The sequence below is a fragment of the Lepisma saccharinum genome, chromosome 19 (genome assembly GCF_977018435.1).
Source record: "Lepisma saccharinum chromosome 19, izLepSacc3.1, whole genome shotgun sequence".
Lineage (NCBI taxonomy): Eukaryota > Metazoa > Arthropoda > Insecta > Zygentoma > Lepismatidae > Lepisma > Lepisma saccharinum.
Window position 1 is genome coordinate 802,040 of NC_139247.1, and position 288,358 is coordinate 1,090,397.

General features: G+C 37.9%; 2 protein-coding genes and 1 long non-coding RNA gene across 6 annotated transcripts; 1 reads left to right on the forward strand and 2 right to left on the reverse strand.

Moving 5' to 3' along the window:
* Nucleotides 1-21,321: 21,321 nt before the first annotated feature.
* On the reverse strand, nt 21,322-66,402 carry LOC146002785 (uncharacterized). 2 transcript variants are annotated; one of them, XM_083140717.1, is made up of 3 exons: nt 66,276-66,402; nt 53,660-54,066; nt 21,322-24,653 (listed from the first exon to the last, which is right to left on the reverse strand). In XM_083140717.1, the coding sequence occupies exons 2-3, from the start codon at nt 54,034-54,036 to the stop codon at nt 23,048-23,050; spliced, it is 1,983 nt and encodes a 660-aa protein (XP_082996843.1). In that variant the 5' UTR covers nt 54,037-54,066; nt 66,276-66,402; the 3' UTR covers nt 21,322-23,047. The 2 variants fall into 2 exon arrangements, with proteins under 2 accessions (XP_082996843.1, XP_082996844.1); XM_083140718.1 differs by lacking the exon at nt 21,322-24,653 and adding an exon at nt 36,604-36,803.
* Nucleotides 66,403-84,660: 18,258 nt separating this feature from the next.
* Nucleotides 84,661-185,194, forward strand: LOC146002786 (uncharacterized). 3 transcript variants are annotated; one of them, XM_083140721.1, is made up of 4 exons: nt 84,661-84,830; nt 91,439-91,588; nt 111,329-111,459; nt 183,324-185,194. In XM_083140721.1, exons 1-4 carry the CDS (start codon nt 84,705-84,707, stop codon nt 183,343-183,345), a joined length of 429 nt encoding a protein of 142 aa, XP_082996847.1. In that variant the 5' UTR covers nt 84,661-84,704; the 3' UTR covers nt 183,346-185,194. The 3 variants fall into 3 exon arrangements, with proteins under 3 accessions (XP_082996847.1, XP_082996845.1, XP_082996846.1); XM_083140719.1 differs by lacking the exon at nt 183,324-185,194 and adding an exon at nt 165,863-168,108; XM_083140720.1 differs by lacking the exon at nt 183,324-185,194 and adding an exon at nt 165,863-168,108 and having other exon boundaries at nt 84,830-84,937.
* A 10,087-nt stretch (nt 185,195-195,281) lies between these two features.
* LOC146003060 (uncharacterized) lies at nt 195,282-213,142 on the reverse strand. The gene is made up of 4 exons (XR_014443772.1): nt 213,092-213,142; nt 210,804-210,939; nt 206,157-206,323; nt 195,282-195,378 (listed from the first exon to the last, which is right to left on the reverse strand). It is a non-coding gene; the product is annotated as an uncharacterized LOC146003060 (long non-coding RNA).
* Nucleotides 213,143-288,358: the final 75,216 nt, after the last annotated feature.

A 288,358-nucleotide genomic window follows, 5' to 3' on the forward strand; every position in this document is an offset into this window, starting at 1 on the left:
CTCAAAAAAAATCCATGTCCTGGCCGGAATTTGAACCCTGTACCCCTGGCCTCGTAGCACGATGTGATACGAGGGTCAGAATTTATATTTTGAGCCTGACAATGAAAAAACTGCTTTATGGTTTTTCGAAGTATTCTCCTTTATGGTCAATACACTTTTGCATTCGTTCGAACCATTTGTCAAAGCAGTTTTTCCAATCTTCTTGAGACATCTCCATAATATGGTTTTTGAACGCATCAACGGCGTCTTCCGCCGACGAAAATCGTTGTCCACGCAATTTATTCTTGACATTCGGGAACAAGAAGAAGTCATTGGGTGCCAAATAAGGACTGTACGGCGGATGACACATCAATTCGATTTTTTGACTGTTCATAAAGTCGGTTGTTAGACGAGATGTGTGACAGCTGGCATTGTCTTGATGAAGAATGATCCGACGGCGTTTGTTTGTTTTCCGTATTTGACCGAAGACCTCTGGCAAACAAATTGTTGTGTACCATTCAGAGTTGACCGTTCTACATTCCTCTAAAGGCACAGTTGCCACATGACCAGTTTTCCCGAAAAAAACAGGCGACCATTTGTTTCGATGTGCTTCGAGCGCGAACAACTTTTGTTGGATTGGGTTCATCTTGAAACACCCATACAGTCGACTGCTGTTTACATTCCGGCTCATATGCATATATCCATGATTCATCACCTGTTACTATCTAAGGCTGTGTCCGAAAGCTGCAAGACCATACTTGAAGCGAGCATACTTCGAGAGCATACTCGCAGTGCGGTCTTGAAGCCTGGAAGCGGAAAGCTTTCGAACTGCACTTCGACTGCAGCGCCAACACAAGTGAGGAATGCAACAAAAGTTGCTTCGAAACTAAAATTATCAAACATCGACTGTATGTGCCACTCTTGTTTTCCGTGAACAACACACACATGACTCGGCGTGCAGTTTATATAACACAGCACGTTATTAATTATAGAAATATGAAAGAAATTTGCTCTTTCAAATTAATTTTCACACATTCCGCAACATGGTTTACGATCGCGTGAAAATAAATTGTTTTCTCACTTTTAAACACCTTCTCACTATAGAAGAAAGAAACCACGCATATATGAATAAAACCAATAAATAAAATTACATAGTATTTTAAAAACTTGTTTACTTACATTTCCACACAAGGGAAGAACTACAACTACCAGCTGATTGACTTCAGACGTCCATTTTTTTAACAAATGAAAAGCAAGCACAGATCGCAAGTGTGCACCGCTCGTGTGCTGCGTCCTCTGGTCTTGTACACTCGTTTGCTTGGCGCTTTCGAACTGCACTAGGTGACGTCACTTCCGTCAAGACTGTACCTCAAGTATGTACTTTGTACCTTTTGGACACAGCCTTATATACGTCTTTTGAAGCACCACGATTGTATTTATTGAGCATTTGTTTGCACCAATTGATGCGAGCGTCTTTTTGAGTTTTTGTCAAATTGTGTGGGCTCCAACGAGAACATACCTTTCTCATAGCTAAATGATCATGTAATATTTAATATATGTTGGTGGAACTAATGCCTATGGTTGCCTCAATCTCACAGTATGTCACATGACGATCTTGCACAGCATCAATGTTTTCTTGAACAACAACTGATTTTGGAAGACCTTCGCGAATCTCGTCGGTGAGCAAATGGCGGCCACGATTAAATTCGTTATACCAGCGTTTCGCAGTGGCAAAGGATGGGGCTTCATCGCCAAATGTGGAAGTAAGTTGATCGATGCACTCTTGTCTTGATAATCCACGTCGAAAATCGTAAAAATCATCGCACGAAAATGTTCACGAGTTAATTCCTCCAAGGCAACATAAACAACACAAATCAAGCTATTGACAAAACATTTGAAGTACGTTATGGTCAATAATGCCAGACGATTCCGTGCAAACGTCAAATCGCACCTAACTTCAATCAGTGTTGCCAAGGCTCAAAATATAAATAGTGACCCTCGTATAATGAACGACACAAACTGCAACGAAACTTTGTATCAAGATACTTTGAGAGTTACTTACAGACATGTACTTAATTTTACATTCATGTAAACAATGTATGTTTCATAATTCCCTTGTCTCTTTGGTTATTCCTAGAACACCCTTGTTTATGAGATGGGGCCTAGTGTTGTGTAGGCCCCACCAGATCAAAACAAACATTGGAGGAGCAAGGGAGTTTGTGCTTTTTTCATAGCATTGCTAGCGACTTCTGCCTTGTCACGAATTCACAGCTATCATAAACAAATGCGTGTGAAATAATGTGTAACTGTAAAGACAAGAGAAGAATTCGCACGAAACCGAGTGGTGTGCAAAGATGGGTAAAGTAAGGTTGAACCCGCATTATTTTATTTTTTAAGAAATAAGCTTGAAATGATAGTGTGGAAATAACAACACCAACAACAAAAAGAGAGGTTTGGCAGAAATATTGACCTGCTTTCCTGATGATACATAACTCATTTCATTTAGCATAACAGAGGGCTTCCAGCCATTGGATGTAACCGTCACTTAACCTTACATCCATGCATATACCTACCTATATGTACATATGTATTGTTACAAACAGTATTTGTTTTTTGTTTCTTTTTTGTGATTGTGTATGCTTGGGTTTCTTCCATGGTTCTGTGTAGTTTAAAAGAGCCAATAAGGTTTGAATTTTCAGCCCTCCCCCATGCGATGAGGGAGGAAGTATAAATATGCCCTCTGGCAGAGGACAGGACAGACAGTGTTTAAGAACCGGGTAGCAGAAGGGAGAGTGATCTTCGGTCTCCAGTGGCCTCCCATGAGAAAAAGCATCCCGAGGCAGTTCTGCCGATGCTTAGCTTCCACTTGGCAGTTCTGCCGTGGGGCTCAATTTAGAGGAATGTAAATAACGTAAATTAGAGAATTATTGGAAGAATCCGAGCCTTGTTTTGTTGAATTGTAAATAAATGTATAAAGCCTATTTCTGCGAGTTTTCAGCAATCACGCTGCAACATTATTTCAGTAAGTTCTTGCCTGTGATTGATTCTTTGGTTCCGAGTGCATTGATGAGGAACGGGATCGGAACCCAGGACTAACGAGCCTATTTAGTTGTTTCTTTGGGTTTTTCCTGCCAGAAGCGGCCCGGTAAGGGTGAAGTGTTGCAGAACAGTATGTATGTATGTATGTAAATATATTTATGCATATTCACTACTTACCCATTTTTGACATTTGCAACGCTCTGTAGAAACTAAATATTCAGAGCTTAATCATCGAAACTCAAAAAACAATAGATGTACAATTTGCAAGTAAGAAATTTACTTTTGAGTGCATAGGTGGGGGGGGGGGGAGCGGGAACAAAATAGAAAACTTACAACTCTGCTAAGATGGTAATTACTGTAAATTTAGAGTTTTAGGCAGATTTTTTTAGTCGCTGTATACCTTTGAGGACTAGAGTGATAATTCATTTGAGCAAAATTGGGTCAAGGCCTTCGATAAGGCGGGAGGAAAATGGATTTTCGCTATTTTGCGCGATTACAAAATGCTGTAAGTTGAGAGATGTTTAGTTTTTCTTTCGGCGAAGTGACGAACTTGATTGATTGATTGATTTGGTGTTGAAGTCCACTTTATGCACAATAAGGCTAATCGGGACTGGACCTACAGTTTAAAGTGGGATCCAAACCATTATGTGCCTCTACTGGGTAGAAGTGGCAAACTTGTTTCAACCAGTTAAACTTACTCTAACCTCTAGCGCAACTACTCTAACCTCTGGCAATATCTTGAATTGTACAAACATTGCCACAACAACAAAAACAGTGCTTTCATGTCACACAAATATCTACACACTCAGTTGCTTGCTGTAAGCGAGTGTTGTCAGAGCTACTCTTTTAAACAATGGATCTACAAGCTGATGGTCAATTTGCTGACTGGATTGGTTTTCGTACACACACCCGCATAATGTCGTTCGAAGCTGTGCTTCAGGACAACTCAGGGCATTACTAAATGCCTCGATACCCATGGAGAACATGATAAGCTGCAACCCTAGCTCCAACTTGTTCAAACACAAATCTAGAACATATTTTAAAAACGAAGATTAATTGCTTCACAATGAAACTACTCGTTACGACCCTGTTGATTACAATTTTACAACATTGTTCAGTACAATGATAACAAACAATTGACAATTTGAGGAATACAAGGGTGGAGGAGCGGCACCTCACTGTCGTACACATGCTTGACACATGCGTACATGAACATACCTTAGCCTACAAGAAAAATTGTTTTGTTATTTTACGTCCTTTTTATACCTCTCTAGGTTAATCACAAGACAATGAGGATGAAGGATGAATTGATGAGACAGATGACGGAACAAACACATATCGATTACCCAAGATTCGAACCTAGGATCGGTGTGTGAAAGTGCAACCCCCCCTCTTTGAAAGGTCGGCCCCCAGTCCCTGGTTTCTATCCGGCCCTCTGGATTACTTCCAGCTTTAATCCTTCAAATCTCTCCTTTCACCTCACCTGGGTGCCAAGCGAGCAGATTATATTTGAGCCGGAAATACGAGAGGGGGGGGGGGGGGGTTCACATAATTTATATTTTTAGTCCCTGGTTCGTTACGCGTGTACATCAAGTGAATAAACAACTGGTTTAAAATGGACAGTACTATAGTTCTTCGAGTTAATTCAGCAAATCATAACATTTCTAGTAGGGCCTCCTCGATGGTGCAGTGGTAGCGTCATCGCTTTCTAATCAAGGGGTCCCGGGTTCGATGCCCGGTGGAGGTACATAGTGGTTCGGATCCCACTTTAAACTGTAGGTCCAGTCCCGATTAGCCTTACTGTGCATAAAGTGGACTTAAAACACCAAATCAACAACAACAGCAACAACATTTCTAGTAGGATTACATTGTTTATTATACGTAGTTATATATATATATACACATATTTACATATCCTTTCCATGTGTGTCTTGCATACACCAAATTAACAGAGCTCTAAATCAACATAATTGTGCACCTATGGCTTACACCATCGGCACTTCCTTTACCGCAGAGTTAGCAAAACTATCTCTGCGGGCCTACCCTCAGCTGAAATGATATTCCGTTCATTACAAATGTGTTTCCTTACGCCTTTACTCTTTCTTTTGCGCATCAATTATTCAATATAGAAATATACAAATATTCAAAACTTTTCTAAAGGGGACTTGGGACAGCAAACAGGGGTTGGTTTAAACCAAATACTACATTCTTATAATAGTCTAGCCACCAAAAGTGGACTAAACTCGAGGAGACATTCCTCGTCGTGGAAAGATGGGGAAACACTGTTTTCTATAAAAGCCCAATTGGGTTTTTTATAGTCTGGGTAAACGTCCGTGGATGTGGACCCCGTAGCGTTGGAAAATTCTACTGTAAGGGTCTTTGGAAAGACATCTCCCCCGCTGGAGTGATAAAAAACAGGGGAATCTAATATCCAGTAAAGCACAATCCAATAAGCACATACACTTACATCCAGTAATAACATAAAAGTACACACATGAAAAACATATTACTTAACCCTACACCTTGTAGCTGGCCAGCAATTAATTAACATATTTCCAAAACCAGTAATGGTCAATCCGACCATTACAAGTGCTCCGAGGTTTTTCTTGGCTATGACATTTATGTTACGAAGATTTCATTCAAAAGATACAAATAACAAGTACGTACAGGAGACAAGCAAGTTGCTTGAAGCAACAGAGGGTTTCATACCAAAGCAACAAAATGCAAGGGATACAACACCTGGATCTTCTTTGCAATCTTCAAAATAGCATTCACTGCACGTGAACGGTGCAACTAGACTATAGGACAAACGAACCTTTCCGAGAATCACCCAATCTACAGGCAACTGAGCTGTTTATTGTGTCGCCCCAGTGTGGCAGGTCACACTTGCTTCTTAATGTTCGTTTCAAACGACACTTGTTTCTTGTTTGCTTATTCCTCTGAAATCTGCTTTGGCCTGAATCTTCCTTAATGCATCAAAATATCTGCTTTTCGGAAATTTTAATGAGCACGTTTTAAGAACATACTAATGAAATGTCTCAACCACCAAAGTCAAGAATTGGTAGAACTTTTGACTGTCTTCTAATCACCGCAAATTAACAAATATATTTCCATCAATTGATTGTAAATTGATTATGTACGAGTTACATGTAAATATATTTTGTAAACTTCAAGTTAGTATATTTCATTGATTGATTGATTTATTTATTTATTTTACTTCGCATTTCTGCCACTTTTGGATAGTCGCGAAGATGAGGATGAGTGATGATTAGACGAAATTGATTAAGTGATACTTATAAAGAATACTCATGCCCCTGGCACTGACCACTCCGACGGTTAGTGTATTTCATTTTACATAGAACTTTAAATAATATTTTTCTTCCATGTGAAGCACGTTGTACCACAGTTATGTACGGAATTGGCAACTTCGACATTACCGTTAACGAAACAAATAGTTGATGAAGGTACGATGAATAAAAGCGAACTATAGAGATCACATTTTATGTATTTCCTGTCCATAATTATAATACATGAATAAAGTTAACCCACAGTTTTAAATTTTCACATATAAATTTCCTTTATTATTCGGGCTGGTGGATTACAGTGTACGTAAAAATGATCAAGCATAGCGTTATGGACATCAGGTTGAAATTCTAAGTAAAGAATGCAGGTGCGAAAATCCCTCCACTTATTTCATGAGTTCATGATTCATGCTTATGACACGTCGTAGAGATGTAAAAAGAAGTTAGAGCGGTGTTTACAGTGTAACTATGAATGCTATATGCTATGGGTACTAATCAGAAAGTAGTATATCCATAGACATTGACAGACAGACAATTTTATCGACATATCAATTATCCCATAATACTAGACTTAAGATACTTTCAATCCAATTTCCAATTATTTCTGAGCAATCGACAGGTATATGTTGTCAAATTGTTTACTCTAACTCACAGACAAACCATTTGAGAACATTTTGCCGGGAGAAGTTGCCATAGGCATAACTTGGCGGGGGCAAAGGCGAGCAACTCCCCCCCAATCCAAAAAAAAATCAGGTGTTGAGTGAAAGAGAGGTATATTCCATCCATAAAATGTCAGAGACAGAAAATAGTTCAGAACTCAATGCGTTGTCAGGAATGTGTGAATATAAGAATACTGATCATGAGTTTCAACCCAGAACTTTCTTTGTGTGTGAGGAACAACATTTACGAGAACATTTTCCAAATTTGAAATGATTTGTTCAAAACATTATTGACAAACTCCGTGAGTTCAGGATGCTATGAGCATTCTTTCTTACCCTCGAAGGCTCAGGACAAATACACTGTATACTCAAAACTACTGGGCATTAAATACTTCACCTTATTGCTGTTTTGTATATTTAACAAACGAATGATATTAATAGGTCCAAAATTATAAATAGTGGCCGCGGTGGCTCAGTCGGTAACGCGTCTGACTACCATGCTCAAGGTCCCGGTTTCGATCCCTGGCCTGTTCAAATCCGGGAACTTTTTTCTAACGTTGGAAGCGGCCCCGGTGCCCACCCAGCGTCGAATAACATAGGTATCTGGGGGAGACCCTGGGGGTAAAGGCGGTCAGGGGCGTGATGCTGATCACATCAACCCACTCATGAATGGATCAAGAAAGTGTGGGACGTTACCCTCCAACCCCTTATACGCCTTCATGGCGTGGTGCTAAGCACAGGGGAGCACTTTACCTTTTTTTTACCAAAATTATAAATGAATTTTACTTGGACGCAACTCGTCAAGAAAGGAGACTGAAGCTTCATTAGATGTTTGATTGATTGATTGATTTGGTGTTTTAAGTCCACTTTATGCACAGTAAGGCTAATCGGGACTGGACATGCAGTTTAAACCACTTTGGGTATCGAACCCGGGACCCCTTGATTACAAGACGATGACGCTACCACTGCGCCATCGGGGAGGCGCTCATTAGAACTAGAAACTTCACTCATACTTGTGTTCTATATGTGGTATGTGGCAGATCGGATTTATATGCTATATAAAGATCGAAATATGCTAGGCATAAAAACACCTTCGAAATTGTATTATGGTATATATATGTTTATAATGTCACGGATACTCTTGGGGATGCCAACATTTCTTGCGTGGCTGAGTACCATTATTTTTCAACACAGATAGCTCAAACTATTGCATTTCTATCACTTGTTTGATTTGATTTGATTTAGTTTATTTTACTTCGCGTTTTGTGCCTCTTGGCTAATTTGCGAAGATGGGGATGAGTGATGAAATGATGAATGGACATTCACAAACAACCAAGCCCGACCGGGATTCGACCCTTGACGTCGCAGCGCGATGTGCTAACCACTCGGCCACAGGGTCGGGCATTTCTATCACTTGTATTTGAAGAATATACAGTATATCGTTTACAACATAAGACTCTCAGTGATAAATCATAAGCAACAAAATTACACGCTAAAAAATAGTTTAACTATACTGTGCTAGATGAAACTAAATTCATGCAAACAACCTCACACCGTACTGCATACTTTGCACACCATGGCACAGATTTTTCAAAGGCCTGAAATTCTGGCCAAAGCACAAGACCAGTTTTCTTGAAATATTTTATTATTTAATGAGGATACAGGGGTAAAAAGATGATGATAAATAATTCAGAATCACCCCTTCCCCTCTCCAGGTACACTTTGGACGTCATCGTATATACATGCTTGAGCTCTGATTCTTGTTCTTTAAAAAGTGGCAGAAATACAAAGAGCGAACTATCGTGCCCTCTCACAGAAAAGACTACAAAATTTAGAAGAGAGAACTACATTGATTAAATGTCCAATTTATAAAGTAAGTATTGTCCAGGTTTTCAGGGCTTTGGAAATACTGTGTGGTCCTTAGGGCATGAAGGAAGTCCTGCTCTTCACGGTCACCGGGAATAACATGAAACCGTGGAAGATATATGCGTGTGAAAAGTTCTATAGAAGCCGATGGTTCTCTCCGGCTCAAGTGCTGGGACGTGCACAGTGGATAGCAGAAAGTCAACAAATCTGAAAACTTTCATGCTTTGTGACATATAAATTATCATGTTAAGTTGTTGATCTAACCTCACTTTATACAGTAATAGGATAATCGGGACTGGACCTACAGTTTAAAGTGGAATCCGAATCACTATGTGCCTCCAACAGGTATCGAACCTGGGTCCCTTGATTACAGTTTAAAGAATATTGACAACAATTGTATTTGTAAATTCCCACGTGAATAACCAGATGTTACTTTAAATATCAAAAAATATTAAATTGAATACTTAAATGCAGACAGTTTGCTATATATTAAATAATACTGGCATCAGCGAATGTGCATCATCATCATCTATTCACTGTTGAAACAGTTGACCTTAACTCCTTCAATATTAAAATTTCTAACATGTATCATTTGAAACAAGTATTTTCAAGTGGGGAAGGCCACCTTAAAACCCCAAGGACTAATATTTGCAACCAGAAAGAAGAATGATCTTTTATCTCCTAAGTTTAAATTAAATATAACAACAAAAGTTTGCTGTGTGTTTAAAATTTCTACTCGGCTTGTCAATTTTACAATAAATAATTAATGGTTTTAAAAGTTTAATTAAAAATTGATTTTATATTAATATAACTTTATAATTTTACAAATACAGTGGTTATGGGATGAAAAAATTTCGATCCTACCCCCCCCCCCCCCAAGTCAGGTCCCAAGTTACGCCCATAGAAGTTGCTATTTAACATATCTATCAAATTACACGTTCGTAGCTTTAAATGAGTCCAAGATATTTAAGTATAAGAATATTTTCATTGTTGAGTTTCGATTCATTGCCTCCCGTAAACAGACGGATACTCACATCCAGATACTTTATACTGCTCCATGTTAGTATTTGATAGGTCTACCTATCTACGCTTCTATTTTATGGTTTTTGACTATCTATCCAATTATTTCGTGAATGACTACAACAATTAAATGAAAGACGCAATATAGACTTTTAATAACGCGTCCGGTTGGTTTGACAAATTTCAATTTATAGCTCGAACAGTTTCGGTCACGTCACCACTTTAAAATTCAGGGTGATTCGAAAGTCAAAAGAGAAACACCCATATAATTTCTAGATATTATAAACCGTGAATGAAATTACGTGCAGTATGTAGGAGTCTATGTGTCCATACCTTACTTTCTTCTGTTTTGTTATTTTACGATATTTTTCTACCTCTCTAGGTTAACCGCAACACAATTAGAATGAATTGATGAAAGTGGATAGAAAGTTTTTCTTCTTTTTTTTTCAAACGGGCATAGGCAAATGACATATCAAATTCATGTAAAATTTTCTGAAAAAGTGAAAATCCGGTTTTAAGATATCTGTATTACTTTCGAAGTTACGGGGTGTCAAAAAGTACTGATGTATGAACAGGCAAAAACATGGAACCACACAATTTCATGACAACGCATAACGTTAAACCAATCGTATCATTACCATTATGTCTTGGACTAAAGAGTGCACCAAGAATACCTGCTATAACTTCAAATCCACTTATTTTTTTTTAAATGGAAAGGGGATCATGTGTCATACCGAAATAACATGAAATTTTCTGAAATATCACATTTTATAATCCTTTTTAAGATATTTTTATTCGTTTTTGAGTGTCTGCATAATACAAAATTACGTACTTAATCATGGTTCTCCTGAACTCGAAAACGGTCAAAGATGTTTGATGTGTTACTTACCCCTATTCCCATTTGAAAAAAGGTTAAATCAAATATGTCGAATCCAATATGGTGAACGGGGTATCTAACATGCCTCAGAGATGAAGCACTTTATCTCCTAATACCGCATATGGCTACATTAATGGTCCATGTTTCAACTCAAGCAGAAAATGTAAATTTTCAATAAAAACTTCAAAAAAGCGAACTTCGAGTCATTATATCGAAAATTAACAGACTATAACTGGGTAAATCTATCCGATATTGAGGATATCAATACACTAACTAATACGTTTTATGATATTTTATATATTTTGAATGACTGCGTACCACTGAAATGCATCAAGACACCTAAATATCCTGTGTGGTTCAATGGTGACATTATTAGGAAAATATTAAAGTTAAAATTATATCATTACAAAAAGCGGGAAAAAGGTAATTGCAACGCAGAGTATCATGAAGGGAAATACAAGAATCTTAGGAAAGAGATAAAGAAAGGGCTAACAGCAGCGTACAAAGTGTACATCCGTGAGACGGAGGAAAACATAAGGATAGATGTAAATAATGTATGGGCTTATATTAGAAATAAAAAGAGGGCTTCAGGTAGTAATACTTTTGACTACAACAATGAAATCTTACACAATGGGCACGATATTGTAAATGCATTTACTACCTATTTTCTATTGGTGTACAAAGATGCTTCACAGTACTCTATAGTTGAATCAGATAAGTGCAAAACCCGAGTGCTTTCCCAACTCGATATATCGCATATCGAATTGAACAATATCGAGAAAGCAATTAAAATGTTGAAACCCAAAAAAGCAGCGAGGATGGACAACATTCCTCCCTGTGGTCAAGGGATGCGCTGAACTGCTAATAAAACCATTGAGTATAATATTCAATAACATTTTAGAACATCACAACTTCCCATCAAAATGGAAAATCACTAAAGTTAATCCCTTCCCAAAAAAAGGCAAATGCAAAGAACGTCAATTGCTTTAGGCCAGTGTAAATTCTCTCAGTTTTTTGGAAAGTGTTTGAACAAATACTGTACGAGAGAATAATGGCCAACGTATGACCGGCTATATCTCCCATGTAACATGGTTTTATATCGCGGAGGTCAACAATCCCAAACCTTGCCGAATTTGCACATTTTGTAGCTTATGAATTACACGAAAGCAGACAGGTACATGCATTCCCTGCTGACCTGGCCAAGGCATTCGATGCGGTAAATCATGACATTTTACTTCAGAAGCTATCGTATTTTAATATTTCTGAAAAGTAATTGTGCTGCTAAAATCTTACCTAATGGACCGAAAGCAATTTGTCAATTATAGAGAATACATATCTCGGGAATACCCTACGCCTTCTGGGGTGCCGCAGGGATCCAATTTGGGCCCACTCATTTTCTTACTCTTTATTAATGACCTCCCGAAAATTATTACCAAATCACGTTGACTTATATTTGCTGACGATGTAAAAATATTTAGAACAATTTGCTCTGACGAAGACAGCCTTGACTTGCAGACAGACATAAATAGATTACTACAGTGGAGTGGAAATAATAGTGTTTCATTTAATCTTGATACATGTCAGGTAATGTCTACTATAACAAACGCTGAAATAAAAAGGAACTTCCAGTGTCAGATGAGAGGAAAACAATTAGCTAAGGTCACTAAATTCATGGATCTTGGTGTCACATATGACGCAAATCTATGTTTTAAAGAGCATATGCATCATATCGTTAACCAAGCATATAAGAAATTAGGATTGCTAAAAATATGTTGGGAAGATATAGAAAGTACATCAATATTAATAATTTTTGTATGTCTCCCTAGTACGCTCACTCGTAGAATATGCATCGGTAATATGGCAGCCCTTGGACAAAAATAAAACATATGAGGGAAATAGAAATGATTCAGTCCAAGTTCCTGAGGTTCATAAAATATAGAGAAGACAAAGTATATCCTAAATTCAATCCGTACTTGTATCGAAGTTTGACATTGGAAAAAATGAAGAAAAGTTTAATCTTAATTTGATTAGCACGTTATATAAAAATGGGGTTAGTATCTGCATTACAATATCATGTACCTCAAATGAGAACCAGACCGAAACCCGGGTTGTTTCATGTACCAAAATCTAGAACAAATTATGTAAAGATATCTCCGATGTAGAAAATGGGTAAAACTTATAATGAAGTAGTAGCAAATGATCCGAGCGTTGATATAAACAGTATGTCATTTCAATCATTCAAAAGAGCCCTACTGGATCAGTGGAGAAAGGGGTGAGGGGTTAGTCTGTATAGTAATATGTGAAACAATTTATGTTATGCACAGATATATGTAATGCACATATATAATGCACAAAATGTATGCATGTCTCAATGGAACAATGTTCTGTGGCATCATTTGTTAAATAAATAAATAATAACTGGAGAAAATATATGGGTGGTTTCCGACTTTTGGATTGGATTGGAGATAATTTATACCGGGATTGTTTAGAATTTTCTTTGTCGTTAAATTGTGTTTATTTTTGCGGATGTAGCGTCAACAGATTCTGTGATCTAGATGTCTCACCTCGCATTGACTCTTGTCTCTCACGGCCAAACAGACGGACGGTCCGATAGAGATGTGTTTACCTACTACCTGTTAGGTCTATCAGATTTTTGAATTTGTAGCTTTGAGACACTGATCGTTCATATGGGCTGATGGACTTGGACAGAAACACTTTACACATTCGCTAATCAGTGTCCTAAAAGGAATGTAAAATAACCAAAAAATATAATAAAAAATAATATGGCAATAAATATCGTGTTTAGTAACTTTACAGAAAATCATGAAAAATAAAGTGGGATATTACACAGCCTTGAAACAGTCAGAACTATATTTGTCAATATATATTAAACATAGCTTGTTTATTGTGATAAATGTGAGGTAAAAGGTAAAGTTCCCCGTCCAGATAGCACCGTGCCATAAAGGCACATTTAGGGGATATAGGTATACGATTCCTAATATTCTCGAACTCGATCTCGGCCATTTGGAGGTGATGTGACCAGCAGCACGCTGCCGCCGCCTTTACCCCTCAGGGTTGACCCCAGGTAGCAATAGATGTGAAACTGTGTGAGCCCAGACCCACTTTATGCGGGGACAAGGCCGGAAAAAATTCCGAAAGTATATCATGCCCCACCCGGAAATCGAACCCAGGTCTCCCGCTTGGTAGTTAGACGTCCTGAGGAAAATAACTTCCATTAATTTTTTATCACATCATGCGTAGCATATCTTTTGTAATATCAACTTTATAATAAAAGATGTATGTAATTCGACGTTCACAAGATGGGACGTTAGACTTCCAATATACCTACATCACAAGATGCAGTTCAAAGTGATTCCACCGAAGGAACTCAAGGTCGAAATGGAGCAGTGGACATTCTATGAGCAACTTCCACAAATGTTCTCCGGGGCTGCTGTGTTTTTATCAACAACGAAACACAAGACATTCGGTTCCAAGCATGTGTGTGGGCATCACGAATCGAGGCATTGCAATCTGAACTGTCACGTTTCTCCTTTAATTCTCAAGTCACAAGGCAGCTGATTCTGATATGCTTACATCACAGGGAACGACCTACGTTTTTTTATTCACGTCTGCTGAAAGGTTTCTGGAAACTATGAATGAAGTTAATGAGAAGTGGAAAATTGAAGGATATTTTTTGTGATTGGGTGCTTGTTTATTTACTCATCATTGCTTATTTGCACAATTACCTGAATTGATTGATTGATTGATTTGGTGTTTTAAGTCCACTTTATGCACAGTTACGCTAATCGGGACTGGATCTACAGTTTTAAGTGGGATCCGAACCACTATGTGCCACCACCAGGTATCGAACCCGGGACCCCTTGATGACAAGGCGACGACTCTGCCTTTGCGCCATCGAGGAGGTCTCACAATTAACTGAACAGCGACGAGAGGATAACGGTGTATAAAAAGTTAAAATGAAGGACAGGGAATAAAGCATCAGCGGCACTATCCCGGCAGTCGCCTGAATAGACTCAACAAGACAACGAGAACTCTTTAGGCTGTCGTGAGATGTGAATCAGTGACCACCCAAATATAAATATACGTATATCATTTACCGAGAAAAATGAAAAACGTAATACAACTGATAGCGAGTGGTTGAAGTTGCAACCAAGGGTCCCCGGGGACCGATTCCACATTAAACTGTAATTCCAAACACGGTTAAAAATATATGCTAACTAACTTACTCTATTTTATTTACACATACACTGAGGAATTTACGTAGGGGCTTCGCCGATAGCACGTTGATCTTGTAAATATAGGTTCCACGATTTGATTTCTTATGGGGTCACATTTCAAGTTGTCCTTGTCGCACTTTGAATTTGTGGCTCCAGTTCGATCAGACCGGGCATAATGTGGACGTAAACTTCCGCTCGATTCGGTCAAAAATAATATGAAATACTGGGAAAATACATCTGCAAGAGTGAAAAAGCAGCATTAGGCTTCTTACTAATTTTCTGGAAGCGCCATTGAATTCATGGCAGAAATAGACGTTATTTACTTTCGTTCACATTAAGACGATCCGATTTTATGATGTTATTTATCTAAATTTAATTTTCCTTCGATTTCTTCCACACTTTTACGTCAACCATAAAACTTTACGTTATTTTACAGAATGAAATATTCAATGTTTGTTTCGTATGCTCAGAATATAGTATAACAATTTGGAGCTTAACTCATGGGGGGAAGGGGGTGGAGCAGAATATTTTCTTTTTTGCAGCTCATAGAAATATCATCCAGGACTATTTTGATAAATAGGTGTTACATTTGCAAAATCATAAAATTACTGATTACTTTAGTCCTCGGGTTTCAGGAGGTTAACAAAAGTACCATTATCTCGTGAATCTCCATAAACCTAAAAAAATTGGGACCAAGTGTCTCCTTTGGCCCTGGAGATTACGCCTTTGGTTGCTGCGCATAAATGCATCGCTGAAAACCCTTAACAGTTTGAAGGATCAAGGATTCCTTCCTAGTAGGCTGCAACAATGATGAATAAATTGAAACGGGACGGTGCAGGGTACAGGTATCTGGTAACTTAATGGTAGCAACTGTCGTCTTTGACTGTCTCTAAGTCATGGAGCAACTTGGCAACAATATTAAATGTACCATGGCATTGTTACATTCAAAAAGGCATATGTGAAGAAATATCAATTCTATTTACATTTTTACATCACATAAATTGGTATTGAATTTAATTGATAGTATTTATGTGCAGAGAATGTTCTGAGAAGGTTCAAATTCGATAGCACCCTTAAACACACCAGTACCTTCAACAAAACGATTTTTCCAGAATTGGTATAATTACTTTTGGGACAGAACTTGCATAATATACATATAGGCTGTGTCCTAGAGAGCAGTAAGTTTACAGTCAAGAGACAAAACAAAATAGGTATTAACGTTGTTCTTAGTCTGTGGTTTTACTCCATACACATCGCAGTAATTAAGTACCAAAAGAAGTTTCTTCACTTCAATGAATCTTAATCTTTTCTCGCTATCGAGGTTGAATCAAGGAGAGATAAGTGGAAAATAACTAAACAACATATATTTACGTGATAGGGCCTCTCTAACTTTACACTTTTAACGGACTTCTTTTTAGCTCATGACTTCCTTCTGACACTAACATAAAGGCACACGACACACAATACAGGGTGCTAGGACATTCCCCTTACAAACTCCTAGGGCTAGTAGAGGGGACTGAGTAGACAATATTTGGAATAGGAACCCATGTCCGGAAACGTACCGTTTCCGTGCTACAACCATGACAATGTGTCGGATGTGCAGGTGTTGTTATGCAACCAGGTAGGCAGTACATGCTGTCTGAAGATCAACTGATGGCACGTGACCTCTACCCCGCCGCGGTATCCTTCCTACAGCCCAATTCATTCACGTACCTGTGCAGTACAGCCTCTTCCAATTCGGGCATGCGGCGTCTCTTCGGAGCACCACAGTCCTTCCTGTCGGCGGTGAACGTACCTCGTTCTCGGGGCCGTTGCGTAATGCTGGCAAAAAGAGTATGCGATGGAGTCGCACGTTGTGGATGACGCTCTTGATACAGCCGACGAGCTCCTTTTCCATTCCCTTCCGCTGCACATACACAAGGATCATGTCCATGTATTCTGCAAACGTGTACTCAACCATGTTCATCGGAGACGCACAGGCACGTGAATGGGGCTCCAGGCAGGATACTGCCGCAGGGTAGACGTCACGTGCCAACAGGTGATCTTCTGACGCCATGTACTGCCTTCCCGGTTGCATACCAACAAAGGCACATCCGACATATTGTCATGGTTGAAGAAGGAAAACGGTACGTTTCCGGCCAAATATTGTCTACTCAGTCCCCTCTAATAGCCCCAGAAGTTTGTAAGGGGAATTTCCGAGCAGCCTGTATAACCTATCCTAACAAAACATTACCAAACCAATTACACACTTATGTGATTTTGTATCTGTATTCATAAATATTATTAATGTTGAACACTAACACACATTTACCTTCTACCATTACGAGGGTCACTATTTATATTTTGAGCCTACCAATGAAAAAACAGGAATTTGGCATTGAAAACTGCTTTATTGTTTTTCGAAGTATTCTCCTTTATGGTCAATACACTTTTGCATTCGTTCGAACCATTTGTCAAAGCAGTTTTTAAAATCTTCTTGAGACACCTCCATAATATGGTTTTTGAACGCATCAACGGCGTCTTCCGCCGACGAAAATCGTTGTAAACGCAATTTATTCTTGACATTCAGGAACAAGAAGAAGTCATTGGGTGCCAAATCAGGACTGTATGGCGGGTGACCCATTAATTCGATTTTTTGACTGTTCATAAAGTCGGTTGTTAGACGAGATGTGTGACAGCTGGCATTGTCTTGATGAAGAATGATCCGATGGCGTTTGTTTGTTTTCTGTATTTGACCGAAGACCTCTGGCAAACAAATTGTTGTGTACCATTCAGAGTTGACCGTTCTACGTTCCTCTAAAGGCACAGTTGCCACATGACCAGTTTTCCCGAAAAGAACAGGCGACCATTTGTTTCAATGTGCTTCGAGCTCAAACAACTTTTGTTGGATTGGGTTCATCTTGAAACACCCATACAGTCGACTGCTGTTTACGTTCCGGCTCATATGCATATATCCATGATTCGTCACCTGTTACAATCTTATATACGTCTTTTGAAGCACCACGATTGTATTTATTGAACATTTGTTTGCACTAATTGACACGAGCGTCTTTTTGAGTTTTTGTCAAATTGTGTGGGATCCAACGAGAACATACCTTTCTCACAGCTAAATGATCATGTAATATCTTATATATGCTGGTGGAACTAATGGTTGCCTCAATCTCACAGTATGTCACATCACGATCTTGCAGTATTAGGTTTTGCACAGCATCAATATTTTCTTGAACAACAACTGATTTTGGACGACCTTCGCGAATCTTGTCGGTGAGCGAATGGCGGCCACGATTAAATTCGTTATACCAGCGTTTCGCAGTGGCAAAGGATGGGGCTTCATCGCCAAATGTGGAAGTAAGTTGATCGATGCACTCTTGTCTTGATAATCCATGTCGAAAATCGTAAAAAATCATCGCACGAAAATGTTCACGAGTTAATTCCATTTTATTGTTGTCGCGCAATCTCCAAGGCAACATAAACAACACAAATGAAGCTATTGACAAAACAGTTGAAGTACGTTATGGTCAATAATGCCAGACGATTCCGTGCAAACGTCAAATCGCGCCTAACTTCAATCAGTGTTGCCAAGGCTCAAAATAAAAATAGTGACCCTCGTATTAACGTTTATTTTAATCTTACTTATCTCCTCGTAGAATGCTGTAAAACCAACGTTGTTCAGGAAAACTGAACAAATTTAGTTCTTCATGCCAATGTCACAGTGAATTACTGTAAACAAAAAAATATAAAGGATGAATCAAAGAGGGAATCCGTAAAAGAAAAATCGCGGAACTCACGCCCTGGGTTAATTTTCAGGTACCAGGGCATAAGGAAATACCACCGAAAGTATGGTGTTCCCCCTTTTTTCCTTCTGATAATTCTAAACCCTCAAAATACTCAGTCATCTGTAAAAGTAAAAGTTGAGCAATGTTCCGCAACTTTCTTGTCCTTGCAGAATACCATAAATTATCCAGTACTGAACACGGCACATCATAAAATTTATTTATCTAAAAAAAAATACATTACGGCACTCTTGATATAAATTAGAAGTTTAGGAATGAGTTACAATATAATCAGTTAAAATACTACTACTACTAATAATAACAACAGCAACAACAACAATAATAATCCAATTCACTGCACTCATACGTAGGTACTTTTGGTATTATTATTATTATTGAAACGATTCATGCAGCTGATTATATGAATCCGAAACGATTGTAGAGATTATGTATGTGTAAAAACAAACTGACCCTTGCCATCAAGGGGCATCTTATTTAAGTCATGACAATGACAGATCAAAAAATACAAGCATAAGAAAACAAATTTGCAAAGTAAAAAGTAAAGTGCTTCCCTGTGCATTGCATCATGCCATGAAGGAGTAAAGTGGGTGTGGGGTTTGGACCCTAGACTTTCTTGATCATGGTCGAAGGTGGGGGTGAAGTGATCAGCAGCACGTCCATGGCCGCCTTCTTTCGCCAAAAGTTTTCTCCAGGTGCCCACTTTATACAATGCTGGGTGGATGCCGGAACCGCTTGAACAGGTGGAAAATATACCGGTTCTCCCCCGCTGGGGATCGAACCCGGGTCTCTTGCATGGTAGTCAGATTAAATAATTTACATTCAATTTGTTACTACAGACAAAAGTTTGCAGCACACACGTGACCTTGTGGAGGCTCACCGGTTGCAAAACACAGATTTAGATAGAGGGCAATGATGCCAAACAATAAGAATTAAAAGTATATCAGAAATCGAATTCCAGAAAGCTGTGGGGTAAAAAGTGACCTTCAGCCAGACACTGTCTCAACCTCTCCTGACGAGCGCTGGTACATCCTCCGGTACCCACAAAGTCTACACGGAAAGAAATCGTGTGTATGCGCTCCCCCTCTCACTGCACCACCACCCGAAACCTCCCCCCTTACTCCACTTCCCCCGGGGTACCAACAAGGGCGACAAAATCAGAGCGTGTGGGTGTGTAACACGAACGTGATTTTTGTGCCACCTGGTGTGGAAAATAGTAAGCTAATCCAACACATTGCATTGAAATTTGCCACCCTGTGGGGACACGTGAAAAACAAATTTGGCCAAGTAAGGATGCTATGCCTCAGGTTCTTGCATGTATTTCCTATTAGGTAATTCCGTTATCATTCCTCAAAAAATCAAGGACAGTGATCCGAGACTTCTAAATGTATTTTCGTAACGATTTCCTTGTGGGGACCGGATTTTGGTCCCCACAAGGTGGATTCACAACTGACGAGTGTCCCCATAAGGTAGCATATGCAAAAGCACACACACACACACACGTTGTCTATTACTAACGTGCATATTTTTTTCCTCACTCCTGATACAAGATACCAACAGAGGAATTTCTCTCCAACAAATTAGACATCTTTAGCATATATGTACCATTGAAGCAGTCAGCTTAAGAGACAGAAGTCAGAGAAAGCAAGCTGTCATTTAATTTTTATTGACGAGAAATGAAAGTGTGGTAAACATTCACAAGCAATTGTGTTCTGTCTAGGGAAATGATTCACTCAATAGTAACAGTCGGGCTTAGCAAATCAAATGTCAAAATGGGGAGAATCGCAGCTGGATGATTCTCTGCAGTTAGAATAGCCATCCTTTGGGATATCCTTGTAGTTGTTCTTGTGAATATGCTGCCCCATGGTGTGATGATGAACACTGGCCTTTTTTTTTTCAGGAAAGATGTTTCTGGTGTCAGGATCGCTGTGGAGGATGGGAAGGAGGAAACGTAGTGTGTGTCTGATTTTGTTGAGTTGGGGGTGATATTGAGTGGCAAGCACAAGGAAATTCGTGGCAGGTTTCTTGTTGGAGGTCTATGAAGCAGCTCGGAATATTTGTTTGGTGACCATGATGGAAGGATATCCACGGTTGAAGCAAGGCTTGGGGAAGGCAGAGGTTGTAGTTCTGTCGGGAAATGGGTGAGGTGTTGAGGCGTTGACCCTTGAGGGCCAGGATTTCTTGGTGTGGAATGGATGTGGGCTGGAGATGTATAAGTATTGCATATAGAAGTTTCCAAATGACTTTCCTTGATGTGCACACCCAGGAATGTGATTTGGTTGGTGGAGTGGGCCCATGTGAACTTGAAGGAGCAGAAGTGTTAAAGTTGGTCTAGGAAGGTGAATATGAATGGATCTCCATGTGTCCAAAGCTTGAAGGTGTCATTGAAGAAATGGATCCAGAGGAGAGGTTTCAGGGATTGGGTCTACAGGAACTCTTGTTCGAGTTTGCCCATGAAACGGTTGGCATAGGATGGAACCATTGTGGTACACATGGCATACACGGGTATGAAGATAGTGCTTGTTCTCAAAGGTGAAGTGGTTGGACATGAGGACAAGGGGCTAGGTGGGTCAGGAAATTAGTGCTGGGGTTTTGGTCTGCTACTGAGGAAGAATGTCACTGAGTGGAGGCCATGGGTGTGAGGTATGTTGATGTAGAGGGAAGTTACGTCAATAGTGGCAAGGATGGTGTTTGGAGGCAGTGGTGGGAGGATGTTAATTTTCTAGAGGAAGTGGTTGGTATTACTGAGGTAGGCGGCAGAGCTTTCACAAGAACATTGAGGTGGAAGTCAACAATGGCTGAAATTCTTTTCATGGGTGAGTTGTAGCTGGGCATGATGGGTCTGTCAGGGTTGCCAGATTTGTGACTTTTGGGCAGTAGGTAAAAAGTCAGGGTGCGGGGGATGCCAGGGATGAGAATGACTATGGTGAATGCTGTAAGGCCTCAGGAGGAGCGGGGCCTCTGGTGTGGATGAAGTCCTGGATTTTCTCTAAATCCCTCCTCCAATTTACTAAACTTCCACAAACATTTTTCAGTCAGGGATACTTCTCAATCAATAGATTATGGTTATTAAAGTGGCAGACGGTATACAAACCTAGCCTCTGATTCATGGTATTCCAAAACAATATAAATTAATCACAAGTATTTCTACCTTATATGTGAGACATTCATGTTCATTAGATCCTAAACTTAATTTGTTGGTCAATTTCCCCTAAGTTTAAAAAAAAATCCATCAACTGTGTGCGATGAAGTGGTGAACTGTGATGGATTCCATTGATGAAATAAAGAATGGAATTGCACTCTTGTTTAAGTCATCGATGAAATATCCAATGTGCAGATAAGCATATAGCACCATTACTCCAAATGACAATTTCTCTTTATTCTGCACTATAATGGTGGTTCATAGTTATTAAACATCACGGTATATTCGAGAAGGAAAATATCTCAGCACAGTGTTTGTAGTTGTACTACAGGGCATGTTGTGAAGCTGCTATTCCCAGCTGATGCTAAAGTGTTAGGTTGCCACATTAACAATTTCTGGACTTGGAAATATTTTAGAGCAGTCAGATCGTTTTTGAGAAGTGAACATTGTTGTCATGTATAGGATGAGCAGATCAGGAATCACAGGCCAGAATAAGATTACTCCTACTGATCGTATGTGTCATGGCAATCTAGTAAAGTAAAGGAGTTGCTTTCTAAGCAGCGTGCAACTTCTCTCCACTACAAAATCTTGTATTAAAAGTTATTTATTACAAGTCAGATTCATGCTAAAACACACACACAGCGTGTCTATAGTATGATTCCTTGAATGTCTTGGAAGCATTGGCTTTGTTGTGAATGACTTGTTACATGCTCAGTACAAACATATCCTCTCTCCTGCATGAATTGCGGAATGTTGTCTCAGATATCTCATTTGTGCAAATGGTTTGTTACATATTGAAAACACATACGGTTTATCTGCACTATGAATTAATGAATGTTGTCTAAGAACTTCTTTATGTGCAAATGATTTGTTACAAGTTGAACACATGTATCGTCTATATCCAATGTGAATTATTGAATATCGTCAAAGATGTCGTTTCTGTGCAAATGATTTGTTACAAGTTGAACACACATGGGGTTTATTTCCAGTATGAATTATTGAATGTTGTCTAAGGTCTTGTTTCTGTGAAAATAATTTGTTACAAGTTGAACACACATAGGGCTTATCTCCAGTATGAAATATTCAATGTTTTCTAAGGTGTTGTTTCTGTGAAAATGATTTGTTACATGTTCATCACACATAGGGCTTATCTCCAGTATGAATAATTGAATGTTGTCTAAGGTGTTGTTTCCGTGTAAATGATTTGTTACACGTTGAACACACATAGGGCTTATCTCCAGTATGAATAATTGAATGTTCTCTAAGGTGTTCTTTCCGTGCAAATGATTTGTTACAATTTGAACACACATAGGGTCTATCTCCAGTATGAATTACTAAATGTCGTCTAAGGTGTCGTTTCTGTGCAAATGATTTGTTACAAGTTGAACACACATAAGGTTTATCTGCAGTATGAATAAATGAATGTTGTCTAAGGTCTTGTTTCCGTGAAAATGATTTGTAACACGTTGAACACACATTGGGCTTATCTCCAGTATGAATTATTGAATGTGTTCTAAGGTATTTTTTCTGTGAAAATGATTTGTTACAATTTGAACACACATAGGGTTTATCTGCAGTATGAATTATTGAATGATTTCTAAGGTCTTGATTCCGTGAAAATGATTTGTAACACGTTGAACACACATAGGGCTTATCTCCCGTATGAATTATTGAATGTATTCTAAGGTATTGTTTCTGTGAAAATGATTTGTTACAATTTGAACACACATAGGGCTTATCTCCAGTATGAATAATTAAATGTTTTCTAAGGTCTTGTTTCCGTGAAAATGATTTGTAACATGTTGAACACACATAGGACTTATCTCCAGTATGAATATTTGAATGTTCTCTAAGGTGTTCTTTAAGTTTAAATGATTTGTTACAATTTGAACAAACATAGGGCTTATCTCCACTATGAATTATTGAATGTGTTCTAAGGTGTTGTTTCTGTAAAAATGATTTGTTACACGTTGAACACACATAGGGCTTATCTCCAGTGTGAATTAATGAATGTTGTCTAAGAACTCCTTTCCATACAAATGATTTGTTACACGTTGAACACACATAGGGTTTATCTCCAGTATGAATTATTGAATGTCGTCTAAGGTCTTGTTTCTGTGAAAATGATTTGTTACAAGTTGAACACACATAGGGCTTATATCCAGTATGAATTGTTGAATGTTTTCTAAGGTTTTGTTTCTGTGAAAATGATTTGTTACACGTTGAACACACATAGGGCTTATCTCCAGTGTGAATTAATGAATGTCGTCTAAGAACTGCTTTCCATACAAATGATTTGTTACACGTTGAACACACATGGGGTTTATTTCCAGTATGAATAATTGAATGTTGTCTCAGGTGTTTTTTCTGTAAAAATGATTTGTTACACGTTGAACACACAAAAGATTTTTCACTATTATGATTTTGCATGTGAACTACATGTTCACATTTGTGATCACACAAATTGCTGTCATCCTTGCAAACAGTACAACCCTTATAGTTTGAAGATTTTGTATATTCTGTTTCCCTTGTAGATTCTAAATTAGTTTCACTATTCCTTGTCCCAGAGCAGAGAGTTTTCAGCAGTATTGAGCTGCAGGTAAGAGATTTCATTGGTAGTGATTTTGATCCAAAGTTCTTATTTGCAACAAAGTTAGTCTCCCTAAGACATGAATCTTTTTCACTATCCATTTTTTCCTGTATAAATTCACTTCTAATTGATGTGCATTCCAGTGATAACCTGCAAGAAGATAGACGTGTTTAAGAAATTTACACAGGAATATTTCACCATAGGCTACAATACTGAAGAATAAAACATGAATTCCAAATAATAATACTTCTCGTGAAACAATAAAAGTAACTTTTCGTAATGTGTACTTGTAACCTATAGTAGTAACACACCATGATATCACAAAAGAAAAGTTGTTCCTTCAGCAGGCGACAAGATGAGTATTTTACCTATATGTTCATATGTTTTTGTAAGGGCAGGAGTCCATGAATATTCTTGTGTGATATTAGGCATTTCCAGCTAGATGCGTTACACTATTGTCGGATCAAAAATTATAGATACTCGAGTTTGGACACCAATTCAAACCAGTAGACCTACATAAAAACGAGTTACATCAAAATTTATCTTATTCAATTCTGCGTTGATCTGCAGCCTGTCCAGCTTATACGTATAATAAAAGAAAAATTCATAACTTCCAAACGAACTGTCAGAATGATGTGATTTTTGTTTCATTTTAAAGAATGACTCAATTGTTTTTAGCAACACATTCAGTGGTAGTTGCACATGCGCAGTAGCCAGAATGTCTTGAAAACTGATATTATCAGTTTCTCAGTAGCCATTCATCATGTGGTAGCCAAAAGAAAAGGTGCTTTGTGTCTTAACGTTGTCTGAAGTGAAGTCTGAGACACTTGTGCAGACGATTTTGTGCATGTTATGGTTTAGGTGCTAAAGAAGAAGTTCCATCGTACATGTCAATAAAGAAATGGCAAAAACAGTTACGCGAAACCGGTTCTTTGTTGCCGATAAGAGGTAAGTATTCAAAAAGAAAGGTGTCTGATGAGAATGTGGAGCGTGTTCATGCCTCATTTAGCCAGAGTCCGAGGAAATCCATATGCTAAGCTAGCAGGCAACTGCAAATTCAACAAAATTCAACTTCAATTTCAATTTCCAATTCACACCCAGTGTCCCACACGATGCATGGTGTTTGTTTTTCAATAACTGAATATTCAAGAACAAACAATACAAAATAAATTTTGTAAGAACTTAAAGTCTAGAAACATGATTTGATGAAAATTTTTTTAAAAAAAAGTTATGTTTGGCTCTGAGGTGGTTATGCTTTGGTGGTGGTTTCTACCCTGAGAGAAGGCCTCTTAACTTTGTCGCCTAGTGAAGCCTCACTGCACAGTTGAGGATACCAGCTGGCTATATGGAACATGGATTTTTGGATACAATTTTGCAAGTGTAAGACTCCGTGACTGACCATGTCAAGGTCACTCCCCTTCTGTATCCTCTATCCTATTTCCAATGGGGAAGGGGTTCTGGCTTTTAAAAGTGGGGTAGTGTGTTATGACTTTCATCAGTATCTAACAGTGTTACCACTCTGTTCTCTCTCTCTCTCTCGAATTGTGTCCACATATATTAAGGTAAATGTTTTTATCTTTAACTTAGTGTAAGGTCCAGGAGCAATCAGTCAGTATTTGCTATTTTGAATTTCAATAAGTTTCAATGTGCATGTTAAAATGTCTAATACGGTGTGTAAATAGCAGTCATTCGTTTTGCTAAACATATAGCAGATACTAGTCGCAAAAACAAAGAAGAAATTGAGTTGGAGTTTTTGATTAAAGTCCACTTTTATGCACAGATAGGCTAATTGGGGCTGGACCTACAGTTTAAAGTGGATCTAAACCACCATGTGCCTCCACTGGATACCGAACCCAGGACCCCTTGATTACAAGGTGATAACGTAACCACTATCTAGTCCCATCATAAATTTCATTCAATCATGTCTTATCTATATCATAGCAATAAGTCAGAAGTAGCACAAACGTGACATGAAATATCAAATTACAAATGTAACAAGAAGAGTAAGCCCTCCATTATGTACGTTCTTCATGTACTTCCATTTCAATTTCAATTTTCCTTTATTAAAGGGCGAGGTTCAGCATGCAGCTGTTCTTCCATCTAACCCCAGTGGATACATATACTGCATACTAAATACAATTAACAAGAAAAGAAGAAAAAGGAAGACACACAAAAAGAACAAATACAAAAGTGAGAATAAAGGCTCCCTTACACACAAAAAAAATACACAAAGGATACACACATTAATCAACATGATTGTGCTTGGTGTCATATATGCAAGTCAAATACAAATTATACATTATATTTATTGCCCAACAAAAAAACAAAATATAATCAAGGGTTGGCAATGTGCAAGGGAGGAAGTAATAGCAAAATGAAAAATGAAAATACTTAGGTTTTTTTAGGAAGTTGGTTCAGAAGTGAGAGCTACTATTCGTGAGTGCTGGAACACAGATAATGTTCAATTAACAATAGATTTTTGAGTTTGTCTTTGTAGTTGTTGCATTGCGATTAGTGAAGGACATCATGGAAGGAGGAAGTACATTCCATGCTCTTGCAGCTGAATGTGTAAAAGCAGATTGGAAAAACACTAGTGTGTGCTTTGCGTGCTTTCTCCTTGTTCTATAATCATGTATTTTTCTTCTGAATTTTAAGGCCTCCCCTATGGCGCAGTGGTAGCGTTGTAGCCTTGTAATCAAGGGGTCCCGGGTTCGATTCCCGGTAGAGGCACATAGTGGTTCGGATTCCACTTTAAACTGCAGGTCCAGTACCGATTAGCCTTAATGTGCATACAGTGGACTTAAAACACCAAATCTATTTCCTTCAGAATTTTAATTTATGGAACAGTTTTTGAGGTATTTTTGTTTTTAAAGGATTATGAGTAAAGCAAAACAGATGTAATTCTTGGTGTTGGGCCATGTTCAACATTTTGTTTGCGTTTAAGGTTGGGAGGATATGATCACATTTTCTTATGTGGTACACGAAACTGAAACATGATTTTTTGACTTTCTGAATTTTGGTTTGTTTCGAACGGATAGATTTGATTCATAAATTACGTCACAGTAGTCTGGGATAGGAGAGATCAGTGATTCTATTAATCCAATTTTAATCTCTGCTTTTAGGCATTCTTTGAAACTGTATATCGACCTTAGCACAGCATAAGTATTTTTAACTTGTTTTTGAACATGAATGTCCCAGTTAAGGTGTTCATCGAAAATGATGACTAGATTTTTGACAACTGTTGAATAAGGGATTATAGACATGTTTAGTTTGATTCATATCTCATTAGAATTTATCAGAGAGAGACTATTTCCCAAACCAATAACAGAGAAAGTTGATTTTTGTGGGTTTATTTTTAGACTGTTATATTTACACTAAGTATTTATGCTGGATAAATCATCATTGAACAAAGCTAACTTTGCATCCAGTGATTTCGATGGAAAGGAAATAAGTAGTTGAGTGTCATGTGTCATCTGCATAAAAGTGAACCTTACTATGTTTGATTATGGTAGGTGTTTACCATGTGCTTCAGGGGACGTAAGATGTGTGGCAGTAATCGTTTAATCATTTTTATAAATATTCCATCATTACCAGAGGCTAATATTTCATGTATCACTTTCATTGTTTCAGTTTCGTTTATTTTTTGCAGGTGGAAAGTTTGAGCACTATCGTTAAAAGTGTTACAATGAAAGAACTCTCGAGTTTTGTTAACGGTATCTTCTGAAACATCCGCTTGCTGCATATGCTAGAAAAATGTCTGTCAATTGAATCCACGTTTCTCAAGTTGGGAGATATCTCATTGTTGATATTTTTACTGTATACACCCCATGTTTTTAATTTTTCCCACAACTCTTTGCTGTTATGGTTGCAGTAGAGGTGATGATTAAAAAAGGTTTCCTTTCCTGCTGCTGGACTGAGGTAATAAAGTTTCTCAGTTATTTATAATAGTCCAAATTTTGCCTGCGTTTTTGTGTACTTATATTTTTTTAAGGCACTGTCACGGAGTTTTATAGTAGTTTCGTATTTTCTGATATGAAGGGAGATTTTTTTTTCGTTTTATTTATTTACTTTCAAGGAACGCATGCTTGTCAAAGAGATTTATTATGATTTGAGTAATGAAGTGTACTTTATCGTTGATGGTGTTGAAGCTATCCATTAGCATCCATTCAATTGTTGCAGCATCCCTATCAAATATATCTCATCGAAGGTAGAGAAGTTTCGATATGTGATAAACTGTTTAAATAATTTTGGTTTTTCGATGGCAAATGTCGCCTTTACGTGAAATGAGTGTACATGATCTTAGTCATCCGTTATTACTACGTACATCGAGGAGTGATTGATTGTTTGCCTTTATTCTGGTCTGTCGGTTAATGATCTGGACGAAGCCAAAAGAGTAGACTATTGATTGTAAATATACTGTTTCTGGTTTATGGAGAGAAAGGAAATCTGCATTTATGTCTCCTAGAGCAAGTAATTTGTAAAAAAGTGGGAAAACTTCCAAGATTGTGGTTTCTAGGCACGATAATTTTGTATACAATATATTAGGAGTTTTGTACACACCAAATATTCCCAGAGTTAAATGTTGGAGCTTCACCGTTACACTAATAATTTCGACTTCGTCGTAATTTTTGTGATTGTTGCAAGAGGGAATGATCTTGACATTCAGATCTTTACGGTAATACATAATTAGGCCACCCCACCCTTTGTGCTTCTATCTTTACGGTGATACAGAATTAGGCCACCCCACCCTTTGTGCTTCTATCGTTTTTTATTGCTGCATAACCAGGTATGGAGAAGGTTGAGGCAAGGCTTCATGGAAAGACCAGCTCTCGGTGGCCACGAAGATATCAAAGCACATTCGTGCACTTTGGTGGCCAGCTCATCTAATTTTAGCGAAGACAAGGACTGATGTTCACCTGAGCAAGGGTTAGGAAGGGTGGGCTTGGGGGGGCAATAACTAGGAGGGAGGAAACCCTTACTTGCAGGATTTTCACATGGTGTAGTCGACATCAGGGAGAAAGCAAAGACTATTTGTTGTAAATGTGAGGGAAATCGAAACTTCCCTTCCATAATCCTAGCGTATTTTAGTATTGTTTCAAGTATGAATGTAGAAGCAAGTTGGAAAGAAGATGACATAAGGTAATTTGGGTACTTACATGTTGCCTTCTTGTGAAGTTTTGGATGTTAGTGAATCACGGGTATACACACTTTCTTTGACGTTAACACATCACTCAAGGAAAACTGTTTGATATAATTTCCAGTAGTGCAAAGAGAAACACTTGTGGTGCAATTGAGCCCACGCAGAGAAACATAAACAATCACATAAAGGAATAGAGCTGACAAGCACAACGGACACAATAAGGAAACAATTTCAAACACATGCTCATAATACATGAGTTGCAAAAAAAGTCAGCTTTTTTGAATGGACCTTTTTTACCAATAAAAAGCCAGGGTTTTTTTTTAAAAAAATGGAAATTTTGGCTTTTTACCAATTACAGTTAACATCGAGGCTGTCCAACGTGCTATGCAGCATGGAAGAGAGCACCATTTCACTGTTCCAGACAGAATGACAATTTCCCGGTGCATAAACCAATTTCGTCAATCCAGTTCGGTAATCAATGTGAAGCCTGCAGGGCCTGAAAGGACAGTTCGAATGCCAGAGAATATTGAAAGTGCACGTGTAGCTCTGCAACAAAGCCCAAAGCGATCACTTCGTCATCATTCCAGAACATTACAAATCTTGAAAAACTAAATATGCTGACCAAGGCAGTAATTTATTTTATTAAAAACATAAACTAAAACGTAACGTTTCAACCTTCTAGCAAGGCCTTCATCAGACTCTGTATCAAGTACAAAAGTAACAAGATACACAAAAAGGGCATTATATATACACAAACATTACTCCCTCCAGACTATTAGAAAGTTGTTAGGAACTTTCTAGAGTGGCTTTCACTTTCCAACTGTATTTTAACCTAAAAGGCTAAACATATTTACTTTCATATAGAATGTGAAGAGATATTCATATAGAATATCTCCTGCTCTTTTTCCTTCATTTTTCTCCCTTCTCCTCTCCTCTTTCTCTCTTGTCCTTTCCACTCTTTCTAACACCTTCTTCCATTCTTTGTTAAACTTCAGTCCCCCATTCCAGTTCATTATGTCTTCTTCACCTTTCTTCTCTATTTCCTTGGACTCCTTCCATTTTCTCACTAGCATTCTCTTCTCCCTTCCTATCTGCTTAGCCTCATCCCACTCTATGTCATGTCCTGTTTCTCTCGTGTGTTTAAATATTGCATTTCTCTCTCTCTTAAGTCGTACATCATCCCTATGTTGTTTCAACCTGTCTTTCAACCTTTTTTTCATTTCTCCTATGTACACACTCTGACATTCTTTACATTTCACTTCGTAGATAATCCCTTCCTCTTCCTCTTCTCTGTTCTCCTTTTTCTTGCTTGCATTCTTCGCTATTCCTAAGATGCTTCTCCCTCCCTTCCTGTAAGTTTTAATTCCCGCTTTCCTAAGCACTTTGCATATCTTTTCTGTGGTCTTCCCCATACTCTTTATTCCAAACCTTCTCTCCTCTTTTTCTTTCTCTTCCAATTCTCCCCTGCCTTTTTTCTTACTTCTTCTGTTTATGTCCAGTCTATCCTGCTTCTCATAGCCATTCTTTTCCAGCTGTTTCCATAGGCTATTTATTTTGCCTTCTTTTTCACATTCTAATTGGAATAAAGAGTATGGGGAAGACCACAGAAAAGATATGCAAAGTGCTTAGGAAAGCGGGAATTAAAACTTACAGGAAGGGAGGGAGAAGCATCTTAGGAATAGCAAAGAATGCAAGCGAGGGAGAAGCATCTTAGGAATAGCAAAGAATGCAAGCAAGAAAAAGGAGAACAGAGAAGAGGAAGAGGAAGGGATTATCTACGAAGTGAAATGTAAAGAATGTCAGTGTGTGTACATAGGAGAAATGAAAAAAAGGTTGAAAGACAGGTTGAAACAACATAGGGATGATGTACGACTTAAGAGAGAAATGCAATATTTAAACACGAGAGAAACAGGACATGACATAGAGTGGGATGAGGCTAAGCAGATAGGAAGGGAGAAGAGAATGCTAGTGAGAAAATGGAAGGAGTCCAAGGAAATAGAGAAGAAAGGTGAAGAAGACATAATGAACTGGAATGGGGGACTGAAGTTAAACAAAGAATGGAAGAAGGTGTTAGAAAGAGTGGAAAGGACAAGAGAGAAAGAGGAGAGGAGAAGGGAGAAAAATGAAGGAAAAAGAGCAGGAGATATTCTATATGAATATCTCTTCACATTCTATATGAAAGTAAATATGTTTAGCCTTTTAGGTTAAAATACAGTTGGAAAGTGAAAGCCACTCTAGAAAGTTCCTAACAACTTTCTAATAGTCTGGAGGGAGTAATGTTTGTGTATATATAATGCCCTTTTTGTGTATCTTATTACTTTTGTACTTGATACAGAGTCTGATGAAGGCCTTGCTAGAAGGTTGAAACGTTATGTTTTAGTTTATGTTTTTAATAAAATAAATTACTGCCTTGGTCAGCATATTTAGTTTTTCATAATCATGGAAACAAGGCTTAATGGTGTTATAATTACAAATCTCCCACACATCCCTCCAGAGGATTGTTAAACAGGATTTAAAGTTTCATCCTTACAAAGTGCAAATGGCTCAACAATTACAGCCGGTAGATAAAGTGAGCAGGCGGAGATTCTGCACAACCTTTTTGGACAGAATCAACCACGATGATGCAATACTGCCCCATCTTGTGATGTCTGATGAGGCAAATTTTCATCTTAACGGTTTTGCGAATAAACAAAACTTCCGCTATTACTCTGACACTAACCCACAACTGATTCATGAACAGTCTCAGGGAAGCCTAAAGGTCAAGGTCTGGTGTGCTATTGGACTGTCCAGTGGAATCATTGTATCATATTTTTTTTTAAGAAAACGGACGTACAGTGAGTGTTAATGCCGTTCGATATGTGGACATGATTAACAATTTCTTCATTCCACAACTGAAGGGACAAAGTCTTCGAGACATGACATGGTTTCAGCAAGATGGTGCTATGCCTCATACGGCCCATATTTTCATGACTGAACTGAGGCGCCACTTTCCACATTGATAAATCTCATGATTTGGTGATATTGAATGGCCTGCAAGATCACCCGATCTCTCCGCCCCTGATTTTTTTTGGGGGGCTACCTAAAGAACAAAGTGTTTTCACGCCGTATCCACAATATTAATGAGTTGAAAGCCACAATCCAGGAAGAGATTGCGCCATCCCTCCCGAAATCATTCAGAACGTCATAAGAAGCTTTCACGAACGTCTTCAGCAATGCATCGATGCAGATGGAGGCGATTTGGCTGATGTTATTTTTTTAAAAAAGTAGTGTTTGTCATGTAAGTTTAAAAGTGTGATTATAAGAAATGGCAATATGTGTACAACTGATATGTATGACTGTTGTTGATGTAAATATATGCTACACATATCTATAATAGTTTTTATATTGTACTATATCCTGTGGGCCACCCTGTATTTTACAACTAGCTAAAACAAATTTACATCATGTAGCAACCAAGAGACAGATATTGGCCAATCCCAGTGGACACATATTGCATATTGGTTCAGATACAATTTTAACACTAGCTAACTGTGGAGTTGGTGGGAGGCACTTTGCAGGCCCACCACCTCTATTTTTTTTAGATTTTTCAACTGTTTGAAAATAATAAATTACATAGTTTCCTAGGATGTTCCCAATATTTCATTATTACTTTTGTTCATAAAATCATACATGTAATGTAATTGGGAGGCAAAATGCACTTGGTGGGCATATCAGGCCAGAGTGGCTACAGACAAGCAGAAATTAAATTCCCTGACTTTTCCAGGTTTTCCAGGACAAAACTTAGATTTTTCCCTGAAAATTATAAATGAAATTCATGTTTTTGCATATGGAAATAAGAATGTCATACAGATCCAGGTATATTAAGTACCTATATTATGAGTAGCTTCCACGAAATTGACTTCATTTCTCTCTGATTTGCATTCAAACTGCAAAATAGTGAATTTGGAAAATTATTAGGGGGAAAGTGGGTACCTGCGGACAGAGGGTAGCCACGTACAGTATGTGTTTTCGTGAATTGCGATGAGATGGCAACACCTACTTATCACTGTAAGACTTCCCTCCACTAGAGATTACGTGGCATTTCAGTTGAGTTGAATGTCGTCATAGGTGTGGTCACACCAGTGCATTTTGTGTTTTCGTTGAAGACTACAGCCTACACAGATAATATTTATGAGCATCTGACAGCTCTCTTGGTAAGTGGAACTGTACTAGACAGTAACAGTTTACAAGGTATGATGTATGTTTGTAAAATGCCGTATGACGTAACTCTGCAGTGACGTCATGTTAGGCTCCGAGTATGTTAAATGTGAAACATGCATGGCGGGTACCCCCAGAACGGGGGGAAAAGGGGTAGCCCCGGACAATACTGCATTGAGCCTATAGTTAGACTTACTTCAGTAATAGTCCGTTTTATTTCATTTTCAGTCACTGAGCATAAGAAAGATTCCAAAATTCAAAGGAAGGACTACAACCTGCGGTTTGTTGTCCAAGGATACCATGAAACTAGGAGTGGATCATGCATTACAGTCAAGAATGAGTGTAAGAGGAGCAGCAGAGTATTTTAGCATGGCTAAAAGTTCTATTCAAGACAGACTGAAGAAATCCGAAAGTGGAAATGAATGTAATATGTGACCAAAACTCGGACAAGAAACTCAGCAAAAAGAGAAGAACGTGCAAGAAAAGGAAATCTCAAGAGGTACGAAATATTATCATCAAGCCCTTATAAGGTGGTATTGGAGCAGAAGATGCAAGCAAGGAGCAATGGTAAGCCTGTGAACTGATCCCTCAATCTCTGCCCATCCAAACTACAAAAAAGTTTCACGCATCGTGTCACCTCGGTCTTGTTTGTGCATGTGTGGTGAATGCTTGCTTATAGACTGAAGGGGCCAATGTCACTTGCCACTTTAATGTTACACCCCAACTGTAATGTGTTGCTTTGGTCTGAATGTCTCTATACTTAATGAGATTGTTAGTTACTTCATCAGAGATTGATTTAATTTAGCATGTAAATTACAAAAAACAAATTGCAAGCACTGCCGGAAAAAATGCTGGCGTTTTCATAGAAGGTCCTATCATAATCATGAATGAGCCTCTGGAGTGGGATAAAGTAATGCTGTTGCCTTGTAATAAGAAGGGCTCTGAAGTTCAAAACTCAGTGGAGGCAGAATGCTTCAGATCTCATTTTAAACTGTAGGTTCAGTCCAGACTTCTTAAACAGATTTATTTTTGCCATTTGCTGGCCGCAAATCTTATTTTCTTCTGCTTCAGTTTTAGTGCCATTGTTTTTCAACTGCTGGTCTGCAAAAGGTCCATTGCCCCAGGGGTTGACAACTAATTTAAATCTAATTTTATATTTGACAGCAAGTCTATACACAATTGAACTATGATTATACCATAGTTGATATATTAATATTAATTAAGGTTGCATATTAATTTCCACATAAACTTTAAAGATCAGAAATTTATTTATGAGTGTTGGGATCAGGGCATTGACTTGTAAGAAATAAATTTACTGGACTGTGGTCTCACAAAGGTTGAGAACCACTGCAACAAACAGCAAGAAATACATCACTAGTTGCTCCGTGCCCAGGTTTAGAGGTCATTTAATACATGATGTACTGGAAATCCAGAATACAAATATATTTTACTGAACACAAAATTTCATGTAAAGAGATCTGATACTAGATTTTCAAAATGTATAGCAGTATTTTTTTTTTTGCTTCATGTACGTGTTCATATAACAAATTCAAACATTGAAAATCATATACTATTAGGTTCCTATCAAAAACACATACAAAACTACTGTAGTTATGTAAATATGTTTATACTACCGTAACGATAAATAGATATATATTTAATAAGCCTACCGAAATATGAAGATAACACTCGGAAAGAACCGCCCATTCAAAAAAGCCAGCTTTCTTGAAACCACTGTTTATGTCTAGCTATGAATTTCAGATTGTAAATTGTATTTTATATTTAGAAATGAGTGTCTATTTTTCAGTAGGGAGATAAACGAAAACCATGGAACAGGAAGAATACTGCCAACTCCTGTATTTTAATTGATTTGAGACACTTTTGTGAAAAAAGCTCAAAAAAGCCCAACCAAAAAAGCAGTGGAAAAAACCTGTTTTTTTCTAAAAAAGCTGTTTTTTTCCGACCACTTCCAACTCTACATATAACTAAAGAATGAAGAGAAAATGGTCATTATGGATATACACTTAGATTACACACTAAAGTTTGTGGCAATACATTAATAATAATAATAAAAAAATAGAATGATAAAAATTAAAGATATATTAAAAAGTATTTTAATGTTAATCTGATACTAATGTTAAAATGGCTACCTAGTCCGAGCAGTCTTGTTTATGAATCCAGATCTGTTATTACTTTTTCGATATTAGCTTGGTTTTTAAGAAATGAAAGAAGAAAGAATTCGGTATTACTATAATATACTATATATATATACTATACAGTGATTAAACTACAGACCAACTAAATGCAAATATATTTCCTTGTGAGTCAACTTACCAGTACTGAAAGCAGGAAAATAAAATTAAACCTTCGTGTAAACTTGTAGGACCAACACTCAACGACTTTTCCTGTAATTTGAGGATGTTTGTTGTGTGTGTTTTTATTTTACAAGTAATTTTTTTACTTTTCTTAGTGTGTATGCATTTTTTGTTTTTATTTTTTATGTTTTTTTTTGCATGTTTTTCTTTTTTTCGTATCTTAATGTTCTTAGTTTTTATATATTTTATTTTTTTGGTATCTTAATGTTTTTAGTTTTTATATATTTCACAAACAGTTAGCTATAAAAATAAATTTCTAAAATGTGAAGTAGAGGGGGTTAAGTGGAAGAAAAGGGTTGTGCCTTATCTTCGCCATTCAAAACAAGGAATAAATAAAATAAATAAGTGAAACAAATTTACATGAAATGTCTTCAAAATATGTGTTGGAGTAATGTATGAGGTTTTAAACTAAGTCAAATCACTTGAACTCTGTGGCATTTTGCACTTCTATTGTGAGGTACAGAAGAATCTCTCATCTAACACCAACAGTAATCTGCCATCACGGCCTCATTCCACCGGACTGTTCCCTAACTTTAATGTCTTGGTGGAACCGCTCTCCCTGTTCCTCACTCAGTCTCCCAAGATTTTCTGGGAAGTAAGAGAAAGTAGAGAAAGTGAATCTTAACACTCATTCTACATCCCAACTTCCTAAATGCCTGCAAAATCTCTTGATAGTTCTCTGCTTTCACGTTTCCAAGAAAGCCCTTAGCCACATTCATAAAAGCAACCCAGGCTGACTTTTCATCTTCATTCATGTGTCCAATGAAACCAGTATCTTCCATGAGAGTCTGGATCTGTGGTCCTTCAAAGACACCTGACTACAATTTGGCTTCACTTTTATTTGGAAACTTTGAGCTTAAATACTGAAAAGTGTTACCATCATCTGGAAGGTATGTCACGAACTGCTTCATCCGTCCGAGCTTGATGTGCAAAGGTGGTAGAAGTACATTTTCCCTAGGAAGGAGGGGAGGTCGCAAAACATTTTTCTCTCCTGGCACCAGCTGTGTTCGTGTTGGCCATGATGGCCATGATGGCCATTCCATTGAATGTACTTTCCTCGACTATTCCACTCGCAAAGAAAACAGGGGTATTTGGTGAACCCTGATTGCATTCCAAGTAGTATACCCAATACTTTCAAGTCTCCACAAACAGTCCCCATATGTTCACTGTACTTGATTTTTTCCAACAACACTTTAAAATTGTCATAAGTTTCTTTTAAAACAACCGAGTAGGCGACGGGCTTGGAAGGAATGTCATTCCAGTTGTGCAAAAGTGCAAAAGGACAGCTTTTAGACTTCGTACAGAACTGTCTATAAATAATCTTCAGTCTGAAGAAGTGATTTGATTTGATTTAGTTTATTTTACTTCGTGTTTTGTGCCTCTTGGCTAATTTGCAAAGATGGGGATGAGTGATGAAATGATGAAATTGATGGACATTCACAAACAACGAAGCCCGACCGGGATTCGAACCTGGGACCCTTGGCATCACAGCGCGATGTGCTAACCACTCGGCCACAGGGTCGGGCAGTCTGAAGAAGTGTATTGTACACAAATAGCAGTGACCAAACCACTTACATCACAGCAATAGACAAGGTGTCCACTGGTAGAAAAGTAAGGCAATAATAAGGTAAGGAATATTCTTTCCCTGTCTGTACCAAGCGAAAGTAGTCTTGGGAGCAAGTAAATGTTTCTCTTTGAGATGTGAACCCAGTAGTTTCGGCCCCAAATTTTAGGTAGGCCAAGGTCCACCCTCACTAGATCATTTAGTTTATTCTGGGTGAACAGTTCAGGTGTCTTTGATGACTCTGCACAACAGAAATTTTCATCACGTTCATTTGAAACAAACACATCAGAATCAGAGGACACAGTTTCCAGTGTGTCAGGACGAGACGGAATTAGTACAGCATCACTTTAGGGCAGTGACATTTTTTCCAATTTACACCACTTACATTACACAAACAGAAGTAACAATTACTTATGTAATCACGAGGCTCCATCCAGCATATTGGCACACCATAACGCAAACTTTTCCATTTTCCTTGCATCTACTGAGTCATGTTCACATTGCATGTACTGCAAATGTAATGTGTTGCCCACCATGTGTCCTGGTCCCCAGTTGAGCACCAAATTACGCTTAGTAGACTCTATTGGAGAAACTTGTAATGTTTCATCTTTGTGGTGTTGTGGAATATTTACAAGTGTAACAAAAGAAATCTGGATCATTTTTGCATTTGTGGTTCGACATCATCGCAAAGCGTTGGAATATGACTGTCGTCACTCCACACACTTCAAACGTCCAAACCGCAGAACAGCTTGCACTCAATTCAATACACTCCAATGTCAAAATGACGACTAGCTTACAGCACAGAACCTATATAATGCCATTGCCATGAATTAAATTTCAAGGTCATTCACATTGTCTGAGACAAAACATGGGATGGGATGGGATGGGATGGGATGGGATGGGATGGGATGGGATGGTATGGTATGGTATGGTATGGTATGGTATGGTAGGGTATGGTATGGTATGGTAGGGTATGGTATGGTATGGTATGGTATGGTATGGGATGGGACTTTCACAAAGAACCAAAAGGAAGGCATCTCATTCGCAGTAACAATGTACATATTCAGCAATAACAGAACAAAACATTGCATGAATGAAAAATATGAAATGTTATTTCTTTAACTTACATTTCTTTCTTTTGTTATATCAATGTAATTGATGTATTGAAACATTTTAAACATATCTTATTAAGAGAAAGTAATGCTGAATGTACACTTCTGACGTATTAGGAGTACTATGAAAATTGGCTATTTTCTAAAAACGGGAGCTAATATTAAAAAAAATTAATGTTGCTTTCCGTGTTCACTCACCATGAGGAGTAAGAAAAATATCATATTGTTACAGAAGCAAAATGGTTGCATACCAGTGTAACGCTCAGGGGCAAATTGTGATAGATCCTTCATTCTTGTTAAGGTGTGTTTCCTGCTAGTAGCAGTGTTTCCTGCCATCATCGGTGTAGCATGTGCAGCACCCGAACTTCTCTTTCGCTGCTCGCAGCATCTTCTGCCATGCTGGAGTCAGCAATTTGGTTATGTAGATTCGCAACTCGGCTTACTTATAATGTAAGGCAGTGATTTAAGGGCAAAGTGGATTAAGAGGATAGAAAAGCTCCTTTCTCATACGTAGCATTAGAATAGGTACAGTTAAACACACTACACAATGAAAATTGTCCAATTAACATTGGATGCCAAACAAAAGTTACTGTAGCGTTCAATATCCCAATGTTGTGGCATGAACTTAAGATCATACTGGCACGCATTTATATACTGTGTTTTTATATACCATGAGAAGTTTCTATAAAACACGTTCCAATATGTAATTGTTAAAAGTCATGAACTTTAGGAATTTTCATATCATTTGTAGTCTACACATTATAAAATAGATCAATATGAAGACTTCACTCAGCTCATAGTTATGGTCGTAACATGGAAGTCAACAAAGTTAGCAAAAATTTTACACACATGAAAATACAAAAAAAAAATAATAATAATTTCCACCGGAATCCATTGCCCTCCCATTATGAAATTTTGCACATAAATGGTCAATTGGTGTCTTCAAAAGATCCACTGAAGGTCGCTGGTGTAATATGCTTGTAACAAGTTACTTTCAGTTCAGCCGGGCCCTTTGTCGAAGTGTATAGACTATAGAACTACGACGCCAGGGGTCCTGGGTTCGAATCACACCATCTTTTTGTAATTGAAAGGTGTGTTTGAATTTATTATTATTTTTTTTTTAAAAATAAATTATTTTTAGCTTCGAAAAATTGCAATAGCACAGTTCGACCTAGAGAGCTTAAATAGTTTTTGATCTACAGCTATTCAACGATTTCAAAATGTCATCAAATTTTGGGATTTTTTCTTTTCAAATTTCAATAATTCAAAACTAAGAGCCCAAAAGAATCTGAAATTTGGCAGGTGTCGTCAAGTTTACTGGTACTACCACTGCACCAAAAATTATCTATTTCTGAGATGTCAAGGTTCAGGCAATTGGTTGATTTGATATAAATGACCCACCACAGATTGATATTCTTGTTTGAGTAACTTTTTTATTCCTTTCCCCAGATCATTGATCAGTCAGATTGGGTGGCATGCTCAGAGGCTGGATGAGGAAACAAGCATGCTTTGTTTGGGGGTATCATCACTGACAAAGAGTTACAATAAATAAACACTCCAATCAACTAACTACGTGCATGGTGAGTATGACTATAAGATGAAGAATTTAGGTAGGCAGGGTTTCTATAAGTTATACAGCGTGTCCATGCTAGAGGGATCGAGAAATAAATGCTCGACATTTAAAACCAGATAAGGATATTGCTGTATTTTTCATATGACAGGAAAGGGAAACTCTCGGAGATTGTGCAACACTGTTTTCAGACAGCTACACGGTCGCGCATGTGCATCAATAGCTTTTGTCTCGAAAGGAAGCCAGGCGCCATTCAGTAGTCGATCGCGCATTGGAAAACATGTGGACACCGCAACAGAAAGTTCAGTGTGTGTTATGGCTAGCAGAAGAGAAATCTGTTACTCGGGTTCAACGCCGTGTTCGTCGTACGTGGAATGTGGAACTGAGGGGCCGCATCACAAATGCAGTAGCGCTTGTGACTCCCCAAGTGCTAGAGAACACTTGGTGGGAAGTTGAATATCGTTTAGATGTGTGCAGAGCCACCAAAGGTGCACATATCGAATTGCATTGAACATCATCTGAAACTCGGTGAGTTTTGTATTAAGTAAAACTAAAAGTTTATGTTACCAATACATTCTGTTCACTAGAAATTATCACTTATTTCTCGATCCCTCTAGTGTGGACACCCTGTATTAGTTAGTAATTAATTTGCTACTACACTGCTTTGATTATTCCCAATTTTAATTAAATTTTGCATTCATTTTAGTTTAGACTAATTAATTGATTTGGTATATTTTACTTCACTTTTCTGCCACCTTTGGCTAATCGCGAAAATGAGAATGAATGGTTATACGATGAGATGGATGAAGAGACACATACGGTCCTTTCTGAAAATTCTCAACCACGTAGTAGATACTCACTATCCACTATCTTGCTTCAATAGCAGCTGCTTCAAGTTAAACACAAACTGGATTAATTTCCTTAATGAATTGTTCACAAGGGAAAGTTTTTCATTAACCTTTTGGTGCCCAAGCATCTCGAACGAGATACCCAAAAGTAACCCTCGGGGTACCAAGCATCTCGATCGAGACGCTGTGTCAAGGTCGTAGTTTTTACGTTATAACTTTTCTATTTTTGGCTAGAATTTCGATTTTATTTTTTTATATTGTTCCTAACACATGTATTTAACAGAAATGGTTTTTTGCATTTTCTTTTTGTCTTCATGAAAATGGAGGGGGAAAGGCGGGGAAAGATGGGAAAAGGGACTTCTCTTTTGCGTCTCTTTTCAAGATCAATTTTTTGCCGACAAAGGAAGACCGGCTTTGTTGTTCTAAAGCAATGCTTTTCACTCCCTCCTGCTAAGTGCATTCGAAGGAAGCTTGTTTATCAGTATCCGATGTCAAAATGAAAGTTTTCCGTGAGGGCGCAAGCAGGGGGGGAGGGGGAAGACTGGTTGTTGAATCTGCGTTGTGAGAATGGAATTTCGAAGCGCGCTGAAGGAAACCTTTGTTTTTTTTTTAGCACAAGTGTCCACAAGTGGCAACAGGGGTTACCCAGCATTGTCTAAAAATAGAATTTCAAGCAGCTGCAAGAATTGGCGCTCATTTGTCACTACGTTCTAGCTTTTCGTCCGTGAATGTTGTGCGTAGGTGTCGTTTTGTGCCAAAGTGCGAGGACATTTTTTGGGTGAAGTGACAATTTTTTAAAATAATTTTTGGGGGTTTTCTCCCTTCCCCTCCATATATACACCAAATTTGCATTAATTTTGCATTTTGTGCATTTTGACATTTTTTTCGGGGCGGGGGGAAACACCATTTTTTTAAAGAAAAGCATTTTTGAGGGGATTTCCCCCCTTTACCCCTCCATATGTACGCCGAATGTGCATAAATTATATATCGTCTGAATCTGTGATTCATTCTGCGTACAACGGTATATCTTTCATATCTCTAGGGCATTTAGTTTCTGAGCTATTGCATTTTGAAGCTTGAATCAGTGGCGTCCCTACCATTCCTTTTGGGGGTACACATTGGTCATACGACAATGATGCAAATATTTTTCTGTTTCTTACATGCCAGCGATAATTTCTATGTGTATTTTGAACTTTTCATATCCTTTTTTTTTCGGGGGGCGAAACCCCATTTTTTTTAAAAAAAAAGTATTTTCAGGGGATTTCCCCCCTTTCCCCTCCAAATATATACGCCGAATGTGCATAAATTATATATCGTCTAAGTCTGTGATTCATTCTGCGTACAACGGTATATCTTTCATATCTCTAGGGCATTTAGTTTCTGAGCTATATTCATTTCAAGGTACAGCTGCATTTTGAAGCTTGAATCAGTGGCGTGCCGACCATTCCTTTTGGGGGTACAACTCAAGTTACATTGGTCATATAATAATGCAAATATTTTTGTGTTCCTTACATGTCAGCGATCATTTCCATGTGCATGTCGACACTGTCATGTACTTTTTTCTTGGGAGGAGGGTGGGGGAACCAAATTTTTTTTCCGAAATTTTGGAATTTTGAGAGTTAGCCCCCTCCCCCCGCCACATATACGCCGAATTTGCAAAAAATTCATATAGTCTGAATCTCTGGTTCATTCCGCGTACAACGGTATATCACTCATCTCTCTAGAGCAATTAGCTTCCGATCTACACTCATTTAATTGAAACTCTGCATTTTGCTCAAAATCGGCTTGGTACCCAGAGGCTTACTTGTGAAAAAGGTCTTGGGCATCAAAAGGTTAAACTGGGTGTTCCAAAAATAATTAATAGTTGGTTGTAAATAGATTGAAGTTCTGTTGATTGTTATACAGAGGTTGTTTCCGATCTATGGTGATGATTTCAAACTGCACCTACCTTAAGAGAAACCATGTAGCCACCATCGAGAGTGCTCTATTTTGTGGCCCTGCATCTTGGCAATTGCCCAAGAGCAAAGTTTCCACTGTAGGAGACTGGCAGGAAGTGTAGTCATGTCCAGCCTCAACCACTCCTCCTGACAGGCTTTCCATAGCCCTTCAATGGTGCAGGGTCTCCAGGAGACAGACAGACAGTCATCAAGATAAACACAGTGAATCCACGCTCCTTCCATAATTTTATAATGGCACTATAACTGTAGTTTATGTTGGAAAGTGTGGTTATGTTAACCCTCCCAATATGCACTGACTTTCAGCGGCATTCTTCCCAATATGCAATGACCACACTTGTCATGCACAGTCAACGGTTCAACGTGACGACACGACTGGCAGCTTCGTTCTCTTCCCGCTTGGTGGTGCTGCAAAAGGTGTGCAATTTCGTCACCATAGATCGGAGGCAACATCTGTATAAGGTATTATTTGTTTAATAAAATGTAAGAATTGCACTTCGCCAATTTTGAATCTAAAAATAATTTCCTGCAATAACAGTCTCTGTGCATAGCATGTATTCAGTAGTGAAGTGCTATGTGTAGTAGGTGCCTCCCCAATGGTGCAATGGTAGTGCCGTTGCCTTGTAATCAAGGGGTCTCGCGTTCGATACTTGGTGGAGGCACATAGTGGTTCGGATCCCACGTTAAACTCTAAGTCCAGTCCCAATTAGCCTAAATCTACAGGTTGCAGAAAAAAATATTTTTGAGAACCTTTTGATATTGTGCCACAAATTGTCGATCAATCAATCAATTATTGCCTAAATTTAGAAATTTGCCTCTTTCTGCTCAAACTTAATAGTTATAGCTTACACGTGGAGCAAGACCCAATTCAGTGTTTGAAATGCATATTGTGATTTCAAATCGAGCATGCAGAATCGAAAACATCCTCCAAGATTCTTGACCCAATTTATTATTTCTGTTTGACTGCTTATTTTATTAGCAGTTTTTAGTTTCTAAGTTCATGAAATGTGCAAGCAATGGAAGCCTTTCAGTACAGCATTTTTATCTAGTTGAGAGACCTGCTTCAAAGTTGGCTACTCTCAGCTGGCACTGAAGTGCATTGTTACGAAGTTTACGAATTCTGGACTTTGAAACTTTTCAGGGCAGTCAACTAAGTGTACACATGCATTTTCTGTTATGTCGTAATAGGCATGAAATGTGCCATGTGGTAAATTAATGACTTTCCACAAACTTGGCCACACAAATGTGATCAGCAGGGGATGGATTTACATGTAAATACATATTTATATATGAAGCTGAAATCAGTTTCATTTTGTATTTATTATCTTTGCGCACCATGGCATGAACACTCATTCAGATTTAATTTTCCATATTTATACACACATATTACGTTCTGGCTCATATTTTACATATTTGAGTTATTTTTACATATTATTTCTCTATTTCAGAACATTTCTCAACATATACTCCATATTCACGCAATAACTACATGTCCCCGTGTAACAGAAAGGGTTGGGTGAATTTGTTGAAAATAATTGACAAAGTCCAAAGCGACGTTAAACAAACCAAAGTTTATGACGTTCTTGATATCCTCTAATTGCGTAAATTGCAAGTTTTCTGTCATCCGAACAATAAAAACTTGAAATTCCTGTTTCGTCAACAATAGAGAATGAGGGAGGACTTAAGCATCGGCTCCTGGTTGTTACAAACATTATGACAACATTGGAAGAGAGTCCCAAGTCGAGCAGCTTTTGCTAATTCCACCCTCGACATGCGTGTGCAAAAGGTGTGCAATGAGTAAATGAGATAAATGAGGTGTAAATGAGATAAGATATGCATGGCCAAAGTGAATCTTCAAGACAGTAACAATAATAGTTACAATGTGGATAGAAGTGCAATCAATTGTTTTAAAACTCAAGAATTACGTACATAGTGTTTAATATTGTTAAAAAGGTATTTTACATACAATTTTAAGCCCATATTTATTATTTCCATATTTTGGTGAAAATAACTAAATATGTATTTACATCTTTAGCACATTTTTAACTACATATAAATCCATTTCCTGGTGATCAGGGTATCCTTCAGTGATATGTTGAAGGAATTCAATCAACATGTATCAGTATCTATGTGTCAAGCATTTGCCCAATTCATTGTATCCCAGAGAACTTTCACATTTCTTTTAAACAAATTATCCTGGTATGTGCACAAACGAAACCAAAAAAATACCAGGGTGGCTACAGACAAGCAGAAATGAAATTCCCTGACTTTTCCAGGTTTTCCAGGACAAAATTTAATTTTTTCCCTGACAATACAAACTAAACTAAAGGAAATAATAAACTCATACAAAACCAGGTATGAATTTGTTAAGTACCAATATTATCTTCTATGAAATTGACTAAATATCTCTATTCTGTATGAATTGAATTCAAACAGCAAAACAGTGAATTTGGAAAATTACAATTCACATGCTAGGGAAGGATTACGGTTATTTTATCATACTCAGTAAGTTTAAAATAAAATACTTCATTATTTTTAAAGTTACGACTAAATGAGATAAGAGTAAAGAGTGATTGATTAAGAAATACAATTTGTAATTTATCAGTCTTCTTATGCATTCTCGGTATTATATGTTGATATTTCCACTGAGGTTTGGAATCCTCTGCTTGCAAGAACCATGAGTGCGGACTCATTTTTCGATGCATAAAGCTACTTCTCTCTTCTCTGTAAAGCAAACAACTTAACTCTTGCATATAAGTGAAACAATTGAATTGTACAAATGAAAATGTCATATTTTCTTACATTATCCATGGGATTTCTGCTTCAGTACAGTATAACCAAGTGAAGTACTGTGAAACAGACTACATGCAGTTATACCATTATTGCTGACGAAAAGGGTATGTAGGTATTAGAAATTTAATGCAAGGAATTTATAGAATTGCATTGTATAGGTACCTGATTTAGCTAAACACACATTAAAACGGGAACGCTCTCTTAATAAGAGCTTCTGAAAGTTGATATATGAGGGACATCCTGAAGAAAGCTCCACTGGTGGCTATGCGCAGCACTAGTGGTCGGAGAGCGAGACATACACACACACATGCAGGCAGGAGAAGTGGCATGTAGCTGTAATCTGGTACAGTTGCAATGCAGCCATTTTAGAACAGTTCTAGGTTAAAGATTGCAGCTCTCATAGAGTCTCCCACCTACTGCGATGTAGTCTACCTGTAGTAATCAGATTTTTGCACGCTCAGAATTTGGCACAGAGCCACCAGCAATCATGTAACGTGTGCAGATCGGACGTCGTGAGTGATAGTATGGTCAGACGATGGTGCAGACAATTCACGAAGGCCAATCGAATGTGCACAACCCCATACAGCTGAATACACGCGGGCCCTATGCATCACTTCAGGTGAGAGACCTTGGACAAATCCCTGTACAGCCCTGGCCTTGCATGTACAGACTTTCATCTCTTTGCTTAACTGAAGAGGTTTCTGGCAGGACAAGGATTTGACAGCTACACTGCGGTAGAGATAGTTTCAGTCTTTGCTGTCAGACACATGCACCATGGGCATACAAAATTTAGTGCCATGCCAAGACAAAAGCCAGAACAACGGTGGTGATTATGCCGAAAGTTAGGTTAGGACTCACTGTTAGTAATGCAATAAATTACAACTAATATTCTTGTTTTGTTATGGCTAATCGGTAGGGACCATGATATTTTTCATTCGAAATGGTGTATTTTTTATTTGTTTATTTTTTACTATTCGGTGTTATTTTCCCCACAATTCACATTTTCATTTTAGCGCATTTTCTGGCAAATATCTGAAATTATACCTACATGGTGTTTTTAAACTACTATTTCAAATTGTAAGTCACATGGCCTATGCCTCTTCATGAGAGTTTGATATCTTCAAAGTTATTTTCCATACTCCCTTTTTAATTTGAAGGTAAGGGTTTTAGATAATGGAATTTTCCCTGTATATACTGAATGGTGTATAATGACCCTAAGTGGAGACGCACCCAAAAAAATTAAATCAATCAATCTCACGTGACAGATACCGATATACTATTATGGCACCAACAATTGGCATTATCTATTTAGACTTGTTAGTGTTACGTTTCCCAAAATTTGTGTTTTTGCTTTAGAACATTTTCCTGCCAAATATACCGAAAATTAATGCTCCATTGTGCTTTTAAACTATTATTTTAAATTGTAGGTCACATGGTCTACATATTGTTCGTGACAGTTTGATATGTTGGAACAGATTTTTGAGGAATTAAAAGTAAAAGTAAAGTGCTCCCCTGCAATTTGCCATGAAGGTGTATAGTCGTACGGAGTTTGGGCCCCACACTTTCTTTATCACAACTAACGTGGGGATATGTGATCAGCACCATGCTCTTGGCTACCTTTATCCCTCCAAGTTTCCCCCAGGTACCCGCTTGATACTCGTATGATGCTGGGTAGGCGCCCGAGCAGTTTGAATAGGTGGAAAGGATCCCGGTTCTCCCCTGCAGGGAATCGACCCCGGGTTTCTCGCATGGTAGTCAGATGCCCTAATGACTGAGCTCCTTTATATCTCGCTCGACAAATGCCGATGGTGGGCACTTAGCTTGGTAATTCAAAACATATCTCGCGCGGTGCAACAAATACTGAAGATGTGGCTCCAGTGTGACTCGATCTCCTGTTAGACCCCTTAGACTTTGCGCTGTGATGCAAATTGTTTTCATAGAAATTGAAAAAAACGTGATAAATACTTGACTAAATGTGGCTGTCTGAATTATTCCAAGTATAGTAAGTATTATAGTTTACTCTTGAATAAAATGTTGGAAAACGTTCACGATCTATGTACACAAACATGACCTAGAAAAGACAAGAATGTTGGATTTCATGGAATTTTTCTTCGTTTTTTAGGACATTTTTTTAAAAAAAATCGCTAAAAATGCCAACAATTCGCATTTTATGCCAAATTCGCATTATTACGATATTTTGAACGGGCGAAAAATGTGTCCACACATTACTGCACATTCATAAACACAACTTCACATAAATTACAATATTTCTCTGTTTTCGCGTTTACAAAAAATCAATGTCCCTACTAATTGGAAATTACTTTCTGGCCACCCCTCGTATAAATCAGTAGATTGAAAGTGATAATTTAGCAGGGCTGACAGAGAAAAGTCAATTCTTGAAGAAAGTGATTTGCTTTTACTATTGAATGATTCGAGTAAAAATCATATTAAAATATTTACGTATTTATTATTAGTATTTTATTTCATAGTATTGGACATTAACTTCACTCAGTGAGAGATTAATGACCATCTCTCACGAGTATAAACAGACAGGACAGAGAGTGGCATTAATTTCATTGCAATACTAGTGTTGCAGTAAATTTGAGGTTGGGAGCATGCACTTGCCAATTTTTATAACGTTCACCAATGCAGATTTATGTTTCACCTTTTTGTGATAGTATTCAATATATATCCCGTTTTGTTGGATTCTTCTTGATATCCAAGAATAGTGCAATGTCATTGTAAATGCATGTTAACTTGTGCGAAACCAGTAATACATCAGGATGATGTAAGAAAACCTTCATAAGCACCTACATTAAATAAGGTGAAGTGAGCCAGACAAGTAATAAAATTCCAGCAGCATATTGTCAATGAAGAAGAAATTCCCTGACTTTCTTTGACACCTCAAATTCCCTGACTTTTCCCGGTTTTCAAGGTTTTGCAAGTCTGTTGCCACCCTGAATACGTAAAAATTCTAACAGTATTAAATCTAACACTTCTAACAAACATAAAATTACTATCAGCAATGTAGACACTCTGGTGCATGGGATTCGCCACAATTCGTACCACAGCAAGGTCACTCATGTGAGAACAACAATCTCACAAATTTAGGCCTCGTAATCACGAATCTGCAGTTAAAATTTGGCGGTCACGTCTACAAATTGCAAAATAACTAAATTGAGTTGAGTTGAAATTAAAATTTTGGGAGCGTCAGCACTTAGGCTATTTTGCTCCCGTCACATGATACGGGGGCCAGCCCCTTATCATTTCAAAGAACAACTCTAACATTGCCTAACTAAAAAATTTAAAATGTTCTGACTTCTGTTAAAAGCTGAGGCTGTAAACGGGCACCCAGCACACATAAGGACAAAAGAACAGGACAATACAAACAAAATTATACTGGCCATGGGGCCAGTCGCCAGAGCCTCGTTAGTCTTCAGTCCAGGGTGCACTAACGTGGAAGTGAGGTTGACATTTGGGTGTACTATGTGGAAGGTCACCCCTTACACCCCAAATTGCAAAATAACGGGCAGAAATTACCGATCTGATTGTCCATACACTAATATGGTAACCATGTTTGATGATATGAACAAATGACATGCGAAGGTTGCTCAAGTGTTGTGCAATAAGTGAGACCTGTTGATTTGCATGTGAAAAAATTGCATCTTGTGTAAAGAAGGAAAAAAATGTTTGGACCACAAACCATTCAGTAAGGTTAGGCAAGCATAGTTAAAATTCAGGGTCATCATGAACATAGTTTTTAAACGCTAATCATTGCCAAAAATAGTTGTTTTCTTCATAAATCAATGGTGTTTAACCTGTTCACGGACTGACTTATTTTGGCTTATTTTGCAATTTCTAGTATGCCGAACTTGAAAGCAATTGGAGATACATCCAGTATAGTAAATTCACTCCCAATTTTGAACACAACTGTACATTCAAGGTGAGCAAATTTTTCAAAGAGAATGACGAAAGTCATGGGAATAAAAAACTTAAAAACAATTCAAGCGCCAGCCCCTTTTTTCTCAAGATCCGCTTTTCTTTTTCAAATGTGGTTGGAAAAAAGACACGAATCCAGCTAAGATAAAGCTCCGCATTTCTTAATATGATCTTAAAACATTAAATTTATTAATTAATAAAAAAATGGATTGAAAGTAATTTATTCTTTTGCAGGAGTGGTTTTCCTAAAGAAGGTTCTACAAGTAACAGCATGAATAACAATGCAATATATTCTAATGTACGGCCAACTCTACATTCTAGCAACATCAAAGGGAAAGTCCTCTGTGTTTTGCACCATGCCATGACGGTGTATAGGAGGTGTGGAGTTAGGGGCCCACACTTTTTCATCACAGCCAAAGGTGGGGGTGATGTGATCAGCACCATGCACTGGGCTGCCTTTACCCCCCAGAGTTTCCTCCAGGTACCCACTTTATACAATGCTGGGTGGGTGCTGGAGCCACATGAGCACATGGAAAAAATCCCGATTCTCCCCCACGGGGTAGTCAGATGCTCTAACTGTGGCAACAGTGCAAAAATTTATAATGGCAAGTGAATTTTTCCAGATTACTTTTACACGTGATACAGAAAATATATAAGAATTTTAAAAAATATATTGTACGTTATTTTTTTAAAAACAAAGGCAATGGATATTTCCGTAAGCGAACTCGAAATATTGTATATATATGGCCACCGTGGCTCAGTCGGTAACGCGTCTGACTACTATGCTAAAGGTCCCGGGTTCGATCCCTGGCCGGTTCAAATCCGGGAACTTTTCTAACTTTGGAAGCAGCCCCGGCGCCCACCCAGCGTTGAATAACATGGGTACCTGGGGGAAACCCTGGGGGGTAAAGGCGGTCAGGGGCGTGGTGCTGATCACATCACCCCCACTCTCGACCGGATCAAGAAAGTGTGGGGCGTTACCCCCACATTCCCTATACGCCTTCATGGCATGGTGTTAAGCACAGGGGAACACTTTACCTTTATATATATATATATATATATACACACACACAAGGTGTCGCAAAACTCTTTCAACAACGCTTGGGTGCTGGTAGATATCATAAAAACAAGTAACTTTTCCCTATAAAGTTTACCTCGAAAGCACTTAGTTTCTGCGCTATGAGCGCTTAAAATCTATCCTGTACATATGCAACCCAACACAGCAAACGCTTGCTCTGATATAACTACCAGGGGCGCGTGGCAGGGACGACTTGAGAGAGACGACTTGAAAAAAACAACTTGGGAGTCTTGCCTGAGCAAAATCCAAAACATTAATGATACTTGCGATGTTGTAAGAAGCATTCACATATTTATAAACTGACCAAGACAAATAATGAGCAGACTGAAATTCAAGATTACTCAGTCTAAAATATCTCCATAATTGATTGATTGATTTGGTTTATTTTAATTCGCTTTTCTGCCAAGATGAGGATGATATGATGAAATAACAAATAACACCAATGTCGAGGCCAATATTTAAACCCGAGATACCTGGCGCCGTAGCGAGCTGTGCTAACCACATCACCACGGAGTTTTTCGTGTATCATGCAATATCAACAATTGCAAGGGACACGTGAGATAGGGGAAATCCACGAGCGAACAAATGTAAATATGATGTGTTCGATGCCTCGTTTCAAACACACAGACTTTAATGTTATTACAATTTATTTGAAAATTATTCCTCTCTCTGCTAGCATTATTGCTAATCTTGTTCGTCTCATAAGGAAATAATTGTGAGGCTCTTTTAATTTAATTATTGATTGATTTGCTTTATTTTACTTCGCTTCTTGTGCCACTTTTAGCTAATTTACCAAGATGGAGATGAGTGATGATATGATGAAATTGATGAATGGACACTCACAAACATCCATGCCCAAGCCGGGATTCGAACCCAAGACCACTGGCTTATTTTACAAAACAGTGGCAACCTATAAATTTTACCGACAACTGATATGCATGTAAGAAAAAATATGTGTTTTAAAAGTGGATTTCAAGAAAATTCCAATGATTATTTGCAATACTAGGAACATGCTAATTAAAAACTCTCTCTCTCTCTCTCTCTCCACTCAAACTGTTTCATCTTGAATGGTCTATTAAAGAAGTTGTAGGAAGAAATTAATATTTTATTGAAAGGAATTACAGTGAGTTCGGTGCCTACTCAACCAGTACTAGTTTGTTCCACATTTCACATTTCCAATATCAAACGATATCGGTACATCAAGAGAAATCCTCGTAATATACACTCTTTTCATGTGTGGGAATTAGTTTTCTCATTTTGTGTCTTTGCTTTGCATTGTTATCATCGAACATAAAAATAAATAATCAAAAGGAAACCATTGAGTACACGTAATAAATTGTACATATTTATCATTCATTGTAGCAACTTGATATCAACATTGAAATGTAAGAGTAACATTTTCGGAAGGCACCAAAATGTCAACTTTAAGTTCACCCTGGAAAAAAACTTTTGTAGCAAGATTCTGACATCTAGATGAATTTCCAGAATAATTCTTGTGAATTTATATTCTGCTCATTGTACATCAATTTTCTGCACTTTCAGGCAAATAGTAAATACAAGGACGAAAGATCCAGTGACACCTTTGCCCAGGTCGGAACTCGTGTCCGGAACATTCGGTAGAGAGATCATGTGTTGATCACTAAACGTACTCATTCACCGAATTGGCTCAAGAATATTCATCTGTCGGAGATTTTTGTTTCTGTTCAGCCTGCTTTTTATAACGAACTCGACTCGCAATAGCGCTAGTTCACAATTTTCTAATAAATAAATTGTAATAACATTACAGTCTGCGTGTTCGAAACGAGGCAGCAAACACATCATGTTTACATTTGTTCGTTCATGGATTTCCCCTATCTCACATGTCCCTTGCAATTGTTGATATTGCATGATACGCGAAACACTCCGTGGTGATGTGGTTAGCACAGCTCGCTACGGTGCCAAGTATCTCGGGTTTAAATATTGGCCTCGACATTGGTGTTATTTGTTATTTCATCATATCATCCTCATCTTCGCTATTAGCCAAAGGTGGCAGAAAAGCGAAATAAAATAAACCAAATCAATCAATCAATTATGGAGATATTTTAGACTGAGTAATCTTGAATTTCAGTCTGCTCATTATTTGTCTTGGTCAGTTTATAAATATGTGAATGCTTCTTACAACATCGCAAGTATCATTAATGTTTTGGATTTTGCTCAGGCAAGACTCCCAAGTTGTTGTTTTCAAGTCGTCTCTCTCAAGTCATCCCTGCCACGTGCCCCTGGTAGTTATGTCAGAGCAAGCATTTGCTGTGTTGGGTTGCATACGTACAGAATAGATTTTAAGCGCTCATAGCGCAGAAACTAAGTGCTTTCGAGGTAAACTTTATAGGGAAAAGTTACTTGTTTTTATGATATCTACCAGCACCCAAGCGTTGTTGAAAGAGTTTTGCGACACCCTGTATATATATATATATATTTAGAACTGAATTGGAAAATTCAGGCAGCCGGTGAGAATTTTCAGGCACTATGAGAAATGGGTGCCCTGTATTTTTATACCCCTGATGAGGATATTTTGGTACTCATTTGAAAATACTTCATGCACTCACCTTTCTGTCTCTGCAGCTGGACATTCATCTTCAATTGTGATTTCCCTCTTCACATCTTCAGACTCCACATTAACATTGTCACTCTCATTACTGTTGAATGGAACAACACCAAACTGTTTATCCTCTGGTAAGAATTCACTCATCCCAGAACCAGAGTGCAAATATACGTGAAAGTAGCTATCAGAAACATCCCCTGGCTCGTCAACTTTCATTTGTTCCTCCTTTGGTTCAGATTTATTAAGTGATGATAATGATGGCTGCCAAGTGTTTCCATTTGACTCCTCATGAAGATGGATATCTTGGGACTCGCTCTTTACTGAACACATCATGAGGTCAGGTTCTACCTTCAGTAGTGGGGGCAAAGGGGCAGATTCCATCTGTGATAATGAGGGTGAGGCACTTGAAATCTGAAAATATATTTTACACAGAAACTTCAGATGGTGTTCAAATTGAAGACAAAATACAATGCACACAAACACATGCTTTTGAAAGAGAAGATGTCAACTGGCAATCGAACAGAGGATTTTAGAGTTATGCAACACATTCATGGATTCCTAAGTCTGTATCATCTATTTCAATATTAATTTTACCTTCCGATTTCACAGAATGAAAAAAAAAAATATCTGAAATTCAACTGTGATCTGGGACACCATTATTTAGATTCCAATCAAAACTTAAAGAATGTAAAAATTACTAGAAGGAAGTGATGTTTCCAATCTGCTGGATTTGGGTTCAAATTCAGTATTATCTTCTGAATGTGTGGCCCTGTAAATAGCTATTCTAATGAAATACACACCAATTTGGATTTGTACATGGGTAGTTCAATAAAGAATAGCCTCAACCTGTTTCACATATTTCAGACAAGGTATTTTTTGTGAAATGTGATGCATATCTATGTACTACATAAGAAAATTCAAGCCCTAAATCTAGGCTAGATTTTCTGTTAGCTGAATATACATGGAAGTAGTATGGTGGAGAAATATATAGTCAGAGTTGTTCTTGAAGGGGAATCCCCAAAATAAATTCGCAAGGAGATGGTTGTTATGTGAAAGCATAAAGACCCATCCTACGGCATTGCAAAGTTCAGGCATAAGATATTTTAGATGTGGTCAGATCCTCATTGAGTCTGAGCACATTCCAGGTCTTTCTTTCAGTCATTGACTGATTGATTGAGTTGGCATTTAAAGTCCATTTTTAAGGCTAATCAGGACTGGACCTACAGTTTAAAGTGGGATCCAAAACACTAAGTGTCTCCACCAGGATTAAAACCTGGAACTCTTTGATTACAAGATGACAATGGTACCACTACACAACTGGGGAGGCCCTCATTCTTTCTTTCAGTCATTGAAAACAGACATTGACTATTTCCATTTACAGAAATAAAGTGCCAGATAAATTCCCACATTAGTGACAGTTCTCCAGAAAGCTGTTAGATAAATCACTAGATCTACTAACCATTTTCAAAAATTGATGTCTTCTATGGAAAAAAAAACCTAAGTACAAAATTTTAAAAGAGACAAAAAATGTTATCATGCACTTGTTATTGAGCATCATTTTTCATTTCAAGTAATACAATGTATTTTAACATTTTGCATGAAAATAAATTGTGATGTACGTCAATACAATTTTTAATAAACTATTATTTTAATATTACAGGCCCTTTTCTATGTGGAAACATTAATATATTATGATTAAATGATATACTTGCTTGGCATTGGTCAGATCGACTAAACACAAAATACCACATGGTCGCACAAAACATCCTCCCTTCAATGTGACTTGATGGTTATATCCATCTCAAATAGGTTCCGTGTAAAATAATCACGAAACGACCCATGTTTTTGGCACCAGTTGAACATTAAAAATGCATTTCATTTTGGCACCCTGTACGGATGCTTCTGGGTCAAGTTGGGTCATACCACACAGGCCACTTTCGGGATGGATACCCTTTCTATCGCCACCGTTTTCGACTATTTTCCCTTTACCTGTTCCAGAGATAAACCTCCGGAAGAGCCATTTTTGGCGTGACCTTGGTACCTTAACTATAGTTCCATTCGCGAAACCTTTCACCTTGGTTTAAAGAATTCTGACCAAAGCTTCCATTGCTTACATTGTTGTGAGGTTCAAACATGTTCATATCAGTAAAGCCTACTGCATCAACACCTAGAACCTCTGTGGAATATGGACCAATGTCTATGGACACAGGACCTTTTCCAACAGAGTGGAAATTTTATAAAGCTGTTTTTCAAACACGCAATGAGATTTTTGAATTTACCTTTGTTTCATTATGTGCCCCAGTAAGAGTACCTAAAGCCTAAATTTTAATTTAAGAAAATGTGGATGTGGGCCCATTTTCTGTAGAGGTCCTCAATTGTTGATAAGATTTTTTCTTTCATCTATGTATATACAAAGTAAACTAGCTAGTGAATTTAGAAACTGAAAGTAAAAGGTAGCCAAAGAATGGTGACAACATGATTCTCTACCCACGAAGGGAAGTGTCCAAAGAAAGGAAATGTTCTAGTGCCAGTGTTTTAGGTAATAATGATTACCTGCCAACAAGTAGTAGTTACAAGTGTATATTACATCAACTCACTTGAAAGTGATGAGAGAAAATCATAAAACGTAAGTGTAGCATACACGGCCAGATGTAGGCTCAGGGAGAACATTTAATCTATCAGTGAATACAAAACTGGTTTAAAAATAATTAATTATTGTGGCAGATAGGAAGGGAGAAGAGAATGCTAGTGAGAAAATGGAAGGAGTCCAAGGAAATAGAGAAGAAAGGTGAAGAAGACACAATGCACTGGAATGGGGGACAGAAGTTAAACAAAGAATGGAAGAAGGCGTTAGAAAGAGTGGAAAGGACAAGAGAGAAAGAGGAGAGAAGAAGGAAGAAGAATGAAGGAAATAGAGTGTGAGATAAAGAGTCCAGCGACATTCTCTTTCAGAAGAAAGTACAGTTGACAAGGGAAAGCCACCTGCTAGATTGTTCCAGAACTATGTACTTTCTAATAGTCTGGAGGGGAGTATTTTGTGTGTATATATATATATCATCCTGTTGTGTACCTGGTTACATTTGTACTTGGTATAGAGTCTGAAGAAGACCTTGCTAGAAGGTTGAAACTTTACGTTTAGTTTAGGTTTTATAATAAAATAAATTTCTGCCTTGGTCAGCATATTTAGTTTTCATATCATGGAAACAAGGCTTAATGGTGTTATATATATTCCTGTGGTTTCCACATGTGGTAGTCTCTCTCATTTTGAATTCATTAAATATACATTCCAAACTTCTTGGTGATCCAAACACAATTTTGAAATTAAATCTTCTAAAAATTTTGGCAATTTTATGTGAGAATCCCTTGTGGAATGGAATGCACACAAATTTATTTATAACAGATTTTTCATCTTTGTCTGTATTTCTCTTTCCTTTAGTTTTCTTGCGACTTATTTTTTGAATTGGTTTATTCTGTTATTGTGAAAGCCATTTTCTCAGAACAAAACTAAGGAAAATAATTCTACAATGCAAGCAATGTGTACATACAAGAAAAACTATTATGCTTATAAAGTGGATATCTTTTGTAGGGAGGTAGTTCATAAGATTCCGTCCATGGTGTCAAGTTGTGTTTGGGTAATGCAGTAGCATGCAGTGACCATTTAGATAACCGAAGCAATGAATATATCATTTTTAAAAACAATAGTCCATCAAGGGGAAGGCAGGCTTGCATGACAAACACACCGCATGCCACTGCTTTGTGGTATTTTAGTCTTTCACGGGCTCCTCTCGACACTTTCGGGGAGTCTAATTATCCTTGGAGTTATGCAAAATTCAAATTTTTACCACTTTGAATGCTCGCCACTGGGGTAATGTGAGGTAACAAAAACGAGGCCTGTCATTTGCTATGTAGCAGTGCTGTACAGAGGCGTGGCATGGCAGATCTTTGCTGACTTGGAACCAAGATGAACACAACTTACACAGGCTGAGTATAGTGCATCTTGGTACAATTTCCTTCTGGCCCAAGTGGCATAATAAAGGCCTTTTCCTAATTTTTATTTTTTTGAGGATGTTTCTTTAATTCGTTAAAGTTGTGAAATATAGTTTATTATTGGTAAATTACACTGGAACACAGGGGCCATATAGAATCTAGGCTCAGTTACATTAAACTCAGGTAATATTTCTCTGACAAACAGACACACTTACTGACATTTTATATATTCAATTCGTTACACATTATCTACTCGTATGAATGACTTGAGACTGTGTTAAAGGCATGCATATCTAGGTATGACATAATCAGATTACAAATATTATAACCATTTTTACTAATATTAACAAGCAAGAATTTCAAATGTATTTGTTTTTTTCTGAGAACAACACAATCCATTAACAATGTGTGAGATTTCATATTTTGGATGCATGCGACTTACTATCATATATAAGCATAAAATCAAAATTTGTTATTTACTTACGTACAGTGGGTCAAAGACAACATTTTGGTGGCAACTGCCCCCTTCTTCAGGTCAAGAAGTCAGCTTTACGGTAATCAACAAAGCTTCGTCATTTAGAAAGGATCAGTAGCGAAGCGTAGTCTTACGAAGGAGGCAAGCAATGTTTCAGTACAACAAAACATGTAGTACAATGGCACGCCAAGAGGGGGATTAAAGGTTTATAGCCTCATTGGCCCGGTCGCTGGATTTGTCAAAATATCATAATAAAATGACGGTTCTAAAAATAAACCATATGATCCTCAAACGTCACATTTACTTTCGAAATTCCAGGTAACGTTATTCGTATGGTAGTAAACGTCTTACATATGCGAACTTTCCGCATACGACTAAAGGGGTACGTAATTTCTTATTTATTTATTAGTACTTTTATTTGTTCATTATTTTTTAATGTGGGCAAACGGTGACCAAACGGATTTAGGTAAAATAACTCATTTATTTAATTTACACTGCGTGATTGTAATTTAGGATTTGTGGGCACCCTAAAAATCGCATTCGGAGTCAAACATTAACATAAAAAGTTAAACACAAACTTTAAAAATTTCATTTCAAACCAAAGAAACACATGCATAGACGATGTACTCACCACAATAAATTCCAAACTCCTTTACATATATAGGAAATTTCCCGCTATCGAACAATTCAACAAATCTTAGGTCGTCAAGGTTCTCAAAACGTGAAGACACTCCCACGCTCTTTCCACAACTGGAAAGCATCCACGCAAGATCACTTTGGAAATCTCTGGAACGACCGAAAGTGATACCAACCTATTTCCTTAATTTTATTCATCATGGGAAGGAAAGATATATCAGTTTGGAGATAGAAATTAAGCGATGGAATCAGAATCATTACAGCAGAAAGAGTATATACATAATATTTAAGTAATAAAGTGAAATACAGAGGCGTGTCCGGGGCCGGGGGAGGGTTGGCCCCCCCTTTGGCCCAGTATTCCTATGGAAAGGAAAGTCAAAGGCAGGAAAAGATGACAAAATGAGGAGACTACTACAAAAAATCCTGGGAGCACCACTTGTGTCATAATAATAAAACTTAAAACATGTTCTTGTGTTCATAATATGTACAATGTATACGATTTAATTGTGCTGTGTAAATATCAGTAGAGAGTTCTTTTTAGATAGCTTTATTTTCACCCCAAGTTTTATTCAAAAGCAGTCAATTTATTGAATGTGGTTGTAAAATTTCTGAAACAGCTCACTTGAATTACTGTGTAAATAATGTGGCAGTTGCAAACATTGGTGCGGTCAACACTTTTGACGTAATTTGAGCTGGACCGAGCTGGACACAGGGTGCAGACCAAGGTCCGTCGAATCTTCCCTCCCTCCCTGGGGAAACTCTTCACGGGGGTGCAGACATTTCACTTACTGGAAACACAAACCCCCGCCCTTTACCATCTCGCCCGAACTCCCAATATCCATTTTTTTTACGCGTTTTACAATTCGCGAAATCTAAAATAAATTGTAATATAAAATGATATATATATATATATATATATGGAATTTAGAACAATGATAATAACTTATTTTAGTTATTTTATGACTAAGAATTATTTTTATATTCGCGATCTTGTTTACGTGTTCATGAAGACAAATATTCTTTACTCGTAGTTTTTGGTGGCAATATATCCTTCTGCTTTCGGTTGAGCTCGGCTATTTTCGGGAATAACGCAAGCTCAGCAAGCAGAGCTTTTGGTATAAGCGTTGTGGACGGGTTCCACTCGAATTTCACGCTTTGCCATGTGACTCCTTCGGGTGCGTTATTTTCCCGCAGAGCAGCCGCAAGCATTGAGGCTGGTGCTTGCTACAGAGCTGCTGAGGGAGTTTGCGGCCGTAATTTTTCGCGAAATCGAGTGCGATGGAAACGAAATAAGGCTAAAACATTAAGTACATTAAATGATATTCGAATAATGCAAGCAGTGCTTGCATTGCTTGTACTATATCTTCGCCTCTGGAAAGGATATAGGTTTTTACGTGGACAGGTTGAATACTAGGATAACAAATGACTAAAACAGGACTATTCCCACATTTTAAAATCCCTTAGAACTCATATAGAAACTGTTAAAACCTGTGTTACTATCCAATCACAATTCACATGTTGACTGGAACTGGTATGTACTCAAATGCATATACCCACTGTACTGTACAAATTTTGATTTTATGCTTATAACTGTGTGAGAATTAAGGGTCCAGGGGGATATTAAAACTTTCAAAATTTACCAAAAATTATGACCTAAAAGAAGTTGTATAATTTCCATTTTCTTTTCAAAATTGGGGCTGGGTATTACATATCCTCAGAGAGTGCTTTTGGTTGTGTTTCCCTGCAAATTTGGTGCATCCAGCCTTAATAGGATTGATGCGAGAAGTGAAATTTTGGAATATTTTCCCATAAGCTAGCAACACTGTTCCTCTTACACATCATTATTATTTTCCCCCCCAAGAAGTATCAGCCAGTTTTCAATGAAACTTTGTATGGTTGTAGGAATGTAACACTTGTAAATACAACATTTTTTCATTCATTTTCGTCTGCGGTGGCCACACAGGCACACTAAATAGCAGCTTCTTTTTAACTCTTGGTTAGGCATGCCATTTTCTGTAACATGCACAGGCACTTGGCATAGACCTCTCTCGCAAACCTTCAGCTATCTATAAGGTATGAAATATAAAGTAAGTTATACTGATCATGAGTGCAAAATGTTATTTTTTTCTTGTTCCTTTATGTCTCAGCTGCAATTTTGTGCTGCTTTTTAAAAATGATGGAATATTATAAAGTTGACACGAGTCACATGCTTGGTATACAGTGGTCCCCACCTGCCTAGATACAAAACAACCAAAGCAAGGCATGTTCACTTTTGGTCACACAGAACTTTCATATTCACATTCGGCACTAATACATTGCTACGTGTCCTCCCTTCTCTCACTAACCCATTTCTGTATAACATCGGAATCTGCAGTGTGCTCTGTCTTTCGATGCATTCATACTTTCCTTGTTACATGTTTAGGCACATGGGGGACAACTGTACACCAAGCACACGACTGATATTAGCATTGTAATACAGAGCGTTCAACGAAAAACCGGCCCCGAGGTACATGTTTAATAGCTGGCCCATTTGCCTGTTTCGTTGTTATGATAGTCTTGCATGTATGTGTACTTGTAGTGGGGAGTAAGGGGGTGCGAAAGGAGAGGTAGAGGTGGGAAATAGGAAACAGGCAAATGGGCCAACTATTAAAAATGTACCGCAGGGCCGGTTTTTCGTTGAATGCACTGTACTATGTGGCTTAGAAGAAGACAAAGAAAGAACGTTCAGCTACACAAAAGCAGTCATGCACAGTATAATTCACAGTGTTGCAATCTCACAATGAATATCGATGGGGGACATCGTTCTTCTTTTGCCATTAACTTTCTCTATTCTAGGGATGTGCAATGTACAAATTTCACCTCCACTAAAAACCATGTCATTCTGGGAAGGGGGAGGGAAATAATCTCTCTACAAATATTAGTTCTCAAGCTACATTTTTTGTACATTTCAGCATGTCTGAAAACTGCACACTTGAAATGTTCCCATTGGAAGAGGTTGTGCCCAATAAAGATAACAGTAGAATTCTGTAGGTTAAGAGTTATTGAAATGTATGTTAAACGGTGTGTTCAGTTTGGGTCGAGACAGTACATGACTGCAGATGGCGAGGCATGACATGGCGATCCATAACATACCGCTTATTATTACGCACATATCTTTAGCATGCAGACAATTATATTGACATTGCATTACGAGTACTAACATGTGCTACAAGAGTTGATCAAAGTAGTGGTGAATTGCATTCACACATATTTTGATTGATATATTTGTTCTGTTTGCAAGTTGATTTCTTGTCACTGTTAACCCAGCAAGAAGCATGAAGGGTTAAAAAAATACCCAGCATGTAAATAATATTTTCAATGATTAACCTAATGTTATTAAGTTGGAATATTTTTATTTCATTTTTAATAAATTGCGAGCATTGAACTAAGCCTCGCGACAGGCTAAGTTCGCAGCAGGTTTTATGTATTAATCCACGTGAGAACGTGGCTGAGCATCTACTGTGCCAGTCTTTCCCCAATCGCTGAACTGTTCATATCACATAAAGTGAGATAATTGACAGTATTGCAGCAGAACTATATTCTGCGCACACGTTTGGGGTCTAAATATGTGAAACGTTGCTGCAAACTTAACCTGTCGCAGGGCTTAGTCATGTTTTGTTTAACAGAATATCTAACTTCAGTTGTCCAGTAGATTTTATTCTCACTGATTAGTGAGTTACAAAGTAAGGATGTATCCCGTCTCACCCTCTCTTTACATTTTAATTGAATAATAAAATTCCTGGAGATTTCTATATAACCTTCAACTCTTTTAGATTCAAATGGGCCCAAGTTCCTTTTGTTTTATTGCGATTTCAATGAACATCTGTTAACACATACTGCGGAGTTTTAGCGATTATTTAAGGTTTTGTTCAATATATGCTTTTGTGGTCAGGTTACGTTTGGTTCCCTTAGCATTAACATAAAGTCCCTAAATGCATTCTACTAAGGTTCCGATTTACTTCTACATTCATTCCCACGCTTCTACAATATTTACTGTCGCTTGCCGACAGAGAATATCTCGTCCATGAGAAGTGCGTAAGGTAATTTTCAAGTTGTTTTTTCAACATAAATAACTTGTTTCGAATCCAAACAGTGCTCATACTTTAAGAAAGGTTCAAATTTCGTGTGACAATGATTTCCAAATTAATTAGTCTTTGTGCTAGGAGAAATCATAAAACAATCGGAACCGTTACCTTAAAATGTTCTGGAAGACTGGTGATTAATAGCTGTTCTCTGGTTGTGGTCATGCTACTGTGAATACAACAGTAACATTGTAACAGAGAAATCAGCATTTTGATGAAATGAATTTGGTACCAGTGCGATCTCCACCAAACACGTTTATTTCGTCGTTTCTAACATTTGTACTTACCTATTCTGCATTGCAAAAGATTCTTTAAGGTGGCATTTTGCTTTCTTCACGAAAATAATTTAAATTTTTCACAATAACAGTAATTATTTCACTTCCGTAACACACAATATTGTGGGTACAGCTTGAGTCGTGTCGTGCATCATGTGGGTATGCATTGTTTACAACCATCGTAACCAAAAAATACCTGAATAGCCCCACAAACCATTGACGCATAGCCCCAAAATCCATTCACAGATAGTCTCAAAAACCATTTACGGATAGCACCACAAACCATTTCCAGCAAAGTTAGGTTAGGTTCGGTTAGGCAAGCATAGTTAAAATTTTGTTCATAAAACAATGCGATACAGTTTTGAAAAAAAAATTCACCTTCACCTCTTGCAAAACAACAGCGTGGTTGGAAACACTGACAGGGGGTTACGTCATGAAATGTACGGAACATCCAGCTCACGTAGAAGAAGCAAAGGTCATTGTGCGTCGGATATATTTATCTTCAAAAATAATGCATGAATTCCCGGTCGAATAGATTCCACGATGGAAGAAAAAATACGGTAACAGTAGTATAAGCCGGAGACTGATTTCTTAAAATTTACAGGAGAAAAGATGAATACTTACGGAATTGCGTTCTTGAGGACTTTCTGAAGCCGGGGAAATTGTTTTTTAGAATCGTGCAACGTATTTTGCCTGTAAATAAGGTATTTTTCGTCAATCATGCATCTCCGTTGTACGATAGCTCGTGCCGCCATTACCGTCGACTACGTGAATCAAATGTTCAGTGCGTTCGGTTATGTAACCCCCTCACAGTGTAGCAACCACGCGGAAGTTTGACAAGATGACATGTGAGCGTTTTTTTTTTCTTTCCAATGTAAGGTAAGACTCTAGTTTACGTCCTTTTCCTAAGGAATACGTGTCATATATCGTTGGAAAGCTTATTTTATAAGGAATTCAACAACATAAATCCCAAAGCAAACAAAAATTTCCTGTAGGAGTAAATCGAGAAAAACCGATGTTGTCCGGATATGCGCAATTGAACGTAATGGGGAATTTTTTAGATTATGAAGCACATATTTAGGGGTGAAATGAGTGTTAATGGAACCTAACCTAACAGGCCTAACCTAACCTCATAGGCATACCTCGACCCCAAGAGTGGATAGTTTGGCTATCGTGAAAAACCGATGTTGTCCGGATATGTGCAATTGAACGTACTCAGGAATTTTTTAGATGATGAAGCACATATTTAGGGGTGAAATGAGTGCTAATGGAACCTAACCTAACCTCGTAGGCATACCTCGACCCCATGAGTGGATAGTTTGGCTATCGTGAAAAACCGATGTTGTCCGGATATGTGCAATTGAACGTACTCAGGAATTTTTTAGATGATGAAGCACATATTTAGGGGTGAAATGAGTGCTAATGGAACCTAACCTTGTAGGCATACCTTGACCCCGTGAATGGATAGTGGGGCTATCGTGAACAGAAAGTGTAAAAAGAAAAAGGTACTTACCCGAAGAGATGCCGGGTGCCGCACCACGATCGCGCACCGCGAACGCAAAGAAGCAATCACCATGCAGATAAGGACGTAAAGTAGAGTCTAGCCTCAATTTTTTGTGAATAGTTTGTGCGGCATTTATCGGTTCATAAGTTTGGAAACACTGCACATCAGCTGACGATACTGCATATCAGCTGACGATAGACAACGTGAGTCAAAATTTGGTAAGAATTTACAATATAGAGAAAGTCTCTAATTTCGTTAATTTTCGGTATACTAACTAATTTTGGCCTCCTAATCACGAATCTGTTGTAAAAAACCAGGGGTCATGTCCGGAAATTGTACATTTTGATGAAAAATTGTTTGTTAGCACCAAAAACCATCCATGGGTAGCCCCACAAACCATTGACCTTAGTCCCAAAAACCATCCATGGGTAGCCCCACAAACCATTGACGTTAGCCCCAAAAACCATCCACGGGTAGCCCCACGAACCATTCACACGAAGTTAGGTTAGGCCTGTTAGGTTAGGTTCCATTAGCACTCATTTCACCCCTAAATCCATCGAGGTACTTGTTTACTATCCTTCGGACAAATTTATTTATTTTTACAGAAGAAACTACTTACCGTAATAAGTTCCTGTAGCATTGTCGAACATCAGGAAGGTGTTTTGTGTGATGTGGGAATGTTTCATTGCTGAAATTCATGTTGTTCGTTGAAAATTAATTCTCCGACGGAGAATAGCTAGCCCCACGAACCATTGGCGCGTGGATAGGTTAGTTCTGTTAGGTTAGGAAACATAGTTAAAATTTGGTGTCGTGTTAGTATCAGGATCTAGAAATTGGAAATAATTGCGAACCATTGGCGCTAGCCCCACGAACCATTGGCGCGTGGTTAGGTTAGTTCGTCTCAGGCAAGCGAAAAGGCCTATCAGAAAGACTTACTGGTAATGTGAAAAATTGCAATTAATTTCATCAAAACAACGTTGATACACCTTCAGGAATGTTCCGCGAAGCAGATATGTAAGTACGAATGTCAAAAATTGAAGAAACTAAGTAGTTATAGGTGTCCGAAGGATAGTAAACAATTACCTTAATCGAAAAAATAGGTATCCTACTAGAATTGAACATCATAAATCATTTTTTTGTAAAACAACGGCATGGTTGGATACAATGACAGGAGATTACATTTTTGGGTAACAGTAGTATAAGCCGGAGACACATTAAACTCATTTGTTTTCAAATAAAAATCATTGCTACTTACCTCCTATGCATAGCGGAAGATTTTTCAAGGTGGGGATCACTTTTTTTCATGAAAAAAGCGTTATTTTTAACATTAGAATCATTTATTGGTCGTTGCTAATTCGGCGGGCAAATTTTGGGAGCTAATTTACAATATAGAGAAAGTCTCCAATTTTTTTAATTTTCGGTATACTAACTAACTTTGACCTCCTAATCACGAATCTGTTGAAAAAAACCAGGGGTGACGTCTGAAAATTTGAAAAAAAAAAGCCGATTGAATTTTTTTATATATATATAGGTGTAGATGCGTAGTTTTACGTACAAAAATTTCAGTAACCACCAAACGTCTCTAATTCCCTTATTTTCGTATTTTCCACATTGATACTCACATATTCTGCATTCGTAAGGATTCTTCTATTTCGTGTTTCGGTTTTTGCAGGCAAATAGTCTCAATTTTCGAAATATCGAGTATTTTTATTTTGTTCGCTTGTGCTTGCGTTACACGAGATATGGCGGAGAAATCTTGACTAGCGTAGTCCATGATCAGTGGTTATGCAGTGTTGCGACCTTCTTCATAGCAAAATATCTAGGTTCTAGTATGCAGAATACGTAAGTATGAATGTGAAAAATACGAAAATAAGGGAATTAGAGACGTTTGGTGGTTACTGAAATTTTAATGATATGGATAACAACATAGACCTTTAGCCTAAAAATAAACTTCAGTCTGCTGACGTCAGAACGGAAGGTAGCAAGAGTGTTGTGCGATAAGTGATTGAAATAAAACAAAGCAACTGATTGTGAAATAGGTAATACACGTCTCGTACTCTCATTTAATGTCAAAGAAAAAGTCTGACGAACTTTGCATTTTTTTTACACCTACTCGGAGCGAATGTACTGGCCAACAAGACACGAGCATGGCAACTTTGGAAGGGCTTCCCGAGTGAACACACGCACAATACCTTTGCGGCTCTGCGACGACACTCAAAGTATCTCCTTCGAAAAAAATTTAAGGAACATATAGACAATATCACTGCAACAATCCCGGAAAACCCAAAAACCTTTTTTAATCTAATAAACTCAAGGAAAAATAACAGTAGGATTCCAGCTGAAATTACGCATGATAGTGAAAGTGCGATAGGGGACCCAAGGGCAGAACTCTTCAACGCTTATTTTCATGGTAACTTCTGCCCCCCGTCTTCCCTTGCAGCGTTGCCAAACGTAAGATCAGTCTGTTCCTCCTCCCCATAGACATACTACTACAAGATGTTACAGCTGCGGGTTAAAAATGGTTGACAGTATGGCGGCACTGGAAGGTCGTTTCCTCGCGACCACCGACGGCAGCACCGTCGGGGAAAAAACAGAAGACGAACGCTATGCGCAAGGACTCGCGGATTGCTCGAAACGACAAAACACTATCGTGTTCCGTACCATTCGCGTTCCGATACTTTCTAACCGCGTTCAGCCGATTCGCGCGTATAATAAATTATACGCGCAAATTGACTAAACGTAGTTAGAAGTGGCGGAAATTAATTATATGCAATGTTTTCGTTTAAGTACAAACTTTTCGCATTAAAATTGATTTCTATGACAAAAATAAAAGTATACGAAAATTATATGGAAAACTTACTATTACCAAAACTTCCTGAAATTGCACTCTTACTTTAAGCGGAAATATATAATTTCCTCTAAAGGCATTTTTAAAAACATTCTTCATCATACGAAAATGACACTCTTAAAATAGGTGACTATTTTATTTTCTTGGGTGGAGAAATGGAATGAAATACGTATACAATAATTCAGAACGATTTATGTCATGCTAATCCATATTTGCAAAAAAAAAAAACCTGACTGATCCTTCCGCTATACAGGATTGTATTGCAAGATATTACACCGATCAATAAAAAAATTTTGTTTACCACATATTAAAACGAAAAAAATAACTGCCTACAACAACTACGCTCCATTCGATAATAAAAATTTCAATACTGTCAGGGATCAGTTCACATACCTTATGGCCATGGACGTCCGAAAGGGGGGAGGGGCACGCCCTTCCCCCTGGATAATGAATGTCTGACAAAAGGTATATATTTCACACATAATTTTATTTCAGTCAGTAATTTATGTTAATTATTATAAGGGCGTTGAAGACATGATAATTTCAGACTGAAGCAGTGTTTTTTGAAGGGACATCACTATTATGGGGGAAAATATGACTCCTTTGCCCCCTGGAAAAAATCCTGTGGACGCCCATGCTTATGGCACTGATTAGAAATAGGTTAGTCTGCACAGAAACAATATAATAATTACCAAGAGAATGCTCGGAAGTTTTCTCAAAAATCAAATAAATAAAAAGTACTAGGTTGAATGCTATGAAAAGGTTCAGCCTTTTAACACAAATTTACTGTCATGACACTGACCATTAAGTTGAAGTGAAATTTCATACCTTAGTGTAGCAAGTGCAGCAGCACCTACTATACATATATGCTTTTTACACTGAAAGAAAAGTATGAAAATATACTTTGGAAAATTAATAGTTGTTCCTTGAAGACTTCTTTCAGCATTTAAAGCAATTGAAAGAATGAAAACCCCTAATATTGAAAATTAATATTTCTACTTTAAAAAAACAGAAAATATTAACAAAAATAATATCTACACACACACATATATATATATAAAATGATATCTACAATATCTCTTACATAAAACAGCTTATTTAAAAACCAAATACTCATCATTTACTAAATAGCTGAACATGAATGAAGAAATGTTGATTTATTTCCCTCCACGATGAACTTTGTGCCAGCTGATACGAGACTTAAACAGAGAAGTGCCATATTTATTACACTTCCCACGTCCAAGTCCCATACCGGACTTTGCATTTGCATCTCTTCTATCTTGATGTGTGCATAAAACACGCACACAGGTGGATAATTCCTAGAAATTAAATAAATGCTCTACAGTGCCGTACAGTAGGATTCATTTTCTTGCATTTTCATCTTCAAATACTATGTACTGGGAATTGCCCAATGGGTAACATAGTTTCCCTGGTGACACTAACATTTCAGTAGCCAACATGCTAGAATGCTCACCACATAAATGAGAGTACACTTTGAAAAAATAAAGTTGACCGACGCTATGGCAAACAAACAAAAATAATGTACTTAATGTACTCACTTTAAGAAATGCATGACTTAATTATCAACTTTGGCTGCTTTTTCCTAAGGACATACGAGCACCATTACAAAAATGAAAAATTCATATTGGACCTTGCTACTCCATACCTCCTTTCTGTAGTTATTACGCATAGTTTTATAACATGAGCAACTAGTATTTAATGAAGTACAGTGTGCAGCAGAGACTACTTACTTTCATACATCTCACTGGACTTGATTAATCTGTTATATCAGTAACTACTGTACTGCGTGTATCATGATACATGCATGTTACTGAACACAAAAATGTTCATCAAAATAGATAAATTGTGGAAATGATCACACTCTGAAGTGTTGTTTTTTTCCCACAGAAAGGTTTCTCCGAACTGCAAAGTTATTCCCACAGTTGTTTGCAGTACTGAAAGCACCTTTTCATTCTCTTGTATAGCTTCTAAAAAATAAAAAAATCACACAATGGGAACCATGATTTTCAGTAATTATTCTCAAAATAAAAAAAAAATGTGCAACTACATTCATGAGGTGTTGAGACTAGCAGAACAAGTTATTTTCACCATTTTTTTTTATTATGGTAACAGTTTCATACATCGGAGACACATTTCTTCATTTTTACAGAAGAAACTACTTACGGAAATGAGTTTCTCTAAGGTTTCCAACGTTAGTAGAGGTATTTTCTTTCATCATGGTATCTATTTGACCGGGAAATCATGTCAGTGTTTCCAACCCACCCTTTTTTTAACTATTCTTGCCTAACCTAACCAAACCTAACCTTATCGGAATGGTTCGTGGGTCTGTCCGTCAGCTACCAGTGCATAATGTACAATTTGCACACCTGACGAACACCATAGTAGGTATTTTTCGGTGAAGGTTGGAAAACACTGATATTCGAAAACAAAAAAAGCGATATCATTCACAAAGTAAGCGATATAGCACCGTTACGTGCGTTCAGTAGCACTTAGATAAATTAGTAGAAAAAGTGTTTGTTTTCGTGTAAAAAGCATATTGGCACCTTGAACTATGTTCCACAATACACAATTGGTAAGTACGAACCATGCAAAACACAAAATATCTGATTTTAATGTGTCTCGGATCTATGAAACTGGTACCTTTATTATTAAGTACAGATGCTATTATATTTCACACATTGTCAATTTTTGCAAGTTAAATCACTCAACTAACCACAGAGCTTAACACAAATTAAAAATGATGATTATTGATTATTATTACCACTTTTAGAGAGAGCAGTGATATCACATGGTATAGATGATTATTTTTTGAGACATAGAACCTAACAAGCAATGCAAAACAAAATCTTACAAGAGAACGTGACTGTTTTATAAAATAATTCCCACATTGTGAGGAATCATGAGTTTAGGTGAAAATTGCACAAAAACGAGGTTGACCACTTGGTGAAAATAGTAACTGAAAATATGTTGCTTTCAATACAAAGTTGCATTTACCTCAAATGATCCTTAAGCATTAGCTACATACAAATAGAAAAGGCTGCGACTATTTTCAAATAATTACCAGAATCATAAGTACGATAGGATCATTAGGTTTAATTATCTGATTATTTCCGCGCGTGTGTATAATTATAAAAGTAAGAGAACCAAACCTGGTCCACCTAACCATTCAAGCAAGAAAATACGAGAGGAATTTAAAAATAAGTTATTGTAGAAGCATAACATCACAGAATAAGTTATACACGTGGAACTTGGCCCTTACAGAACAGTATATAATATTATTACCATTTCATTAAAATTACTGAGTTTTTATTTTAAACAACAAATGATACACAATTACAATCAGAAAGTTCGATTTCGATACTGAATGCAAGCCTGTACCACAGAGATGAAATGAACGGAATTTGGTTCGCGTTTGGCGATACTTTTTTATCACATTTTGAAAAAAGCTTTGATACGTATTACGCAGTGATTTCATACAATGTTAAATTACGATTTCATTAACTACCTTAGACAACACTTATCGCATCCCCAAAATAATATTCTAATGACAAGAATCAGACGACACAATTTCAAAATGTAAACAGACTGGTCGGCCGGATGAAGCTACTTATCCAAATTAGAAACTAAATATTGTGTAAATGAAAGAGTTGTAGAATACGTACATTCCTGGTACTATTTGTAAATATTGCACGTATTCTACTCTCATTCTCGCAATAAAATTTAGTAGAAGAAAAGGTTCGTGAATATGGACACGAATTTGACTTCAGCCGGTTCGCGAGGAACAGTAGAAACACAGAATACTAACTACGGTCAACCAATCTCCCATAAGACTGAAACAGCCCTGCTCCTCCCTAACAACGCTTGTCACTACACCCGATGAGGTGAAGGATCTATTGTCGTCTCTTTCAGTTCACCGTGCCCTAGGACCGGACGATATCAACACCATGTTCCTCAGGAAAACTGTGCAATCCCTGTGCTATCCCCTCTCCATTCTCTTGAACAGATGTTTTTCGGAAGGCATCTTTCCTCACGCTTGGAAACAAGCTAACATCACACCGATTCACAAAAGTGGTAACAAAAATTTTGTTTCATCTTACAGACCAATCTCCTTACTCTCTCCTCTGTCCATCATCTGTGAAAAAGTAATCAAAGACAGACTGTACAAATTTGTTTCTCCGTACTTAAGCTCTAAGCAACATGGTTTTCTTCCTGGTAGCTCCTGTCTTACAAACCTGTCTGTTTTACTCTCACATGCTATGGAATGCATTTCAAATAATTCACAATTAGATGTAATATACTTTGATCTGGCCAAAGCCTTTGATACTGTTAGTCATCGTCTTCTGATTCACAAATTATGCAATAGATTCAACATTCATGGCAAATTTCTCACCCTTCTCACAGACTACCTTAGCGATCGCCAACAACGTGTTGTTCTTCCTGGAACTGTTTCTAACTTTCTTCCTGTACTCTCTGGAGTTCCACAGGGTAGTGTTCTAGGACCTCTCTTGTTCATATTATTCGTCGATGACCTTGCCGACCATCTCACAGCTCCCTCTAGCAATTACCTTCTTTTCGCAGATGACTGTAAAATTTTCAGGGAAATCTCCACTTCCGACGATACTCATCTTCTTCAGAATGACATAGCAACATTTACTTCCTGGTGCCTGACATGGGACCTTACATTACATCCTGACAAGTGTACTACTCTCACTATCTCTCTCAAGAAGAATCTGTTAAAGTCATCTTACTCCATCTCTGGCAATAACATCAAAGCAGTATCCTCTCACAAGGACCTAGGCATTGTTTTCGACCAAAAGCTCACATTTGAGGAACATATTTTATGCACCACAAAAAAGGCCATGCGTCTCTTAGGTTTACTCTACCGTTTCACTGAAATTAGTGACATCTCAGCCCTCACTTTGTACTTCAAATCATTCATCTCCCCAATAATTGAATACTGCTCTCCCGTCTGGTCCATGGCATGTCCCACTCACCTCTCCAGATTCGATTCAGTCTTTAACTTCTTCCTAGCTATAGTCCGTCACAGGGTTCCCTCATTACGCAATTTTTCATCTCCGCATCTCTTGTCTTTTCTAAACTTACAAACTGCTTATCAGCGACGTTTGCAGAATGATTTCAGTTACTTATACAAAATTGTGAATGGCAAAATCCGCTGCAACACACTCCTTGAGGAATTCCACTTTAGAGTACCTATGCGCACAACTCGCAATACAAGGTTATTTTATACTAAAAAACCTAGACTACAAATTCAAAAAAGATCTCTCTTTTATAGACTTGCAGCACAATACAATGATCTCCCCTCAAGTATTGATATATTTTCCTCCGAGTTTGCCTTTCGGTCTTCTATCAGAAGAAATACTTGTAATTAATATCACATAGTGCCATCTCTTACTTATTTTTTTGTTCATTTGCTATTCACTTTTATGTTGTTTTGTTACTTTTAATTATTTCTTATTTATTTTTATTTATTTATTTTATTTTCTTTTTTATTTTTATGCTTATTATAATTATTGCTTTCTCATTGTTGACAATTTCAGTGTAAAATGGCCACCTGTGCTGTATCTGAAATTTTCTCAAATAAATAAATAAATAAATAAATATGGAGAAAGGCTCCAATTTTGTTAATTTTCGGTATACTAACTAATTTTGGCCTCCTAATCATGAATCTCTTGTTAAAATGCAGGGTATTTATCCAATTTGTTTGAAATTTGGGCCTCGTAATCACGAATCTGCACTTAAAATTTGGCGCTCACGTATAAATTTGGCGTTTATTTGGGGGCAGGTGAATCCTGCCAATTTCTAACATACCCTTAACAGGGAGTCTATAGATATAGGCGGGGCCGCGATAGCGGTTGGGGGCGGTAGGTCGATTACCCCAGGGGCGGAGCCCGGAACCGGCGGGAAATTTGGAAATCCAGGCTGTGGAAATAAGAACTTAATTGAGATTATTTTGCTATTTCCACGTGTGAGCGCCAAATTTTAACTGCAGATATGTGATTACGGGGCAAAAATTAGTGAGTATACCGAATTTCAAACAAAATGAAGAAATTCCCGGAATTGTCAAATCGCTCCTTAAAATTTATCCAATTTGTTTGAAATTTGGAATAGTTACTAATTTGGGCCTCGTAATCACGAATCTGCACTTAAAATTTGGCGCTCACGTATAAATTTGGCGTTTATTTGGGGGCAGGTGAATCCGGCCAATTTCTAACATGCCCTTAACAGGGAGTCTATAGATATAGGCGGGGCCGCGATAGCGGTTGGGGGCGGTAGGTCGATTACCCCAGGGGCGGAGCACGGAACCGGCGGGAAATTTTTACGTTCTATAACTGTTACACAGTTACAAAACCGCGTATTTGGAAACACTGACCGGTTGTTACGTCATGAAACTCTCGCAAATATTTGGCTCACGTAGTAGACGGACAGCAAGGGAACAGCTTTCGTGCATCGGAATGAAATTAATTATAACACCATTAAGCCTTGTTTCCATGATTATGAAAAACTAAAATATGCTGACCAAGGCAGTAATTTATTTTATAAAAAAAAAAAAAAAAAAAAAAAAAAAAACATAAACTAACGTAACGATTCAACCTTCTAGCAAGGTCTTCTTTAGACTCTGTATCAAGTACAAAAGTAACCAGATACCACAAAAGACCATTATATATACACAAACATTACTCCCTCCAGACTATTTAGAAAGTTGTTTGGAACTTTCTAGCAGATGACTTTCACTTTGCCAACTTCACTTTCACCTAAAAGGCTAAACACAATTACTTCCATATAGAATGTGGTTGGGCTTTTAATCTCACACTCTTTTCCCTTCATTTTTCTTCCTTCTCCTTTCCTCTTTCTCTCTTGTCCTTTCCACTCTTTCCAACATCTTCTTCCATTCTTTGTTTAACTTCAGTCCCCCATTCCAGTTCATTGTGTCTTCTTCACCTTTCTTCTCTATTTCCTTGGCTTCCTTCCATTTTCTCACTAGCATTCTCTTCTCCCTTCCTATCTGCTTAGCCTCATCCCACTCTATGTCATGTCCTGTTTCTCTCGTGTGTTTAAATATTGCATTTCTCTCTCTCTTAAGTCGTACATCATCCCTATGTTGTTTCAACCTGTCTTTCAGCCTGTTTTTCGTTTCTCCTATGTACACACTCTGACATTCTTTACATTTCACTTCGTAGATAATCCCTTCCTCTTCCTCTTCTCTGTTTTCTTTTTTCTTGTTAGCATTCCTCGCAATTCCTAAGATGCTTCTCCCTCCCTTCCTGTATGTTTTAACTCCCGCTTTCCTAAGCACTTTGCATATCTTTTCTGTGGTCTTCCCCATACTCCTTATTCCAAACCTTTTCTCCTCTTTTTCTTTCTCTTCCAATTCTCCCCTGCCCGTTTTCTTACTTCTTCTGTTTATGTCCAGTCTATCCTGCTTCTCATAGCCATTCTTTTCCAGCTGTTTCCATAGGCTATTTATTTTGCCTTCTTTTTCACATTCTTTCATGCATATTTTCTTGATTCTGTCCTCCATATTCTTTATAAAATTTCTTTTTGTCACCTCACTTACATCACTTCTTTTGTGGCAGAATACCCCTGCTGCACACTTCTTCTGATGCCAAGCGGTTTCAATTTCTTGTCCTCTTTTCCTTTTCATCAATATATCTAGATAGCTTATCTTGTCTTCTTCTTCTATTTCAAGTTCCAATAATATCCCTCTTTCTTCATCTTGAATTTCTTTGACAAAAATGTCAAGCTGCCTCTTGGTTCCCTTCCATATGCCAAAGCAGTCGTCCACATATCTGCAAAACAGAATTATTTTGTCACCTCCCTTTTCTATCACTTTCTTTTCCCATTCATTCATAACCAATTCAGCCAATGCTGGGCTTAGACTGGAACCTATATTTAGTCCTTCACTCATTAACATTATTTTGTCTCCCATTATACTGTAACCGTTATTCCAAATGGTTTCCAGCGCCTTCACTACCCTTTCACTATCCCATTCTCCTATAATTTCTTGTCCCATTCTCTTTTTAATAATGTCCAAAATGTGTCCCCTCTTGATGCTCGGGAACATACTTTTCACGTCTAAGCTAAACATTGTCGTCTTCATCTCATTTAACTTAAGTCCTTTTATGAGGTCTACTACTTGTTCACTATTCTTAACTGCTCTGCTTTCTTGCTGTGTTACTAACACGTCAATAACTTTCTTTAATTTCTTTTCTAAGGGTTCCAAAATTAATGTCGAAAATTACATGATTTACCGCCAAAAAAAATTCAACGAGGGAAACACAAAATTCGAAGACCTTCCTAAAGTATAAATAAACGCATTTCGGTAAGTAATTTCTCCTGTAAAATTGAAAAAAGACGTTTTGGGGAAACGAAAATTTTACGCTAATCTTCATTTGTTTACATGACGATTGCGCGAGGCCCCTTAATCAGGATTTCATCATCACTTCCGTTGCTAGTCCTGTCCTATGTGGAAAAAGAAATTGGTAGTGTCTGCTGCCACGTTCTTTTTCTGCTAGAACCTAAAATAGAGATGCGCGTGGCAGCAAACTCAGTCTTTGTTTTATTGTGATTTCATCATGCTTTATATGCAATTACGTCTGTAACACATACTGTGAAGTTTTTTCGATTACTTTCACATAAATGTTTTAAGATTAGGTCCCTTAGCATTCTTCTAATAATAAACCTAAATGCTCTCGTAGTTAGGTTAGGTTCAATTAAGCCCCTATCACACGGAACTGGATTTCTAGTTGGAATGCCCTAGTTGGCGATGAACTGACTTTCTGGGTAGTAAAGCCCCTATCACACGGAACTGGATTTCTAGTTGGAATGCCCTAGTTGGCGATGAACTGACTTTCTGGGTAGTAATCATGGCCGCCTGGCTGACTGCTTGACTGGTTTTGAGGAATAGGACATGTTCTAATTGCTACTAAAGCCCCTATCACACGGAACTTGATTTCTAGTTAGAATGCCCTAGTTGGCGATGAACTGACTTTCTGGGTAGTAATAATGGCCGCCTGGCTGACTGCTTGACTGGTTTTGAAGAATAGTACATGTGATTTCATCATGCTTTATATGCAATTACGTCTGTAACACATACTGTGAAGTTTTTTCGATTACTTTCACATAAATGTTTTAAGATTAGGTCCCTTAGCATTCTTCTAATAATAAACCTAAATGCTCTCGTAGTTAGGTTAGGTTCAGTTAAGCCCCTATCACACGGAACTGGATTTCTAGTTGGAATGCCCTAGTTGGCGATGAACTGACTTTCTGGGTAGTAAAGCCCCTATCACACGGAACTGGATTTCTAGTTGGAATGCCCTAGTTGGCGATGAACTGACTTTCTGGGTAGTAATCATGGCCGCCTGGCTGACTGCTTGACTGGTTTTGAGGAATAGGACATGTTCTAATTGCTACTAAAGCCCCTATCACACGGAACTGGATTTCTAGTTAGAATGCCCTAGTTGGCGATGAACTGACTTTCTGGGTAGTAATAATGGCCGCCTGACTGACTGCTTGACTGGTTTTGAAGAATAGGACATGTTCTAAAGCCCCTATCACACGGAACTGGATTTCTAGTTGGAATGCTCTAGTTGACGCTGGACTGGCTACCCATTTGCTAGTTTTGGCCTCACACGGTACTTGTTGCACCGTACTTGTCGATAGTCTTTCGTTCCCATAATGGCGGCCGCGCGAGATGTAAACAACGTATCACTTCACACTTTTAAAATACGATAACTATTCAACCGAGAGGAATCTCGCTTCGCATTAAATGGTTTTAGGTAGAGAAGAACGGCACTGATAAAATACATACTTTACAACGTTTACTATACACGTATGGAAGAATATTTTAGCTTTTTTCAATTGTAAACATGCCTTTCGTGCTGTATGCACTCGGAAACCACAGACAAAAGAGGCTACTTTGCAAACTCACAGATTATCTTCACATGGCGAAACTTTGCTCTGATTGGCTGTTCCACAGAATCTAGTCGAAGAAATTAGTAGCAATTAGAACATGTCCTATTCCTCAAAACCAGTCAAGCAGTCAGCCAGGCGGCCATGATTTCCAACTAGAAAGTCAGTTCAGCGCCAACTAGGCCATTCCTACTAGAAATCTAGTTCCGTGTGATAGGGGCATAATTGCTACTAACTTCTTCGACTAGATTCTGTGGAACAGCCAATCAGAGCAAAGTTTGGCCATGTGAAGATATTCTGTGAGTTTGTAAAGTAGCCTTTTTTTGTCTGTGGCTTCCGAGTGCATACAACACGAAAGGCATGTTTACAATAGACCGTGTTAAAAATGTAAACATAAACATTGGTGAGGTCTTGCCCGGTCCCCCCGGAACTTCCGGTTTAGGCCAGTCCCCGTTGTTGCCAGTGCAGATTCACCGGCATACGAAGTAAGAAATGAGCGCATGTTTTCATCAGTTGTGCGACGATAGTCAAGAAAGGTATTTGTTAAAGTTCTACTATGAAGGAGTGGACGTCTAGAATCCGTCGGATGATCAACTGCAGAGCAAATTATTAAAATATGACGTGTCTTTGTGGCCGCCAGTTGTATAGCACAATACGTACATACACGTATCAAATGTACACTCACGACGAACGTTTAGGTATTCAATTATTTTGTAAATGGAAAAGTGAAGGAAAGATAATTCTATAATACTAGTGATATTATTATATTATAAAGTATACTTAAGTGAATCTTTGCCAACAAATCTGCAGAAGTAATGAGACATAACAAATGCTAGTAAATATATGTGCTTTCAACGTCGCCTTTCCGCCTGAGGGATTTAGAGCAAACCTATGATATGGCATGCCACTTTCACTTGCACGAATTTACTTCAAGCAACAAGGGAGTTTTCAGACTGAAGCGACAAGCGATATCGGGATTTCGCACAGAAGCATTCGATCTAAAGCAAACCATTTACCAGTCACGCTTGCGCAAATAACAGGCCTTGGCAACACAATGCACGGTATTGATAAAACGGCCCATTCCGAACGACATGAAAGCGAAAAGCGACACCTGCAATTTGTCGTGTCCCTTTAATTCGGAAGGTGTTGTTTATTTCTGAATGTTGGTTTCCAAGAGACACGTATCCCTGCAGTCTGAAAGCTTCCTTTCGAACCAATTCGCCACGAGAAAATGCACGTGTCGCTTGGACTAGACTGTTCTTTTCTCAGTACTGTACACCGTGTCGCCTCGCTCTGCTGTACTCATATGCAAGGTAAATTCTTTCCTTTAGAGTAAAGGGGCTGTTGCTTGTCGCTTCGGTGTGTAATCTCCGTGCCACTTAAAATAAAGTATCCTCAGTGATCAATGAAATTTTTCGAACAGAAGCGACACGACAAGCTGCACGTATCGCTCAGATTCCCAATGGCGTGAATTGTGCCCCCTGAGTCTTGATTTCCCATGACCGGTAAATGCTTATTTATAGACTTAATGGACCTGTGTCGCTTGTCACTTCGGTACGAACCACTGCTGTCGCGTGTCGCTTCGGTTTGAAATCTCACTAAGAGGCGTGCTTTTCACCACGACACAATACGCAGATAAACGATCAACATGCTTGTAACAAAATGCAAGTTGTAAAAATCCTTTCCGGATACCAAGCCTTTCTCGTTCTGCTTGTATTAAATGGTTTCATCTCTCTACGTCCTTCGCAAACCTACGAAGTGATACGTGACTCAATATATTTGTTCCCGATTGAACTGTGCAACCATATGTTAGAAAGCGGACACCCTATTTCCTTGGAAAAGAATCTCCACTTTGCCCTTTCATATCAACGTCCATAGCATCGTAAGCGTAACCGGATGTTCGAGGGGGACCAGACGAGTGCGCATGCTCCGCAGTAGCTCCGCCTTTAACACCGTCTATTGAAAAAGCTAAAATATTCTTCCATACGTGTATAGTAAACGTTGTAAAGTATGTATTTTATCAGCGCCGTTCTTCTCTACCTAAAACCATTTAATGCGATGCGATATTCCTCTCGGTTGGATAGTTATCGTATTTTAAAAGTGTGAAGTGATACGTTGTTTACATCTCGCGCGGCCGCCATTATGGGAACGAAAGACTATCAACAAGTACGGTGTAACAAGTACCGTGTGAGGCGAAAACTAGCAAATGGGTAGCCAGTCCAGCGTCAACTAGAGCATTCCAACTAGAAATCCAGTTCCGTTTGATAGGGGCTTTACTTCTTCGACTAGATTCTGTGGAACAGCCAATCAGAGCAAGGTTTGGCCATGTGAAGATTTTCTGTGAGTTTGTAAAGTAGCCTTTTTTTGTCTGTGGCTTCCGAGTGCATACAACACGAAAGGCCTGTTTACAATTGAAAAAGCTAAAATATTCTTCCATACGTCCATAGAAAACGTTGTAAAGTATGTATTTTATCAGCGCCGTTCTTCTCTACCTAAAACCATTTAATGCGATGCGATATTCCTCTCGGTTGGATAGTTATCGTATTTTAAAAGTGTGAAGTGATACGTTGTTTACATCTCGCGCGGCCGCCATTATGGGAACGAAAGACTATCGACAAGTACGGTGTATCAAGTACCGTGTGAGGCGAAAACTAGCAAATGGGTAGCCAGTCCAGCGTCAACTAGAGCATTCCAAATAGAAATCCAGTTCCGTGTGATAGGGGCTTTAGCATTAAAATAATATCGCTAAATGCTTTCTAAAGAAAAAGGTCTAAATTACCTGTACATTCATTCCCACTAATTATAAACTTGCATTTGTCTCGTCTTCATCTGTTCTTAAGATTTGTAACATCCTTTTAGCCAGGGTTGGCAAAATTTGTGTTTTTTTTTAAAAAGAACAAAACAAACTGTTTTTTTTGTTTAAAACATGTTTTTTTTTGTTTTAAACATAGTTTTAAACATGAGCTAAAAAAAACATGTTTTAAACATGTTTTAAACAAAAGAAAGTCAACCTTTTCCCAGTAAATTATAGTTAAAGTCGTTAAAGAAAAAATACTCATTTTTATGAGTGTAGCGGCGGCAAGGAGAGTTTATTTACCTTTGGTTGGATAAAGTTTACCATACTGCAGGGTGTGCGGGACATAATTTTTGGGGTCGGGACGGGAAATTCTTTAAATCCCGACATTCGGGACGGGGAAAATTCTCAATTTCCCGACAAAGTCGGGAAATTTTCGGGACGGGGTATGTTCGAAATTTCCAAAAGCTCTTGAAATCTCGAATTCTACACGTAATATCCATCTTAAGTGCTTGTTTTTGCACTTCTGGTACAAAACTAACAATTTCCGATAAGTTCCAGATATTTACAATGCAGAAAACGTCGAGAATTGACGACTTTTTAAAATGACCATTCGGTATTTCCCGACTGCTTGGGATCCCGAAAAGTCGGGAAGTCATTTCCCGAAGTCGCGAACGGGCCGGTAATTTTTGCCCCAGGCACGTAGCCGGGAATTCTTTGTAGGGGGGGGGGGCGAAGTCAATCCTAGAGGGTGTAATTTCTTAATATATTGTGTCACATTGGCAGATATAGCAGGGTACACAGAGGCACTTGCCCCCTCCCCCAAAAGAGATAAGTGGATGATATCTTGAAACTGCAACGATCAATAAAAACTTCGAGCAGCATCAAATAGCAACATTTCGATAATGATCTTTCCAGATTGTCAAAGAATCAGTGGCGTGCCCAAGGGGGACTAGTGGGAGTTATAACCCTCCCTTTTGGTCCAATATTTAAAAAAAATAACGTCAAAGGCAGGAAAATATGGCAAAATGAGGAATGACTACTTAAAAATGTAGACATAACCCCTCCCTTTCGAAAATCCTGGGCACGCCACTTCAAAGAATATAAAGTTTAACATAAATAAGCTAATAGAGACTGTATCAACTTGATATTTACAGGTCGATAATGTTAATAGATGATCAATATGTACCAACAGCTTTGGGCCTCTCTGCAAAACTGATTAAGGGAGCCCTTTATAAATCATGCTTCATAATGATTCCCTCTGGTTTCCAGGATGCAAGATTTTTACTCACAAAGGTATCTAATGTGAATCCAACAACACCATTGAATTGTGTTATGTAAGAAAAATCGAATTAATTAAATAATAAAGGTTACATATTATCTAAACTTTGATGGATTGTGTAAAAATTTGTAATACATTTTTTGTACTTGCTAAAACATTAAAGCATGGGTCCCTTAGTCCACCACGGACTCTATTTCCTTCAAAGGGGAGACTCTTGCATCACTACAGACAATGTTTGCCTACTGGTTACGTTAACCATTTTTCAAAATATTGTGTGAATTGAATTATATTATAGTTGAAATACATGTTTTGACACCTGACAAACAAATAGGAATCCCTTGACTGATCAATGACTTCTTGGATTACAGTGTCATCTTTAATATTTCATATTAAATTTCATAGAAAGAAATTGTTTTAATAGGGCGCAAATAACTTTACGGGGTGCCATGGCATTCTCTTTAACATTTTTTTTACTATAGATCATTTGGCTCCCAGGGCCGACTCCCGCCGCCCCATAGCTATGGCTCTGAACTTGGACTATAAGAATAGCAGATATTGCGAGCGAAGCGAGCAAGGACATTTTACGAAATGTATTGTTATTTGTATAAAATTTGAAATGGAGGGGGGCTATTGCCCCTTGCAAGTCCCCTTGGCCGTCTGTAAGAAAAATGCAAGGAACACGTAAAAACTAATTCCATCATGAGTATCCAATTGTCCTGCTATTCTTAAATTCTCCTAGTCTTGTTTTTTTACTTCAATGTTGGCTTCCCATAGAATGGACTTCCGTCCAAGGTGGGGGGGGGGGGGCAATGCCCATGCCCCCTTGTGGTTTCGGCACTGTTTGTGAGTGTCTCTTCATCAATTTCACGTCATCAGTCATTGTTGCCATTAGCTAGAAGTGGCAGAAATGCAACGATACATAACAAAACTCAAATATCCACTCCCTCTCTCTATCACATGAAGCAAAAATTTAAGGAGTTCCAAGTTCATAGCAACACATCCCAAGAAAAACATCCGACACCTTTACGCACTTTTAATACACGACTACTCAAAATGTCACAACTCTTCTAGATACTGAAAATTGCGAAATCATTTTCCGAAGTCTGAATCTGGAAGGGAATTCCCCCCTTCCCCCAATCATGATAAGACATTATACGGAATCCCACACACCCTAATAAATCACAAAATCAATAAGTGTCTTTGTTATGTTGCTAGAGTAACACATGATATAATTGTAAAGATTATTGAGAATTTCAGGTAGGAATGTGTTCTGTATTTTTCACAGATGTGCCAAAGCAGGCTCTCAGGGAGGGGCAGTTGCCCCCTGCCCCCTCTAGCTACGGGCCTGTTTTGCCTCCGATCCCGGTCCCGACTTTTCGGGATCCCGCACACCTCTACTGCAGGGACAAAGGTTGGGGGTAATAGCCCCCTTTTTCCGTCACTGTTGAAGTAGGTTAGGATTCATATTCATCTAAATTTCAAGAAACTAAATATTATTGAATTACTATCCTCGTCCTGGAAAAATCAAGGTGAAATATTTCCTGCTACCTGAATAGTTTATATAGCAGAAAACAACCTGCAGTGTCATAATAAATTCTCCAGATCAATTTATCTTTCCAAGTACAAAATTATGTTACCAAAAGTAACCATCTGCGCTTCATTCAGTTATACAAACCAATGAATCGTATCGCAAGAGAAATAAAAATCACGTCATGATCAAAATCACGCATTGTGTATTCAGATATTAGTTTCCAGCTTCCACCTGTCTCAAACTTACAGGACGGTAGGAAACAAAGAACTGAGAAGTTTCGATTTCTACAGTAAAGCACGGGTCTTTGTTGTCGCACAACAGTTTTGCTACCTTGTGCATACAACGTAGGCATTTGCCCTAAAATTAAAAAGCTTTCTCCCCTGACGTCAGAACAAAAGGTTGGTCAAGTGTTGTGCGATAAGTGTGACCCATAAAGAACGGATTAATTGACACAGATTCAATGAAAAAACAGGGTTGCCAAACAAAAAAAATATCATAGATTATAAAATATCAAGTACCAAAATGTGTTTTAAACACTTCTAAAAAAAAACATGTTTAAAACACATTGTTTTAAACGTTTAAAACATTTGTAAAAAAAACAAAGCCGTGTGTTTTAAACGTTTAAAACAAAGTGTTTTAAACACTTTTGTTTTAAACATGCCAACCCTGCTTTTAGCAGACATCCTTTTGGCAGGAGCAAATTTGACGCTTATTCTTACTGGTGACACGTGCGTGGCAGCAGACTCGGCCAAAGAAATTTCGCAAATGTATAATTTGTGTGTGTCTGTGTAGACCACAATATTCCTGCCCCCCCCAAACATCAATCTTTTATGATTTCGTATCCTGGTAGTGTGTGTAGCTGCCTGGCAAAGTCCTCACTCCGTAAATTCACCATCTGCATGAAATCAGAAAATGAAATATATTTACCCCTAGTTTTCAGAAAACCGGTTTCTCAACCACTCCCGTCCTTTGTGTGGTGAAGAGAACTCCAGTGGTCAATGATCTGGCCCCCTATTTATTGGGAGAAGCAAAAGAAGACGGCCGCGCTAGCTATTGACCGCCGATGGAACTGCAAATTCCAAGCGCAGCGAAGTATAAATGTAGGTTCCCCTTCTATACCCTAACTATTCTATGGTTATAATGTCCTCTACTCTACACGAACATATCTCTGATGTATCGAATATATTGGTAAGAAAGTTTGCAATTTATCTTTTCCGCTTTCTTCTTGCTACTAATGTCCTCCAATCATATATATTTTTACATTTTATTTTTTTGAAAACAGGTCACTTCAAATACGGGCTAATTTGTTAAACCTTTCTTGTAAACAATGTGCAATTGCTATCAAGAATTGTTCCTCATCGCAGGAGAGAGAGAGAGAGATAGAGTTATAATTTCCGTAAAGAAAGTAACATGCCCAGATTAGGGTAACATGTTTATTTCCTACGGTGTTTTCATTAACATAAGACCGCTGGTACAGAAAGTCTGAATTAGGTGAAGTATAATATTTTTTTCCTGCTGTCATTGTGATGCAGGACTAATTGCAAGACTTGCAATCAAGTGACATGCGAGTGTGAACAATATTTCTTTCAATCTGTAAACGAATGCATAAATTCAATCTGTGCTACTTTGCTACAATTGAATAACAATGGAAGTTTCAAAATGCATATTTTGCTGTCAGTCCGTCAATTCCACTTGCGGCGTGAATATTAAGAATGCTGATAGAAATGGAATGTCAGTTTTTAACAAAATTAATGTGTGTCTTGGAAATACGGTACGTTATGGGGTAAGACTGCAGAATATGGGCTACTTAAAAGGAACGCTATTCCTAATTGTATGGCAATGGTTTGAAGTTAGTAATCTGGAAAAGTAACTTTGAAGGTGCGGATATGTGTAATTTTCTATAAAAAGAACAAAACAAGAAATACGAGTTCAGGTTAGGATAAATACGAGTTCTGGATGGGCGCTCTTGAAATTGTGGCACTGCACCAATCTAGTGGAAAAAAAATGGGAGTGAATTGACAATATAGATAAAGTCTCCAATTTGTTAATTTTCGGCCTCCTATTCACGAATCTGGATATAATTTAACAATACAGTGAATTTATCCAATTTGTTTGAAATTTTGGATGCTTACTAATTTGGGCCTCGTAATCACGAATCTGCACTTAAAATTTGACGCTTATTTGGGGGCAGGTGAATCCGGCCCATTTCTAACATCCCTTTAACACGGACTCTATAGGAAGAGCCGGAGCGGACGTGGGGCCACTTTATTGGTTGGGTGCGGTAGGTCAATTACCCCAGGGGCGGAGCCCGGAATCTGTGGGAAATTTGGATTCAAAAATTTCAAACTGCAATATCTGACCTTCAGTCGGCTGTAAATTGGTAAATAGTTATTTCCGCGCTCCAGATTTATGTTCTTCACAATTAGCATTACCTAATGGGTAAAAATCTGATCGTTACCCCCACACCCCCTATACGCCTTCATGGCGTGGTGCTATGCACTGGGGAACACTTTACCTTTTTTTACCTTTATTCCCCGGACACCTATAACTTCTTCGTTTTGTCAATTTTAGACATTTGTACTTACCTATCTTCTTTGCGGAACATTCTTTAAGGTGTATTCACGTTTTTTTGATCAAAGTAATTGCAATTTTTCACATAACTATGTTCGATCTCCGGCCGGTTCAAATCCGGGAACTTTTCTAACGTTGGAAGCAGCCCCGGCACCCACCCAGCATCGAATAACATGGGTACCTGGGGGAAACCCTGGGGGGTAAAGGCAGTCCGGAGCATGATGCTGATCACATCACCCCCACTCATGATCGGATCACGAAAGTGTGGGGCATTACCCCCACACCCCCTATACGCCTTCATGGCGTAGTGCTAAGCACAGGGGAACACTTTGCCTTTTTTTTTTGCCTAACCTAACCGAAACTAACCTAACCACACGCCAATGGTTCGTGGGGCTATCGTCAATGGTTTGCAATTATTTTGCAATTTCTAGATCCTGATACTACCACGACACGAAATTTTAACTATGTTTGCCTAACCTAACCGAAACTAACCTAACCACACGCCAATGGTTCGTGGGTCGGAGAATTAATTTTCAACAAAGAACATGAATTTCCGCTATGAAACATTGCCACATCACACAAAACACCTTCCAGATGTTAGACAATGCTACAGGAACTTATTACCGCATTCTTCTGTAAAAATGAAGAAATCTCTCCGGGGAATATCAGATTAGTACCACATAAGGTTCACAAAAAACAAAACAAAAAAAAATCCGAAATCGAGGGTGTAGAAATAAGAACTTAATTTAGATTATTTTGCTATTTCCACGTGTGAGCGCCAAATTTTAACTGCAGATTCGTGATTAGGGGGCCAAAATCAGAGAGTATGCCGAATTTCAAACAAGATGGAAAAATTTCTGGTATTGTTAAATCGCTCCTTATATATGTAGTTGTACGAACGAAATGTTATAACTATGCTTGTCTAACCTAACTGAACCTAACCTAACCTTCCGTGAATAGTTTGTGGGCCAATGATCACTTTCAATAAGGAATTCCTAGTTTTGTAGCACGTAACCGACGAACAATGTTTCACGGAACATGCCATTTTTCCTGAAATCAGCGGTGGAGAGTATGCGTAGTTTTATTATAACTATGCTTGCCTAACCCCACTAAGGTACTAATCTGATATTCCCCGGACAGATTTCTCCATTTTTACAGAAGAAACTACTTATGGTAATAAGTTCCTGTAGCATTGTTTAACATCTGGAAGGTGTTTTGTGTGATGTAATGGATTTCTTCAAATTTAAAAGTTTGGGGCTCATTTGGAGGCAGGTGACTCCGGCCAATTTCTAACATGCCTTTAACAGGGACTATAGATTAAGCCGGGGTGCCGGAGCGGAGGCGGGGCCTCGTTAGCGGTTGGGGGCGGTAGGTCAATTACCCCAGGGCAGCCCAGAAGCTGTGAGAAATTTGGACTCAAAAATTGCAAACAAAAATAATTTTTTAGTTTAAATTTCCGACCGATTTTGGGACGAAAAACGTGAATACACCTTAAAGAATGTTCCGCGAAGCAGATAGGTAAGTACAAATGTCAAAAATTGACAAAACAAAGAAGTTATCAGATTTTTACCCTAACTAAACCTAACCTAACCTTACCTGAAATTGTTATCTGTGAATGATTTGGGGGCCAATGATCACTTTCAATAAGCAATTCCTAGTTTTGTAGCAGGTAACCGATGAACAATGTTTCATCACTACAGAACATGCCAGTTTTCCTGAAATCAATGGTGAAGCACTGTTGCCAACCTTACCTGTGCCTAATTGAAGCCTGCATTCCTATCCTGCCTAACCTCAATCAATTTCCACGATCAATGCTCTGAACAGTGTGACAATGCTGTAGACAGCACAACAAATTTTGAACGTCATTTGTTTGTACATGAAAGATGGTGCCTGTGTTTCTTTATGGAGAATTATCGCGGTAAATAACAACGTTATTTTACAACTTCTACACGTAAATGTACAATTTTAACATGCGACCCCAACATCGTAACTCCAGATACGTCATCAGGAGTGCGTAAGAAGTGAGTATAAGAAGTAGGAAGTGAATTACAGACTTTCTCTGTATTGTCAATTCTTACCAAAAAATGCCTACGTCGTTAGGTAGCTAGTTCTCGTAACCTAAATATAATTTGTCATTGTACTTATGCTAATGAAACCTAACCTAACCTTGTAGGCATTCCTCATCGAAATAATGAAAGAAACTGTGCGTAAACATTATGGACGCGAACGAATGGAGAAATGAGCAAAGAAATGCATTCCTTTTAGTAGCAGGAAAAACATTTTTTCACACAAAAATATGGTAACACTTTCATACATCGGAGACACATTTCTCCAATTTTACACAAGAAACTAATTACGGAAATTAGTTTCTCCAATGTTTACAACATTTGTCGAGGTATTTTCTTTCACCGTGGAATATATTTGACCAGGAAATCAATGTATTTTTCAAGGGAAATATCTCACCGACGAACAATTGCCATTGCTTTCATTTGCCTGCCCTACGACAACTGGATGCTGCGTATGTTTGATGACGTAACCCCCTGTCAGTGTTTCAACCCCCAATTTTTTTTTCTATGCTTGCCTAACTTAACCTTATTGGAAATGGTTTATGGGGCTATCCGTGTATGGTTCGTGAGGCTATCCATCAGCTACCCATGCATAATGTATAATTTCCACCGGTGAAGAACATGATAGTAGGTATTTTTCGGTGAAGAAGGTTGAAACACTGCATACCCACAACATGCGTCAAGATGTGCCCACCATAACGTGTGCTGGAAAGCACAGATGCTTCGTAAAATACTTTTACGTCTTGTTTTGCCTCTAAAGGTGTCTTCATGGTATGGTGCTATATGCATGGGGAACTTTACCTTTTCTTAGCTATATAATTGGTTCCATCACATGGAAATCACAAATAACGGAGATGTTTGAACCCAAAGTATGGCCTCCGTAAGTAAAAACGTTCCATTTTGGAGTACTTTCACTGTTTTTTATTAGTAAGAACTGTTTGTATGGACACTCAACTAGCAAATGTACATGTCAGAAAACAGCAACAGAACATATCGAAAATAACTATCAACGTAAAATTATAGCTGCTGCTATTGTGGAGTGTTGTGTTGGGTGCTATATTCACTCAAATGAAGCCTAAAGGCTGTTATGCTTCACATTATCTCTTCCACTGTGGAAAGCGACTTCAGTTGATTTGCTTCTATATGTGCAAACTTGTGGAAAGTGACTGCAGTCGATTTCAAAAATTCCCTATGTTAAAAACAAAAACAAATAAATATCGAAGACCTATTGCAGTCCCCTAGTGACTTCCGTTAGTGTTGGGTAGAACACATCCCAACACTGACGGTTTTTGTTTTTAACATTGGAAATTTTTAACCAGGGAAGACTTCCATCGGAGTTTTTAAGCTGTCACTGTAAGTTTTTTACCTTCTCAGTCCTCAACCTGAATCCTCAACGTACGATTTAACAACGTGGTACCATGTTTGGCACCTAAAGTTTTTTATTTATTACCTGATGAAGGAAGTAGTACAGATTAGTGATGGCCAGATCCGGATCCTAGCAGATCCGAAATCCGGATCCTAAAAATTTTCGGATCCGGATCCGTTTTGCCATCCCACATCCGCTTCTTTGGAAAGTAAGAATGTGCTTATAACATAATGTTAACTGCTAATTTACATATATATATAATATACATACATATATATATATATATATATATAGCGTGTGTGTGCGCGCGTGCGCGATTTGTAATTAATTAATACACTTACAAGGGAGGTCTGAGTCTCCCCCTCCAATTTCCATGAAACTTGGCAGGTGTATAGAGGCCCCCCCCTCAAATGTCAAGATGAGGAGAAATTAAAGTGGGGATCTGACCCCGAAACCACGTAAATATGGCATAGGAAGAAACAGGGGGCATAGGGCCTCTCTATGCACCTGTCAAATTTCATGGGAATCGGAGGGGACACAGGGGTCAGATGATCCCCACGTTAATTTGTCCTCATCTTGACATTTGAGGCGAGTTTTGCCCCCTAAATCAGTTTTTTAGTCGAAACCAAAAAAACACGTATTTCTTCCTTTGAGCCCCTCTATACACCTGCCACATTTCATGGAAATCGGAGGGGAACACAGGGGTCAGATCCCCACTTCAATTTGTCCTCATCTTGACATTTGAGGGAAGGTTGCCCCCTAGAACAGATTTTTAGCCGAAACAAAAAACACGTATTTCTTCATTTGAGCCCGTTTATACACACACCTGCCAAGTTTCATGGAAATTGGAGGGGGACACATAGGTCAAATGCCCACTTAAATTTGTCCTCATATTGACATTTGAGTGGGGGTTGCCCCCTAAAACCGTTTTTTTGTTGCTGAAACAAAAAAAAACATGTATTTCTTCCATTGGGCCCCACTATACACCTGCCAAGTTTTATGGAAATCGGAGGGGGACAGGGGTCAGATCCTCACTTCAATTTGTCCTCATCTTGACATTTGATGGGTTTTGCCCCTTAAAACCCTTTTTTAGCTGAAACAAAAAAACACGTATTTGTTCTTTTGGGCCCCACTATACGCCTCCCAAGTTTCATGGAAATCGGAGGTGGACACTTAGATAACCTCCCTTGTTAGTCTTACACTTTGTAATTATATAACACTGCATATATTATAATGTTATATTTTAATTTGTAAAACTGTAACTGTAAAACAATTGTATAATTTTTGTATAACATTTCTATCTTGTTATATGTGTTAAAGGTTTCATCCTGGAATGGAATGTCTCACATTTATGTGTGTTTCCATTTCCAATACATTCAAATGAATACATATTCGTTTCAATGGATTTTACAAAATCACCTCTGACATTTTATGTTAAACAAGTAAGATTATTTTTTTGCACGAGTGTGTTATCCGATGCGTAGCAAAGTATTTTAGGAACAACACTTGAAAAAAATTCTTGTAGGACTAACTAATGAAAAGTTTCTTTGTAATCGAAGATCATAATACCTTTTAAGGTGTGGTAATATTATAATGGGATTGAGATACGAAACTCTCAGATCCGGATCCAGATCCAGATCCGAAACTTTCAGACCCAGATCTGGATCCGGATCCAGATCCGGAACTCTCAGATCTGGATCCAGATCCGGAATTTTCTGATCTGGATCTGTTTGGCCATCCCTAGTACAGATTTCCGAAATCGTTCTGAAACATTCCTACTCACGCAAGCGTAAGTTATTTATATATTTTTATTTGAATTGATAGTGAGTAAAACGCACCATTGTAATATGTAATTTAAGATTAAATTAAAAATAATTAGTTCATTTGGTGGAGTCACCTTCCTATAGAAGACTCAACTGGTAACAGCATGAATAAGTATACGTACTTTCTAACATATGTTCGACTCTTATCATATTGTTAAATTCAAATAGAAAGAGTGAAAGAAAAATATAGTGGTATGTTTATTATTATGATTTAATGATGCACATGATACAGTAAACACAGACATTAAGAAACACATACTTTACTTGTTATTTTTGTAAAAAGATAATGGAAATTTCTGTATATATACATAAGTTACTACTCAATTTTAGAATTCAGGTAACAGGTGAAAATTTTCATGTGCCATGGTAACTAGGTGCCCTGTATTAGTCTACTCCTGCTCATAGCACATGAAATAACATAAATTCAAAGCAATTGGCTAAATAATACAATTATAGCACTACTTTCATGTGAATTTGCTTGCTTGAATAATAATTATATAATCGTATACCACATTCATAATAGATTCTTTACTTAATGCAACTTTCCTTGCAGGCATCAAGTGCTGTAGGTTCATCAGATTTGATGTGTCCCAAGTGCCTAAACAATTTTGAAACATTCAATAGTTTCATTCAAACTTGTGTCAAGTCAGAGGCAATTCTGAAAGCAGATTGGCAGAACAGGGACTCAACCACAACAAAACAGGTAAGGAACCATGCAGGGAATTAGTAAACCTTTAGTGCATGTATTCTTTTCTGTCTTCACTGTAATAATCTTCCTGTTACCTTTGTGCAATGTAGTGAAATTCAGGGCCGGTGACTGACAGTACACCCTCAAAAATTTTGACTTTTTAATTTCAATGTATAAATTTTGATGTTTTATGAACTGTGAAACTTATTTCAAGTAACGGAGATATTTAGCCCTGAAATGTGACCATGGCACGTCCAATTTCTTGCATCCCCGACCACTTTCACCATTATTTTCGTAGCAATATTTGTTGCATACACGGGAAATCTAACAATAATGTACAACTACTATCACTATGAAACGCAACACTCCTAATCTAACAAGAAAAAAAAATCACCACTGCCACCACTTGTTTTGAAGCATATTTCATTATATGCATGACAAAAGATGTATAAATAACGTAAAATTATTATCACTATCAAGCCTAAGACTAACTAGAAGGTAAAATTAATTCATAAACATACCTCTATGCGGCAAGGTAGAAGAAGACAGATTAAGTAAGTACCTTCAAAATGTTAATTTCCCACTCTGTTGTTTCATCTCTACAGTAACTACATGACAGCTGTACCCCTGACTTCAACATCAATCACATCGTGACTTCATAAATCCTACCACATAAAATTGCTTGTAATTGATCTCTGCAAGCTGAAAACAATGACGAACATTTATACGAAATACAATGTTCCCAACCCACTCAAAGCTGAGTGGTTAGCACATTGCGCTACAACCCCAGGGGTCCCGGTTTCGAATCGTGGCCTGGGCATGGATGTTTGCGAGTGTTTATTCATCAATTTCACCATGTCATCACTCATCCCCATCATCGCAAAATAGCCAAAAGTGGTACAAAAAAAAGCAAAGTAAAATAAACCTGATCAATCAACCAACCAACCCACTCAGAATTTTCAACTTTCTCGCGGGTGACCAGAGGGTAACTAGCACATGAAATTCTTCTTCCTAGGTAGTGGGGTGTAAGAGGTGACCTAGTCACCCTCACTTCCCCATAGTACACCCCCGTAATTACTTCTTGCAGGCCAACGAGGCTCTGGTGCCTGGACTCGTGGCTAGGATAATCCTTTGTGGGGTTGTGTTGTCCTGTGTTTATCCTTGTGTGTGCTGACTTCCCCTTCACAGCCTCAGCTTTTGACCTAGGTAGGGAGATCTTAGTCCTCAGAGATAGTTTAGTTTTAGTTCGTGTTAAGTTATGAATGGATTAGTTCTGAAAATTGAGTGAGGAAGATTTTAACAGACATATTTTATTTTGTTGTTAGGGGCTTATGCACATATTACACATGAGAAAAAATAGCCTGTGTGCTGATGTACCTATACTCTAAATATCAATCCATCATATTAGTATTTCCTTGTTTACAATTTTAGAAAATGTTCAATGTTCGAATTTGATAGTTTGTGAATACCGACAGCTTATTTAAATCTGTTGTTGTCTCTCTCTCTCTGTATGCCTGTCAGTCTAGCTAATATATGAAAATTAATCTTCTTAGGCAGTGGAAGTAGAGCCCCTACATAGCTGAATAGTTAGCCCTCTTGTCTTTGGAGTGAACAGTCCTGGGTTCATTCCTTGGTGGGACCTTCAAAATTTCCATCTTGACCCAGCCTTGTGAGAAGAATTGGAAAGCTACTTGAAAGCATTAATTTTTCTCGCAAGTATGCATTGCTTGCATTGTAGAATTATTTCTCTTCTAGTTTACGGTTGTTCCAAGTATAAAACCGTTTTTTGTTGTGACGTTTCAGGAGAAAACACGCTCCCTTCATCAGACATTTATTTTTAGTTTGATTAACGGCTTCCCTGCAGCTACATTGAAGGGAAGTATGACCAAAAAAAAAAAAAAATCATCTATACAGAGTGTCACAGAACTCTTTCAACAACGCTGCAATGCTGGTAGTTATCATAAAAACAAGTGACTTTTCCCTATAAAGTTTATCTCGAAAGCTCTTACTTTCTGCACTATAAGTGCTTAAAACCTATCCTGTACATATGCAACCCAACACAGCAAACGCTTGCTCTGACATAACTACCAGGAGCGCATGGCAGGGTTGCCACTAACGTTCCTAGTTAAGAAAGACAACTTGAAAACAACAATTTTGGAGTCTTACCTGAGCAAAATCCAAAACATTAATGATACTTTCGATGTTGAAAGAGGGGAAATCCACGAACGAACAAATGTAAATAATATCCAAATGTGCAATACGATGCCCTTTACAGTTCAGCGCTTGATATAAGTATGCATTTCTTGGTTTTCAATAAGCACTAGTTTTAATGTGTGAATTTATTCATGTCTAAACGACGTTTAGGCAGCAAACACATCGTGTTTACATTTGTTTGTTCGTGGATTTCCATATTTCACGTGTCCCTTGCAATTGTTGATATTGCATGATACGCGAAACACTCCGTGGTGATCTGGTTAGAACAGCTCGCTACGGCACCAGGTGTCTCGGGTTTAAATCCTGGCCTAGACAGTGGTGTCATTTGTTATTTCATCATATCATCCTCATCTTCGTGATTAACCAAAGGTGGCAGAAAAGCGAATTAAAATAAACCAAAACAATCAATCAATTATGGAGATTTTTCAGAATGAGTAATCCTGTATTTCAGTCTGTCCATTATTTGTCTTGGTCAGTTTATAAATACTGCCAATGCTTCTTACATCGCAAGTATCATTAATGTTTTGGATTTTGCTCAGGCAAGACTCTCAAGTTGTTGTTTTCAAGTCGTCTCTCTTAACGAGGAATGCTAGTGGCAACCGTGCCACGTGCCCCTGGTAATCATGTCAGATCAAGCGTTTGCTGTGGTGGGTTGCATACGTACAGGATAGATTTTAAGCGTTTATAGCATAGAAACTAAGCGCTTTCGAGGTAAACTTTATAGAGAAAAGTTCCTTGTTTTTATGTTGTTGATTGGTGTTTTAAGTCCACTTTATGCACAGTAAGGTTAATCGGGACTGGACCTACAGTTTAAAGTGGGATCCGAACCACTGTGTACCTCCATCGGGTATCGAACCTGGAACCCTTTGATTACAAGGCGACGACGCTAACACTGCACCATCGAGGAGGCCCTTCTTGTTTTTATGATATCTAACAGTACCCAACCGTTGTTGAAAGAGTTTTGCGACATACTGTATATAGATGCAACCGCAAATTCGTGTCATTGTAAATAATGCAAAATAATAACTATAAGAAGTCTTGCTGCAAAATGAAGCTAAGGAAAGCAATCTAATCTGCCGCAAATAAACATTCCATATTAGGTACATGGAGCATCATGCTTTGAAGGCACTTTTAGCGGATGTGTCCCCATACCCCCACTACATACAGTATGTAACATTCTTATTCGTACATACGGATTTTCAAAGAAAATGCTTTAATATCTGGAAGGAAATACACTCTTTTGAAATTGTTTCTTTACAATTCAATAAGTAATATCATTAGGAACATAAAATCTTACCCAAATTCTGTATAACCAATGACAATAATAAATTAAATGAAACTGAAAGAGAAACATACCATTTTTTGTACAACTTTTCTATTCGTACACTTAATAATATAAAAGAAAAAAGTATATTCAGAGCACGCCTGCATGTTCAAACTTGTTACGAAGTTGAAAACTTCACACGAAATCGCCCGAATAGCAGTGGTGCTGTATGTGAGGAAGATTGAAGCTCTTGCCTGTACGAATAACAATGTTGCATGAAACAGCGTGTTTTTCTCTTTTCACACAAATTATATGCTCTTTTTATACATTTTGAGCAATTTTATTGACATTTGTTGCTGAAACCTTCATTAACATTAATTTCCAGTACATATGAAAATGATTATATTTACTAGTAGATATGACATTTTTTCCTCGGAAATTCTATGTGTACGAATAACAATGTTACATACTGTATTCTTGATCTTGGCCATTTTGGAGGTGATGTGATCAGCACCATGCTCCAACTGCCATTACCTTCTAGGGTTGGCCCCAAGTACACATTGATTTGAGGTTGGTAGAGCCCTAGAGCAACTTTATGCATGGACTAGGTCGGTAAAATTTCTACCTCAGAACACTCACCCCATGAATCGAACCCGGGTCTCCCACATGGCAGTCAGACACCCTACCAACTTGGCCACCGTGGCTCTAATTCCACATTGCAAAAAAATATTTTTCAAGAACTGGCAAAGTATCAACAATGCTCTCACATTTAAAAAAAATATATAACTCCCAAATATCATCAGGCAATTCATAATCATCATTTTTTTTACAGATATTTTTGATGTTTTCTGTCATCTTAAATTTTAAAGATGGTGGCCTGCTCCACTTGTGAAAAAGAAACTCCATAGTGGGTCAATGTTACCATTTTCATTATTTAATTTATTCCAGTGTTCTTCTGCAATGAACGAAGCTTCCCAGACATTCAAATCCATGTTTCCCATCACTCGATGATGTGAGCTGACAAACCTGTTCTTTGATTTAAATTTATTATGTCCAAATCGTATTCGTGCCTTTAAATTTATTATGTCCAAATTGTATTCGTGCCATCTTATGAAATATCTGATGAAGGGAACATGTATTCTCCCGAAACGTCACAACAAAAAACTGTGTTTTATGCTTGTAACAACCATAAACTAGAAGGGAAATAATTGAAATCTTAGTTAAGCAGAAAGTAGCAATATCCCGATTCTACACTGTCCGTGTATTGCCTATTGAAAAGCCACATGACAGGCCCTGGTCCTCAAAGAACTGTTTTGCACCATGAAGTAATACGAGCTAGATATGATCATGACTCAGAAGAGCGTTGCCTACATTATGAAAGAATGCATATGCTTGAGATTTTGTTTTCCAAGAAAGAAAAAAGGAGGTGCATTAATAATACCGCAATAACTGACAAGCAGTGTAAATCCTGGGAATCCTGGAATTTTGTTTTAAAAAATTTTAACCTTTTTTCTTCTTCCATGATGTAACACACTGATGGTTGAGAGACGTTACATGGCTCTATTGGTCAAGATTCTCAAATCTAGAGACTGTATTTTTATATTTTCACAGTTTATTGGTGAATTTAATGCAAGTGTTGGGAATAAGTCAAGACTTTTTTTTTATTTTCTTGTAGTTTACGGTTATTACAAGCATAAGAAAACAGTTTTTCTTTGTGACGTTATTAAGAAAACAACATTTTCTTAATAAAATCAGACAAGAAAAACTATTAGACTTTTTTTTGTTTCACGAGAATGCAAACTGCCTCAAATATCAGAATTATATAAATGGAAGATGGCAGCGTATGGTACTGTTCAATGTATGAACAATGCAAAGCATTGTGCCACTTGCAGAATAGAGAAGCAAACAAAGAGACCCAGAAGCTGTTCATGCCGTGGAGCGATGTTCCCTCTGTACAACAATCGTTCATCACACTGCCATCTACATACTATGGGTGCCATGTTCTCCAGGAGATATCATCACAACGTGTCACGGGCTGCTAATTTAATAAATTAACTAATTAACTCAACTGAGCTGAGCTTAGCAACGCAACAACGAAGAATCTCTCGCCTCACCTGCTGGGTGAATTAAACATCACATGAATTATAATACGGTCAGGATAAGTGCCTAACAGTCGGAGTTACCGAGAATAAACCTAGGAGGATTTGATTTTAAATACCTGAAATGACGTTACATAATACTACGGTGTTTCTGAATATACACATATATTAAAGCACATATAAATAGACAGTACATCTTGCCCTCTTTCACTCGATCTCACATTCATACTCTCATTCCATGGCATATGGCGACAATATGACAATTACAAAGGTTAGATTAATTACTACTTTGACCATACTCTTGCTATGTCTTGGCTACATTGCCTATTACCATTTATCGTTTAGGATTTTAAGTATAAAGTGAATAATTGTTCCTTGTGCGAACCCCTTCTATCTTTTCTGAAGGTATAAATATATTCAATGAACTAATGCTTGCTGTTAACATAAACTCTCATCTTTAACATTGATTGTCCGCCGGAATACCGATGTCTAGGGACGCCATAGCACTGATTTAAGTTATGCAATGATTTGATTTACGCAGATTCGCGGTAGATTGGCGTCATCTCTCTCACACACGCACATGGTTGGATCTTACCTTCGCTGCATTCCCTCTGACCTGGGTTGGGTGAAAGTGGTCCTACAGTCCTGGAAGACATCCGCACTTCAGTGTTGCACTTCACGGTTATCCTGGTTGGCGAAAGTGGATCAGTCGGCAGCTCCATCTGGCCTCATCGGATCCTGGCTTCACTCGTTCACTTCGCAGGGACGTCCAGGACGGTACACGCCCACTGTCGACTCCATACGACAACTTGCGCAATAATAGGTCAGTTCTTCGCGGTCACTCGTAAGTACAGATACGTGACTTGGGCGATGAGACGAACATACGCGATGAGCCATTCGCGGTTTCACATGGATATCAAATGTTATTAACTTTTACTACTTAGGACGTTGTTTCGGACGATTGACACGGGTGGACGTGTCTGGCGTTATGCTCACATAACCACACGTATGTGCACGGACGCGTAGACGGCGAGGGGGAGAACGACCCCCTGGTTCTATTCTGCTCTACTCCATGGCTCTGAAACACTCACTCGAGGAAAACAAATCCAGACCACGAGTCTGATTGCGGCTCGCAGCTTGGTCGCACGTAGCTCACACTCCGGTGGCGATTCTAGGCAAAACTGTGGCAAAACTGTGTCTCGATATTCCAAATCATCCCTTTTATTCCAGATTTGAACGTGGTGACGCCCTACCCTCTATGATCAGGTGCTTGTTTATTGTTTCTGGTGCTTTGACCGTTGTCCTCCTATCCTGGTCAATGCTCACTCGGGTCCTTAACCTCTGGTAGCAGCCCCTCGCGCAGAGATTAGGCTAACTCTTCCTCTATTGTATTCGACACGTTCAGAGCGGCCAACTCCGTAGGGTTCCGTCTCCCATTGAATCCAGCGATGAATCTATAATAATTCATAACTCCCGTAGTTCTGTTCCGATTAGGCTCAAATCTTGGAATCAGTACTTTCATTATGTGGTCTTCTGCTGGTTAAAATCTCATCCAATTCGGTCCATTGGTTTAGAAGTTGCATTTTTCTTGCTATTCCCATAAGAATGCATGTAAATCCGAATCTGGGCGAAAAACGGTGGTTGAGCAAGCTAGTGTTGGCTAAGGCAGTTCGCTAGACACCTGTATTTGCGACGGATATTAATATTACCAATTGCAATTAATTCCTACTAACGGGCAATTAGATTAATTACTTGTCACTCAATATTTGACCGTTATAAACGTGATACCTCCCTTTTAACTTTGAGGGAAAATATAGTTGCCATGACTTATGCCCCAGCCCTCGGACATATGCAAAGATATTCAAAGTTCTAAACTCTCGAACTATTTATAAGAGTTACTCTTGGAGAATATCTAAGATACAAAAGTCATTCAATGCAAGTGGCTCTTTATACCTAAGTCCACCTCCTCACTTTTGCCCATATTTGTTTATAACTGTACCACACATTTGGTTCTTGGGCAATTATTCGTATTTGGTAACTACATGATTCACTATATCTGTCTATTTCTAGATATCCTTGAATTCATGCATTTTTTACCACTCTTGTTTAATAGTTCACCATTTATGGTTAAAATTAAGGGTAGACAAAACTGAAAATAGTTGAGCTGTGAGCTCCTTTTTCTTAAGAGCCATCATTTTTTTTTCTCAAAAGTACAGGCTAGGAAAGCCACGAATTCAATTAAGATAAAGCTACTCATTTTGAAATGTGACCTTAAAATATCTAATTTATTAAGTATACAAGATGTGATTAACAGTAATTAATTCTTGCACCATAGTGACCTTCCTAAAAAAGGCTCTACTGGTAACACCATAAATAACTATGCCAGAGGTTCCCAAAGTGTGCACCATGGCATCCTGGTGCTGTGGCTGGCTTACAGGGGTGCTGCGAAATATTCCAACATTTTCACTGAAATTCAATCAATGTTACGATTGTTCCGAAAAATGTTTATTTAATACTTTTTACACATAAATTGTTTCTGATTTTAAAATATATATTTACTTTTTAACTTAAGGCGAGCAACCTACCACTGAGCATTGCAAGTGCATAGGCCTATATTCAGACTTGGGTGCCTGGAAAAGTCTTGAAACACTAAGGGCACCATGAAACGAAAAACTTTGGGAACATCCGGACTATGCAGTGCATTCAAAATTTATAATGTCATGTTCATTATTCTGATTAATGATTCACGTGATGCAGAAAAACACAAACATTAAAACACATATACTGTATTCCTTATTCTTTTTCTAAGACAAATTGTAATTAAAATTTCTATGAGAGCCAATGGTGTGGACTTACTGTTCGGTGCAGGCATCTGTGCCAGAGTGGTTATCACACACGGCATGCTATGATACCAGGGATCCTGGTTTTGAATCCCAGTCTGGGTACGGATGTTCTGTGTGAGTGCCCCCTCATCAATTTCATCATATCATCACTCATCCTCATATTCATAATTAGCCAAAAGTCGCAGAAAAGCAAAATAAACTAATCATTTATCTGTTTGCTAATAAAGTAAATTTCCACAATGCCCTCTGACAATGCAGCTTGTCACCAGGTGGTATGTGGCCAGTGCATTGCCATTTTCTGGCTTTCACGACCAGAGCTCCCCAACAGGGATCGAACCTGGAATTATTGACAGTAAAGGTGAGAACACTAACCAGTCAACTACCCAGCACCTGTTTTTACATATTGTAAACTCTGATTTACTACAATAGGTGTTCATAGATAAAAAGGATTTACTTAGAAATATGGTTAGGGGTAAGTGCTCTGATCTTTCCGCTCCAAAATTACTGCTAACAAAGTAAAAGTAAGTAACCCTTTTTGGATGAACGACTGGCATAGCCTGTTGTACAATTACTGTCCAACAAGATGGGCAACAGGCATGGCCCGTCATTCTCCATAAAATTCCATTTTGAATGAACGACTGGCTATATTTGCTCTGGTTCTCTTGTGCACATGTGCTGTAGCCACCTCTTTCAAATTCCTACTGCTATGTGTTGCATTTTCTTCATTGCTGAATTGAATTGCACTCATGTCATTGTTTTCAATCTTGAGAATAGCATAAATGATTTATATCTACATTGTGGAAATTTCTTCAGATTTTGGAGTTAGTGATGATTTTGATCCTAATAAAAAGTTTTTACGTTATTGTCATGAATTAATTTTATATTATCTCAAAATATGTTTTCAGTAACTTTTATGCAATGTTATATTTTTTTTACTTTCAAGCAATTGTTAGAGAAAAAATTATATTGTGGGAAAATGTACACAAAATATATTTTCTATGATTTTTTGCAAGACAGAAAAATTTTTTTTTCTGGATAAAACTGTACTTTCTAAGTTGTGTCCAGAAAGGGTTAAACACTACAAAATGGTTTGTAGTGAGAGCTGGCTTCAATTCCCATTGTGAGTGGGGCTGATGTTTTCTAAGCAGTGGATACCTGAAGATTGAAGATGATCACTCCACCTTTTTGGCTGAGATCTAGAATGTGTGCCTTCAAGACACTATGGTTTTTGTTTTTATATTTTATGTCTCTTGTTACATAAATTTCTGTTCTTTATTTACTCAAACTGATTGGAAATTCTTTATTTACTCAACATTTCTGCAAATTTGAACTTCTTCATTAAAAGCACTGGTGAATGAATAAATCCCTAACAAGTACAATATGTAGAGTCCCCACACACCTGGAAATCTCATGGAATTTGAAAGTAAAATAATAATATAATGGAAATTTCAGGGAAAATCTTCTAACCGATCAACGTATTTCAATTGAATATTGATAATTGTAATTACAACTTCAGTATTTGCTTATCATATATGCTTATTTTTCATTATATAATTGATGTTGTTTGTCAATAGTGTGAAAATATTTATTTCATATATGTAGGGTGTTCGGGAGAAAGCACTTAAGTCAAGAAATGCAATTTTACAGCAGGTAGTTATTTATGTTAATTCTTTTAAGAGGTAACATCCCACTCATAATATACATGTTGGATCATCAGTGTTAAGAATCTTTACCCATGAAAGTGCTCCCCCGTGATTTGCACCACACCATGAAGGCATATATAAAGTGTGTAAGGTACCTCACTTTCGAGATCATGGCCGAATATGGGGGTGATGTGATCAGCGCTATTCTTCTGGCTGCTTTTATCCCTCAAAGTTTCCTCCAGGTGCCCACTTTATACGATGCTGGGTGGGTGCTGGAGCTGCTTAAACAGGTGGGAAAAATCCCTGTTCTCCCCTGCTAGAGATCATATCCGGGTTTCTCGCATGGTAGTGAGATGCCTAAGCACCGAGCTACCGTGGCTTCAATCTTTTACACATGCCTAATATAAGATTATCCTTAGAATATTTTCTTGAATTGATTCAGTGTGACTTAAACAAAAGCAATAGAAAATCGCAGATTGTGTCTTGTCTTTTCTTCAATAACCTAGCTATTATGTCTGAAATTTTATTTTATGCACTGTTCTTCAGTTTGAAAAAGTGTTTAACTTCCATGAAAAGAAAACTAACCTTAGTCCTTAATTGTGTGCACAGATTTATCATATTCTTCTTGAATTGGTTTTGTTATTAGCATCGGAAAGTAAACTGGTATAAAGTTTTCTCAAATGTCATTCTGCTTTGCATGTAGTACACCCTGGCTTTGGCATCTGAACACAAGGCCAGTAAATGCTGTTCAGAACTTGTGTTGTGTCCTATCCACATGTGTTTCATTTATTTCATCTTATCACCATTCAACTTCATCTGAATCAATTATGATATGACATTTTGATAAACTACTGATACAATATAAAATTAGAAATGCTCCTGGAAGAACATGAATAGTTCTTTCCCATACTTAATTAATACATGTAGGTAAGTGATTACTGTATTTTTTTGCCTTTGAATAACCAACTGCATACTTAAACATTTAGTGTACAAAACCATGCCATGTGAACTATATGTTTTTATTCATGCAATAATAAGAATATTGTGGAATTACAGGCTGTTTATGAAGATATTTAATTGGTAAATTTATCGGTAATATTAAGGATACACTGATATGCCTATATTGATCAAAACCCACAGAGAACTGATTAGCCTGCCTCACTTCTATCAATAATAAAGAAGGTGAGGATGGTGTGGCTATAAAGGGAAATTAAGGAGGCCATTGTTCAATAAATTTAAAATAGTAATATACTGTGTGTAGTATATGCTGTGGAAGAAACTGAAGATTCTGCAAATTTCATGGGAAATACATTTAGAGTTAATTTGGGAACCCTGATATAGGATGTGTATTGCTAGTATTATAATATTACTGGCACTGGAACAATATAGGATCGATGAACAGAACATGTCATGTTCCCTGGAAAATTACAAATTTGTAAATTGCATTGTCAGGCTTCCCACATAAACTCCAAATTTATTTTCGCTGAGTTTTCGAGGATACTCAATTTTTTTCCAGAGTACGGTGTACACAGTTCACTCCTTTTTAAAATCTATATATATAAAAATGGATGTATGTGTGTATTTGTTCCACAGGGTTCCCACACACCTGAAAAACCTGGCATTCTCAGGGAATTTGAAGAAAAGTATAAACTCAGGGAAAATCATTTAATTATCATTGAGTCCCAATGAAACACATGTGAAGAACTAAAATATGCTTGTTCCTTTACTAATAATTCCAACTTCACTCACTTGCTTTATATGAACTATTTTGAAGATGTAGGCTTTAGTTACGTTTATTTCGCATCGCAGATTAATTGATATTATAGCAGGGTGTCTACCAGTCAAGAAATCAATGGATAGGTAAAAAAAGTCAAGAAGTTATTTTTAGGTAAATAACTTTTGCTATTTTTTACAGTATAGTGAACTTACAATGTTATAATCCTGTACTGTGATTTGAAATTGAATAGGCTATTTGGAAATCTAAAATAGTATTGAGTTGTGGTTGTTCACTTTATTTCTTAAGAATAATTTTTACATGTATTAATAATTAAAGCAAGTCTAAATCTATTCTTAAGGTACAGCTTCAGTTTTCATCGTAACCGTCCTTGTGGTAGGAGTTTTTTATTGAATAAAAATATATATTTTCTTAATTTCCAACTATATCTAAGTAGGGGGCGATTATGTAAATGTTAAGAATATAGGAAATGAGGTCAAGAAAAGGTTTTGGTTTTGGTTATTTTGGTAGACACCCTGTATAATCTTATGTTTGCCAAAAGTATTCTGCATATACACACCCACTCTTATCATATAAATATTTCAAAGCTCTGAATGAAATAACAGAAGATACTTTTAAGATATTATATCCTATGGATAGTGTTACGAGGATATATTTTGTACACAAAGCACAAAATGACCGCCTTTGACCTGCACATTGGACTTAAGTCTCTGTGGCCACTCATTAATTGCATTATGCCTGTATCAAGGGGGAAATCTTCCACTGCCTTCACAAAATAATGGTTCAAAGTGTCAATACTACATTATATCTTCTTGCAAATCATGTCTTGGAGTACAGACCACAATTTCTTGTCCAGAGAGCGGAGGCCTGCACTACCAAATGATCCATCTGAAGGGGAAATAAAGTTGAGCACATTTGTCTCAAGCCACTGCCGGGTTGTTTGAGCCGTATGAACTGGTGCACAACACTGCTGAACACTCTACTCCTGGCAATGGAATAATATTGCTTAGATCCTTCACCATTGTCTCCAGGACTGTCTGGTACACTCAGGCTGATGTTTTTACCCTTTCTTGCAGAAAAGGAGCTCAGTGATGCTATCATAATGCCTCGTTTCCCAGTAGGCACTTTGCCTTTATTGCTAGAAAGTGGTCTGTATGTTACTTGTAAGCTTTAAGTCCTAGGTCACTTTGCAACATACGAGACATGGACATTTTGGAACTGGTCAGTTCACAGACCACTGATGCTTCCGAAACTGATTGTTCCAATTGCACACTCCTTATAGTACATGGCTGTCCCTGAAATGTTGGACAGTATGATACTTGAATCACTTGGGATATTTGAAGCTTCTGGAGAATCTTGAAAATTTCAACTGACTTTCCTATCTTACAGGCTGCTAAACAGCCACATGTTTTCATGTATTTAGACATTTACTTTGCAAAATCATGACATTAATTATATGGTCTTATTCATAAAATAAATAACAAGAGGCAGAATATTGCACTAAATTACAGATTGTTTATAAATATATCAGATCGGTAATATTACTGATAAAACAGATGCACCATAGGCATTTGTAAAATATATTTAGAATAGTAATGTACTGGGTATTGAGCAGGGACGGCGACAGGGGTGAGCACGGGTGGGCAAGTGCCCACCCAAAAATTCCTGTGCCCACCCGATTGCCCACCCAATCAAATTCAATAAGTACATATACTTGAGGATATATGAATGATTCAATAAGTAAGTGTATTCTGGTGTACATAACATGTATTTTTTATTTTTAACTTCTGAATAGTATCTATGCTAGAAATGTTCACATATTATCAACCCATAAAAAGCCAATTTTGTCATTAGAAAGTGAAAGTAATTACTAGAGCTATTGAAATAAAAACTGTGATCAAATGAACACTTCCATGATTAAAAGCAGCTAGTAGGCGTAGGAGGCTCAAAATTATTCAGGGTATGATCAACATTAGATCAGAATTTAGGGTGAACTTGAGGACAGCAGCTCCGGGCCTTCACTGGGAAAGACTGCTTTGAAAAGTACCACATAATGAAAAAAAAAGTTAGGTACTTCGGATGTGGGAAAAATATAATAACAAACCACACCATGTAACTTAGCGAGAAGTTATAACTGAAACTGTGTAGAGGGGATTGGAGCAGTGGCGCAACCACAGGGGGAGGGGGCATTGCCCTCCCCCCCCAACCTTGGACTGAAATAAGTTCTAGGGGGCAAAGGGGGGGAAAACATTAACGGCTAAGTGTACCTGCAGGGGGCAATTACCGCCCGCAACTTCAAATTTTATGCAAATAAAAAATACTTTTCGTAAAATTTTCTTGATCGGTTGTTCATGTAACCATACGTGTATTGCTTCTCCCGCATTAGTAACATGTAAGTTCAGAAAACGAATACCAACTTAGCTAATAATCTCTTTAATTCTGAACAGATTTTTCAATCTTACTTGTTTATTACTTATGAGTGATATTTTGTCAAAATAGCCTTTTATTAGCCTAGAAATACTTCATGGACAATGAACAAAGAATTGGTTATCCCTGTGTGTTTTAAATCATTCCTAATAAGACGTTCATTTTCATCCAAACATTCAGTGGCGGCGATTAGGAGGAGCGGGAAGTGGGGGATGCAGTTCCCCCACCACATTTTGCCACTTTTTGCCCCCGCACTATGACCTCATTATGCTAAGCCTTTTCTACCACGAAAAAGTATATTGTCCTTGCCCCTCAAACGTTGGCACTCAATCGCCGCTACTACAAACATTCAGATAGATTTCTCAGTTGTAAAAAACCTTATAAGCTAAAAAATGTGACCCCCAAAGAGTAACTCTTTCAGTCAAAAACTCATACCATGAAAATACTATGCTCAGGAACATGCATTCACGATTGTCTACCATCGCACTTTCTATCACTGTTGCCGAATACATAAAATCAAGTATGTGTCTTGTATTTGCAACACAAGCTTAAATAAACCTAATTCACATTTATTTTACTCGATTAACATGCATGAATGAATGTGACTAGAATGTATGGCTGCGCATGTGTAAACACTTCCTTGAAATAATTATGTCCATCAGAGACAAAGCGAAAGAAAATAAAACAAGATGCGACAATAGATTAGAAAAGATAAAGAGGAAAACAAGAAAAGGAAAGGGAAAAGAAGTAAGATAAAAATCGGGAGTGTAAGAGAGAGGGGGATGCATACGTCTTACATACACATATATACTATATATGTTCTTACATTTATACTGCCCACCCTCATCTATCAATGTGGAGCTTCTGCCCACCCGGTCGAAAATTTCTGGCGCCGCCCCTGGTATTGAGTACTCTGGAAAAATGTGCTGATTCTGGAAAACTCAGGGAAAATGCAGTTATAGTTTACGTTGGAACCTTGGTGCCGGCATAACTCTTGAACGCATGGAGCGATTTCAACTAAACTTGGTACACGTATCACTTGCAATCTGGAAAGAAATATTGTGGGGGTAAGACACCCCTAGGGGGAGAAAATAAATAATAATAATAATAATAAAAAATAAAATAATCGAAAACGACCGATATTAGTGTGGAATCCATAGTTTTCAGAGTTGCTAAGATGAATAGTGACACTTCCAATGCCGTTCAACTCCCCAAGTTCATAACCTATCGGGATGGAGGGTGAGAGGATGTGAAAAATAAAATGTCAAAAATGACCTAGCTCTCGAATGCCTAGAGCAATTTCAAGCAAACTTAGTTCACATATGACTTACAATCTGGAAAGAAATTCTGTGGGGGGTAACACACCCCTGGCACCCCTAGGAATGGGGTGGGGAGGGGGTGACATGTAAAAATAATCGGAAACAACAGATATTAGTATGGAATCCATAGTTTTCGGGGTCAATAAGATGGATAGTGACACTCCCAATGCCATTCAACTCATCAAGTTTATCGCCTATCGGCAAGGAGGGTGAGAGGGGTTACATTTTACACTATAGCTAGAATTCATTATTTTCCTGTCTAATAGAAGATTGGTATAAATAAATACCTGGGCAACGCCGAGTAATCAGCTACTTTAATTTAAAGTTGCCTCAACCATTTTCTTTGCATGGCCATACCATCCTTACCTTTCGTTAAATATTACTGTTATTATGAATGGGACAGATTAATGGTACTCTATTAATATCAACCAATATAGGTATATTGGTGTATCCTTATATTAGTAAAATACCAGTAATTTACAATAGCCTGTAATTTGGTACAAAATTCTGACATTTTGTTATTTTAGGAATAATAACATAATTTATCTCATATTTTTTTTATAACTAAATATCTAAATAGGCATTTTTCTGATGAAAGGCAAAAACCCCATTGCAGCCACTTCCTTGCATACAAAAATTATGAGGTGAACATTTGCAATTTTATGTTGTATCAGTAGAATGTTGGTTACTGGTTTTGTCAAAAATGTCATACCAGTTCATCCCTAAATACTACTACTACTACTACTACTACTACCACCACCACTACTACTACTACTACTACCACCACCACCACCACCACCACCACCACCACCTCTTCTTCTTCTTCTTCTTCTTCTTCTTCTTCTTCTTCTTTCTTTTTCTTCTTTTTCTTTTTCTTCTTTTTCTTTTTCTTTTTCTTTTTCTTTTTCTTTTTCTTTTTCTTCTTCTTTTTCTTTTTCTTCTTCTTTTTCTTTTTCTTCTTCTTTTTCTTTTTCTTCTTTTTCTTCCTCCTCCCAACAACAGAACTAATTTTCCAGAGTATATGCATATCTATGTTACTATAATTAAGGGCATGGTACTATAATTAAGGGCAAAGATTTCAGGCTCTCTTGGGAGTTAAACAAATATTTTACCAACTGTATTACAAATCACAAAATAAGAATAACTGTTTTCACTAATCTGTAATGCAAAATAAGCATATATCTAAAGTCTATATCTTCAAAGTACCATGTTGTACAGTTGTAATGAAAGAAGTCAAGTCCCTCTGATGTGCTTTATTGGGATACACTGATCAGTTAGAAGATTTTCTTGATATTTCCATGAGATTTGAATTTTTCTCAAATTCTCTTAGATTTGCAGGTTTGTAAAACCCTCATTGTGCAAACTAATTAATTGTATTTAAATACATATAACTTTTCAACAGAGGAGCATATCAGGCTTTTTCAAATGCAGCATATCTTTTGTGATCCGAAACCAGTGTTGCCAACCTCCCGATCAGGAAAAGTGCTGATTACTCTTAAATTATGCTAAATGCAACTAAATTGAGCCAGGATCTATGACTATTATTACAATTAGTATTATTTGAAGGGCTCGGGTGTAAAACATGGTAAGTGACATTTTGGTCATTTTTTAGTCATAAAGTAAAATATGCCATCCTTCAGTTTTCAAGTGAAATTGCCATGTCATATAATTTGCATTGGACTCAGTAAAGCCTTCTGAAATTGGTAAACACAACACGAAAACAATTTATCTACAGTATAGCTGATAATAACCTTTTTTCTTAATGAACTCAGAAATTACCAAAATGTCACCATGTTTTCCACCTGAGCCGTTCATTTATATTATTATCATATAATTATTATTAATTTATGATTATTATTATTATTATTTTCGGATGAGTGTTAAGTTCAATTAATGCAACTATTTTGGAGTGAGTTATGAACATTCATTATTGATTATTTACTACAGTTTAACAACATTAATTGCAATGGTTTAACCAATGAAATAAGTTGAATCTAGTGCTTGATGAAGTTTGAGATAATTCGACTACTAGGACCCCAACTTTCTACCGATTTCCTTCAATAAAATGTTCCTTATGAGCTAAGTGTGAAAGGATAAAGAAAACATTTAAAGAAGAAGGTGGACCAGGGTGTGGCTGGAAAAACTTGCCCCTGGTTTGGCGAGCTACCCTTTGTTTGAAATGTCCTCACAAATAAGATCTGCAGATTTTTGTTTTTTACTTTTTCAAAATATATTCCCTTAAATTCAATGTATGTCCCTCCCAGGAACTAGCATTTTCAGATGAATGCTAGGTTTTACCATTAAGCCAAACACAGGGTGCTAGGTTCCAAAAAAAGTTCAAATTTTGCTAGGCATAGGACCATTATGCTAGGGTTGTCATCACTGGCCAAAACTAGCTTCACCTTTGCCTAAAATGGGATAGCTATTGGTTGCCAATTCTCTCATGGCTCTTACCTGCCCCTACATTGATCATCCTCCACTACAGCGACCAGCAACAAAATGCTTCTCTCAAGATGAAGCGACAACTAACAGACTAGACAGTGAAGAGTGAGCTCAGTATTCCACATTATGCTTCAGCTGAGAGAGGATTCAGTATTATCTTGTCCATATTGTTGTGATGACACTGCAATCATCGGTCATTGCATCTACAAGGGCTGGGATGTAAGTCATTGCAACTCTATTTTTGTCTCAAAATTATCCACCTCTTTTGTTTCTGTAATGCTGCTATGCTTTCAGATTTGTAATCACATGTGGCTCGATGTATCTTTAACTATGTTTGCTTGCTTCCATATGCTATGCCTGATACACATGATCTGCATTGTTCATACATTTCACAATACTATACACTGCCCACTACCATTTGTACATTTTGGATTTCCATGCTAGTTCCGCATTCTCATTCAAAAAGTAGGGATAAGCTGATACCGATGTTGATGTATCGGTATCAGCCGATACCAGCAGTGTCAGTATCGGAAAGTATCAGTTGGAATTTATTTACGTATAAAGGCAAATACTATTCCGGCATTTTGGTCTTTCACGAGCTCCGCAAAAATGCCATGTGACACTTTGGCTGAGAGTAATTTTCTTTGAAATTTTGCAAAATTCGAAGTTTCTTTTTATTCTACACCAGTTTTGTGTGAAAAAACTTAATTTTGTCATAATGCAACATGTAGTTTGATATTTTAACTTAAATCTTGAATATTTTAAACTAAACATCTTGATAAATCAATGCATGTAATTGGAGTGGAATAGTTACAAACAAGTATAGTATCAATCAATATTTTGAACAACTTTTTTTCATTATTACAATTTTCAAGTTTTGGTATCAGCATCAGTGTTAGTAAGAGTATCAGCATTGGTATCAGTATCGGTTCGAAGTGGTATCAGCTCAGCCCTAGAAAAAGTAGTTGCCATGACCCACCCCTCACATGTGAACACACACACATATTTAACTCAATGCAACTGTTAATTTGCCACCACAACAGACCAACTTAATGATATTACCACTGAAGTTCCTTGCTTTCAATCCTGGTCAGTGCCTCTTCCATCAATTTCATCTTATCTACACTCATCCGCATCACCACCGTTATTCAAATGTACCAGAAAAGTTATTCTAAATAACAAAAATACAATACAATGTGCCACCCTCTGTGGCAAAGTGGTTAGCACAACACACTACAATGCCATTGGTACTGGGTTTGAATTCCACCCTGGCCATGGATGTTCTTCGTGAATGCCATTTGATCAATTTCATCATACCACTGATTCTTGTCTTTGTGATTAGCCAAATGTGGCTGAAAACCGATGTAAAATTAACTAAATCAAACAATGCAAGCATGAAATGTGTAAAACACTGGATGTACTGGACCTCACTTCTGCTCTGTTTGGATATAGTCTTAAAGAAGTTCTGTCTAAACTAAGGTAAAGCTACCCATTAATTCGAGGCTGGGTGAGCCCTAGAGCCACTTTATGCTGGGTTAAGGCTGGAAAAATTCCAACCTTTTAACACCCACCCTGGTATTGGAACCTGGATCACCCAAGTGGCAGTCTGACACCCTACCAACAAGACCACGGCGGCTCCTAAAGTCTAAAAGTAAAAGAATCTTAAGTAATTTATTTTTAAATGTTATTATTTAACATCATAAGCTTCTTGTTACATGGAGAACCCGCAAATATTTATATCTGGTGTTCATGTCTATTTTTATTCACAGGTTAAAAGTCAATTGTATAACCAACACACTATTCATTGTGCAGACATTAATATTACTTGTCAAGATTCTTCTACTGGTGAAGTTTCATCTCGCAAATCTGAATGCAAGAAAGAGAAGACCACTAGAAGAAGGTAGGTGCATTGATTAATGACATAACCAGGGAACAAATTTATATGAAAATACATATTGTCATGTAATGCTAAAATCAAAATTAATTTGCTACATCTTTGTGAATTGTGTTATGTAAGCTTGAAAAATGCTATTTTTATTTCCATATTTTTCATATATTAGTTTTTAGCACATATTTGACACTTTTTAGTTATTTTTATTTTCAAACATATCCCAATGTACGTATATTCATATTCATGTTATTACTACATTTTCTCTCATTGTTTTAAATACTCATCTGTATTTTCTTCGTTTTCTACTGTGATTATTTGATCTTGGCAATAGTTTGGTTTGATTTGGTTTGATTTGGTGTTTTAAGTCCACTTTATGCGCAGTAAGGCTAATTGGGACTGGACCTACAGTTTAAAGTGGAATCCAAACCACTTGTGCCTCCACCGGGTATCGAACCCGGGACCCCTTGATTACAAGGCAATGACGCTACCACTGCGCCATGGGGGAGGCCTAATCTTGGCAATAGACCATGCATTTGGTTTTCTAACATTCGTGTCAAAAATCTCATTGCTAACAAGATGGAGTACATGGCTGGAAGTGGTATAGTGTTATGTTGAAAATAAAGACTCTGCTAAGAATATTCTGTGCCTAGACTCTGAGGATGCAGCCTCAGTTGAATCTGCAAAACACTTGCCAGTGACACAAGTTACATTCAATGTACTTTTTCATGCATTACAAAGTGGTCCAACATCTTCAGGATAAACATCTTCCTCTTACTAAAAGTTTTGAAATTGTGAATAACCTATCAAAGAATTAAGAACAGGCTGCAAATATGGTTATAATGAAGATGTTTACCAACAGCCTAGTAGGTAGAACATATTTCAATATTGGTCGCTGATGTTCAGAACGGAAACAATCCCATTTTGGACTACCCTCAACATCCCCATTTTAGCAGACAGTGGCGGATGCTAGACAAGATAATCTATCAAGCAGCATGTCAAAATCTAACTTAAAACTGAAAGAATCAATTATCTAATTACCAAATTGAATGTTCAGAGGAGTCTAAAGCAGGATTAGCAAAATTTTTTTTTTTTTAACAAAATGAAAGAAATAAAACAGTTATTTTTTAAAAAAATATGTTTTAAATATTTTAAGTGGTGTTCTAATCAAGAACAAAACATGTTTTAAACAAATAAAATGTTTAAACATAACGCCAAGACTTATAATGATTAATTCAATTCAATTAAATTCAATTCATTTCAATTCAATGGTCTTTATTCTTGGGCGAGGTTCAGCAAATGCTGATCTACCACCAAACACGACAAAGAAAGATGTAGCAGAGTACCTAGGTACATTATGATATACATGAAGATTATAAGACACTACAGAAATAATAATAATAAAAAAAACATAAAAGAAACTACAAAAAAAATAAACTACTTCTAAACAAAGAAAATCACAAAAAGAAAACAGATGTAGAAATATATACAGGGCGTGTGTGCAAGTAAATCAAAAAATAATAATATACATGTATTATTACTTAGTTTCGGTCCAGTTTTCTTTTTTTCAATAATTCACAGGAAACCGTTACTTTGCTTCTGATCATCAATCAGTGAATCATATACTGCCATACGAAAGTGTTTATAGTTCAATAGTTTTATTTCGTTCGGGAGTGCATTCCAGATTTTAGGTGCCATGTAACTAAATGAAGATTGCGAAACAGAAGTTATGCAGCAAGTTATATGGAGATTAGTGGCGTTTCTGGTGGAGTATAAGTGTGTTTCACTCCTGGCTTTAAGCTTTATACTCAGATAGTCCAGGATGTTTTTATTTATAACTTTGCAAGTAATGCAGGTCATGTGCAGTTCCCTTCGTCTTACCATGTTGAGAATTTTGTGCTAATAAGCACAGGGAGAACGTGTTCGTGATTTTTAAATCTGTAGACATACCTCATGCATGCATTTTGGACTTCATGAATTTTGCCTGAGAGCCTTTTTGTGATTCTTGGCCCGTAAACAACATCACAATAGTCGAAAAGAGGATATATTAAAGATTGGCCCTAATTTAATTTAATTTTCGGGTGAAATAATGTCAACAAGCATGTAAAGGCACTTCAGCACTGAATATCCTTTACCACACTGTTTCAGTACATGTTCAGACCAGTCTAATTTTTGTTTTGATCCATGGTCAAGCCCAAATTTCGTATTGTTTGTGAGAATGTTGTGTTCTGTGTTTCAATTAATATTTTGCATTCACTGAGATTAATTTGTTTCAAGATATTATTATTTCCGATAATAGTAAATATAGATTTCTTTGAATTTAGAACTAATCCATTTGATTCACACCAGTTGCTTACATTTTTCAAGTCCTGATTTAATAGTGCAATTGTATTTTGTAAATTAAATATATCTGTCGATATATACAATTGCGTGTCATCAGCATAACAGTGCACATTACAATATTTCACTAATGTAATCAAGTCAGCAGCTGCAACGTGAATAATAAAGGACCCAGGATTGAACCCTGAGGGATGCCAGCATTCACTAGCAGAGGCGAGGACAGTTTATATGTTAATACATGCTGTTGCCTTCCACGGGATACGTCTCGAACCATGTGAGTGCTATTGGGGAAAATGTGTAATACTGTAGCTTTGCAAGTAGTATTTTATGTGGTAGCATGTCAAAAGCTTTGCTGACGTCAAGTAAAACTAACATTGTTACATGAGATTTGTCCATTGGATGGAAAATATCGTCGGTCACTTTCAGGAGAGCGGTTTGGATGCTATAGTGAGGGCGAAAACCGTATTGTTGTGGGGGAAGAATGTTATAGTCGCCAATGTACTTACGAACTTGATCGTTTACTATTTTTTCAATGATTTTTGAGAGTACCGGCAAAATACTAATGGGGCGAATGTAATTTACAGAGCTTGGGTTCTGTTTCTTATGTATGGGAATGACCTTTGCCTGTCCAATTTATAATTATGAGTAGGGCTCGGATAGTTATGCACTTAAAATATGCAAAATATGCACTAAAAACATACAAAATATGCACGTACAAATTATGCACTTTTGAAAATCATACTACCTTATTAAAAATATTTCCTTTGAGATACTGCAAAACCTTAAAATTGTTTCTTTTTGAGTTCCTATGATTTAACGTACAATAAGTATAAAAGTCGTAGTTCAGAATTCTTACACACACTCTTGTGTACTTTACATTTTTTTTTATAAATGTCAGAAAAATTACCCTCTTTATTGATCATGACTACATTTGATTAATGATTATAACAATGCATCTCAGTTTTGAGCTTGAAATTCCATCTGTTTTTGGGAAGAATAATTTTAATACTCAGAATATAACTCGCTCCACTTCACAAGATACAATTCGACAATATTTTAAGGCAACCGCATATGACAAGTCATGTTCAAGATTGCAGTGTAGTCATTTCTCCATCACAAAGAGTAGTGGCTGTGTGTTTCCGTGAGAATGGCGAAAGAAGTTATGAAAGGAATTAGGAAGTTATTTTATTAAGAAGACAATATGACCAACACACTGATGTAAAATACAATTTTTGTGGTGGTTATTAGCTGTAAAATGTGCAAGAAGTTTTATATATATATATATATATATATATATATATATATATATATATATATATATATATATATATATATACTAGCTGATTACCTGGCATTGCCTGGGTATTTATTTATCACAATCTTGTATTAAATTTGTCCGTGGGAGAAACATGGCGATCTTGACCCCAAAGAAGGACTAAGAACTCTGAGCTACCACCGTGCAAAATTTCTGTCGGCTAAAAATAAATCATAGCTAACGCAGGCCTCCCACCATTATTGGGCTTTCTCTCACAATGATCGGTTATTATTCAAATAACTAACCTCAAACAGCTAATAATAACTACTGTTTAAATCCACTCCGCAATACTTAATAAACTGCCCCTGTGACTTGTTGATCGTGATTGAGAAATTGAGAAAGCAAGTGTGTGTCTCTCTCTCTCTCTCTCTCTCTCTCTCTCTCTCTCTCTCTCTCTCTCTCTCTCTCTCTCTCTCTCTCTCTGTCTCTCTCTCTCTCTCTCTCTCTCTCTCTCTTTCTCTCTCTATCTCTCTTTCTCTCGCTGCAAATGTCATCGTGAATGTCACCAATTAGCTTAGCAACTCCGAAAACTATGGATTCGACACTAATGTAGGTCATTTTTGACATTTTATTTTTCACCCCCTTCTACCCCCCATGCCGATAAGTGATGAACTTGGAGTTGAACAGCATTCGGAGTGTCACTATTCATCCTAGCGATCCCGAAAACCCGTGACGTGTGGTGACTTTTGGCTAATCGTGAAGATGATACGATAAAATTGATGAAGGGACTAAACACAAATAACACCCATACCCAGGTCGGGGTTTGAACCCGGAATCTCTGACTTAGTAGTCAAATCAACTTGTTTTGGATTTTCGAAAGGAGGTGGGAGTTACGTCAGGGTGGCGACAGACCTGGAAAACCTGGAAAACCGGGAAAAGTCAGGGAATTTGAGGTGTCAAAAAAAGTCAGGGAAATGTCAGGGAATTTCGTCTTCATTGACTTTTTTTTATTATTTATTTATTTATTTAAATATATCGTTATGGAACTCTGTACGGGAACAGGAAGTCTCGTTCGTAAGTTTCGGCCTCAACTTTTAGGCCCCTTTTATATGCAACACAAAAGAGAAAGAGAAAGAAAGAGAGAGACAGAGAGAGAGAGAGAGAGAGAGAGAGAAATAGAAATAGAAATAGAAATAGAAATATTTCTCTCGCCCTGGATTCTCGGCGGGAATTTTAAATTCGAACACTCTTTGGAGGAAAATTGTTATAACTCGGGCAGTATGGGAGCAATCTACTTCGGATAACTTTTGTTTTTCAGCTAAAACATCAGCGCATGCAACCGTGTACAATTCAGAACGCCGAACCGAGGAAGGGGGTTTGGGGGGCGCGACACCCGAATTTCAATGGAAATAAACATGATAATCTGTAGTTTTCCCCTTCTTCTCCCTCTATTTTGGAGAGAAGCCGCAAACTTTAGTATTCTTTTCAAAGAATGGATATTTCTCAAGAGAATGAAACATGTTTTATGTTCTTGGGTGCCATACAAGGTGAATAATAAGCCAAAATGTGATTTTTTTTTACGAAAAATAGGTAATTTGCATTTTTGGAGGAAAATTTTTATAACTCGGGCACTATGGGAGCAATCTACTTCAGATAAGTTTTGTTTTGCAGCTAAAACATCATAGCATGCAACCGTGTACAATTCAGAACGCCGGACCGAAGAAGGGGGTTTTGGGGGCACAAACCCCGAATTTCAATGGAAAAACATAAAAATGTGGAGTTTGCCCCCTCTTCTCCTGCTATTTGGGAAGAAGGCACGAACTTTAGTATTCTTTTCAAAGAATGGACATTTCTCAAGAGAACGTAACACGTTTCATGTTCTTGGGTGCCATACAAGTTGAATAATGAGCCAAAATGTGAAAAACTGTTCGGAAATGTGGCATGGATATGTTGTGGAGAGGGGGGAGGTTGGTCATCAATATGAATTTTCCAGGCTTGTTCCAGACCTGTGTCAGGGTTTCCACCCAAACATAAGAGTATGAAGGTCCAAAAAGCACATTCATTTCGTAATCAGCACCATGATACCATATGGTATCATCGGGCGAGTACGACCTTACTCTGATGATACCATATGGTATCATCGGGAGAGTAAAGGTTAAGCCTCTAAATATTACGTGGAAAATACATTGAATTATCATTTTTTTTTGTCCGTATGGGAGTAGTAAGGGGACTTGTCAACAGATGGAGGGGATAAGAGCGGGTGGTGCCGTCCGATAGTTGTCAGACATCGTAGTAAGGCATTTTGTTGGGCAAACTAAAGGAACATGGAAACAAATAGGTTCCATTGATATATATACAATTTTTGTCGAATATCGCCACCCGACAAAGTACCTCACTCAGGGTGGCGACAGACCTGGAAAACCGGGAAAAGTCAGGGAATTTGAGGTGTCAAAAAAAGTCAGGGAAATGTCAGGGAATTTCGTCTTCATTGACATTTTTAATTTTTATTTATTTATTTAGTTATTTAAAGATATCGTTATGGAACCCTGCACGGGAACAGGAAACCCCGTTCGTAAGTTTCGGCCTCAACTTTTAGGCCCCTTTTATGCGCAACACAACCACGGCGCCAGAAACCAGTGATGGCAGGAGGAGAGAGAGAGAGAAATTTCTCTCGCCCTGGCTTCTCGGCGGGAATTTTAGATTCGAACACTCTTTGGAGGAAAATTAGTGTAACTCGGGCACTATGGGAGCAATCTACTTCGGATAACTTTTGTTTTACAGCTAAAGCATCAGCGCATGCAGCCGTGTACAATTCAGACCGCCGATCCGAGGAAGGGGGTTTGGGGGTACAACCCCCGAATTTCAATGGAAAAAACAAAAATCTGGAGTTTACCCCTTCTTCCCCCGCTATTTTAGGGAGAGGGCGGGAACTGTAGTACTCTTTTCAAGGAATGGACATTTCTCAAGAGAACTTAACATGTTTCATGTTCTTGGCTTCCATACAAGTTGAATAATAAGCCAAAATGTGACTTTTTTTTTTTTTACGAAAAATAGGTCATTTGTATTTTTGGAGAAAAATTGTTATAACTCTGGTACTATGGGAGCAATCTACTTCGGATAAATTTTTGTTTTGCAGCTAGAACATCAGAGCATGCAACAGTGTACAATTCAGAACGCTGGACCGAGGAAGAGGGGCTTGAGGGGCGCTTCCCCCGAATTTCAATAAAAAATGTGGAGTTTGCCCCCTCTTCTCCCGCTATTTTGCCGAGAGGGCGCAAACCTTAGTATTCTCCTCAAAGAATTGACATTTCCAAAGAGAAGGAAATATATTTCATGTTCTTGGGTGCCATACAAGTTGAATAATAAGCCAAAATGTGAAACTGTTTTTTACTAAAAATAGGTAATTTGCACATTGCTCAGAAAATTGTTATAACTCTGGCACTATGGGAGCAATCTACTTCGGATAAGTTTTGTTTTGCAGCTAAAACATCAGAGCATGCAACCGTGTACAATTGAGAACGCCGAACCGAGGAAGGGGTGTTTGGGGGGCGCGACCCCCGAATTTCAATGAAAAAAACAAAAATGTGGAGTTTGCCCCCTCTTCTCCCGCTATTTGGAAATAAGGCGCGACCTTTAGTATTCTTTTCAAAGAATGGACATTTCTCAAGAGAACGTAACATGTTTCATGTTCTTGGTGCCATACAAGTTGAATAATAAGCCAAAATGTGATTTTTTTTTCTTACGAAAAATAGGTAATTTGCATTTTTGGAGAAAATTGTTATAACTCGGACACTATGGGAGCAATCTACTTCGGATAAGTTTTGTTTTGCAGCTAAAACGTCATAGCATGCAAAGGTGTACAATTCAGAATGCCGAACTGAGGAAGGGGGGGGGGGGGGGGTTTGGGGGCGCGACCACCAAATTTCAATGAAGAAAAAAACAAAAATATGGAGTTTGCCCCCGCTTCTCCCGCTATTTTGGGGAGAAGGCGCAAACCTTAGTATTCTCTTCAAAGAATTAACGTTTCCAAAGATTGAAACATGTTTCATGTTCCTGGGTGCCATACAAGTTGAATAATGAGCCAAAATGTGAAACTCTGTTCGGAAATGTGGCATGGATATGTTGCGGAGAGGGGTGATGTTGGTCATCAATATCAATTTCCCAGGCTTGCTCCAGACCTGTGTCAGAGTTTCCACCTAAACATAAGAGTATGAAGATCCAAAAAGCACATTCATTTCGTAATCAGCACCATGATAACACATGGTATCATCGGGCCAGTACGACCTTACTCTGATGATACCATATGGTATCATCGGGGGAGTAAAGGTTAAGCCACTAAATATTACGTGTGGAAAATGCATTGAATTATCATTTTTTCTTCTCCGTATGGGAGTAGTAAAGGGACTTGTCAACAGATGGAGGGGATAAGAGCGGGTGGGGCCGTCCGATAGTTGTCGGACGTAATAGTAAGGCATTTTGTTGGGCAAACTATAGGAACATGAAAACAAATAGGTTCCATTGATACATACGATTTTTGTCGAATAGCCGCCCGACAAAGTACCCCACTACAACACGCGACAGAAATTGCATGGACTGCAGCACCAACAAAAATCACATGCATAAACAAGAAGATCTTTAGACTGCAAATATACTCCCCGAATTTTGTTACTCTTTTGGCTCACTTCACCTTATTTAATGTAGCAGTGCTTACGAAGGTTTTCTTTCATCATCCTGACGTATTACTGGTTTCGCACAAGTTAACATACGTTTACAATGACATTGCACTATTCTTACATATCAAGAAGAATCCAACCAAATGGGATATATATTGAATACTATCACGAAAAAGTGAAACATAAATCTGCATTGATGAACGTTATAAAAATTGGCAAGTGCATGCTCCCAATCTCAAATTTACTGCAACACAAGTATTGCAATGAAATTAACGCCACTCTCTGTCCTGTCTGTTTAAACTCATGAGAGATGGTAATTAATCTCTCACTGAGTAAGGTTAATGTCCAATATTATGAAATAAAATACTAATAATAAATACGTAAATATTTTAACCCTCGGATGCATGTCACTTTTTTTTTACAACTTTACATATGTGGGGTCAATTTGACCCCAATGCAATTATGCATTGAAATAAGTACGACAGAGTAAATAGTTCAGCTAATATGGTTTATTGATCAATAATTTATCTGAATATGACATAGGAAACAATTACCCTTTTATTATTATTATTTAACCCCCCCCCCAAAATAACAATGTATTGATAATTCACTGTTCTACATATTAATGGTAGCTACACTTCGCTCGCAATTATCAGAACTTCAGTTGACCCGAGAAACAGTATTTCAGAGATAATACAATACAGCACTAAATATTATTTTATCTAGAACAAATAAATTTAAAAAAAATAAAAAAAATAATAAAAAAGAAATAAATAGAAGAATGTGCCAGCCTCTCATGGCAATTAAATACACCTCACTCGCATTCTGAGCACACCACAATCACACTGCTGTGGAGTTTGGAAACAGGTTTCCCACACCTTCTGCAATGTTCCGTCGTCATCCTGTCCTCTTGTCTTGTGCAGACCTGGCATCTTACTCTTTTCTTTGAAGATCTATCCCCCCAGTCTCAGTGTCTGCCTTACTACGCCGCAAAGTTTCATTGCCTCGGTTACTGGTTTCTTCAGGTTCAAGCTTTGGCACCTCCCCCGCATGTGAGGAAGAATCAACATATTCGCAACTCGATAAGGAACATACGGCGTCTGTGACTGACGCCCGAATGGTGATTAGAATGCTGTGACAAGTAGCATGTGTATGCATTGATAACGACTACGTTGATTACATTATAGAAGAGGGCCATTGGCCATCGACGTTTCGGTCTTCTGCAGGTGTATGTTTGAACCAGTTTGTCCATGGCGTCCACTCCACTCTCTGTTTGGTTGTAAAACTTTATGATTTCTGGCTTCTTCTTAGAATCATCATCATCAATGTGTATGTCATGGTGCATGGTGCTGAGTAGAATGACATTCTTGTTCTTCTTCGGACGTAGCTTACCAGGGTCTCATTTTCATGGAAGGCGAATTGTGATGTGCAACGCTGTCTTGTCTTTATATTGGTAAGTGCAGGTGGAATTTCACGTTTGTTTTTCTATACTGTTCCAACAATGGTTACATTTTGTAACAGGAGATCGATAGCCAAGTCATGACTTGTGAAAAATTGGTCAGTTGTGATATTTCTTCCAAAGTTCCGCAGTGTGTAGCACAGTTTCTTCACGACGTTGCTGGCGAGGTTCTTTTGAACTGGCTCTCCTGGTTGTCGCCCCAAGTAGATTAGACCGTCTTTTTGCCTATAAGTTATCAGCGTCGCACAACCAGAAGATCTTTATGCCGTATTTGGCCGGCTTACTTGGCATGTATTGCACGAACTTGCATCTCCCACGGAAAGGCACTAACTGTTCATCAATCGTAAGAAAGGCGCCAGGTACCATGATTCTGCGACAGTTTTTGATAAAAAGTGTCCAGATATATCGAAATGCAGCCATGTGATCAGTCTCCAGACGTGCAGCGCCAGTATGTTTGTCATCAGATCAGAGCAATCTTCTGATGTCTTCGAAACGATTTACTCCAAAGGTTGCTTTGTACTTCGGGTTGGAGAATTTGTTGAGAAAAATCTCACGAACAGGAGCTCTCAGTTGGCCTCGATCCGCGCCAAATACATCTGCGCATGCGCACTTTGCAGTGAGTCATGGCATGGTGGGTGGTTGACCTTGAGATGATTGCGTTTAGTTTGGGCATAATTGAACATAATATGTAGGATCAATTTCCCTTTATGAATGTTTTCCTGCTGTTTTCAGGCTGGGGTCAAAATGATCCCACACATGGAAAGGAGGGGTATTGTTACAAAAACGTTAAAAGTATAATTTAGAATAAATTGTAAGAAATTTATTTATACATGTTCCTATACCTGAAGTAGCATGGTAAGATGTCACAGAAAATCAGATTTATTTATTTAGATTTTATTATAATACCAGGAAATAAACAGACAGTGGGGTCAAAATGACCCCACACATGCATCCGAGGGTTAATATAATATTTACTCAAATCATTCAATCATAAAAGCAAATGACTTTCTTCAAGAATTGACTTTTCTCTGCCAGCTCTGCTAAATTTTCACTTTCCATCTACTGATTTATACGAGGGGTGCCCAGAAAGTAATTTCCAATTAGTAGGGACATTAATTTTTCGCAAACGCCAAAACCTTGAAAAATGGTAATTCTTGCGGAGTTATGTTTAGGAATGTGCAGTGATGTCTGGACACATTTTTCGCCCGTTAGAAATATCGAAATAATGCGTATTTGACATAAAATGCTAATTGTTGGCGTTTTTAGCGATTTTTTTTAAAGAAATGTCCTAAAACAACGAAAAATTCCATGAAATCCAACATTCTTGTCTTCTCTAGGCCATGTTTGTGTACATAGAACATGCAAGTTTTCCAACATTTTACTCAAGAGTAAACTATAGAGTTATGCGTACATGGAATAATTCCGACAGCCACATTAAATCATGTATTTCCCACGATTTTTTCAACTTCTAGCAAAACCATTTGCATCACAGAGCAAAGTGGCAGGGTTCTAACAGGAGATCGAGTGCTTATCAATCGTCACACGGGAGCCACATCTTCGTATTTGTCGCACGAGATATGTTTTGAATTACCAAGCTAAGTGCGCACCATCGGCATTTGGCGAACTAGTAATAATGGAACTCAGTCATTAGGGCATCTGACTACTATGCGCGAGACCAGGGGTCGATCCCCTGCGGGGGAGAACAGGGATGTTACCACCTATTCAAACTGCTCCGGCGCCCACCCAGAATCATATGTAGCTGGTACCTTGAGGAAACTTTGAGGGATATAGGTAGCCAGGAGCATGGTGCTGATCACATTACCCCTACCTTCAGCCGTGTTCAAGAAAGTGTGGGGCCCTAACTCCACACCCCTATTATACACCTTCATGGAAAGTGCAGGGGAACACTTTACTTTTACTTCCTCAAAAATATGTTCCAACATATCAAACTGTCACGAAAATACGTAGACCATGTGACCTACAATTTAAAATAATAGTTTAAAAGCACAATGGAGTATTACGTTTCGGTATATTTGGCAGATTAATGTTCTAAAACAAAAACGCGAATTTTGGGAAACGTAACACTAACAAGTCAAAAAAAGATAATGCCAATTTTTGGTGCCATAATATATCGGTATCTGTCACGTGAGATTGATTGATTCTAATTTTTTGGGTGCGTCGCCACTTATGGTCATTATGCACCCTTCAGAATACATGGGGAAAATTCTACTATCTAAAATCCTTACCTTAAAATTAAAAAAGGGGTATGGGAAATAACTTTCCCAAAATAACTTTCAAGATATCAAACTCTCACGAAGAGGCGTAAGCCATGCGACTTACAATTTGAAACAGTAGTTTAAAAACACCATGAAGGTATAATTTCAGATATTTGCCAGAAAATGCGCTAAAATGAAAATGTGAATTTTGGGAAAAATAACACCGTATAGTAAAAAGTAAAAAATAAGAAAATACACCTATTAAAAAAAAAAATATCAAGGTCCCTACCGATTAGGCATAAATAAAACAAGAATATCAGTTGTAATTTATTGCATTAGTAACAGTGAGTCCTAACCTAATTTTCGGCATAATCACCACCGTTGTTCTGGCATTTGTCGTAGCATGGCACTAAATTTTGTATGACCATGGTATATGTGTCTGACAGCAAAGACTGGAACTATCTCTACTGCAGTGTAGCTGTCAAATCCTTGCCCTGCCAGAAACCTCTTCAGTTAAGCAAAGAGATGAAAGTCTGTACATTCAAGGCCAGGGCTGTACAGAGAGTGGTCCAAGATCTCTCACCTGAAGTGATGCAAAGGGCCCGTGTGTACTCAGCTGTATGGGGTTTTGCACATTCGATTGGTGTGAATTGTCTGCACCGTCATCTGACCATACTATCACTCACGACGTCCGGTCTGCACACCTCACACGATTGCTGGTGGCTCTGTGCCAAATTCTGAGCGTGCAATGAAGGTTACATCACAGTCGGTGGGAGACTGTATGAGAGCTGCAATCTTTAACCTAGAATTGTCCTAAAACGGCTGCATTGCAACTTTGCCAGATTACAGGTACATGCCACTTCTTCCTGCCTGCATGTGTGTGTGTTGCTCTCCGACCACTAGTGCTGCGTATAGGCACTATTGGAACTTTTTTCAGGATGCCCCCCGTATATGAACTTTCAGAAACTTTTATTATTAGAGTGTTCCTGTTTTAATGTGTGGTTAGCTAAATCAGATACCTATACAATGCAATTCTATAAATGCCTTGTGTTAAATTTCTAATACCTACATTTCCTTTTCGTCAGCAATAATGGTATAACTGCATGTTGTCAGTTTCACAGTACTTCACTTGGATGTACTGTACTTAGACAGAAATCCCGTCGATAATGTAAGGAAATGTGACACTTTCTTTTGTACCATTCAATTTTTTAACTTATAAGCAAGAGTTAAGTTGTTTGCTTTACAGAGAAGAGAGAAGTAGCTTTATGCATTGAAGAATGAGTCCGCACTCATGGTTCTTGCAAGCAGAGAGTTCCAAACCTCAGTGGAAATATCAACATATAATACCGAGAATGTATAAGTAGACTGATAAATTACAAATTGTATTTCTTAATCATTCACTCTTCACTCTTATCTCATTTAGTCGTAACTTTAAAAATAATCAAGTATTTTATTTTAAACTTACTGCGTATGACAAAATTCCGTAATCCGTTCCTAGCTTGTGAATTGTAATAATTTTCCAAATTCACTATTTTGCAGTTTGAATTCAAATCATAGAGAATAGAGAAATTAAGTCAATTTCATAGAAGATAATATTGGTACTTAACAAAACCATACGTGGATCTGTGCGAGTATATTATTTCTATTTGCAAAAACATCAATTTAGTTTAGTTTGTAATTGTCAGGGAAAAAAATTAAATTTTGTCCTGGAAAACCTGGAAAAGTCAGGGAATTTTATTTCGGCTTGTTTGTAGCCACCCTGCTCACTACAATATGCGAAAGAAATTGCATTGACTGCAACATCCAACAAAAATCGCATTCATAAACAAGATGAGCTTTAGACTGCAAATATGCTGCTCGAATTTTGTTACTCTTCTGGCTCACTTCACCTTATTTAATGTAGCAGTGCTTACGAAGGTTACTAATAATAAATAAGTAATTATTTTAATATCATATTTACTCAAATCATTCGGTCATAAAAATTGACTTTTGTCTGCTAGCCCTGCTAATTTTTCACTTTCCATCTACTGATTTATACGAGGGGTGGCCAGAAAGTAATTTCCAAGTAGTAGGGACATTGATTTTTCGCAAACGCCAAAACCGTGAAAAATGGTAATTGCTGCAAAGTTATGTTTAGGATGTCTGGTGCGGTAATGTCTTGACACATTTTTCGCCCTTAATATCGAAATAATGCGAATTGTTTGCATTTTTAGCGATTTTTTTAAAAGAAATGTCCTAAAACAACGAAAAATTCCATGAAATCCAACATTCTTTCTTTTCTAGGCCATGTTTGTGTACATGGAACATGCAAGTTTTCCAACATTTTACTCAGGAGTAAACTATAGAGTTATACGTACATCGAATAATTCCGACAGCCACATTAAATCATGTATTTCCCACGATTTTTTCGATCCCCTGCGGGGGAGAACTGGGATGTTTTCCACCTATTCAAACTGCTCCGGCACCCACCCAGCATCATATGAAGCTGGTACCTTGAGAAAACTTTGAGGGATAAAGGTAGCCAGGAGTGTGGTGCTGATCACATCACCCCTACCTTCAGCCATGATCAAGAAAGTGTGGGGTCCTAACTCCACACCCCTACTACACTGGTGTCCAAAATTAAGGTGACAAAGGGAAAAAGTTGGGAATGTCGCAAATACGTGCATGAAAATGCACAACACTTTTGGGAAATATGCAACACGTCGCAACACTTCTAGCGAAACACTCCAGGGAAGGATAGTGCATAACGTCATCGCACAATTGTGGAAAGGGAACAGCTGCGCCGCAGGTGAGCAATTTGCAGACGGCAGAAACCTCGTCAGTAGACAGCTGTAGGTGGGTGAACGAGCATGATAGCTCATCACCAACGTCTGGACGATGCAATCCGATGGCGAGCAATCGGTCGAATGGAAGCAGGGCAGTGACAGGCTGACGTGGAACGGTGGTTGAATGTGTCATGCCAAGTGGTCTCCAGAATGTGGAACCAGTTCCAGAGAACAGGAACCATAACAAGACGACCAGGGCAAGGGCGGCCACGACGGACAACACCAGCCGATGACCGTTATTTGATAATTACGGCCCGTTGCTATAGGAACAGGACTGCAACTCAGCTCTCCCAGGACCTGTATGCTGCGACTGGAGCCTCAATGTCGCGTTAAACTGTGTACAGACGACTCAATGCGGCAGGACTCTTTGCAAGATGACCAGTGGTGTGCATCCTCCTCACCCCCCAATCACCGACGCGAGCAATACGTGTGGTGTCACGAACGTGGACAATGGACCCAACAACAGTGGGCATCTGTGCTCTTCACAGATGAATCGCGCTTCAGTCTCCACAGTGACTCGCGGCGAATGTGTGTATGGCGAGAGCCTGCGATGCGTTTTCATCGATCTCACATCCACGTGGTTGACCAATACCGCGGTGGTGGCATCATGGTCTGAAGAGGGATAATGAGTGGTGAACGTACGCCCCTGTATGTGCTAAACCGCGGCACACTCAGTGCCCAGAGGTACAGGGATGACATTCTGGAACCAATAGGGCAACTTTTCCGAGGGGCTGTTGGCCCAGAATTCTTGTTCATGAACGATAATGCCCGTCCACATCGTGTTCAACTTGTGGATGAGTTCCTGGAAGGTGAGGATATTCGACGGATTCCATGGCCCGCACGTTCACCCTACCTAAATCCGATCGAACATGTGTGGGATGCATTGGGGAGGTGGCTTGCAGCATGTCATATCCCTCCACAAACCCTCCACGAGCTCCGATGTGGTCTCTTGGAAGAATGGGATGCTTTGCCCAATGAACTTCTTGACACCCTCATGAACAGCATGGGAAACCGTCGTGCGGCATGTATTGCGGATCGTGGTGACCATATTCCATATTAATGGGCAGTGCCTGGTCACCAGAATGCCCGGGATGGAATGAAATCGTTGTATTCCTTTGTATGAGTTTTGTACCCAATCCAGTAATACAGGTTTTTTCCTTAAATGCACTTTCTTTTCTGTTCATTTGGTGCATGCTCTCTCTTCTTTATTGTTTTCTGTCTCCTTTATCATCCACAACCCCATTCTATACATCATTTTGTTGTTCTCTTGCATTTTTCATTTGTCACCTTAATTTTGGACACGAGTGTATATACCTTCATGGAAAAGTTCCAACATATCAAACTGTCACGAAAATACGTAGACCTTGTGACCTACAATTGAAAATAATAGTTTAAAAGCAGAATGTAGTATTAAGTTTCGGTATATTTGGCAGATAAATGTTCTTAAACAAAAACGCAAATTTTGGGAAATAACACTAACAAGTCAAAAAAAGATAATGCCAATTTTTTGGTGCCATAATGTATCGGTATATGTCACGTGAGATTGATTGATTTAAATTTTTTGGGTGCATCACCACTTATGGTCATTATGCACTCTTCAGTATATACATTCATTAGATATTCCATTATCTAAAATCCTTACCTTAAAATTAAAAAAAGGGGTATGGAAAATAACTTTCCCAAAATATCTTTCAAGATATCAAACACTCACGAAGAGGCGTAAGCCATGTGACTTACAATTTGAAACAGTAGTTTAAAAACACCATGAAGGTATAATTTCAGATATTTGCCAGAAAACGCTAAAATGAAAATGTTAATTTTGGGGAAAATAACACCGTGTAGTATAAAATAAAAAATAAGAAAATAAACCAATTTTTTTAAAAAATAACAAAATATCAAGGTCCCTACCGATTAGGCATAAAACAAGAATATCAGTTGTAATTTATTGCATTAGTAACAGTGAGTCCCTAACCTAATTTTCGGCATAATCACCACCATTGTTCTGGCATTTGTCGTAGCATGGCACTAAATTTTGTATGGCCATGGTATATGTGTCTGACAGCAAAGACTGGAACTATCTCTACCGCAGTGTAGCTGTCAAATCCTTGCCCTGCCAGAAACCTCTTCAGTTAAGCAAAGAGATGAAAGTCTGTACATTCAAGGCCAGGGCTGTACAGAGAGTGGTCCAAGATCTCTCACCTGAAGTGATGCAAAGGGCCCGTGTGTACTCAGCTGTATGGGGTTTTGCACATTCGATTGGTGTGAATTGTCTGCACCGTCATCTGACCATACTATCACTCACGACGTCCGGTCTGCACACCTCACACGATTGCTGGTGGCTCTGTGCCAAATTCTGAGCGTGCAATGAAGGTTACATCACAGTCGGTGGGAGACTGTATGAGAGCTGCAATCTTTAACCTAGAACTGTCCCAAAATGGCTGCATTGGAACTGTACCAGATTACAGTTACATGCCACTTCTTCCTGCCTGCATGTGTGTGTGTCGCTCTCCGACCACTAGTGCTGCGTATAGGCACCTTTGGAGCTTTTTTCAGGATTCCCCTCGTATATGAACTTTCAGAAGCTTTTATTATTAGCGTGTTCCTGTTTTAATGTGTGGTTAGCTAAATCAGATACCTATACAATGCAATTCTATAAATTCCTTGCGTTAAATTTCTAAGACCTACATACCCTTTTTGTCAGCAATAATGGTATAACTGCATGTTGTCAGTTTCACAGTACTTCACTTGGATATACTGTACTGAAGCAGAAATCCCATTGATAATGTAAGGAAATATGACACTTTATTTTGTTCGATTCAGTTGTTTCACTTATATGCAAGAGTTAAGTTGTTTGCTTCTCAGAGAAGAGAGAAGTAGCTTTATGCATTGAAGAATGAGTCCGCAGTCATGGTTCTTGCGGTTATGGTCATGATCCACACCAACCTCCCTTGGGCACGCCACTGATTGCTACCCCAAGTGTCGATGTAAAAAAAGCGAAGTAAAACATAACAAATCAAACAATCAATCAGTGATTTGATTTCTGTTACTTAGCGTCACTGATACATTTGGTTAATCGCGAACATGATATGATACAATTAGTGAAGAGATAATCACAACACTCACACCGAGGTAATGGTTTGAACCCGGAACTCCTGGTGCTGTAGCATCCAGTGATAACCACTTTATGCACAGAAAGGATAATCGTGACTGGACCTACAGTTTAAAGTAGGATCCGATCCAGTATGTGCCTCCACCGGGTACCGATCCGGGACTACCTGCACTCCCCCATGGAGGTCGCCGACAACAAAGATAAGTGGAAAGCTCTAACTATTTGGATACGTGGGTATCGGTAAAGCTAACTTCATTTTTCCTCAGTGGTAAATTTCAATTGGATTTTTGAAACACCATCTTTGTACATGATTAACTTCTTTTTTTTTTTTTTTATAGAAAATGAATTGCTAGATTTCCAAAATTTCTCCATCTCACGATCTTGTTACTGAAGGATCCGGGCTCAAGCCCTGGCATGTGCATGAGTGTTTCTTTGTATCCACCCTTCACCCGTTTAATTTAATCAACCTTCATCGTCATGGCAGAAGTTAGGTAAAGTGATGGAAAGCAACACAAAAAAAGGGGGAAAATATAAATAATTTACTCCCAGTGCTTCTACAGGGCACTATGAAATCAGGAGTCCAGAGTTCTCTGTTTATGAATGCCCTCATGACTTCCATGAGCTCATTAGCTACTTATCACGATTAAATCTATACAGCTAGAAAAAGCGATGGAAGATGGCAAGAATTCAATATATTAGAAGGGGTAAACAGGTAACAAAACATACTTTTTGTAGTTTCTTCGACAATATTCATTTGTCTTTTTGAGTTCTTGCATACATTTTCATTCCAAATTATTTCATTATTCACTGCAGAGTACAACACATAGGAACAAGAATGTGTGCTCGTCACGGGTTCGAATCCAGGCCTGGATTGTTCTTTCTGAGGTCCCTTCATAAATTTCATCATATCATCACTGATCCTCATTTTTGCGATAACAAAATGTGGCAGAAAAGTGAAGTAAAATAAACCAAACCAACAACAACAATTAGAATGCGAGTTCTCTTGCCCAAATAAATACATCTGTATTTATGACTGGTTTGCTTACCCATTTTTTTTTATTGGAGGCCAAGATATTAATATATTTAAATAAAACACTACGAAAATGAGAGCGAGAGAGGGCGTGAGCAAATATTTGTTATTTAATGATTATATATTTTATATTTTTTTTAAAAAAATACAAAGAATAACATTTTTGTCTGCACATAATACGTTCCTATTTTATAAATAATAAAACTACATCCCATATTATGCATACATATTGTACAACGTGTAGTGTAAATATAAAGAACATAAGTACCGCAGAAAATTTTCCCCTGAGTTCTTTAGAGGATTTACAAACGAATCGAAGGGAAACCAATCCCCTATCTGTTCCTATAGATATAGACTGGAGGACCTGAAAGCCCAGGCTTTCATCCATTGGAGTTAGGGGGACGGGGCAAGGGAGGCAGAGGCAGAAATCTTCCCTTTTCCTTTTTTTGGCTGTCTACCTGGAACTGGTGAGGTGGAGGAAAACCCAGGCAGGGTATCCAACCTTGCCTGCTGATCACATGGAGGGACGAGAAGCACGTGGAAAAAAGTGTTGCATATGAACTGTGGCTTCAAGACAATAAAAATTGTGATTTGAAAATAATTAGAGACGTGAGATTGATTGATCTATCTGTGCTAGACTAGCTAATCCTCAGTGCACGTCACTGCTGAAAACTATGGATTCCACACTAATATCGATCGTTTTCGATTATTTTTACATGTCACCCCCTTCCCACCCCCACCCCTAGGGGTAGCATGGGTGTGTTACTCCCACAGTATTTCTTTCCAGATTGTAAGCCATATGTGTACCAAGTTTGGTTGAAATTGCTCCAAGCGTTCGAGAGTTATGCCTGAACAAACATACATACATACATACACAATACATCCATATTCATGTGTGTGTATGTATGTATACATATATGATTCATATTGTATACACATTTGCATGTGCAATGTAAATTTATGAAGAAGAAAAGCATTTAAAATATGCATTTGCATATGCAATGTGCAAATTGCCTAACTATCTGGTGCTAGTTATGAGCAAGCAACTTTACTACCACATTAGATTCAATGACTGCTTACAGGTAGAGGTTGTCTCTCAAGTAACATTTTCATAAAGCAGTGAAGGAGTTTTTACGTAACATTAGAGCCTTGCATATTTCATTTTTGATGGAAACAAAAAATGAGATAACTCGCTGTGTAATATTAATTTTTTATGAATTTGAAAGGTGTGAAGTACGTTTTCCTAACATGTTTTTCACGAAATGGTGCGAAGTGAACTGCAAAATGGAAAGTAAACTCTTAAACATGATATTTAGAGTTTATTTGCCAATGCACTCTTTCTGAATGTGAATCATCATGAAAAAATAATTAATTCTGCTGGAAATATTTGAGAATCAAAAATGGCTCATTTACAGTGGAATTAGCTTAATACTCTGATAAGTACAAAATGTGCTATTAGAAGGTGAATGTGTCTTTGTGTGCGTATTTAATAAGTGTAGTCTTCAAAATCAGATTATTGTTACTTTCACCTTTTTAAAACCAAACTGCTTCATCACCAACTTAGAGGCACACAGTTTCATTCTAATCTAATCTTACTTGTCCCATCTTCACAACAGAGTTGTATGCTATTCTGAAATCACTGGACTTTTTCATGGGAAAACATTTTCTACGCTACAAGTACTAATTTGCACAGGCTCAGGTTTCCGCTGAGTTTTGAATACATGTCTCATTCAGATACTATAGCGCATGGTATTTTTCAATGGCTAGTGCCCTTATCTGTCCATTTTGATGTTCACTTCTGCTAGTCCCAAGCCATGTAGGCATTTGAGGCAACAAAACTGATGTTGATGCAGACAGCTATGCTGTGGTTCATCTTCTACAGGTGAGGACTTTCAGAAGGTATTTTGTTCATATGCAAGGGTAAGTTGGTAAGTAGGTCACAAATGTTTATTAACAAAACACTAAGTAAGATACTGACATGTCAGAAGTACTCACTGTAAACAGAAAACATTCCTTATGCAGGAAATCCTTTTACCCACAAAATATGCACAACAGCTCTTCTAACGTACTTTCCTCGAGCACATTCGCTATTTTTAAACAGAACTGCCTATTCATGTATCTGCCATCTAGTGACTGCTAACTGAGTGTCATCAAGCTGTGTTGTGCTGCTACCTAATGACACTTTTAGGAACTACTCACTACTATATCCTAAATCAGTTTGTGACCTATTTACTGACTTTACCTCATATTTTTTGATACCGCACTCAGAAGGTACAGTGACAGGGTGGCGACAGACCTGGAAAACCTGGAAAACCGGGAAAAGTCAGGGAATTTGAGGTGTCAAAAAAAGTCAGGGAAATGTCAGGGAATTTCGTCTTCATTGACATCAAACACTCTTTGGAGGAAAATTGTTATAACTCTGGCACTATGGGAGCAATCTACTTCGGATAACTTTTGTTTTGCAGCTAAAAGATCAGCGCATGCAACCGTGTACAATTTAGAACACCGGACCGAGGAAGGGGGGCTTGGGGGGGGGGGGCACGTCCCCCGAATTTCAATTGGAAAACATAAAAATGCCCCCTCTTCTCCCACTATTTTGGGGAGAAGGTGCAAACCTTAGTATTCTTTTCAAATAATGGACATTTCTCAAGAGAACGTAACATGTTTCATGTTCATGGGAGCCATAAAAGTTGAATAATAAACCAAAATGTGATTTTTTTTTTTTTTTTACGAAAATTAGGTAATTTGCATTTTTCGAGGTAAATTGTTATAACTCGGGCACTATGGGAGCAATCTACTTCGGATAACTTTTGTTTTTCAGATAGAACATCAGAGCATGCAACCGTGTACAACTCAGAACGCCGGACCGAGGAAGGCGGCTTGGGGGCATGACCCCTGAATTTCAATGAAAAAAATACATAAAAGTCTGTAGTTTGCCCCTCTTCTCCCACTATTTTGGGGAGAAGGCGTAAACCTTAGTATTCTTTTCAAAGAATGGACGTCTCCAAAGAGAATGAAACATGTTTCATGTTGTTGGGTGCCATACAAGTTGAATAATATGTCAAAATGTGAAACTCTGTTTTTTACTAAAAATAGGCAATTTGTATATTGCTCAGAAAATTGTTATAACTCGGTCACTATGGGAACAATCTACTTCGGATAACTTTTGTTTTTGAGATAGAACATCAGAGCATGCAACCGTGTACAATTCAGAACGCTGAACCGAGGAAGCGGGTTTGGGGGGCGCGACCCCCGAATTTCAATGAAAAAAACATAAAAATCTGGAGTTTACCCCCTCTTCTCCCGCAATTTGGAAGGAGGCATGGGCATCCGGAAGGGGGAGGGCACGGGAAATGAAAGTCCACTAAAAATTATATATTTGACACACATAATTTCATTTCAGCCACAATAATATGTGTTAATGAACGAACATGATAAATTCAAATTTAAGCAATTTTTTTTGAGGGAACAACATTATTATTGGGGAAAATGTGGCTTTTTGCCCCCCTGGAAAAAATACCATCCTTGCCCCTCCCTGGAAAAAATCCTACGGACGTCCATGGAAGGAGGCGCAAACTTTAGTATTATTTTCAAAGAATGGACATTTCTCAAGAGAATGAAATATGTTTCATGTTCTTGGGTGCCATGCAAGTTGAATAATAAGCCAAAATGTGATTTTTTAAATGAAAAATAGGTAATTTGCATTTTTCGAGGAAAACTGTTATAGCTCGGGCGCTATGGAAACAGTCTACTTCGGATAAGTTTCGTTTTGCAGCTAAAACATCATAGCATGCAACTAAGTACAATTCAGAATGCCGAACCGAGGAAGGGGGGTTTGGGGGCACGACCACCGAATTTCAATTTAAAAAAAACAACATAAAAATCTGGAGTTTGCCCCCTCTTTTCCGACTATTTTAGGGAGAAGGCACGAACCTTAGTATTCTCTTCAAAGAATGGACGTTTCCAAAGAGATTGTAACATGTTTCATGTTCCTGGGTGCCATACAAGTTGAATAATGAGCCAAAATGTGAAACTGTTCGGAAATGTGGCATGGATATGTTGCAGAGAGGGTGGAGTGAGTATGGGGGATATTCATCAATATGAATTTCCCAGGCTTGCTCCAGACCTGTGTCAGTTTCCACGCAAACATAAGAGTATGAAGGTCCAAAAAGCACATCCATTTCGTAATCAGCACCATGATACCATATGGTATCATCGGGCCAGTATGACCTTAAGCTGATGATACCATATGGTATCATCGGGGGTGTAAAGGTTAAGCTTATAAACATCACGTGAAAAATGCATTGAATTATGATTTTTTCTTGCCCGTATGGAAGTAGTAAGGGGACTTGTCAAGAGATGGAGGGGATAAGAGCGGGTGGCGCCATCCGATAGTTGTCGGACGTCGTAGTAAGGCATTTTGTTGGGCAAACTGAAGGAACATGGAAACAAATAGGTTCCATTGAAGAATACGATTTTTGTCGAATATCGCCACCCGACAAAGTATATCACTACACAATGTGACAGAAATTGCATGGACTGCAACATCCAACAAAAATCGCATTCATAAACAAGAAGAGCTTTAGACTGAAAATATGCTGCTGGAATTTTATTACTCTTCTGGCTCACTTCACCTTACTTAATGTAGCAGTGCTTACGAAGGTTTTAATCATCATCCTGACTTAGTAATGGTTTCGCACAAGTTAACATACAATTACAATGACATGGCACTATTCTTATGGCCGTGTAGACGAACGAAGATCAAATTTTAAACTCGGATCGGGAAAGGATCACTGGAAAATTCCATTTACGAAGATGGTTCAACACTTGATCGCGATCTAGGAACATCAAAACGAGTTTATCTTCTGATCGACCATTCGCGACCGTTTTGGTGTCTGATCGTGGTTCACGATACTGACGCTTCGACTGCAGGCAGTTGTTTTTTAATATAAAAAGAGCGGAAAGTGATATCGAGGGCGTGCAAACGTTAGAGATGTTGGATGTACAATGCTGATAGTTCGAGAACTATGTAAACTAAAAACTGCCAAAATAATAATAATAATTTGTGGTTCTGTGGTGCAAAGTCGTAATGTTTATAAATAATGTACTTTCTATCCCAGAACACAAAACATATATAAATGTCATATATTACGTGCAAGGGAAGTTATAACACAGCAATGCTTACGATATTGCTACATGGTGTTGGAAATATGATTGTATAAATTTACGAAAATACATGTTACTGGCTATTTACACGACACGACAATATAAATACATAAGAATTAAGAAATGAAAAATTCAAATACTTACCACAGTACAGTAATAATAGAAATAATAATAATATATCTATATCTTTATTTGAGCGGACGAGGTTCAGCATACGCTGTTCTCTCAAAATCGAATGCATTTCGTAAAGCATTAAAGTCCCGTAGAAGGAGGTTCCATGCTTTCTCCTTCTCCTTTTGTGTTGTGCCATCAGTTCTTTTTTAATATTATTATTTTTTTACACTCCACTACATCCTTGTACATATTGACAAGGTTGATTAGTACATCTCTCAAATTCATAGAAGTTTACTGCCCGAATTATTTTTCTTCTCCTACATGTTGATACTTTAACACATCACATTACTCTATGGGGTTCTTGATTGTCATTTATTTTAGCCAACCAATCATTTATAGCCTTACAAATTAATCTCGGATCAGTTGAACGGAATCGTTTTTCGTTGATGCAATGCAAATCTTTAAACCAAGTTCATTTAGAGTGGATTAAAATTGATCTCGTTCATCTGAACTTCGAAATAATCGGCGTTGGTGCACGCGGCCATTAGTTATCAAGAAGAATCCAACCAAATGGGATATATATATATATTGAATACTATCATCACGAAAAAGTGAAACATAAATCTGCATTGGTGAACGTTATAAAAATTGGCAAGTGCATGCTCCCAACCTCAAATTTACTGCAACACTAGTATTGCAATGAAATTAACGCCACTCTCTGTCCTGTCTGTTTAAACTCGTGAGAGATGATAATTAATCTCTCACTGAGTCAGGTTAATGTCCAATATTATGAAATAAAATACTAATAATAAATACGTAAATATTTTAATATCATATTTAGTCGAATCATTCAATCATAAAAGCAAATCAGTTTCTTCAAGAATTGACTTTTCTTTGGCAGCCCTGCTAAATTTTCACTTTCCATCTACTGATTTATACGAGGGGTGGCCAGAAAGTAATTTCCGATTAGTAGGGACATTGAATTTTCGCAAACGCCAAAAAAAAAAGGTAAAGTGCTCCCCTGTGCATAGCACCACGCCATTAAGGCGTATAGGGGGTGTGGGGGTATCGCCCCACACTTTCTTGATCCGGTCGTGAGTGGGGGTGATGTGACCAGCATCACGCCCCTGACCGCCTTTACCCCCCAGGGTTTTCCCCAGGTACCCATGTTATTCGACGCTGGGTGGGCGCCGGGGCCGCTTCCATCGTTAGAAAAGTTCCCGGATTTGAACCGGCCGGGGATCGAACCCGGGACCTTTACCATGGTAGTCAGACGCGTTACCGACTGAGCCACCGCGGCAAACGCCAAAACCGTGAAAAATGGTAATTGCTGCGAAGTTATGTTTAGGAATGTGCAGTGATGTCTGGACACATTTTTCGCCCGTTCAAAATATCATAATAACTCGAATTTGGCATAAAATGCGAATGGTTGGCATTTTTAGCGATTCTTTTTAAAGAAATGTCCTAAAACAACGAAAAATTCCATGAAATCTAACATTCTTGTCTTTTCTAGGCCATGTTTGTGTACATAGAACATGCAAGTTTTCCAACATTTTACTCAAGAGTAAACTATAGAGTTATACGTACATGGAATAATTCCGATCGCCACATTAAATCATGTATTTCCCACGATTTTTTTCAACTTCTAGCAAAACCATTTGCATCACAGAGCAAAGTGGCAGGGTTCTAACAGGAGATAGAGTGCGTATCTACCGTCACACGGGAGCTACATCTTCGTATTTGTCGCACGAGATATGTTTTGAATTACCAAGCTAAGTGCACACGGTATGCACATGGTATATGTGTCTTTGACAGCAAAGACTGGAACTATCTCTACCGCATTGTAGCTGTCAAATCCTTGCCCCGCCAGAAACCTCTTCAGTTAAACAAATAGATGAAAGTCGGTACATTCAAGGCCGTGGCTGTACAGGGAGTGGTCCAAGATCTCTCACCTGAAGTAATGTAAAGGGCCTGTGTGTACTCAGCTGTATGGGGTTGTGCACATTCGATTGGTGTTCCGTGAATTGTCTGCACCATTGTCTGACCATACTATCACTCACGATGTCCGGTCTTCACACCTTACACGATTGCTGGTGGCTCTGTGCCAAATCCTGAGCGTGCAATGTAGGCTACATCGCAGATGGTGGGAGACTGTATGAGAGCTGCAATCTTTAACCTATAACTGTCCTAAAACGTCTGCATTGCAACTGTACCAGATTACAGCTACATGCCACTTCTTCCTGCCTGCATGTGTGTGTGTGTCGCTCTCCGACCACTAGTGCTGCGTATAGACACCATTGGAGCTTTTTTCAGGATGCCCCTCGTATATGAAATTTCACAAACTTTTAATATTAGAGTGTTCCTGTTTTAATGTGTGGTTAGCTAAATCAGGTACCTATACAATGCAATTCTATAAATGCCTTGCGTTAAATTTCTCATACCTACATACCCTTTTCGTCAGTATTAATGGTATAACTGCATGTTGTCAGTTTCACAGTACTTCACTTGGATATACTGTACTGAAGCAGAAATCCCATTGATAATGTAAGGAAATATTTGTTCGATTCAATTGTTTCACTTATATGAAAGAGTTAAGTTGTTTGCTTTACAGAGAAGAGAGAAGTAGCTTTATGCATCGAAAAATGAGTCCTCACTCATGGTTCTTGCAAGCAGAGGGTTCTAAACCTCAGTGGAAATATCAACATATAATACAGAGAATGTATAAGGAGACTGATAAATTACAAATTGTATTTCTTAATCAATCACTCTTCACTCTTATCTCAGTTAGTCGTAACTTTAAAAATAATCAAGTATTTTATTTTAAACTTACTGCGTTTGACAAAATTCCGTAATCCTTCCCTAGCTTGTGAATTGCAATAATTTTCCAAATTCACTATTTTGCACTTTGAATTCAAATTATAGAGAATAGAGAAATTAAGTCAATTTCATAGAAGATAATATTGGTAAACAAAACCATACGTGGATCTGTATGAGTTTATTATTTCCATTTTCAATAACATCGATTTAGTTTAGTTTGTAATTGTCAGGGAAAAATGTAAATTTTGTCCTGGAAAACCTGGAAAAGTCAGGGAATTTCATTTCTGCTTGTTTGTAGCCACCCTGAGTGAGAACAAGCTTCATGCTCTCAAATCAAATATTGACACCAGGCATACTTTATGCTGCCCCTTCCCCTCATCCCACAATCTACAGCAACAGTTGGACCATCTGTTATGCCCAACCATACCCTGCAACACATTCTGGTTAATTGTAGTGAGCTTCATATCACTTCATTCATGTTTGGTGGCAATGACAATGTACTTTTTAACCTGTTAGAAGTTTTTAAGGCCAGTTTTACCATCTCTGAGCATATGTTGAAAGAGTGCTTCTACTCCATGTAAACAACAAAATTAAATGAATCTGGAAATTAGTATTGTTTTTATGTTTGTGAATGCATATAATTTCCATATTTCACCAACAAAATTTATTAGCATCCATAGCCTATATGATTCAGAAACAAATTATGCCAAAACCAGCTACATTTTAAAAATGTCACACGAGTAACATATTTTTGTTAATATTATGGTGTCTGCTAACAAATGAAAGAAAAAACTTGAGTATGATTGCATAGGCTTAAGGCATGAAATGCATTAACAATTGTGCATTATGTGTGTGACACTTTTAAAATGTGGCAAATTTTGGCTTCATTTGTCTGTGAAGCATATAGGCTGCAGATGCTAGTAACTTCTACTGGTGAAATTTGCAAATTATATGCATTCACAAACATCTAAACCTTCATGGAATTAAAATCAATAATAATTTCCATATTAATTCATTTTGTTGTTAACATGGAGTAGGACCACTTTTCATGAAATGACCCAAATACGGTCAATGGGAAAGCTCTATATTATTTTTTTTACTAAAATTTTTGGCAGTGGATTAAATAATTAATTTCTGATACATTCATTTTTCCTCCAGCAAATTTAAAATACTTTGTGTCAAGCCTACTTTGAGATTCCCTTGCTGGCCACTATAATAGCTTTAATCTCCGGTTTTAGTCTCAATATTAAAAAATATATAATCTGATGTATGTGAAACACAGCTGTATTTTCAGATGCTGACTGGTCCACTCTGAAAGGAGGTGAATGGCTTATAAAGAATAACCTTGCAGTAAAAATTTAAAAAACAATAATACATTATCACTAACGTAATTGCTTTATGCCTTTGCTTTGGTAGTTTAAGCTGTTCGCTGAAACATACAACGACTAAGGGTTCGTCGTGCTGACCACATGTCACCCCGTAACTGGTTTGACGATGACACATCTGCTGAGGTATGTGGGAGTGAGGTCGGCAAGTAGGCTTTCGCCCTCAAGGACCATTGCACTACAGGCTATTTTTCTTGTTATTCGGTAGTTAAAATTACCAAACAACAGGTTTTATCTAAGTATTAAATTCTCTTGTAATCAATGTTCTTCTTGAAGGTTCACATAACCACTTTTTTGTACATGCAAAATAATCTAACACAGTTATTTTTAGTGTTTTTTATTTAATTTTATGTGTGACATTTGTTCTGGTTTCCCAGAACTGTTTCAAGCTATGCATAGAACAACACAACTTCACATGGCTAGTCACTCTACTAGTAATTCTAAGGAATTAATGTGTGTCCTTATTTCTTCCTAGATAAATCTGTTTTTTCCACCTTGCACGTGTTATATTGTCCATACCAGCTAACTGTAGACCAGACGAATGAGAACAAGTCTCTGCGCAAGTAGTGACGCTAGACTGCTCCACCAATGAACAGTGAGAGAAATGGGATTGTGTAATGGGCGATGGGAGTTATCCCGATTACCTCCCCATTTCCTCCAGTGTTGCAAATTTTTGAAAAAGGATAATACCGAACACACATGCCAAACGGACCGTATTTTTGTCTCCAGGTCCGGCCGATAGGTTTAAGAAATATTAGGGATAAAACTGCAAGAGAGCAAATTTTCACAAGCCGTGCATTTAGCGTACGGACTATGGTCTATACCATACATCCGTACATATACGGTCATGACCATATGGATGGCAACTCTGCACTTTCACCATTCGATTTTCCTCTTCCTCCTCTACCGATATGCACGGCCCTGCTCTACAGTTAGCTGCAACAGGGTATAGCTGGCTGCTTCTCCCCCTCCCCTCCATCCTGTAACCTACTCTTCTTGTCTTCCTTCTCTCCTCCTTCTGGTGGCACTGACCTACCCTTTCTCCTTGAACTGATCTGGTAAGGTGAAATCTTTTATTTTCGTGGAGAAAATTGAAGGTAGCTCTGGAAACTTAACCAACTTGCTGTCCACATGCTTTTTTATTAGTTCTACCCATTTTTTTCCCAATTTCCCCTTCGTTTTTATTAATTTTCTCTCCCCTGTTTATTCATAAGTGCTTTGTATCTGCCACTTTCTTCTCTATTCCATTTTTCCTTTTCTCCTACATTTTTATTTTCTTAATCCTGTGCCCATTTGTCAACATATGCTCACTCAATGATGTTCTTGGATCTTCCTCTTTAATGTCTCTCCTATGTTCTTTAATTCATCTGTTGATGCTTCTGCCTGTCTCTCCTATGTACTTGCTTGTACATCCACCACATTCTACTTCATATACCTTTGCCATTGCCAATTCATCACTCTCCTTCTCTTCTTTGTACTCATTAGACCATTTCTCAATGCTCTTTGGTGGCTTGAAAGCTGCTCTTAGCCCATACTTTGCATAGATGATTCTTATCTTTTTCTCTTGTAATTTATGAAAAAATGAAGCTTTCATTTGAAGAGCGAAAACTGTTTTTAGGTCATTTTTTTTACCATTTTTGGTCATTTTTATATAATTTTAAGGCCATTTTATAAGTAATTTTTTGAAACTTTTTAGGTCGTCAACTTCCGAGCCATACTGATAATACATGTGACAAGTTTATGAATATTCACCTGTTGTAAAATAATCTAATCTGTCGCTTACAATATTAAATAACTGAACTCCATGGCATGACAACACTTTGAAGGCTGCGAAATCGATTTTCATTGGGTGATAAGCAGGAGTTCTCTAATATTAAATAGTGAAGAAATATTAATATTTCGCCTATGACAGTGTAAAATTGCAAACATTTAGAGAGCTAAACATGGAAATTATATGTTCCTTCATGTATGATTTTTAAGAACAACTGTGTCCTTTGTTTTGTGGTAATTTACCATAGGAAAGTAGCATGATTTTTTTAGAATGAAAATCAGTTGTGATACTTCAGTGGAACCTCGATTTTATGTTCCCAGGTTTTACATCTTCCTGCATTGTCCATTCCATGTTGATGGTGACAACATGAATTTAAATATTGTTTTTTTAAAAAAAAAATAAATGAGATTGTATCATCTGCATAAAGAGTGTTTTTTGCTGAATTTAAATTTAGTAGCAAATCAAATCATTACTATATATTAATATATAATTGTGAGATGGCGCCCAGTGCAGGTTGTGCGAAATTTGTAGCTCCGTTCTTTATCTGTTTTGCGCTAGTACTAGTGCGAATTTGCGTAGTGAAAAAGTGTTTTCTGCCTTGTGAAATTGCAGTAAACGATGGGAATATGTTTGGAGATTAGTTCTATGACAGATACTTGAAAACTCTGAGTGCTTTTCCAACGCTTTGTTCTCTTCGAGGGGCGAGCGCATGCCAGGATGCTTCGAAGAAAGCCTCGCCCTGGACCGCCGCCAGGAAATGCGTAGTGGTGGTGGTGTTATGGTGTGTGTGAACAAGAAATGGCACATCAAGATACGATTGAATTTACAACAAGACTGCGAATTACTCTGGATAGAAGTAAGTACTAACCACCGTAGAAAAGTACTTAAAGGTTGTTTCTATCGGCCTGATAGGCGGAGTCCCAAAGAACTCTTAGAGTGTTGCTACGATTCTACTTTGGCAGCACTGTCCAGCCACGAAGTTATTTTGTGTGGGGATTTTAATATGCACATAAAGTGGAATAATGCTGTAGATGGCATACCAACCACTGGAGACGAAGACTGGTTCATAGACAATTTTATTCATGGACTGGGTCTTCTTCAACACAACATGTACAATACGAGAAAAGATAAAAACCTTGACTTCATATTGTCCTCGTTTGAAACCTGTGACGTCACGCCCTCTTTGAATCTGCTTCATTCGGACCACGAGTCGCTGTGCGCTACCTTCAAAATCCCGGTGAAAGCGGGAGGCTCCCCTTCTGCAGCCCCCAGGCATAAGATTCCGCTGTGGAAGAAAATGCCGTGGGACGCCGTCCGTCGAGCCATTGACCTTTTCAACTGGAACCTGCTTTCCGAAGGGTCCGTGACCGAGGCTGTCGAACTGTTTACAGACGTTATTCATGCCCTAATTCAGGACTATGTGCCACATAAAAAGTCATAAGTTTCCCCGTGGTTCGATAAAGAGTTGCAGCATCTGTTGCACAACAAAAAGAGAGCATGGCAGCTTCCCCAATCCCCCCCCCCCCCCACACACACACACAACACTTTAAAAGCACTTCGTAAGCATAGTAAAGACCTTATGAAACAGAAATACACAGAATATGTAAACACAGTCACAAATGAACTCCTTACTAATTCGAAGAGATTCTGGACATTGATAAATTCACGGAGACTAACCAAACGCATCCCTTTCGAAGCAACACACAATGGCATTTCAGCTGTTGGTAATGATAGAGCTGAACTATTCAATCAAACATTTCAAAATAATTTTGTTTCAAATTATGTTTTAGATCACCCGCCTATCAAATCTATCTGTTCTCACTCTCTTTCTACCGTCTTTACAGAACCAGGTGAAGTCTTGCACTTCCTTACCTCCCTTTCTTCTCACCGAGCATCTGGACCAGACAATATTCCTACTATTTTCCTTCAAAAAACAGCTCACTCACTAGCTAATCCTCTTGCAATGTTATACAATAGGTGCTTCTCTGAAGGCTGCTTTCCCACTCAATGGAAGAAAGCAAATATCATTCCTATTTTTAAATCTGGCAATGTAAGCGATACTACATGTTACAGGCCCATATCTCTCCTTTCCACACTTGCTATTGTCTGTGAAAAGGTTCTAAAAAATAGACTTCTGAAATTCACATCCCCTTACATTAACCCAGCACAACACGGCTTTCTTCCAAATTCTTCATGCCTTACCAATCTGTCTTCTATGCAATCCTATGCCATAAAAGCAATTACTAATTGTAATCAGTTGGATGTTGTGTACTTTGATCTGTCCAAAGCTTTTGATTCAGTGGATCACCATTATTTACTGCATAAATTAGCTAACAGGTTTAATATAACTGAAAACACATTAAAAATAGTGAAAGACTATCTAAGAAATAGACAACAACGTGTTATACTTACTGGAACTAATTCTAACTGGCTTCTTGTTATATCTGGTGTGCCGCAAGGAAGCGTTCCTGGCCCTCTGTTATTTGTATTATATCTGGATGATCTCACAGACCTCTTTAATTCCCCCATCTCAAGCACAATTCTAATGTTCGCTCATGATTGCAAGATTATGAGAGAAATAAAACAGCCATCAGACATGCAACTTCTCCAAAATGACATAAATAGATTCTCTGAATGGTGTAAGCGATGGAAACTGACCACAAACCCTTCGAAATGCTCTTACATAACAATTTCATTGAAGCAAAACATTCTTGAAGGTAATTATACACTCACCGACATCACTCTAACAAAAGAAGCACAACACCGAGATCTAGGTATCCTCATAGATTCTAAACTAACTTTCGATAATCACATATCAACCATCACAAAAAAGGCAATGTGTATGCTAGGCTTACTTTACAGATTCACCGAAATCCATAACCCTAAAGCACTTTCCATTTACTTCAAAACATTTGTGTCCCCCAATCTAGAATACTGTTCACCCATCTGGAACATGGCTGCCCCTTCTCATACCTCCAAGATCGAGCATGTTCTCAGCTTTTTCCTCTCCATCGTTCGATATAGAGTGCCGGCCCTGAGACACCTACCTAAGAGAGATCTGCTTGTAAACTTAAACATAAATACTCCAGAATCACGTAGATACGTTGCAGATATGAAATTACTACATAAGATAATTAATGGAAACCTAAGATGCAGCATCCCACTCCACGAACTCTCCCTCAGAGTGCCTAGACACAAAACACGGAGCAAGGAAACTTTCCACACTGGAACTCCAAGACTCTCACTCATTCAACGTTCACTATTTCATGGGCTACCAAATCAGTTCAATGTCATATCAAACCAAACCGATATATTCAGTTCATATCCATCTTTTATCACCAACATAGAAAAGATTGTATATAAGTAATGCTTTTGTGAAACACATCTGTTTACCTTGGAACTGTCTCGACTTGTTTATGTTTATATTTATATTTTGTTTATTTTATTTTATCTTGTTTCGTGTGTTCATTTTAACACTAGTGTACTGTTTTACTGTTGTTTCTTTCTGGTTTAAAATGGCTTCTGATGTACTGGAAATTTCAATAAATAAATAAATAAAAGAGTAGTTGTCCAATAATAGATCCTTTGGAATTGTTTGTCTGTTTTTACATACGTCAGCAGATGAAGTATATACAAGCATGGTAAGGGTAATATGCCCAAGTTTTAAAAGTTTTGTGCAGGTGTATTTCTCTTAGCTCCTGCTATTATTCTGACAATTTTCTTTTGCAGCACAAAAATGTTATTACAATTAATGGCATTTCTCCAGAAGATTAGACCGTATGCTAATAAAGATTTGAACTTGGTGAAATATAGTATTTCCAATGTTTCTAAGTTTGATATTGATTTCAGTGTACTACTGGCAGATATAATTTTGCCTACTTTTGTGGAGAAGTGATCTATGTAGTGGAAATTGACGGCAACAGTTTTGCTGCTGTTTAATTTGCATGATTGTTACATGTTTGATATTAGAGTTAAGGGTTTGTCCTTATCACCAGTGATGGCTACACTTGTATCATCTGCATAAAGGGTGGTTTTTGCTTAAATTAAATTTATTGGCAAATCATTAATATATGTTAAGAAGAGTAATGGTCCAATAATAGATCCTTGTGGAACTCCACTTGATATTTTGCAGGGTTTTGAGACAATGTACACCATCATCCTTTCTGTGGATATTATCAACTAAAGGGTGTCCCAAAAGTAATGTAAAAAAAAGGTAAAGTGCTCCCCTGTGCATAGCACCATGCCATGGAGGCGTATAGGGGGTGCAGGGGGTAATGCTCCACACTTTCTTGATCCGGTTGTGAGTGGGGGTGATGTGATCAGCATAACGCCCCTGACTGCCTTTACCCCCAAGGGTTTCCCCCAGGTACCCATGTTATTCAACGTTGGGTGGGCACCGGGGCCGTTTCCATCGTTAGAAAAGTTCCCGGATTTGAACCGGCTGGGGATCGAACCCGGGACCTTTAGCCTGGTAGTCAGACACGTTACCGACTGAGCCATCGCGGCCAACTTCCCAAAAGTAATGCAGGATTGTAATGGTTTGCCATTTTTTCCCTGCAGGGTTGGCAGCAGTCTGTGAGGTCACATGTTGTAGTAAAAACATTCCAGTCAGTCAATATGGAGTGCTATACGACGAAGGAGTGAGTAACAATCGTTAAAATTCGTTACAAGTACAGGAACTGTGGGCAAATTACCTGACTTTTTCCATTGGGGAAGCACCCCAAATAAAACAACTGTGCAACCTCACACCGTGCTATTTTACTCCTCTCTGGATTCATTAAATCCAAAGTTTATACTGCGAAAATAAGAACGATTCCTGAATTGAAAGCAAATTCAAAGAGTTATCGACGGCATTGATCCGCAGTTATGCGAGAAAGTGATTCAGAATTTTGTCAAAAGAATTCACGTGTCAAATGCATCGTGGAGGTCATTTGTCATATATCCTCTTCCACATAATGTAATAATTTTGCCACTAATAAATATATGAAATGTTTTTTTCTTAAATTAAATCCTGCGTTTCTTTTGGGACACCCTTTATTTGCATATGATTGCTAAGATAGAATGTAAACCAATCATGTGCTATGCCTCTTTTGGGGTACTAGGTCGAAGGCTTTTGTTAAATCTAGAAAGAGTCCTGTGCATTGTCCTGTTTTGTCTAACGTTTCTCATATACAGGGTAGGATTCATAAGTAATGAGCCTCACTTTATACTGACACGTGCGCACCCTGCAGCGCACTCCGCTTGACATGAACGCTGGTGGTGGGTGTTGGTTTCGCATCGCAACACGTGTCAGTTGGCTCCCAGCTTTCGGAGCTGTATCCTCGGCCTTAACAGTAGCCCCTACACGGTGGTGCGTGACACGGCGATATGGAAAGTTCGTTAGAGCAACGCTACGCGATCAAATTTGGTGTCCGGTTGGGCAAGTCTCCTTCCGAAACGGTCACAATGCTTCAACAGGCGTTTGGGACTGAGTGTCTGTCCTCTTCTCAAGTCAAAAAGTGGCACAAGGCTTTTCGTGAGGGCCGGGAAGAGGTGACTGACGAACCCCGGTCTGGACGCCCGTCGTCGGCCCGAACTGACGTGAATGTGCAGCGAGTGCATGATTTTTTGAACACGGACCGGCGTTTGAGTCTCTACCAAGTAGCAGGAGCCCTGAACTTATCGGAGACAATGGTGCTTACTACCAGGAAGTCCTGAAAAGGCTGAAAAGAAGCATCGCGCGCAAGCTCCCTACAGTCCGGACTTGTCGCCTCCTGACTTCTTGTTTCCACGCTTAAAATCAGTGCTGAAAGGAAAACGTTTCGACTCCATCGAGGACATGAAAGCAAATGTCAAGGCAGCCCTTGCAGCCATCCCAGAACAGGACTTCGGGGACGCCTTTGAGTCATGGTAAAGCCGCCTACAGAAGTGCACTGATGCAGGAAGTGCCTATTTTGAAGACTATTAGTCAGTTGTACCGATCAGCTCAATAAATATGTCTTTTTGAACGAAGGCTCATTACTTTTGAATCCTACCCTGTATTCCAAATAATTAAAGATAGCAGATTCAGTCAATTTCTCTTTGTGGGAACCATGCTGAGTATTTGAAATAAGCTATTTTTCTAAAAATGATACAATTCGATCGTTCATGGTAGCTTCTAAAATTTTTGAGAATGGGGAAAAAAAGAGATATTGTATTGATCTGTAGTTGGTTAAGTTATTTCTATCTTCTTTCTTGTATATTGGTATTACTTTTGCTTCCTTCATCTTTTGAGGAAAAACTCCTGTGGTGAAGGACAAATTGATTACGTGGTACAATAGACTATTGATTAATCTGTTCCAATTCAAATACATAAACATACATGTATGTGTTAAACATTTACATATGGAAAGGCCAAATTTCGTAGACTATATTACGAAAAAAAAAAGTGTGCATAAAATTGTTTATTTCAATAAAATGACGGTGCTTCAGAATTATAAACCTGATTTGTTAGGAGTAGGCAACTTTCCTGGCTTCTTGTCGGAATTTACAAAGGATCACACACCCTTCCCCCACAGTGCAACATGCAAGTATATATAGATGGTTTGTCACCTCCTTCAGCTTTGTACAGCAACACTATATACACCTCTCATAGCTTGTTGCCAAGTTGAATAGAGACAGACAGACTTTTGCTACAGTCGAGAAAATGCATACATCACAGATTATAAATGCTCAAACCCTGTATTGTTGTATGGAATAGGTTATTACTTGGCTATCCATCTCATCCTGGATAAACAAATGCGTGGCCTGAATGAAAAATTGTGGGTTTATCTGACACATCTCCCTTGTCATATTTGCATACCACTGGACTGTACAGGAAATATAGTTCACCTGTTTCTTGAAAATTATTACATTTTTATTGCTATATTTGGCTATATATTATTATAATTAAAAAGAACATACTTTTTAAAATATTTTCTTAAAAATGGGAGTCTACATTTTAGATTTAGGTCAAACGTTTTTTTTCTTCTCAGTATTGGTAATGTATATATCTGTACAGAAACGAAAAGGAGTGAATAGAAACAATCTATTTTGAAAGAAAAGTCAATGAAAAGTTTTTTGTCTTTTGGTTCTTATTACACGAGACCAGTATACATTTCTTATGGAATTTTATTCATCTATTTGACCTGTTCTCATTTGTAAATGACATACACATTGCCTCATGGTTATATTAAATCTACCGTCCCATTCTATAATCTCAGTGATAAAACAATTACAAAGAAGTTCCTTTGTGTGTGGAAAGTGGAAGAAGTCAGAATACAAGATTTGGTGAATGAATGTTCTTCTTGAAAGTTCGCATAACCATTTTTTGTACATGCAAAATAATCTAACACAGTTATTTTTAGTGGTTTCTATTTGATTTTATCTGTGACGTTTCATTATGGTTTCCCAGAATTTTTTCAAGCTACACATGCAATAACACAACCTCACATGACTAGTCACTCTACACTTCCAAGGAATTAATATGTGTCCTTATTTCCTCCTTGCAGGTGTTATAGCTGGCTGTTTCTCCCCCTCCCCTCCATCCTGTAATCTACTCTTCTTGTCTTCCCTCCCCTAATCCTTCTGGTGGCACTGACCTTTCCTTTCTCCTTGAACTGATCTGGTAAGGTGAAATCTTCCATTTTTGTGCATTTCCATTGGTTACTTCTTCCTAATTCTCTATTGCAAATTCTGTTTTCTTCCTAATAGAGAATTCCAAAGAAGTAATCAATATTTTGGAAACAATAGAATGGGATGATAACTATAATCTAGTAAGTTTTGACATAAAAGAATTGTACCCCAGTGTACCCAAAAGAAATTGCTTTGGATTCCCTCAGAAAGTGGTTACGTGAAGCAAAGGTTGAAGAACTAACTATATGGATCATAATAAGATGGGCAGATGTGTGGATAAGTCATAGTGTGTTTTGTTTTGGAGGAGAAGTATTTAAACAGAAGGAAGAATTAGCAATGGTGAACCCCTTATCATGTTTGTTAGCCAATATATATATACGTATACATTGAATAGAGAAGAAAGCAATGGAAACCTTGAAAAACGAGGTGATACTGTTAAAGAGATACGTGGATGTTGTGATCTTCATAGCAAAAAGCAAAGAAACAACAGAAGAAATGTTTAGATTATTGAATGAAGGCCATGAAAGAATAAAGTGTACAAAGGAGAAATAGACAATGGAAAAATTAACTACCTGGATATATCCATTGAAGTGAAAGGGAAAGGAATAGAAACCGGGGTGTACCATAAAAAGTTAGTGGGGAGAAAGTACTGTATATCCACAAGGAATCTTCACATGAAAGGAGAATCAAAGACAACATTTGGGAGAATTTTGGTACGAGGCATATTCGGAAAGTAAGTACCGAAAGGGTGTAAAAAATAAAGTAAAATATTTTCGTACCTTTTTTTATTTGCATTGCATTTTACAGACCTTTTAAACTGCTTTTCTAGTACTTTCCACCATTGTTCAAGCATTTGTCGTAGCGTGGCACTAGTTTTTGTATCCCATCATCATAGAATGTTCCCGCCTGTGACGAAAGCCATCCATGCACTGCTGCTTCGACGTCGTCATCCTCGTCGAAATGCTGACCAGCAAGAAACTTCTTCTTCAGATGAAGAAAGAGATGGTAGTCACTTGGTGCCAAGTCAGGGCTGTTGGCGGATGAACAAATTGTTGCCAGCCGTATGAAATTTTGAGTTTGTTGGGCCGTATGCAGACGAGCATTGTCGTGAAGCAACACAATGCCTTCGCTAAGCATTCCGCATCTTTTTTTTTTTTAATTGCATGCCGCAGCCGGATTAATGTGTCACAGCAGGCATCTTTGTTGGTGGTCTGTCCTCTAGGAAAGAATTCAACCATTCTTGCATTGAGAAAACAAATCACAGACCGGACATCACAGTCGGCGGGCCGATTGATTTTCTTGAACATTTCAAACCTTCAGAAAACTACGAAGAAAAAGCATGACCTGCTCCCACGCGTGCCTGTGGCTAACTAACGGATGAAGGACGTCAGCGAGAACTCACATGGTGGCGACTGCATCGCTACAGCGGCAATATTTGCAAATGGTACTTACTTTACGAATACGCCTCGTACAAAGGAGAGAAGGAGAGTGATGAATTGGCAATGGCAAAGGTATATGAAGTAGAATGTGGTGGATGTACAAGCAAGTACATAGGAGAGACAGGGAGAAGCATCAACAGATGAATTAAAGAACATAGGAGAGACATTAAAGAGGAAGATCCAAGAACATCATTGAGTGAGCATATGTTGACAAATGGGCACAGGATTAAGAAAGTAAAAATGAAGGAGAAAAAGAAAAATGAAATAGAGAGGAAAGTGGCAGATACAAAGCACTTATGCATAAACAGGGGAGAGAAAATTAATAAAAATGAAGGGGAAATTGGAATAAAATGGGTAGAACTAATAAAAAAGCATGTATACAGCAAGTTGGTTTAGTCTCCAGAGCCACCTTCAATTTTCTGCACAAAAATGGAAGATTTCACCTTACCAGAACAGTTCAAGGAGAAAGGGAAGGTCAGTGCCACCAGAAAGAGGAGGGAAGGAAGACAAGAAGGGTAGATTACAGGATGGAGGGGAGGGGGAGAAACAGCCAACTATAACACCTGCAAGGTGCATAGTCACGACATCTTTATGGTGTATCGCTAAGGAACCATTTTGAGTTTCCACCTTCATTGACTGGACTACTGTACTAAATAGGCAGAAAATCAATGTGTTTTATATGCTTGATTTAATGTGAAATAATCCAGTGTGCATTAGGAAATCCTTATGTGAATTGCATGAGTATATTTATAAATATGTGTGTGAAAAAATCTCATCCATATTTGGTTTGCATTGAATATATTTCATTGTTTTTATTTCTTCTCAAATTTTATGAACTTGATGAATCAGAAAGAAGAATTGAGAAATATACATTGCTTCATTGAGAGACATGCTTTGAAAGCCTTGTGTCAAGTTACATGTCTTGTTCAAATGATATAGAGAAGTTGGTACCAGAACCCCACACACTGTAGCATGCAAGAACGAATGCCAACAGGAATCCTCTCAGGTGCAGCTTGTTGATAGAACTTTCACCAGTAAAAGAGGATGCAGAGGACATATAATGATTCACACAAATGAGAACCCCTTTTCCTGAACCTTATGCAGTTCTAAATTGAGATCCAAGTTTTCTCTCAAAAGTCACTTCTAACGCATTTGAATATTAAACCATATTTGTGTCCTGTGTGTGGAAAATCATTTAGATCAAAGAGTTTGTGTAACATGCACCAATGGAGGAATGGAGGCACATTGGTGTGTAGAAATACAGTTGCCCAGTTCTTTTATACACAAGTGACATGCCATTTCAGTGTGGTGTGTGCCAAAAGTATTTAGAAGAATAATATTCTGCAGATCCACATGCACTATCACATGAGAGAGAAACCATTTTCATGTTCACTTTTTGATAAATCATTCTTCTAACATTGTGACAGAAAACGACACATGCATCAAGTTCATTTTAAAAAGGAAGGAACATATATGTGCATCGAATGTAACAAGTCATTCTTAGAACAGCATAGGCTCAACAATCTTAAAAAAAGATGTTCATGCTCGTACAAAAGATTATGTATGTGATATATGTGACACTGCTTTCAAAACTTCTAGAATCTTAAAGAGTCACCTACAAAGTGTACATGATACATATAATGTTTCTTGTAGTATTTGTGGGAAACGTTTGTGGAGCAAGCATTTTACAGAAAGGCTATTTGCTTATTCATGTCCACACACACACATGCAGTGTACTGTACCCATGCAATGTTTGTGGAAAAACTTCTTCGAGGAAGTTTGTGTTGCAAGAACATGTGAAAATTCATCTTGAAAAGAAGGAAGTGTATAAATGTGTATGTCGTAAATCATTTTCTATGAAATCAAGAACCTTTAGTTCCAGAACCTAACTTGACTGAAGTTAAAGATGCTATTAAAAGGCTAAAGAATAACAAAGCACCTGGCATAGATTTAATACCAGCTGAGTTAATTAAATATGGTGGAAATTCGTTATTATGCCAAATTCATAAATTAATTTGTTTAATATGGAATAAAAAAGAAATCCCTCAACAGTGGAAAGAATCCATAATTGTTCCTGTGTTTAAAATAGGTGATAAAATGAACTGCAATAATTACCGTGGAATTTCTCTACTCTCAACCAGGGGTGCAGACTTCTCAAAATTATTGAGGGGGCTCTGATCACTGAAATAAATGAATGAATGACTCACTCCCTCCCTTTTTTAAAAACAAAAATTACGTCTTCGTATAGCAGTTTTTAAGCAGCTATTATATTCCTCATGCAAATGAAATGTAACATGAAACACGTATGTCTGCTCATTTGTTTTTTAGATAACAATTAAAATTTTTATTTAAAAGTAGGCAGGTTATGTATTTACTTTAAGAGGCCAACATAACAGTTTTATGCCGGCCTCAGTAGCCGAGCATGTTGGTCAACTCGCTTTGATCTGGAGGTCTCGGGTTCGAGTTCCGGCGAGGGCATGGGTGTGTTTTAATGTCCACAACAGACTTGGTGATGGGTGCAAAGAACTTTAGTGTTGACGTACCCATAAAAATAGCGAATATTTACAATATTTAACAGTTTTATTTACATAAATTCTAACACAAATCGCAGGCAAATAGTTTTACTTTTTTGTTCTTGCTACAATATTTAACTTTTTAAATTTAATTTTGCAATAATAAATAAACACATAGCATGCCGTGATTTAGCAATAATGCCTTTGATCATAGTCGTTCCCACTTTCAGAATACAGATTTTTCATAAGCTTTCCTTGCGTACTTTACTGCAAGCCAGTGTTAAATAAACTCCAAGACTTTAGAATTATTTTCCCCTTATTCTTTGGACTAGAGGAAGAGATTTCAAGGATAACTAAATATCGTACTTATCAATATTGCCTGAAAGTCATGTTTACGACCTCAAATTGTTCATAATTCACTAAACAACATTCTGGTATAATTGTCATATCACCTCGTTATTTTGAAACACTTTTTAGTGAAAATGTTGATAATACTCAAATTATATACTTAGTATATAGTAATAAGTCATGTGTTTTGCTGTCTCCGGTCATAGCTCACCACCACCAAAGCCCGCATGAAACTACAAGCCAGCAATACCACTGCCAAGCAGAGCAGTAAATACCTTCGCCTAGCTTCATCCAACAGTCAACCGACAGCTGACCGGCAAAACCGACAGAACACAATCTAACACACCGTTGTCAACCTAACAGACAAACATTTTGACGAAACCACGATCTCCATCCTATTAAAGGGGTTGAACTTCGCTCCCACTCTTAAAACCATTCGTACCACAAACATAATCAGCAGCATCGAGGAAGCCGTAAAAGAGCTTCCAGGAACAGCCGCCCAGGACATTCGTCGAGAAGTATATGTGCCCCTTAAAAGGACCGCTCCACCAAAACCGAACATCACAGCAGCAGAGAGAGCCACGCTCGATCAACTGACAGAAGGCCAGGACATCATCATTCTACCAGCAGAGAAAGGGAACACCACTGCTATACTTGAATCCACAGAGTACAACAGCAAAATCACAGACATTCTCACCGATGGCACATACCAACCTTTACTCCCAGACCCCACAGCTGCAATAGAGAGGAAAACCAGAGTTCTACTGAAGAAATCCACACTGCCGAAAGAAACCTGGAGGACATTCAATCCAGGAGGGCCATATAATTGACTTCACAACCACCAAGATCATCAATAAAGCATCAAATTACTGGGACCGTCTCATCATAAAAGCAATAGCCATACACGGGAAAAGGACAACCTCAAAAGGGACATGGAACTCGAACTGGACCCAGCCTGGTTAGCGGTAGTCGACAGGGAGCGCGGACGTCGGAGAAACGCCACCTGATTGGCTCGCCACCTACACCGGACCCCTCCCACACCAAGTACATATAAGTTCCATCCCAGAAATATCTCAATTAATGGTGAATTGTATGCAGAAACTTTGACAGAACTCATTAACCCATTCACCAGAAAAGGGGGACTAAAGACAGGCACTGGGTGAAAGTGTAATGTGGTATTTAAGAAATTTCCGGTGTTGAAAATTTTACTGACTGTCTAAAGACAGCTTAAGATAATTATTTCAATCCACCTAAAATTTACGTTTCTTCCCTTCCTCTCTCTCTCTCTCTCTCTCTCTCTCTCTCTCTCTCTCTCTCTCTCTCTCTCTCTCTCTCTCTCTCTCTCTCTCTCTCTCTCTCTCTCTCTCTCTCTCTCCCTCTCCCCCCCTCCCCGCCCTCTGCTGCTCCACACATGTACAGTGCCTTTGCGCCTGCTAGATAGAGGGGTTGCATGGGGTACCTCAACAATTTTAAATGGGAAATGAGGTCAGGCCACACATCATTTCATGTCAGGTACAAAAAAAAAAAGCTTTGAACAAAACATATTGTTAATAGCTGCTGAAAAATTGCAGATTTAAATGTGTATCTTGACAGAAGAAAGGACTAAGTTCACTTTACGATCATCACAGCTAATTGGGACTGGGCCTACAGTTTTTAAGGTGGGATTTGACATCCCACACCAGATATATAGTCTGACATAGGTATAACTTTTGGGAATCAAAATCAAACCGGGGTATAACTTTGGGTGGGCAGAATCAAAAAGTTTTCTACCCCATAAAATTAGCATCCAAGACTACTGTGCTATATGACTGTTACATTTACGAAATTGCAAATTACTCATTTCATTTTCCTCAGGTCCCAGGAGCTCAACATATGTGCTATTAGCTTGTTAATTCTTTTAAACCTGATATTTGGGGAGGAGGGGAAAGTTATCCCTATGTACGTAGTTTAGGACCCCTTGAATGCAAGAAGATAGTGATTACCACTACTAATATCTAAGACCCAACATTGTGAACATAATTATTTTTTATGGCACTAATCATGAGAATTAATTCAATATCGATTCTTCTGTATTTTTAGTCATGATATTTTACAAATGTGTTTAGCTTGCTGCAAGTTACAATACTGTGTTTACTCATTCAATCATGTCAATTAGTTTACAGTGCACAGGAGTTTGTTCCATGGCCAAAAATATTATTTACCTAGCAAAGAAACATATCGTAATAATTACCTGTGGGGCACATTTAAATCACATGCTTATATATATTTTTTCAATTGTGTAAAATACTTTTATAATTTAATAGTATATGGATGTAACAGTTGTGGTCACACTTATTGTACATTGTTGTTAATGTCAATGTATTTTGCTGCTTTCACAATAAAATGTGATATTTTGAAAAACAGACCAACTTTCACAGGGATAGAGTAGATTAGTTGAATCTTCTACATGCAAGTTATAGGTATACAAGGAATTTAAATAGGTATTTTAAGAAGTTAGTCAAATGTTTACTTTATAATTAGAAACACAGTCCACCCTTTAATGATAAACAGATTTCTTATCAACAATTTTTCTTACAAAGTAAGTATTCTATACTTTGTGTTACACGTTTTATTTGTTTAATCCTTGCAAGCAGCTTGTTTAAACTAAATCACCTCCCTGTGGCAGCCATTAACATGTCATTCTTGAAAACTACAGGTGATAATTTAGTTCTGTCCTTTTTGTACATTTATTTACATACATATGAAGGTATGGCATACTTGAATGGCAAAACAATATATTTATTATTACTATTTTAAACAAATACCTTTCTAAATCTCAATCCTTCCACTCCAAACATTATGTCATTTAACTTATGAAGTGGTATTACTCTTGAACCATGTGTAATGTTCTCGAAAGACTAGTATTTTCTCATTCTCCCCTGCAAATTTGGTCCCAAATTTGGAGCATTTTGGGTAAAATTTTAATTTTCTTTTTCTCTTTCCCATAACTTTCATTATTAAAAGGTAAAATGTATAAATTTCACCTTTCACCTTAGCTAAAAGCCCTGTTATTTTGGGAGCAAAAAATAAATATAATGATTTCATCTCTGTATGACAATTAGTTCTCTTGCTACAATTTTTTTGCACATTCCATCAACTTTGAAAAGCATATGCATGAAAATTTCTGGTCTGGATAGACTCACGTCCATTAAGAGTTTATACAAGCTGGTTTTCTTAATTAAACCACTGTTTAAAACATGTTCAAAACCCAAAAATAAGTTGTATTTGTTTTTTACACAAATTTTACCAACCCTGTGAATTACATTACTTTTGCACTTAGAAATGAAACATTGTTACATGTTGCAAATAATTTCTTATATCAATGTTAGTTCCAGATTTGACCATAACTATCGAGCATTTACTTTCTGGACATCTAGTACTATTATACTGGGTGTCCCAGAAATAGATGGCATAACTTCAGGAGCATGTTCCTTACATGTTAACAATGAAAAAAGTGTATATGAACATAGGTCCGGAAATATTTGGTTTCCAAGTTATAGGCTGTCATAACATATGCTCACTGGAATTTGTCTATCTTCCACAGGTGGTTTCCTGTAACACAACCAGCTATTTGATGAGTTGTACATGCTGATTGGGCCTTGTTGAGACCATGTACACCAATCAGGAACGAGCAGATATGCACTTCATGTATGGTTAGACAGATGGCAATACTGTAGAGGCCCGTCGTTTGTACCACGAAAGGTACCTACACCGAAGATGCCCAAAAACCATTGGCAGAACACGACACGCACAGAGTAATCTGCTGGTGATAATGCCTGTACATGTTGTAGATGGGAGGGATATAACTGTTGTTCTCGCAAAACTCTCCAGATAGTTGAATGAGGAATATCCACTTGCATTGCTAACCTTCGTGTGCTGATTTCAGGAGTTGCAGCAGTCACAATATCCAGAATCTCCTCTTCTTGCACAGGAGTCGTAGATCGAGGTCGTCCTCTTTCAAAAACACAAGGTGCAAAATTGCCAAATTCACATAGGCGGCGATGGATACTCACAAATGTTTTTTTCTATCTGGGCATCTTCGGTGTGGGTACCTCTCATGGTACAAACGACGGGCCTCTACATCATTGCCATCTGCCAACCCATACATGAAGTGCATATCTGCTCATTCCTGATTGGTGTACATGGTCTCAACAAGGCTCACTCAGCATGTACCACTCATCAAATAGCTGGTTGTGTTACAGGAAACCACCTGTGGAAGATAGACAAATTCCATTGAGCATATGTTATGACAGCCTATAACTCGGAAACCAAACATTTCCAGACCTATGTTCATATAAACTTTTTTCATTGTTTACATGTAAGAAACACACTCCTGTAGCTATGCCACCTATTTCTGGGACACCCTGTATACCGTATGTTCCAACATGTAGATTAATATCTTTCACTTTCTTCAAAACGCTAGTGACTTCTTATTGAGTGCATTGTACATTCTGTTCTTACGATATTACTACTTTGCAAGGTCTTTTAAATGGAAAGTCTTTTTGTAGAGTGAAATGCATAATTAATACCAGTTAAATTGTCAATCACCATATTCATTCCCTTTGTTCTATGCAAATGAAGAAAAAGATCATGAAGCATGAGACAAACCTCTATAAGGCATCAACAAGATTTCATTCCTCAAAAACATGTATGATAAAAGAGAAGAATGATTGATAATACTGATGGACAATTTGACTGGTAATACTTATGCATCCCATTGTACACTGGTTGCAAGTTACTTTCACTAGTTCTTTAAGGGTTGGTTTAGGGGAATTGTGCTTGATGGAGAATGCTATGGAGAATATTCGTTAAAAATGTAATTAGTTGGAATAATGGTACCTTGAATCAGTGAGTGTCTCAAATCTTTTCCAGTGACCCTCAAAACAGAATAAAATTGTAAGCTTTTAGTGAACAGAGATGAAAAATATTTAGCCACAAATAAATGTACTTAGGTAAGTCAGTAAGTAGGTTACCAAGGTTTATTAAAAAGATATATATATATATATATATATATATATATATATATATATATATATATATATATATATATATTAAGTGAGATACTGGCTTAAAACTGTTTTTATTTTTCAACATAATATCCACCAACATTGATACCCTTATCGCATCACTTTATCAATCCCCCACACTTGCTGCATAAAAGCATTTGGGCTGCTGTCCCAGCCACAGTTGCACCTCATGTTCATCATCATCATCATCATTCAAAAAATGTTTCCCGCCACTCATTACAGTTGCTATGCTCTCTATCGCCACTCGTCTGTCAGCTCGAATCATCTGCTCCACCTGCATCATCTCCACGTGCAGTCCTTGAGTGCGGATGCCATTTTTAATCTGAACTGCCCATTGCATGTGTGTATAGTGGAGCCCAAGTTAAGAGTTCAGTATGGGCTGTTATGTACTTTTACTTTTGAGATCACCACCCCCAAACATGTGTGTTTCTGTCAGAAACAAAAGCCGTTAACATTTGAGGAGAAAATAATAAATATGCAAAAAGCAGAGGAAATGTAAGGTTTTGATGGTCTATACATTCTTTTACAATTCAGACCATTCAAAAAAAGGCGCTTTCCTTTCTTGTGTTAACCGCGATTTGGGGAGTTAAAAATAATAGCCTTCCGCCTGTTTCCACTCACTGCAAACAGGTGTTGTGAAGAGGGAAGGGGTGGGGAATGGCCAGGCAAAAGTTTGAGAATAGGCTTCTGTGGGGTCTAGTGGTTTCTTATTTGTGTGCATGTTTTCTCATTTTGGGTAATTCTCTGAAAACAGGCATATTGTATGCATTGGCGAATCTAGCGGGAGACCCCCGGTTCACTTGCTCTTCCCAAAGGATGACTAAGTATTATAAAAAGTAACGATAGCATTTTATTAAATAAAATGATCGGGCAGTTCTTTTCCATATAGTTAAAATAATACATGAAGGTTTGATGAAAATGCATAAATAGGGAATAGATTTATGAGATACTTAAAGTAAATTTAATATCCGAGACTTGTTGCTTGCAAGGCAATAACATTAACCGATGGACACAAAGCGAGAACATTTTAGATTGAATATTTCTGACGTATGTCTCTATCTTTCTGTAATCATTGTTCACACAAATACAACAGAACTTCATATATTTCACACCTCTACTAATAATTGGTTAATTGAGTTTTGAATCCACTTTTATGCACAGATATATTAATTGGGACTGGACCTACGGTTTTATTGAGATAAGAACCACTATGTGCCTCCACCGGGAGTCGAACCCTAATCCCTTGTTTAAAATGTGACGACGAGAGGAGGGGGATTTCCTTTGGTGTATGCCGGTAAAATGAACACGGTTCTGTTTCAAATGAGACAGTGCACTGAAAATTGTGAAAGAGGCCTCTTAGATGGCGCAGTGGTAACATCGTCGCCTCGTAATCAAGGGGTCCCGGAGTCGATACCCGTTGGAGGACATAGTGGTTCGGATCCCACTTTAAACTGTAGATCCAGTCCTGATTAGCCTTTCTGTGCATAAAAGAAAGAAAAAACACTGCCGACGCATGTGATAAAATAGACAGCAAGACGTATGAAAAGTAGATATATTCGGAAAAAGTTATTTTCAAATCTTCCTCCACGGACCGTCATTATTCTGGACCAACAGCGGCAAGAATGAACAGCTTCCCACCAAGTCATGCATTCTAATATTGAACAGTACCTGTTGACCACTAACTTTTGTTGCGGCGTGTACTACAGCAGAAGCTTGATGCACGCTGGAGCTCTCTTCTACTGCGTACCATGCGGCAACTCTGTCGCTATAAGCCCAATACTAAACTCTTTAAGTTGGGCTCACCAATAGTATCTATGGACTGAATATCATCAAGCTGGATTGTGCTGCCACCTAGTGACACCTTTAGAAACTACTCACTACTATTTTCAGCTTTCCTACATTAGTTTGTGACATATTTACTGACTTCCTGTCATATATTTCTGATGGAGAAAAATATGAAATATATTTCAGTCATTTTCATTGTGGAAATCAAACTGAATGTTGTAGGAATTTTAAGTATCAAATTATATTTGTGATCTATATGGATACTATATCTCACAGTTCTTCACAAAAAAAGATTAAGTGAAGTACTTAACTTTTGGTTCCTTCATTTTATTCTGTTTTGAACCTGTTATCAGATCCTACATCAAGCAGTTCCAAGAAAATTGATTTTCTTAGAAGAATGGGAATGATAGAATGAGATATGTTGTTAATAGTATTTTGATGTTGTACAATATTGTCAAATGGTGGATAAGTGCATAGAATATTTCTTTCAACATCTCAATATCAGAATAAGGTATCTGGTACCATGTTGAGATACATCTGCACAGGTCATACTACAGCAGCAACAAATGATTAATTAAATCATTTTTTCTTGAGTTTAGGTAAGGGGTGGATATGCACTGATCAGCTACTCAGTGTTGGACCTACAGTTTAACCTTTAGTAGATGCCTGCCTTTGAATGAAACCACCCAAATTATGCACTTCTGTTTGGCTGGTTTCAAATTAATCCACCACAATATGGCATCATTTATGTACATATGAAGATATTACATGCTGGAATGACAAGACAATCCATTGTTACTATTATTAACAAGTGCATTGGAGAATGTTGGTTTTTACATGACAACATTATGGAATAGAATTTGTAAATGGGTCTGTTACTCTTTCACTACCACTTTTTGGATATAGATATTTTACTTTTAGGTGTAATAATGAAAGCGAGAACTTGTTCACAATGTGCAATAATTAGGGTTCCAATGGGAATTGTCCAATTTCCAAAATTCTCCAGAAATTACGATTTTTCTAAAAGTGAGGAATGGGATGTCCTTGAAGAGTGTTTTTTTTTTGTCCAAAGAATTGGGTCCGTCCAACATCTATATGGCTGATGCTAGAAATGATTTTCCAGATTTTTTCCCCCGTAAGGTGGCAACAACATTCTTACACATTATGATTTTCCCTCCAAGAAGTATCACCCTGTTTTCAAGAAAACTTTGCATGGCTGTAGGAATGTACCACTGCTACATGCTACGTTTCTTTTATTCACTTTGGTTAGTGTGGAGGCTACTTGGTTTGTCAAATAACCAATTTTTGTGTAAATTTCTTTTTCCTTAGCCTTCATTATGGGCAGGTACACTGTATAAATATCAACTCCGCTAAAAGCACTGTCATTCCAAAACAAAAAAGGAAACAAAACTTACATCTCTCTATGGCAATCAGATCTCGAGCTATGTTTTTTTTTTTTTCACCTATGACATCTTACAAAGTGCTTCTATCTGCTAAAAATATAAGTGGCATTATGTGCCTCAATGCTGTATTGAACGAAGGACCCCTTAGTTACAAGGCAATGAAGTTATGACTATCCCACTGTTAAAAGCCTACTTTAATCCTCAAAGTATTTCTAAATATAATGTTGCTAATGCCATGCTCCCAGTGCTTCTTCCACTGCTGGAATGCTTTCTGCAAGGTATCTTGGGGAATAACCTGCAGGTGCTGGAGTGAATTTTCCTTAAGAGCCATTCCATGTGAAAGTGGACAAACAAGGTTAATTTTATTTTTATTAAAATATCACTTATTATATGTCCAGGCCCCCGTGGCAGAGTGCTTAGCACATTGCTCTACGATGCTAGTGGTCCCAGATTCGAATCCCGCCCTGGACATGGATGTTTGTGAGTGTCCATTCATCAATTTCATCATATCATCATTCATCCCGTTCTTTGCAAATTAGCCAAAAGTGGCACATAAGCGAAGTAAAATAAAGCAAATCGATCAATCAATCACTTATTATATGTGAAATTATGGGAAAACTATGCAGAATTTGGAATTATTAATAGAAACATTAGTTTCATGGCTTTTAAATAACATATTGTTTCAAACTTATTACTTTTTATAGTAGAAATTGGATTTTATGTGTGGTGTTTCCACTTAATTTAGTTCCATTATGATATACATAGTATAATACCAGAAGAAAAGTAAATTAATTCTAATTTCGTTCTAATTGTCTCATTGATTGTTTCTATATCTAGCTCTGAAGTATCCTACTTTATTTCCAAAACAAACATTAGTTTGAAGAATATATTTATGATAATTTTCATAGCGTTTATATTGTTCCATAATCCTAATATGCATGTTGTCACACCCGTCACAAAATTTGCCACACCCATCACAGGTAAAAAATGTTTATATAAAAATTATGTAATAATATTTTTAGAAACTAAAAGCATCTAAATGCCAAATAAATTTTGCTTTAAGAAAATAAAATAAAGTTATTTTGGTAAACTCGTATATTTCACAAAGTTTTCTGAAAGAGTGAGAAAGGTCCTAAAGTCAAGTCTCAGAAGTGTCACACCCGTCACAATTACAAAGAAATGTATTTTCTGTAGCTGGAAATTGAGATGGGGAGAAATACGAGGGTCACTATTTATATTTTGAGCCTTGGCAACACTGATTGAAGTTAGGTGCGATTTGACGTTTGCACGGAATCGTCTGGCATTATTGACCATAACGTACTTCAAATGTTTCGTCAATAGCTTGATTTGTGTTGTTTATGTTGCCTTGGAGATTGCGCAACAACAATAAAATGGAATTAACTTGTGAACAATTTCGTGCGATGATTTTTTACGATTTTCGACGTGGATTATCAAGACAAGAGTGCATCGATCAACTTACTTCCACATTTGGCGATGAAGCCCCATCCTTTGCCACTGTGAAACGCTGGTATAACAAATTTAATCGTGGCCGCCATTCGCTCACCGACGAGATTCGCGAAGGTCATCCAAAATCAGTTGTTGTTCAAGAAAACATTGATGCTGTGCAAAACCTAATACTGCAAGATCGTCATGTGACATACTGTGGGATTGAGGCAACCATAGGCATTAGTACCACCAGCATATATAAAATATTACATGATCATTTAGCTGTGAGAAAGGTATGTTCTCGTTGGATCCCACACAATTTGAGAAAAACTCAAAAAGACGCTCGCGTCAATTGGTGCAAACAAATGCTCAATAAATACACTCGTGGTGCTTCAAAAGACGTATATAAGATTGTAACAGGTGATGAATCATGGATATATGCATATGAGCCAGAACGTAAACAGCAGTCAACTGTATGGGTGTTTCAAGATGAACCCAATCCAACAAAAGTTGTTCGCGCTCGAAGCACATCGAAACAAATGGTCGCCTGTTTTTTCAGGAAAACTGTGCCTTTAGAGGAACGTAGAACGGTCAACTCTGAATGGTACACAAAATTTTGTTTGCCAGAGGTCTTCCGCCGTACAGTCCTGATTTGGCACCCAATGACTTCTTCTTGTACCCGAATGTCAAGAATAAATTGCGTGGACAACGATTTTCGTCGGCGGAAGACGCCGTTGATGCGTTCAAAAACCATATTATGGAGGTGTCTCAAGAAGATTGGAAAAACTGCTTTGACAAATGGTTCGAACGAATGCAAAAGTGTATTGACCATAAAGGAGAATACTTCGAAAAACAATAAAGCAGTTTTCAATGCCAAATTCCTGTTTTTTCATTGTTAGGCTCAAAATATAAATAGTGATCCTCGTATTCTGAAATTAGATAACTTGATTGATTGATTGATTTAGTTTATTTTACTTCGCGTTTTGTGCCTCTTGGCTAATTTGCGAAGATGGGGATGAGTGATGAAGTGATGAAATTGATGAATGGACATTCACAAACAACCAAGCCCGACCGGGATTCGAACCCGGGACCCTTGGCGTCGCAGCGCGATGTGCTAACTACTCGGCCACAGGGTCGGGCGAAATTAGATAACTGTCATTAAGGAAAATGAAATTACGTGAATTGATAGTTACATATTTGAAGGTGCTAAGAAAATAATTATAGAGAGAGATGTAAATTTGTCCGAATGTCACACCCGTCACAATGGAATTGCCTTTAATCCCTTCTATGGACTGGAAGCAGCTTCCTTTCAGGGTGGATTTTAACCTGGGAAGCAAAAAATGTCCGCAGGTGTTAAATCACCTGTTATGATGTTCTGCAGGAAGCTGTCATTCTCATTTCCTCAGTTCAAAAGATCTTTACTGATGTGAACTCTTTTGTGTGGGGGGGGGGGGGGATGTTGTTCCATCTGTCAGCAACCATTGAACAAATTTGGCAGCAACCCAGTTCATGTTGAGTTTTTCCACCAAAATTCTATAACATGACATTTTGCTTCTTTCCACTTCTGCTATTTCATGGATGGTCAACCAATGGTTTTCCCACCGCACAGCATGCACTTGCTCAACATGCACATCATCACACAATGTTTATGGCAGTCCAGGCTTTTCATCTTCAATGCATGTTCTGCCTGCTTTAATCTGCTCATACAGTTGTGTCCAGCTCATACAGTCTTTCTCATATACTTCTTGCAACATTTTGAGTGTTTCTATAAACGTCTTGCCCAATTCGAATCAAAATTGATGACACAGATTGCTCTTTGAGTATCTTCATTTTCTGTGTATCATGCAACATGACTTCACTTACCTGCTCACAGGATGAAAAATTAACAATCTAGACTGTTGCGCTCAATGGTGTAGTACTTCTGAAGGATCCCTCTTCACATCACTTTTAAGTTGTCCAATGCGGATTGTTTCAATGGTATGCAAATGCGAAAGTTTGGTTTCTTTCTGAACAAACCTCGTATCATTCATATTGTCAAAGAAATGTTGCCATTTGACACGGTACCCAACCCATATTAGAAAATTTTCATTTTGCTACATTTCAAACTCTATTCACTCACGGACACTTCTGCATTGTAGCAATTCCATTGAAATTAAATTAGGCTATTACAACCCTGAAGTATTCATGACTAGCATTATTAGCCTCCACCCCTACTACTCCCTAATACTTATGGTCATAACCAAACTCCAAATGAAATAATTACTTGTTATGCTTGTTCATGTTTTGGGATTTATCTGTATTATGTTGCCAAGCTTGTCGAGCAATTGTCTCACCAGCGATTTGGAGGTTCATCTCCCAACATGGACACACATTTTCTTTTCGTAGTGTTCCTTCATCAATTTCATTCAATCATTCCTTATCCTCAAGACTGGCATAAGAGGCAAAAAACAATGCAAAATATAATATGCTTCAGATATTTGTTTTATTGTGAAGCTATCAGTGTGCATAGTAGACTATGCTTCTTTAAACTGCATGGGTTAAAATTTATAAGTAAAACTGTACTTTACATATTTGGTTTCCATTAGAGACATTTGGTCATTTCTATTTTCTTTTCAAATTTTAGGAACTTGGCAAATCAGAATGAAGAATTGAAAACTGCACGTGAGTTCGGCAACCAAGTTGATTGGAAAAGTCTTGTGTCCAGTTACGTTTCTTGCTCGAGTGATGTTAAAAACTTGGTACCAGAATCCCACTCTCTGTATGAAGCAGTAACCAACTCCACCACCGACCCTCTCAGATGCAGCTTGTGTGATAGAACTTTCACCACTAAAAAGGCATGCAGAAGACATATGATGATCCACACAGATGAGAAGCCCTTTTCGTGTACCATGTGCAACATTAAATTCAGATACAAGTTTGGTCTGGAAAGTCACTTGTTAACTCATTTCAATATCAAACCATATTCATGCTCTGTGTGTGGAAAATCATTCACAACAAAGAGTTTGTGTGATAAGCACCAATGGAGGCACACTGGTGTGAAGCAATTCAAGTGCCCAGTGTGCCTCAGGTCATTTGTTCAAAAGAGACAATTAAAACATCATTCTCCATGCTTTACCGAAAACCCATGTACATGTAGCATTTGCGGCAAAACTTGTATGGGCAAAAGTGCCCTGAAATCCCATCTTGTTTCACACTCAAGTGACATGCCATTTCAGTGCAGTGTGTGCCAAAAGGTATTCAGAAGAAGAATATCTCTGCAGATCCACATGCGCTATCACACAAAAGAAAAGCCTTATTCATGTTCAGTTTGTGATAAATCATTCTCCCAAGTTTGTGACAGAAAGCGACACATGGATAGAATTCATTTTAAAAAAGAAGGATCATACAAATGCAGCGAGTGTAACAAATCATTCTTAGAACGGCATAGGCTATACTATCACATAAATGAAGTGCATGCTCATACAAGAGATTACGCTTGCAATATATGTGCAGCTGCTTTCAAAACTTCTGGGAACTTAAAGAGTCACCTACAAAATGTACATGGTACAGGTAATGTTTCTTGTAGTATTTGTGGGAAAAGTTTTCGCACTAAGAATTTGCTTTCTATTCATTTTAGAATCCATTCAGATTCCAGGAAAAGGTATTTTTGTGATATTTGTGGGGCGAAGTTTTGGAACAAGCATCATTTGCCTGTTCATATGAACACGCACACAGGAAATGTACTTTACCCTTGCAATGTTTGTGGAAAAACTTTTAGACGAAAGTTTGTGTTGCAAGAACACATGAAAATTCATCTTGAAAAAAAGGAAGTGTACAAATGTGTATGTGGAAAGTCATTTGATAGAATGTCAAAACTAAAAGTTCACATGAAAATTCACACAGGTGAAATGCGTTGTGAGTGTAAGGAATGTGGAAAGACATTTTGTACTAAGGACTATCTGAAGAAGCATATGAGGATTCACACTAAAGAAAGACCGTTTGCATGCAACTCGTGTAATAAGACATTCAATCGAAAATACTCTCTTAAAGAACATTTACAGATATGTAAGCATGCACACAAAATTATTGCAAAGCCTTTTGAATGTGAATCATGTGATATGAAGTTTTCTACTAAATCTTACTTGAGCAGGCATATAAAAACAGTTCAACATGTAGTAAAAGATATGTTAGTAGATGGAGACTCCTAGAACATGTGAGAATGTGCAAAGTGCTTCAATAAAAACTGTCGTATGTGTTTTCACATCAGGTTAAAGGGTGGATTCAAAATTATTCTCCTGGTCTGTATGTACCAAGAATCCTGCTTGTTGTCCAGAGCTCAATATATGTCATAGCAAAATATGAATGGAATTTGTTGTTTAACATTTTCCCTTCGCTTAATTTAGGAGCTGCATAACAAGGTTTGATATTTGTGTCAGGAGTTTCAAAATGTCCCTGTTTACATTTGGTACTTCGCATTTATGGCAATCTTCACGTATGAAACAACTGTAATGCAACATGATATTCTATTGAAATAATTCCTGAAGCTTTCCTAGCTCTGAATAATGAGGAAATTCTGTTGGGATAATATTCTCTTGGACCTGATATATTTCAGAGCATGTGAGAGCTAATGCCATTCTCTTCTTCAGGGACTGAATGATGATGGTGACGTTAGCAGGTTGGCTATTCACCGGGAATTATGCTTGAATTATTGGCTCTGGAAATTATGCATGATTTCTGTATGCATTTTTCTCTGTAGCAATGAAAACTTGCAACTTTTATTATTCCAAATCCCATTGAATTTATACATATTAATAAATGCCATAAAGCAAGTTTTTCACAGTTTAACTTTTATTTTTATCAAGGAAGGAAAATAAAACTGCATGGAAAATAGAACAGTATTCTTTCAATCTGCTTACTTTATTAGTGTTGTTTGCAGAACAATCTGTCTGACAGATAGAATATTATTCTAAGATAATTGAAGTTGATTTGGTAAATTCGAGTTGAAATTATTTTACAATTAACAGTGGCGTAGCATTCTAGTACACCCGGCATTCCCAGATTTAAAATTTAAAAAATGTGTAAATGCTGTAAATATAAAGTAAAATGACTAATTATATTTATGTTTGAACTTTATGGCATTATAATAACTATATTTCGTGATCCGCCTACAACGCTCCACTAACAGCTCTCGTTGTAGTATTTTTCTAATGCCTTTGCTGGCCGGATGCCGGCTTGGTTTGGCATACAGATTCTAAGATTTTTCGGATCCGGAATTTTCAGATCCGGATCCAGTACTTTCGGATCCAGATCCAGAACTTTCGGATCCGGATCCAGTACTTTCAGACGGATCCGTTTTGCCATCCCACATGCGCTTCTTTGGAAAGTAAGAATGTGTTTATAACATATTGTTACAAGCTAATATACATATATATATAATATACATACTTACACATATATATATAGTAGGTGTGCGCGCATGCGCGATTTCTAATTAATTAATACACTTACAAGGGAGGTCTAAGTCTCCCCCTCTGATTTCCATGAAACTTGGCAGGTGTATACAGCCCCCCCCCCCTCAAATGTCAAAATGAGAAATTGAAGTGGGGATGTAAGTCCGAAACCATGTAAATATGGCATAGGAAGAAACAGGGGGCATATGGCCTCTCTATTCACCTGTCAAATTTCATGGGAATCGGAGGGGGACACAGGGGTCTTGACATTTGAGGGGAAGTTGCCCCCTCGAACAGATTTTTAGCCGAAACAAAAAAAAACATGTATTTCTTCATTTGGGCCCGTTTATACACACACCTGCCAAGTATCATGGAAATCGGAGGGGGACACAGTGGTCAGCTCCTCACTTCAATTTGTTCTCATCTTGACATTTGAGTGCGTTTTGCCCCGTAAAACCGTTTTTTAGCTGAAAAAAAAGAAACACTTATTTCTTCCATTGGGCCCCACTATACACCTGCCAAGTTTCATGGAAATCGGAGGGACACAGGGGTCAGATCCTTACTTCAATTTGTCCTCATCTTGACATTTGAGGTTATTTTGCCCCCTAAAACAGTATTTAGCTGAAACCCAAAAAACACGTATTTCTTCCTTTGGGCCCCTCTATACACCTGCCACGTTTCATGGAAATCGGAGGCGAACACATGGGTCAGATCCCCACTTCAATTTGTCCTCATCTTGACATTTGAGGGGAGGTTGCCCCTTAGAACAGATTTTTAGCCGAAACAAAAAAAAAACACGTATTTCTTCATTTGGGCCCATTTATACACACACCTGCCAAGTTTCACGGAAATCGGAGGGGGACACTGGGGTCAGATCTCCACTTCAATTTGTCCTCATCTTGACAATTGAGTGGGTTTTGCCCTGTAAAACCGTTTTTTAGCTGAAACAAAAAAAAACATGTATTTCTTCCTTTGGGCCCCACTATACATCTGCCACGTTTCATGGAAATTGGAGGGGAACACAGGGGTCAGATACCCACTTCAATTTGTCCTCATCTTGACATTTGAGGGGAGGTTGCCCCCTTGAACAGATTTTTAGCCGAAACAAAAAAAACCACGTATTTCTTCATTTGGGCCCGTTTATACACACACCTGCCAAGTATCATGGAAATCGGAGGGGGACACAGGGGTCAGATCCTCACTTCAATTTGTCCTCATCTTGACATTTGAGTGCGTTTTGCCCCGTAAAACCGTTTTTTAGCTGAAAAAAAAGAAACACGTATTTCTTCCATTGGGCCCCACTATACACCTGACAAGTTTCATGGAAATCGGAGGGACACAGGGGTCAGATCCTTACTTCAATTTGTCCTCATCTTGACATTTGAGTGCGTTTTGCCCCCTAAAACCGTTTTTTAGCTGAAACAAAAAAACACGTATTTCTTCCTTTGGGCCCGTTTATACACACCTGCCAAGTTTCACGGAAATCGGAGGGGGACACAGGGGTCAGATCTCCACTTCAATTTGTCCTCATCTTGACATTTGAGGGGTTTTGCCCCCTAAAACAGATTTTTAGCCAAAACAAAAAAAAAAAAAACACGTATTTCTTCATTTGGGCCCATTTATACACACACCTGCCAAGTTTCACGGAAATCGGAGTGGACAAAGGGGTCAGATCTCCACTTCAATTTGTCCTCATCTTGACAATTGAGTGGGTTTTGCCCTGTAAAACTGTTTTTTTAGCTGAAACAAAAAAAAGAAACACTTATTTCTTCCATTGGGCCCCACTATACACCTGCCAAGTTTCATGGAAATCGGAGGGACACAGGGGTCAGATACCCACTTCAATTTGTCCTCATCTTGACATTTGAGGGGAGGTTGCCCCCTCGAACAGATTTTTAGCCGAAACAAAAAAAACACGTATTTCTTCCTTTGGGCCCGTTTATACACACACCTGCCAAGTATCATGGAAATCGGAGTAGGACACAGGGGTCAGATCCTCACTTCAATTTGTCCTCATCTTGACATTTGAGGGAGTTTTGCCCCTAAAACAGTTTTTTTAGCTGAAACAAAAAAAACACGTATTTCTTCCATTGGGCCCACTAAACACCTGCCAAGTTTCATGGAAATCGGAGGGACACAGGGGTCAGATACCCACTTCAATTTGTCCTCATCTTGACATTTGAGGGGAGGTTGCCCCCTCGAACAGATTTTTAGCCGAAACAAAAAAACCACGTATTTCTTCCTTTGGGCCCGTTTATACACACACCTGCCAAGTATCATGGAAATCGGAGTAGGACACAGGGGTCAGATCCTCACTTCAATTTGTCCTCATCTTGACATTTGAGGGAGTTTTGCCCCTAAAACAGTTTTTTTAGCTGAAACAAAAAAAACACGTATTTCTTCCATTGGGCCCACTATATGCCTGCCAAGTTTCATGGAAATCGGAGGGGGACACTTAGTTAGTCTTACACTTTGTAATTATATAACACTGCATATATTATAATGTTTTTTTTTTTAATTTGTAAAACTGTAACTGTAGAACAATTGTATAATTTTTGTATAACATTTCTATATTGTTATATGTGTTAAAGGTTTCATCCTGGAATGGAATGTCTCACATTTATGTGTGTGTTTCCATTTCCAATACATTCAAATGAATACATATTCGTTTCAATGGCATTTACAAAATCACCTGTAACATTTTATGTTAAACAAGTAAGATTATTTTTGTGCACGAGTGTGTTAGCCGATGCATAGCAAAGTATTTTAGGAACAACACTTGAAAAAAATTGTTGTAGGACTAACTAATGAAAAATTTCTTTCTAATCGAAGATCATAATACCTTTTTAGGTGTGGTAATATTATAATGGGATTGAGATACGAAACTCTCGGATCCGGATCTGGATCCAGATCCGTAACTTCTGGATCCGGATCCGTTTGGCCATCCCTAATACAGGATTCTGCCTGTCTTGACGGAAAGCTTGTATCTCTACAGCACATGCGAAAGGCTCTGTTGTACACTGGCGTACGGAACACCTGATTGGTTCTAAGGCTCATGTTACCTTTCTTGCCTTCCAACGCAGACGACAGAAGCAGAATTTCTTCCCGGTTCTTCCCGCTTGTGCTATGTGATGCTACAATACACAATATTGACTGACATAACTTTACCAAACTCAAATGTACCATTTCTTAATGACCACTACATTGTATAATTTATCCCATGAACAGTGAAATGCATTAAAAACCAAAAGAACATCATAGTTTCTGTCAAACAAGTTGATAAAGTCCTCGTAGTAGAAGTTCAGCCTGTGGCTGCTCTGCCACCTAACCCGCAAAACTATATTTTTTTAAAATATTTTTTCGTTAGTATCTAACTGCTTAATATTGTGCCAATGAAAATTTTTAGCATTCATTTCAAAACTCTTAACATCAAATGGTCTCTAGACAAAATTAGTTGAAAATGTTAATCAGCATTCTGAAAATTCAAAGTGGTGTAAGTCAAACAGTGTTCTGAATTACTCATTGGCACTGTTACGTCAGTAGAGTGTACGATATTTGGATCATTCATCCACGTCCATGTCAGAGTGTTTTTCACAGCGTGCCATGATGCTAGATTCCCTGATTCGAATCCCAGCCTGGACATACGAGGACATATCAAAAAGTTTTGAGACTAGTTCTGTAACACACCAACAGATGGCAGCGCAAGGCTGCACGCACAGGCACAGGGAGCACCAACCTTCATAAGTCAGTGTGCCAAGAGACATCGTCCTGTGTACATCGTGAGCTGTGCAGCTGGTGCTCTTCTGACCGTATGCGTTACCACATCTGCGATTTCATCATGGACAGCAAGTTAGAACAGAGAAAACGTGAAATTCTGTGTGAAACTGGGCAAATCCGCCACAGAGACACACACGCTTCAAGAGTGGAAGAACATCACTGAAAGACGGCACGCTAACGGAGTTCTTGGCAGACTTGGGCATGGTGTTCCTTCTGCTCCTGGGTCTGCATCCTGGGGACAAACTTGGCAGCAACACGGCGCATGTTCAAATCACACGTGAGGATTGCCTGCACTGTTCCGTATGACACACCGAGAATGGCAGCAATGTTGTGGATTGTTCGCCGATGATACTCATGCACAAGTTGCCGAATGATTTCTACATTTTCGGGTGTTGTGCTCGTTGAAGGTCCTCCTGACCTCTCATCATCTTCCAGTGATGTTCTACCACTCTTGAAGCACACATGCCACTCAAAACACCTCGCACGACTCATTGCAGCATTGCCGTACACTTGCTGAATCATGTCAAGTGTCTTTGTGACTGATTTGCCCAGTTTCACACAGAATTTCACGTTCGCTCGTTCAAACTTGCTGTCCATGATGAAATCGCAGACGTGGTAACGCACATGGTCAGAAGAGCACCAGCTGCACAGCTCACGATGTACACAGGACGATGTCTCTTGGCACACTGACTTATGAAGGTTGGTGCTCCCTGTGCCTGTGCGTGCAGCCTTGCGCTGCCATCTGTTGGTGTGTTACAGAACTAGTCTCAAAACTTTTTGATACCACCTCGTAGGTGTTCTTCGTGAATGTTCCTTCATCAAATTCATCACTTGTATTCATATTCCTCATTAGCCAAATGTTGTAGAAAAGCGAAGTAAACTAAATCAATCAATAGTTGGATCATCCACAACAATGACGTCTACTGTTGTTCTAGAGGAGATTTTTTTTAATGACTCGCATCATGCCGAAATGTTCCCTTGATTGTAAAGAAGGTGTAAAACACCAGAGTTCCAAATATTTGTTGCATAGTGAGACATGTCATTTTCTAACTAAAACATGCATGGGACATATTTTATCAGAACCTGGCTGACTTCAGGCAAATAAATATACAATACGCATGGCAACTAATTTTGCAGTGCTATGTCACTGACAATTAAATTTTTTGTATACCCAGTAATGCCATACGTTGCATATATGCAACGTCATCTCATATTCCCATTTTAAAGTTTTGTATAGAGTTCTCTAGTAATATGAAATGTCTTTGGCCAAGTTTGACTTTTGTGCTGTACAAAAAACATATTTTGTTGACATATCCTTTAACGTCATCGAAAACTGTTAGTCAATTGTCACTGTGTGTTGTTTCAATATGGATGCATTACCAGGCACGTCTGGGTCATCTTTGAATGGACAAACCAAACATATCACGGTGAGTTTTCTTTGGGAGATAATTACTTTCTGTTAATTTAGTATTTCGTTTTCACATTTCTTTTATATATTAGTGATTTTAGTGTACATTCTTTGAGAAAATATAGTTATAAAAAATGTTGCACAAATGCAACATTGGGAATTCCATTTAGAATTGCACCATATGTTCCCAGAGTCGCATGTCTGCAACTATGTTCCCAGTGTTGCATATCTGCAACTAATGTACTAACTAACTAACTAACTCCCTAGCCTTCTTAAACCCGAAGGTTCATGGCTGCAGCAACACAGGCCTTCCATCTTTTCCTATCTTGAGCAAGTTCTATATACTCTTTTCCATCCCTACCGATTTCCCTTAGGTCCATCTCAACGTTGTCCCTCCATCTTCGTCTTGGCCTTCCTACAGGTCTCTTACCATCAGGTTTCCCAACAAGAATCCTGTAAACTCCTCTTTCCTCTCCCATTCGTGCCACATGGCCTGCCCACCTAAGTCTTCTTGATTTAATTATTCTACTAATATCTGGACATGAATACAAATTATGTAGTTCTAAATTATGTAACCTTCTCCACTCACCTGTCTCCTCATCCCTTTTAGGTCCAAAGATTTTCCTAAGGATCTTATTTTCAAATACTCTCAATTTATGTTCCTCTTTCAATGTAAGGGACCAAGTTTCACATCCATATAATACTACAGGCAAAATTACTGTTTTGTATATTTTAACTTTTAGTTTCTTAGATATTAAACGAGAAGACAAAAGTTTATGAAGAGAGAAGTAACATGCATTTCCTGAATTAAGCCTACTTTTTATTTCCTCTTTAATATAATTTTCATTTGTTAATATTACTCCTAAGTATTTGAATTTGGAAACTGGTTCAAACGAGTTGTTATCAATAATTAGATTTTGATTATTACCTAACACGTGGCTTCGGCCTGTAAGCATATATTTAGTTTTCTCTTTGTTAACTTCCAAACCTATCTCTTTAGCAGTTTTGAAAAATATTTTAGCATTATTCTTAATTGTATTCACATCATCCCCCAGTAAGTCTACATCATCTGCATATGCTAACAACTGAGTCACACCATTTAATTTTAGTCCTTCTGTAGTTTCTTTTACCTTCCTAACAGCATATTATTCTAAGGCAAAATTAAAGAGCAATGGAGATAATGCATCTCCTTGTTTTAACCCATCATGAATTGTAAATTTGTCAGACATATTAATACCCACACGAATTTTACTTTCTGTTTCACTGGTGCATATTTTTATCATACTAACAAGCTTCTTAGGTATTCCAAACTCAACTAATACCGTGCGTCCATTTCGATCTGCAGCCGAGAGATCGGGAGAAGCGTGGCGGGCGGCGCTGACGGAGAAGCCGACATTTGCGGCCTGTAATGCCCGCTTATTTTTATAGACATATGCAGACATTTATATAAATATTGCAAAACGATCACTAACCTGTGTTATAACACGCAAAAGTTCTTCTGTAATTCATCCAAGTTCTGCTCTTATATACACAAATAAATACGCTATAGAAACGATGTTAAGAGCCACAGATAAAAAAGCATTTTAATCATGGTTTTGATCAGTAACGTCCTGCTTAAGTTTATATCCTTGAAAGAGTTTTGTGGCAATGGGAATCGTTTGGAGGTTTCGAATGTGCAACACTGTATCAGGATTACACTGCAGACGAAACCGATAAAAGTGAATGGTATTCGTGAGCTTCCTCGCAATCCGAAATATCCGAGCTCGAGTTTTTTGTTCCTTCGCGACTAGATGAAGACAGAGTTGTAAATATAGTGGCGAGCAATGTAAACCAAGAGCGTGTTAATTTCGTACTGTGCGCAAGAGTGTTATTCTTGGTTACTTGCAGTTACTTGTTTGTGTTATTGTAGTGTGTATGTGTGTCGTGTCAGTGAGACGATTGAAATGCCAGCCGCAAGATTCACGTTAGAACAAAGATTTTTTATGTATGACACGTACCTACGTGAAAACAAACTCGTGTCGAGACGTGTGTAGGTAATTTGTACAGAAATTCCCATGCGTTTCAACTCCACACAGAGATACGGTTAGATATCTTGTCCTTAAATTACGAGAAACTGTATCGTTAAATTTTAAAACACCTAAGCAAAAACGACGGATTCTAACCGAAGCAAAACTCGATGATATTGGTGCAGCGTTAGAACGTTCTCCAAACAAACCTCTACGCCGTGTTTCACAAGAGGTGGGCGTGTCAAAATCATCGGCACATACAGTCACTAAGCTACTAAAATTAAAACCATACTCTTATAACACAGGTTAGTGCTCGTTTTGCAATATTTATATAAATGTCTGCATATGTCCATAAAAATAAGCGGGCATTTCAGGCCGCAAATGTCGGCATCTCCGTCAGTGCCGCCCGCCACGCTTCTCCCGATCTCTCGGCTGCAGATCGAAATGGACGCACAGTATATTATATAATTTATCTCTTTTGACCGAATCATATGGTTTTTTGAAATCAATGAATAGCTGATGGACATTTTGATTATATTCCCACTTTTTTTCAAGTGTCTGTCTGATGTGAAAAATTTGATCTGTAGTTGATCTGTTACGTTTAAATCCACATTGATAATCACCTATAATTTCATTAGCATATGGGGTTAGTCTTGTTAAAAGAATGTTAGATAATATTTTATATGTTGTTGAGAGTAGAGAAATTCCACGGTAATTATTGCAGTTCATTTTATCACCTTTTTTAAACACAGGAACAATTATGGATTCTTTCCACTGTTGAGGGATTTCTTCTTTATTCCATATTAAACAAATTAATTTATGAATTTGACATTAATGAATTTCCACGATATTTAATTAACTCAGCTGGTATTAAATCAATGCCAGGTGCTTTGTTATTCTTTAGCCTTTTAATAGCATCCTTAACTTCAGTCAAGTTAGGTTCTGGAACTAAAGGTTCTGCTGTGTGGACTTCATTTACTTCTGATTTATCTCCTATATGGACATTTAAAAGGTCATTAAAGTAGTTCTTCCATCTTTTTAGAATATCTCTTGGGTCAGCTAGAAAATCACCGTCTTTATCTTTTATCAAGTTTACTTCAGGTTGCCACCCCTTTCTACACTCATTTACACCTTAAATCTGTGATATTTTTATTTTTGCTGTTTGTTTCAATTTCGTTAATTTTGCTTTTCAAGTAATCTCTTTTTTTACTTCTATTTTATTCTATTATAATTGTTTAGATTTGTATCATCAGAGTTATTTAACCACCTAAGTCTAGCCTGATTTCTTATTTCTATTAGATTATGACATTCATTATCAAACCATGGCTTACTTTTTCTCGGTTTATGGTATCTTATACTTTCTTTAGCTGCTGATTCTATTGCATTACGTATGTGCTCCCAATTCTTATTTACGTCTGTTTCATTTATATTTTCATCATCATTTAAATCCTGCAAAACATCAAATCTATTTGACAGTTTAATTTGGTAATCTTTCTTAATTCTTTCATCAGTAAACTTTCCTGTATCAAATTTTAGAACTTTTAGATCTTGTTCCTTATGATTTATCACTGAGAGTGTTTCTCTTAATTTAGAAATTACTAAATAATGGTCACTGGCACAGTCAGCACCTCTACGTGTACGAATGTCAATTATACTAGTATGCCTTCTCTTATCAATGAGAATATGATCTATCTGATTATGAGTTTTACCATCTGGAGAAGACCAGGTATATTTATGGATATCTTTATGTTTAAAAGTGGTACTTTTCACAATTAAATTCTTTGAGGTTGCGAAAGTAATCAATCTTATACCATTATCATTACTTAATTCATGAAGACTTTCTTGACCAATCGTGGGTTTAAATGTCTCTTCTGTGCCAATCTGTGCATTACAATAACCTAACAGTATTTTCATATCATACTGAGAAAATTTATCAAAGACCTGTTCTAACTCTGTATAAAAATCATCTTTAGTATTATCATCTTTACCTTCCGTTGGTGCATGTATGTTTATTAAAATAATTTTACACCACCTACCCTGTAAAACTGCATATGATATCCTATCATTAATAAATTCTACTGTTTTAAGAGCCGAGATAATTCTATTATTTATGAAAAAGCCTGTTCCAAAATTATGATTTTCAGTACCACCATAGAAAAAAGTATAATTTTTAGTTTTACAATTCCCTTCTCCTGGCCACCTAACTTCCTGGACAGCTACTACATCTAATTTATACTTAACTATCTCATTAACTGTACACTGAAATGCCCCAGGCCGGTAAAGGCTCAGAACATTCAGAACTAATGTACATTATTCGGAATAGTTATGTTTTATTGTAATTCTAAATTTTTATCTTTGCATGTGTCATTGCTTTAGAACTATTTCAAGAAGAAATGTAGTATTATAATTGGGGCATTGAGCAGAAAGAGATAATTAAAATCAGACTGTCCTTCATTTAGAAAATTGATATCAATTGATTATAATGACATTTTATAACTAAACAGGTATGTCAATGAAGCAAAACTCTTGGTGCAATTTGAAAGTAGATGCAGAAGTTATGATATACATGCTATTTCACATTAATTTCATATCTAATATGTTGAATAAATTATGTAAATCTTGGTGGTTGTAATGTTATGTCACATACATAAACAATGCATTGTATAATGTATCATTAACTGTAGTGACAAAAAATATAAAGCAGCAACTAAACTGACTTTTGTTTGTATATTTTACAGTACCGAGGTCATTTCACTGATGCCAGAGACATTCTTAGTGCCCTTGATGATGTCCAAAGTGATTTTGAGTTAAGTGATGATGATGAAGAAGAAGAAGAAGCTGAAGTCCCTAAAAAAACCCAGTCTCTATCAAATTCAGAAAATGAAAGTGACTGTACAGATTCTGAATCAGATCCATGCAACAGTGTCGACAGCGGGTCAAATAATAATTCTAGTAAGAGACAAAGTTCCTACAATTGGAGGAAGGTACCTTTGAATAAACCATACCCTGAATTTAAAGGTAATGTTGAATGTCATTCTTCTGATGAGTGGACACCGTACTTCAAAGAGTTTATCACTAGTGAAATGATTGAAGAAATAGCCAAAGAAACTAGTATATATTATTTGCAAGAAAGTGGTTCTGTGTATGTTGTAAATTCGAAACTCATTGAACAGTTTATTGGTTTGTATTTTAGAATGGGTCTTGCTCAGATGCCTAACATTCGATTCGAGAGAGAGTGTAGGTATCACCTTGTTGCAGATGTAATGTCTCGGAATGAGTTTGAAAAATTGTGTAGGTACATTCATTTTACAAATAATGCAGAGGTGTCAGATGATCAGAAAAAAGGATAAAGTGTGGAAACTTCGTCCATTCATTTCCCAATTACAAAATAATTTTGCAAAAATTAGTCAAGAACAACATCAAAGTGTTGATGAAATCATTGTGCCATTCATAGGCACAAGAAGTCCAGGGTTCCAATATATAAAGAGTAAACCCCATCCATGGGGATTTAAATTGTGGGGAAGACCAAGTAGCTCCGGATTTCTTCACCAATTTGAAGTTTATGAAGGCAAGTCAGCCAATCCATATTTGTACGGACTGGATGGAGACACTGTTTTCAAAATGACTTTGCAAGTACCAAGAAACGAAGGCTACATTATTTGTGCTGACAATTTTTTCTCTTCTGTGCCATTGGCCGATAAACTATTGGAAGAAGGGCTGCATTATTTGGGCACCAAACGTGTCAACAGGTTACATGGATGTCCTCTACTATGTGACAAAGATTTGAAGAAAAATGGCAGACGAGCTGTTGATTATAGAAGAGACACAGATGACAGAATATTGATAGTGAAATGGTATGACAATCGTGGTGTGATACTCATATCTACCTATGCTGGTTTGGAACCAGTAATAGAAGTTAGAAGATGGGAAAAGAAAATGAAGCAATTTCTAAATGTACCATGCCCAAACATCATACAAGAGTACAATTCAATAATGGGTGGCATTGATCTTCATAATTGTTTAGTAAGCTTGTACAAATATTGTATAGAGAGTCGAAGGTGGTATATGTACTTGTGGTATCATCTTCTAACTAGTGCTCTTGTGAATGCATGGCTTCTATACTGCAGAGACAGCAAATTCCGTAGTATACCACATAAGGACAAATTACCCTTACGAAAATTTCGAGCCCTTGTGGCAGAATCTCTTGTAAGCTTCAAGGTACGAAAAGGTAGACTTTCTCAAAGTCCACCTGAAGTGAAAAAGAGGAAGGCAGTATCACATGGTCCAATGAAAGAGGTACGGAGAGACGCAGTAAATCATTTTCCTCAATGAGAAAAGAATCGACAACGATGTAAATTTTGTCCTCGGGGTTACACATATGTATCTTGTATTAAATGTGAAGTAAATCTATGCCTCAACAAAGACAGAAATTGTTTTTACAACTATCATGTGTAACAGAAGTCATGTGAGCATTTACCTTATTGTATTGTAACTGCTCACGTGTGGGCATCGAACAGGATTCTTTTGTAAATGTAATAATAATAATAAATGCCCAGTGTATCATAAATGCAACAAAATTGTTATTTCTTTAGAAAATTAAAAAAAATCGAATATATTTGTTATAAGTTGTCCAAAAGGGTCCAAAAAATCGAAAATGTAATTATGGAACTTAACAAGTTAGTACCTTGGGCATTACAGGGTTAATATATCCCGTAACATTTGTGACTTGTGTTTGTAGGTGTATTACGAGTCTTAGTATATGAAATGGCAAATGTTAACTCCGAACCTTAAATTAAATATTTAAATATATACATCTTTATGTGTGTATATATACAGGAATAGGATGAGAAAAAGTGCCAGAAGGGTGGATAAGCACAAATGATGGAGACAGTAAACACATACCACAGGAAAAGTAAAAAGTTGATATTTTGCAATATTGACCGCATTATCATTGGAGAAGAAAGGAGTATCACAGTGTCAGGTAGTGCAGGGCACAGAATACTGACCGGTGATAACGCGGCAAATACCACAAAATATCAACATTTCTTTTTGTGTCGTAAGTGTTTACTGTTTCTTTCATCATTTGTGCTTATCCGCCCTTCTGGCACTTTTGATCATCCTATTCCTGTATATATCTATATACAAATGATGGAGACAGTATACACTTACCACACGAAAATAAATAAGTTGATATTTCGCGGTATTTGCCGCATTATCATCGGAGAAGAAAGAAGTATCACAGTGTCATGTAGTGACCTCACTAGACCAAGTGACCTTCCTAGATGTGGACATCCACATCGTGGGAGACCACTTGGAAACATCCACACATATCAAACTGCCCCCCCCCCCCACTCAGACACGTCTTTCCACAGGCGATGGGAAAGAGCCTATATATCAGGAATGCATGATACTATACCCTCGGACTCAACCTAGCCAACTAATAATAACTCTTTACCCTCCTCACCGAAACTACCCACCCACCACCCACCATGCAGTAAACACTGGTGAAACTACATTTGTTAACTATCAAGTGTTTCTGGCAACACTGGCTGTATAGATGCTACCGTCAGTATTCTGTGCCCGTGCACTACGTGACACTTCTTTCTTCTCTGATGATAATGCGGCAAATACAGCAAAATATCAACTTATTTCTTTTTACTTTATCTACTTTATTATACTAGACATTTCGTGTTTCAAAATACGAGCGTCAGAATTTATTACAGAGGCAAGGTAAGAATTTGAGGGGAATGACTGAAAACAATTATTTTCCAATTACGTTTAAAAATGTGAAAATGACAAAAGACGTAAATATTGCATTTCCAATTTAGTGTTGCTATTGAATTTGTTTATGCAAGACATCCAACTAATTATCTTGAAATGTTATTACGTACTCAGATTATTATTATTAAGAAATTACACAATATTATTTTGAATATTTGTACCTTATTAGAGCCGATACACAGATAAAGTTACTTTCTAAACTTTTCAATTAGCGAACTTATACACTTGTTGCCCTTCATCCAATACAACATGCAGACATTTTACCCCATCTATAATATGATTACGCCCACAACATGGCCGAAGGTCATGCATGCGAGGGCCACGGCAAAAGTATGCGAATATATATATCCAATGTATTCAAAAATTTTAATTCAATTCAATTAGACTGTGTGTATATATATATAAAAATCATCACATAGGCCTGTAATATTGTTAATATATTTGTGTGTGTGTGTATGTATGTGGGTGGTGAGAGGTTGAAATAAAAACAAGAAAAAAAACACCTTTTCGTATCCTTGAATTTCTAGGACGTTCACCTTGAAAACTGGGAATTATACTTGAAATTTATCATGGTTCCAGAGTGGCCACCCTGGTTAGGTCTTGACAGCTTAGTGGGATATGCAGAACTGACCTCGCTGAATATACAGAGAAAATCTAACAAGTATTCATTGATGTCCTCTTGAGGATTTTATTTACTTTCTGTTCATTTACTGAACAGTTAGGCCATCCTTGAGGATTTTTTTTCTTTCAGTTTAGTATTATTTTTAACAATTTGGAAAATATATTTTTTATTTTATATATAGTTGCATAGAATTAAGTAATGTGCGAACCATTCGTGGCGATCCATCTCTGTCAGTTTTTCTGGCATTCGCAGTTCACATTGGGACGGCATCATGCATAGTTCGTTGCTTTTGGTCTGCTCACGAACCTCCAGATTTTCTATTGGTTTTGTTGCAGTTTTGATGTCATTATGGAGTGGTCAGAGGAAAATGCAGTAAAACTTATTGGTATTTATGAAACTAAATTTTTATTCTGGGATCCTAAACGTAATGACCATTTCAAAAAAAAATTAAAAGAAAATGCCTGGAGGGAAATAGGTGCCAAAATGAATATTTGTGTGGACAAAAGTAAGAAGATTATCTGTTTGCTGGCTAGCTACCGGTGTGAGAAAGCAAAATAAAACGCAGCAAGGGAACAGGAAAAGGTAAGTTGTGAACTATAAATAATAACTATGTTACAAACTTTTAAACACTCGTTGAGAAAATGTGTCATTCATATATTCAAGTTGTACAATTTTTTGTAATTATTATGATTTGATAACATTCATGTCTATGTATATACCTGCTTCATAACTGAGCATATGTACTAAAGCAATAATCAATTAACTGCTCACTCACAATGGACGTAAAACTTAAAAATCACAATTTTTTACGGAAAGAAAATGCAAATTTATGTAATATTATTCAAAACTTTCATTTACATTGTATGTATTTCAATTCTTTATAACAAGTAACAATTAAAATTTCATAATTGTGCTTGTAATCTTGGATTTGAATATAAAGAATTGTATTTTTCGTTAAAAAAAAAATGTGATATGTCAGTTGTTCGTCCATTGTGAATAAGCAGTAATTTGTGATTTATTGAAATTTGTTTTCTATAAGCAATTTATATTTATTTTTTCAGGAAGAGACAAGATCTATTTTAGTAGGTGGTTTGCCTACGAAGCTTTCAAGTTTCTGAGGACAGGGATTTGCCAAGAAAGGGATTTACCACGTTGAGTAAATATTAACATACTCAGGCATATTTGTTTTGCCATTCTAGGAATCCTTCATGCAAGCAATAAGCAGCTATTTCATCCTTTATTTTTTGCCAATGATTTGTAGATCTTTGCGGGGCATTTCTTAGTGGCAACATAGACGTCATGTCTCCCTCATTCCTCCATGACCCTTCGATTAAAACTCCATTCACTTCATGGTCTAATGTCTCAGCAGGTGTGTACAAATTTGGCGAATGGGTCCTAAGATAATTATGTAACAAAATGACTGCCATCAATATCAACTCAGCTTTGTCGGGCTCCGAAAGCATTGGTTTTCTTAAAACCCAAAACACTGCACTAGATACACTGAAGGTATTTTCGACTATCCGACGGCCCCTACACAAACGATAATTAAAAATTATCTGAGGAGTTCCTGTGGCAAAGTCTCCAGGGTATTGCTTCATTAGGTTTTCACTGAGAACAAATGCACTATTGTCTGCACAAAAATATGGTACTTCCATAGAACGCCCCGATAGTTCTTCCGGTAATGGAAATCCGAATGTGTTTTCTGTGACCATGCTATGAAACTTGCTTGCTTGAAAAACACCTCCATGCGAAATTCTTCCTTGGCATCCTACGTCAGCAAACATACAGTTATAATTTCCATCCACTAATACAAAAAGCACAATACTGAAGTTGGATTTATAATTGAAGAACTCAGTACCCGAGTTCATTGGTGACTGCAAAACAACTTGTTTTCCGTCATGGGTAGCTGAAACAGAAATATTAAATAAAAAATAAAAATTTCCGTCCGAGGAAAGCCATTTACAAAATTAATTTTAAAAAATATATAGCACAATCTATAATGTTAGGTTAGGTTAGATCCCATGTATTCTCAACCACAGCATGCAGAGTCTCCTTCTGCCAATCAACCACAGTTTATGATACCACAGCATACAGTGCCTCCTCCTGCTATAGACTCACCATCTGAGCCATCCTTGTCAACCAACTCCACTCAATAATCGTGGTAACAATCTCCTGCTTCATCAATCACTTCAGAAACTTTTGAAGATTTGGTGTAATGTGGCTTTGTGTGTTCTCATGGAAATTTCTAAACTTTTCACTGACGTTTGTTTTACACGTCCTATGTTTCATTTATAATATATCACCTGTTTTTAAAGAAATTAAATGGTGAGTAATTAAATCTGTTTATTACCGTGATATATCCCTGTAATTCATTGTTCAGTGCTGCGCAGACTTCTGGTATTCTGCGTCCAATAGACTGCTTGGAAATACTGAACAAGATATTGAAGGCTAGTATATGAATCTCCTGTGGCAAGAAATAGAAGTGTTACTGCTAACCTGGTACAATTAATTAAATAACTAAAATTAAGAAATAAAATTTGTACACTTGATTAACAGTGTAGACGAGCACAAACAGTACAGCTACCTACCTACCTGTCTTGAGTGGAAATATGTTTCCTGTTTGTAAGTCTGGGGTCCAATCTTCTGCAGCAATTCCTCAAAATCAGAATGCTAAATTCGTGTGAAATTCTTATATTGGCTGCTTAATTTTTGTGACTTCAAATGCATCATAAGCTCCTTACCAGTGCATTTTTTATACAGGTTGGTGTGCCACCAACATCGTTGTTTCCTCCTCTTCTTGCACAAACTGGCCATCACTAAAGCTGCACCACTCATCACCAAAATCACATACTTTTCCTCACGCGAAGACATGATGACAAGATGAACACTGAAAAAATGATTGCCGGTGGTTCGCGGTTTCCCATTGATTGCTGGAAGTTCGCTGTAAGAATACGTATTTTCAGGGAACGGTTCGCACATATATACGCACCTTAAGAAACCTAATTTTATATGTAGTTAAGAATATCTCATCTTGTATTTTGTGTTTATTGTACAAGACCAATTACCTTAATTTTACACTAAGAAACAATGTACCAGAAAACTAAGGCTAGGATTGTAATGGACAGTAAAATACCAGAAAGTGTTCTATAAATATTCAATAATGTCCTTAAAACCACAAAAAAAGTTGTTTTTTTTCCAAAATGTCCTCTTTCAACAAAGTTGCGTGTTCATTTCACCATTCCTACATTGCCATTCTCTACTACCAACATTTGTAGGTTGTCAAAGGAAAGTGACTACCCATTGTCTCTTAACAAAGACTTTAAGTAAGCTATGTCACCAGCTGCAAATCCACTGGTAGTTTTCCAGACAAAACATAAGCATTAAATTAGGCACACAGATGTACTACATAGGTTTTCAGCAAAAAATGCAGCCTCAAAAGGACTTGAACCCAGGTGTCTGCATTGCTCTACCACTGAGCCCACCTGATTTTGCACTGACAGTGGCCAGCTTGGTAGCTCAGTGGTAGAGGAATGACATGGTATGCCAGAGACCCGGGTTCGAGTCCTGGTGGAGCCTGCATCTTTTGCTGAAAATCTACGTAAAACATAAGCAGTTGAACATAGCATACTAAACCCTTCATTTTTGTTCAAACCAGAATCATTTTCTTCCCTACTACCTTTCCCTCTTTCCTATGAACTTTTTCTTGTTCACTTGTCAGTATTTTCACTAGGTCCCTTTCTTCCAGAAGGAAGAATTTACCAGATTTTCTGGAACCAAAGTTGTTCTGACTTCTATGCTGGCAGGCAGCAAGTGGGTTGCTTTTTAAGAAAGAAACAACAACCCTAAGAATTGTCCTGTCTATCACGAAAAACTTAGATTAGAAAATAAGGTGTGTCGCCCCAGTCGAATCTGCTCATGCTCACATTGAAAAACCACACTGCAGCATCTGTGAATTCATAAAATTCAAACATTCTGGAATAAATCTGCATTCGTTTCAGATATCAAAATTAATTATTTTGTTACCTCTTTTTTTCATTTGAAAAATATGTTAAAAAGGTATGTAGTTTCCAACTTTAATTATTTTATGTAGGTATTTTACAAGCCTAAATTACATGGTGTAATTGTGCAAAACCATAGGAACATGTAAATATCGGCCAATTACCTTGCTATTTTGTCAACAACTTTTCTGTATATAAATAGACAAAATTGTGTACTTTTCGGCCTTCCTTAAGTGGTTGCTGTAAGGCTGGTATCACAGGTTAATTCTGCAGGGAGCACTACTCTTACCTTCAGGCAGATTTGGCCTTTGCCTTGGGCTAGTTCCTCACAAACCTATGCTTTGGAGCTATGGTTCCTGCAATACCATCTCATACCCTTAGGTATGGGGGGATATTTTGGGAATGTAGCTCACTAATCATCATTCATCCTTGATGGTAAAGCACTCTCTCCTCGTGGTGAGCTTGGTGGTAAGGTGCTAGAGGTACTAAATTTACACACTTGAATGGCAACACATGACACTTGAGTTTCACACCCCTAAAGACTGGATCAGCATGGCTAATGTAAGGATATACCTGTCTCTGTACTGCAACTGAAGATCTGTCGTGAGAGGTTATGCTTGTGACTGTACGTAGAGTCTGACTTGCGTTAACACGTTCTCCCTAGAACCTCCTCCTCTCTTTTCTCCTCAATCGTAACTTGCTCCTCAATAACAATTAGAAATGACCTCGATCTCCCTGCCTTCCAGACATTTATTGCAATTCAATTTACTAAACAAATGCACAGTCAGGACTGTAGCCTCTTCCTGTATTTCGTCCGTATACCGCTGATGACCAAGAAGAGCTTCAGTGCTGTCTGACACTGCATTCCTGTGATGTTTCTGAATTGTTCCTGATTGTAAAACGATGGTTGAATGACTGAAAGTTGGAGTTCGTTGTCCATAATAATTAAAAGATACTACGGATCGTTATGATACGTACTAACAAACTGTTGATTAATCTTGGACGGGTTGTCCCTTACAGATCTGCATCAGTCAACTCGATCAGGATTGCCAGTGATTAAGTTTTATTGTAATTGTGCAAGAGGAAAATAAAATTTCTCTATTGGAAGAAATTTCCATAATCTTTCATTTCATCTGTTACTCTGATAGCCAAACTTAGAAGTCTGCTTTGGGTAACCTGGCTGTGACCACCAGTCACAATTTCTAAAAGACCAGCGGAGGTAATGTTTTAAATAATTGTATAAAATTTCATGAAAACACTAAAATTCAATTGTTCTGAAACAATGTATTGGCTTTCCAGGAAGAAAAGACCCAAATGCATCACAATCCCAGCCTTAGAAATGACAAAATACATCTGTGTCAAGGTCCAGGTTCTAATCTTGGTCATTGGGCTTATTTTAATTTTGCACAAGCTTACATTGCATTGGAAAAAGGACCTTTTTTGTTGATGAGTTAGCCATTAATCTGTTTAATTTGTTATTGGTTTATCTGTCAATGGATGATATTCAGCGAACAACTTCCCCACAATTCATTGTGCCATGCTTCAGGCAAACAGAGCAGATCCCACATTGAAAAAATGCTGGGCAGCATTGCACGTAATTATTATAGTTATCATATGAGGGATGTATAGTTAGTTTTACCCTTTTGAAAGCCCTACAGAAACTGTGAAATGTGTGTAAAGTGGTTAAATGCAAATTTTCTCGTTGTAAAAAGGGAAGGCTTCTCATACATTTTCCTTAACTCATGTGAATCTAATCTCTTTGCCTGATTTTTTCCAACATGATACTGGGTGATGACGTCAAGTTGAATATCATCCATTCTGTCAAACATGAAGTTACGTTACATCTGTAGGTTATTGAAATGTTATACTAGTTTAGAGTTTTTATTTGGTATTTATCATCTTTAGTTCAGGCAAGAATTGGAAGCTTCATTTTTAGTTTCAAAGCTTAGTTTTGAAATATATATTTTTACTTATGTATCAGAGGAGATAAGTGTTGAATGTATTTGTGTAGATATTTATGCATTTGTTGGTTAACTATTTTTCCCCACTGCAGACTGTCTAATTTTATAAAGGATGTATTCATATAAAATCCAACTTTTGAACAGTAAATATGCTATGATCTATGTATGTAGGATTAACCTTACGTTTTCTTATTCACATCGACTACTGTATAGTAATAAAGTACTTGATTTGAACTGGAAGATTAACTTTAGTCCTCCAAGTTTACAAGGAAATGATGTTCTTAACTTGTCTTTGTTCTGTTGGCAAACTATTTCTTGTGTACACATTGAAAGCACGAATAAATAGATAATGAAAAATACATCTTTTCCCATCATTTATTATAATAAAACAAGTATACTGAGTGGGTGTAACATCATTGCAGACTAATAATGTTGATTGGGATATTATCCAGCTGAATTTTGCATGTGCTTCTCTTCCAAGTGTGTGTGAGCTAATGCCACTCTCATCTACAGGGAGTGAAACATAAGAATAAGAGTTGTTCTAAAATAAAATTTGCTTTAATGGTTATGAACATATCTTGTAGATTTTTTAACTCCTTAAGTGTGGACTTTTCTGAAGAAGTCACTACTGGAAAATGGATTTTTTTAATAGCAAAATTCCGTTTCACTCCTTCCTTCTTCATTTCCAGATTCAGATTCCCTGTAAGTGCTTTCAGAGATCAACAACAAGTGCAACTCAGACGTCCTGATGTCATAGTGGTAATGTAATTAGGTGGCAGAGCAGCCTACGGCTGAACCTCGCCTGCTAAATAAAGGAATTATTATTATTATGTAGTCAAGGGGTTCCGGGTTCAATGTAGGCTGGAGAGACATTGCACAGTTGTTTGTATTACACTGTAATCCAGTCCCGATTAGCCTATATGTGCATGAAGTGGGCTCATAGCAAAAAAATCAAACAAATGCAACTCAATGTTCACGTCATTCAAATTTGTTTTTTTGAGCCATATTTCAGTTTTCTATTATGCACAAACTGCATCACATAACAGCAGACAGCCATGGGCCCATTCATCAATTTCATCACTCATTCCCATCTTCGCAAATTAGCCAAAAGTGTCACTAAAACAAAGTAAGATAATCTAAATCAACAACAGCAGGCAACTTTTCTTATGTGTAACTTGTATTCCCTTTCGTCTTCTGTTATGACTAAATTGGGACATTTGGTATTTGCATCAATAGTTATATAACTAAAGATTACCAAGTATTGCAGACTTCCGATGCCTGTCTCCACACACAACCCATGCAAGGAGAAAATAGACATTCTTGCAAAATCTGAAGAAGAAAAAATCGTTAGTGTTATTTCCATAAGTTTCCATAGGTTTACATTAAAATATTTCATAGTTCCAACTTGGGTGTGAGTGTAAATAGATTTGATTTGATTTTTGCTGTTAGCCGTTTTTGGCTAATCATGATAAAGAAGATCAGTAGTACACATAAAACTGTAATTTGTCTGTGGTAGTGGGCCCCTCAAATATGGATTGTGAGGTGAAAGATGCAGTGAAATTGAAACTTAAGTGAACCCATGTTTAATGTAGTTTAGTCTATTACCAGTGACACATGAAAATAAATATGTATGTTTCTCAAAATACTATTATCCTTTCTGTGAACAATACTGAACAGGTATTTGTTGTACTGTGATTAGATACTTTGAATTGTTTAGGCACATGTCTCAGCACGTATATCCAGGAGTTACATTTTACATTTCTGACTAGATATTGCTTACTCATGGGTCTTATACAGTGTGTACCAGAAGTGATAGCACAAACCGAAACAGTGAAAAGTACACGATAGTAGAAGCAAGAATGTCTCAGTAAACATGAGGTGGCAAACAAACTGTTTGCGAGATAATTGCGACAAAAGCACAATGAAGCAATCATTGCCAAGAATGACTTAGTGTTTGAATTCGGTACTAATCCGAAATCAAACACGAAAAACAGAAAAATGAAAATTCAAAAAGCAAGTATAAAAAGCTTCACAAAGAGCCTCCTAGAAGAGGAAACTAAGCAACCTGCAATGAAAAAACGTAAACAGGGTTCGTCCAAACAAGAACCCATCACGACAAACAATAACAAACCCCAAAAAGCACCCAAGAGAATGCAAAAAGAGTGCAAATGCTTCATAAGTGAAACTTTTCCTGCACTTAACATAACCGACCAGGAACCTAAAAAGTACTTGTACGATCACACAAACGACAAAGCCGACAATCTTTTCAACCTGACCCATATGTAAGTAAAGAGAAACAAAACGTTTGGTTAAGTTTACTATATGTGCGTGAGCGTGCTTTCGAATTTGAAATAACGATTGTCCAGTTTCGTCGAGTGTAGTATGAAAATCCTTTGTCGAAAATTGAACGTCATGTAGATAGATAATTACTCGAAGCGAGTCTTTATGTTGTTGTGTAACCTAATATTCTGAAGAAAAAAAAAAAGCTTGGAATATACTTACTTTATACTGAGTTTCCTACACTGGCTGCTAGATGGTTCTGTCAAAATGTGTAGATGAAACATAAGTTTTTGTACAACAAATAATGGTACATTTGATTGTAATCATAGTGAAAAATTGTGCTTTAACACTCTTCGAAAGATGTGTGAACATTAAAGCTACAAATTAAATAAGAAAATGCACTGCAGTGAATAAAAATGAATATCCCATGAGCATACTTTTTGATTCTGGACTATATAAGTAAAAGCTAAGTGTGGCGCAGATAAACAAACACGCTCCAAAAACTGTTAGTTCATGTGAACTTTCTATTCTGAATGTGTATTTTGAGATCAGTTAGTTTCTATAAACTATCCACCCTAGCTATAATTAGCCAGATTATAACATAAGAAATTATGAATAAATTATTTGGTTTTCCTAAACAAATGGGCTACATTTTGTTAGATTTACCAAAATAGTATTTGGTTTTGGTAACCAAAATTGTTTACGACAAACAAATGGAACTTGACCAAATCTTTTGGTTCTGGTGAACAATTGTTTGGTTCATGCCTATTTAAACAAACGATTTGTTCACCATTACTATTTTTTGGTTAATCCAAACAAACATTTTTCTCTGTGCACTGCTGCTCTATCGGACATGTCACCCTCATCCACCGACAATGTCCCAAAGGTCCGTCTTACTCAATTCTCCCATGCCGAGTCACGTACCGGCCACCTCTCCTCTTCAGGGCCGATACTGTCATGCCAAACCTATAAAGCAAGATCACGGCATTTGAATACTCGATTACTTTGCACATGTGTTAGTAGACAAGTTTGTCCAATTCCTATTGTCAATTTTTGGTCCCAAAAAAGAACCTTTTTTCGTCAATGTAAATATCTTCCTGTGCTTACTTTGATTTGGTGTACTTCGTCACAACCTTGGTGCTTCCATTTCACAGAAAAGCCATAAAAATAATGAAGATAAATCACTAAAAAAAGAAAAAGAAAGAAGGAAACATCCCTGCCCCCAAAGGGCTCGCGGGGGTGAGTGGTGCCAGACTTGAGTCAACTGGCAACTGCACCAAAAGGTGCAGACCTCACGTGAGACATTGATGCACTCTTGAGTACATCATAGTCCCATGTTTGGTCTTTTACCTAGACGCAATCTTCCCCTCAGAATAGATCCAGTCAAGCCGGATTTCTCCCTTGGGGAAGCCTCCATTCATGCTTGGCATGCACTAGTATGCTAACTACCTACATGACATCGGGATTTGTTTAAACCTCGTTTCAATCTTGTAAAGAGATTTTTACCAGGCGGTGAAAATAGAATAGATGGTGAAAAAGCTACAAGCTAAGAAGAGAACAAGGAGAAGGGAAGCTCCCGAGGGTAAAACCAAGTAAACTTGTAAAACCTCGGCTGCGTCTAGTATGCAAGCTGCTCTCGCCCCGGTCCACGCTCAGAGAGAAAAGGGGGTCGAAACCTCGGCCTGTGAATCATTTTCGTTCCGAAGAGAGCATAGATATGGCAGATACGACATTATCTTAAAAATGTAAAACATGAAAGCAATACACTAGTCACATTATGTCGTCATAATTTGTTTGACTTAGTTTCCATCGATTCTATGAAATGAACTGCAAGTAAGAAATCGCAAACTGATATTCGATTTAAAGATTTAGCGAGAGCTATTAACCCAGCGATTCATTTATCATCAATTATAACACCATTAAGCCTTGTTTCCATGATTATGAAAAACTAAATATGCTGACCAAGGCAGTAATTTATTTTATTAAAAACAAACTAAACGTAACGTATCAAGATACAGAGTCTGAAGAAGGTTGAAACGTTACGTTTAGTTTGTTTTTAATAAAATAAATTACTGCCTTGGTCAGCATATTTAGTTTTTCATTTATTATCAAGAACGAATATTCTTGAATACTTGAATCGAGGCTGGGACGGGTGTGGGGGGGGGGGGGGGGTTAAGGTTCCGGGAATGTTCTGCCTGGTAACGTCGGAGGTCGTCTTCAAGATATTAATAGTTTCGCAAAAATCGATTGGAAATTACTATTACAAAATTAAAGAAAATGGCGTAAGCCCAAGAATCTACCGTTTACCTGGATTAGCGGTTTTTGTCAAAAAACGCTATTTCTACTTAAACAAGAATAACAAAAGTATTTTATTTCGGTAATGTCTCACGCACGCTTCCAGGCAAATATAGCATCACCACGATATTCAGGGGTTTGGTGTTAAAAAATGTGAGAAAAAAGTTAACCGTATTCACGCTCTTACATCCTTCCCACATGAAAGACCGTGCAAAACATTTCAGTAATGAGTCTAATATCCGTTAAAATAGGATATTGGCAACCTGAAGCATACCTTAATACCAATGCATCCTGTGGAATCTGGGTGCATAAATAACAAATATTTTCCTTGTGAAACTGTAGTACACATAAGAGAAGGCAGAGATACATTTTTTGACATCGGATCAATTAATTGGATTAAAGAAAATATAACTCAATAATTGTTTTAATCAAATAAAAATTTATTTTTAAAAAATAATGCATTCTACATTTCCCCCTGCAGCGTCGGTCTCAACCGTCTAAATCTCTCCAATTCAGTTTCCATTTCCTCTGTGTTCCTCTCCATATGATGAACGTTTATTAGATGTTTGTCGTATTTTCTAATTAGAGACTCACAGCCTCCAATTAGACATCTAATTTGTGCCCTCCTCCTCCCCCCCTGTAGTTCTTGCTAACAGGCTTGTTAAATGCCTTCGACTTGTCGATATACGAAGCCTCATCCTTGTTAAGGTGGTGCACTCCTAAGAGATGCCTTTTCAGATCTGTCACAAAGTGACACCTTTCCCGGTCTCTCCTTCTGAAAATAGAAAGTCAACATTATAACAGAATGTAAAAATTGCATAATAGAGGTACAATTTTATAAGCTACTACAAACAAGGGTTTGATTCAGGCACATGGAGGAATCAAATCCAAATTCAAACTCTTGGTAAAGTGGCGATTAACGTTTCTGCGCAAGAGGTTGGCTTACATAGAAAATCACGATAAAAAGAATGAGGCAGAACAGTAAGCACATCACATTTACTTCAATGATCACATATTTCAATACCCTGTATATATATATATATATTTTAAATATGTAATTCGAGACACATACATATTCAATGTGTTCATCTGAACTGTCGTCCCTATACGAAGGGCCAGCTTCTTCCTCCCTCTCCCTTGGTGTCCGCTCCTGAAAATGAAAATAACTTTTAGAGAACAGTAGTAGAAAAGGTTTGTTCGGTTCATTAAGGGAACTCTTATTTTCCTAATTTTTTCATGATTTACTTGAAATGTGTTAAAAACACCCCCCCCCCCCCCCAACACACATAGCCTTCAAAAAAAAAATCTCACCAACAATCTGGCGCTTCTCCCCTGCACGCTGCATCTCTCTTCGTAGATGATACCGGAGATTCGCTCCACACCTCCTCCACAAGATGGAGGACACAAAAATTCACCGAGCCCCACTTGCGCTTATTTAGTGTAAATGCTATTGTATTGTATAATGAGATTGCAGTTAAATAAATATTTGAAACTGACCTAAACCCGACAACATGTAAATATTAAAAAAAAATAAAACTTCCGCTTACTTTGAGCTGGTTGGTGCATCCACTTCACAGAAAAGCCATAAACATAATGAAGACAAATCACTGGGACATATCTGTCATATTTAAAAAATAACCCTTGTTACCAGACGGCCAAATAGCGCTTCGAGAAGTATCTTTATGTTGTTGTTGTGTAAATTAATATTCTGAAAAAAAGCTTACTTTATACTGAGTTTCCAACAAAGGCCGCTAGATGGTTCTGACAAAATGTGTATATGAAACATAAGTTTTCGTACAACAAATAATGGTACATTTGATTGTAATCATAGTGAAACAATGTGCTTTAACACTCTTTGAAAGATATTTGAACATTAGAGCTACAAATTAAGTAATGAAATGCACTGCAGTGAATAAAAATGCATCTCCCACGAGCAACCTCTTTTGATTCTGGACTATATAAGTAAAAGCTGAAACTTTTACTTCATGCGACTTTCTTTTCTGAATGCGTATTTTGAGATAAGTTAGTTTCTACAAACTATCCACCCTAGCTATACTTAGCCAGATTATAACATAAGAAATTATGAATAAATTATTTGGTTTTCTAAACAAATGTGCTACATTTTGTTAGATTTACCAAAATAATATTTGAATACTCGATTACTTTGCACGTGTGTTAGTAGACAAGTTCGTCCAATTCCTATTGTCAATTGTTGGTCCTAAAAAGGACCTTTTTTTATCAATGTAAATATTTACATGTTTGGCCTCATTGCTTTAATCAATTTCAACTCATTCTTCATTTCTTCTGTTCCTCTCTGCATGTGGTGGACTTTTACTAAGTGTTGGTCATATTTCCTGACTATTTCCCCGCAACCTCCAATCATACACCTTTTCTGGGGTCTCCTCTTCCCTCCCCTATAGTTTGTTAGGTGGCTTGTGCTCCGCTTTTGATTTATTGATGAAGTGAGCATCGTCTTCGGTGAGGCTGTGTACTTTAAGTAAATGTCCCTTTAGGTCAGTTACAAAGTGATTATTTACGCAGAGGGGGCATCTGTATGTCTTCCTCTTCCCCGGTCTCTCCTTCTGAAAATAGAAAGTCAACATTATAACAGAATGTAAAAATTGCATAATAGAGGTACAATTTTATAAGCTACTACAAACAAGGGTTTGATTCAGGCACATGGAGGAATCAAATCCAAATTCAAACTCTTGGTAAAGTGGCGATTAACGTTTCTGCGCAAGAGGTTGGCTTACATAGAAAATCACGATAAAAATAACGAGGCAGAACAGTAAGCACATCACATTTACTTCTATGATCACATCTTTCAATACCCTGTATATATATTTTAAATATATACAGACACTTACATATTCAACGTGGTGATCCGGACTGTCACCCCTAAACGAAGGCCCAGCCTCCTCTTCAATCTCCCTTGGTGTATCTTCGTAGATGATACCGGAGATTCGCTCCACACCTCCTCGCCGGGCAAGACGGCAGATCGAGAGCGTCGTGATACCCTGGATGTTGTTTCGGAGAACTTCGCTGTGGCGCTTGGTACCTCCTTTGCCTAGTCCCATCACTCCTTTACCTCTGCCGGCCATTTCTGCAGTGCACGTACGTGGATCCGAAAGATGAGAATGAAGCCTCGGCTCGGGACCAGCCTTGTTTTGTACGCCTTCGAGAGAGGCGAGCGATACCGAGAGAGCCAATTAGAGAAGGGCCGATTTTTCAAGATGGAGGACACAAAAATTCACCGAGCCCCACTTGCACTTACTTGGAGCTGGTGCACTTCGTCACGACCTTGGTGCATCCACTTCACAGAAAAGCCATAAAAATAATGAAGATAAATCACTGGGACATATCTGTTATATTTAAGAAAAGAACCCTTGTTACCAGACGGCCAAATAGCGCTTCGAGAAGTATCTCGAAGCCCTTTGGTACCAAGCGACTTTCTTTAAATAATAAATCTTAAAATAACCGGAAATATCGGACAGATTAACTGATGATCGCACTGTAGTTCCCTGTTACGGCTGTTGAATTCTCAATTATAAAATCAACTGCAAGTAAGAAATTGCAAACTGATATTAGATTTAAAGATTTAGCTAGAGCTATTGACCCAGCGAACCATTTAATATTAACTTTAAATTACTTTTTGGATTCTTGCTAATGTTAGTATATTTCTGAGGGCAGCCAATACGTATGTAACTGTTGACTCCCCTGGTGGCGCTTCCAGGAACTAGTAATTCAAAATGGCCGAAGAGTTGATGGACGGTATCGCCATGTCTTCCTCTTCAAAAACACGTGCAATATCTCGTGTCACCAAGGCCACTAACATTAAAAGTGGTCACTCGTATGCTTGGCATAAAGCGAGTATTTCTGAGATCAAGAGCCTACTTAAACGCGTGCCGTGGGACATTATGCAGCTGACAGACGACGTTGACGAAATGTGCGAAAACCTTCTATGAACTGTTATTCTCATCATTTGATGACACTGTCCCATTAGCTCGTAATAAGCGAAAGAAATATACGGCCTGGTTTGATGGGCAATTATGATGCGTCTTAAAAGCAAAAGAACGTGCGCATAGAAGATGGAAGCAATCACGACTACAGAGTGACTATGTTGATTTTTCCGCACACAGATCAAACTTTAAGAAGATGCAAAAACCAAATATACGGAATATTTAACCAGCATGGATGAACAAATTGACAGTAACCTGAAAATGATGTGGAACTTCCTTAAAAGAAAATCCCGCACGAGTAGAATACCATCACATCTTTACTACGAGGAAAAATTATCAACACATCCAGAATCCTCATGTGAACTCTTCTCTGAATATTTTTCTAGCTTCTATTCTCCCGAGCAACGCCAGCTGCTAGATAACACACTGGAAACTAACAACCTGCTCGCGATACCGCAACTCACACTGACAAGTGGGGAAATAACATCAAAGCTTAAGGGCGTACAAAAAGGCAAATCCACAGGTTCATATCTTCTTCCCTCACACTTCATTTCTGCTTGTGCAAATGAACTCACTCCCCCGTTAGTAATCCTCTACAATAAAATCCTGGAAACAGGTTTCTTCCCCCGCCGATGGAGAAAAGCTCTCGTGACCCCAGTTTTTAAATCAGAAGACAAACACAATATTAGCAATTACCGTCCAATCTCCCCTCTGCCAATATTCTCCAAAGTATTCAAATCACTCATTTTCGATCACCTCAGATGGAATCTAAGAACTGTCATAGCCCCTCAGCAGTATGGTTCCGTGCAGGGCAGGTCCACAACCATGAACTTAGCAGTGATAACACAAAACATAGCGGACTGTATAAACAACAAAGGAACGTTGGATGTAATCTACGCAGACCTCAGCAAAGCATTCGACAGAATAAAACATTCCATCCTTCTCCAGTAACTACTTAGTGTTGGAATCTCTGGTAACTTGCACAAATTACTAGCAAGCTATCTTTCTGATCGCACACAAGCAGTTGTACTAAACGGGTTCGCCTCTGTCGAGAGAAGAGTTTCGTCGGGAGTCCTCCAGGGATCCAATTTAGGTCCATACCTTTTCCTTCTGTTCGTCAACAATATTTTGGGCCACCTGCAAAAAGTCAATATTCTAATGTACGCAGACTATATGAAACTGTACTATCCAATCAGCTCATTGAATGACTGTCACATGCTGCAGGAAGGCCTAAACTCCTTCGCAAACTGGTGTAAGCAGACGGGAATGATCATAAATGTGAATAAGTGCAACATAATGTAATTCACCAACAAGAAAACAACCATTACAAACGAGTATAAAATTGGCAGCTCGACGGTGAGGCGTACGAGAGTTGTCGTTGACCTCTGTGTCCCCTTCTCATCTGACCTGTCGTTCAACACCCATTATCAAGCCTTAGTGAAAAGGTGTATAAAGCTAGTTGGTTTCATTAGAAGAATTTTTCTGTTTAATTTTTCTGTGCCTACTGTTGTAAAAATATACGTCGCACTCGTTCGTCCAGTACTGGAATACTGCAGTCCCATATGGAATCCACAGTACAAAACATGGCAAGAGGAAGTGGAGAGCGTCCAAAGGCAGTTTGTGAAATGGCTGTGCTTCAAGGTGAACATTGAATATCACAAAAAGAATTATACATCTCTATGCAAGCATTTCGGTCTGGAAACTTTGTTCAGCAGAAGAGTCGTCAGTGATGTCATTTTTTTACAGAAACTGATTAATCACGGCTGTGAGTGTTCTGCACTGTTAGAAAGTATAAACTTTAATGTAGGCCGACAGTGCAAGAAACCGAAAATTATTCTACACGGAGAGGTCAAGGGTAAACACGCATAGGTTTTCACCTGAAGTGCGCATGCAGGACACTTTGAATGAACTATTAAAAACTGTAGACTTTGATATGTTCACAGACTCACGTAGTGTGCTGAAAAAAAGATAATCACAACAATAAGCTCATAAATTGATGTAAATATTGTGTACATAGACATACTTTCATGTATTCTTTTTTTTTCTCTTCTATCTTGTTATTTATTCACAGTGTATTATGTTCAACATAATTGGGAAATGTATCCTGGGCTGAACAAATAAATAATAATAATGGGTCGGGCGAACACACGTAGGGTTCCCAGATGACAAACTTTAAAAAAGAGGACGTTTTCAGTAAAAGAGAGGACATCTTTTAGAAAAATTTGAAGGCTTGTGTTGCTGCGGTGATGAACCTTAGGGTGCCAATGAGTTGGTTAGTTAGCCAGATAATAAAGGAATGTTTAGTGAATTAAACTTGCCTTTATTAGCAACTGAAACGAATGTGCCTGGCGGAGAGATAAAACATTCCGACACGGAGTTGTTCCTTCCAGGCCTATAGTCGAGAAACAGTTTTCTTGTAAGTCGTCACTAAACACACATTTGTGTTTCGGCATTTCAGATCGTTATCTACACAACTTCAAAATCTCCACTACATGTAACAACTATACAAGTAGAGCAATTAAAAATTACTGTTTATTTCTGAATCCTGATATGAAACTCAATTCAAAGTCTCGCATATTCTTACCCATTGTTAGAAACTTGCTGAATTTTCTGGAAGTAATACAGGGAGGTTATTTCAGTCATTTACCGCAAGAGCGACGGCCGCTCGGCGGCCCCTTCATGCAACAGGTCCCGGCAAATTGCGTTACAGGAAGTCCGTAACAGAAAGAGCTTGTTTTGTAATGTTTCCACTTTTCACAATGGACATTTCCACTCATTTTTTTTACAACAATTTTAAAAACTACACCCTGGAAAAATGACCCCTGCAAGTTCTCGCGTTTCTCTGCGTCCAGTTTAAGGCAGAAATGAGACTTCCAAAGCTGCGAGGCTAGCGTTGCGCTGAAAACAGGCCGCCGCCATGTTAATACGTCACGCCTTAGAGAGAGCTCGTTTGTCGTCTGCTTCGAGCGTCCAGTTTACTGCGGGTAGCCCGCGGTGAGCGAACATGTGCAACAGTTTTACAAATCTGTACAGATTTAAAGAATGGAAGAAGGAGCGATAGTGGATAGGAAAGCTATGCCTTGTAATGATCATTCTTCCATGAAATATCCCTGCTGCTCACGTGCAAGATAAATGAAAGTATTCTGCTGCGTGCGTGTTCTCAAGTCATGCGAATAATATTGCTTGTAAAATTGGTTGCTGACCCAACTTCCAAAAATATATATATTTTAAACTTATATTTATCGAAATTTACCGTAAGCTATGTAGTGCAAAATAAGAATTTTCACATTCTTCACTTTATTTATAAAGTCTATTTTACTTCATTTTCCATAAAGCAATTTCAGTTTGTGTTTCATTTCTGTTGCGCAAGTTATGATCAAATATTCTTGGGCAATTAAGATAAAATACACTGAGAATATTACATCAGTTGTACAGTACATATTAATACTTAGTTTATGTATAATTATACAAGGAAATAATGTGTATAACCAAGGGGGTATTTAAGGGGGGGTTCAACGGGTCCACCCCCCTTTGGTTCAGTAAAATTGCCAGAGTTACCTCTTCATCCACTTGTTCATAAAAAATTCTTCGGACTTATTTTATATTCTTAAATTAGAGACTTAAGACGAGATACGGATGGGAAGGAAATTACGTAATTCCACACATCAGATAGGACTGCAGACGAAATGTCTGCAATTTCCTGATAGTTTCGGAATTTCTGCGATAAGAAACTGCATTGAGACTGTCAAATCAGTTATTTTTCCCCCCTCGAGTCATCTTAAAGATATTTGGTTTTTGAAAACGCAGCGACACAAGAACAGAAAACTATCAATTCTTCGTGACTACATACACACAACTTTGTCTGGTCCAGCACCCCCTGCTCACCAATAATTTTCCGGCCAGCAGTGTCCTGGATTTTCACTTACAAAATAAAGCAACCCTAATCATACCAAAAGTTGATCCACCGCCCCCCACGTGAACTATATATACGCCCATGTGTATAACAATATCCCATAGTGAAATGGTACGATATATTTTGAATTTTGTACTGCGAAAAAAGCCGCCTCATCTCGTTACCCCGAACGCATAATTGGTCGGTTCACAACTTCACCACTAAGGATCCTATCGAGACGAGACATGGCAGCCTTGATCTCGTTTTCGTTGAGAGTTGTAAATGTCTGTCTCGTGTTTATTTGTAAATGTCTCATTGACAGTCTCGTCTCTATTTATAAACATCCGTCTCGGTTTGGGAGGGCAATTCTCGTTTTCGTCTCAAGTCTCGAAAAATATAGAATTAACAACGTATGCAGAGGCTTATTATAAATACAAAAAAAACCTTTCTTAATTTTTTTTACTCCTCGTTTCGACGGTACGAGCCCTCGAAAACTGAATATTATCCTGCTTATATATGCAAACCAAAACGCAGATTAAGAATTACCAGGAATGAACTGGCGTTGTAATTATTATACACAAAATTCATGATTTATCTGAGGAAGTTGCATGTTCCAAGTTTGACTCTCGACCTGGGCATGACTGTTTCCTTGTGAGTGACATTTCATTGAATTGGAAATTGTTACATGGGAGGATCTTTGCTCGAGACTTTGGGGACAGCTAGGGGGATGCTTCTATTGTTAATGTTAGTGTTGCTCACGAGATGAGACATTTTGCGTCTCGTCTTATAAAAGGAGATGGGACAAGTGAATGTTTTCGAAATGAGATGCGACAGAAGAAAAAGTTAGTCTCTTATCGTGGCAGGTTGGGTGATATTTAGATTTTGAAGTTGGTGGTAGTGTGTGTGTGTGGAGGGGGCGTGTTCTCCTGCACCCCGACTTCGAATACTGCTTGTAGTCATTCATCTTCATTGTAGTGATTAGCCAAAAGTGGGAAGAAGTGTGATGTTAGAGAAGATACATACTAAATTAACCATGCGTTCTCATCGTTGCGGTTAAACAAAGTGATGGAAAAGTGACGTAAAAGTAGGCTAAATACAAAAATTTGCAATATATATTGTAGATATATGGAGATTACAAATACGAGAAAACCTATTCAAGAGAATATTTACGCTTGTTTATTTCCTGGAATTGTCCGACCAGCTGGCGATCCCAAGAATGCGCAAACTTTGTAGCTTCCGCGAAGCAATGACTGAAAGGCAAATGCGTGGATCTAAAAAGATCCAGCGTGTTCGAAAGGTGTAATAACCTTTGGAAGACAAAGTTTATAAAAGGAAGCTCGCTCCCCGAGCTCGCTCTCATTCGGCTCATTAGTCGCTCAATTGTCTCATCGAACTCTCATTAGTCTCTGGTTACACTTGGATTACTCTACGACACATTACAACTTACTGAACTATGACAACGGTACACAAAGTTACGGCTGTATAAGCATGCACCTTGCCATCAGTCACAATTCGGTATGCAAGAAGCATCTGGACAAGAACATCATTCGCCTACCAGGTATGAACAAGCGTAAATAACCTGTAAATTCAACCTTCCATATCTCTTCCCTCGTAATCTGAGCAGGTTCAACTGACAAGTATAATTAAGCTCTACCTAAATGTATTATTGAAGCATCCCTGTGACCTCAGATCCCAGGTAAGACGGGATTACAACAATATATTAACTGAAGAAAACTGTCATTAACTGCAGGAAATTTAAAAACTCCCCGTACCTTTTTATACCGTATCACCTCATATTGCAGAAATTGGCGTGTAAACCAGTGTTCTAAACGTATTATCTTAAAATTTGCGAAAAAAATATTGTGACGAAAATAATTCTAATTCCAGAAAAGGCATTCATATAACATTAAGTTCTTGCCAGTCAGAACCAACCTATGTATTCGCATTGAACAAGGCTGTTCACGTGTTCAGCCATTGACTGTTACAAACAAGTTTTTCTTTGTCACCCTAATGGGAAAACCCTATACAGAGTTGCTGAATTATAGTAAATACTGCTATACTGCTGGGGCATAATTCATCTCCAAGAGATGGAGCACAGATTTTTGCACTGGAAGTTACAAGATACTGGTTTTACACAGTAGCAAGTGACTTTACAGTCGCTTCCGCGGCTCATTCTAAGTTGACGGGACGAGCAGAAGCCTTGCCTGCATGCATTTCTATGTGATGACGTCAGAGGACCTCGTGTCTGGAGAGGACGTTTTCAAATCCGTGACGTAGGAGGTGAATTTCAGCGGTGTTTGAAGGCATGTTTCTCGAGAACCAAAACAATATCGCCGAGATATTTTGCACATTTCATGTTTGTGTCATTATCTGTAAAATGAATGGATTTAAAACTTTTTTCATGTCAAAGTCGAAATGTCCATTAATGAAGGAGCAAATTTACAATACAGGAACCCTCCCCGATTTTTGTAATATTTCGCATACTCACCCGTGCATGGTTTTTCGACCCCAAATTTTAACTATGATTGTCTTGCCTAACCTAACTTAACCTAACCTTACCGAGAATGGTTAGTGGGGCTTTCCGTGAATGGTTTTGCGCTGATTGTGATTACGAACTGATAAAAAGCTTATTTTCGTTCTACTTTAACGGCAAACGTTCATTATGGAAGACGCCATTTTCGTATCCTGCAATTTTACGATCGATGCACTGTTGCCAAACTTACCTGTAATCAAATCAGTCCACATTCCACATGTTCTTCTACGTCGTGATTGTCACTGTCACATGTAAGCACCTTCTTTGGGCAACATACCGAAATCCATAAGTTTATTAATTAGCCCACGACCATCCTCTTGCACACTCCTCCTAACAATCTGTACAACATTGACAACTTTTTTACTGTTCTCTTTCGCCATCCTTACACGATCCATGCTCTCCAAGTATGAAATCAACAGTGTGGCAACGCTGTAGACAGCGTAACTAATTAAGAACGTCAATTGTTCATATCAACAAATATGGCTACCATACTTGTATACGGAGAATCATTACGAGAATTGAAAAGCTTATTTTACAACTTCTACACGTTTATGAACAAGTTTTTCACCTCACCCCAAGATGTTAACTCGAGATATATCACGACTAATTATTTCGTGAGTATAAGACCTAGCATAGAAATTACAAAAGGGTCCGAAATTCTTGCCTTAATGAATAATTGGGGTGTGCGGGACAGAAATTTTTGGGTCGGGACGGGAATTTTTTTTAAATCCTGACATTCGGGACGGGAAACTGGAATTTTTTTTTCCGATCCCGGTCCCGACTTTTGGGGATCCCACACACCCCTAATGAATTACCTTGAGTCATTTACTGTTGATTATGTTATTTGAAGTCATACATGCTGCTGCTGTGAAGAGATAGATGTTTGTTAGTGATGCTGTATTTCCTGCAGCCTTGAACATTCTGGTCCCATTTTATTTCTCTTTTTTGTTTTTGTATCACCTAGCATTGAAAATATTATTTCAGTTTCCGCGTTAGAATGTGGCAATGTTAGCACTATTTTCGCGAGAGTGGAAATGTTTTAAAAAAAGAACTTGCCTTGAAAGTTCTTGGTAACCGATAACATGTTCCAAAATTCTGATGGTGATTTGTTAGTTAGTTCTTTTTTCTCCTCCTCGCTAAAGTATCCAGATAAACTAATCCATTCATTCCAAACAGAGCACGAAGAAAGTGCAACTGACTGGCGAGTAAGCTTTGCACCTTTGCACAATAAAATTTAATTTTCCAAGATTGAAAAAGTCCCTACGTTTTCCCTCATTTCGCAAAATCTGTCCCTCCGCGGGCGAAATATAGTGAAAAGTCCCTATGCGTAGGGACATGTCCCTACGGTTGGCATCACTGCCGACAGGTGTCGCATTCGTGCAGTATCAAGTGCCTCTCGCGGCTGACAACTCCCCCGGTAAATTGCCGGCGCTCTCGCGACAACTGAGGATAAAGTAGCGATATCTAATCTAAGATTAGATGTCAGAAATAAGGTGCCAGAAATATTTGTATTTGGGAGGACACCTTTTTTTTGCAGCATCCTTGCGACAAGATACGTGCTTATTTCAATTGTAATTGTAACTGTAATTGTGAAAAGTGGAATCATTACAAAACAAGCTGTTTCTGTTACGGACTTCCTGTAACGCAATTTGCCGGGACCTGTTGAATGAAGGGGCCGCCGAGCGGCCGTCGCTCTTGTGGTAAACTACTGAAATAACCTCCCTGTAAAAGAAAGTTAAGAATTTAAATAATTCTTAAAGCTTTCCTGGCGGCGAATATTAAAGAGGTTTTCCCGGAAAATCACGTGGCTGATTGCTCGAGAAAACCTCTTCAGCATTTAAATGTTGGTCATCTAAATTGATATATTCTTCTTAGTTATCAGGAAATTATGTGCATGTTCTTTTGTAACAGTAGCAGATAAGCAACTTTAAGTCGACTTAGTTTTCAAAGCTTCCCGCATCACACCGTATTCAATGGATTTACTTACTTATACACTCGTCTAGGGGGATAGAGTGATCTATCTATGCCTTAATTTGACCATCAGCTGCATAAACACCGCGTATCATTATCTACATAAAAAGGAAAGCTTATGTTAAAATGTGCACATTTACAGGAGCCTAACAGTGGGTTCACTTAACCTCAACGATGTTAGTTCTTTCACTGCGGTGGTCTGGTGGGGCGTCTGACTGCCACGCGGGAGACCCAGGTTCGATTCCCAGAGTGGGTGATCTAAGTTAGGGACTTTTCCGGCCTTGTCCCCGAATAAAGCGGCTTTAGGTCTCATCCTGCCTCAAATCAATGGATACCTGGGAGTAAAGGCAGACGGAGCGTGGTGTTGTTCACATTACCTCCAAAAGTGGCTGAGATTGAGAATGTGTGGGGCCCTACCCCCTAAATGTCCCTTCATGGCTAGTGCTATAAGCAAGGGGAACTTTACTTTGTTTAGTAGTAACCAGGATGTTTATATTATTTGACATTTTTATTGATTTAATTTAATTAACAGCGCAGGGGCGGGGGTTGATAGGATGGTGGGTGGAAGGCAAGGAGGCCTTTACTACGTAAAGGTCCCATCCCAGCATCATCCAGGGGGAAGACCTCCATTAGAATAGCCAGGGTATAAGAAGCAGGATTGTTAAAGGTCCAGGAACTCATAAATTCCAATTGGGTTCCGCTGCAGGGCCGGAACCTTTTTCCTAGCACAACTTAAATTCGGTCCAAGTTGGGTATTGTTTCATTGAAAAAATGTTCCTGGAAATTATTTAAATAGAGCCGGAAAAAAGGATCCTGGACCGTATTTAAATTGATCCTGAAAAAGGTTCCTGGACCGGATTGAAATACTTTACAGATAAAGAGTTCCTTATGGTCCAGAACCCATTTACGCTTGATGATTTTCTCTCCTGGAACGAAATTGAATTTATTTAAAATTCCTGAACCGTTAACAACCTTGATAAAAGGAACCTCTGATGGGCTACTTACACTGTAGCAAGATGGACATCATGGGGACGTAGTGGAAGAAGATGATGCAGGTGAAGCAGAATCCGAAGTTGAAGATTGTTCTGGACGCGTCTTTGCCGATGTTGTAGTAGATCGCCCATGAAGATTCCGAGGGCGCAGTGGAGCACTATCCTCATCCGGAGATACGCCTGCAGGAAATAAAAATGTTAACAACGATGTATTTGTCTAGGCTAGACATGATTCTCTACCCCCACGTTCTTCCTCAACACTTTCAGTCAATCGTGTAAAGTGAATTTTCAGCATATCTTGATTTGTGTTGCGTAAGTAAAGGACTTCGAGAACGTTTGGACTATTTTATGTCTGTTTAAAATTAGTTCATATACTTACTATTAATCCATTTCGGAAAACATAAGACGTACCAGCCTACTATGAGGCATCTCTAGACGTGGGAATCACTTACGGGTATTTTTATGTAAAATATCTTAAATCTCGCACAGACAGAATACGTTAAAACTTCAGCTGATCTTCTTAGAAATAAAACGGTATTAATCTTGAAATTATTGCTCGAGTACACAAATTAAAACATTCATTTTAAAATTAACTTTCATCCTCCGCCAAAATCAATAAATCACATCACCTAGCAACCAACACTCAAATGTCTTAAGGTTAGTCAATAACCATTGGAAGAGACTACACATTTGAGTTAAACAAATTATGACGTCATAGAATAACACAAGCATTTCTTTTTATATCAACACATTAAACATTGAATTTTATTAATTATGTGGGCGTGTAACAACACATTTTGTGTGGTTTCCTGATTTGTGTTACGGAAGTAAAGGACTTCGAAGACGCTTGTTTTACCTTTGATGTAAATTGCGTGGAGACGCCTATTATTGGTTTTAAATCGTGTCGATACAAATGCAAGTATTCAAAATTAAGCTGTGAACTAGATGCACCCCCTTCCTCATAGAGCAAGAACGAATTGATAATTCAATGAACTTTTGCCCAGAATATTCATGTTACATGTGATACTAAGAAATATATCGGATGAGTCGACCAGTGCCCTGCCTCGGCAGACACTTTTCTCTAGCGCCGTGGCTGTTGTCAAGATCACATAATATTGCTCCCCGGGAATCCTTTATTTCGGGATTTTATAGACCTTACAGGGATGGCGATGATACCGCTAGAGCCGGCTCTCGTTGCGGAGTGGCTTGAACATCGCGCTACGACGCCAGGGGTCCAGGGTGAGTGTCCATTCATCAATTTCATCATGTCATCACTCATCCCCATCTTCGCAAAATATCCAAAAGTGGCACAAAAAGCGAAGTAAAATAAAGCAGATCAATCAATCAATACCGCCAGATTTGGACACTGGAAAGTAAGAATTGTCATCATTAGAGACCGGATTTTAAAGGGAATTCCTTTTTTTATTTTTCAACACGGATCATGTAATAAGTAACAACAGATTACATGGTTTTGATTTCCCTTTTTTCCCCTCTTTCAGCCAATATTCCCCTTATTTTCCTTTTTTAAATACATTTTCCTTACTGGTCCCTTTATTGACCAGTTTTTCAGCCTACATTCACTTTTTTTCCCTTTTTAAAATACATCTTCATTGGTCCCTTTATTGAAATTATTTCAAATATTTTGTAAGACTATTTTTCCTAAACCAAATATTCAACAATTGTCTATTTAGTGCAGCTTAGAGGAAAGAATGAACAAGCGCCTTGTACTTTAACTTCCCTCCATGAATGTTGGGAGTACGTTGCAGCGATTGTTGAAACAATGTGATCTGGGCCTAAGCAATAACAAACACATTAAATTTCTTGCATTTTCTACTTTGCTTCATACGAAACCTAATGTATCCATTTTTATATATGAATGGTATATATTGTGCTTCATTTTAAATAATATATTCTTAGTGGGGTGCAAAGATAAACTGTGGCCCTTTTTCATTTCCTTTGTTTGGCAATAATTTTCCCTTTCTTGTCCTTTTTAGAGTACAACTTTCCCTTTAAAATCCGGCCTCTAGTCATCACTTTTAAGATAATGGTAATAGCATCCCTCTCTTTCCTTGATGGCCCTCACGATAACGTGGTCGCCTTGTAATTAAGGAGTCTCTGGTTCGTTGCCCGGTGGAGGCACATTGCACAGTGGTTCAAATCGTACTTTAAACTATAGGTCCAGTCCCGATTAGCCTTTGTGTGCATTAAATGGGACAGGTTCCTCTGAACAGAATAAAGCGCCGCCAAATTCTTTGAGTTTCAAGATCATACTCAACATTGACGTCTGCAAGGGGGGGATGAAAATCTATAAAAAATTACATATTTCACACATACAATTTCATTTCAGCCACAATGATATATGTTAATTATTGCATGAATATGATAACTTCAAATTGAAGCAATGTTTTTTAGGGGAGAACACTATTATGGGGGGATTTAAATTGTCTGCATCCCTGGAAAAAATCCTGCGGACATCCATGCTACTCAAGCCCAATTAACAACACTAATAATAAGGTATCTAATCCTAGTTTAAATATACCACCTTCATAGAATTAATAAATAAACAGAACAAATATAAATTTAAAATTTCAAGTTATAAATAAAATATAATCAACTATAAAACTATTACTACAATTAAACAGCGGCAGCTGGCAAGACTTTAGCCGGACAACATTATTAAAAATCAAAACCCTGTAATCCAAATCTCATTAAATCAAAACAAATGTATTCCCTGCGAACCATCAAACATGTAACCGTAGCCAACCTGGAGCATCAGAATATTTTACCTCTATTAAATACATATGTGAAGTTTAAGTAAAGAAATTGAAAGCAGAATACTACTTTAATGTAAATTGAAAAGAGTACAATTTATTACATAAATGGATTATATTCAACTAAATTATACTTTGACTTTGTGTTTCATCATTTCTCGATACGTCGTCAGTGCAACGATTAATCCAACCAAATAACCTGATTAAAATAACCAGATAAATATGAAAAATCAATTAATTTTAATTCGCCAAATAAATTTATTTTAGTGGTAGACTATATTAGTAGAGCCACATATTTATGGTAAGAAATCAGGATTTCGGTACAAAAACTGGGCACATTTTGAAATGAAAAGCGGTATATAAAATGGCATTTGAATGTTGAAATGGAGAATATAATCCTAAATTTGATTTGAAAATACTACACTTATTACACAAAATAAATATTCCATTCTAATAGCATGTTTATGTAGGTATCAGAATATTAAGTTTATTCCTGTGCAAAGTATTCAATTTTTACTTTCCAAATATTTACAGGAGAATTAATCAATTTCTCATTATTTGCATGACTCGCAGGATAATTCAGACTTCAGAAAGTTGTGTTCATTTCGCTCTGTAGTTCGTGCATCTCACACGTTTGAAACACGTGAAAAATGAACATTACAGTTTGTTATTTCACATTTCGTGTGTATCCGACAAAAACGAAATATGCATGCAACCATGTATTATAGCTCGACCACAAGGAAAACCTTCCGTCAAAAGCATTCGCGCATCTTCCCTGCCGTTGTCTGTGTTCGGGGTAGTGTTGCCAGGTCAGACTTGAAAAAATCGGGAGATTCTTCCTTGGGAAACCAGAAGATCTGCTACAAAATCAGATGATCTAATAGTAGCGGATGAATGACGTTCTCGGGGGCAGCATAGGCGTGCGCACTGCGGGGGGGGGGGGGGGGGGCAAGGGGACGTCCGCAGATATTTTCCAGCAAAGGGGAAACAATGTATTTTTATTAGGCGGTAAACGAGGCATATCTATTACCCTGTAATAATGTTGCTCTCTCAGAAAACGCCACTTGAGTTTGAAATTATCACGTTCATACATTCCTATTATAATAATGCATGTAAATTACTGTGGCTGAAATAAACTCATACATCTGAAATAATAGGTACTTTTATGTCAACATTCATTTTCTAAAAGGGGGGGGGGGGGTGGCGACCATCCTTGGACTTCTTTCTGGACGTCCATGCCGCTATATAATTTTGTAGAAAATTAAGTATTTAAGTATAGAATAGTATATTAAGAATAGAAAAATAAGTGTTTTCAAGCCGATGAAAGTTGGAAGCAACTACGGGGGAGGGGGTGCATTATTTCATTTGTAATGAACTATGCCGCTTCGATCTCTAGCAAATTTCTTGAATAAATCACGTCAGTGTTAATAACGTCAGTTATGCTGCCTCTATGTTGCTTCATTCAATATATATACATTATATAATATATACACACACACATGTATAAAATAATTTGCCCAAACTACGAAGTCAGTGTTTCTATCTAGTAAGGCAAGGACATTTCATCAGTTTTTCATTCATCTATATTGTCGTACTTACCAGTAGAGGCACAAAACTGACCTAAAATAACTAAAATAGAAATACATTTTTGGGTGGGATACAATACAACCATCTAAAAACAGTAATGTAGTAACAGTAATAAAGTAATAATAATGTCCTAGCACAATTGAGTATCGTTTGGCATAATTTCACAGTTCAAACATTGGCTGAGCCGAAGGCTTATTCCCCCTGTGTTTTTACCCACCCGCCAGCGTGATGAGGTCCTGCGCAGGTTTCTTTCCTTGTGGTTCCACTATAGTAATAGTAAATAGTTTCTATAAAATAGTTACCGAGTCCCTGAACCTCTGTAGAAGCATCCGGTGAAGCAGAATGAGGAACTGCGCCCAACCGGATGTGGGGAAGCTGAGGTCTGTCTCCCTTCAGGTGCCTCATCTCCTTCACAGTTGTCAGTCACTTGCTGGGCATCTGAATTTTAAGAACGGTATTTGAACATGCTTCACAAATTGAATACACTTTAGAGTTTCCTTAGAATTTTATCTAACATTTATGTCATGACCAAAATGCTACTGAAAAATCTTATGGTATTTCAGATCCCATGGCATTTGTCAAGGCCCGATGGCCCAGTGGTAACGTGGTCACCTTGTAATCAAGGGGTCCCACATAGTGGTTCAGATATCACTTTAAACTATAGGTCCAATCCTGATAGCATTTCTGTGCATAAAATGGACTTAAAAGAACTCAAACAAACTCAGAGATAGAATTTGTCCTATTTCCGTAGCATTTGTGACGTGGTTGTTAGGTTTAAACAAAAATGTTTAAAAACAATTAGTTATATTAAATTTTCCAAAAAAAATACCATTTACCACCACCTCACATCAACATTGGGCATTCAGAGGAAAACAGGTTGAAATCATAACCTAAAAAAAATTCTACTCAATACCTGCTTCACTTCCTTTTTAATTTAACTATTAATAGTTTAAGCCCGCAATGTCGACTACTCATAATTAACGTGGATCTTTTATATAATAAACCATTCCCCTAATTTTACAGTTCTCTCTCCCCTTTCTGTATTATTAGATATCTGATCCAGTTATTACGTAATCGTCTAGTCACAATCTCCACAGGTCCGCAAATACAGAAATAGTTGCTCCCTTTCCCAAGACTCGTTCCGTCTCTTACACGTAATCCAATAGGAACTCATAAACTATCATATTCAAGCACCTTCATATCAAACACCCACACTGCATGAGTTTACAATACCGGACCACTCTCCCAATTTCTATAAAATTTCGCCTACTTACTAATTTCGGTGTCCTGATGACGTATCTGTTAAAATACTGTCACTTGTTAAAATTGTACATTTATGTGTAGAACTTGTAAAATAACCTTGCGATTTACCACGGTGATTGTCCATACACAGCAATCTTCTTTCGCAATAATTTAATGGTCTTCCTTTACGCACAACAATCTGGCTACCTTGAATAATGACGTCAGACGAGGAATGCCTACAAGGTTAGGTTAGGTTCCATTAGAATAAATACAAAGAAAAATTAATATTTTCGCTAAGAGACGCGTTACCTTGTCTTACCTCACATTAAAAAGCTCTCTCCAGTGACGTCAGAACACAATATAGCTAAAGTGTTGTGCGATAAGCATGGACGTCCGCAGGATTTTTTCCAGGGAGGGGCAAGGAAGGTATATTTTTCCAGGGGGGGCAAACAAGTCACATTTTCCCCCAAAGGAGTAGTACCCTAAAAAAATTGCTTAAATTTGAATTTTTGGTGTTAATGCAATAATTAACACACAACTTTTGGTTGACTTTCATTTTCCAGGGGGGCCACGTCCCCCCTTGCCCCCCTTCCGGACGCCCATGGCGATAAGTGACACCCATTCGGGGAAAATTGTGTGTTCCGTGAAGCTGCTGTTCTTATGGTAGGGTTATGTTACGTTAAGAAAACATAGTTTATATCGTTTTTTCTCGATTTCCATACTCGACCGCCAATTATTACATGCAGATTCGTGATTAGGAGTTCACAATTAGTGAGTAGGCGAAATTTCATAGAAATTGGAGAGTGGTCCGGTATTGTAAACTCGTTCCCCCGTAACTCTCATTTTACAATATTTACACTTTTACCCTCAAAATATGAAATCCCTTTCCACACATATTTGAAAATTTATATACAGTTTAAAATCACAAATGAAGTAAACGAAGGCTGCCGATAAATACAACCCTAAAATACTGAATCAGTCTAACCACAGAGACTAACACATGTACTCTTATTCATTTACGAAAAAGATGGCCTGGATGATCGGAAACATTTGGTTATCGATGAACACGAAACATCCTTGTTAGATGCATATTTAATTCTAGCCCGAAATCAACATGACATGGAATATTTTAAAGAAAAAATAATAATTGATTTTAAAATATAATAAACTTACGTAAGGTAAACCAAGCCTTACCAGGACAAACTATAAAATCAAATTAAGCCCCAATTAATATACCATGTAAGTTAAACGGCGAGTCAAAACGGTATAGTCAAATTCAATCCATCTCGTATGTTTCCGTTCACCTACCAACGGTCGTAACTCCCTGGAGGGAAAAAAACCTCCTTACCTTTTGTTATCGGAATGCCACTGCAACTGTGTCTGTCGAACCAGCCTCGCTTGCTACGGGAGAAAGGGGGGGAGTGGCTTCTTGGCGACGGTACATGTTTCTCCCGCTAGGGGATACCACGTTGCCAGATTGCAACTTCCGAGCGTCGCGAATTATACAATATAAATAATCTCGTTGACGCAAGAACCTCCTCGTAATATATGGAAGAGGAGGGTGTGGTGGAGCTTTCAAAAATAGTAACAAGAAGCAAACACCACACATTTTTCATAGGATAATCAATCAGAAGCGAGCTCTAGGCCACGAGTGTAGATTTAATGGCGGCCGAGTGTAAACATTGTATCACTTACATTTTCAAAAGCCGATAACTATTCAACCGAGACGAATAACGTTTCCCATAAAAATGTGTTCAGGTCAAATCAATGGCGCTGCTTAAATATATACTTTATTTTGACCGTGGAATAATGCGCGGAAATCTAAGGGAGAATTCACACCGAAGAGACACGAAATGCCACACGCGACTCGAGAGTTTCACACCGAAGAGACAAGATGCACGCGGCAAGCGACACTTGTTTCTTTGCTCAGTTTGCATGATATAATTGCGTTAATCAGTTTATTAGTCGCCCGAGAAAAACGTAACAAGAAACATTGTTACATCTAAATCACATTGTAAAATTTGTGTGCGTTTTTGAAACTCGGGAGGCGCATGTTGGGCATGAGAAAACTGAGAAATAATATGCACCGACCTCAAACTGTATAAGATAGACTTTCCAGCCGGAATAAAGCTAATACCTAAACACTAGAGAAATGATTCACAACTTTCGTGAGCTGGCGGAGTGGTTAGTACATCGTGTTACGACACCAGGAGTCCCGGGTTAGAATCCTGGCCTGGGCATGGCATGGATGCTTGCGAGTGTCAAATCATCACTCATCCCCATTTTCACTAATTAGCCAAACGTGGCACAAAAAGCGAAGTATAATAAAGCAAATCAATCAATCAATCTATCTATCTTCGCGAAACGATGTTCACTATTTTTTTTTAAGTCAATGCCCTTAGCCCAAGAATTTTCCTCGTAAATCTTTACAGTATTTAAAATTTCATTCATGAATTAACATGTACAGTGTCTCTCAAAAGTTTTAGGACAACGACATTTTAAACTAGGCAACCCAATTTACACAAGCCGTTGGTGGGTTGCGTGCAGAGTTAGGCTCAATTTCAGGGTTGCCACATGCACAATAGATATTTATAAAATACGCGAAAGAAATATAAACAAGTATTATTCTATAAAATTATTAAAAATATCACTATTATATCGCAAATGACAAAATTCTTTCTGAAAGAAAAAAAATAGGTTTTCTAGTATTTCATCGCTGATGAGTCTACAGTAAGGAAAAGAGGTGAGAGGAAACGAAAGGTTACAAAAGAGAGGAGAAAGAGAAAGTGAAAGGATAAGAGGAAAAGTAGAGGAGAGAAGAAATAGAGGATAGACGAGGAGAGGAGATGTAGTGAGGAGAATGGAAAAAGATTCGAGGAGAGATGAGGAAAAAAGAACAAAGAAGAGAAAAGAGGAGGAAAACGAGAGGAGAGGAGGAGACGAGAAGACGGAAGTGAAGAGTAGAGTAAATGAGAGAAAAAGAGAAGAACGAAACAAGAGAGAATAGTGCAGTGGAGTCGGAAATCTAAGACAGGAAAGGAGATAAGAGGAGTGGAGAAGAGTGGGATGGAGATAAGATGCGAGAAAAGTAGGGAAGGCGATATGAGATGAAAGCAGAACGGAAAGAGGGGAGAGAAGAAGGAGAAGGAACTGGAGAGAAGAGGTAGTTGCAGAAAATATCGTCTGAGCGCCAAGAATGGATGCATTGGTCAAATTATCGACCTGAAACATTCAATAACATTTTGAAATGTACTGGAGAATATATTAGACCGGTGCGAAATGCCTTTTGGCTGAGTTCAGAGCAAATTAAAATCTTACATGTAAGATCTTTGATTTTACCTGCGATTACACCACTAAAAAAATGAATGTAATTTTTAATATTTATAAGAATTATTCAATTTTTCTCCACTTCTCGTTTCGTTGAAATGGAGATTTTGTAATTCAATATTTCCCCTCCCTCCATCGTTAATTCCAAACTGAATCATTCCGTTTCACACGGCGTGGACAATGAACACAATGGGATATGTCTAAAACTTACGAAAATTTTCTGCCACCGGAAGGGTTTGAACCTACGACCATCAGATTGACAATCCTGAACGGTAGCCACTACCCTACAAGCTTTAGCTCCTTAAACCAGGTAGAAGAACCACTACACCACGCCTTTACCTTCGAATGAAACAACAATTTTTTTTAAGTATTCTGTCCCTCCAATATTGTAAATGTCGTGTTATTTCTTCTAGAGGCTTGAACATTACAGGACGATGTTCTTTTCCTGTGATATTGTAACAGACAAAATGCTTGTGTAGCCTACTGATGCAAGTCTTGTGTCCAGAAGAGTCTTATGAAATGTATTTGCTGTTGCGTAAGATAACACGAAATAATTACGAACTACCAAATCTGTGCAACGTTATTTTATTCATAAAATCACTTCACATTTGACAGTGTAAGTCAAGAGAGACTCGTGGGACACTTTGTTAAGGTGCTGGACTAAATCTTTCTAATTTGTCTTCCTCGAAGAACAACAGTGATGATCTTTCTTATTTCTTTTAAATGCTTACACTTTCCTTTAATTGGGTTAAAAATAAATACGAATATTGCTTGTATTTCTGTCATTGACGTAGACCAGAGAAAGAGACAGACAGACAGACAGATATTACAAAATTGTTCAAATAGTGCGAGCGCCATTAAAAAGTCATGATAATTCTATGTTGCGTACTTCAAATTATTCATACAATAAAGAACATGTCTAATTGTGAGTTAACAAAAAAAACAATAATAAAGAAACATTTTCGCATCAAGACTACAGTTCGAAAAAGTCGGGACATTAATTGAAAGTAACGTACTGTCCTGACTAAATCGGTGAATCGGACGTCTGGTAGTCTTGCATCAATGATTATAAAACTAAAACCACCCAATATTGCAGCTTGAAGACTTTTGGCCAAGAAACAGATTCATTTATACAAGAGCAAAATTGAAATTTTTACACATCCTTGCATTGAACTCAAGTGGGAAAAGGGGTAAAATTAGCATGTCCAGAGTATCATAATCCATGATCTTATATATAAAAATATCCCGTTGAAGGTGTGTCAATTCATTTATTTGTTTATTTTTTTTTATAAATTACATATGCAGAACAATGTAGCCACTATATACTGCTATTACAAATAATGTTACCATGCTCTTGTTTAATGGAAGGGATTCTTTTTTAAGGAACATTTAGTATGGAGGATCGAACGTGGGACCGCAATGCTTTCAAGAACTCTAACCAATACACTACGCCCTTTGTTTTCTTGGAGCTACTGTTCCTAATTATTCTTTCGCCTCAATATTGTAAACGTTATCCGCAAAAAAGAAGTTAAATACTCAGATATAGCTCTGTACTTCTAGAATTACTTTATACACATGCATTTGAAATTTAACTCTGAATTTCTTTCTTCGTATTAGTATATCTAAGCTTGTGAATATATTTTATTTGTAATTTTATAACGGTTTCATGAACATCTAAGAAATAGTTCCTTATAACTGGGAATATGGTGAATAGATATGAAATGTCTTGAAATTAATTTTCGACCACTAGATTTTGGCAAGGGAATTATGTGTGATCCGTTTCCAGTTATTCATTGCTTAAACAAACGTTTTAAAACTATGTGGAATTTTCATTCTGGGATAAGTTTCTTTACTTGCTACATATGCGAACTACACTCTGTACCACTTATGTCTGGAGCAGGTGAACGAAAACAAGTATCTGAGCAGCGATGAACACGTGAGAGGAATGGGATTGCGTGGAGGGAGGAAAGTCACTGCAGTTACCAGCCTTCCCAGCAGCGTGCACTGATTCGCTCTGTCCACTCGATCCCCTCTCCCCTCTCTCCACTTCTCTTCCGCTATGCGCGGCTTTGCTCCAGAGATGCTGGGACGGGGTACAGTTAATTGTTTCTCAAAAGGTATCATCTATCTCTGTATACCACACATTTAATTCTTACTCACATGGAAAAAAATGTCAATTTGTATTCAGGGGTAGTTTCACAGTTACAAACTATTTTGGCCTTGATGAGAAGTTTAGTGTAAGTAGGCATTTTGTTTATAATTTTGAAATTGAGGTCGTCTAAGGTTGAAATCCTCATATTTAGGGCTTGAACTCGTCACTTAAGAGGTTGAAGATCGTCCTCTACTTTGTGCGTGACCTTCTTTAATTTTCTATTCATTATTCATCCTCATCGTTGCGATTAGCCAAAGGTAAAATAACAAAAGTCCTCCTCCGTGGCCTCCGACTGCAGGACGCCATGGATTCGAGTCCGCCTATGCTCATTCTCTAGGTTCTCGGCCTGTGTATGGGACCGGTGGCAACCCACCATCGTGAAGAAATTGGGGAGCTACGAGTGAGTAGCGTAACCCGGTCTCGGAAATCTCCTATGGGGCATGTTCCTGGGTAAACAAAAAATAATCGATCAGACAATTCGATTATCGAAGGCGATAAAATAACCTCCGGTTGACCAAGTTGCCAATATAAATAAATGGAATACAGATTGTCTTCGAGCTTACATTGTTAAAAAGGAGCGGATACACGTATTACTATCCCAATAATTATTCAATACGTTTTTTTTGTTTGTCAGGAATTATCACTTAAACTATTGCATGTTGAGCTGGTGCCTACCTAGCCGCCTCTGATGAAATCTACCATTCTTCAGATTCTCTTTAAAATTCGACTCTGGTCACTTGTAACGTGCTGGGTGCAAACACTGTGCATCGAAGTACAGTGTTTTGCGATAAGAAGCGGCCTTGAATAGCGTGAGTGAGTCACTTTGATCGCGAGCAAGCTAGACTACCAAGCTTGTCTGCCTTTGAAAACCAAGTCATTGTTTTCACGGTTTCCGAACGCGATTGCTATTGTAGAAGTATATATTCTCTCAAAAGAGCAAGAAAGGAAATTCGATCAATGTTCTCCCGTCGTTTAAAACAAAATATTATCTATTATATATGAAAAGTTCACAATTGTCAATAAACGGTTTAACCTATCTGAGCATAAGGTGAATGTAAATACTAAATTTAATAGAAAGGTTCTCCAAAATTTCTCTTCCACTGTCTACGTAAGGTCAGTACCCAGGGGAGGGGCCATGTGGGCCATGCTCCCCCTCGAACCCTAAAATATTTAAATGTGAACCTATAAATAAATACGAAAATAACATCGTCGATTTTTGAAATGAGTAAAAATTTCAATTTTGCTTTTGTATAAATGAATCCGTTTCTTGCGCAAAAGTCTTCAAGCTGCAATATTGGGTGGTTTTAGTTTTATAATCATTGATGCAAGGCTACCAGACGTCCTATTCACCGATTTAGTCAGGACAGTACGTTACTTTCAATTCCTGTCCCGACTTTTTCGAACTGCAATCGTGATGCGAAAATGTCTCTTTATTATTGTTTTTCTTTTTTGTTAACTCACAATTAGACATGTTCTTTATTGAATGAATAATTCTAAGTACGCAACATAGAATTATTCATAGAATTTATAGAATTATCATAGAATAAAATAACGTTGCACAGATTTGGTAGTTCGCACACGGTGTAATTATTTCGTGTTATCTTACGCAACAGCAAATACATTTCATAAGACTCTTCTGGACTCAAGACTTGCATCAGTAGGCTACACAAGCATTTTGTCTGTTACAGTATCACAGGAAAAGAACATCGTCCTGTAATGTTCAAGCCTCTAGAAGAAATAACACGACATTTACAATATTGGAGGGACAGAATACTTAAAAAAAATTGTTGTTTCATTCGAAGGTAAAGGCGTGGTGTAGTGGTTCTTCTACCTGGTTTAAGGAGCTAAAGCTTGTAGGGTAGTGGCTACCGTTCAGGATTGTCAATCTGATGGTCGTAGGTTCAAACCCTTCCGGTGGCAGAAAATTTTCGTAAGTTTTAGACATATCCCATTGTGTTCATTGTCCACGCCGTGTGAAACGGAATGATTCAGTTTGGAATTAACGATGGAGGGAGGGGAAATATTGAATTACAAAATCTCCATTTCAACGAAACGAGAAGTGGAGAAAAATTGAATAATTCTTATAAATATTAAAAATTACATTCATTTTTTTAGTGGTGTAATCGCAGGTAAAATCAAAGATCTTACATGTAAGATTTTAATTTGCTCTGAACTCAGCCAAAAGGCATTTCGCACCGGTCTAATATATTCTCCAGTACATTTCAAAATGTTATTGAATGTTTCAGGTCGATAATTTGACCAATGCATCCATTCTTGGCGCTCAGACGATATTTTCTGCAACTACCTCTTCTCTCCAGTTCCTTCTCCTTCTTCTCTCCCCTCTTTCCGTTCTGCTTTCATCTCATATCGCCTTCCCTACTTTTCTCGCATCTTATCTCCATCCCACTCTTCTCCACTCCTCTTATCTCCTTTCCTGTCTTAGATTTCCGACTCCACTGCACTATTCTCTCTTGTTTCGTTCTTCTCTTTTTCTCTCATTTACTCTACTCTTCACTTCCGTCTTCTCGTCTCCTCCTCTCCTCTCGTTTTCCTCCTCTTTTCTCTTCTTTGTTCTTTTTTCCTCATCTCTCCTCGAATCTTTTTCCATTCTCCTCACTACATCTCCTCTCCTCGTCTATCCTCTATTTCTTCTCTCCTCTACTTTTCCTCTTATCCTTTCACTTTCTCTTTCTCCTCTCTTTTGTAACCTTTCGTTTCCTCTCACCTCTTTTCCTTACTGTAGACTCATCAGCGATGAAATACTAGAAAACCTATTTTTTTTCTTTCAGAAAGAATTTTGTCATTTGCGATATAATAGTGATATTTTTAATAATTTTATAGAATAATACTTGTTTATATTTCTTTCGCGTATTTTATAAATATCTATTGTGCATGTGGCAACCCTGAAATTGAGCCTAACTCTGCACGCAACCCACCAACGGCTTGTGTAAATTGGGTTGCCTAGTTTAAAATGTCGTTGTCCTAAAATTTTTGAGAGACACTGTACCGTACTTAGCAGAATCGGCAGCCTTTTTATACAGAAAGATCGGTGTACTCTGTGAAGAAACCAACATCAAACTCACGTTGATCGTACCTTGACGAGAGCGAAGCTTGATCGCTAGCGTGGATTCATGAATTTTAAATGCAGTTGCTAGACCCTTTCCACAACCAAGCCCTCCGTTTATGCCAAAACAAAATCGAAAGTCAGGCAAAATCTCAAGGTCACCAATGACAAATTTATTGTTTTTTATACGTTTATATTAACTATAATATTTCATGCTTCCATGGAGCATGACTCTCTTGTCCCCTTTGGGTAGAAGTCTGATTAAGCACAAGTGTTTACCTTTTTTGGGAAAAAATTAAGAATAAGGTAAGTTGCTAATTTACTGTTTTCAAAGCTGGTAGACGTTAGTACAGGGTGAGTCAAAAGTCTTGAGACACCCTTTTATTTTGAAACCTGAGAGGAAAATGTGAAATCTGGTAATGGGAGATGGTAGTAGAGGGTGGGCGCAACTTGTAGGGTACATGGTGACCATGGCCACCATCTTGAACGCAGGTTCGAAATTTCAAATGGGAAGAGGGACATGTGGAACATAAAATTACACTAGCGTGAAGTCAGGATTTCAAAAGTGTAATTGTTTCTTTGATATCTTGTATCGTTTGCAAGTTATTAACGCTCAAAGTTTGAAAATCACCTACCAACAGCACGCTACAGCACTTGTTCTATGTGATGGCTATCACGTCCTATGCACAACCGTAGACGCCATATCCACTCCGACTGCAAGCGCAGGAGAATGTCCGGTGAAATGTGGTCACACGCATGCTCAATGCGTTCCTGTAGGTGCCTTACATCGCGGGGTTTCTCAGCAAACATCATCTGCTTGAAATGGCCCCACAGATATAAATCGAGGGGTGCGAGATCAGGTGATCTGGGCGGCCACATGACCACTGCGATCAATCCACTTCCTAGGGAATTGTGCATCGAGCCATTGACGCACACCAACGCCACAGTGGCGAGAGGCCCCATCGTGTTGAAAATAAGAGGGAAAGTTGCCGTCGGGGTCAGAATGGAAGGGAACACATGTTCCTGAAGGAGCGTCAGGTACTCTTGCGCGGTTAAGGTAGTGTCGATGAAAAATGGACCAATGATGTGGGTGTCCCATACGTCACACCACACAATCACCTTTGCAGGACTATGTTCCTTACTCGGTTGCACCCAGCTTGGATTACTGTCACACCAGTACCGACAATTATGCCGATTGATCTCCCCATTCAAATAGAAATAGGCCCCGTCGCTGAACAGCATGCCACGTGCAAACGAGGGATGCAGTTCGTGTTGGTTTGTAACCCACGTGGCAAGCTTAAAGCATGAAACTTTTCACCAATGTTAATTTCTAAAAGCATATTATATATGAAATTAATACACGTTTGAAAAGTATTTAATATTATTTTCAAAATCCATTTGAAACCAATGCTATTTCTTTGAAATTTTCTTTTTGAATATATGCTATTATTTGCATACACTTCTGAAATCAATATATGCTAGAAACTCAACTTTTGTGAACGTTTCATGAAAAATCGATGCAACTGGGCAAAAAATTCATTTGAAAGAGATCAGCGTAAAAAGTTCAATATTACGGCAGCGATAATCTTTGGACCCTTCTTCAAACTCATTCCTACCCGTTTCAGATTCTAATATGAAATCATCCGCAATGTGACGGTAGTTGTGTGATCCATGTTTATCGATAATTATAATTTATTAGTTCCAAATCATCTTATTCCATTCTATAAGGAGTGCCATTCTGCTAGAAGTTCCCCTTTCTCTCGGTAGATGTCCCCAAACGACGAACAGTCCCTCCTGCCATCTATTGAGGAATACGGCAACTTTCTGAACGAGAAACTGCGATTACAAAAGTACAAAAAACTGCATTCGAAGTAGCAGTATGTAAGAACTGTAGCCAGGGGCGTGCCGTGGCAAACGATGGGACAGTTTAGAGTTTTTCATTTCGGCTAATTATAACATTTTAAAAGAGGGGTGTATGGGTAAATTTGGAATTAAAATTACCAAAAATTGGGCGTTGGTGAAAATTTTTAGGAGGACATTGAGGAATTGTTTTGGGTGGATGTTGGGTGTGTGTGAATAAATCACTGATATACACACAGGGGGGGGGGCTGGGATTCTAAAGGGGACTCTTGCTCCCCACTAACCCGGCCCCTACAATGTGTATTTATTTTGTCATATTTTTCCTGCCTTTAGCCTTCTTTTTGTTAGGAATACTATGTCAAAGGAGGGAATCCCCCTTTGTACGTCACTGCACGAGTGAGATTTTCGGAATGTTCATGCCTTTTCACCACATTATGGAGGAAGTTACTGAAGTCATTGTGGCCTTATAGTTTCTTGTTCTAACAGAATGATTTATTAGCAACATTTGTGCTACATAACCACAGGATACGTAATGTCGTTGCCTTGTAATGAAGGTTTCGGTACTCTGTCGAATGGTTCGGATTTCACTTTAAACTGTAGGTCGAGTCCAAATTAGCCTTTCTGTGCATAAAGTGGATTTTTTTTTTAACTGAGACACTTGTTTTGCTTATGCATAGTTAAGGATACGGTCCCTCAAGATTCACCACCTCCAACTTTTTTGGTACAAGGTTAAAACTGAATGGTTTTGGAAGAAGATCCCTAGTTGAGTCCTTACCTTCACCACTCCAAATCGAGTGCCCGTCTCGTTTGTCAACCCTGGTGGTTATTTTCAATGTAGACCATACTCTTACACAAGACAGCAAAGACACCACACGAAAAAACAGAATAGCACAGAAAAAAAAAAATGTATCCACAACACCCACGCTTCGAAATGCGCCTCCGCCCTCACCCTGTTTGCAGTGTTATATATTTCTGAGTTACTGACCATATGACTGATATGCCCAAGTATTGGCTGGTGATTTTATTTCTTATAAATATCATACGACAGGTACTCATTCACTAACTTCATAAGCTAATTTGTTCATTACTGTTAAGTTTCACACATGAATAATCGTACCGAGTTAGGTGGTGCTACGGCAGATCACACATAAGGCAGATCACTTGGGGTGCGTTAAGTATTCGAGCAGTCTCCCCTAGCATATGGGAGCTGAATACGATCACTTTGCCCGATTGAGTCATTATAGGCACTAAAAACCTCTAAAATAGGTAGTCAAATAGGCACCAAAATGATGAAAGTAGGCACTTACAAAGGCACTATAAACTAAGAAAAGGCACGAAAATATGCACTGAAAAGGCACCCTAAAATTAAAATAAGACATTAAAATAGGAAATGAATGTGAACTGCTTTCAATGTTCTTCTTACAATGGGCAGTTGTATTAGCACTACAGTTGATACATAAAAGTGCTCCAGCGAATAACAAACTATCAGGACTGGCATGTTTAAAACAAAAGTGTTTTAAACAACTTGTTTTAAACGTTTAAAACGCATGACTTTGTTTTTTTCACAAATGTTTAAAACGTTTAAAACAAAGTGTTTTAAACATTTTTTTTCCAGACTTGTTTAAAACAAATTTTGGTACTTGGTGTTTGATAGTTTGTGATTATTTGCGTGTTTCGTAACTTTGGAGTTTCAATCAATACGTGTCATTCTGTTTATGTATATAGAAATCTGTTCAGTGACTGAAAATTGATATTGAATTAACAAAGAAACATATCGTGATGAATGTGAATACCCGTGGGTCACTTTTAAAACATCTCGCTATGTTTCCCTTACAGGTGTTTTAAAAAATTTTGAAATTGAATTCTAAATTGATGAAACCGTTTTGTTCCTCACTTAACACACTGCAAAATGTGCACATTGTTGCTAATGTCAATATTTAGTTTAATTTACAATAAAATGTCGTATTTACAAAACAAACAATAGCTACCACGTGGACTCAGTGGGTCCTGGCCATTGTGGATTAGTTGAAGCTTCTCGAACAGCCTACAAGCGAGATATTCAGACTAACATAAAGGTGTATTTTAGGAAGTTAGTCAAGCGTTTACTTCATAATAGGAACACAGTCCATTCTTGGATGATTAATAGATTCCTTATTAATCATTATTCTTAGAAAATAAGTCTTCTTTGCATTATGATTTAAACGCTTTATTTGTTTAAAACATTTATTTTCGGTTCTTGTTTGAAACACTGATTAAAACATTACAAACATGTTTTAAACAAAAAGAAAACTGTTTGTTTCTTTTAAAAAAAACACAAATTTTGCCAACCCTGTAAACTATTGATACTCTTTTGATCAAATTCATATTTGCGGCTAATCATCAGTTAAAGTAATTCTCACAAAAAGAGCTTGTGTTAACGACTGTGCGAATTTGAACAAATGATGAAAGAACAATTTGCAACATTGTAAGAAAAAGAAATTAAAACGATGTTCCAATTCAGACCCTCAAATCTGGCGAATACCAGATTTCAGTCAGTAAAACAATCAATATCAACAAAGCCGTACATCTATCAATGTAGGGAAAGCCATAGGCACTTAAGAAAAGCCGAGATATGCAAAAATTCCCGAATAGAAATTTTTTTGCACGGTTAAGCAAAATAGGCACTAATCCTCAAAATAGGCATTTATAGGCTCTATAAACATGGGTTTTCAGACTAGAAACACCATGAAAGGAACTTTAAACATTAAAGCCTATATTTTACTACGAAGGAGTAAAAAGAGGCAAATAGGCAAAATTCCGCACCCTAGTATTATTCTAACTCGTTGCTTCGCCCTCTGAGTCTGCTGGAATGCATGTAGTCTGTGCAGTTTCTTTTCGATTGATTGATTTGCTTTACTTTACTTCGCTTTTCTGTCACTTTTGGCAGAAAAGATGGGTATGAGCGATGATATGCTGATTTTGATTAAGGTACACTCCCAAACACCCATGCACAGGCCGGGATTCAAATTCGGGACCGCTGGCGTTATGGCTCGGTGTGCTAGCCAGTGGCGTAGCATGAGCATTTCGGGTGGAAACGCCAAGTCCAAAGGAAGGCTACGCTCCTTCTTGCTAATCGTTTACTTGTGGGATTAGTCGATGTAAGCATTGTCTATTTGAAAGTACAATATCATCGTGTTTTGTTGCTTAAAGTCTGTTGGCTTCCGATAAAATATGCTCCATGCATATAGCCTATAATAGCTAGCAGATGAGATGCCTCACTATGCAACAAAAGTTTGAAAGACTTTTGCCATATAGCTTTTTTAAATTAGGTTATTCAAATCAGAACATCTTACGCCATTCGGAGTCTTTTTCAGAAACATAGTATGTGCATAACAAAACTGTACAGGGTATCTATAAAAGAACTCCAGGGTTTTGAAGCTAAATATTTTATTAAAAACTGAAACTCAGGAAAAAGTAAATGCATATTTTTGAAGATAATGTTATCAAGTTTTCTTTACAATTTAGTAAATTCCAATGTGTGCCCCGTTTGTAGCACGGCACACATCCAAAAAATAATCAACTTCTTGCCACGTCCTAGCCAGCATGTCGCGGGTGATGGTTGCCACAGATGAGATAACTATTTGCCTTAGATGGTTGACATTTTGAATTTTCCCCGCATAAACCATGCTCTTCACATGGCCCCATAGGAAAAAGTCTAAGGGAGTAAGGTCCGCACTTCTTGGAGGCCATGGAATAGGCCCTTTCCTTCCAATCCACACTTCCAGTTTCTTTAAACGCCTTAAGCCATTGACGATTGGTTTTGTCCGGAGGCTAAACACCACCATACTAGCGTTCAAAGTTCCGCTGTACAGAAATAACAGATCCAGTTTCTACAATCCATATCACACACTGCGCCTTCTGTTGTGGCAGTGCCGTTGAACTGCACTGACTGTGTTCGGCTCGGCTCGGCTCGGCTCGGCTCGGCCACTTCAAGGTCAACGCTGCGCAGCGTTGCCATCCTTTGTTGGAATAAACTCCAAACGGCGTGAATAAAACTTCATGAGCTATTGATTTCTAATTAATTAAGTAACCTGAGTTACCTAATACCGTTTGCTCGCTATCTTTGTTTAAAACCCCGGAGTTCTTTTATAAACCCTGTATTTTGTTTCTTTCAGTACACTCAGCTAACCAAGGAAACCTTTCGGCATGACGCAAGTCATTAAAACCCTACCAGATTCACAAGCAATTCTAGAGCAATAGTACGTACACCCATTATTATTGTGGATGATGTAACTACTGATTTATATGGATTATTTTACTTCTGCCACTTTTGACTAACTGCGCCACAGAGGTCGGCGGATGATTAGAAATTCATACATACGTTGCGTCATAAAAAAACCAACCTGATAAACATTTTAAAATAATTTCGTCCAGAGACCATTCGATGTTAAGAGTTTTGAAACAATTGCTAAACATTTCCATAGACAAAATATAAAGGATTTATATATTAACGAACAATAAACTTTCTTAATGATATATTAGTCGTGCGTATTGAGCACCACACATCACGAGCACGGAGCGCGAAGAACCGGGTAGGTTCGTTGTCTGTATCGGAAGGCAAGAAGGGTCACGTGAGCCATAGAACCAATCAGGTTGCTGCGTACGCCAGCGTACAAGGTACCATTTCGCCCGTGTTCAGAGATCCAAGCTTTCCCTCCAGGCAGGCAGAGTTCTGTATAGTTGTCGTCCTCTATCCAACGGCACTTTACTTTAAAGAAAGTTCCGAAAGATCAGTTTTCGCTCTAACAGCCACATGTCAGGTTCACGTGGAGTCCAGTAAATCGTTCCCTGAAACCTTTCCTTCCAACAGCATCCGTTCAAGAAATGACAGAACTTGTCCAGTCCACGTGGAGTAAATCAGATGTTGCCAATTCAGTTTCTTTAGAGATTTCTTAACGTTAGGTTGCGGTTTCTTTGCTAGGTTGTGTTTGGTCTCTATGTGGGATGGTGAGTGCAAATAGCCTAAGCGCTAATGCAGCCAAATTATATTTTCAATCAGTCAAATAAGATAGGAGAGAGTCGTCCGAAACGAGGACGGGAGGTCAAATGGGGACTTTTGGTTCTCACTAATTAACGCTGCTACCTGGGGCTCAACACGGTACTACCATTCCTGGCCAGTTTGAATCGTGGCGCAGCAGACAACCTTCTTTTTCTACAAAGTTTTCAAGTTTTCGTGAAAAAAGTTTTCGATTTTGCCTCTGTACTGTGTTGGGTCTTATCAAGAATACTTTGAACATTAAATTTTGTTAAGTTGATAATTGATTCTTCCACTTTTAAGTTAGATCTTGACATGCTGCTTGATATAGTTTATCTTGCACCTGTGTGAAGAGACTCCATGACATGTGGGGACATTGAGGGTAGTCCAAACGGGGTCATCCCGTTGCTACCGACTAATATTGACATATGTTTTACCCACTAATCCTATGCTATAATTTCCAGACAGATCTGGGATATTGTATTGTTTATTGTGAATTCAAATTGAGTATAAGAAATTATTTGTAAGTGTAGATATTGAAAGAAACAAATGACAAAAAAATAATAATTCTCCCGGCCATATTGCCATTTATTTCTCCCGTGTATTTCATTAAGAACAAAGATCGCGAAATTTCGACTCATTCCGAGCCACACAAAACTTCAAGTCGACTGCAAGATCTTGCGCGTTTAACCTTTGGCGGCGGAAGTGACGTCATATCTTGCAGTAGTTGATTGATGCTTAGTACTGCACCAGCAGTGGACAAAAACATATGGGCTAGGACTAAGAAACATGTCGTTTGTAAATTTGTATTCTCTTTTGTGATCGGGATATTATATAAAATGAAAATTTATTCGTTTCTTTAATATTATCCACATCATGAACATTGCTTTAAATGCACAAAATTTGTCGCGACTAAATCTTCCATAATCTCCCTTAACAGCCCCGTGTCCAGGATTATTTTGAGAGGGGGGTAGATCCATAGGCGGGTCTAGTAAACACACACACGCAACCCCCTCCTTACATGGTTGGTTTTGTACTGCAGTCATTGAGGAATCTTTGTTCGATATTGTAAAGAGTTTATAAAATTCCCCTCTATGAAAATGAATTATGACACTGTAATCAAAGTAACAATTTATTAGTCAAAGGGTTAGTATTTTTTTCGGGTGTCAAAAAACCGTTTATGACTCCAAAAAAATTCAAACCATTTCAACAATGCACGCAGTAATCTGCAGAATGCCCTCCATAACCGGTATAATGTCTGCAAGAGTCTCCGTTTATAGCAAGTAGTGTCCGAGTAGATTCCGAGCAGAAAAAATTCGGAATATGGATCAATTGGAATGAACTGTGTCAACTAAATCGGGACGTCTGGTACCTTTGCATCAATGGATATAAACTGAAATTATCAAATATTGCAGACTGCAGACTACTGGCGCCTGTCTCCATCCACAAACAACTCATTCATTCTACAAAGACAAAATCGAGATTTTTGCAAAAAATAAAAAATCGTCAACCTTCGTAGGTTTTTATAGGTTCACATTAAAAGATTTCATATATTCGAGGGGGTGCATGGACCTTCAATGCCGAAAGTTGGAAATCTCCCTTAAATTCATTGGCGAAAGTTGGTCACCGGCTCGCTTTAAGCTCTGGTAATATCTTCCATCTTATCCGTTTTTTGTTTAAGGTATTCTCATCATCTGCGCTTATCACGAACTGAAAATAAAAACAGAAACGATTTAAATGCTGATTGGAGCCATTGGGGCGGGAGAGGCACAGTATTGGTGCTCTGCGAGGAGAGAGCTGATTGGAGGAGAAGCTTCATCACCAACAGCGACCTTCGTTATTCTTCCCTTTATTCTCGTCCATTCAAGATTCGAACAATCCAAATTCTTTCTCCCTCTTTCCTTTTGTGTTCACCGGTGCGTTAAGACTTGTTCTTGATTACACCGTCCTAAGGAGAGGGAGGGAAGAACTCCCTCTTGTGGATGGATTCGAAACGGGACTCGTTCCTCCCGCAAGTTCTAATAATCTTCAGATTCGGATGAATATTTCTTCAAAAGGTACGTCTTCAGCCGCAGTGGCCACAACTAAAGTTGCCCTACTCAGAGTCCTCTGGAGCCTGTTTGAAGAAACGGATTGCGCTGAAACTTGGTATATAGGTTATGAAGACCATGAGGATGTGAGCAGAGGTGTTCATTTCGAATCAACCTCCCCTCATCCTCCGAGATCGCAGTCGCCCTCGCCCTCCACCGCCCTCACCCTCACAAGTCTTCCGGAGGGCGAGGGTGAGGTCTGCCCTCACGAGGGTCGCCCTCCGGAGGGTGAACACCTCTGGATGTGAGTGCTGGTGAAAAAAATAGTTCAAATTCTCACCACCAGGTTGCAATGTGGAGCTGAAATCTAGTGCACAGTGAATAATATAACGGGAAATGTTCCGTGCGACCATCGGTCACACTGTCTTATGCTTCCAAAGGGTCGTTCACATTGAACGCACATTGAACACTGCTGTACCGACATAAGCTCAACTTACTAGTTGGTGTTACTTCAGCATGAGGGAAATGTAGGACATAATGTCCCAAAATGTAGGACTTTAACTCAAAATGTAGAACACACAACATTCACAATAAATAACACATATTTCCAGAACATATTAGAAAGTAATTTACAATTTTCAGCCTTTTAAAAAAATATTTCTTAATGAATTTCCAAACTTGCAATCAACACTACACAATACACTTCTTATTACTTGATTTGACTGACACTCTTCAAAGGAGCCAATTTTTATAAAATTTAATCAAAATATATTTTCAGGGTGGCTACTCTGGTATCTTGATAAAATTCAAGTATAATTCCCGGTTTTTAAAACGAACGTTCCAAAAATTCAAGGGTACAAGGAGATGTTTTCTCTGTTTCAACCTTAAGTATTACCGCCTCTCACCACCCACCCACAGACACACACAAATATATTAGCAATATAAAGGGTCTGTGTGATTCCAATTTATCCAAAAATTCTAATTTAATTCAATTATACGGTATAGCCTATATATTTAATTTAAAGCGCGGAGTTACCATTTGCCATTTCACATACGCAGACTAGAAATACACCCACAAACACAAGTCACAGATGTTACGGAAAAATGTTAATTGTACAAGAATTTTACACTCTAATTTACCTAATCAACTTCAAGATATCTTGCGTCTGTCAGATACATTGTTCTGCAAAGGACACTAACAAATGAAACGGATTGAGAGAATTCTGTTTTATTTTCCAGCCAGCTCTTTTTTCTTTTCCTTCCTCGATAAACATACAAGGTAAACTGTGAAAAACTTGCCTCGGGGCATTAATAAATATGTATAAATTGAATGGGATTGGGATTAATTAAAGTTGCCAATTTTCAAGTCTACGGAGAAAAATTCACGTAGAATTCACGCATAATTCCCGGAGCCAATAATTCACGCATAATTCCAGGAATTCAACGAATTCCCGGTTGCGTAGCCATCCTGATTTATGATAGACTGAACAGTCAAACTCTTTCAAATTATGCTGAACCACAGTACCAAACATTTTACAGACCTTTTGAAAATATTATTTCTCTCCTGACTCCGTTGTGATGGTAATGAAAGTACTCTCTCATTGAGCAGGAATTGCAAATAAAATTTTCAGCAATTACCATAACTTAGAATGGTTCCATTAATTTCCTCTAGGATAGCTTTTATGATAGTTCAATAACTTGTTCTCTCTAATCCCTGCTTTACAATCAAAATATTGAATAAAAATGGGAAACACCTTTCCATCGGTATAAACCCCAAAGGCAAGAAATTCCACTCAGGCACTGAATAGTGACAACATAAGAATGTGGTCCAGTGTTCTAGCAGAAACCTTTATTGTTGTTTTGGGTACTAACTGGATCAAAATAAATGTCAGTATTGAGTTTGGGAGTGCAGTTCATAGGCTTGTAGCTTGCATGATTTCTCTATGTTCAACTGAAACACATATTTTACTAATTAATATTATGTGACGCTCAAAATGTAGGACATTTGTGAAATTTTTCAAATTCCTCCCGGACGTGGGACATAAGACTAAAATCTAGGACATGTCCGGGAAAAACCGGAAGTCTCGTAACCCTACTTCAGCGCCACATTTTAACCTGGTGTTGAAAATTTGAACTATTTTTTTCTCGTCGGCATTCGCTTCCCCATGGTCTCCACAGCCTATACACCTAGTTTCATCGTTGCTTCGAACTGGCTCCAGAGGGCTCTGAATGGAGCAACTTTCATTGTGGTCACCCTCTACCAATAACACATTTCACTTTCTTTAGAGAGGTGGTGAACAGTTCTTTTTCTATTCCAGTGTAAGTAGAAGAATGTCACGGAAATAAAAAAATGCATGAATGAGGTTTATCGCGTAAGTGTGTGAACAGCAGCGGTGGTTTCGGAGAGAGTTATTTGCACACGCTGTAAATAGGAGTAAGTGAAGTGTTGCTCTATTAAGGCCGATTGCAATGACTGCAAACAAGCAACGTGAAAACTTTGGAAGATATACACGAAGTTTATCTTGTATTTAAAAAATCTAAAATTAATTAACAGCGCGGTCTAGAATGTAATTTCTGCCACATCCAAGATCGTTGAACAAATAATCGTAAAAATTTTGTTACTTTTGTTCCACGTAATACAGGGAGTTGCAAAGAACTCATCAGGGAAATGCAAGGGTTACCCAAATGAAAGTGAGACTTCTTATATTCTGGCATAGCTTGTCGGTTGGAATAGGTATGTAAACGTACAGGAAGTAATGTTGATATACGGCTGTCAAGGGACTCTCTGGAGCAAGCGAACGAAAGCATATCTCTGGGAAAGTAGTGACGGGAGAGGGCTCGACCAATGAACACGTCGAGGGAAGGGGATTGAGTGGAGGGGAAAGCGACTGCAGTTACCAGGTTTTCCAGCAGCGTGTACTGCTTCGCTCCACCTATTCACTTGTCCCACTTCTCTGCCGTTATGCGCAGTCTTGCTCCATAGTTTCCCAGGATATTGTATACATATCCGCTACACATCGTCGCCTTGCCGGTTCAGGTAAATGTTCCAGCACGACATAATATTCGTGGCAAGGTTCAGCGAAGCTCTTTGACATACTCACTTTTTACATATATACGGCGATAAGTGTCTATTGTATGTTGTGAGAAAAGTCACAGTATATGTATAATGTTTTTTTTTAATGAAGTAACAATGGAACATCATTTTTAAGAAACACTACTAGTGTCCTAAATTATAACTAGACATCGGATTTTAGGTTTTTGACCTATTTTTTTTAATTTGTAGGTAAATAAGAAATAACAAGTTATGTCGGCGTTTCATAGAAAAACGAAACAACTGACTAAGTTTTATAGAGCCTAAAATAACCTATTTTCCTTGTTAGAACCTATTTCAGGTTTATGTGCCTAAATTAAACTTTTTTTTAGGTTTTTTATATATTTTTTAGGTTTTACAGAATTTTTATATCTCACAGAGGTATTTACTAGGTTTGGTGGCGAAATAATTCAATGATTGGCGTGTTTGAAACATGTTTTCTGTCGATTTCCTTCCCTTTAAGTACATGATGTTTATCAAAGCTTCAAAGAAAACAAAAATGTCTGACGTCACTGTTACCTGCAGACAGTGGCGGCGAAAGGGAACAGTTCCCCCCTACTTTCTACCCCTGCACTATAGACTCTTAATGCTAAGCCTTGCCTACTAAGATAAAGTAAACTGTCCCTCCCTCCTCCCCATTCTCAGTTTTGGCACCCAATCGTCTCTACTGCCTGCACAGTCCCAAGTGCAAACTTCTGATTTGTGTGGCCTTGCTAACTTTTGCTTCAGTTTGGTCCTTTTTGGCATTCACGCCTTGCGAAGTAATATTTCAGCATTCAAATTAGCACTACTGACTATGTTTCTGTTGAAAGATAATTTTCAACATGAAATGATCTTCACAAACAAAAGGTGGACTTTGAGTGTGGATAACGCAAAAAGATTCATGCTGGTCACTAGGACCATGATAAAATTCAAGTATAATTCCTGGTTTTCAAGGTGAACTTTCCAAAAATGCAAGGATACAATCAGATGTTTTCTCTATTCCAACCTTACGTATTACCGACTCTCACCCTCCCTTCCATACACAAAAATATTGACAATATGAAGGGTTTGTATGATTCCAATGTACCAAAAAATTTACCTAATCAACTTCAAGATATATTATTTTATAATAATCTTCCGTTTGTCAGATAGATTGTTCTGTAAAATACACTAACAAAGTAAACGGATTGAGAAAATTTTGTTTTATTTTCTGTGTAGCATTCTTTTTAATCCTTAAAAAATGAATGAAATAAAAGCTAAACTGAGAGAAACTTGCCTCAGGGCATTTATAAACAAATATAAATTTAATGGGATTTGGATTAACAAAAGTTGAAATTTTTCAAGTCTACGGAGAAAAAAATTGGAATAGAGAAAATATCCGCTTGTACCTAATTTCATGTTTTGCCAAAATTCATGAATAATTTCCGGAACCAATAATTCACGCATAATTTCCGGTGCAAATAATTCACGTGTAATTCCCGGAATTCGAGGAATTCGAAGTGAGTAGCCTCCCTGATATTGTGCAGCAACTTATACATACGTAATTCATTTTTCATATCAACAAGTAACATTTTCTAACAACACAACTGCAGTGTTATAATAATTTGTAGATAATCTTGAAAATGATATAAAGAAATGAAAATTTGTTTAGAAAATTAATATTTGGTTATTGCGGTTCTTGTGAAATTTTGTTTTTAATGATTGTATCTAATCAGTATTATTCAGGAATTTTGTACCAAATTAACTCTTTTTGCAATCTATTTCAGGATTTTTCGAGCCTAATTTAAGGTTTTTAGAACATAATTTAAGATTTTTAGAATCTATTTTTGGATATTTAGAATCTTTTTTCGGATATTTAGAGCCTACTTTAGGAATCTAAAAGCACATCTTTTAGAACCTAAAAATCCGAGGTCTAATTATAACACAATTCCAGTAATTTTTGAAATCTATTAACCTTATTGTTTCTATCTTAACGATTACCTATAATTACATTATATATTATTTACATGTTTACAGTTACCGAGAAAAACGAATTAATTTTATTTCACGAACGTTGCATAATTAATATTCTGGTACTAATCAAGTTTATCTATTATATTATGTCTTCATGCTATATTTATTTGATTTATTAAAAATACATTATGGGGAAAATGGAATTTGTCACTGCATGATAAACAGCAGCGCAATATAAATGGTGTGTTGCCCCAGTCATACCTGTCCACTGATTGTGACATCCCTCACATAAGTCTCGTGTTTTGTTGTACCCCAGTGCACTGCCGCGGGTAATTCTCCATAAATATAAATTTAGGAACATTTATCAAGAAGAAATGGATGTGTCAATTTCTAAATTATTGTACCTTTTCAAGTGGGAGTAGTTGCATGTCGAACCATTTGTCTGAAGCAAATCAAATCTTCAATATCAAGTATAGGCTTGAGTTGAGCTTCTCGCCTAATATCAAGTCGAGAGGCTCGATTATAAGAAGTTAATATAAGATATCAATTTCGGGAACACGTTTATGATTCTCGATAGTTATGTCGATTACACCATTTACGGAATTTCTATTTGTCTTATTTAACTTGGCTAATCGCGACGATGAAGATGACTGATAATAAGATGAGATCGATGAAGGAAAATTAAAAAAAAACAACACCCGTGTCCAGGCCATGGCTCGAAGCCAGGAAATTCTGTCACGAGATGGAAAGTCGGCCACTTAACGGACTCCAGCAAGATTGGATCATTTACAAAACTCCGGTCGATAGAAAAATAAAATGATGTCCGATGGTCTGTCAAATACTTAATTATTGTTAAATACACGTAAATTAATCTCATTAGTCAGATGATTAAATATCCATAACCAATGAACAATGCTAATGTTCTGAATAGTCTATGTTGAAAATATCGGTGCAAATTTATCATTAGCCGACCTCCATGCGGAGTGGTTAGCACAGCGTGCCGCGATCGCAAGGGTTCCGGGTTCAAATCCCGGTCTGGACATGGGTGAGTTTCGCTTCATGGATCTCATCATCTTCGCGATAGGCTAAAAGTGACAGAAAAGCGATATGAAACAAACCAAATGAATCAATCAATTTATTACCTATAATTCCACCTGCAACATTCGTTAATTTTGTTTTTCTACGTTGACCTAGTAAATTTTTGTTTTACTATTTTAAATATTTCATTCAACATACGAGAGGGGGCTGGAAAGTTCATTAAATCACTCAGAAGAAATACAAATTGAAACAAATCGTTGTAGCTATTAGAAAGAGCATATATTGTAAACCTCTTATCCTGCATATGATCCTATTGTCATTTTTCATTTTTTGTTTCACGTTCAGTAAGAAGAGATGGCGGAGGACCTAAAGAAATTTGAGAAGAATGAGCTTCGCATTGTCATCAAATTTTTCGTGTTGCAAGACAAATTTCCCATGAATATCCATAAAACTTTGCATGAGACTTTGCCCCAGGATATACAACAGTAGCCAAATGGGTGAGGCGTTTTAAGAGTGGACATGGTGAGACTGAAGATGAACTCCGCTCTGGCAGGCCTGCAAGTGAAGTGACCAGGGAAAACATTGTCCAAGTGCACGACATGTTCATGGAGGACAGGCGCATATCCACCAAAACCATTGCTGCGTATCTGGGAATATTTCGTGAGCGTGTGGGTGTCATAATATCAGAGTATCTGGACATGCGGAAGCTAATTGAGAAATGGATCCCAAAATGTGTGAATGCTGACCATAAGAGAACACGGGTGCAGATATCACGGGAGATTGTGCGCGAATTTCATCACCCTGATGATTTTTGCGCTGTCTGGTGACTGAAAATGAAACATGGATTCACCCTAATGACCCACAGACTAAAGAGCAATCCATGTAGTGGCGACACAGTGGGTCTCCTCGATCGAAAAATTTCGAAGTCAAAGGTCAGCGGGGAAGGTTCTGGCATCGGTCTTTTGGGATAAGGACGGTGTCATCCTCATAAAATATCTTAAACACCATCAATGCTGATCTTTATTCCCAATATTTGATTGAATTGAAGGCGGCTCTGAAGGAAAAACGTCGGGAAAAAGTGAGCCTTGGTGTGCAATTTCACCACGACAATGCGCCCTCGTACAAGGCCCATCAAACCATACAATTGCTGGCGGATCTGGGCTTTAGCTGGGTACCCCACCCACGCTATTTCCCTGATCTGGCCCCATCCGACTATCACCTCTTTCCAAACCTCAAAAAACATCTCAAGGTCACACATTTTCCGTCCCAAGAGGCACTGGTTGAGGAGGTGGAGGGCTGATTTGCATATCAGGACAAAACCTTCTATTTGAAAGGGTTACAAATGTTAAAACATAGATGTGAAAAGTGTATTGAGCTTCGGAGGGAATACGTTGAATAATATATTAAAATGATTATTCCGGCTGTATTTCTTCTGGGTGATTTCATGAACTTTCCAGCCCCCCTCGTAATCTAATTTGACATTTCAGGTGTCGAAGATGAACAGTTTTATAATTTCCTTCGCAGTTTCATTCTCCTACCATGTTTTTACGATCACACAAAGCGTAACTTTCACCCTAGCGTGTATCAGGAAGAGGATTTCGCTCGAGCGCCAGATAGTTTGGAAGGACGACGCTAGATAGCGTACGGGATCGAGAGCTTTATCGCTCGAGCGAATAACGCTCGAACAGACACACCAAGCGGTGTACACTAGAAGCCCTGTACATGTATAACCGTAATCTGTCTGTGGGCTCTCAAATATTGATCGTGAAGTGAAGGACGCAGTAACATTGACAATAAAGTAAACATTATCATCATCTCCATGTTAAATGTAGTTTAGCCTATTTTACCAATGAGTGTGTTTCGCCTTCGCCACAAACTGCTAAATTGTAGCTTCGAGCAGCCATGATTGAGGCCAGTTCTTGTAATCATACGCAATTCAAGCGGGCGGGCAGGCGGGAGATTTGAACATTGTTTATGATGGTACATTGTCCAGTATTCGGTGTTTGAAACAGAAGCTCACGTTATTTTACGATATTGTTTTGCACACGACAAACAAAATTAGCCGCAAACATGCCATCTATGCACATCCTGACGTCACATGAAACCCACCTAAACACCACTGTGTGAAATGGATGATAGTGGGCTGAAACTACCAAGGCAGATATTTTACATATAGTATGTGTCTACGATTATTGTCAGATTAAAATGATATTTTATTTAAACTCTCGAGCGTGGGAGACTCGAACAAGTAGAAGCGAGGGAAAGTGGTCCCATGCACTACTCTATTTAATACCCTATAAAATTTAGTTCGTCCCAAGGACAATATTTCGTTGAACGATTCTGTTTTTCTTGTAAGAAACATCTACCTCTCATAAACATTTCACTAACGCACAGGTGGATGGTCATAAGATTATTTTGTATCGAATTTTGAAAAATGTGTTCACATGCTTCACTTGTTTAACATCACTTCCCTTCTCGTCTATTTTAAGAGCATTTCTTCTTGGCACAGCACGCAGCATCTTTCCCATGTATCATCTCCAGGAGGTTCCATCCTCTGTGCGTAACACAACAGATCAATATTCTCCTCCCCTCCCCTCCGCAACATCCTCTTAGGCTTTCTGCTCCAAATTGTTTGCGTATTCAAGTGGGACCTTTCACTTTCTTTTTGCTCTAACAGGGCAAAATTGAATTGAAGGAACTGTCGCTGTTTCGGATCCGATGCCACTTCAATTCACGCGAGAAGATTCCTTCGTTCTTTTGCCCAGTTCTCCCTTTTCTCGTTTCCCTTTCTCTACTCGTTCCGGCTTCTATTTTCTTTTACACCGATATTCATCTTTTCACTATAAAAAGTTACTATACTCTATGTAATGAATGATCATGAATTAGGCAAAACAATAACTAAAAATATCATTTATTGTAACTTATACCTCAACGTTAAAAAACTCCATTACAGACATTAAACAAAGACAAAACACAATCTATCTCTACATAGATGTGCACAGTCTATCTTTACATATTCTTTATCATCTTCTCAATCTCTGTCACTCAACACCGGGAATCTCTGGAGATTCGAACGAACACAAGGCTCTGCGTAAGTAGTACCTCGAGAGGGCTCGACCAAGGAACGTGCGAGAGGGGAAGCTAGTGCATGAAGATAAATATGCGGCTGCAGCTACCAGCGGTTAGCAGCAGTGCGTACTTCTTCGCTCCACCCACTCGCTTTCTCCACTTCTCTACCGTTATGTGCGGCCTTGCCCCAAAATTTCCAAGTACTGAGCATACTGTTCCAAATCGATGAATCTTTAGGCAAATGTTTGACGATAATTATGGAGGAAGGAAGTTGTAAGTTCCAATTAGTGTAGGAAAACGTTTGTTCTGTAGTCTGTTCCGGGAGTCTGTGGAGCATAAAGACAGAGAAGGGGATAACGCAAGTGGGTGGAGAAAACCAGTTTGTTTACCACCTACACAATCCCCTTCCCTCTCACGCGTTCATTGATGGAACTCTCTGGAGACACCATCTGCTCAAAGAACTTGTTTCCGTTCGCTTGCTCCACAGAATCCTGGGATTCAGTGTAGTACATTTAGCATGTGCTTATTCTGATTCAGGTTCATCACAAAGCACCGTATGCCAATTTGTGCCAATTTTTCAGAAGAGTAATTCATGCTACTGCACTATACATAATTACAACTAACGAAACAATGCAATTAAATACATGGTGTTCCTAATTTTCCAATATAACATTAAAACTAATGGATTTAATTCAGTGAAATTGGACATTGACACCCGGAACCCCTGGCGTCGTAGCGCGATGTACAAATAACTCCGCCACGGGGGCCGGCCTCATAGAAGGTAATTTCCTCCGGGCGAAACATCAAACTTCATGGGGGGGAATATCGTAGCATCAAATAATTGATTGAATTGGTGTTTTAAGTCCACTTTATGCACAGAAAGGCTAAATGGGGACTCGACGTACAGTTTAAAGTGGGATCCGAACCATATGCCTCCACCGGGTATCGAACCCGTAACCCCTTGATTACAAGGCGACGACGCTACCAGAACGCCATCTGGGAGGACTAGAAAACCAAGAGAGTTGTTATAGCTGGGGGTGGGGACGAATACATAACGCTAGCTCCCTCTAAAGCAGATGTCCTCAAACTGTGATTCGCGTACCCTCAGAGGGACACGACTTGAAGGGGATACGCAACCAGCTCGGAAGAGAAATGTCCAGAATACCCACACGACAACATTTTTGCTGCAGGTGTGTAGAGCAGACTTCATTGTTTCAGACTTCTTAGATTTAACATTAAACAATAAAATCTGGGATGATTTTGTCACTGACCCACTTATCTTTGTTTCATGTGTTTTGAAATAAAAAAGCTAGTTTGAAATCTATAATAGACTAAATTTGGAGCCGAATATCAAAGTGAAAATTTCAAGTGCACAACCAGACATCAAGAAACGGAGTTAGGCTATGCAGGCACATTCTTCTCACTAGAAACTCTGAGGATTTACAATAAAATCTCCAAAATTGTGCTTGATAGATTTCTTACGGATTTATTTTTGTTCTTTACTTCTTTTTCAATAACCCTGGAAAAGATATATCAAAATTGAAGTTTCTTTATATACTTCTTAGCATGCATGTGTTTCACATTTTTAATTTGTAAGTTATCATAAAGAGTGTAAACGTAGGAACACCCAATAATACACGTAGGATTCTAATATTTATTTGATTACCATCTTTCCACATACAGCCCGAATGACATTTTGATCTTTTGCAGATACACGCCTCCAACAAAAAAGAAAAAAATCAGGCAGCCGAAATATTCCCCAGAACCCACTAATCGGAGATAACCTTTGGTGGGGTACATTAGACGTTTAGTTACGACTAAAGGGTATAATGAGAAGAAAGGTTGAGGACCACTGCTCCAAAGCAAGCCTTTGCAATTGGAATCGAGGAGCGAGCAGTTCTCTACCGCTGGAAGAGCAACATTTACTGCACAGGCAGCAGTAGAACTTCCAATCACAGAAACACCTCATGATCCGTAATTTCAATTCCCACCCTGAGAACCGGCGTTTCTTGCGGAATCGGAGTCCAATATCTAACCCCCGGACGAGATTAGGAGCAGCGGAAGTTGTAATTGGCTCGTGAAGTGGTCAGCTGTGGTTACGTGGAGAGAATGGCGGCCTTCTTCTCTCCGGCCCCGATGTTTGCGTGGAACTCAGCGAACCCACTTTCAACTTTTCGATTCCTTCCATTGTAAAAGAAAATGTGGAACATGATGTTTCGGGATTTCTTCGAGGGCGAGTTAAAACTTGGCATTTCCCTCGAAGTTAAGAGATATCTGGGAATGGGCCGCGGAATTTGAAAAGTGCAGCAAACGCGAATCTTCTTGTTAGCTTTTGAGCATCAAGCGTATAGGGAATATGAGTGTTTGGTGCAACAAGATGACAATCCACAAGTGGCGGTGATTACGGAGGACAGTTGCCCTCCATTGTTTTGCAGTTTTTGCTCCCACAGTATGGCCTCTTAATGCTAAGCCTTGTCTACAAGAGAAAGTAAACTGTCCTTGACCGCCCCCCGTTTTGGCACCCCAGGTAGTGTATCGCTACCATATCCAACTATTTCAGGTAATATTTCCGTAATTTTCTAAGACATAGCAGCAGCATGCAGATTGTCATGTTGTTGCTGAAACGATTCTCCGTCTCTTTCTTGAGAAGAACAAGACAAGCCACTATAACGTTTCTCAATCCCGGGAGGAAATTGTTTAATTTTGACACTTCTTTGCCTAATTGTAGTGATGATTCCATTTCCCTGGTAGACGATAGTAATGGAATTAAATATCTACCATCAGGTGATAATTTGTCCTCTTCAAGTCAAGTAAATAAACGAAATAAATAATGTGTGGCATGTCATATTATTGTGTTTGAAATTTTTAGAACTTCCTTGGGAAAAATATTTGGTACAAAATTATTTGCGTCAAGTCTATCGCAAGTCTTCGTAAATTAAGAACTTCAGATTGTTAGTCACCTAAGCCCCGCGACAGGTTAAGTTTGCAGCAACCTTTCGCATATATAGAACAAAATGTGCCCACACAATTTAATTAAGCTGCAATGCTGCCAATTTTGTCACAGTCTGGGATATGAACAGTTGGTGGTTGAGGCAAGACTTGCACGGGAGATGCTGAGTGCCATTCTCGAGCGGACTAATACATCAAATCTGCTGCAAACTTAACCTGTCGCGGGGCTTAAAAGACCTTAATGTTTAATAGTTATTAAAGTTATTTGAAGAATGTGGCTTATCATATTGTTGCCACCAGAGTTTCAGTTGGCTTATTGTTTATTCGTTGTTGGAGAGTCAATTGTGCATTTCTTATCACTCTTGCGTTTTGGACATTACTTCCGCGGTAAATATCAAAAGAGGCTGATTTTTGTCAGATAAATAACTTATGGATGCTATCAACAAGGAGAAAAGAAAAAGAGAATAAAAAATTACAAGCATCATCAATGCTATACGATATGCAGATATCAAACTGACTAAAATGATGGAGGCCCACTTAATCTCTTAACTCAATAACGAAAAAAGGTAAATTCCCCTGTGCTTAGCACCACGCCATAAAGGCGTATAGGGGGTGTGGGGGTAACGCCCCACACTTTCTTGATGCGGTCGTGAGTGGGGGTGATGTGATCAGCACCACGCCCCTGACCGCCTTTACCCCCAGGTTTCCCCAGGTACCCATGTTAGTCGACGCTGGGTGGGCGCCGGGGCCGCTTCCAACGTTAGAAAAGTTCCCGGATTTGAACCGGCTGGGGATCGAACCCGGAACCTTTAGCATTGTAGTCAGACGCGTTACCGACTTTTTTTTTTTTTTTTTATTTTTTTTTTTTTTTTTTTTTTATTACATTTTGCAATTTATTACATTACATTTGCAATTTACATTTCAACTCATTGGGCAAGTAAACATTACAGTAAGAAAATTAGCATACAATCTATTTCTTTTACAGTCAGGTATCCTGTGGTATTCTTGATGGAGGTAATTTACAAATTGTATATTAAAATCTGGTTGCCGATATGTCGATAGGAAATAGGCATAGTGTCCTAGGAGCCATTGTACACTTTTACGTTTTGTTTTTGGGTAATATTCAAAAGCTGGATATAAAAGAATATCTACAGAGATGTTATACACTGATGTTCGACAAATAGTACTAACAAGTTTCCTTACATAAAGCCATGATGTTTCTATTATTTGGCATTCACTCAGTCTATGGACTAAACTATCAGATACATTACATTTAGCACACATTGGCGTATTTATTAATTTAAGATCATAGAGTCTCTCCCCAGTGATTAATTTTTGGTGGACAATTATATACCATGCTGATCGGATTCGTGATGTAAGATGGTGAGCCTGAATATTATTCCATATTTCTCTCCACTTCATTCTGGGATTTTGCTCAATAATTTTACATGTTGGCTGTTCTAATTTACATAATCTGCGATATATTTCCGATGTCACTGGTATTGTTAATATCGGAGATTGTAATAGGGCATAACTAATATCCACTATTGTTGCCTTAAAATACCATAAAGTGTCTACCAGTCTAGTAATATCAATAGGAGCCTCTAGTGAAATATAGTTCAAAGCGCTTCTCAAAACTTTACTTGTGAGGCTGAGTGGATGCTGAATCAATGTCTGCGTGTCAGCTTGAATACGTAAGGCCTGGCATTTGAGTTCTATATTCACAAGATTCATTCCTCCCTCGGCAAAAGGCAAACAAAGTAATACATGTTTCACCCTCAATATCTGACCGTTCCAAATAAACCAATTTACTGCACTCTTAAGTTTATTTATATCTAACTTCCGTAGTGGGAGGATTTTTGCCATGTACCATACCTTTGAGAGTGCATAGACCTGTACAAAGGTCACCCTTGACTGTAAACTAAGGCTGCGAAATTTATTTGTTTGTAATATCGCTTTAACCCCAGTTAATACTCTATCATAATTTAATTGGATCATACTTTGAATAGAGTGCGTATATATTATACCTAGTATACGTATCGTTTGTACAACCTTAAAATTACCTCGCTGCAAGTGAGAATGAGCCAAATTTAAATTCAAAATTGACGATTTTGCTTGGTTTATTTTTAATCCCGACCATTTTCCAAATTTCTGTAATACTTGACATGTTTCATCAATATCCGACTGTTCATTTATTAATACAGTAACATCGTCAGCATAAGCTAACACCTTAATGGTAGTAGAGTGTATGTTAATTCCTTGAACTTTTCGGCCTATTTCAGAAAGAATGGGTCTCAGTGCAATACAAAACGCTAACATCGACAAAGGATCTCCTTGTCTTACACCTTTATAAATATAGAGTTCTTTTGTCAGAAAACCATTTATTTGAATTTTTGCTGTTGCATGACTATAAAGACTTTTAAATACTGAAAGAAAATGTCCACGTATACCGTAGCCCTGCAAAACTTTAAATAGATATTCATGATTTATCGAGTCAAAAGCACGTTCAAAGTCTAATGCTAATATAGCATTTTCAGAATTTTTGTTCTGTAGTCTATAACATGTAATTACTTCACGCATCGTTTGTAAAACATTTGTGATTTTCTTATTTAAACCAAAAACATATTGATCCTCTCCTACTAATTTGTCGACATAAGGCATAAGTCTGCCAAGCATACATCGCGCCAATATTTTGTAATCCGTACAAAGCAGGGTGATGGGTCTATAATGACCAGCTTCGCTTGGTTTTGGACATTTTGGGATTAGAATTATAATACCCGTATTGGAAGATTTACCCATTTGATACTTGCTAAACACTGCATTTATCCAGTCCGTTATTGTTTGACCCATCAATTTCCAAAAGGTTTGATAAAACTTATTGGGTATCCCATCCCAACCAGGAGCTGAAAATGATTGCCCTACCTTAACCGCTCGAAACACTTCCTCACTTGTATATTCTTTGTTTAAGTTTTCACTTTCTTCATCTGTAAAAACCTCCGATTCGGATGCCAATGCATCCATTAAAGCTCCATTGTGTGACGCTGGTTGGGAATATTGTTGCTCAAAATAATTATAAATGCAATTACGTATTTCAGGGGCTGAATTGATATTTGTTCCCCCATTATCAAATATTTCACTAATACATTGTCTTTTAGCATTTTTTCTTTCATGAATTACATGGCTGATAGAGGCGACCTCATCGTTGTCAAAATGAGGAAGTCTACTACGAATTTTGACCCCTAGACGCCTTTCTGCAGTCATTTTTAACAGTACAGCTTGTGTACGTTTGACTTCAGTTTGCACTTTTTTCCCATCTGTTGCTTGCTGAATTTGTTCACGCAACACCCTGTAGTAAAAATTATATTTATTTGTCCAATCTCTCGACCGTTCCTTACAGTAACTGATACAAAATCTTTTTATTCCCGGTTTGAGTATCTCCTCCCACCAGCGGATTATATCTATCCTCCTCAGACGGTGTGTTATCCATCTCGACCATTGGTCATTAAATGCTTGTTGGAAATTTTTCTCATTAAGAATTGAAGCATTTAATTTCCAACAACCGTACCCTCTAGGGACTATTGGAATGTCCACATTTATCATCATAATGACAGCACTGTGATCTGAAAAGCATGTAGGTGTTATACTGATAGACTTTACGCACTGACGTAATGTGGGTGTTACATAAAATCTATCCAATCGGGATGCACAATTGTCACGTATATACGTGAAACCCCTCTGCCCAAAACATTTATCACTCCAGACATCTGTGAAGTTAAAGCCAGTTACTAATTTTTGCAATGAATTCGACGTGTTAAATCCAGGTCTTTGATCCTGCGGATACAATACACAATTGAAATCTCCCCCACATATTATGTGTTCTCTCCTACCCTGCATTTCAACCGCAACTTCCTGCGCGAAAAACTCATCCCTTTGTTTTCTACACTGTGACCCGGATGGAGCATATATGTTATATATCCATACATTTGCAACTTTTGCTGATATGATTCTATTATTAGGATGACATACCACATTTGTGAGGGGAACCGTATTACGTGTTAACAAAGCTGTTCCTGTCGATTGGAAATTTGCATTATTATGAACTCTGATCGTTGGGGAAAAATTGAAATTCATTTGTCCACATTCTTGGAGAAATACAATATCTAATGATGCTTGTATAATAAAGTCCTCTAACGCCGCCTGTTTTGTAAGGGATTTCATTTTGTTTATATTTATCGTAGCAAAACGAAGGGTCGTCATCATAAATACTATGAACAAAATTTTTGGGATTGGGTATTCCCAATACTTATACTTCCACCTTTGCCCCATCTAAGAGTAATAGTTCTTACACTATTTTTATATGCCCCTAATGTTATACACCAAAAATTAACAAACACACTAACAATATTATTTTTGTAGGGGGGGAGGAAATACCCCTTCCCTTTGTATACCTTAATCCATAAATAACTACCACCACGCAATTCATTATCATTAACTTACTGACAGTCCAATAAAAATATTCATTCCAAATAATACTATTTTCTAATCTTAAAGTGATTACCTGTATCCAGTATTCACAAACTTTCATGGCCTATCGGACTCGGATCAATAACCATGTCTTGTACATTTGTTTTTACATGTCGCAATGATCGTCTTTTCGTCCGGTTGCTGCCTGACGCTTTCCTTATACTCTTTGGTCGTTTTTGTGAGCCGGAAACCGAACGACCCGTACTACTTTGGACACTTCCACTTTCACTATCCGTTTCCGAATCTTTTTCCTGTTCAGCTTCTTGTCTGAAGTCCTTTTGCTTGATCTGATTCTGCTTCCTCTCCTTCTTGCTCTGTAGCACTTCATCACTCGATTCCTCTTGCACTTTAGTTATGTCTTCTTGTCGTCTTAGTGGTCCACCCTTCTTCTGCTCCATAGTATCCAGGGAATTTTCTTCACTTTGTCGCGTAAGTTGAACATTTAACACAGGTTCTTTTGGTTGCTCTTGCATATTTTCTTCAGTTCCTTCCGCGGTCAAAGTTTGTTGATCATTCTTGTGAATATTGTTCTCTTCCTGTATATTTATTCCCTGTTGAAGCCCTTCTATCACCGTCAGTTGTGCTGATTCTTGACTCACATTTATACCTTCGTGTGTAGATGTAGACGGTGCAATTGCTTCGCTATAGGACCGAACTGCACGACCCATGACTTTGAACACTGTTGGTTTCCGTAAGGTACAATTAAACCGCATGTGATCACTACTACCACACCATTCACAAGTTGGGATTTGACCATTATATACTACATGTGCCGTATATTGGCCTATTTTCACAAAGGAGGGAATTGGCTTCTTAATTGCCATCAAAACCTGACGCACCCCATTATACACTTTGTACCTAAATTTGTCACTCCAAGTTTCTGCTTTCAATTCATCGATTGTCCCATATTCACTCAGTTTTTCACGAATTTGTCGTTCTGGCACTTCCAAAGGAAGATTAAACACTCGAACCGACTTCACAATTCGATTCGCATCACTCAGTTTCACTTGTGTCACAGCTCCACTACTATAATAAAAATTCACTTCACCAGTATTTTCTTCTAATATTTTTCTCATTTTTCCCGGACGCACTAATTTCAAAAATACACATTTAATCGTCGTGGGAATTTGTATGGCTGCAATTTCATCCACACTCAGTTTGAATTTATCATGAATAAATTCATGTACTTCCAAAGGACTAGGTTTCAAAGTTCCCGTTTCAAAACTGATTTGTATCGTATTTTCGCGATCCATTCTATACTTTACTTTTGTCCAATTCTTCACTAGCACAGTTCAACAGCACACCCTCTCCCACACGTACGTACCGATTCGCGCTGAACTTTCACTTTTCCTCAAAGCGCAGAGCTCGTACAGCACGACCTACCTGTTCCGCGCTAGGCGCGAGACTGCCCGACTGAGCCACAGCGGCCACTCAATATCGAGCTTTTAATAAATTAACGCAGCCAGATAAATCCACGATCTGGACTTCTACAACTAGCAAAATAATCAATTAACGCTAGGGTAAACAAAGAGCCATCTCTCCTACCCCATTCCTTTCATAGACCAATAAGAAGCAATTAATTTTTAATTTAAACAAAAGTGAACGACGACCCAACCTTTTAACCCTTTGGTTTAGTAATCCTGAGTTTGAGTTCGATTTTTGAGTTTTTGTTTTAAGTTCACTTCGCATAGATAGGCTAATCGGCACTGGACCTACAGTTTAATGTGGGATCCGAAACACTATGTGCCTCCACTGGGATCGAAACCGGGATCCCTTCATTACAAGGCTACGACGTTACCACTGGTCCATTCGGGAGGCTCCTCTAGAAATCTAAAATAACATAAGAGTAAAATGAGACATGTAAAACAAACAATGAATCCATATCTATGTTACGTGCCAGAACGGCAACTTAGCAATAGATGTCAGCGCGGTGTAGTACGAAGGCGGAAACAGATTGTAGAGATAAGAAGAGAAGAAAGATGATTGTGTATATATAATAATAATTAGGAAACAAATTAATGAATAATACAAAATTATGTATCTTAAAAAATAGACAGATTGTAAATGATAAACTATTAAGATAAAGTATATATTAACATTAATGAAATTGAATAAAGTTTATAACCAAGGAAACGATTATGAAAATGTGTCCTTTTCTGATTTCAGAATCAGAATCTTTTTACTTATCTCTGGCAAGGAGAAAGTTGTCTGTCCCCGGAGGCGCTATTATAAGTTAGTCGCCCCGAAGCACTTTTGCGGTTGCGCTTTCTGTTAGTAGCACTGGGCCAGTGTGAGCGCTTCATGTTAGTGATCCGTGGTATATTCCCTTTGGTTTGGCCTAGGATGCGGCGCTAGTTCTAAGATTAAACGCCCCTAAAATGTTATTTTTCGAGTATAGTTCTTTGACTAGGTCGTTATGCCAAAGAAAAGAGGGAAGAGAGCTGGCAAAAGAGTACGTGAATTCATCTGGGAACGCCGACGATTCAACCTCCTGTTATTAGCCGAGATCCGCTAGGTCTCCAATATTACATATCAAGGAGAGAGAAGGAGTTTAAGCTTGTAGCTATAGAAGAATCGACATCAGCACAGGGCATTATGACAATAGTAAAGGAAGCAATGATGAAGACCCAAGAAGAAAATAAAGAAAAGAGACTCATCTTAGGAGATAATATAAAGATGATATGATTTCAAGTTATATGCCCATAACAGAAATTTTCCAATGATTGATTGTAAATAGAAAGAAGAAAGTTCCAATGATTGATTGTAAATAGAAATTAAGGAGAAGAAGTTTCCAATGATTGATTATAAGAAGTTTCCAATGGTTGATTGAAAGAAGAAGAAGCCTTTCAGCATTATAAAAAGAAGTTTCCAATGATTGATTGAAAGAAGAAGAAGCCTTCAATGTTATAAGAAGAGGTTTCCAATGATTGATTGAAAGGAGAAGAAGCCTTCCACAATAGAAGAAGAAGGTTCCAATTATTGATTGATAGAAGAAGAAGCCTTTCACAATAGAAGAAGAAGTTTCCAACTATTGATTGAAAGAAGAAGAAGTTTTTCACAATAAAAGAAGAAGTTTTCAAATGTTGATTGAAAGAAGAAGAAGCCTTTCAGAATCGTAAAAATCCTAAAGTAGAAGCCTGTGGAATGTGAGAAGAAGCATCATAATACATAGAATCATTACAACGTAGAAGGAAGGATAAATTTATTAATAAAAATAATAATAATATTCAGCATATAAATTGTATAGATGTTTTTTCCAGAATATATTTTTGGTTTAGACCTTCCGTAGTGGGTAAATCTTGTGTTCTATTTCAAGTACAAACGTTATTACTCAATCCAAATAGCCCTAGGTATCTTTTGTTTCTACCCTGAGCTAAGCTGGCTCGTATCAAATAGAACGTGGCATCTAGCACGTGAATATATAGCGATAAACCCCAGCCGTTAGAGAGAGGATTGAATCATAACATTTATCTTCAATTTACCATTAGTAAGTCAACCGCAGTGAGCCTATCACGTGGCAGATATTATGATAAATTACCATTATTAATAAAAAGTTAGAACCAATTATTGCACGAGTGACACACCATATTTCATCATTCACTAAACTTTAAGCGTGAGTATATTTTTAATGAACGTAAGTGTTTTGTTTGTCTATATACGTACATTGCGCGTCGTGCAGTTGTAGAGTAACTGTAATAATTACAAAAAATATGCTTTTCACGTGTGACGTGCCATAGTCCTAGTTAGAAGTAGCAGAATTAAAGGATTCTCCTCGCTAGACATTATTGTTGCTTTTATTACCAAGGAATATTGTACTGTACAGTATGTTACATTTGCAGATGTGTTCAGTTTTAAACAGAAACCTCGGAGTGCGAAAGGAGACAAGCGTACGACGTGTACAAACAATCAAGTCAGTGGCGATCGTAACCACATTCGCAAATTATCGTGTGCAACCCTATGTTTACTGAGAATTGTTTCCTTCTGTCATATACTTTTCATCGTTTCAGTTTTCGCTATCACTTCTGATAGACCCTGTGTATATATAGCCTTTGCACGGTCAAAATAGCGCGGCCATTAAACAAACGTCATTGGCAGGTTATACTTAACGTAAAACCATGAAAAGATTCTTTTGATAAACAGGCAAAAATAAAATTTGCCTAATTCCTTTAATTAATTAATTAAATATACTAATAGAATTATAATTTCTCAACATAGCCAATTAAAATATATAATTAGGTAAATAAATAAAACTTAACTAAACTTTTAATGAAAAACAAATAAATTATAAAAAATTACAAAAACTAGCAATGTCCAAACCAATAAATACAATATTTTATTATAAAGATATAATCAATATATTAACGAGTAACACATCCCCAAAGTCATAACTAAACATTAATTTTATAATATAAATTAATATAAAAATAATAAAATGTAAGCTACATTAAATATAATTCCCTAATAACTAGATATAAGATACTATACTATATAAACAGATACACGCACACATATTAATTAATTGATTAATTTGGTTCATTTTACTTGGCTTTCCTACCATTTTTGGCTAATCGCGAAGATGAGAATGAGTGATGTACGATGAAATTGATGAAGGAACAGTCACAAAGAACACCCATGCCGGGATTCGAACCCGGGACACACATATAATATTCACATCAATACAATTGCAAGAGTTTGTATTAAATCCAAATCGTAGTCACTAGACCTTGTAGACCTTCAAAGTGGATTTGCAACCTTTGTACAGGCCTAATGTACCTCCACCAGAAAACGAATCTATGGACCTTTTAATTATTTGAAATTCATGGACCAAATTGAAAAAATATCTTAAAATATTTATTGAAATAAAGATATTTGATAAATGCCCTGCCACTCGATCGTCTTTTTTTATTTGAACTTTTCGCAGCAGCCTGTTTCCACACCGGCCTATCGTGACGCACATTCATATAGAAATTTTCAAAGCGCAATCTAGTAAATTCGTTTCAATTTTCATGTTTAAACCAGTATGTGTATATATTAATATAGTGATAACATTTCCATCTCGTCGTTTCAAAGAAAGATAATTAACCAACAATTTAGCTGTGGATGATTCATGCTACAGATTCTTGCAAATCAGCTTTTGAAAAACGCGCAACTAATTGATCGAGAATAAAGTGGTATTGATGTTCCTTTTCATACACTGTATATTCAAATCAGCCAAACAAATTCAGTTCCAATGGAGCTAATGAGTGAAGCATTAAAATAACTTCCATTCAGACGAGAAGGTAAAACAGGTCGGCGCTCTGGGCACAATAAGTGGCAGCGTAGCGAAAATTGTTAATTAGCAAGGGCAATGGCTCATTGTTCCTCCGGGAGGGCTTATCTTTCAATCGCTATTCCGGAAATTAGCTGTGCGTCTGTCATCCTGCTGGTGGAGATGTTTCACGCAGACGGATTGGTCGGTTCTAAATCTTACATCCTGTTTACTATACCATCAGGTCATGTGCGTATTACGGTAAAGAAGACCAACATGCGGGACACTGATGATCCGTAGTGTTTACACCACTGAGTGTGTCCTCTGCAACCAACGACAAGTTGTCGAGCCGCCTCGATGATCAAACCTTTTTCCTTTCACTCTGACAATTCTTATTATTTTCAGGTTAAGGGCGACAAGCACAGCTGCAGTCAAGTGAAAACGGAAAATATTTTACTATATTTTCCAATTGTATTTTCTGGTGTCAGAAGAAGCTTGGAAGAACAATATTCTGCCTGCCATGAATCAACAATGACAAGGGTAGTTCCAAACTTTTTCTATAAAATCCACTGATTTCGTTCAAATACAAATCCACGCCACTCCTCTAAATGATTATATTTATGTTACAGTTCATGTGGTCCGAAATCATGCACTATATTATAAAGATTTTATTGCTATATCTGCAGCCTAGTTGATGCCTTAGATGCCTTATAATAGCTGAGAACTCAGTTTGTTGTGTCTAAATTATTTGTAAATTTAAACATGTAGAACTTGAGAAAAGTGTAGATTTTCCTCATCCACCTTGAAACCTTACTAATTCGATTAAAATAGATTTCCATATCCGTCTATTAAGCAACATATTTTTTAGAAAAATTAATCTAAATGCACTTAGGTTTCGTATGGCTCGAATGAATCCTTAAAGTTGATGAGATTTTCGCATAATAATCTACAGAAATGAGGTCTACATAATTATGTGCTCATGTTAAGGTTCTTTCAAGATTGTTCAAATGAGGTTATCCTCTGCAATTTTTAAATGAATTGACTAGATTTGGCTACTATGATTCGACTCTAATGTTGTACTTACACATCAGATATTGTAGTCAAATATTTAGGATTTGGAACCCACCCCTTTCCTAAATGACACATTATATTTAATATTTTATTACAAGATCCTTAAAATGACGGTGAATTTGGTTTCTTACTAACGGTAAGTGTATTTAAAACGGAATTTATCAAGGAAAAACATCAAGAACAAAAATAAATATACATTGTATGTATATTTGTGTGTGTGTTTGTGTGTGTGTGTATGTGCCGATACCACTTTGAACCGATACCGATGCCGATACTCTTACCGACTCTCCCGATACCGATACCGATACTTGAAAATTGCAATAATTAAAATTTGTTCAAAATCTTCATCAATATTGTTGTGTAAATATTCTTCTCCAATTATGTGCATCAATATACCAAGAAAGTTGCTTCAGAATATTCAAGAATTGTATTAGAATACAGTGAAACCTGATAACTCGATCCTCAACATCTCCACTTTCTTCATAACTCGATCTTTTTGTAATCCACTATTGTTCATAACTCTCAATACTAAATTTACCTCAACAACTCGAATAATACCTTGATAAGACGAATTTTTGTACAGTTTATGGGATGCCGTTCGAGCTCAATAATTCAAAGGTAGACTGTGGAAAACATCTATGAGTCGAAGTTAAATTTTAATCACCTCTATAACTCTAAGTTTTACTCCCACAGACCTCAATAAGTCGAAGTGTAGGGTGCGTACGTACAACGTCAGGTGATCGACAATCGTGTCGAGACTTGAACTCCTCCACCCTGCCGTGTATGTAACCATCATTGTTAATGGGCTTAGTGTGCGTTGTTAACTTTAGACCTCTATAACTCGAAGTCGGCGATTTTGACCCTCAATAACTCGAACCTTGGAAAGTCGAAATCCTTGATACCTCGATTTTTCTTTTTCCCCTCAAGTTCGAGTTATCAAGGTTCCACTGTATTAAAATATATATCATAAAATCGCATAATATAGTTTTTTCGTGCAAAATTGGTGAAAAATATAATAAACTTTGAATTTTGCATAATTTATAGGATAAATAGACTTCGTGAAAGTGTCGCGGGGCCTTTTTGTGGAACCCTTGATGAAAGACCAATATGATAGATAAGTATCGGTAGATAAATTCCAGCCGAAACTTTCCGATGCCGATGAAATAGTCATCGGGCATGAGTACCGCTAAGGTGCACTGTGATTTACTCTTTACTTTGAATGAAAAGGACACATATCGAACAATCTTATTGTTGTACGATAGGTAGCAATCAACTCATCCACGAACTTATTGCGATTGAACTTTTGTGTCTTAGTTCTTTAATGGAAGCTGAGTTCGATGCACAAATTTAATATCTTATTTGTGGGAACAAATTACATTTTAGTTACAAGAAGTTAGATGTAAACATGGTTATCATCCTCAAATAAGCAAGACGCTTGCGAATGTTTTCTTTCGAAATCTTGAAAGCGTAGAACTTACCTGCTCGAGTCAGAAAAATCTATTAAACACAGTAACAAGTGTGTCCTACACTCACCTTCACTTCATGGATATTTTGATGCAAAGAATTGTTGAACGACAAGCGAAGCAAGAGTTAAAGAAATTCAACAGCTTTTGTGTTTCCTCACTCTCTTCAATTTCAGCTAGCATACGTAAGTACTGTCACCAGCGATTAATTACATAAGAATCGAAAATTCCATAAAGTGCATTCATCTCAGATTCAATAAATCGAGCTTTTACTAACAATGGGTCCCGCACCGTGGCCGTGAGGAGGACTAAGGCGCCATGTTTTGGGCGCAGGTTCGAGTCTTCTGAGGGAAGCGGAACAACTTTGCTCTTGAGATTTCTGCAAGTGTGGCCACCCACCATCGTGAGGAAATTGGGGTGCTACGAATGAGTAGCGAGACCCTGTCATGAAAACCTACAACGACTGGGGGTTCGTCGTGCTGACCATACGTCACCCCGTAACTGGTTGGATGATCTCCCACTTCGACAGGTTGGAGTGATGCCGAATGTCTATAGGTTGGTCCTGGTCCTCTCGGCTGTTGCACCATGGGTTAATATTATTTTGCTAACAATGTGCACATTGCGTACGAATTAAAAATTATTGTGAAAAAATTTAATATTCATAGAGACCGGATTTTAAAGGGAAGCCCTTTTTTTCATTTTTCAACACGGATCGTGGAATAAATAATAACTGTGTTGATAATTATCTTCCACCAAAAATATTTCATGGCTTTGACTTCCCTTCCCCCTTTTTTTTAAAAAAAAAATCCTTTCTTATCCCTTTATTGACTAGTTTCTCAGCCTACATTCAACTTTTTCTCCTTTTAAAAAAAATATATTCCTTGCTCTCTTTATTGACAAGATATCTAATACTTTGTATTTGACTGTATTTTCCTTAAACAAGACATTCAACAATTGTCTTATTTGGTGCTCCATGAGTGTTGCGAGCACGTTGCAGCGATTGTTGCAACAATGCGATCTGTGCAGTAACAAACTCATTGTAAGCGGCATGCCTGTTGGGTTGAAAGTGTACTTATTTGCTGGATTTAGACTTTTATTGTGAAGTTTTTTTAGAATTGTTTTAACTTAACTCTGTGACAGTGGCAATAGTATTGAGAGTCAGTGAAATGGCGAAGCCAGTTACAAGTGGCAGCAAGCTATGGAATGCGGTAAGCTTCCATGCGGTAACGTTCCATCGAAACGGATGGTAAGATTATTCGCTGTACTTTACCTTCAACAGAAGGAAATGAAAAAGACTATAGTTTATTTTTGCACTCCACTAAAAATATTATTTCAAATGAAAGTACAATATATACCATTCTTATACAGGGTGTCGCAAAACTCTTTCAACAACGCTCGAGTGCTGGTAGATATCATAAAAAACAAGTAACTTTTCCCTATAAAGTTTACCTCGAAAGCGCTTAGTTTCTGCGTTATAAGTGCTTAAAATGTATCCTGTACGTATGCAACCCAACACAGCAAACGCTTGCTCTGACATAACTACCAGGGGCGCGTGGCAGGGTTGCCACTAGCGTTTCTCGTTAAGAGAGATGACTTAAAAGCAAAAACTTGGGAGTCTTGCCTGAGCAAAATCCAAAACATTAATGATAGGCTACTTGAGATGTTGTAAGAAGCATTGACAGTATTTATAAACTGACCAAGACAAATACTGGACAGACTGAAATTCAAGATTACTCATTGTAAAGGATCTCCATAATTGATTGATTGATTTGGTTTATTTTAATTCGCTTTTCTGCCACTTTTGGCTAATCGCGAAGATGAGGATGATATGATGAAATAACAAATGATACCAATGTCTAGACCAGGATTTTAACCCGAGACACCTGGCGCCGTAGCGAGCTGTGCTAACCACATCACAACGGAGTGTTTCGTGTATCATGCACTATCAACAATTACAAGGGACACGTGAGATAGGGGAAATCCACGAACGAACAAATGTAAACATGATGTGTTTGCTGCCTCGTTTCGAACACGCAGACCGCAATGTTATTACAATTTATTTGAAAATTATTTGCAATACTAGGAACATGCGAATTAAAAACTCTCTCTCTCCCTGCACTCACACTTTTTCATCTTGAATGCTCTATTGAAGAAGTTGTAGAAAGAAAGAAATATTTCATTCAACGGAATTACATTGAGTTCGGTACATATACTGCCTGTACTAGTTTGTTCCGCACTTCACGATATCGCTTGATATTGATCCATCAAGAGACATCCTCGTAATTTACACTCTTTTCATGTGTGAGAATTAGTTTTCTCATTTTGTGTCTCTGCTTCCCATTCTTATCATCGAACGTAAAAAAAAATCAAAAGGAAACCATTGAGTACACGTCATAAATTGTACATATTTATCATTCATTGTAGCAACTTGATATCAACATTGAAATGTAAGAGTAATATTTTCGGAAGGCACCAAAATGTAAACTTTTAGTTCACCCTAGAAATCACGTTTTGTAGCAAACGAGCGAGATTCTAACATCTAGATGAATTTCCGAGATAATTTTTATGAATTTATATTCTTCTGATTGTACGTCCTTTTTCTGCACTTTCAGGCAAATAGTAAATACGAGGACAAAATATCCAGTGACACCTTTGTCAAGGTCCGAGCTCGTGTCCGGAACATTCGGTAGAGATACCATGTGTTGATCACTAAACGTACTCGGTCACCGAAGTGGCTCAAGAATATTCATCTTTCAGTATAGAGGTGTGCCTGCTTTTTATAACAAACTCGATTCACAATAGCGCTAGTTCACAATTTTCTAATAAATAAATTGTAATAACATTGCGGTCTGCGTGTTCGAAACGAGGCAGCAAACACATCATGTTTACATTTGTTCGTTCGTGGATTTCCCCTATCTCATGTGTCCCTTGCAATTGTTGATAGTGCATGATACACGAAACACTCCGTTGTGATGTGGTTAGCACAGCTCGCTACGGCGCCAGGTGTCTCGAGTTTAAATCCTGGTCTAGACATTGGTATCATTTGTTATTTCATCATATCATCCTCATCTTCGCGATTAGCCAAAAGTGGCAGAAAAGCGAATTAATATAAACCAAATCAATCAATCAATTATGGAGATCCTTTAGAATGAGTAATCTTGAATTTCAGTCTGTCCATTATTTGTCTTGGTCAGTTTATAAATACTGTCAATGCTTCTTACAACATCTCAAGTAGCCTATCATTAATGTTTTGGATTTTGCTCAGGCAAGACTCCCAAGTTTTTGCTTTTAAGTCATCTCTCTTAACGAGAAACGCTAGTGGCAACCCTGCCACGCGCCCCTGGTAGTTATGTCAGAGCAAGCGTTTGCTGTGTTGGGTTGCATACGTACAGGATAAATTTTAAGCGCTTATAACGCAGAAACTAAGCGCTTTCGAGGTAAACTTTATAGGGAAAAGTTACTTGTTTTATGATATCTACCAGCACCAGAGCGTTGTTGAAAGAGTTTTGCGACACCCTGTATAAGAAGGGCTACATTAATAAGAAATTTAATGTATCCTGTTTTATATATGAATGCTATATATTGAGCTTTCATTTAAAATAGTATCTTTAGTGGAGTACAAAAAACTATAGTCCTTTCTTCCTCCTTTTTTTGGCAATAATTTTCCCTTTTTTTATCCTTTTGAGAGGAAAATTTTCCCTTTTAAAATCCTGTCTCTAAATATTCACATCGAATGTTGGGTACAGACATTTTTTGTCCAGTACTCCGTGCCTCATCGAAATTTAGAAAGAGCTTCTGGATATTTTTACATTGTTGTTCATATTATTTATAATGTAGGGAAAGATGTGACAAGGTCAGTGTTAGTATGTGAAGAATCATAGTTTATCTAAACAGCGCAAGATTTTCGACCGATCAGTATTCTAACCACTTTGTCAAAAGTATTTGAAAACAACGTTCACGAGCAAATTTTTAATTATGTGCAATCGAAAAAATTGTTAAACCCCTTCCAGTCCGGTTTCCGCCCACAACACAGCACCAGCACAGCGCTCATTAAAGTGGTGGATGATGTAAGGTCGGCGATGGATAAGAGATATTTGACAATGCTAGTTCTCCTCGATTACAGCAAATCCTTCCTAACCATATTCCACCATATCCTTCTGGCGAAATTGTCATCTTATTTCAACTTTTCCCAACCCGTTGTTGACTGGACTCGCTCATATAGCAGCCAGACAGCAATACACACTCGTTTCTGACAAAAAGTCGTCGTGGCTGCCGACGAATTGCGGTGTACCCCAAGGTAGCGTCCTGTCTCCGCTGCTGTTCTCCATGTACGTAAATGATATATCTGGAAACTTTCAATCGACAAATTGCCATCTGTACGCTGATGACGTCCAATGTTATTTGTCGTTCCCTAAAACAAGCATCAATATGGCCATCAAAGCCCTAAACGCTGATATTATGAACGTCTGCAAGTGGTCTCAGGCAAACGGTCTGCGAGTAAATGCTGAGAAAACGAAATGTATTTTAATTGGCTCACGTCAGCTCATTTCCACAACAGAGAAGTCCTCCATCCCTGACATTCATGTCGAAGGAAACCCCATTTCGTTGTCGCTTTCGGTCAAAGACCTGGGAGTCGTTGTGGACGAAAACCTCACTTGGAGTGACCATGTGAAGGCCATATGCAAAAACTCCTACGCAGCATTACACTCGCTGTACCGCCTTAAAAATATTTTACCACAAGAAGTAAAAAAACACTCGTGGAGTCGTTAGTTCTGTCTCAAATAGACTACTGTGACTTGACGTATATTGACCTCAATTGTGAACTAGCAAAGACGTCTACAACGAGTACAAAATGCATGTGTACGCTATATTTATAATATCAAATATTTTGACACCTTACCCCGCTTTCAAGGACCTAGATTATTTCGATCTTTCCACTCGCCGCCGCTTCCACGCTCTTACAGCGCTCTACAAAATAGTAAACTCACGAGAGCCGTCCTACCTACTCTCTCGATTTCAACCCCTAAGTGCAGCACACACCTTTGCCACCCGTTCGAGAGACAACTCTCTGCTGGCCATCCCCTCCCACAAGACAAGGTTATATGGAAATTCCTCAACGGTCAGTGCTACCAGAGCGTGGAACGACCTCCCTAATGACATAAGAAACTCTTCTTCCCTCGGCCAATTCAATTCAAAATTTAAAAAAATCATCTTCTGGAGGCAACTTACCAGTACTGAAAACGGAAATAAAATTAAACCTTCGTGTAAACTTGTAGGACCAACACCCAGCGACTTTTCTGTAATTTGAGTATGTTTGTTGTGTGTGTGTTTATGTTTTACGTGTATTTTTTTTTTACTTTTCTTAGTGTGTATGTATTTTTCTGTTTTTATATTTTATGTTTTTTTGCGTGTTTTTCTTTTATTTTTCTTGTGTCTTTTTCTTTTTTTGTTCTTAATGTTCTTAGTTTTTATATACGTATTTCATTATTTGGTATCTTAAGCTTTTTGGTTTTTATATATTTCACAAACAGTTAGCTATAAAAATCAATTTATAAAATGTAAAATAGAAATGGTTAAGTGGAAGAAAAGGCTTGAGCCTTAACTTCGCCATCCAAAACAAGGAATAAATAAATAAATAAATAACACTTGAACTGGAGAATGATGGTCATTTTATCGTTTGCCTTGGATGAAAGGGAGTTTATCATCAACATGGTGTCTATAAACATTGTGGAAAAGTATTGCTGTTTTGCTAAGTTCCTTGAGAACGATTGTGAAACTGCAAAGTGTATAAATAATATTAGCAGCTGAATCTTTTAAAGCTAATGTTTTCAGAGAGAAACTGAATTGAAAGAATTTCGAGGAACGACTCGATGCAACGACGCTCGTGCTGTCATTGGCAGGTGTTAAATTCTCACATGTGGAGGAGCAGGAGTCCAAGTAAAATTTCAATTTTTCATTCGTAAGTGGCGCAGTGACATAACACTTTGCCACGCGAGATAAGTGAGCTTTCCCCGCCATAAAACCCGTTGTTTCCTTTCACGTGCCGCCTGTTGACAGCCTCCAAAGACGCTCTTTATTATGGCGGCCTCCCATAATGCTCCGTGGTTTATCACGTGGACACCTGAGGCCTTTCTCATGACACAGGAGAGCGTCTCGCTCTAAAAGAGGACAAGAATGGAAGAAAAACAGCCCCGTAACGTCTGTAACAGATATGGCAAGCTGCGAAACTATAAAAGAAAGGTACCAAGTGACAAAACTTCAAAGAAACATCACGTTATTTGAAAAGCTGGTCCTATGAGTAAAAGATCTTTGCCACCATTTACTCCCAGTAATTCTTCCTTGAATTATCCAAAAGCGCTGGACACAAAAATAAACCTGGAACAGAAAGGCCAATAATTTTGATGTTTTGCAAATAGCTAACTCTTGTTGTTCGAGAATTATGCAAAGTGTTTCATGATGCCACGAGAACACATGGAATCGAACATTTGGTAAAGAGTCCGGCGCAGAATACTTGGAAAAGGGATGTCTGTGCAGAGATCGATGATTCGCTGCCTGGTTTGTCTTATTTCCACGTATTATACACAATACCTCCCAGATTGAGATTAGGCACCTTAAGGAACTAGAACAGCGTAGAAATTGAACGAAATTGGACGACGAGTTTCAAGATGAGATAGAAAATCGTGGTGTTCTGTGATATGCATACATATATATGTGGAAGGGAGACATAGATACATACACATTTATATTAGGGCTGAGCCGATACCGATACAGATATATCAGACATCAAGAAAGGGTGGCTGGCATAAAAATGATTCTGTCTTGTGATGAAATTTACGAAGGTCCTAGTGCTACATTTCAATGTATTTACGTAGGAACGTAAATTGGAAAAGAAGTTTCAAGCACACTAATTTTTGTAATAAACATTTGCAACGGTTTAAGTCAAAGTCCACTTTACACAAAAATCGAATAATCAAAACTGGGCCTGCAGTGTGCGTGCGCCTTCCCGATGGCGTAGTGGTAACATCGTAACCTTTTATTCAAGTTCAAGAGATCACGGATTCGATATCTATTGGAGGCACATACTGGTTCGGATCCAACTTTGAATTGTAGGTCCAGTTCCGATTAGCCTATGTGTGCATATGGTGGACTTAGAAACAGCAACAACAAAACGTTAAAGTCAATGTTTGAAGTGGAAATTGCTAGCTGGGGATCCTTGTGGTCGAACCTTGTGTCTAGCTAGAAAGACGCTCTTTTATTATTGTATGGCAGCAATGCGACAGCGAGGAGGATGCTTTAGTGATTCGGATAGCTATCGAACACCTTGATCAAAATGCGACGACGTTACCACTACGCTATCGGGGAGGCCCAACATTTGCCACGCAAAAAGGGTTTCTAATGTACTTGTTTAGTGATCGTCATATTAACTCTCAATTTGAGTGAACTGCATCCATTGCTACCACCGCGGTGTAATTGGACACCGACTCACACCTTACTTGCCTGATCGTGAGAACATGACTCACCAGAAAATCTTCAATTCCTGCCCTAAAAACTGTTTCTTTATAATTAGAATCTTCCTCTTCATCCTTTCAATTATTTCTGGCTTGGCCAAAAGCACTCTGTATTTCTTGACTCTCAACCGCTGTGAAGGAACAGAAGTGACAAATGAACCTCTAACCCTCTTCACATAGACGGCGCTGGTACATTATGTTTATCTAATATCCTCCTTGCAATTTAATACCCGCTGTTAATGGAATTACATTTTCTGCCTTTTTCCGCCGGACTGTTTCATTCGGAGTCTCCTCACTTTCCCCTCCGCCGCGTTCTCCAGGATTAACGAGGAACGAGTCTTCGATTTCCTGAAATTTAAACCACGTCATTTGTGTTAAAATACCCAATTACGAAACCGTTAAAAGCCCAATTTTCGCTGCAATCGATTTTGTTCGTAATTTATTCTTGACACATTCAGTGGAATAAGAGCCCAGAATTTCCTTCCCAACTGGACTTTCTCAAGAACCTTTCATTTACAGCCCTGTTTCATATTTGCTCCATTTTCCTTCTTCTTTTTATCGTGTAAGCATATAAGCACAATATCATCACATACGTCATAATTTTTTTAAAAACTTAAACATTTTTCATTTACCTGTGGCTCCAACTTAGATGGGCCTCTGGGGTTCGAGTCACTCAATAATTTGCCTTGTATTTTTTATTATTAATAATTTTCATTATAAATTATTACTATTAATAATTTTGCTAGTGCGTTCCGTTACTATATACCTATTTACTGATGAAACTGTAAAAATCACAAACAAGTACCGGGAGTCTCAGAAGAAACTGTGTGATATATTGATCAACGTTTATTGATTAATTGATTGATTTGGTTTTTTAAGTCCACTTTATGCAAAAAAGGAAATTCGGGACAGGACCTACAGTTGTAAGTGGGATCCGAACCACTACGCCATGTGCCTCCACCGGGTATCGAATTCGGGATCACTTATTACAAGGCGACGACGTTACCACTACGACACCGGGGAGGCCCGTGAGTGGCATTCAAGCCTATGTTACAGGGAAGAGTAAATTCATCAGGAATTATGGTTTAGATCACACTTTAAACTGTAGATCCAATCCCGATTAGCCAATCTGTGCATAAAGTGGACTTAAAACCCAACTCAAACAAACAAAGATATATCAGCTGATGTAAGATTGTTGTTCGTTGTTTGTAATTGTTGATTGTTTCTTTCTAGTTAGTTCCACTAAGATTTTCGTTACATCCTGGTAATTTTTACTTGTGCGTTCCGTTACTCTATACCTACCTACTGATAAAACTGTAAAATCATAAACAACTGACGGGTGTCCTAGTAGAAAGGGGACAACTATGTATGATCTGTTGATCTACATTTATTGAAATTGGTACACATAGAAATAGAAATAGAAATGTAAATAGTTTGAAGGAATAGGATGATTAGTATTACCACATAGTTCATGACAAGTGTTGAAATAGAGTACCATTGCTTTCCAGACATTTGGTAGCTCTGTGACCAATTGATAAGCACACTTTGGTACACAGATCCACGGGAATGTTTGCACATGCTTGTACGATGTTACGTTCCAGTTCATCAATCGTACGTGGTTTCTTGGAATACACCTCATTCTTCAGAACATACCACAAGAAAAAGTCTGGAGGCGTAAGATGTAACGATTAGGGAATTTTCATTCAGCCAATAGCGTACTAGGATGCTTGGTTTGGTTTGAGTTGGTGTTTTAAGTCCACTTTATGCACAGTAAGGCTAATCGGGACTGGGCCTACAGTTTAAAGTGGGATCCGAACCACTTGTGCCTCCACTGGGTATCGAACCCGGGACCCCTTGATTACAAGGCGTACTAGGATGCTGTAGTGCGGTGGTGCCCCGTTGTGTTGGAACCACAAATCAATAATGTTTTCCAAATTAGCAACACACGGGAGGAAGTCTGCACCAAGCATCTCCACATAACTGTATTCTGTTACTGTTCCTTGAAAAAGGAAGGGTCCAACCAGTCCTGTTGCACAAATTGCAACCCACACACAAACTCCTGAAGTGTTCACTCCTAACTTAATAATCTCATGAGTGCCCAGAAAACACCGTTATGTCTGTTAACACGACCATTTTATTTAAAGATGCCTCATCAGTCCAAAAGATGTTTGTATGGAAAAGCCTCATCTTCTTCACATTTCCCAATAAACCATTCACAAAATTGAACTCTTCTGTCCGGATCATCCTCTGAGATAGCATGAAGAAGGTGAGGATGATAGAAGCAAATAACACCAATAAAAGATATCACACAACACTAAAACTCAGATACGACAACGTCCTTATTCCAGAGTGTCCCCTTACATCTGGGACACTCTGTATTTGCCGCACAGTAAGCTACTAACTAAGAAACACAGTACACAACAATATGACTTGTAACTAACTTTATAGTTCTCCTGTATTTCATATGTCCTCCTTAGCTCGGAGGTTTCGAGCGCCAATATTTCCTCCCAAAAGCCGTCCTCTTATTTCCTCCCTGCTACTTTATGAAATGACCCAACCCTTTTGTATGCAGACTCACACGAGATCCGGTGAAATCCATAATTCCCTAATTAACAAAATTCCGCAGCAGATCCGAGAATGTCGGAGGTTTGGGGAGGTATTTGCTCACCCGATATTAAGCGAGGCTCAGATCGAGAAAGAATGGGATGAAATTAGAAAAGTCTTTGCCAAATCAATGGCAATGCGATGAGAGGAAGGTCTAGAAATTTCAGGTTGGAATGGAAAGGGAAAATGGTTGCCCGGAATGCTAAAACGATGAGCGTGTCTTTTCCGTAGAGTGGAAATCATTAGCTACGGAAGGTTGCAGCATATGCATTTAAATATTATCACATATTAGAATAATATGAAAGTTTGTCACAGCGATCCTTATGTAATAGATAAGATTAATATTTCGAATTATTTAAATTTAACTGATTTTTAAAAATTTCTTACACCGTTGTATCACCTATCCTCCTCTTGAAGGAGAAAGACTGAAGACTGAACTAAATATTCACTCTCTAAGCTATTTTGATAACGCAGTAGTTACAATTAACTTATAGTTCCTTTCAGGAATCACACACATATTAAAATATAATTTTAATATTTATTCTTGTTACATATGCCAAAGTTTTAGCACTCCGTCATTAAAAGATTGGTTTTGTTGCTTGTGAATAAATTCTCTGTTTCAATGAAATGGCTAGGTCATTGTCTATTACCAAGATGACATATATATATTAATCAATGGTCAATTAGAAATGAATAGCTATCAATGTACTTAAAGTTTATTAATTTCTATCGTCATATTATAAAATATACTTTAAGGATAACAAAATCAATATTTTCATATATGTAATCCCAAAATGTGAATTTAAAAGACTAGTGTTATATTTTATACAGTGTGTCTCATAAATAATAGCACAAACTGACACAGGTGAAAGTACACTATAATAGAAGCAAAGAGGTCTCAGTAAACATGGGTCTGCAAACGAGCCGTTTTCGAGATAATCGCGAATGTGTGATTACAAGCCGCCACTGACTTAAGTGTTTGCAAACGTCGTCCTAGTTGGTAAAATGCTAATAATGTGTACGAATGTGTGGTTACAAGCTGTCACACACACACACACACACACACACACACACACACACACACACACACACACACTAGGTGATTACCCGGCGTTGCCCGGGTACTTATTTATCCCAATCTTGTATTAGGAAAATAATGAATTCTAACTATAGTGTAAAATGTAACTAATTTTAAATGTGATCGTGAATGTCACCAATTAGCTTAGCGACTCCGAAAACTATGGATTCGACACTAATCTAGGTCATTTGTGGCATTTTATTTTACACCCCCTATCACCCCCAAGCCGATAGGTGATGAACTTGCAGTTGAACACAATACAAAATTTTGAAACCCTGAAATCAAAAGCGTTCCTTCGCAACTGGTTGCACACACAATAACATATTTTGTATTTTTTAGAACTTTCCCCTCTCAAAAATGGCAATCAAATGTCATTTCCTCAAAATTTCCGAGTAAGCTTTAGCCACATCAGCCCCCTCTGCGTACGCCAGCGTGTACGGCGACTTCTCTGACACTCTGCACGTGACATTTTTTCCCTCACACTCTTCAGTAAAAGCATAATATTTGCAACGTGCAAAAGAAAATGTGTTTAAAGCACAGATATATCTTGCGCATTTTCCATAATGTAGCAACTTTTTGCGGCGCGGATTACGTGAATCTGTCGGAGCGAGGAAACCTCCCCGGAATGTTCTCTGCCGGGACCAACTTCGACGCTTCTCCGAAATTGACGACAAACTTAGGAATCGTAAACCAGTTAAGAGGATTACGGAAACTCCGGCGTGCTTTTTCACAATGGAGAGTGATGGCGGCGCAAAATCAATGAGCGGCCACTTTAAGGACAAGTAAGTCCTTTGCCGATGCAGGCCTTCGGTCGGGAGCTTTCGTGGGGTTGCTGTACGGAGGGCAACTTGCGTTCACCCGAGTGATTGCGGAGAGGAGCGAGCGTGAAGAATGAGTAGTGCGTAGTAGTGTAGATGCGTTGTTTGGAAGTAATTACTTACTTTAATTACTTGTAAAAGCAGTAGCTGTAACTATGACAGAGTTACTTTTTGCAATAGCCGTAACGTTTCCATTAAGAAACCCAGTTTTCATTAAGGCTCGGAAGTTGATGACCTAAAAAATCTAAAACAATGACCTGCAGAGTGAACTTAAAATTATTAAAAAATGACCTACAATTAAGAAAACATGACAAATATAATTCTCGCTCTTAAAATGAAAGCTTGATTTTTCATAAACTACAAGATAGAAGTCCTCAAAGTACAGGAACCGTTGAGTTATGCTTTCCCCAGTTAAGAAAATTCTCATAAAACATTCCCACTATAGGCACCTAATCTGATGTCTTTCACGGCATTCCTCGTCCATGTTTTCATTTCATCATTCGAATTACATAAAGTCTTTCCAGATATGTCAGAGGAGGTTGGGGGGGGGGGGGGGGAATTAAGGTGGAAATGCAGCAATAATCCATTTTCCTTCTGAGGAGATGATGTCTTATTTTCTGTTCATCTTACGTCTCCTCCTATGAGTGATGAATTCAGGGGGTGGCCCGAGCAGGGAAATTCCCCCAAGATACTAAAGCCCTTTTCCCGAAAATTTCAGTAAGCTGGCAGAGTATTGGACATTAGCTTAGAAATGTGGCAATCATGTTCACTTGCGCTTCCTTTCATTCATTTTAATTCAAAGTACAAAATCCTTTTTGGTATTAATTTAATTATTGGCACCGATTTAGTATTCCTTACAATTAAAGTCAAAATAATGAAAATGTGCCTCCCCGATGGAACAGTGGTAGCGTCGTCGCCTTAAAATCAAGTGGTCCCGGGTTCGATTCCAAATGGAGGCACAAAGCGGTTTGGATACCACTTTAAACTGTAGGTCCAGTCCCGATTAGCCTTAGTGCATAAAGTGGACTTAAAACACCAACTGAATCAATCAATTTGATGCCTATGATATTCCCCCCGTCAAGTTTGATGTTTCGCCGGAGGAAATTACCTCCTATGATCGACGTCTCCTCGTCTGCTGTGATAGGAATGAGCCTAGCAGCCTTGATCTGCAGAATTCACACAACACTTGTCTTTGGGCGTCATACAGAAGCGTTGATGAATGGGCGACTCAGCGCAAGGCGCAGCAGTCGCTCTTCTGGAGAGCCAAGGCAGCTAAATATAGTGATTTGCCCTGGATTAAAATCAAACGCAAGGACCACGTTCGCTTAATGAGTCATTCGAGATGACTTATATCAAAATACACGACGGCAGTAGTGGTAAGCAACACTAATTTGACCAAAATTTCGCAATAAATATTAAGATTATAATGCAGTTTATCTAAGGCGCTGTGGTCTGGTAGTCGGCCTCCGTGGCGGAGTGGTTAGCACAGCTCGCTACGACGCCATGGATCGCGGTTTCGAATCCCGGTTCGGACATGGATGTTTGTATATGTCCGCAATGAGAACACACAGAATTTATTAAAAATTGACATGTGTGAAAACTGAGAAAAGTTAATAACGGTGGAACGGGGGATACTACCGCTTAGGGATTATTCCTTTAAAGAAAAGTCGGTAGGCTGACTGCCACTCGGGTTTGATCCCCTGGTAGGGGAGGAGATCTAAGGTTGGAATTTTTCCACCCTGGCGGCTCCGAGAATCAGACGGCCTCAAATCAATAGCTAACTGAGGGCAACCCTGGGTGTAATGGCGGCCGGAACGTGGTGCTGATCACACCACCAAAATGGCAGAGATCGAGAATGTGTGAGGCCCCTATCCCCAGAACTCTTAAATGTGCCTTCATGGCAAGGTGTTACATGCACGGGGAACTTTACCAGTTTATTTAAAGATTTTTATCCACTAAAACTGCTTTAAATTTATTGATATTTTTCTGGTATTTCTTACACTACACTTACTAGACACATTCGAAGACTAATATCATGTTGCTTGATTCATTGGTTGATATTTATAGAATGGGTATATTAGCACATAGGTTATTTTTGATTCGCGCAATACGCGGATAAGCAAGCCCTTTACTAAAACGTAATTGAGGACAGACCCCTAACAGGAAAATTAAGTATGTCTGTTAAAATATAATTTATTCATTCATTATTTAACACGAAGTAAAGCTATCCTATCTCTCAGGACTAAAACCTCCCTACCCAGGTTAAAAACAGGCTGTAAAGAGACACTCAACACATATAAGGACAAACTCAGGACAACACGACCCCACAAAGGATTATCGTGGCCGTTTGTCCAGTCGTCAGAGCCTCGTTGGCTTGCAAGAAGCAGTTACCTGAATGATCTAGGTGGAAGTGAGGTCACCCCTTACACCTTGTATCATCAGTGTGTGAATTAACGGTGAGGGAGGGGGGGGGGGAGGGATGCCGGAGATTTCCTCCCTTAAGAACTTTTATCCCGGCAGAAAAAAATGTAATCCCTGTGAGTCAGGGATGTTTTAATCCCCGCCAAAGAAAATGGAATTGAAAACATATAAAACCATTTCTTAACTATGGAAGAAGCACCACTGGAAAATCATTTGGGAAAACAATTAATGAACTTTTAATAGAATAGCAGCCAATTTGATGTCTGAAGTTTTGTTTCTAAATATCACATTCTTTGTTTGTTTATTATCGTCGGGTGCAGAAGTTCTACAATGAACTCCCAGAGTAACGCCATTGCTCTGCCCATTGTCAAATAAACTACGAAATACTACTGCCATGGGAAAAGCTCATTTCGTCAGCTTTATTCGTTGGAGGTACATAGATCACACTTCTAGCTGCACGCAGTCATTGAGTTGAACGCGCAATAGATATTTGATCAAGTTTTCTGGGTTTCACATAAGTTTACCTTAAGTTTAAAAGTAAGAACATATTTCAAATTCAGAAATATTTTAGGTGTAAAAAGTACTAAATAAGCACACATTTAGAAAAAAGTGTAATTTCTGTGAAAATATTGGAACATTTCGCGGCACCCCTGTAAGACAGCCACAGCGCACACTCTGCAAACGACTGTCCTATGTACTTAATACTGAAGGCAATAGTAGAGTTTACTAACTCGCAGCATGTATAAATTTGCATACCTAAAGAAAAAAATACCCCCCCCCCACCCGCTCGGAAATGAAATCATAAATACGACGCCAAGGAAAAAGCCTCACATTTCCATAATTTTCAGAGAGCATGAAATTCTGATCAGTCTAGATTACGTTTTTGAAGATTACGAAGTGAACATCTCGATAATTACAGGGAATCACTGAAGGTGCACATCTTTGGTTAAACTTTTGGAGCAGAATGGTCAAAATGTGCGTTTTAAAATTCAATCTATACATTGGATGATTGATTTGCTACTGCAATTGGGCCAAATCATTCTTGGGAATATAAATATAAATTCCTTCGTTTCCGGTGCTAGAAATTCGGCTAGACCTTCGGTCTACATTCTGTAGGTGTCACTAGTTGTATCATCGGGACCACCATGCATCAGCCATTCTGCTAAGCGGACAGGTTGGGTCTCACAGACCCAAAATGAAATTTTCTTTTCCGAAGTGCTAAAAACTTTGTTTATTGAAACATATATTCTAAAACAATATAATGCTTTCTCTGTATTATACACTTGTAGTACTAAAATTGATATAAAGTTTTTGATAACCTTTGAACCGAATATTTCACTTTGGGTCTGAGAAACCCAACCCGTCCGCTTACTTTTCTTTTTTGTACCCGTCCGTTCTAGGGATAAGAAACAACACTGACGGGTAATAAACGCACTGAAATGTGGCATGTGGCTCAGGGGAGATGGGAAATTTGAAGCTAGTCCCTTGAATATGAATTGTTGTTTCAAGTCTACTTTATGCACATGAAGGCTAATAGTGACTGGATCTACAGTTTAAAGTGAGATCCACAACACTGTGTCATGTGCTTCCACCGGCTATCGAACCCCGGACACTTTGATTACAAAGACAACCCAATACTCACTCACACTTGTATGATCTAGATACCAAAAAATTAACAAAACCTTAAATTTGCAGTACCTAACCAATTACTTACTCGCTGCGAACGAGTACATTTAAAAGTTCGGATTCAATAGGAAATTCCTGCTGGAATCAGGATTGGCAAAATTTGTGTTTTTTAAAAGAAACAAATAAAACATTTTCTTGTTTTGAACATTTTTATATATTTTGAGCAGTGCTTTAATTAATAAAAAAATATGTTCTAACAAATAAAACGTTTAATACATAATGCCAATAAGACTTCTTTTATAAGAATAATGGTTAATAAGGAACCTGTTAATCATCCAAGGATGGACTGTGTTTCTAGTTATAAAGTAAACTCTTGAAATATCTATTTATATTACTCTTGAATCTTACATGTAGGCTGTTCGAAGAAGGTTCAAGTAATCCCCACTCTATCCACATGATAGATATTGTCTTTTCTGAAATACATTTTATCATAAAAGCAACAAAACAGTTGCTTGAACATTGAACAAAACTGTTTCATCCACGTACTTTTCAATTTTAGAAATATTTTGAACACTGTCAAGGAAATTAATGTCAAATAAATAGAGAAAACACTTGAAAAAAACAACATCCATGTGTTTTAAACATGACCCGTGGGTACTCATTATGATATGATTCTTTGTTAACTGAAAACGCCCACTCAATAAAGACGATTCTTTTATATTCTCGTATTATATAGATTCTAAACAGATTTCTGTTCACAGTCAACAGATTTCTGTTCAGAGTAAACAGATTTCTGGTCACAGTAAACAAATTGACACGGATTGAAGGAAAAGAAAAGTTACAAAACACGCAAATAACTGCAGACTAACAAGTATCAAAATGTGTTTTGATGAAGTTTAAAAAAAAAAAACATGTTTAAAACACTGTGTTTTGAACGTTTTAAACATTTGTAAGAAACAAAGTAGTGGGCTTTAAATGTTTAAAACAAGTTGTTTTGAACAGTTTTGTTTTAAACCTTCCACTCTGGCTGGAATTTATTCGACTTTTGAATAAACACGTCTAAAATTCCTTTTGATGAAATGCATGCAAGAAGAGGACACTCCTTGACTTGAGGACAGCAAAGCAAAGAGAAGAATCCTGGATGAACGAGTGAGATTAATGACGAAGTAATTTTGGAACAGCTTGAAACACGAAACACTTGCTTGGCGCGAGCAAATTTAATATGAGAAGAAACTGTAGGTGACAGTTTGTGTCATGGCGTCGAGGGACAACTACATGGATTTCTTTGATACCGCAATCTGGTTCTCTTCGCAAGAACCCAAAACATTGTCAGTGGCAATCACGGAAGGAGATATCATCGCCTCGCATGTTGGATCTCTGGCCAAGGCACATGAAATATGGATATCACAACGTGGCGAAATTCTGCTACTTAAGACAGCAAATGATGACGGACACGTCACTACAAACTTTACAAACAGCAGAAATCTAATGATGTGGGTATCTTTTTAATTTAGAAATACTCACCAAGGGGGTCAAGGAGGCGTTTATATAATCGATGGTTATTTATTTCCGTCCAACTTATTGGAAGCCAAGCTTTATTTTAGGATCATTCTGCTTTTGAAGGACAATCTCGAAGCACATTTATGGAGACTACTAATGATAATATGCATAAAATATGAATCACGAACTTTACTTTTCGTCAACAGAATCTGACACACATTTCTCTTGTTGTTCAACAAATATTTAATTCTCTATTTATTTGGCATTAATTTCCTTGCCAGTCCACTTGTTTTTATATAACTTTTGGCGAGCTTAACTACATGTAGATAATGAAAACATTCTCTTATATTATTATTATTATTACTTTTCTTACATGGTCTTTTTACCTATTCATGTAATAACTCCGTGGCGGAGTGGTTAGCACATCGTGCTACGACGTCAAGGGTCCCGGGTTCGAATCCCGACCTTGGCATGGATGTTTTGTGAGTGTCCATTCATCAATTTCATGATATCATCACTCATCCCCATCTTTGCAATTAGCCATAATTGGCAGAAGAAGCAACGTAAAATAAAGTAAATCAATCAATCATGTAATAACAACAATAAATATTACTTAATTTACATATCTTAGTTAATATTTTAATTAAATTTTCCATAATTATAATATTATTATTATTATAACTTGAACATATATATTATTATTCTTTCTGAGACTCTTGGATCGAAACCCCCCACCCCGAAATACATTTGTAGGTGCGTGTCAGATAGTCACACATGAAAGTTTTAACTTGCGCACGTTAAAATGTCTCGTTTAATGCTTGTGAACGTATTGTACGCGCAGTGGAAGATTTAGGTCCTAGAGCGACCACAAGGAAAAACCTTGGACGAAAAGTCCCGCGCAGCTTTCCCTTCCTCCCTTACGCTCGGGCCATAAGGAAGCATGGTCCACTCTCCCTCCCCTCCACGCGGGAGTACGGTGCACAGGAGTCGCGGGTCTGCTCAGGTTTATTTCCTTGTGGTTCCATTATAGTTATGCTTTATGAATGTACAGAGACATCACTGTTACTGATTTCTTCTTTTACTTCATTTTTTTGCTGCTATCAAGGTGCCCGTGTACTTTTTGCGACTCTCATGTATTTAGTATTTTGTTGATTTATCAGTAGTCCTGCTGTTTGAGCTGCTTCTTATATTTGCGTGGTTACTTCTTCAATTGCTTTCATTGACCGTCCGAGTATTACAACGTCGTCAGCATTTATTTATTTAGCAAAGATCCTTAACAGAACTTATTGTTCTAATTATAAAGGATCATATTTAAAAAAAAAAAACATTTATAAAAAGAATAAACATACATTTTAAAAATTACAGAAATACAAAACTACAGAATTACAAAAATTACAAAATACAAAGAAAAAGATAGAAATGGCAGTAGGTATGTTATACAAAGTAACAGGACAAAATACAAACACAATATAGTACAATCACAACAGAGTATCGCTAAATACTTTCAGATACAAACATATTATACGTCACACAATAGTCGATAAACACTAGGATTAATTACATAAATTGTACAAATATCAAATCCATATGAGATTAAAAGAAGCAAGACTTTAAATACATAGTATCGATAAAAATAATAGAATACAAACACAGCTTCACTAACACTGAAAAATTTTAATACAATCAAATTTAATGTGAATTTAAATGTTAGGCAATGACAATACCTAGGTATATATATTTTTATTATTGAATTATATATTATAAATGGAAGCGTGAAGTCTACTTTAATTGCCTTTTGAATAAGTTTGTTATAATTTGTGCATAGTCTGATAACAACTGAAGATTTATGTGTATTATTTTTCAATTTATCAATAAAAAAGGAAGCAGACACCTAAAATGTATTGGCTTAACACTAAGTTTAAAATATTGCAATATTTCTGCAAAATCTATTAAGTAGTTTATAATCTTATAAAGTGTAAAATATTGAGCTATTAATCTTCTAGATTTCAAAGGTGGCACTTCAAAATCTACAAGTAAAAAATTATCAGAAATTCTATTTAATACTGCTGAACGATTATACTTTTTGAAATACAAATATCGTAAAAATTTAAAACTGATATCGTTCAATATTATCTGAATGTACTTGATAAAATGGATCCCAAATTTCACTTAAATATTCAAGCCTTGAACGAACGATTGCATTATATAGGTTCATTAAAACCTGCGTATGCTTAAGATCTTTCGTTGACCTAATTATAAATCCAAGACGTTTATATGAATCCGAGCAGATGTAAGAATAATGATGTTTATAATTTAAATTCTTATCCAATATTAATCCTAAATCATTGATTACATCTACGCGTGTAAGTATACTTCCATTAAGAATATAATTGGGAAGTACGAATTTTGTTTTATTTGTAAACGTTATTATTGAAAATTTAATAATATTAAAATATAATTTATTCTGAACGCTCCATTGATAACAAGCATCTATATCTTTCTGTAATAAGATAGCATCTTCTGGAAGTATGATGCCTTTAAAAATCTTTAAGTCATCTGCATACAATAAGCAGCGTGAAAACTTTAAAACAGATGGAAGATCATTTATATATAAAGCAAAAGGAAAGGGATCGAGAATTGATCCCTGAGGAACACCTGAATATGCTGTATATAATGTCGATGTAGAATAGTTATAAACCACTTTGTATTTCCTGTTTTTCAAATAGGAGATAATTATTTTTAATAAAACATCAGATAAACCAAAAGAAGAAAGTTTATTTAATAATAACGTATGATCAATCTTATTAAACGCCTTAATAAAATCAGTATATATAACGTCTACCTGAATGATTTCATTAAAAAAAATCCGAAATGTATTGGGTAAAAGACATTTAATTAGCCAAGGTGGATCTTTTTGGAAAAAAAAAAAAACATGTTGAGCAACAGAGATATAAGGCTGAACGTGAAAGAAATACTATACAGGATCTGTTCGAATATCTTCGCTGGGGTTGAGATTAACGCAATAGGTCTATAATTCTCAATGTTATTTATATTTCCTTTTTAAAAACAGGCGTAATTTTACTAATTTTCCATTGATCAGGAAAGGTTTGTGTCGATGGAATTAGATTATAAATAAAACATAAGCATAAGCTAGATACTGTCTTGTTCTATTACGATAGAACCTATGATTTATATGTTTTTTAAATGTTTTCTGTCTATATACTACATTCATCTGTGCAATATTTCAATAATGTCATCACAAAATTATTGTATAATGAACGCCATTAATGGGTAATATACCTGTTGCGTTCAATTTCTGAAAATAAAAATAAAATAAAATAAAATAAATAAATAAATATAGTTCCATTGGGATTTGTTTCTATGTTTCTTATTACTTTTTCCAAAACTAAATTAAACAGAATAGTTGATAAAGCGTCTCCTTGCTTTAAACCTTATCTGACTTGTAATGCGTCAGACACTTGTCCTTGTATTTTGACTTTGCTAGTAGAATTGTCTAAAGTTATTTTAATCAAATTCACTAATTTGTTAGGAATGTCAAACTCCTTTAGGATTTTATATAGAAACTTTCTATCGACTGAGTCATGGCTTGTTTAAAATCTATAAATAGTAAGTGAAGGCCAAGGGTAAATTCAAAAAAATTTTCACATATTATTCTTAACATATAAATGCTATCGTCCTTTTCTAAAACCACATTGGCAGTCCTGTAATATTTCCTGTGCACATGGCACCAGTCTTCAATATAATATATTTGTAAATATTTTGTAGCATATATTTAAAGCGATATTCCCATATAATTACTACATTGGCTTATCTACTTCTTTATGAACTGGACATGAAATGAATTGAATTTTGAGCAAATTTCTACTCAATCAATACATCCATACCCAGGCCGAGATTCGAACCCGGATCCCTGGGGTCGTAGCGCGCTGCTCTAACCACTCTACCACGGAGGTCGGCTGGGTACTTTAAAATTTCATTCGGGCATAATATTGAAAGCCTTTACGAACAATTAAGTAACTGCATTTATTATTAACAAATTAAGCAAATTGACATTTTGGAAATTCTTAAGATAATTCATCTCCCGATGGTGCTGTGATAGCGTCCTCGTCTTGTAATCAAGGGGTCCTGGGTTCGATACCCGGTGGAGGCACATAGTGGTTCGGATCCTACTTTAAACTGTAGGCCCAGTCCCGATTAGCCTTTCTGTGCATAAAGTGGACTTAAAACAACAATTCAATCAATCAATTCAATTCATCTACAACAAATACCTGTATATGCAGTGGACTGCACGAAGGAGGTTAATAATGCTCCAAATAGGAACAATCGTCTCATTGTTGCAGTGATTTCCCAGGAGAGGAGTCCGCAGTCAACGCCGCTACTAAATCACTCGCAGAAATTTCTCCCGAAATCCGATTCCTCGGGTTTTGCGGGAAGAAGCAGCTCGTACATCTTCGGCTTCTTTCCGAAAGACCGAAGACGCTAGGAACAACCCGCGCGGTCTCATTATCAAAAATCCTTCCGTGTCTAACTCCTCTAATTGGCGACATTACTCGTGTTTTGGCTCCAACTTATGAAGACAAGTTCTGGAGGGAAGAACACTCTTATCTTCCCACGGTGACGTCACGAAGACTTGCAGAGGAGGCGACAGCTGCGACGACGCTCGCATCTCCGACAAATCATGGATCAAGATGCCTGGCTTTCAAAAACTCTCGAACCTTTTTATTTTCGTCTCGAAAATTGGAAATAATATGCATAGAGAACGACCCAGCTCTCACCTGAAAGGATATCTAAAATTTGGAACTCAAATCTATGTAAATACGAGGGTAAGTCATTAAATAACAGGAATTTTATTCTAAACTTCATGAAGATTTATGCACAACGAAAATGTGTTTTTCTGGACTGAAAATTGTTCCTTAGCAACATGCCATAAAAGTATCGTGACAATCAAGTAGTATGCGCTTGCGCAGTAGCCCGTATAACATGTCCGCACCACTGCTGACTTTTACCGTAGAAGAGCAACGGAGTGTTATTCGTTTTTTGAGATCAGAGAGGGTGAAATCTTCTGAATTCTACAGCAGAACGAAGGTTCAGTACAGAGACAATTGTTTAAGTCAGGAAAGAGAGTACTAAATTATCTGATTCGCTGGCCGATCTGCTGATTCACTGCCTCAGTTGCCACGCAAACTGACTTCTCACTCCGGTGTTCATCACTGACATTTCGCCTCCTGTCTTTGAATCTTTCCACCCATTCTCTCCCGTAACGCGCCGTGGTATCCATTCCGCCACAAAGGTCGACGATTTTATCATATCGTTTCTCATCCTCATCGCCGCGATTAGCCAAAAGTGTAAGAAAAGCGACGCCAAATAACAAAAATAAAATCTTTAAGGCAACGTTAAAATATTGATTGATTTGTTACGTTCCTGGTAACTCTTCTTACCCTTTACTCCAGTAGCCGTACACATCAAGACTCTAATGGTCTTCAATTAAACCCATCTCAAGGTAGGTTTAGGAAGAATCCAACCAAGGTTGTAAAGTTTTAGATAAATGTTTATTATACCACTTGTGCACTTACAACGAGTAGGTAGATGGAACTTGAAAATCATCTTTTTATAGATAAAATAATACTCACTGGAAAGTCGACATTAAGGTGGCCCAAATCTAGAATTTACAGAAGAGCGGCTTTAACCTATTGTAACGTACAGAAACCTGGTAGTTACATAATACTGGCATTGTCTCGAACTAAGGAAAGACAAGAAAAAGACACACACATGCACACACACACATACATACACTTATCTCATCCTCAGTTCTTGGAACTTGGTCAAGGATCTACTACTTCCTATGGTCGGTGCAAGTGAACTAGGAAAACCACCAAACAGGATATCATTGTGGCTTTTGCGATGCCAGGAGTGCTATATGGCCCTGGCGATTCTGGGAATGAACTTTGAAAACAACAGGATGTCATACGTGCATCTGTTCTGGGAAGGATGCACCAGATGGGTACGAAAGTACCCATCACTTCCTTCGTAGGTGCAGAGGCACCTGCACATCCTTAATTCCTAGAAAGGACTAACTAAGTACACAAGCCACTCAGTGCAAGTGTCCCTAAGGGAGAACTAAGGGTGAGACAAAGGACATACACAAATATAAAAAGGTCAGGATATAGAATGGAAGGGGGTCAGTTGATTCTGAGAGTCCAGAGAGTCGAGAGTGCAGTCCTGATAATCCAGTCAGCCGAGGGGGAGTTCACCTACATCGATACACCGAGACGCTGCCAGTCTACTTCGCTCCTCTCTACCTTAAGTGGGTAAGACGACGTTTCTTTCTTTCTCTAATATAACTGGTCATTTATTTAGCTAGAGTCAGGCCTTAGATTGTTGTACGACGCAACATGACCAATGTTTAATGCAGTATACAATAAACCATATTTAATCTACCTCTGTTGTGTTATGTTCTAGCGAGTAAGATTCCTTTTAAGTAACGTTTGTATCCCCAGAGCGTTACACTATATCACTTCTTCCTAGACGTGGAATTATCACCTGAGATGGCCAATTTAGGTTTTACAGAAGAGCGGCTTTAACCTATAGGCTTGAACCTGTATAACTTCTTCCTAAATTGGAACTTTCATCCTATTAGGCCAACCTAGGTTATACTGAAGAGCGGCTTAAATCGATAGGCTTGAACCTATATAACTTCTTCCTAAATTGGAACTTTCATCCTGTTAGGCCAACCTACGTTATACAGAAGAGCGGCTTAAACCGATAGGCTTGAACCTATATAACTTCTTCGTAGACTGACACAGACTTCCTTTCGAAGCCAAAATGCGTCGTATTTATACTCAAGTTTCCAGCCTCGAACTCCGTCGTTTAGGTAATTTCCTGATAAAATATTCTGAATTATAACAGATTGATATTCGAAAAATACATAAGTTTAGTTTTGAGTAATTTACAAAGAAGGTTTACATATTCGTTTGAGTTAGCAATTATTTCTTTATCGTTGATAAACTTCTTACACTTTGGAAAATATACACAACTTAACTCAACAATTTTTATTGGACTTACAGATTTACAGGATGCTGTTTATGCCCAGCATACAAAAATATACACATTTAAATGTTCAGCCATTATCTAATTACAATTTGGTTAGCTCATTAACATTGGTAATCTTTGATTGGCGAGTTTATATTTACATCATAATAAATGCATGTTGCGTTAAACGAGCTGACTTCATTAGACTAATACATAAAGGTTAATACATTAGATCATAAGCGCCCTAATTGGTGCGTTCACGTTTGCGTCACAAACTGAGCCATACAACATGTAAATTTTATAAACACTATCACGAAATCAAGGTGGCACTATATATTTCTTCCTTTACTAAGTACAAGGTGGTTATAATTAAAGTGACGGTGTTCAGAGTGCTACAGCACGGGCTGTAATGAGAGTAGCAGTCTGAAACTTCGTAGATATGCTAATGAAGCAATGCGCTCGCGAATTATGCAAAAAAAAAAAAAAATAGTTCCAATTCTCGCCACCAGGGTAAAAAACGGCGCTGTAAGCAGTCAAAACGTGGAATTTTCCGTAACTCTGACGTCAAAGTCGGTGAAATTGCCTAACCATTGTGTGAGCTCCCTGGTTGTTGTTGGTGACGCTTGTTGCTTTTTCCTTTAGTAATGTTCATGTAATTCGAATAGTGAAATTGTAGCGATATTTTATTACAAAGAGTATTGTTTTCTGCGATTTATAGTGTTTTTCCTGTAACTATACCAAGTTTTGACTGCTCACAGCGCCATTTTTCACCCTGGTGGCGAGAATTGGAACTTTTTTTTTTTTTTTCATAATTCGCAAGCGCATTGCTTCATTAGCATATCTACGAAGTTTCAGACTGCTACTCTCATTACAGCCCGTGCTGTACCACTCTGAACACCGTCACTTTAATTATAACCACCTGGTACATGCAAAGTTACTAATTGTGCAAGGTCGTAACAGATTGAATTGCTTTATTTTACTTCACTTTTGTGCCACTTTTGGCTAATTTGCGACGATGGGGATGAGTGATGATGTGATGAAATTGATGAATGGATACTCACAAACATCTATGCCCAGGCCAGGATTCGAAACCGGAAACCCTGCCGTCGTAGCGCGATGTGCTAACCACTTCGCCACGGGAGCCGGCAACGTTAAAGTATTAATTTAAAATTAAATAATACTTAGGTCCTTATGATCGTCAGTGATTTTACAACTAATTTTAAGTGTTTACTTGTTCAGAATGTAAAATACCCTAAACTCTATTAGCCGCATACACCGATATGCCATGTACTCTACAACATACTTTAGCAGTATGCAACTTCAAACCTATTGCTTAGAGTTTAATCTTACAAGTAGAAAATCAGAGATAAAGAAAACTAAAAATGTAAGATATTAACTTCTGTTATGCCATTCTTGTAATAATGGCCCGTATATGTTACGGATATTAATCTCCAAGCTTTGGTTGTTTTTTCACTTTGTTCATTTATTTGTCTACACTAAAATTGTGCAAGAAAAATTTCTAGGTGTTTTCCAAATTTCTTAAAGCAGAAGCAAATAATTCCATCACACTCCGAACCTAGCCTCTGTGAGATGAAGGGAAAATGTAACATATACATGACGATTTTTTAAAATATTTATTTTATGAAGAATGTGTTTAATAAACAATCTGAATTTGGTACGAAACGAGTCAGCTTTGTTTCGGACTAAACTTTAAGCGCAAAGTGGAAAAGAAAGATTTCTTTATGTTAGTCATTTTCATTCGAGAATGGATTATAAGATCGCGAAATTGGTAATATAACTTGTTGCTGCTTTGAATTAAAGGCCAATACGTAGGAGAAATGTGCAAATCAGACATGGTCCAAAACAAGAATTGAAATTTAATGGTTCTACATAGTGTCCGAGAAGTCCCGGTGCTCCCTACATAGATATATGATATATTACGGATAGATATATGACATATTTATTAATATTATTTATTTACTTTCGAATTACCACCTTTTGTAGTTTTTCGCACGGTTACTTATTGTACATAATCTTTTATATTCATTTTTCTTGTTTAAATTATTTCTAACTCAAGGATATTTCACTAATACCAAATTACTGTTGCTTCTCTGAAATTCCACATTTTATAAAAAAGGATAATAATAAATATCTTGCAGTAAGGTCAGGTTCGAATATCAACGATTCCAAACATTGTTGTAGAGAAATTTTACAGTTTATAAGTCTTTAACGAAATGTTTCTTTCTTATATATACCTATCGCACTCAAATATAATCAACAATATCAATGTACCACGACAATAACAATATAAGAAAAATAAGAATGCAATTATGGCGTTTCATCTCATGTCTGTATATTAAATTTTGTGATAATATTAAACACCTAAAGTCATGAACGTCTTAGGGCTTCTATTCAGCAGGGTGAGTTAGTTCACTACCAATTGTCCTCTGAACAGATGTGTAGCAAAATAACAAATCCAAAATTTGACTTTGACTTTTTCGTCTTTCTTAATCTTTACTTTTTCGGTTCCTACTTAGGTAAAGTTGGAAATTAGCAATTCAGAACAGAAATATTTATTTAATGAAGCTGTTTAACAAGAGAATTAGACTTGTTTATCTGTTAATGCATTCTGGACAGCAGTTAGCAGACTAGCGAAGCTATGGCGTCTGGACTCACAGCCAGTAATTTTTCTGTGGTGCTCGTGTTGTTGTCCCTATATATTTGCATTGGACCCTTCATCCATCTTACCTTACCACCATTCATCCTCATCTTCGCGGTTAGCCAAAGGGGTAGAAAAGTGATGTAAAATAAACTAAATCAGTGATCGTAAAATTTCTTGACTTTTTTTTACTTCTTGACCTACTTGTTGATTTATTTACTTTTTCTTCATTTCCATGAATTTCTTGACTGGTACACACCCTGTGTGAGTATAAAGTGAATGTTAAATTGAACATTAAATAATACCGGCCAATGGTGGCAACACGATGCATGCAAGTAGGGGCAGAGGGACATTTCGTACATTCCACACAAGCAGACAATATCTCGCCGTAGAATGCGGGATATATTCTCGAACTTTCCAACGACTGGTAGGATATCCCAATACCCACACAATACATGAGATATCGATTGTTGCAACCTTCAGCGTTAGAGTTAAGAGCATTGTTTGAAGAAGGTGGAGTGACGTCAACACTCTGACTGTGTCGCACCTGGAGCATCTCAATTTCCCAGAAGCCATGAACATCGTCGCCTAAGAGGCTGGCGGTATTAAATATCGGTATTTGATCTCTGAGCCACAGAATCTCTTTCCATCAGCTTTAACGATCGTCATCTTCTCTGCCCCGATCGGAACGACGCAGTAAATTCTGGGCAGATAGCGGCACGTTACACAGGGACGCAAATGGGAGCGTCTCCCAATACACCACAAGATGCTTGGGTCCCGCGTGCCACGGCCCGGATCGGCATTCGCTGGATGCCTCAGCGCAGGAGGAGGAATTCTACCCCCGGGGAAGACGCCCCTTCCATTTCAGGTCACACTCTCGAATTGAATAGCTGAGTGTTGTCTACCGAGGGATGAAGGTTATCTCATAATGAGATTGCCATTTAACCGCTAAACGTCTGGGAAACCTTGTTACCCTACAGGTTACTTAAGCTGAAAAAATATAATGTTGCAGTGAGGAAGTTCGAAATGACATTCGTTCATTTTTAAAAAAAATATGCAGTGATTTGCAGACAAATGTCATATCAGTTGCGTTAAAATTAAACCCTTAATATTAAGGTAATTTCAGTTTTGAAAAAAATACCTTGCTTGGCCTTGCCTGGAAGAAATGCTGCGGACGTTCATGTGAGGTATTCCTTCTTTCTGTTTAAATATTATGATAACAACGTGCCCCGGAAAGCACATACTAATAATAAGAGCTGCTGCCGCTATCATACTTCAGTTGCTGCGTCAGAGATCGAAGATCACATTTTAAAAGTAGAGAATGGCCACAAACGGAATCTCTCCAACCTGGATTAAATAGCGATGTAAGTGCATCTCTCATGGACACCAATATGATAATATTACCACTATTGCACATAATATTATGACTAATTCAAAACTTCGTCAAAACCATGGCCCATAAAGGAGCAGCATTTCGTTAACTCAGAGACAAGTTTTCACATGAAAATGACGCCCAAGTTAGGGCTCACATATTTCCAAGCTGTATAAGGACTTACACTTCGATGAGGTACTTTCTGGTGTCGATAAAGAAGCTTTCTTGATGATATACAACAACTTTCTTGGAAACCACAAAGCTGAGAATTACAAAGAACTGGAAGAAAGTATGCTGTCATATTATGAAAAAATGGGATGCAACATGTCTTCGGAAATTCATTTTCTGCACTCCCATCTCGACTTTTCCCCGACACCTGTGGTTCTGTCAGTGACGAGCACGGAGGGCGTTCATATGAGGCTATTGCAGGAGTGGGGAAGCTCTACCAAGGACAATACTAGCACACTATTGTTTGGATGCTACTCGAAAAACACCTGATGATTTGCACAAAAATAGTTCAAGGAAGCTAGTTTATAGTAATACAATGTGTTCATTCTGTGGTACAACTTAACATTTATATTGCAATGACTAGAGAATTTAGTTGTATTGAGACTGTGTTGTTAGTTGCCTGTAATGAATTGCATGTATAAACGTACATAGTATCCTTCATTAAAGTAGATTTATCTTTGTTTTCTGAGCTAATCAAAAGTTTTAATTGTCAGTTTTGAACTCAGCACATCCAAATGATTAAGAAATGGCTTATTTAATTTAGGAAGCAAACAAAAAGTTGAAATTTGTGGACCAGTGAATCAAATGAAACAAAATAAAATAAGAAAATGAACAAACGATACGAACGCAACAAAATACAAACTGTTTTGATTAGGGCAAGAAAGATGTGAAAATGTGAACAAGAATATATGTTAATATATATATATATATATGATATATAATATTATATATATATATATAATATATGTTAAAGAACAGAACATTCAAATAAAACACTCATACACAGTTATTCTTTGTGGCATTATTTGAATAATTAGATTGTATGAAAATGATTTATTTCCATTTTAATGCATTTCTGTTATCGTTCTATAGTTCTGAACACCATATACTGGGATTTTTAGACAGAATTTTATAACAATGATATTTTGCCAGTCAAACTATTATCCACAAAATTTATTTTAAGATTAATTCTCTTATCTGACAATGACCTAAGGTTGAATGTATGTTTGAAATTAATTATTTCAATATTCACATTTGTCTGTGTAATAATTATAGGTTGTTCGGGAAAAGCACTTAAGTCAAGAAATGCAATTTTATAACGGACATTTATTTTTGTTAAATATTTTAATAGCAAACAATACAGACATGATATGCATGTTGGATCATCAATTTTAGAATCTTTACACATGTCCAATATAAAATTATGCTTGCAATATTTTCTTTAATTGATTGAGTGTAACTTAAAAGAAAGCAAGAGAAAATGTGAATTTGTGACTTACGTGCCTTTTCCCGAACACCCTAGAATTATTGTGATGATGCTAATGTTTTTACAAAAGTTGCATGTTTAATTGTCTGCTGCACAAAACCGACATGTAATTTCAACGTAAAGAAATGTTTGGGTCATTCCATATGAAATCTCGATTTCCAAAATTGAATGCAATGCTGTATCTTTATACTATCTTGTGAGTGAACAATCTAAAATTGTCATTTCGATGAAAGTTCAAGTATTATACGTAACTAGCTGATTACCCGGCGTTGCCCGGGTGTTTAATGAATTCTAACTATAGCGTAAAATGTAAATAATGTTATTTACACGTATTTAAAGGTATAAGTACAGCATACAAATTTTAAAGTAATATCTTTTACAAATTCACTATAATTAAAATTTAACAACAATTTATGAACACCATTTTTAGTTTCACCTCCAAGAGAAAGAATAAATAAATTGAACGGCATTGGGAGTGTCACTATTCATTTTAGCGACTCCGAAAACTGTGGATTCCACACTAATATCGGTCGTTTTCGATTATTTTTACATGTCACCCCCTTCCCACTAGTGTTGCCCACGAGACGAAACTTTGGCCTGTCTCGTCTCGTGGAGTCTCTTGGAAATGCTGTCTCGTCTCGAAAATATTCGTTTGTCTTATGGCACATGGTCAATCTCGTCTCGTCTCGAATTTTTAAAAGCCTGTCCCGTCTCGTCCCGTGGGCAACACTACTTCCCACCCCCTAACCCCAGAGGTCCCAGGTGTGTCTTGGAGTTGAACGGCATTGGGAGAGTCACTATTCATCTTAGCGACTAAGAAAACTGTGGATTCCACACTAATATCGATCGGTTTCGATTATTTTTACATGTCACCCCCTCCCACCCCCACCCTCAGGGGTGCCAGAGGTGTCTTACCCTCACAGTATATCTTTCGAGATTGCAAGTGATACGTGTAGCAAGTTTGGTTGAAATCGCTCCAGGCGTTCGAGAGTTATGCTGGAACAAACATAGACACACACATACATACATCCATTTTTATATATTAGACTCGCCTACTTTCGACGTGGCCTTTGGCCACGTCTTGAACGCTCGCATGTGTGACCGTCGGCCACGTTGTGGGCGTAGTCATATTATAGATGGTTTAAAATGTCTGCATGTTGTATTGGATGAAGGGGAACAAGTGTATGAGTTAGTTAATTTGAAAAGTTTAGAAAATAACTTCATGTGTGTATGGGCTCTAATAAGGGACAAATATTCAAAATATTATTGTATATTTTCTTAATAATAAACTGAGTAAGTAATAACGGTTTGAAGATAATTAGTTGGATGTTTTTGCATAAACGAATTCAATAGCGACACTAAATTGAAAATACAATATTTACGTCTTTCGTCATTTTCACATTTGTAAACGTAATTGGATAATAAGTGTTTTCCGTAATTCCCCTCAAATTCCTACCTTGCGTCTGTAATAAATTCTGACGCTCGTATTTTGAAATACGAAATGTCTAGTATAATTCACTTACAGTAGTTTTTGCGGTGAAAATAAACTTTCTTTTAAGTTCCCTAGCAACGTCCGTTTCCATGGTGAACAACAAGCACGGCAAACTCTCTAAATAATTGTTTGTTATTATACCTCTAGACATTTAGTTAAAACAACCAAGATTAGGTAATATTTTCGCATTGAGTTTACCAATATATACGTAATTGTATCTGGGCTGAAACTCCTTATTATGTAGATGTCACCCTTGTTTGATCCACCTTTTCAAAGCCAGGAGTTGATTCATCTGTGTGTTGTAGATCTGTGAGAAATATAATGTATCTCGACAATTAAGAATTGAAGGAAACAATGTGTGCTGCAAAAAAAGGTCCGTGGCAACGGTTGCTAAGGACGTGAAGAAAGGGCATTTTCACCTTTAAGAAGGGCCAATTAAGCGATTTTTGAATTTTCTAATTTTCTCGGCCTTTGGGACGATTTCATTGGGGGTCGTAATCGGGCATTTTTTTCCTCTGGAGCTTCCTTCATGGAGAACATTTGTGTCAGTGGTGGGATTGGGGCTTTATATATATTGGATTAAGTTAGAAGGTATTTTACATACTTTTCGTTTATTTTAACTTTTTGATTCAAAGGTCAATTACCTTATTTCTTTTTCTTAAATAATTTATTTCTCTTCTTTTGACGTTTTACAGAAATTAAAATAAACTTCTTATCAAGTAAAGGGGCAGTGTTTCGTCTGTCCCAATCGTGACACAAAATTCTTCACTTGTAGCTACAAATCTGGGAAAGTATTCCAAGGATAGTTATGTTTAATCAGCAGTATTTAGTTTCATAATTCATTGCACAGAACCTGTAAGAAAAAAATGTTGCTTAACTATCACAAGAATACTTACTGTAATGTCAAAAATGTAGTCTGTGTGTCTCACCCGTGACAAAGGAATGCCTCTATTATATAATTTCAATATCAGCCAAATAGGTTATAACAAATATTAACATTGGTGTTCGGAGAAAAATACGAAATCAGTCTCCACAGACGAAAAGAAAGCCTCCGAAAAATGAAATGTTGCCTCCAAGTTGTGAAAAGCTGGCAAAGAGCGTCCTGCCCCCCAGTTGTGTGATTTAGAACTAAGAAGAGTTCTTGGGTAAAAATTCTCCTTCCTCAATCTCAGGCGACCAGAGGAAGGAAAAATAGAAAATCCATTTCTCCCTTCTCTTCGCATCAGGGCTTCTTCGGAAAACTTTTCTGATGGAACCAGGAACCCATCTCCCGCCTTCCTATACTTTGGGGAAGGAAAATATCACACTTTCTCTGTCTTCTGTTCATCTCCCTCGTTTCCGGGAGACACTTTTTTTTAATCCGTAGGATTTTCAAATTATTTTCCTACAAGTCTCCGGGACATGCTTCTGCATCGGGATGTTTCTCTGGTGGCAGATAAGAGGCTGCTTGGAGTGGCCCGGGCGTGCAGTCCCTTTTCGCCTAAGCTTATAAGCACAAGATAATGTCATTTATGACCTGTCCGTCATTTTAGGCAAAACGGGATATATCCTGTGGCCAAATCCCATATCGCCTAAACTGGTTGAAAGGGAAATATTTAAAATGAGGGAAATTTAACTGTCTGTCTCAACAGGGAGACACGAAAGGTAAGAAAGGACTTCCCCGTTGGCGCAGTGGTAGCGTCGTGGCATTGTAATCAAGGGGTCCCGGTTCGATACCCTGTGGAGGCACATAGTAGTTCCGATCCCACTTTAGACTGTAGGTCCAGTTCCGATTAGCTTTGCTGAGCATCAAGTGGACATACAACATCAAACCAACCAACAAACGTAAGATAAAGTTGAAGTTTCCTGTTCATATAGCACCGTGTCATGAAGACACATTTAAGGGATGTGGTCGTAGGTCCGTAGGTGGTGTGATTAGCACCAAGCTCCGACCGACTTTACCCCCCACGGTTGCCCCCAGGTACCCATTGATTTGAAGCTGGGCGAGCCCCAGAGTCCGACCCGGAACAGGGTCAGAAAAATTCCGACCTCAGATCACCCACCCGGCCAATCGAACCCGGGTCCTCCGCGTGGCAGTCTACCAACTAGACCACCGTGACTCTGGGGGACACTTGCTCTGATTTGTTAATTGATCTTTAATTAGCGCTTAATGTTAGGTTAGGTTATGTAAGGTTAACAATACAATATAATATCATAACCCAACCAAACCTTTCCTTAGTTAGCGCTAAGCATGCAAGTAAAGCTATTGGCTGTTATATTGGCTCATGTGACACACACCTGACTATTTGGCTCATGTGACTGTTCGTAATTAGCATCGGGACATGTTCCGAATTGTTTGGCTTTTACGTTGATCACCGTGCGTTAGCTACGTCAGAGACTGTCAAAAGTTCCCTCACTTGCAATATTTCCCTTCCATCCGGTTTAGGCGAAATGGGAATCGACGAAACGGGACTTCCAATTTCGCCTATAATGGCGGACAGCTCTCAGATCTGATTGACAGGTGGTGAAAGGCGCTGAAAGTCTCCATTAGACGAAACGAGATTAGGCGAAATGGGATGCGATCTACCCGGAACCCAGTAGTGCTATGGTCGAATGGATTTCCAGCACCTTCAGACAGAGCCCTCGAAAAAAGACTTTTCAACGGCGGCTATTGGGTTTGAATTAGGCGAAGGGCTGGTAGGGAAGAAATGCTTTAGGACATTTTGGTGACAGGAAGTTTTGGTGCTAGGTAATCTTGGTGCCATAGACTTCGGTGCCTGGGCATATTGGTGCTTAACGATTGATGCCTTTCACCTCTGACCTCTGGCCCACAATTTAACTGATGAAGTTGTGAAAATTATGAACCGATATACTCGTGCACCAGATAAAGATATGCAAAAGAGAGAGCGCTAGATAAATGTTAATCTTTACTTTCCCAATCGTCTATGAGTGTTCCATCCACAATATAGCACCGAGTTGCCCGATGGAACACTCATGGACCATCGTGCTAATTAAAAAATGCATGTGCTTTTAGGGCCGTCATACTTGTATGTGAGGTTGTAAACGCTGATAGATGTTGAGATAAAACTTTGAAATGTCATGTGGAAGAAAACCCACCCACCCAGGACACCCCTCCCCCCCTCGACTCCAAAGTTACGTATGGAAGCTAGCCGAATTT

What these genes read in the sequence shown, in the direction of transcription:
- LOC146002785 (XM_083140717.1), bottom strand. Translation starts at nt 54,036, where the DNA reads ATGGAATCTGCCCCTTTGCCCCCACTACTGAAGGTAGAACCTGACCTC. An exon ending in CCAGCTGCAGAGACAGAAAG is followed by an intron (nt 24,654 to 53,659) that starts GTGAGTGCATGA and finishes ATCTTCTTGCAG; the next exon opens with GTTATCACTGGAATGCACAT.
- LOC146002786 (XM_083140719.1), top strand. Translation starts at nt 84,705, where the DNA reads ATGGAAGTTTCAAAATGCATATTTTGCTGTCAGTCCGTCAATTCCACT. An exon ending in ATGTGTGTCTTGGAAATACG is followed by an intron (nt 84,831 to 91,438) that starts GTACGTTATGGG and finishes CTTTCCTTGCAG; the next exon opens with GCATCAAGTGCTGTAGGTTC. An exon ending in ACTCAACCACAACAAAACAG is followed by an intron (nt 91,589 to 111,328) that starts GTAAGGAACCAT and finishes TTTTATTCACAG; the next exon opens with GTTAAAAGTCAATTGTATAA.